This window comes from Podarcis bocagei, assembly GCF_964188305.1.
Source record: "Podarcis bocagei genome assembly, chromosome: Z".
NCBI lineage: Eukaryota > Metazoa > Chordata > Lepidosauria > Squamata > Lacertidae > Podarcis > Podarcis bocagei.
Window position 1 is genome coordinate 19,814,786 of NC_138140.1, and position 283,281 is coordinate 20,098,066.

Here is a 283,281-nt window from a genome sequence, read left to right on the forward strand (position 1 = left end):
GATTGCAGCTGGAGGTCTCTACACATGTCAGATTGTTACTGGCACTCTTTGATTTATTTTGACAAAGCTAGCCAGTAATTCGGTGAACCTGGAAAAGGGATGGAATGATTCCACTAAAAAAAATGGTTGCCCAGAGAGTGGAAGGCAAGAATTGGAGCTGTAACTACGGACTCATTCCAAGGAACAGGAAGGAAGGGCAGTCCCCCCAGAGCATCTATAGGTGCCAGAGTGCAGACGGTGCAATTGGTTTGATTTGCAGAATAAGCCATCATTTCTGACATTTGCAAAAATACCATCATGGGTACCCACAGCCTTACCCATGCCATTTGTGCACAGGGATCCAGTTATCTATTACCAAGTCAGTGCTGTGGGCCAAGGGGGGCTTCAGTTAAGTTTTGGAGGCTCTAGGTGGAGCTCTGCCAGGTGGCAAGATAATAAAAGGGGCTGGGGCATAATTTCCCTGATTGAACATCCCACAAAAACATCCTCCTCTGCAGGGGTGGTGTAAGGCTACCCAGGGGCCCAGCAGCCTTCTATAAAAACTGTATATGCAAAGGGAAAAAAAAGAAAATGAGAAAATGTCCTCTTTCAATCCATGCTGGATTCTTGAGCCGTGCAAAACGTCAGCGTCCAGGAGTGACGTCAGCAGGGCAGTAGTTTCGCAGGCGTCGGGTCATCTGGTGGGCGTCGGGCATCTTGGGTCCCTTCCAACAAGGCTGGAGCGGCGTCTGGGTCCAATCACCTCTTCACCCGGTTGATAGGGCGTTCTGGCAAAAGTCCACCTGTTCAGAGAAGAGAAGACAAAGACGGCAGCAACTGCACAGAACATATCATTTTCACATAAGGTATAGGTCTAGGGAATGTGGCAGGAAGACTTCGCACGTGGAACTGGTCAAGAAGTTAACATGGCAACCCAATTTGACAGTCCTTTTTCTTGGGTTAAGTTTTGCCAGCTGAGATTTTTAAAAGTATTTTTTCTGCGTTCTGCTTTTTCAGAGCTTTTGCGTGTAATTTTCAGCTCATCTGCCAAGTGATTGCTAGTTCTAAGCAGGAGGGACATGGTGTTCCCGTGCACTGGCAAAGTTTCAAAGTTTCAAATTCCTATGCTGCACATCTTCAATAGCACCTAAAAAGAAAAACTTTTGACAAAGTTCACAGAAAGCATTCACTTGTCTTTTTAAGAAAGTCACTTTCCAGGTTAGTACTTGGGGCAGGGGGGTGGGTAACCCTTGGCCTTCTGGGTTTATGTCGCTTGACTGTAAATCCTAATTGGCTCCAGGCAGTAGCAGGTCAGAGTAGCTGGCTGGCGAGAATGCAGCAGTGTCCTTCTGAGATAGCAGCCAAGAGATAAGCGCTCTGAAGCTACTTTGAGCGGCTGGCACAAGTAAAGGGGGGGGGAAGCTGATGTCCTGTTACTTGCATGATTTTTTAAAAACAGTCTGTTCACTTGCTTTTTGCTGCAACAGTCTTTGAGTAAGAACAGAGATGAAAAGAAATCATTTTTTATAATTCTTATTCTGCGAGCTGTTGGATCATTGCCCCAGGCTGGTGAGGTGGGGTCCAGGCCATGGGGTAATACCCCAGGACCTTCAAGAGAGGTAGAGCTGGGTATCATCTGCATACTGATGAACACCCAGCCCAAACCGCCTGATGATCTCTCCCAGCGGCTTCATGTACATGTTAAAAAGCATGGGGGAGAGAACAGAACCCTGAGGCACCCCACAAGTGAGAGCCCAGGGGTCTGCACACTCATCCCCCAACATCAATTTCTGAACATGGCCCAGGAGAAAGGAGTGGAACCACTGTATAACAGTGCCCCCAGCTCCCAGCCCCTCTACAGTCCAGCAGGATGTGGTGGTAAATGGTATTAAAGGCTACTGAGAGATCCAGCAGAACTAGGAAACAGCTTTCACCTTTGTCTCTAGCCCATTGGAGATCATCAACCAGCATGACCAAGGAAGTTTCAGTCCCATGATGAGACCTGAATCCCGACTGGAAGGGATACAAATGGTCCGAATCCGCCAGGCATGCCTGGACTTGTTCAGCAACCACCCACTCAATCACCTAGCTCAAGAATGGAATATTTGAGACTGGGCAATAGTTGGCCATATTGGCCGGGTCTAAAGTTTATTTAAAGCAGAACAAAAAGCCAAACTAATTATAAACTGGGTGATAACGGATGATTGTAAGATCCCAAAAGGAACAAGACAAGAATGCCCATTATCACCATTATTGTTTATTCTGGTCTTGGAAGTACTTGCCAAAAACATAAGAGCAAATAAAGAGATTACAGATGTAAAAACTGGGAAAAGTGAATTCAAGTTAAAAGCAAATGACCTAGTGATAACAGTGGAAGAACCTAAAACTTCACCCCCTAAAGTAATAGAAAAAATTTTTGGGGAAGTGGCAGGATTTAAGCTAAATAGGAATAAAACTAAATTATTAGTTAAAAACATGAAGGAAGAAGAAAGAACTGAATTAGAACAAAACTTTGAGATTGAAGTCCATAAAAAGGTTAAATATTTAGGGATTTGGTTAACATCAAGAAATATAAACCTATTTAAAAATAACTATGAAAAAATTTGGCTTGAGGTAAAAAGAAATTTAGAAATATGGAGCAGAATGAATCTCTCAATGTTAGGAAAATATTGGTGATTAAAATGAATGTGTTGCCAAAAATGATATTTCTTTTTCAATCGATACCAGTCATCCTGAAAGATGAATGCTTTTAAAAATGGCAGAAAGAGATTTCAAGATTTATAAAAACATAAAACATAAAATACTTACAGATGTAAAAGATAGAGGTGGGTTTGCCCTCCCAGACCTTAAATTGTATTATGAATCTGCTTGTTTGGTATGGATCAGGACTGGATGAGATTGGGTTGGAGCTAAACAATATAAACTTAAGGCTTTTGCAGATGACCTGGTTTTGACATTACAGGAGCCGGAATCTAGTACAAAAAGAGTTTTAGAACTGATTCAAGAATTTGGTCAGGTGGCAGGATTTAAATTAAACAAGCAGAAAAGTAGGGTTTTGGAGAAAAATTTGACAACAATGGAAAAAGAAAGGTTTCAGAAGGAGACAGATTTAAATGTGGTAAAGAAAGTGAAATACCTAGGGATAAATATGACGGCCAAAAAATTGAATCTATTTAAAGATAACTATGAGAAATGTTGGTCAGGGGTTAAAAAAGATTTAGAAATTTGGTCAAAATTGAAGCTTTCCTTGTTGGGTCGAATTGTTGCTATAAAGATGAATGTGTTGCCAAAAATGTTGTTTTTGTTTCAAACTTTGCAGATTGTTGACAGGATGGACTGTTTCAGGGGGTGGCAGAGAGACATTTCTAAATTTGTCTTGCAGGGCAAAAAGCCCAGAATAAAATTTAAAATATTGACTGATGCTAAAGAAAGAGGGGGGTTTGCCCTGCCAGACATGAAGTTGTACTATGAATCAGCAGCATTCTGCTGGTTGAAAGACTAGCTACTTCTTGAGAACACTGACATTTTGGATTTGGAAGGGTTTAATAATGCATTTGGGTGGCATGCATATCTGTGGTACGACAAGGTTAAAGCTCATAAAACATTCAAGAACCATATTGTCAGGAAAGCAGTGTTTAATGTCTGGACAAAATATAAAGATCTATTAGAAAACAAGACCCCAAGGTGGTTGTCACCTATGGAAGCTAAGGCTCTGAAAAAACTCAATATGGAGGCCAAGTGGCCGAAATATTGGGAGATAGTAGAACAAGATGGAGACACATTGAGATTGCAGAGTTTTGAGAAATTAAAAGATAAAGTGCGAGACTGGTTACATTACTATCAAATTATAGAAGTTTTTAATATGGACAAGAAACTAGGCTTCCAGGTGGAAAAATCGAAATTAGAAACAGAACTGTTAGAACCTAAAACTAAGGTACTTTCGAGAATGTATAACTTGCTGTTAAAATGGAACACTCAGGATGAAATGGTCAAATCAGCTATGATTAAGTGGGCGCAAGACATTGGTCATAATATTATGTTTGCTGACTGGGAACGGTTATGGACCACCGGTGTGAAGTTTACGGCATGTAATGCCTTAAAAGAAAATATTATGAAAATGATATATAGGTGGTACATGACCCCAGTCAAGCTTGCAAAAGTATATCATTTGCCTGATAATAAATGTTGGAAATGTAAGGAATCTGAGGGAACATTCTTTCACCTTTGGTGGACGTGCCCAAAGGTTAAGGCTTTCTGGGAAATGATCTATAATGAGCTAAAAAAGGTATTTAAATATACCTTTCTTAAGAAACCAGAGGCCTTTCTTCTGGGCATTGTCGGCCAAATGGTGCCAAAGAAGGACAGAACTTTCTTTATGTATGCGACAACAGCAGCAAGAATACTCATTGCAAAGTACTGGAAGACACAAGATTTGCCCACTCTGGAAGAATGGCAGATGCAAGTGATAGACTACATGGAATTGGCAGAAATGACTGGCAGAATCCGAGACCTAGGAGAAGAGTTAGTGGAAGAGGACTGGAAGAAGTTTAAAGACTACTTGCAAAAACATTGTAAAATGTTGGAATGTTAAAATGATGCAAGATAATAAAGACAATGTGGCATCAGTGACATAGGTAAAAGGAGTATGTAACAAATGTTTCAAAAGACAAGAGAGAAAACGTTAGACTTCACTGTGTCAAATTTAAACAAAAGGATATAAAGGGAAAAAATTGGAGACACAATGGGTTGAAATGTATAATATAGACCAAGATTTGAAAGAGGGTAAGATATTGCTGAATATGATTGTGTAAAAAGGAACACAGAAAAGGGAGATGTGAGGAAGTCAGGAAGAAGGGTTATGAAAATAATAAGTAAAAAAATGGATTTCTATGTCTTTTTTATGCTTTTTCCCTTTCTTTTTTTATTTCCTACCTTTTTATGTCTTTTATTGTATTTCTCTGTTTTGTTTTGACTGTGATAATGTTGTTTCTTCTTTGGTTTGATTGGAAGGTTTGTTTTATTGTTTAAAATTTCAATAAATATCTTTTTTTTTTTAAAAAGGACTGGATGAGATTGGATAAGCAAGAGGCATTAGAACTAGAAGGACATGACAACAGATTTGGCTGGCACACATACTTATGGTACGGGAAAGGGAAGGTTCATAGAAGTTTTTACAACCATATTCGCCAAAGAATTGATGCTTTTGAATTATGGTGCTGGAGGAGACTCTTGAGAGTCCCATGGACTGCAAGAAGATCAAACATGTCCATTCTTAAGGAAATCAGCCCTGAGTGCTCACTGGAAGGACAGATCCTGAAGATGACTCCAATACTTTGGCCACCTCATGAGAAGAGAAGACTCCCCGGGAAAAACCCTGATGTTGGGAAAGATGGAGGGCACAAGGAGAAGGGGATGACAGAGGATGAGATGGTTTGACAGTGTTCTCGAAGCTACCAGCATGAGTTTGACTAAACTGCAAGAGGCAGTGGAAGACGGAAGTGCCTGGTGTGCTCTGGTCCATGGGGTCACGAAGAGTCGGACACGACTAAATGACTAAACAACAACAATCAAGAAATCACTAATGAGAGTATGGGAGAGATACAAAGACTTATTGGAACAAAAGACCCCATGGTAGCTTTCACCACATGAAGCATTACTGCTCAAACCACTTGGAAAGAAAGGAAAATGGCTCACATATGTTGATTTATTAAAGGAACACGATGGAAAATGGAAATTAAGAGATTATGATGAGATCAAAGACCACTTTCAGAGTTAGTTGCATTATCGACAACTATATGAAACACATAAAGAAGACAGCAAGAAAGGATTTAGTTATACTAGATCTAGGTTTCAAACGGAAGTGATTGAAGGGAAAGTGAAACTACTGAAGGCCGCATACAGCATACTATTAGAATGGACGACAAAAGATGAAGAGGTAAAATCAGTTATGATTAAATGGGCACAAGATGTAAGTCACAACATTATGATGGAAGATTGGGAAAAATTATGGAAAACTGACTTAAAATTTACAGATTGTTCCCTATTGAAGGAGAATTATATGAAGATGATGTACAGATGGTACACAACACCAGTGCAGTTAGGGAAAATATACAAAACTAGTTCAAATATATGTTGGAAGTGTAAGGAAAAGGAGGGGACATTTTATCATATGTGGTGGGATTGTAAGGTAATTTTAAAAAATTGGGAAATGATATACAACGAAGTGAAGAAAATGTTCCATTTAACATTTGTTTAAAAACCTGAAGCATTTGTATTAGGGATTGTAGGGAAAGATATGCCAAAAAAGCTGAAAAACATCTTCATGTATGAGACAACGGCCGCGAGAGTTCTGGTAGCAGAAGAATGGAAGACTGAAGAAACCCCAACTAAAGAATCATGGCAAGAAAAACTGATGGACTATGCAGAACTGGCAAAACTAAAATACAAGCTACGGGACAAGGATAACTGTGACTTTAAAGATGAATGGGAACCCTTTACAAAGTATTTGAAGACACAACAAAGCGAACTGGACTCCTTGGCTGGTTTTGAATAAATAGTCACAAACTTTTTATTGATAATAATCAGTTAAATAGTTTGAGGATTTATGCAGCTGTGTAACATGCAGAAAACTGCATTTTTAGAGAAATCAAAGACTGGAACTGAGGGAAGTCGGGTGTGTGTGTGTGTGTGGATTCTGGGAGGGGGAGGAAAAATGGGGGGAAATAAGGATGATATGTTTCTGGATAATATGTTTTGTTTTAATTTTGAATAAAAGTTATTTTTTTAAAAAAAGTTTATTCGAAGAAGCAGTTTAATAACTGCCTATTTCAGTAGGTCTGGGAAGGCTCCCTCACAGAGAAAAGCATTCACCACCCTGCGGAGCCCACCGTCCAGCCCTTCCCAGCTCGCTTTTATGAGCCAGGATGAGCAAGGATCAAGGAGACAGGTGGTCGGTTTCACTCGTCCAAGCACATCCTCAGAGGTAACAGAGCGAATTGATCCCACACAACTTGACTAGACAGGACTCCAGCACTATTCCGCCCAAGCCCTGCTCCCACGGTGGTGTCTACCTCCTTCCGAATCTGGGCAATTTTACCTGTAAAAAACTTAGCAAAATCATTGCAGGAGATATTGGGGCCCTTTTAGTGAAGGTGGTTCTGTTAAATTGCGAACCACCTGAAAGAGTCTTCTGCTACTTTTTTCTGCAGATGCAATAGAGCCAGTGAAGAAGGTCCTCTTCGCCATTGCTATCACCACTTGGTAGGCTTGATGTTGAGCTCTAAGCCATGTTCAGTCAGATTCAGAATGAGTTTTCCGCCACCGGCACTCTAACCATCTCAAAGATTGTTTCATTGCTCTCAGCTCTGGGAAAACCATGGGGCTGTCTGGGCTCCATGCAATTGGAGAGGGCGCTTCAGAGCCAGACAGTCAATAGCCCTGGTTAACTCCACATTCCAGTGGGCCACCAGGGAATCAGCTGAAAGGCCATCAACATGGGATAAAACATCCCCTACCGCTCTCTGGAAACCATTTGGATCCATTAAGAGGAGGGGGCGGACCATCCAAATCAGTCCCACCTCCCTGCAGATGGGAAGAGTCATGGAGAAGTCCAGTTGCACCAGGAAGTGATCCGACCATGACATTTCTTTTGTTCTGCTTTTACTTAGTGTCAGATCACCCACATCCATAGAGGTGAACACCAGGTCTAAGGCATGTCCACGACTATGAGTTGGGCCAAACTTGTTCACGGACAGCCACATGGAGACTATGCTTTCCACGAAGTCCTGAGTAGCCCCTTGTAAGGTCGTGTTGGCGTGGATATCAAAATCCCCTAGGACAACCAAACTAGGTGTCTCCAGGAGAACATCTGCCACAACCCGAAGCAGCTTGGGCAGGGAATCCTTTGTGCAGTGGGGAGGTCGGTGCACCAAAAGGAATCCTGTACTGCCCCTATTGCCCAACTTCCAGAACATGCACTCAGAGAACTGGGTCTTCCCAATAGGACGCCTGGTGCAGACTAATGACTTCCTAAAAATCACTGCAATTCCCCCTCCCTGCCCACATGACCTGGGTTGCTGTGCGTAAGAGAAACCTGGTGGACAAGCAGGGGCAAGAACAGGCCCATCTGCTTCATCCAACCAAGTCTCTGTCACACATGCCAGGTCAAGTCCTCCATCCATGATCAAGTCATGGATGGCAGTGGTCTTAGGAATCATTGATCTGGCATTGCACAGCAGCACCTACAGGTCATGTGGGTCTCACTTGTTGATTCCAGTATCCATCCAGTCAAGACCAGACCCGGAGGCAGGGATAGTTCTCAAACAGTGACCAAATCTGCTTCCTTGGTAATGACATGGTCTGGTCTTAGCATAACTCCTCCTCCTACCTGTGATCACTGAGATCGGTTGTCCCATACATTGTAATATATTGCCTGTAGGACCTGCTTTTCTTGTAGGGTATATTCCTTCTGAGGTATTTAAGGTTGTTTCCAATCCATTACTCCTGTTCTTATTTTTACATAATGCTATGTTATTTCAGTCCTAAAGAAAAAATCCTCAATGCACCTCTAGTGGTGTAACCCCCGAATTGCACAAAGACTTCCTTTTATGAAAAGGTACTGCTGTATTGAGCTTCTGTGCTCAATAGTGGTTCTTCTAATGCTGGTTCTGAGAAGTGGTTGCTGTCTCTTAAGGGCTTATGATTTGTTTCCTCAGGAACAAACCCTACACAAGTCCACTGGCTGGTGCATTGTACACCTCCTTGGGCAATTTCTGTTTCCAAATTGGTGCCAAAGGTGTATCACTGCTTTGCTTAGGAGCACAGCTGAGAGGGGAGTCTTGCTGTCGGGGCAATCCAGGACCTCCATATACATTGCCCAGGCTTGTTCCCTGAAGGGGTGTTATTTCAGTTTATTATGATGTTTAGCTGGTGATATATCCATTCTTAAGGAAATCAGCCCTGAGTGCTCACTGGAGTCGGACACGACTAAACAACAACATACCACAATATGGAAAACTAGACATTGCATAGCCCTAGTGAAGTTTGGTCCCGCCCCCACTAGCAGCTTTACAATTTTAAGATACTAAGGAGAAAGAAATTATATAAAGTTGGCCCTGGATTATATATTGGTTCCCTTCCCCCACCCTGTCCAAAAAGTATATTAATTCATTTTTTAGATTTGGATCAAATTCTTCATCACCTGTCCTAGGACCTTTTGCTTCTGAATTACCGGTAATTAAGGCAGCCAAGATAGCTTTGAGATTGTTCTGTGTAATTAAATAAAGTGTGTATTTTTTAACAGAATATTTCCTAATTTTGAAGGGTGAAGGGTTGGTTTTCTGTTGAGTGTGGCCTGCTATGTATATGCACTTTAAAATTATTTAAAAAGGGTGACTGGCTAAGAGATCAAAATAATATTTTTTTTTAATATAATATTTTTTATTGCATTTTTTCCAGATAGAATTACACAGTCAGATATACATAGAAACAAGAACAACAAGAAAAGAAAAGAAGAAAAGATAAATTATTTCAAAGCTTTTTTCAATCTTCTATCGGACTTCCCCACATCTCCCTCACCGTGCATTCTTAACAATAAAAATATCAGCAAATTATAACCTTGTTTCATGCGTTTCTTTTGTACTTTCAGATAATTGCATTTTAAGTTTAAATTACTTAATTAATTTGCTCTAGAAACAAATATAATGTTATTTTAAACATTTAAACATTAGTCCTTTCATTAATATTACTTAGTTTCATATATCATCCACTCTCATTGCTGGGGCTAACCTTTCCAAATCATGCGGATTCTTATGATTCGTATAACTTATAAAATTTTAGCAAATAGTCTTTAAATTTTATCCAGTCCTCCTCCATTGCTTCTTCTCCCAAATCTCGGATCCTGGCAGTCATCTCGGCCAATTCCATATAGTCCATCAATTGCGTTTGCCACTCTTCCAGTGTGGGTAAATCTTGAATCTTCCAATATTTTGCAATAAGGATTCTTGCTGCTGTAGTTGCATACATAAAAAACGTTCTGTCCTTCTTTGACACCCTTTGGCCGACAATGCCCAAGAGAAAGGCCTCTGGTTTCTTAGGAAAGGTGTACTTAAACACCTTTTTTAACTCATTGTAAATCATTTCCCAGAAGGCCTTCACTTTTGGACAAGTCCACCATAGGTGAAAGAATGTTCCTTCAGCCTCCTTACATTTCCAACATTTATTATCAGACAAATGATATATCCTAGCAAGCTTGACTGGGGTCATGTACCACCTGTATATCATTTTCATAATGTTTTCTTTCAAGGCATTGCATGCCGTAAATTTCATACCGGTGGTCCATAACTTTTCCCAGTCTTCAAACATAATGTTGTACCCAATGTCTTGAGCCCATTTTATCATGGCTGATTTAACTGTCTCGTCCTGGGTATTCCATTTAAGCAGCAAGTTATACATTCTTGATAATAACTTAGTCTTAGGTTCTAACAGTTCTGTCTCTAGTTTCGATTTTTCCACCTGGAATCCTATTTTTTTATCCACTTAAACACCTCTTGAATTTGAGCATAATGAAACCAATCTTGCACCTTATTCTTTAGTTTTTCATAGCTCTGTAACCTCCAATTATCTCCAATTTTTTCTACTATTTCCCCATATTTCAGCCAACCGGCCTCCATATTGGGTTTTTTTTGAGCCTTAGCCTCCACTGGTGATAGCCACCTCTGGGTCTTACTTTCTAGTAAGTCTTTATATTTGGTCCAGACCATAAATATTGCTTTTCTGACAATATGGTTTTTAAACATTTTGTGAGTCTTTACCTTGTCGTACCACAAATATGCATGCCATCCTAACGAATTGTTAAACCCTTCCAGATCTAGGACATCCGTGTTCTCTAAAAGCAACCAGTCTTTCATCCAGCAGAAGGCTGCAGCTTCATAATATAACCTTAAGTCTGGCAGGGCAAACCCCCCTCTTTCTTTTGCATCAGTTAATATTTTAAACTTTATTCGGGGCTTTTTGCCCTGCCAAACAAACTTTGAAATATCCTTCTGCCACTTTCCAAAACATTCCACTTTGTCCACGATCTGTAGGGTTTGAAACAAAAACAACATCTTTGGCAAAACATTCATTTTTATAGCTGCTATTCGACCCAACAAGGAAAGTTTCAGTCTTGACCAAGTTTCTAGGTCCTTTTTAACTTCTGACCAACATTTTTCGTAGTTATCTTTAAATAAGTTCAAATTTTTGGAAGACAAATTGACCCCCAGGTATTTCACTTTTTTAACCACGTTTAACTCTGTTTCCTTCTGAAACCCATCTGTTTCTAAAGGTGTCAAGTTTTTCCCCAAAACTTTAGTTTTTTGTTTATTCAACTTAAAACCCGCCACCTGGCCAAAGTCATGAATCAGTTCTAAAACTCTTTTTGTACTAGATTCTGGCTCCTGTAATGTTAAAACCAAGTCATCTGCAAAAGCTTTCAGTTTATATTGTTTCACTCCGACCCGTACTCCCTGGACCAGCCGGTCCTCCCTAATCATATTCAAAAGCACCTCCAGGACTGAGATAAATAATAAAGGGGAGAGAGGGCACCCCTGTCGTGTTCCTTTTTCAATTTTAAACTCTTCTGTCACCACATTGTTCACTATCAACTTAGCTTTTTGTTCTGAATAAATTGCTTCTAAGCCATTTTCAAACCCCCGTCCCACTCCCATCCCTTCCAAGTTTTTCTTCATGAACTTCCAGGAGATATTGTCGAAGGCCTTCTCCGCATCAATAAAAATTAACACTGCTTTAGTGTTAATATTAGTTTGCAACAGTTCCAGAATATCAATAATGTTCCTGGTATTGTCAAACAAATGTCTACCTGGGAGAAAGCCTGCCTGGTCCTTGTGAATCACTTCATTTAATACCTTTTTAAATCTATTTGCCAAAATGTCCGCAAAATTTTTATAATCCACATTTAGGAGTGAGATGGGACGGTAGTTCTTAAGCTGGGTCTTTTCAGTTTCCGATTTAGGTATCAATGTGATGAAAGCTTCTTTCCACGTTTCCGGTGCCCTCCCTCCCTCCATAATCTGATTGCAAACCTCCATTAGCGGTTGTATCAAGTAGTCTTTCAATATCTTATAATACTTGGAGGTAAGTCCGTCTGGGCCTGGAGATTTGCCTAGTTGCATATTCTGAATGGCACCCTCGATTTCCTGTTGTGTTATTCTGTAGTTCAAGATTGATCTCTTCTCCTGAGGTAATTTTGGTAAGCCATTAACTTTCAAAAATTGATCTATCTCTGATACTTCCTCGGGCCCTTGCGTATACAGTTTTTTGAAATATTTCTGGAAACACTTTCTAATTTCATCTGGTTTCTGAATATTTCTCCCTTCAACCTCCAAGTTAGTAACAAAGTTCAATCTTTGTCTCTTTTTCAACTGCCATGCTAGCAGTTTTCCACATTTGTTTGCCGATTCAAATGATCTTTGTTTCATTTGTTTAATTTTCCATTCCACTTCTTGGTTTATCAATTTCGTATATTGTGTTTGGTGAAATTTGATTTCTCTTAAAATCTCTTTTGATTTTGGTTTTAGTCTCAATTTTTTCTCTCCATCTCTTATCTTCTCTAATATCTTGTCCTTTTTTCCATTCCAGAGTTTTTTCTTGATCGTATTCTGTTGTATCAGAAACCCTCTCATTACAGCTTTACTTGCGTCCCAGATTGTTCTCTTTTCCACCGAGGTGTTCAAATTAATTTCAAAGTAGTCCTTTAAGGTTTTTTGGGCCTTCTTTACAATCTCTTGATCTCTTAGTAGGGTGTCATTCATTTTCCATCTAAAGGAGCCGGCCGGAGTAAGTCTCAATTCCATTTTCAACGCGTTATGGTCGGAGCAAGTCTTTGGGCAGATTTCCACTCTTCTAGTCTTAGGTGCCAGCCCTCTAGTTGTCCATATTTGGTCGATTCTTGTCCATGACAGGTGGGCCTCAGAAAAGAATGTTCCTTCTTTACCTAAGGGGTTTCTTGTCCTCCAGATATCAATCAAGTCCATATTGTCGGTTAGTTCAAAGAAAGTTTTTGGTAGTCTGCCGTCTTTGGTTAAATTTTGATTTTGTGACTTATCCATATAAGTAGAGACCACCCCATTCATGTCGCCCATCATAATGATGTTGGAATACTCCAGATAATCCAGCAATGTCTCATGCAGCTTCTTATAAAATTCCGATTTCCCCTCATTTGGTGCATAAATTCCTAATATCAAAAATTTTTCTCCTTGGGTTTGTATTTCGATTGCCAAAATTCTCCCTTGCTCATCTTTAAACAAAAATTTCGGTGACAAGTTCTCCTTTGCATAGATCACCACGCCTCTCTTTTTAACTCTGTCTGATGAGATAAATTCTTGGCCTAGTCTTTTATTGATTAACACTTTCCTGTGGAGTCTAGTCACATGCGTTTCCTGCAAGCAGATAATGTCCAATTGTTCTTTTTTCAAAATATGAAAAATCCTTCTTCTTTTTTCCGGGGAATTTGCTCCATGAATGTTCCAACTATACAGCTGCAGAGACATCCTGAATCAATCTGTCGTTCCTCTTTATGGGGTGTCCTTCTTTTCGTCCGGGCCTGAGGGGGAAGGTGTTGGTTCTATTCCAGACTGTGGCTGTGGTTGTGGCTGTGGCTGTGGCCAAGGAACTGCAATTCCCTTCTGCAGGTCCTCACTGTGGTCGTGCAGGAACTTCTGGTAGTCCTCTGTTGTTTTGATTTTAACTTTCTTTCCTTTATAGTTGAAAGATAAACCTTGGGGGAACTCCCACCTATAGGGGATCCCGTTGCCTCTCAGTAGTCTTGCTAAGTCAGTGTATACGGTTCTAAGGTCCAAAAGTTGTTTTGGGATATCTTTGTAGATTTCCGCCCTTTTATCCTGAATGTCAAGTGATTTCTTGAAATGGAGGTCTAATATTTTGTCTCTCTCCTGTTTAGATCTCAGAATGATCAAACAGTCTCTGGGCCTGTCCCTCCTTGCCACTCTTCCCAATCTGAACACAGTTATTATTTTAAAATCTTTGTCTGCTTCTATACCCCAGAACTTAGAGAATTCTACTGTCAGATAGCCAATCAAATCTTCTTTCTCAAGCTCTGGGATAGATCTTAGTCTCAAATTATTTTCCCGATTTCTCAATTCCACCATAGACAGTAGGCCTGCTGGTCACTGATGTGCTTGTGGAGTGGCCTTACCTCCCCTTTTATGGCCTCAACTTTCTGATTTGCTTGGTCTGCCTTTAAATTGGCTGCCTCAGCCAATTTCCGATTCTCAGCAGTTGCTTCTTTAAGATTCCCAATTGCTTGTGTATGTTGTGCGACTTGTTCAGACAGTTTTGTAATAGAGGATGTGGCTAGGTCAATTTTTGCCGTTTGGTCATCCACCTTCTTGTTTAAAATTGCAAATTGTTCTAACATTTCTTTTAAGAAGATATCAGATCCTCCTGCAGCCATATCCTCTGTTGTTGGCTGTTCAGCTTCCTTTCCTTGTACTCCCAGTACTGTTGGGACAGATGATCTGAGTAGTCAAAGTTGTTTGCACAAATTGAGCTTGCCTTGCTTTCGTTTTTGCAGATCTTGTTTTCGGTGGGCCACTCATTCCACACCTGTCTATGAGTCAAGGTCAAATTGTATATTGTCCCATGGGAAAGACAGTTCCCAAATGTAAACAATAGAACAGCAGAGAGTCAAAATAAAGTTTGTTCCCAGGCACTTATAAATCCAAAGTTCCACTAGGGGGAGTATTGTTACAGTTCAAGAAGGAAAGAAAGAAAGGAGTTTGTCCACCATTAAAGCCCCTGCAGTCCCAAACAGTTTAACAATAGTCCTTCAAACTTTTTTAGTTTACAGAGCACTTCCCAAATTGCCACAAAGTCTCATATAAAAGGTGCAAGTTACAGTTCTTTTAATTGTATCTTCCAGTAACACTCAACTGTAGCAATTTCTACTTTAGATACAGTTTCCGCAATGACAGTTCTCTTTTCTCCTGTCAGTCCGATATTTGGAGTCTTTAATTTTTATAATCCATAAAGGGGAGGAGAGTCCCAATTAAAATCCAATACAATAGGAAAAAAAGAAACTTGCCTTTCCTCTTTTGTATGCCAGTTCCAGCGCACGATAGTTCCAAATTTAAAATCCTTTTAAATTGCTTCCCGCTTGTCAGTTTCTTTGCCTTTGATCTTTAAGCACTGCCGGGAGACGGACTTCCTGTTTTTCGTCCCCCGCTTTCAGCCAAATTTAAAATTTGTAATCCCAAAAAGAATAATCCTTACTCACGAGTAAGTAATTTGGAGTCTGATGTTTCAAGAAGAAAGGTCAGCGCTCATCAGCAGCAGCCGCGCGGCTTCACTCCCGCAGAAAGAGCGATGAACTCACAGCACCGCTTCCCCTCCACGCTTCCGGAGCCCCTTACGGGGTCCCTTCTTCGTTTTGGGGGTCGCTCCAGGTGCCCGCCGAATCCCACGGCCACGGGCTCACTCTGCCCGTGATTTTTCTTGATGGGTCGTCGCTGTGCCGCAGCAGACGACCCTTTTCTGCGGAGCCCCTCTTCAGAGACCGAAGAGGACCGCCATTGCTGTTTCGCGCCGCCTCCGGAAGTCCTCAAGAGATCAAAATAATAAAATAAGCAGAGATCTTGACCACTCTGTGGCATATTGTTGACACCAACCGTCGCAGAAGCCTTCTCTATTAGCCTGAGGATTCCAGGAGTCAGATTATTCTTCCCACCGCCCCTTGCCAAAAAAGAAAGTGTGCCAAGGAAGCTTCCTTGGAGCCCTGGACCATCTGAATCTGACCTACCTCACAAGGCTGTGGGGACACCACTTCAGCATCACTTGAGCTCCTTGGAGGGCAATAGTAATAATAGTATAATACTAATAGTATTTATATGCCACTCATTTAACTGGTTTGCCCCAGCAACTCTGGGCAGCTTCCAACAGAATATTAAAACACAAAAAACCCCAAACATTAAAAACCTCGTACAGGGCTGCTTTCAGATGTCTTCTAAAAGTCAGGTAGTTGTTTATTTCCTTGACCTCTGATGGGAGGACATTCCATAGGGTGGGCGCCAGCACCAACAAGGCCCTCTGCCTGGTTCCTGTAACCTCACTTCTTGAAATGAGCAGTGATATTTTAAATAATGAAATAATAAAAATCATTGTTAAAAGAAAAGCAGTGGGGTGAGGTACTGCCTAATTATATGTTAATAAATTAGTTGGTTAATGATTAAGGAATAATTAAAATAGCATAATTAACAATTAAAAAGCAATTGAAACAATTAAAAAGCAAGGGACTCAACCTCTTAATACATTTTGAAGAGTCACAAATTATATGTGCATTATGTACTGAACCTCATTTGTTGTAATGTTTTATTTTGAAATCTTTATGATAATATTTTAGTTTCCTGTTAATTATGATGCTTTGGATGTATACGTTATATTTGACTTTCTTAGGTAATGTTTTATTCTGAGTTGTTTTAGTTGATATTTTAATGTAGATTGTAAACCTTCTTAAAAATATAAAGCTGTATAGAAATGAAATGATGATGATAATAATAATTGTGGGGAGAAGGCGGTCTGCGCAGTCGCTTCCTTCCCACCTGGAGTCCCTCCCCCCCTGCTTCTTCCTGCCACTGCGCATGCGGGAGAAAATGGGGCGGGATCTGCTGCTGCTGCGCCTTAGACACTCCTTTTACTGAAGGAGGGGAGGGGTCAGAGCGACCTGCTCTCCTAATTGGAGCGGGCATCTATTGGTTTGCCGACAGAGCGGAAGTGGCGGGTCACGGCTGTTGTGACGTTGAAGGTGTTCTGTTTTGCTTCCGGTTCAGGCAGGTCCTTGGTGCAAGCACGCCGGTCGGCTGAAACGGCTGTCTTTTGTGGCTCTTCTACGACCAGTCCTACTAGCCAGCCTGTGGCTAGTCAGAGCTCCTCTTAGGCGATCAGGACGAACAACTTTGGTTGCGAGAGGGAACAAATACCTCCCTGTGGACTAGTGCCTTGTCTGGCTTCATTGGCAGAGATGGTTACAGAGTGTCTCGGCTTGGGTTTAGCGTCCTTCCCCTCTTCAGCATAAGGGGCCCCCAGACGCCCCCGCTGCCCTGCTAGCCCAGTCTTTCGCTACTCCCTCCGGGCAGATGCTGCTTGTGAGAATGCGGTGAGTAGAGGGCTTGCCTCTTGGTGCAAGCTGCCTGTGGGCAGAGGCTCCCCTTCCTAGCTGGTGCAGCTAAGACCTCCTCTGATCATCCAGGTTTTCTTGCCCTTGGGTGGTGTATTGGGTGCTGGGTATGCATCTAGTAGGGGACACATCATGCTCCTTCTGGGGTGGTTTGCCCACCTTTGGTCCCCACCCTGCACCCACACCTCTCCTGTGGCTCTTAGAAGCTGGCAGCATACAACAGTAGCTACCCACCATAAATGGCTTTGACTGGTGTGCTAAACCAGGTTAGGGTAGCCGATGGCACTTAAATCCTCTGCATGGGCTACCATGGGTTGAGCAGAAGAGACCAATATCGGGCCAAATGGACAAGAAGGCAATTTCCTGCACATGCTGTAGAGGGGAGTGAGTGGCAGACAATGCTCATCTGCCCCTGGGAAGGTAGCCCCTCTAGGAGAAGGAAAACTGAACCTAAACCTCTGCTGTCTTGTGGGATATTTTTGGGATAATAAAAGGCTAAGGAGTAAACTCTACACAAGTTTGGAGTGGAGTCCCTAAGGCGGTTGTATTGCACCTTGTACTCCTCCTTTGGGCAACTCTTGCAGCCAAGTTGGTGCCAACTGTATTGCTCTGCTTTCTTTTGAACTACAGCAGTGAGACTGAGAGTGGGGTCATGTCATGTGGGCAGCCCAGGGCTTCCATACACACTGCCCAAGCTTTTGCCCCAGGAGATCACTTTCTAATTAAGCAGTTTGACTTCATCCCTTGAGGCACTATCTATTTTCTCTTGAGACAGACTGCTGCCAGTGTCTTGCCATTGCAAAGGGGCAAAGCATGAAGGTTTTCGTGGGGCTTGCACTGCAGCTTGACATAGAGATGCTGCCAGTCAGTGCAGGCAGCACTCAGCTAGAGGAACCAAGGATCTGATTTAGGAAAAAGCAACTTCTTAGGCTGGTGTTTAAATTCAAACCATAACAACTGAAATCTGAAAGTGGAAATTTAAAAATTTACAACACATACTAGCAAAAGACTTCAGTTTCTGTCATCTCTGTGTAGGGCTGCAAAAAAACTGTTTGAAAACCTAGAGAGCTGCTGTCAGTCAGTGTAGTCAGTACTAGGATAGATGAGCCAGTGGTCTGACTTCATTTCTTTTCACTTTTAATTTGTATACCACGTTTCTGTATTGCTATACACAAGGCAGTTTTCAAGTTGGAAGAACAAAAAAATACAACAAAATTACACACAACATTACACAATGCAAGTAAGTCATAATAAAAATGTGATTTTAAAATAAACAACATATAAAATTAATATTCAGTAACCCAGTAGAATATAGTAGTACATAATAACAATAACTGAAATTATCACCAAATAATAATTAATTGGCAGCTTCTGACAATCCTGTGTTAAGTGAAAGTTATGTTATATTGACACCTGATTCTTAACAATCACGCATTCCTGTAGCATTTGTTCTGATTTACAGCATTTCTCTGTGCTCTTTTCTCAGCTGTGCTACTGGAGAGCCTTCCATACCTGGGATTGAACCTGTGTGCTCTACCACTGTGCTATGGGTACTGCCCACAATGATAGCCAAGTCCTTCAGGAACCTGAATCCCACACACACACACCCAACACACGCATTAAGCAGCTTCTCATGTTCCTATTGCAGATCAGTGCTTCTGGTACTGCTTAATGTGTAGGAGGGCCTAAGTGTGCACAGATTCATAGAACCAAAGAATTGCAGAGTTAGGAGAGAACCCCATGGGCCATCTAGTCCAGCCCCCTGCAAGACAGGAATCACTGCTAATGCATGTTACTTTTGAATCTGATCTTTTATTTATAGTTCTTTTTTTGTCTTTATCTCTTCTTGGTAGCAGATATAAGTGATGGATATAGAAGCAGAAAGAGAGAAAATCCGTTGGGAGATTGAAGAGCTGGAAAGGAGCCTGGGCCCCAATGTCGCAAGCGTCGAGTCCCAAGTCTCAAGCTCTAGTCCTGAGTTGGTCTCTGACATTGAAGGTGCAATGCTTGTTGAGTGTTTCTTATGTCTTCTACAATCCACATTTATTTATAAAAATATTTCTATGACCACAGTGTAATATATTAAATATATTAAGGTGGTTTATAACCAAAAAAACCATATATTAAACCCAAAAAAGTTTAATGATAGACATCAGATAATCATTGTAGAAGGATGTTGTCTTAATTGCCTGTGTAGTAGGCCTGGTGGAATAGAAAAGTTTTCAGCAGCTGCTACATCTCTAATGGCAGAGAGTTTCATAGGACTGGATTGATGACGCTCAAAACTCCTTGTTGTCAAATGAGCCTCACCAATTCAGGGAACAACTAACAATGCTGTTGTGGGTGATCTCTGTGATTCAGCTGGGATATTATAAAGGTTTGGGTGATCCCTGAGGTACCTTGGACCTAAGTGACTCAGGGCTTTGTAAATTAATACAAGGACCTTGAGGCTACCTTGGTAGTAGGTGGGATTGTTACTTGATTAGATTTTGTGGGATTTTAGTTCTAATACATCCAGAATACCACCACAGTTGTTCATCATCATGTCATTCATCATCATGCCATTTATCTGTCTGCATGCAGAACGCCTCAGGTTCAATCCCCACATTAGCTCGGGAAAGTCCACTGCCTGCAATCATAAATGTTTATCTGATAGTAACCCTCAGAGTGCTTCTCACATGCATCTTAAGTTTGCACTCACCTTTGTTTTTAAACATGGGACTTACCGGCAAATATGATCTGATTGATCCTTACAGCAAGCCTGTAGGATATGCTGTTGTTATTCTTCCTGTGTAGCACATTATGGCTTTTCAACGCTATCCAGCAATTTGTGATGTGAACCTACTTAGTACATTATCTTAACCACAACACACCAAGAGTGTCACAGTTAGGCTGCCTTCCTGCCATGACCATGACTGTTTGAAATTTTTGCTTTCTTTGCCTGTATTCTGTCTAATATTTCTTTTCCTTTCCTGTCAGATGACCTTGATGATGATGATGATTCCGATACTCATGACAACATGGCAAGTACCTGGTTCAAATAATATCTTCCTGTTTTGGAGGTTTATATGTTACATACACAATCACATCCTTTTTTTATTGTTGTTAAAAAGTTAGTCTCCATGTGGATAAAGGACTTTGCCCTTCTTTGTGGAAGTTCCATCCAGGCCCCTCTAAGCTGTTTTTAAGACCCCTCTAAGCTGTTATTGGAACGCGGGTGGCGCTGTGGGTAAATCCTCAGTGCCTAGGGCTTGCCGATCGCATGGTCGGCGGTTCGAATCCCCGCGGTGGGGTGAGCTCCCGTCCTTCTGTCCCAGCTCCTGCCCACCTAGCAGTTTAAAAGCACCCCTAAGTGCAAGTAGATAAATAGGTACCGCTTTATAGCGGGAAGGTAAACGGCGTTTCCGTGTGCTGTGCTGGTGCCGGCTCGCCAGAGCAGCTTCGTCACGCTGGCCACGTGACCCGGAAGTGTCTCCGGACAGCGCTGGCCCCCGGCCTCTTAAGTGAGATGGGCGCACAACCCTAGAGTCGGACACGACTGGCCCGTACGGGCAGGGGTACCTTTACCTTTTACTAAGCTGTTATTAAATTCCAGTTCACTTTTCTGCTCATGAGATCACTTGTGAGAAGAAACATGAAATGTGTCTCAAGCTCTGGGCTTTTTGGGAGGAAACGGTGGGGTAGAAATTTAATTGGATATAATAAATACATAAGCAGGGCACCGGGACTTTCAGTGAAAAAGGCTCCCAAAGTGGCTTGCGTATAATTTATTTACAGGTAACTTGCATCTTATGTTACATTCTTGGTCTTCATGCTTATAAGCAAACTTACGTAAACCCAGAACTTCCCCTAGAAAACCATTTAAAAACTATTTAAAAACTCACTGCAATTACCATTGAGGGGTGAATGCAGTTCTTAGTCTTCCTCTTAGTCTTCCTCCTCTCCCTCACGGGATGCTACTGCAGATGTTACAAGGACTGGGGGGGGGGGGTGAATGATAGCTAGAAGAAATGCTGGGCTGTGGTTCAGATCCAGAGGTGGGTTGTGTTGATACATCTGTTGCTGTTGCTGCTGGTTTATTTGTGAGGAACAGTCAAACATTCAGAGTGTCTGTAATCTAGTCCAGCCCTGTGCAATGCAGAAACGACAGCATATATCCCTCTATGTGTGTGTGTATGTGTAGTCATTTTGGCAGAAGCTTCACAGGAACAACAACAAAAAAAAAAGATGAATGAGTTGCATTGCAGGGGGTTAGACTAGATGACCCTCAGGGTCCCTTTCAACACTTTAATTCAATGATTCTATGCTGAACAAAAATAGTATTTTTATTTGGTACAATTATTAAGGTGTATATAAAGAGAGAGAACAATTATAACAACAGGTGACAATTAAAGCAAAATTATAAAACTGGCATGTAGACCAAGTCTAGTTGCATGTGGGATAAAATAACAATATCCAAGAAAGGGCTATCAGTGTTATCAAATTATCAGATCTAGTTCCAGATTTGCCAGGCTTTCAGTGAAGGTTGTCTTGCAAGTGTAGATGTCATAAAAGAATGCCAGATCATATAAAATGTGTCTGGCAGTTAGTTCTGTATCTCAGATTAGGTGTAATTTTGTTCATTCTAGCTATCTTCCAGAGTCAGGGGTATTGAGCTCCCAGTGTAAGATTTGGGGCTGTTTTCCATTGAGTTGCCATGATAGTTTGAGCTGCCAAGGTCATATATAAGACCTTTTGCCAATATATCTACATTGGCATCATCAGAAGAATTCACAAAATTTAATTTTGCACAACAAGCCATAGTGTCTTTGGTATATTTATTTCCATGAAAATCAAATTCCCTAAATATTGCACCAACTTACATTCCCACTATATGTGATAACATGTAGCAAGTTTATTTCAGCCCCTCTGGTAACTAAGCAATACACTAGCACCCCGGCGTACATTACCCTCGGGTAACGTAAGCTTTGGGTTGTGAAAGCGGCAAACCCAGAAGTGTTTTGCTGCACGCATATGGTTGTGGAAACCTTGGGAGAAAACATGTTTGACGTTTGCAAAGGAAGGTGATATTGTCTGTAGGAATTTCAAGGGCCATGCCCTTGATGCATCCAACTAAATCAGTTGCCTGCCTCTCTACCTTCTGTAAAGTCTGTTTTTTCCAGCCATCTGATCAACTCTTCTTTTTTTCCTTCTGGATCAGGAGGTAGACCTAGATGGGGAGAAAGGTGCTGGAGTGGGGAGTGAAGTGGACATCCATCTCCCTCAGTCCCTGGAGACCTGCCTGCACATGAACATGGTTTACCAGGAGGTGATTCAGGAGAAGATTGAGGAGATCACCCTCTGGCTGGCCCAGAACAGAGAGCAGCAGGTCAGTGTTGTGGTGGGGCTGCCTTAAGAATACTCTGGAATGTTTCAGCTCTCTCTGGGGGTTTGTGGAGTTGTGTTGTAGCCTGAACAAAGCTGATTGAAAATAAAATTGCCAATATAGTAATACAAATCTGTGGTGCAGCCAGATTTGGAAGGCTGGTCACCTCACCTCAAAAAGAACATTGCAGAGTTGGAAAAGCTTCAGAAAATTGTGACCCAAATCATCAAGGGGGAATGGAGCGACAACCTTATGAGCAAAGGTTGGGACCTTTTAGTTTAGAAAAAAGGTGAGGAAGAGGTGACATGATAGAAGTTTATAAAATTTGCAGGGCATGGAGCAAGTGGATGAGAAGAGTTTTACTCCTCTCTCATAACACTGGAATTTGTTGACATCCAAGGAAGTTGAATGCTGGAAAGTTCAGGAAATATAACAGAAGTGACTTCTTCACTACATCACAGAGTTAAATTTTCTCCAGCAGGAGACAGTGATGGCTTCAAAACAGGTCTGGACAAATTAATGGAGGAGCAGAACGCTCTCAATGGCTACTAGCCATGGTGGCTGTGCTCTGCCATCACAGCTGTGCCTCTGAATTTAAGTTTTATTTATTTATTTATTTTTTATTTATTAAATTTATATACACACTTCACCAAAATATCTCAGGGCAGCTCACACAATTAAAAAACCCCTAGATAAAAGCACTAATAAATAGTTAAAACAGAAAAACAAAACAATAAGTGCCTATGAGCTTGCTGGATCAGGCCAATGGCCCAACTCTGCAAGCACCCTCATCTCACTGTGGCCAACTAGATGCCTGCAGGAAACCCAGGGAGCACATTGTGTTCAATGAACGAGCCCTGTGTGTAGCTATAAATAATTATTTTATGCTATCAATTCCCTTATATTTTCACTAGTAGGAATGCATACAAATATTTTAATGGAATATCTAATATGACTGAATCACATTAATCTTTTGGGTTAATTAATGAAACTCAATAGTTTGGTTGGATTTTGAATGACTGTGCAATTGTTACTGTTTTGAATCTTACTGTGCTATCTTCCTTAGCGGGTCATGCAAGCTGCTCTTCCGAATAATGCTTTTTATAGGGTAGGAGGCAGTGGGGTTGAGTTTATGGAACCAAGGGGGTAGTGGCTCCAAAAAGTTTCAGAACCGCTTCCCTAAATTTCTTGCATTGCAGGGGGTTGGACTCGATGACCCTTGGTGCACTTTCAACCCTACAATTCTATTCTTCTTCTTCTCTGTCTCTCTTTTCAATGCCTTGCAGGAAAAGCTGACATGGGAGCTGGCTGGGACGAGAGGCACTAAGTCAAGTGACAGCAAAACCTTGCCAGCAAATTTGTTTCTGGGCCATTTCATGAAGCCGTACTTCAAGGACATGACGTCAGGGTTCGTAAGTATCCATTGCTGACCTCTCTTCCTCCTGGGGATAGAGGTGGACAACCCTGTCTCCTTCCCTAGTTTCCAGCCCCCTTGTCTTACGGCAAGATTGATTGATTGATTACATTCATATCCCACCATTTCTCCAAAGAGCTCAAGGTGGCATATGCATTTCTCACCCCTCTCCATTTTATCCTCACAACAACTCTGTGAGGTATGTGAGGCCAAGGCAGTCCTTGTCCCTAGGCCACACCCAGTGTGCTTCAAGGATGAGTGAGGATTTGGACCCTGCACTCTACCAGGTCCTAGTCCTCATGTAATTCCCACAACAACCCTGTGAGGTAGGTTAGTCTGAGAGACAGTGACTAGTCCAAGGTCACATCCAGTGAACTTCATGACAGATTGGGCATTTGAACCCTGCTCTGTCCCAGTTCATAGCCTTCATTTAATCCCCACAACAGCCCTGCAAACTAGGCTAGGCTGAGTGAGGGAGTGGACAAACATCACCTATTGTCTCATGACTGAGTGGGGGACTTCAACCCTGGTCTTCCAGGTCCTAGCCCAATGCTCTAACCACCATGCATCTTGGAAGATGAAGAGGCCAAATTCTGGTTGATGCTTGATACTGCTCTTTGTTTGCAATCTGGACTTGTTTTTAACCAGGTACCAATGAGATCATTTATACCAAGGGGACTGTATTGAGACCTTCCACTTGTTGCTGGACTTCCCCTCATTGCCCCTGATCTCTGGCCATGCTAGCTGCAGGGGCTGATGGGAGTTGTAGTGCAGAAACACATAGAATAGGATAGGCTCCCCCCATATACACCCACTTGACTGCTTTGATCAGGAGAGCTGGCCCTGTTACAGTAACTCTGTAATCCCTGTTCCATATCTGCAATACATCCATCCTTTACTGTGATGGTGCCTACACTTGGAAACTCCCTGTCCATTGACATCAGACAGGTACAGTCATGCCTCGTGTTGAAGTAGCTTTGGGATGAATTTTTTCGGGTTGCGCTCTGCGGTGACCCGGAAGTAAAGGAGAGCGTTACTTCTGGGTTTTGCCACTCGCACATGCGCAGACGCTAAAAATGAGGTCATGCGTGGAAGCGGCGAAACGTGGCACACGCAGACGCACAGTCGCATCTTATGTTTACTTCAGGATGCGAACGGGGCTCTGGAATGGATCCCGTTCGTATCCAGAGCAACCCATGACCCATGCACACACTTTTGACACTATGCACACTTTTGAAAACCACCAGTGGGGCTTGTCTGACAACAGAGATTGAGGACCAAAGTGGGATTATTTTGTGACATCTGTAGTGCCCTTTCTCTCTCCCCCTCCCCCTCTTTAGGGCCCTCCTGCCAACAGTGACGCCAGGGAAAAAGCAAAACAAGGCATCAAGTCTTTTGCGGAGCTGCTCACTATCAAATGTAAGAGGGATTTGGGGGGCTACAATAACATACTTATCTTAGGTTTGAATTGATTGAAACCTTCAGCATGAGCTGACTTGGTTTCTGGAACCATGGAATTGTAGAGTTAAAAGAGGGCCACCCCACCCCCACCCCAAGAGTCATCTATCCCAATTCCCTGCAATGCCGGAATCGCAGCTCAAGAATCCCTGACAGGTGACCAACCAGCTTTTCAAAACTCCAGCAAAGGAGAGAGCCCACCACCTTCCTTCTCTGTTTCCAACAAATAGAAGTCAAGGGAGAAAATGACGATGGTTGGAGTTTTCCTATCAGCAGCAGGGAGTCTAGTCCACTGGGGAAATGGGGCAAATGACCCACCAGCCTCAGTCTGCCCTTGGTCAGCCCCCACCTGCTTGCCTTATAACAGCAGTCTGGGGTGGGGTGCTGTTGTTGGATAAATTTATAAAGGGTGTGCCCCAGCTGGGGTTCCCAAAGTAACACCAAATAGACACAGACTTTAAATGTGAAAAAAATAAATATTAGGCCTTTATTGATCCAAACGTATGTAGGAGTCAGTCTCCTGAAAAAACCAGGAGCAAGCTGCGATTTCCATGCTCTTAAATCTAGTCTATAGTACACTGCTAAGCTACACATGTAATAACAAAAGAACCAAATGATTACAACAATTTTTTTCATCAAACATACTGTCGTCATTCTTAAACCACTCAAGAGATCCATTGGCTCTTTTCACCTGCCCACCCCAACCTTCTCATCTATGACTTACACCAGAATGTTGGAAGAATTTATATACAGTTCCCCAAAGGAATGCCAGTAGACACAGGCTTTAAGTGAGAAATTAGGCCTTATTAATACAAATATACATAGGGTTAGCCTTCTGAAAAAACAGAAAGAGGCTGCCCTTGGATGCTGTCAGACACCATCTTCTATACGTGTCCAGCTACACAGCTGATGACTACTTAATCAATCAGACAATTTCAGCAATTCTTCCCTTCAGAGTTAAACAGTTACAACATGTTGGCATCATTATTAAACCTCTCAGAGATTGTTTGGCTGTTCTGAGCAGTGCAACCCAACCTTCCCATTCTATTGCTAACACCAGAATGTTGGAGGAATTTGTAAAGGGTGCTCCCTAACCCACGTTCCCCAAAGAAACGCCGGTAGATACATGTTTTAAATGAAAAACTGCTTTCAGTTATCTATGTTGATATCTTTGTTCTCTTCTTGACCCAGGACTTCGTGTAACTACTATGATTGGCTGATCTGCTAGTATTTTGTTCTCCTATTGTTGTATCTTATCTGTTTACCTTCCATTCTTTTCAGTTGTGCTATGAGCAGTAACAGTACACAGTCGTGTGCACATTTCTACTTAAAAAGAGTCTGTCTGTTCTATTAGGAAAGGTTTAGTAAAGCTCACACACATATTTCAGGCTGTCAAGCTCTAGCTACACAAAATGAATTCAGGGATGGAATAAGAATGGGGAGATACTCCTACAATCATGGACTCGCCCGCCAGCTTCCCCTTCTCAGCCCCAGTGTTGCCCCCTCAGCTGGGAGGAGGAGGATGGGGGCAAAGCTAGATTGAGTTGGTTCCACCTCTCATTGGCTTGGGCTCCCTGTCTTCCACCCCACTAATCCTAAAGAGGAACGCAGCCACTACTGAGAGAGAGATGGGGACAGACTAGAGAGAGTAGGCTCTGCCTTTTGTTGGCTTTGGCTTCACCTCCCTTTGGGCTCCTGGCCTTCCTTCCCGCTACTTGGTGACCTTCTGTAATACCTCCCCCCCACCTTGGTCTTCCATAGGGAAAAGCCAAGAGAAGCTGCTGCTCCGTCAGTCTGTCATGAGTGACCAATTGCAGCACCTGCTTCAGCCCAAGCTCTTGAAGTAAGTACAGAAGGGGGCTCCTGCAAAACGCTCCCCTTTCCCAAAGAAGTGGGGCTGGGAGAGCAAAGTATTTTGTGCTGAATCAGGGCCTTTGCTCCATCTAGCCCAGAAGTATCTTGATTTTCCAATTCTTGTTACCTCTTAGTTGTCTTTATTTGTTCAAAAACGTTTGGACAGTTGACTTGTGGCTTATGGAGAGGTTACGTTCTGGGGATATCACATGAAGGTGGAATCCCAAAACAACCCTTTGAAAACAACCCTTTGAAGCACAAAACAACCCTTTGAAAACCGGGAAATGGCCATTTAAAAACATAGGACAGCGCTTAACTGCTTTTAAGCTCTCCACCTTGCTTCCTGGGCTCTGGCTGTCGTGAGTTCCTGTGAGATCCCTCAACAGTCTCCCAGAGCCTGGCAAGCAAATCTGAGAGCTTAAGAGTTCTTTCCGCACCTGGAAAACTGACATGGAAAGAGCTTTTCAGTTCTCTGCCTTCTGTGTATTTAATTTGTGCAATTTTAGATTTGTAAAGTTGATATCACACAGGTTAAATGTGGCTAATTTGTGAGTCATCTATACCTTGCCGTTCCTCATAGTTCAGACACAGTGGGGCTGTGCTTTCGTCTTTGACAAAAATAGCATTTGCCTCGTGAATATTCACAGCACTTTGAGGCTGATGCTCATTTCTTTGTAGCAACACAAAACCCCAAGGTTTCTAGGTTAAAAATGAATTTTCCTTATCCGAGACACTCCTTAGCTTTGACCTGTGTGCAAAGGAACTGAAATTGAACTTGACATGAGTTTTAGGGCGTGGTTGAGAGATAAAAAGTTTGGTGTCCAGATTTTCTAGTATTGTTCCCGGTGCATTCGTTGCATGCTTCTTTTTACACATATGTGAATGTCTCTTAAATGTTTTGGAAATGTTTCTGACCAGGCTCGACTATCTCAATGAGAAGCGGGATAAATTGGAGGATGAGATGGGGAGGCAGATTTTGTGGAAGCAGATCCAGGAAACAACACAGGAAATAGAAGATATCAAGTAAGAAGCCCGCTAATTATTATTTTCATAATTATTTATATCCTGTCTTTTCCCCAGACGGCTTACATAAATTAAAATGACACAGGCAAAATACTAAAAACGAAAAACGTATGAAATATATTTGTCAAGACATAATTGAATTGTGATAGAAATAAAACAATACAAAAAACAAATTTCTTAAAACACAAACAGTAAAAATAGCACAGCACTATTTAAAAGCCCTTCCATTTTTAAAAAAACAAAAAACCAACAGTCAGTTAGCAAAGGCTTGTCGGAATATCTTCACCTGCTAGCAGGAAAACAAGAAGGAGGGATGATGTCTATTTTCTCTAGGAAAATTATTAAATTTATCAAGGGACATTATTAAATTTGTTTATGTTACCTGCCTTCCATTTTATGAGGCCTGCTGAAATTCTCTAGATGGCACTGACCCTAAATGACTCCCTGTGCCTAAGCATGCTGTTTGTTGAAGCAGAAAAACTGGCAAAATATACAAGGGTTAAGTATTATTCTTTTAATGAGTCAACACCTTTAGTAGCACCATCACCTGTGCCCCAGACTTATGCCATGAGTGATTGGTTGTGACTGTAGCACACTGTGATCATCCCTAAACCTAACTAGATATCATTATTATTATGTAAGAATTCTGCCTCTGTATTTAGCTAGGTTGCAGATCTTGTCTAGTTTCTCTAGGAAGGGAGTTCCAAAGCCTGGGAACAGCTGCCATAAACACGGCCCTCTTCTGTGGCTCCACCAAGTGGGAAGTTGGGCCTGTGAAGGTGCCAGAACTGAGAGTTAAGGTCCCATCTTGCAGCGCTTAGTGAGAGAGCAAGAGGGCAGTAGCACAGCTCACCCTGCTCCCTTGGGTGCTGGTTTCTCCCCTAAATGTCACTTCTGTCTCTTGCGGAGTCTAGCCAATTGCCGGAGGGATCTTTGTTGGGGAACAGGTTGGATGAGCATGACTGGGAGAAGATCGCCAACATAAATGTGAGTCGTGGGCAGGGGTGAGGTGGGCTCCCCTTCATTGCTTAAAAATTGTTTGTGATGGTGCAGCTATGGAAGGAGGGTGGCCCCTTGCGCTTCATGTGGCCTGTGGCCTTTTTATTCGTGGTGCAGGCTGTGCGGTCCCTTTTACTCTCCCGCATCTCCCTAGTTTGAAGGAACCCGCAATGCGAAGGAGTTGAGGAAGTACTGGCAGAACTTCGAGCACCCCAGTATCAGCAAGAGGGAGTGGAATGAGGAGGAGGTCGAAAAGATGAAGGAAATTGCCACCAGGCACAACTGCCAGGACTGGGAAGCCATCGCCCTGGAGTTGGGGGTGAGGCCCATGGATCGGGCTCTTGACTAGGGGTGGGAAGGGAGTCTGGGAAAGGCACTGATGCTGCTGTGTGAATATTAGTCATTGTTATTTATTTAGAGCAGTGGTTCCCAAACATTTTAGGGCCCCATCCCCTTGGTTCCACAAACACATCCCCAGTGCGCCTCACCCTACGCTTGTAAAAAGCATTACAGTGGTACCTCGGGTTAAGAACTTAATTCATTCTGGAGGTCCGTTCTTAACCTGAAACTGTTCTTAACCTGAGGTACCACTTTAGCTAATGGGGCCTCCGGCTGCCGCCGCGCTGCCACTGGAGCACAATTTCTGTTCTCATCCTGAAGCAAAGTTCTTAACCCAAGGTACTATTTCTGTGTCTGTAACCTGAAGTGCCTGTAACCTGAGGTACCACTGTATTCAGAATAGTGTTGTGCTATGCCTACTCAGGAATAATACACAATAAAACTCAAAACAGACCTAGTTAAATGCACATTCATTTAAAATCCAGTTAAAGATATTCAGTTTAATTAATTCAAGAAAACTGATGCAGTTGATCCAGTGATACTAGTCTGATTGTTATTTACACACCCTGCTGTCCCCTTGCCTATTAGTGCCCTCCTGTGGAATCCTATTCCCCCCCCACCCCCAAGGCATTAAGGCAATTCATCCAGATAGGGAGTAGATCAGTGATCAAAGAACTAATCTTAGAACATAAACAATGGTCTTTAGAAATTAAGTGGGGAGGTTAGCAGTTGCTAAAAGTTTGGGTTAAGTAACCTTTTTAAGGTTGGTGCCTGGCAGTTTTGTGAGGGGAAGGCATTCCACAAGTGGAAGAGCACCCCTAGTACTATGTTGATGCTTGGCCTATTTTCTTGCAATGCCCTCTTAATGTGCTTTTTGCACCTGACTCTTTCTCCCTGAGAAGGCCAACTTAGGGAACTCTTAACGTGGATAGCTGCTCCACCTGTGCCTCCTCTTTCCCCTCACACAGCCTCTTCCTCTTCTCACCCCTCCTCTTTGCTTTCCTGTACTCTCCAGACACAGCGCACAGCTTTCCAATGCCTGCAGAAGTTCCAGGCCTCCAACAAGGAATTCAAGAAGAGTGAGTGGAGCCCAGAAGAGGACCAGATACTCCTGCAGCTGGTCCAAGAAATGAGGGTTGGGAAGCACATTCCATACCGGAAAAGTGAGTAGTGTCCCTGGGGGAAAGACCCTCTTCCTCGCAATGCCAGTACCTCCCCTTCTTTCATAGCTTTCCATGTCAAGACTGTGGCCTAGCTGTTCCTGGATGAGGATAGCCTGACTGCTGTAGTCCATTCGTTTGTAACCTTGAAGAAGGACTACTTCAGTGTATTCTGTGTGGGGCTGCCCTTGGTTCTGGTTTGGAAGTTCCAGCTGGGGCATAATGCTGTGACTAGACTGAAGACAGGAGCTTCTGGCTGAGAACATGGAACACCCTTGTTAAAACAGCTGCATTGGCTGCCCATCTCCTAGCAAGCCAAGTTCAATGACCTTGTATTACTTTGCAAAACCCTGAACAGCTTGATGACAATGAGAAACCAATGAGACACCCTCTTCTATGCATCTACAGTTGCCTATTATATGGAGGGCAGGGACTCCGCCCAGCTGATCTATAGGTGGACCAAGAGAGTGGACCCCAACTTGAAGCGAGGAGCCTGGACTCCAGAGGAAGATGCTGTAAGGCCCTTTCCTGTTGCCTTTGGGGGGTGGGGATTAGTGTAAACCTAATAAGCTGATATTTGGTCCATATAGCTCAGTATTGCCCACATTGACTGGCAGCAGCAACGACTCTCCTAATAGTTCAGTCAGGGGGTTGCTTCCCAGCCCTACTTGGAGATTGAACCTGGGACCTTCTGCATGCCAGTCAGGTGCTCTGTCACTGAACTATAGCCGTTTCCCTTTAACATAAAGTTAGATACTAGTCCTCAAGGTTCTGAACAAAGGACTGAATTAAATAGGAATATATGGGAAAGTGCTTTATACTGAGATGGATGAGAGCAAATACTATATATCCTTCAAATTTATTGGAGAAATGTTAAATTAAATATCCTCTCCACAAGCATTCCTGTATGGAAGGTGGAGCAAAAGCATTTTCTGTCTCATTCAGAAAGGGAGCCTAGTCTCACCGAGATTGGGTGGGTAAGGCTTTCTGATCGAGCAACGATCATCTAGCATCACTACGGGATTTCCATTGTTTCCATTGTTGTTTCCATTGCTGAGCTACTACTAATCGATAATAAAAAGTGTACAAGGTCTTTGTATTTTAGACTATTGTGTGGGCTCAAGTGCAGTGATAACAGAGCAGGTGATACTGGAAACAATATGGGAAACACTTTCCTTAAAAAGGTAGACTGACTTAGAGCCCTGCCAGGCATGGAAAGAGCAGCTTTCCTCTCCACAGATAGGCATTGACACTTCCAGCACTGTTGTCTGCCTCCTTGCCCTAGGTCATCCCACCACTCACATTAGGAACTGTGGCTCTAACCACTACACCACCACTACCTCTCTCCAGCATAGAAGAGAGACATTAGTGCTTATTTAGACTGCACGTCTAATGCATTTCTGTGTTTTTCAATGCAAGTGACCACTAAGCTTAAATAATAATAAATGTCAAGTGAAGAATCGGCTTTTGTGTGTCCCCTCCCACAGGTGTTGCTGAAGGCTGTTGCTAAATACGGAGCACAGGACTGGTACAAGATTCGGATGGAGGTGCCCGGCAGGAATGATATCCAGTGCCGAGACAGGTCAGTGTCCCCTTCCCTCACATGGAAGAAGGAACAAGCTTGTTTCTGCTGCTCCAGAGGGTAGGGTTCAGACTGACAGATTGATTGACTGAGTTGAGGTGCAGTGGCCTGAGGACAGAAGGAGTGTAACACTCTGCAACATCTTTTTTTTCTTGCCCCCCCCCCAATTGCTGCAGGTATTTGCATGCCCTGCACTGTGACATCAAGAAGGGCAAATGGAGTGAGGAGGAGGAAATGAAGCTCATCGAGCTGACTGAGAAATATGGCGTGGGTAAGGCGGCTCTTCCTTGCAGGGAGTTGGACTAGATGACCCTTAGGTGTACCTTCCAGCTCCACAATTCTATGATTCTATTACCTTGGAAAGTGACAAACTCTTTTTTCCTTGGATAATTTTAAAACTTGGGGCACAGAAATTGTAGTGCCTGGGATTTCATGGCTAGTGTGCAATCTGAATAATAGTCAAGTCAAGTAAACTTTATTGGCATCACATAGGAACATTCAGAATACATTCAGAATAAATAGGCCAGTGCGATCTCATCGCCATTTCAACAGTACAGTCATTTACCAAAGGGAAGAAGAGATGAGCAATCTCTTTCATCTCTGTGGGTCTCCAGCCAGTGCAGGATCCTGTAGCGTACTTCGGCGACAAAAAATCAATAGAGGAACTTAGCTACTGTCTTGGTGAGCTCCTGGTCTCTCCCCTGTAATAAGAAGTGTATAACCTCTGTCTCTGTAAATTCTCCTAACCTCTACTTTAAGGCCTTTGATTTTGTTATCAGTCCACTCGCCGAACCCCGATTTCTTAGATGGCCTGTGCAAGTGAGAATGGGGCAGTTCGGTTATTAGGATGCCCATAAGCTCCTCAAACCAAGCGACTCTAGCTACAGGAGAATGTTCACCACTCCCTACCGAGATCAAGTGAATACACCAAGATTTGGAAAGATGATAGAGTATGCTCGTTAACTCGAATCCTTATGTACTGAGGACATGGTACCTGGAGGAGTGGATTGATTAAATTTTATGGCACTCTCGATGGAAGGACAAATTTACATTGAAGGGAGAGATGGTCACTAAGCATAGGATCGCCTATGTGGAACCCAATCACATGGGGCAGCAATTTAGTGGGGACCAGAATATAGTCTACCACACTATTTCCTTGTGGGGAAAGGAAGGTAAAGTTCCCATAGCCTTCTCAATCTGGCAGCCCACTGAGCCACACCAAGGCTCTGGTGGTAGACAGCTTGGTGAGCCGTAGGCCCGCCAGGTTGATTTCTAAGTCCCGTGATTCCCGTTCCCACAAGCAGAAGCCAGGAAAAGCCATAGAGTCCAAGATCTCCCAGGCTTTTGTATATACTTCCCTCCCTTGGCCTAGGTGGGCATTAAAATCCCCTGTCAGGACAATAGGTAGATCGGGGCAAATGGTGCCCAAATTCTTGAGCACGTGTGCAAGAAGATCCCATTGATGGTTCTTGGCTATGACAGTAGAGGTGGGAGGAATATACACATTGACCAGTAACATGACCTGGCTCTCCAGCTCTATCTTTGTTGCTAACAGTTTGCAATTTGCATAGCCAAGAGAATGTGTTCACATTTTATATGGGGGGCAACCAGGGTTAGCAAGCCACCCGAGGGCCTGCCTTTCTTGTGGAGTTTGACTGTCGGAACTGCAAAGGCGTTATAGCCGGCAAAGTCAATGTGCCGTGTTGACCAAGTTTCTTGTAGACAAACTATATCCTGCTCTCTTATTAACTTAACAAAGTCAGGATAGCATAACTTTGAGGACCATTCTGCCACGTTCCACGATAGCAACTTCAGGGAAGAATGTTGCACTGGGTTCCCCGCCTTGGCACAAGTGGGTGTCATTAGATTGGCTATCACTAGGGGCCTGGGGCGGAACCTGTAGCAATTCCTCTAGTGCCTCAGGGGCGCCAGTTGTTAGACCATGGTCCCTAGTGTTGGCGCATCTTGAACTGTCTGCTGTCAATTCCTTGTTCGAAGTCAAGTAGCCAATTTTGGGGGCGAGATCGCTAGGACAGAGCATCGATGGGAATGTGCATCCCAGAAATCGTTCCCGGGAGTTCTTCTTCTGTTGAGGTGTCGTCTAGTGCCAGCATAGCCAAGTCAGCATTTGCGGGGCAAGATGAAGGTTGAGGAACTTAAATATTAACTTCTTGCAGATGGGCTTTGAGGCAGTCCTGGAACACAGGTGGGAGAAAAGGTTGCTTAACAGTTTGTGATACATCCGGCAGGTTTGGCACTATGTTATCTAATGGGAAGGTTTCTGGTTGGTCCTCGGCTGGGGGCAATCGTAGCTCAGCACTCGGGGTGACCGGCTTCCCAGTGTGCGTCTCCTGATTGAGTTCAGACAATCCCCCAGACATCTGTGTAGTTTCTGATCTTGCTTGCTCCTCCTCCATAACTGTGGGCAAAGTCTGTTCTACGGACAGAAGTGAAGATGAAATATCTATAGTGTCATACATGTTGATTTGGTGTATAGTTGGATCCAGTCCCTTGGTCTGCAAACGCCTTTCTTGGTTGGGTGAGTCTCTTACTGGGGATTCCTCCTGTAGAAAGACCAGTATTTCCTCTTTCCCAGACCTATCATTATTTGTATTCCTGCTGCCCACATTAGCAGGTTCATGGGGGTTTGTCCTAGGCTTGTTGAGGTCACGCATCTGAATAATAGTAACAATAGTTGTGCTGCACTATTGTCATGCTACATGTCCCCTCAGCCTGCTTCATTGGTGGTTTTTAAGCATCGGTTGGATGGCCATCTGTCAGGGATGCTTTAGTTGTGATTCCTGCATTGCAGGGGGTTGGACTAGAGGACCCTTGGGAACCATTCCAACTCTACACTTCTAAGATATACCAGGTGCTAGGATCCTTTAGCCCTCTGGATGTTGCTTGGCCACAACTCTCATCAGTCCTAGCAAGCATGGCCTATGATCAGGGAGGAGGAGAGGAGATGTAGTTCAGCAGCACCAACAACTCCCCAGTGCATGTGTTTTATGGTGGGTGAAATAGCTGACCTGCTTCTTCTTCCTAAAGGTCACTGGGCAAAGATAGCATCAGAGTTGCCCCATCGCTCAGGGACTCAGTGCCTCAGCAAGTGGAAAGTTTTGCTGGGCTATCGGGTAAGTTCAACTTCTAGGGTCCTTTTGGGATTTAGAAGTGCTCCCATAAATATAAAAACATATAAGGAGAGCCACCTGCATAAGGTCAATGGCAGTCATCCAGCCCAGCATCCAGTCCTCACAGGGGCCAGCCAGATGCCCCAATGGAAAACCCCCAAGCAGAACCTGAGTGAAATAGCAACTCTCTGACTGTTGTTCCCCATTGTCCAGTATTCAGAGGTACAGTGGTACCTTGGATTAAGTACTTAATTCGTTCCGGAGGTCCGTTCTTAACCTGAAACTGTTCTTAACCTGAAGCACCACTTTAGCTAATGGGTGCCGCCACGCCGCCAGAGCACGATTTCTGTTCTCAACCTGAAGCAAAGTTCTTAACCCAAGGTAATATTTCTGGGTTAGCAGAGTCTGTAACCTGAAGTTTATGTAGCCTGAAGTGTATGTAACCCGAGGTATCACTGTACAGTGTCCCTGAGCATGAAGGTTCTGCTGTCATGACAGGTCACCTTAAGAAAAGCTTGGCTGCTGGATAAGGCCAAAGAAGGCCCATCATAGCCCATCATCCTGTCTTGAAGGTGGCCACCCAAATATCCCAATGGAAGCCCACAAGCAGGACCTGAGCACAGCAGCACTGCTCTCCCCACATGGGATTACCAGGAACTGTTATTTAGAGGCATTTACTCTTCCAACAAGGGAGGTAGAACTTTCTCTGCAGTTTTCAAGGGTAGCCCCACATAGAGCTCATTTCAGCAGTTTGTTCACCCACATCCCTAGGTTACCAAGGCAGGGTCAGGAAAGGGTGCAGTCAGCTTGGAGGAAACTTCCGTATTCTGATGATGTCCTTGGACCATCTAGCTCAGTATTGTTGACGCTGACTGGCAGCAGGGGCTCCCCAGGGTTCCAGCCAGGGAGATCCTTCCTGGGACCTTTTGCATGCAAAGCAGATAAAAAAATTATATTTTTTAAAAAAAATATTTATTCCCCACCCATATGGCTGGGTTTCCCTAGTCACTCTGGACGGCTTACCGCACATAAAATGCTCTACCACTGAGCTTTAGCCCTTCCCTGAAATAATAAAATATGGTATTCAGAAGCAATACTCCCTCTGACCATAGAGGCAGAGCATAGCCAAAGTGGCTAGTGGCACTGATAGCTTTTTCTTCCATGAATTTCTCCAATCCTCCTTTGAAGCTGTCTATGTTGGGGGGCCATCACTGTCTCCTGTTGGAGTTTAGTTAACTGTGCTCTGTATGAAGGACTCTACTCCATGAATTTATCTAAAGCTATGTGTGCCATGTGTGCTGCACAGCCAATTAAGAAAGATAACCGCCCAATAAGATCATAACTCTCACAGTTGATTGCATGTTTATTCAAAATCAGATTGAACCCATCTTGTTTAATTATTCCTGCAAAATTGATGAATTTGATTCAGGGGCACCAGCTTTTAAAGTCTGATACCTATTATTTCCACCTCCAGCGCCCCCCTGCACCTCCTTGCCTCTTAGCTCCCCCCTATGGTATCTCACTGCCCTCTGTGGAAATCGTCACTCTAACCATTATGCCACCAACACCTCTTGAAATGTGAACTGGCCATTGCAGCTGTTCTTGCGATTAATCTGAGGTTGCTCTTTTTTCTGTCTCTTGTTTCCAGAAGAAGAGGCGGAAGCCGAAGCAGGAGGGCTGCACCCACCGAAAGCCCCGGCAGCCCCACCTCTGCTTGTCCAGCAGCGAAGATTCTGACCTAGAGCTGTCCCTGGAGGAGGAAGAGGAGGAGAGTGTGGAGGAGGAGGCAGCCAGGACCCACAAGGCCATGGCTGGTGGGCACTGGGAGGTGCCCAGCATTGACCTCTGGGTACCTACCAGGAAGGGCATATCATCAGAGAACCTGGCCTCTGTCACGCTGCTGTCCAAGGGCTTCAACGTAGACCAGAAGCATGGGATGTTCCCCAGGGTCCTGAAGGCAGGGGAGGAGGAAGAGCAGCCCCAGAAGGCAGAGGCTTCTCCCCCTGCCACTGCTCCTCTCAGTGATTTGCCCCCTGCCCTGATTGGAGCAAAGGAGAGCTTGGTGGCGGAAGGCAGCAAGGTACGTGGGGAAGGGGCCCTGGCTCAGAGGCAGAGCATCTGGCCCAGGTTTCTGTTTCTTCAGAACCAGGATCTTACTTTAGTTTTAGGGGAAAGGCTGTATCTGGTAAGTGTCTGCTTTGCGTGTAGGTTCAGTACCCAATGGTAGGTCTGGGGGAAACCCCTGCCTGAAGCCCTGGAGAGCAATTGCTGCTGGTCAGTGTTGAAATAACTGATCTCAGTGGACATATTCCGTCTGACTCAGTCCAAGGCAGACTCCTATATTTCTGTTCAATTCAGCCCATCCTTCAGAACCTTGAGGATTGTTATAGTCTTTATGCTGAGAGGAAGGGCTGCACTTCAGTGCTTAGAGAATGCTCCCTGCCTGTAACCCTGGAGAGCCGCTGCTAGTCAGTGTAGAGACAGTGCTGAGCCAGAGAGACTCAAGGGTTTGACTCCGTAGAAAGCAGCTTCCTTTGTTCCTCAGAGCCACGAGGATTAGAAACTTACTTCATATTAAAGGGAAACGACCAGCTTTGTATATATATGAAGCAAAGTTCCTTCTGCATCTGTTCATTGCTCAAGAAAAGGCAGAGGGAGAAACTTCTTTCCAGTACCTCATCCTGTATGAAATCAAAACCAGACCTGTAAATGAGCTGGCTTCCCCTCCTGTGGCAAATCCCAATGACCTTTCTGCTATCAGGCAGGGAAAAGCTTTCTGCAGCTGGTCCATTTCTCCATTTCTTCCAGGCCCACAAGATCAGTTTTTGTGCTCATGTTATTATTTTCCTACAGAGAGGAGGGGATCTTGTCCCTCCCACTCACTCCACTAGGTAGGAATATGCAGATTCTGAGCTGCACTTACCCTGTAGTGGGAAGGTGGCCCCTCCAGTTCCCATATTGCCTTGCTCCCAATGCAGGTCAGGTGACAGGCCTCTGCTGTCACTCAGATTTTCCTGAGGAGATTTTTCTTCATGGAGAGTCACTCTTTATCAATACTAGGAAATCAGTGAAGTGACTTGTTACAGATAGGTAGTCGTGTTGGTCTGCCATAGTCAAAATAAAAAAATTCCTTCCAGTAGCACCTTAAAGACCAACTAAATTAGTTCTTGGTATGAGCTTTCGTGTGCATGCACACTTCTTCAGATACACAGAGGTGCTACTGGAAGGAATTTTTTTACAGTGAAGTGACTTGTAAGAGAAAAGAGGCACACAATTCTGCCTTTACCAAGAGTTCTGCTATTGGATTTGGCAGATTGCAGTGGCTTAGAGGGTGCATTGCTAAGTGTTATGAGGGTCATAAAGGAATTCCATATCTATAAAAGGTGCCTGGAGGTTCTAGTCCTCATTAAAATATCCAATTATGTAGTTGGCCCCTTATCTCTCTCGCCCTCACCTAGCCACTGTGATCCATGCGACGGTCACCTCCAGACTGGATTATTGTAACTCGCTCTACGTGGGGCTGCCCTTGAGACTGACCCAGAAACTCCAGCGGGTGCAGAATGCCGCGGCGAGACTCCTTATGGGGTCTTCGCTGCGAGATCACATTCATCCGGTACTATACCAGCTGCACTGGCTCCCGGTGGAGTACAGGATCAGGTTTAAGGTGCTGGTTTTAACCTTTAAAGCCCTATACGGCCTAGGACCCTCGTACCTACGGGACCGCCTCTCCTGGTATGCCCCACAGAGAAACCTACGGTCTGCAAATAATAACACCCTCAAGGTCCCAGGCCTCAGAGAGGTTAGGCTGGCCTCAACTAGAGCCAGGGCCTTCTCGGCTGCGGCTCCAACCTGGTGGAACGCTCTGTCACAAGAGACCAGGGCCCTGCGGGACCTGACATCTTTCCGCAGGGCCTGCAAGACAGAGTTGTTCCGCCAGGCCTTTGGTCAGGGCGCAGCCTGACTCCCTCCTCTGGCAACCTGCACAGAATTTTGTTTAATCGGTTGCCATCAATTTGATTTTAACTAATTTTTATAATGAAAATTTTTAGAATGTGTTATTATTTGATTGTTTATTTGATTGTTGTTAGCCGCCCTGAGCCCGGCTTGGCTGGGGAGGGCGGGATATAAATAAAATTTATTATTATTATTTATTATTATTATTTTCTCTGTTATAACTGTATTCCAGAGTGATGGTACCAAGTATCCCGTGTAAGATTTTGGGCTATTTTCTGCTGAGTTGTAATGACAATTTGAGCTACCAACATCATATATAAGACCAATTCTTTTGAAAATATAAAGATTTTCTGTCTAGGACTTTCTTTCCCTTAAAAGAAAATAGATTGGGATCTGTGTTTGGCTGATGGGTATTGATGGGTGTTTCTCCTTCCTGTTTTGTTTGCAGAATCCCAGGAGGATGAAGGACTCCTGGAGGGTGTCTTTGGCTTATGTGAAATGTGTGTTGAGGAGAAACAGCTATGAGTTGCAGCGGAGAAATGTAAGTCTCCCTCCCATGGTTCAGAAGCTCCTCCTGACTCTTTTAGGTTTAGGATAAGGAACTTCCCTTGAGAGACAGTGTAGTGAAGTGGTTAGAGTGTCAGACTAGGGACAAGGGTTCAAATCCCCCCATTCAGCCATGAAGCTCACAAGGTGACCTTGGGTCACAGTCATTGCCTCTCAACCTACCTCTCAGGGTTGTTGTGAGGATTAAAAGAGAACTAGGACCTGGGAGAGACCAGGTTCAAATTCCACTCTGCTGTGACACTGGACTGGGTCACAGTCACTACCTTTCAGCCTAACCTATCTCACAGAGTTGTTGTGGAGGAGGGGGACAGAACCATGTATGCCACCTTGAGCTCCTTGGGGGCAAAGTTGGGATATAAATGCAGTAGATTAGATAGATAGATCCCCATACTTTTCTTGCCAACATGTCTGATGATATTTAGAGGCATTCAGTTCAGATTGGCTGTTGGGCTTCAGAGTTAAGCTGGCATGATGGGGCAGTGGGCTTCATACTTTCCCCCATGTGAGCATGTTGTTGTTGTTTTTAAAAATACGTTCAAATGTCTTTTAGCGAGGCCTGCTTAGTTGGATGAGTTTGTTTCATTTCCATTTCCACCAAGATACCCTTTTGCTTTCAAGGCAGGTTTCAACAGTTTTAAACATACTGTATTCCAGAGTTTGTTTATTTAATTTATAACCTACTGTTTCTCCCTAAGGAGCTCAAGATGGCATACATGGTTCTGCCTCCCTCTTTTCTTTTCTTTTTAATATTTACAATTAAAGCAGCTTAAAGAAAACACCTCATTGGGCAAGCAACAGCAAGAGGAACACACATCAGGCTGGTACAATAAAATTAGAAGACTGAACATACTTTTGCCATGTTTTTCTTTATTGGCATATGTAATCATACCAGACCTCTCTCTGCAAATTTATCCTTTTTACTTGGTGACCTGGAAGTGCGTAGTTTGTTGATCAGCTTTTATAGTAAAGCCACTTCCCAAACTTTTGAATGCTGAAAAGTGTTGACTCCTTTCAGGTCTCTCTAGAAATGAGCTGTTGTGGCCCTAGTGGACCTGAGTATCCTTCGGGCAGAGGATAGGATTTACTCCTCTCTATCTCTCTCTTTCCACAGCAAGAAATCAACAGGAAGAAGCGTTTTGCCTTCACATCCCAAACATGTATTGCAAAATCCTTGGCACCAGCCAGCAGAGAAGGAGGCCAGCCCCAGAAGGGACAGAAGGATGGGATGTTGAAGACCACCCTTTTCCGACGGCTGATGGTGGCCGTGATTCCCTGGGCTGGGAGCCTGGTCCAGGACTGGGCCCAGCGCCTCAAGACAGAAGCTGCTCATAGGTCTAAAGGTCTGACCACCGGCAACTTCTGATAAGATTCTTCTTCTTCTGTATTTGACTGAAGAGTGTGTGTGTGTGTGTGTGCACAAGTGAATGATGGATACATGATGGTTAAGCCCTTTCTTTGGAAAGCTTAACTTCACGCACATAGCAAAACATTTCAGATCAAGGGGACAGAGTGACTCCCCTATAATTTGTATGAGTTCTTTTTAGAGAAAAGGTATATACAAGGCAACATGATAGAAGTTTATAAAGTGATGCATGGCATGGAGAAAGTGGAGAGAGAAAAGTTATTCACCCTCTCACAGTGCTAGCACTCAGACATCCAGAGAAGCTGAATGTTTGAAGATTGAGGACAGATAAAGTCCTTCTTCATGCAGCGCACAGTTAAATTCTGGAGTTTACTCCCAGATGAGGCAACCTGGATGGCTTTAAAGGAGGATTGGCAGATTCATGGAGGAGAGGGCTTTCGATGGCTACTAGCCAGGGTGGCTGTTCTTTGCCTCCACTGACAGAGCAGTGGGCCTTTGAATATCAGTTGCTTGAAGCCACAGGAGGGGGGAGGGCTCCTGTGCTCAACTCCTGCTTGTGGGCTTCCCATAGGGGTGTGTGGGTGGCCATTGTGAGAACAACAGGCTGGAGTAGATGGGCCACTGGCCAGGTGCAGCAAGCTCTTATGTTCTTAATATTTTTTTTTATCCCTACAGACATAATATTTCAGTTTGAGCAATGAGAAGCATGGCACGAAGAGAGGAGGAGAATATACAAAGTGTTTTTTTCTTTTTGGCTCAAGGTTCTGGTCCTGTTGATGGACTCTCACTTTTTTCTTTCTTTCCAGTGGAATTAATCTCCAAGCAGCTGCAGGCTGCCTGCCTCACAAGCACACCCCTCTTCACCCTCTTCATCCAGGTGTGTCTGTGTGGCGGAGTTCTGTGGGAATGATGTGTGTGTCACCAGAATTAGTTTAGTGGAGAGTCTGGTAATCAGCTAAGGCTCCTTGACGTGTTTTCTAGACATCTTCAGAGGAAAGACCCACCATGGAATGACAGGGCACAGTTAGAATCATAGAATTGTAGAGTTGGCCTGAGGGTCATCTAGTGCCATGCTACTGCATTGCAGTAATCCTGCCCAGAGCAACCCTGGGTGGGCTTGAACTTACCAGCCTTCTGGTTTAACAGGCAGGTGCACTAACCCATTGCACCACAAGATGTAGTCATTTCTACCAACTTGGATGGTGCTCAACCTTAGTCTATTTGCCTCTCAGTGGCTACTAGCCATAATGACAATGAATTACCTCCACTGTTGGAGGCAGTAAATGCTTCTGAATTCCACTTTCTGGGAATTGCAGGTGGGGAGCATTGCTGTTGTCCTTGGGTCCTGCTTGGGGGCTTCCTTTTGAGGTGTCTGGGTGGCCCCTGATTCAGGTAGGTAGGTGTGTTGGTCTGACACAATCGAAATATATTAAAAAAATAAATAAATTGTCCAGTAGCACCCTAGAGACCAACTAAGTTTGTTCTGGGTATAAGTGTTCATGTGCATGCACACTTCTTCAGATACAGTGAAACAGAAGTCACCAAACATATATAGTGGGAGGGCAGGGTAGGGTTTTTCTCAGAATGGTAGTAGGAGGTGCACTGACTCAATGGGTATTGGATTCCTGTCTCATTACATATGCTAATCATCTGCATACTATCCCTTGCTTTTTTTTGTAGGATTCACTGCAATCGTTAACAGTCACAGGTTTACCATACCCATTGAGTCAATCACCCATATCCTACTTCCCTTCTGAGAAAACCCCCACCCCACCCTCCCACTATATATAAGGGTCTGGTGACTTCTGTTTCAGTGTATCTGAAGAAGTGTGCATGCACACGAAAGCTTATACCCAGAACAAACTTAGTTGGTCTCTAAGGTGCTACTGGAGATTTTTTTTTATTTTTAAATATATTTTGGGTGGCCCCTGTGAGGATAGAATGCTGGACTAAATGGTGCTGATCCAGCAGCCATGTGCTGACTGTCCAGAGGCAGTCTATTTGGATTCCTAAGTTTTTAGAAGGTTCTGGACCAGATAGCTCACTCTTGGCCTAATCTCACAGCCAGACTCTTCTTAGGTTTTATATATACTGACTCCAGTGTGCAAGGCAGGTCATGTCTCTGAATGCCAGCTGCTGGGAATGACGAGTGGGAATTGCTGCTGTTCTGCTCAGTTCCTGCTTGTGGGCTTCTTCCCATTGAGGAATCTGGTTCGCCACTGTGAGAACAGGTTGCTGGACTAGATGGGTCCCCTTGGCTGCAGGGCTTTTATATTCTTGCCATCACCAAGCGTGAGCTACATTGAATTATTTGCTTTCTTTTGAGCCTGCCTTTTCTCTGCTTAGTCTAACTCTGCCTGTGGGACTCTTGCAGCTGCTCCAGATTGACATCCATGGCTGCATGAAAGTCATCCACAGGAGGAAGACGCAGCAGAGGGAGCTGCTGAAGTCTGCCATTGGGGAGGCAGAGAAGACAGAGCAGGTATGATTTCTATTTAATCATAAAAATATTTGTGCCATTTAAAAAAAGCTATCAAAGTGGTTTACAGCAAACAAACAGACATTAAACCACACAAGAAAAAAACGCTTTGAAAAGTTAAAAACAGACCTCACCTAACCAGTGTGGAAGAATGTCTTCCTAATTGCCTGCATAAGCCTGGAGGAATAGTGAAGTTTTCAGCAGGCATTTAAAAGCTGGCACAGAAGGTGCCTTCTGAATCTCTAGTTGCAGAGAGTTGCACAGGACTGGGCCAATGGCACTCAAGTTTCACTTAGTTGTTGCTGCTGTCAAGTAAGCCTCAGCAACTCAGGGAATGACTGACGATGCTCCTGTAGATGATCTCAGAGATCAAACTGTGATAAGGGTTAAGGCAATCCGTGAGGTATAAAGGACCTAAACTGATCAGAGCTTTATAAATTAATACAAGGACCTGGTTCAATAGGAAATGGGCAGCTGGTGCAGCCGTTTTAACAAGGGGGTCCCCTGTTCTCGACCAGAACTTCTCACCAACCATCTGGCCACAGCATTCTTTTATCAACTGGAGCTTCCAAACCAAACCCAAGGGCAGCTTTATGTGATCTCTGCCACATCTCCTTTTCCAAGCTCTGCTGTGTCTGTATGCTTCACTGGAGGTTTTAAAGCAGAGGTTGGGTGACCATCGGTCAGGGCTTATTGAGCTGTGATTCTTGCATTGCAGGGAGTTGTGCTGGATGAATCTTTGTGGTCCCAACTCTACAGTTTTATGATTTGTAGGACGTTTGAACAACACTGATTGCTGGAATCAGCTTGGGGGTTGTTGAGCAGGGACTGCCGCACTCTTCATGGCGGCTAATATCATGAGTTTTCCAGATCAACTAGACTTTGGGTTGATTGCTTGAAGTTCTGTCATGGCTTAGATACATAGACCTGTGGGTGGTTCACCTGCTTCACATGCAGAAGCTCCCCAATGGCAGTTCCAGGTAGGGCTGGGAGAGACCCTGGCCTGAAACCCTAGAGAGTCTTGCCTGCCAGTCAGTGTAGACAATACTGAACTGGATGGAGCAATGGATCTGACTTGGTATAAGACAGCTGCCTCCTTCCTATTTAAATCAGTACCACTACAGCTCCCATCATCCCTGACCACTGGTCATTCTGTTTGCTGAGGATGATGGACACCCAACTTCCATCCTCAGTGGCCAGCATCTGGAATGCCCCTAGACCCATTTCACTGGTAACTGGGCAGGAGAAATTCTTGGAAAGGAGGTAGACATGGGCCAAAGCCGCCTGCCACCCAAAGCAACTAATTGTTCCCTTCTTTTGCAGGCCCCCTCTGTGCAAGATCCAAAAGGTATTTGTCCTTTTTTGTTGTTCCAAACTAGTCTCAACTGTCCAGCCAGTCTACACAATGGTGTTTCGGGTTAGGAAGAGCTGCCCATCTCCTCTTTTGAAAACCCCTTGGCCTGGAGTGGTCCATTAACCTGTTTCCTGATCAGGGGAGAAGAAAGTGGCTGCCATTTTTTCCACATGGAAAACACGGCCGTCGGAAGCATCCTTGCTGCTCTTTTGTGAATTTCATTTATATTCCACCTTTCCTCCAAAAAGCTCAAGGTGGTGTGTGCAGAGTTTTCATCCCATTTAACCCCCCTCACAATAACCCTGTGAGTTAGGCTAGGCTGAGAGGCAGTGACTGTGACCCAAGGTCACACCCAGTGAACTTCATGCCCATGTGGGAGATTTTAACTTGGGCCTCCCAGGTCCTAGACTGGCAAACAAAAGCTGTTGCGCTCTGGTCCTGCTTGTGGACTTTCTGTTGAGGCACCTGGTTGCTGCCATAGTCCCGTGTGGCCCAGCCATGGCAGAGCTTAGTAGCGGAAGAGGCCAACCAACCAGCCAAGTCTCAGGGGGATATTTGCCTAGAGGCAGAGTCTGTATGCAAGGTTCAGTCTAGTCCTAAGGTCAGGAGTATCTCAGTTCACATAGTCCAGGGGTCAAGAAAGCCGAGAGTCCAAGGTCACGAAAAGCAAGAAGCAGCAAGGTCTGTCCGGGAACAACAAATGTTGTTTCCAGTAACTGACTGAGGCTGGAAATCCTGCTTAAGAAAGCTGGAGCCTGCTGGTTCACATCAGGAACAAGAAGGCTGATCAGCAGCAGGTGAAGTCACTTTGCCTCCTGCCTCTTCAGGCTGCTGCTCAGTGGGTGAAGCCAATTTCTGGTCCATGACACTTGCCCCTGTGAGGAGAGGATGCTGGACTATATGTGCCCCCTTTGGACTAATCCAGCAGCCAGGCTCTCCATAGCTTCTTATGGAGCCTCCAGGCCCAGAGGCAGGCTACCTTGATCCCAAGGTTTTTAGGGCATTTGGCCACTGCGAGAACAGGATGCTGGATTTACATTCTTCTGTCTTTGCCCAGCCCAGCCCAGGAATGTCCAGGTGGCCGTCCAAAACCCAAGCAAGAAGCTCATCCCCCTGAAGGCCAAAGAGGGGCTGGTTCCTGCTTCCTCGAAGAGGGCCCTTTCCCCGCGTTGCCCAATGTCCAAGCCCAAGACCGTCTCTGAACTGCTGCGGGAGAAGAGGCAGCGGAAGGTCCCGCAGCTTCTCCTGCACCCCTCGGTAATCATTCAGCAGCCAGTGGTTCCAGCTGGTGCCCAGGTGGCAAGCCAGCTGCCATACACCAGGGGGTCACCATTGCCAGCACTCCCTCCAGTGCACTCAGTCCCATCGCTGGGAAGTCAAGTGAAACCTCCGGAAACAGGGAGGGGAGAGGATCCCCCTGGGAATGGCAATCAAGACAGCAGGGAGGCTGCAACAGGCACAAGCACTGCCCCGCCTTTGGCGCACCCAGCACCGGCAGGGCAAGCTACCCATTTGCCCACCTCTCTGAATCCTGCTGGTATCCAGGGGGCTTTGTGCCTGCCTCATGTTGTTTCGCAGCAGAGCCCAGCCAACACAGTGCCCATAGCACTGGCATCACCAGGAGTGGTCTCCCAGCCTGGGGCCAGTGCAGTCCCCGGGCAGCAGGTCCTTCCCATCACCTGGGTCTTGACCACGCAGGGCCTTGTCCCCATGACCATTGTCAGCATTCCCAACCAGGGAAACCAACCGCCACCCACAAAAGAACCACCCAAAAACCTGGGCCAAGTGGCCAAGGCATCTTCTGCTCTCATGGGACCAAATGCTGCAGGCATGGCTCCAGTGGCCTTTGTGCCACAGAAGCCACACCCGGTGGCCACTTGTGACAGCCCACAGAACTACAGGGGCTTTCAGCAGAGTGGCCTGTCGCCTCCTCTCCTGCCTGCCACCTCGTGCTCCACGGCACCCCCTTTGCCTGACATTTCATTGGGGAATGCCCAGCCCTGTCCTGTTCACATGAAGCCGGCACCCCTCCAGAACCAGGTCTCCGGAGACAGCTCCCACCCTGCCACTCTGGGAATTGTCCAGGACCCAGTAGTTCAACCCCACCCTGCTCCGCTGCAACAGGACAAGATCACCCCTGACTACAGCTTCATCTCTCTCAAAGAAGCGGCGGTGACGAAGGAGTGGGCCAAAGGAGGGTCAGCAATGCTGCAGCCTAGCCTGCCTTACATGCCTGCTTTCCTGTGTAGCTTGAAAGCCCTCTCCCTGCTGCTGCTGAACAAAGGGGCCCTGGAGCACAGCGTGGTTTCTCTTGTGGCCTCCGGAGAGGAGGTGGAGGGGCCTGGCCAGCCAGATCGCAACACCCAGCTTCGGGCAATGGTGCAGCAGAGCCTCCAGGACAACCCTGCCTACCAGCTCCTGAGAAGCCGCTTCCTGGCCGCCTTCACCTTCCCAGCTGCCCTTGCAGCATTGGCTCCGTCCAGGGTGACGACAACCCTATCAGGCAGCGAGTGGGGCAAAAGCAGCCAGGAGGAAGACTCGTGTGCGTCACTGTCACTGTCACTGTCCGAGGAAGAGGAAGAAGAAGGTGGTGAGACTGGGGCAGGATCCTGTGGAGCAGCAGCGGGTGAGCCTTGGGAGGCAGCGGAGGAGCAGGAGGTAAGCCTATTTATTTTAAACAATTTATCCTTGAGGCGGGGGGTTGGACTAGATGACCCATGGGGTCCCTTTCAACCATACAGTTTTAGGATTCTAGGCTTTATATCAGTGGTTTCCAAAGTGAGTAGCACTATCTCCTGGGAGTTAATGAGATTACTTTGCGGTGGGAGATGCTAAAAGGAAAGAAGGTGGTGGTGGGGTGCTGGAGGTGGTGATTTAAGACTCCTGCTAAGTGATTTTAAATCAGGAATTTGGAAATTAGTGTCACTTCATCAAGCCCATCCACCACATTAAGAATTTTAATAGAATTATATTATTATCTCATGCACCTCTCTCTCTTTCTCTCTTGCAGGAGGCAGGCATGGGCAGTGCAGAGTTGGACCAGCTCAGTTCCTATGGGATTCGGAGAAGCTCCCGGCTAGAGAAAAAGCAAAGGCAGCGGTGCGAGGAATCAGCTCAGTAGCTCCTTGGATCAAGGTACCTTCTCTTTTTGGCTGAGTTTTTTCACTTCCACCCAGAAAGCATGTACTTACAAAAGAGTGAAGCTAGCACACTGGAACATATTTGGCGTTTATCTAGCTCAGTGTGGTCTGTACTGACAGGCAGCTCTGTCAGTTCAGGGTTTCATGCCTAGGGGTCCCCCCCCATTTCCTGTCTGGAAACACTACTGGTGGGGTTTAGCCAGGGACCTTCTGCATGCAAAGCAGGTGCTCTAACCCAGTGGTTCCTGCCTTCTGCTTTCCATCAACTCATCTCCAGAGCCCCTACCTTGTAAAAAGCATTATTTGGAATAATGGTTTGCACAACCCACTAAGGAAGATAAGGTTGGGATTGCCATTTGTCAGGGGTGTTTAGCTGCAATTCCTGCATTGCAGGGGTTGGACTAATGACCTTGGTCCCTTCTGATTCTACAATTACATGATTCAAAACAGTCACAATTAATTGTACATTTATTCAGAATCAAATCAGACCTTCAGCAAAACTGATGAACTTGATCCAGTGATACCAGCTTTTCAAGTCTGAGAGTCACTAAGGAGTCTTAGATACCACATTTAGGAACAAATTCGCTGTTCAGTAAATTCTTAAAGCTGGATGAAGTTTCCCATTGCCTGATTTAAAGTCACTTAGCAGGAGGCTTAAATCATCAGCTCTGGTGCCCTCTACCTTCCCCTTGCCTCTTAGCAGCTCCCTGCTCTCCAGGGGGTGTTACTGCCCACTTTGGGTACCACTGCTCTGGCCACTGAGCTACGTCCCTTCCCAGTGTTTCTCCATCAGTAACAAGTGCTTTGACCCTTCCCATCACCCTTTCTTCTAGCGTAATTCCAAGTGTGAATCTTTGTCTCTGCTTTTTGTTTAGGCATCTGCAACACCTCAGAGACAGAGAGGGTGGTCTACCTCAGCCCTGCCACTAGCAATACTTCAGCATGCCACTTTGGAACTCTCTTGGTTTACACAGTGACTTATACTTATTTGTAATAATTTTGTGTCTGTGGTCCTCTGTGTGTGAGAGAATGAACTATCCTGTATATTTCTCTTTTCCAACTGATGAATGGAGTTTTCATTCACTGTGGGAGAGAAGCCCCCTTTGTTTTGGGTAGCCACAGATGTATTAGCCATAAAGCCCAACGTCATAAGATTTCTTGATGGCTGTGGTGGGGGTTTGAATAGTTCTCTATTGTTATGCCCTTTAAAAACACCAGACCAGAGGATCTTGCATTGCAGTTAATTGGTTTTGTATATTTGTACTGTTGTACGTGTTTAATTCATTTTGTTGTTTTCCTGTAAACTGCTTTGAGGTTTTTTTGTGTTTTTGTTTTTGTTTACAATCAAGCAATAAATTCTATGAACTAAAAATAAATAAAAAATAAATCTTCCAGTGATTATTTAGCTGTGGTCTATGCATTGAAGGGGGTTGGACTAGATGACCCTTGGGGACCTTTACAACTCTACAAATCTATGATTCTGTGATATTTGGACCGCAGAAGGGGGGAGCGAGGAAGGTTTGTACGCTTTGTGCAAAAAGTTCTTACTCTTTTTTTCTAAAGAAAAAACCTCTACCAGGATTCTCAGTGGCTGTCTAGGGTTGGGGCTTTTGGGGTGTGTGTGTGTGATTCTCTACCTACCAGAACTGGAGCTGCCCCTGGGGGTTGAACCTGGGGCCTTCTGCATGCAAAGGAGCTGCTCTCCCCACAGAGCTTTCCTGTGAGTTAAGGGGCAATCCCTTAGTTAAGATGCTAATCCTCGTGGTTCTGAATAAAGAGCTGTTTGAAGTGATTACGTAGGAAACTGCCTTGCAGAGTCCATTTAGCATAAGGTTGGGGTTTTTTTGCAATGACTGTCAGTTTCAGAGAAGTAGTCTTCACTAATCCTACCTAGATCCCGTTGGTGGTGGAGCCTGGGACCTTAGGCATGCAAAGCAGCTGCTCTGCCCACTAGTTGTTTCTGAAACCTACCGCAAGCTCATCTTGTTGGCCAGGCCCCAAATCTGAAAATGATTTATGATCCAAATTCCACTGGCTAGCAAGAAGCCAGTGAGGCTGAACTGAGAACATGTGCAGAGGGAAGTAGAGGAGGAAGCCCAGTCAAGAGCTCTACTCCTGGGCCTGAACATCATATAATACATACTTTAATAATGTAAAAGTTTACATATTATAATACAGTGGTACCTCAGGTTAAGTACTTAATTCGTTCTGGAGGTCCGTACTTAACCTGAAACTTCTTAACCTGAAGCACCACTTTAGCTAATGGGGCCTCCTGCTGCTGCCGTGCCGCCAGAGCCCGATTTCTGTTCACATCCTGAAGCAAAGTTCTTAACCTGAAGCACTATTTCTGGGTTAGCGGAGTCTGTAACCTGAAGCGTATGTAACCTGAAGCGTATGTAACCTGAGGTACCACTGTATATGGTATTTATCTAGTTCTGGGCACCCCATTTTAAGAGGGTTATTGCAAGCTGAAACGTGCAGAGCAGGGTGACCAAGATGATAAAGGATCTGGAAACAAAGCCTTATGAAGAATGGTTGAGGGAGTTTGGTATGTTTAGTCTGGATAGGAGAGACTGAGAGGAGATACGATAACCATTTTCAAATATCTCAAGGGCTGTCCCATGGAAGATGGAGCACGCTTGTTTTCTCTTGCTCTGGAGGATAGGACCTGAACCAAGGGCTTCAAGTAGCAAAAAGAGATTCTGACTATCAGGAAAAACATTTTGTCAGAGCTATTTGACAGTGGAATTGACTCCCTCGGAAGGTGGTGGACTCTCCTTCCTAAGAGGTTTTTAAACTGAGTTTGGATGGCCACCTGTCAGGGATTCCTGCATTGCAGGAATTTGGTCTAGATAAGCCTTCCAACCCTACAATTTCATGATATTACCGTATATACTATTATAATTATATATTAAAATATATAATATTAATGTATAATACAACACAAGAAATTAATATATAGATATGTTATAATTACCTCTGCCCTGAAAAAATGGTGTGCATATTTAAAGCAACCATAAGATAACATAGATCCTATCCACAACATATTACTATTAGTGTGTGCGCGCGGGGGAGGGCTGTTCCTGACTTCTGTAGGAACCCTGGGAAAGCTCCTGGAACTCCTGAAATCTCACACCACTTAAAGATTGGGGTGGCATGTAGCACTATATTGAAATCTTGCAGCTTCATCCAAGAATCTTGGGAACTATACTTTACCCCCTGCCCCAGAGCTACAGTTCCCAGCATCCTTAAACTATTCATCCCGGGGATCCTTGAGGGGGGGTGGGGTTAGCCATGTGTGTTAAATGTATGATGTGTGTGCTGAGATGGTTTGCACTCAAATCTGGACACTTTGAATTGTACAGAGGGACATCTAGTCCAACCCGTGCATTGCAACAGCTTTTGACAGACATGCAAGACAAACACTGGAAACTCACCAGGCCACGGCTTTGTCTCCAGATAGCACGGAAATGCAATTCTGATTCCCACACTGTCCTGGCCTGCAACTTCCTCTTCTCCAGGGGGTGGGTGTTCTGTTTCTCGCTGCCTTGGCCAGTTCCCCTTTTGTGCCCTGCCTTGCTTGCCAGCTGGCCTTCCTTCCTTTACCCAAGACAGAGACTCAGCGTGGCAGAGGGGCTGCTGGGCCACTCCCAGGGGGGGTCTTTGGGGAGCCTCAGTTCAGGAGGTGAGTGGAAGTCCATTGCTTTGAGCATGGGAAATGGGAAAAGGGAAGAGGGGAACCACAACCTCTCTCACACATCTTTTTGGAGTGGAGGTGGCTTGGGGAAAGGAGAGGACATGGCTAGTAGCCAAAGGCTTCCTGAGATTTCTTTTAGGACAGGTGTGTGGGAATATAGGAACATAGGAAGCTGCCTTGTTCTGAGTCAGACCTTTGTTGTCTACACTGATTGGCAGTGGCTTTCCAGGGTTTCAGGAAGGACACATTCCCAGCCCTACTTGGAGATGCTGTTGGGGATTGAACTTGGAGCCTTCTGCATCTGAAGGCAACCCTGTATTGGGAAGTTTTTAAATGTTTAATGTTTCATTATGTTTTTATATATGTTGGAAGCCACCCAGAGTGGCTGGGGCAATCCAGTCAGATGGGTGGGGTATGAATAATAATAATAATAATACGTGCCTATTTTCACCAGAAAAATGTTGGAGGGTATGCATTGTGTTGTTTTTTTAGTAGTATTTTGAATTTGGCTTCGGGTTGCTGGCAGGGCTTGTTTATTACATTTGAAAGTGAGGGAGGCTGTAGCTCGGTGGTGAAGCACTGGCTTTGCATGCAGAAAGTTCCAATGGGATCTTAATGTAGCGCTGGGAAACACTCCTTAATTGAAACCATGGAGAGCTGCTGCCAGCCAGTGTCGAAAGCACAGAGCTGGCTGAGCCTAATTCTGAATGTGGTAGCTTCCTATATTCCTGTTTTATTCAAAACTGAGGACTAGAATCTTAAGTTGGTTTTAGGGGAAAGACTGCAGCTCAGGTGAGAAAGCACCTGCTTTGCATGTAGAACAAGAGACTCATGCCAATCCGTGCAGATGGACTAAAATATATGAACCAATTCAGTCTGTGTAAGGCAGCTTCCTATGTTCCTATTTAATTTAGCCTTTTGTTCAGAACCATGAGGACTAATACTTTACTGTGTGTTAAAAGAAGCAGCCACAGCTCACTGGCAGAACACCTGCTTTGCATGCAGAAAGTCCTAGGCTCAATCCAGGTCAGGCTGAGAAAGACTCCTCTGCCTGAAAAACCCAGAGAGTATGATTCAGTATAAGACAGCTTCTTATGTTGCATCAATAGGCATTAAATATGACAATTAAAAATAGAAGAATCCTCCTCTACATTCATCACCATAGCAGGGATACCAAACTCTAAAAGTGATCTCTGTTTGCTTTTCCCCTTATGCTTTTCCCCTAGAAATGCTCAGTTAATAATGGGAACGGGTGGGTAGTGGGGAATTCTGAGTAGCGGTTTGAGGATGGGGGATTTGATTCTGAAACAATACTAAAAAAAAGCACTTCTCTGAAGTGTGAAATGCAGTTCACCAGACAAGTAATAGATACAAAAAGGTAGAGCTCAAGATAAAGTGTGCATAAAAATGCATATAAGCGTGCATGAAAACGGAATGATACACAGAAATGTGTCATATTTGGGGAAATTGCTTTGCAAATATGTTTGTGTGGTAGGCCAAATTGCCTGCAAAGCATGTGCATATTAAGAGAAAGTTGAACTAAGAACATAGGAGGAGCCTGCTGGATCAGGCCAATGGCCTATGTAGCCTAACATCCTGCCTTTACAGTGGCCAACCAGATGCTCCAAAATGAAACCAGCAAGCAGGACCTGGGCACAAGAGCAACTCTCCCCTCCTGTAGCTTCCAGCAACTGGTATTCAGAGGCATTACTGCCTCTGACAGTGGAGGCAGAGCTTAGTCATTTTGGCTAGTAGCCATCAGCAAGGGTTTGGATGACCCTCAGGTCCTTCCAACTCTACAATTTTGTAGTTCTTTGATAGCCTTCTCATCCTCCATGAATTTGTTCAATTCTATTATAAAGCCCTTCAAGTGAGTTCCAGAGTTTATGCTCTGGGTGAAGAAGTCCTTCCTTTCTTCTCCCCTGAATCTTCCAGCAGTAAAACGCTGGTGAATTCTCACAGAAACTTAAAATATAACAAACTGGAAATGTGAAGAATGGAAGTCAGGAAAACACCTGAAAGTGGAAAAAGCTAAAATTGCCAGATTTAGAAATACTGAGTCAGGGGAGGGAGAAGAATGTCATTTGTGTCATAAGGCCACCTTTGAGGTCAGAAGCAATTTGGGGAAGTTTCCTGCTTGCTTTTTCTCTGTCTGCTGTTTTCTCCAAACACGCAAATCTAAACCAGGGTGTGGGTGACGCATCTTGTGGTTGTTCCTGATCTGTAGGTAAGGAAGCCGAAGCAGAAAGGGGCCAGGCTGAGGGTGTCCCACTCTGCAGAAGGAAGCCCTCTCTCTCTTTTAGGACTGGTGTGTGTGTTTTGCTTTTTTAAAATAATAATAATAATTTTGATTAAAGATTTTCATGGTTCACAAAAAATGTGCATTGTCTTTTTTCAAGTCGCATAGTCCTTTTTTATATTTGATGTGAGACATTATACATATAAAATAAATGAATAGAGAACCTACTCAAGTGACACTGGCATAAAACCCACAAACATACTAAATATTACTATAGCTGCTAGGCAGGAGAACAAGAGCCAGAGAGGTGTGTATGAACTAAGCTGGAAGCAGATTGGAAGCTAGAGACACTGCTTGCTCCGTGCTTGATCCAAAACTGTGACTAGCGGACCCCTAAATGGAACTTGGCATCTCTGGTCTCTGCTGACCTTCATTCCAACGAAACTGAACCCTAGGTGAGTGCCTGGAACCCTTGGAGTCTCAACACTGCTCAGAAATTGGGGTGGCGTATAACAATATGTTAGTTTTGGCCATAATAGATAGTGAAAAACTACATGTAGCTTTAGCAGAAGCTGAATTGCAGCAGAACAGAAATGGCACCGTTTGTGACAAGTACAGGATGGAAACCTTATTTCGCTGACCTTCCAGAGCACATCTCCAGCACTTTTTGAAGAGCGGAAGGCACTCCTTATTTTACCCTCTGCCATGTCTGAGCCGGATGATGACAATGAAAGCTGCTGGAATAACCTGGAGAACTACCGTGTAAAGCTGATTTCAGTGGTTGACCCGTCCAGGATAACCCCTTACCTCCGCCAGTGCAAAGTCATCAACCACGATGATGAGGAACAGATCCTTAACGACCCCAGCCTTGTGATCAGGAAAAGGAAAGCAGGTAATTTTTCAATAGCTCACTCACCACTAGCCTTGCACATAGCTTCCCACAAAAAAGTCACAGTAGTTTCCCCCTTAAACAGAGCTACTATCTTCAGTACCATTTAACTAATGTTTCCTGGATTCTTTGGGGAAAGCCATGTGCTTTAATGGTATGGTGCAGATCTGCCCCTCATCCCATGATCTGACCAGGCTTATTCCACTTGGGACTAGTTTACCTTCAATATCACCGTACCCCACACGTGCCCACTTGATCACTCAGATCGGCAGAATTGGCATTGCCACAGGCACCACAAAATACCTGTTCCACATTTGTAAGAACTCAGTCATTTACTGTGGCAGCATCTGCACTTTGGAACTCCCTGCTTATTGATACCAGGCAGGCACCTTTTTTTGTATGCATTTCAGTTTTTGCTAAAAACATTTTTTAGACATATTGTTCTAGATGTTTAGATAGTGGGTGTAATTTTTAATCCATTTTAGTATATTTTTGTGTGTTTTACATTTTCATTGATTTTCTTGTTTTCTCTTTTTGAAAACTGTTTTGAGGTCTGATTTTTTTTTACAATCAAGTGCTGTATAAATTTTATGAATTAAATAAATGAGTAAACCAGGCCAGTGTCAGGGGGAAAAAAAGGGTTCTGATATATAGCAATCCTGATTTATTTTATTAGGTAGGTGAGGGAATATACTTAACTATATTCTATCCCCTGCATGATTGGATTAACAGACAAAGGGATTAGTTTATCGCTTACGTTTAAAAGTGCAGGGCAGAGCTGAATTTAAATCTCATTTTAGGCAGTTTAATTGAAAGCATAGGAATTAGTCATTAGGCTGATCTCCCCCTTTGTTACCTCGTTTATCAAAGAAACAGGTTACAGACTGAAAAGTAAGCTTACTCGCAGTTAAGTTTACTCGCAGTTAAGCATTTGCTGTTAGTAGCAACAGCATTAAAAGTACATGCAGGTAAAATACTTGTGTTTACAGCAGAAACAGCATCAGGCATATGCCAGATGCTGGAGCAAGCGCATGTATATTCCCCTTTATGGCTGGTTGAAGGGGCGGGGGGAGAAGGAGCAGCAAATACTTTTTGCTTCTTCTCTCCCAGGAGAGGAGGGAAAATGTACCGATTACATTTCTATGGTCTGAGTCTGCCTATCACCAATATAGCCCCATGGTCTTAACTCATTCACATGTGAACTAGCTAGAATAGGCATTGTTAGATTTGACTGTGTATCTCCCACACATCCTCCAACCTAGTTTCTGATACCTTAGGCTAAATACCCTTTTCTTCCGTGTTTTTTTCAGGGGTACTCCTTGACATTCTTCAGCGGACAGGTCAGAAGGGCTTTGTGGCCTTTCTTGAAAGCCTGGAGCTCTACTATCCTCAGCTCTACAAGAAAATCACAGGCAACGAGCCCACCCGGGTTTTCTCAATGATTATAGGTGAGTATAGTAAATTTTGCTGGTGGGTTTAAACACCCTTCCCTCGCCTCTCTATGACCCCTAATAGGTGAGAGATGCTGATCCTGGCAACCCCAAAATGACATGCTGAGAGTATGGGGTTGATTGAATGCTATTCATGATTTGCAGAGGGTTGGGCTAGATGACCCTTGACTGCCTTTTCCAACTCTACAACTCTATCTCCTCCCCACAGACACGGCTGGGGAGTCCAGCCTGACAGAGCTGCTGATGAATGAGATCTCCAAGCTCCAGAACGTTGTGCGCGAGGAGCGGCGGAAGCTCCAGGAGACGGGTGTCCTGCTCCGGGCCAAGGAGGATGTCATCAGGGAGATGAGGGTGCGGGACAGCGTCCTGCGCAAGCACCAGGAGCGGGCCCACAAGATGAAGGAGGAACGTGACAGCCTGAGCCGGGAGCTCAAGGGCTGCAAGGATGAGAACTACGAGCTGGCCATGCGCTATGCTCGGCAGAGTGAGGAGAAGAATGTGGCACTCATGAAGAACCGGGACCTGCAACTGGAGGTTGGTAACCATCTTACAATCTGTGGCAGCTGAGGAGTGGGAGTAGGGTGGAGTAGTTAAAGCAGAGCAGGGAGAAAAGGATTGGTTCTTGAAACGTGGCTCGGGGGGATAGAGAAGAAATGCATCAATGGGCATCTGCAGGGATTCTTCCAGGCTACGTGACCCTTAGGAGTCCCTCCTAATTCGACAGTTCTATGATTCTGTGACCTCAAAAGGTGGCCGACTCTACTTTGATGGGAAGTTTTAAAACAGAGATCGGAGGGCCATCTGTTCAGGATTCATGCTTTTTCCAAAGTAAGATTTTATTAAAGATTTTTCATAATAAAAAAGATAAAATAAATGAAATAAAAACAGAAAAGGAGAAAGAGAAAATGAAGCACAGGGTCCTCTTTCAAAAGTAGTTCTTAACCCTTGCCTCACACAGAAAGTGGCTAAACCTCCCAGCACTCACCTGGGAGCTTTCCTCTCTGCTCCCAGTCTCTTATTCTGGGAGGTCTTCCCTTCCCTACCTCTCACCATCCATTACCTACATGTGTGTGCACTCTTTGGACCCCCAAAATGGCTCAAAGCAGAGGATACCAAAGGAAAACAAAAAAATAGAAACAAGAAAGAAAGAAAGAAAGAAAGAAAGAAAGAAAGAAAGAAAGAAAGAAAAGAAAAGAAAAGAAGAAGAAAACTAAAAAGGACTTCCAATTTTCTGTCAGTTATATAAAAGAATTTATTCAAAAATTCACTCTAGAATGACATCCAACTGATCTACTTTCTGTTGGGCAATATTTTCCCAATCTTCTGACTGAAATGTCTCAAATTAATTCATTTTCCTTTTTACACAAAAAGTCCAAAAGATGCTCTCAAATTTTTGTTGTTAATATGTGTCAATGGTTTTTCTCTACTCAAACATATCAATTTTGTCTCCAATAACCTCAATAACAATTCCTCCATATTAAGCAATAAGTCTTTCCATCTTTGTTCACACAAGAGTCTCTCTGCTGTGTTCATATATTAAAATAGCATTTTGTAGTTCTTCCCTTGCTATGTATTCATTAATTCGTACCCAGTACCGTACCTTCCGTTCTCATTTCCTGTTATATTTGCTGGGGTTTTCCATAATGATTTTAAAACGACCCTTCCATTCTTTTCCCAATAAAAAAACCAGAGGTTTGATAGCTTTTCCCTCAGAATTTACTTCAAGTTGTACACAAGTGTCCTTTCTCTCTCAGCACTATCACTGCCAGCTAAGGATGTCTTTACATCTCTGTATCCAAGGTTTCATTCCACTCCCAAAACATCTCAATTCCACCATCTGTCTGAGATTCTTTAGCCAGGATTTCTGTATGGCAGGAGGCTGGACTAGATGACTCTTGGTGGTCCATTCCAGCCCCACAATTCTATTATTCCTTTTCGTCTTTGCTTCCATGGGCTTTGCTTCCCTCTGCTAAGATTGACTGTCTGAGGCACAGCCTGATGAAGGCAGAGGATGACTGCCGCCTGGAGAGGAAGCACACCCTCAAGCTCAAGCACGCCATTGAACAGCGTCCCAGCCACGAGGTGGTGTGGGAGATACAGCGGGAGAAGGAACTGCTCCTGGCTAAGAACAAGGAGCTGGAGAGCACCCTGCAGGTAGGCACAGTGCCAGGTAGGTAGGTAAATGAATGAATGAATGAATGAATGAATGAAAATGACATTTGAAAAGGGAGGGAGAGCCCAGCGGCAGCTAGATCAGACCAAAGAGGGCTCATCATAGCCCATCGTCTTGCTCTCACAGTGGCCAAATGTCCCTGAGAACCTGGCAATCTGGAGGTTCTATAATAACATAAGCAGAGCCTTGCCAGATCAGGCCAATGACGCCCATCCAGTCCAACATCCAGTCCTCACAGGGGCCATCCAGATGCCCCAATAGGAAGCCCCTAAGAAGGACCTGAGTGAAAAGACAACTTTCTGGTTGTTGTTCCCCATCATCCAGTATTCAGAGGTAAAGTGTCCCTGAGCATGAAGGGTCAGCTATCAAAACGGGCCACCTTAAGAAGAACCTAGCAGCTGGACCAGGCCATCATAGCCCAGCATCCTGTCTTGAAGGTGGCCACCAAAATACCTCAATGGAAGCCTACAAGCAGGACCTGAGCACAGCAGCACTGCTCTCCCCACATGGGATCCCCAGGAACTGTTATTCAGAGGCATTTACTCCTCTAACAAGGGAGGTAAAACTTTCTCTAGTCTTCAAGGGCAGCCCCACCCAGAACTAGTTGCAGCAGTCAGTTTTCCCACACCCCTAGGTTACCAAGACAGGGTCAGGAAAGGGTGCAGTCAACTTGGAGGAAACTGCCTTATTCTGATGGTGCCTTTGGACCATCTAGCTCAGTATTGTTGACACTGACTGGCAGCAGGGGTTCCCCAGGGTTCCAGCCAGGGAGATACGATTCCAGTCCTCATGGTTCATCATAAAGGGGTGACTAGAACAGGAATATGGGGTGCTGCCTTACATTACATCAGAACATTTGTGGAAATTGACTGGCAGCAGTTTTTCAGGGTTTCAGGTAAGGAATATTCCAAGCTCTGCTTAGGGATGTCACTTAGGGATGAGCCTGCGACATTCGGCATGCAAGGCAGATGCTCTTCCACTGAGCTACAGTCCCTTCCCTTAAAAAAATAAGATTCTAGTCCTCACAAATCAGAATAAAGGGCTGAATTAGAACTATAGAAAGCTGCCACACACATCTTCTACATCTTCTACATGCCAGGCAAATACTCTGTTATTGAGAAAGATGGGCCTCACACGTATTTTTCTCTTTCTGCTCCAAGGTCACCAAGACAGGTGGTTCTGAGGAGGAGGACATCTCCATTCAGGCCCTGCAGGCAGAGAGGACACAGATGCTGGTGGAGCACCAGAAGCTGGTCAACACCATCTATGACCTGCGCCAGATGCTGCGGCGGACAGAGGACAAGTGGGATAAAGTAGGTGGCTGGCTGGGGGCCCCTTTCTGGGGGTGTGGGGTATGTGTGTGGGGAAAGGAATGAGGAAGCACATGATTTGATACTACAGGTGCCACATAATACCTGTTCCACATTTGCATGAACTCCATCTTTATTTTTTTAAAAAAATATTTTTTATCCATTTTCCAAACAATTTTATAGAGTCAACAAATATTTTCACACTCATTCTTCAATTTTTGACTTCTCTCAGTTTCTCTGTCAATCTTTCGTAAAATTTCTATTTTGTTAACGCATTTCAAAACATAATATTGCCTTTTAGAACTCCTTTTCCTCTTACTCCCTTTTTTGCACTATTTCTTGCTATCTCACAGAGTCTCTTCAAAACCAACAAGCGTTGTCTGTACATCACCTATGTTTTTCAGATATTCTGTAAATCTCCCCCAGTCTTCGATAAACTTTTGGTCTTTCTGATATCGAATCTTCCCAGTCAATTTATCCAATTCTGCATATTCAGTCAATTTCCTTCTCCATTCTTCCACTGTTGGAATTTCTTCCTGCTTCCATCTTTGGGCCAGAAGTATCCTTGCGGCAGTCACTGCATATTGAAACAGTTTACAGTCTCTCTTATTAATTTCATTTCCTACCATTCCTAATAGGAAGGCCTCTGGTTTTTTAACAAACGTATATTTCAACATCTTTTTCAATTCATTGTATATCATTTCCTAGAAGCCTTTCACCCTTTTACACACCCACCACATATGATAGAAAGTACCTTCTTTTTCTTTACATTTCCAACACTTGTTGCATGTTTTGTACATTTTAGCCAGTTTAACTGGCGTTATATACCATCTGTAAACCATTTTCATTACATTTTCTTTCAACGCAGTACATGCCGTAAATTTTAACCTTTCATTCCATAATTTCATCCAGTCATCATACTGTATATTATAACCAAAATCTCTTGCCCAATGTATCATTACTGCTTTTACCTCTTCATCTTTTGTATGCCACTCCAGCAACATTTTATACATTTTAGACAGATTTTTATACTCATTATTCAATACCTCCACTTGAAATTTTGATTCTTTTCCTTCATAGCCACATATTTTGCAATCTTTTTTAAACATTTCGTTGATCTGATAGTAATGTAACCAATCATAAACAGATTCTTTCACTTCTTCATAAGTTTTCATTTTCCATTCCCCCCCTCTCTTATTACCAATTCTCCATATGTTGTCCACCTCCCCCTCATATTGATTTTTTTTCACACTCATCACTTCTAATGATGAAATCCAATGGGGGAGTCTAGGTTCCAACAAATTTGTATATCTCTCCCACACCTCTATCAGTGATCTTCGAAAGATGTGGTTTTCGAAACCTTTGTGAATTTTTTTCTTCTCATACCATAGATAAGCATGCCAACCAAATCTGTTATCAGCATGAACTCCATCTTTAATGTAGCATCTTCAGACATGTGTCAGAAGCTATCTTGCTGCATTTCTACCCAAAAATATTTTTACATGCATTTCTTATTGTTGTTGCAAAGGATAATGCATGGCTGTGTCCTCAGATAAGTAAGTAAAGCATTTATTTCATTGTAGGAGGGATAAAAGGGGGTCAGCTGCTTCATGCAGCTGAACTGTATAAATGAGGTTTAATAGCCCATTCCTATGCTTCACTAATCTGCCTGAGAATTAAATTCTGCTAGGGGGCTTTCTCCTGTCAGAAAGTCTATGCTTGCCCCATGCTTTGGAATATGGGCTTGCATCCATTTTCCTTTGATGTTAACCCACACATGTGGGGTGAAAGAGGATTAAATATAATTAATATATTTTCTTACCAATTTCCATCATATAAATAACAGCATTTAAATACATATATGGACAGATTTTATCCTGAAACATGCATTTCAAAACACATTCTGGTACATTCCCCCCCCCCAATAATGCTCCAGAATATGGGGAAGTGCAAATGGCAAATGATATTTAATGCCGCAATCCACATATTATTCTGGTGTGTGCAAATTCATAAAGTTGTAGAGTTGAGAGGGACTTCAAAGGGTCATCTAGTCCTACCCTTTGCAATGCAGGGATTCCAACAGAAGACTCCAAGACAGGTTGCCATCCAACCTCTGTGGCACAGGAGAAATCTCTATTGCTGGCCTTCCAATGCCTTCTGTGCTTGTGTTGGCAGCTTGTGGGAGAGAAGGAGATGCTGGAGCTGAAATGTGCATCCCTGCAAAACGATGCCCAGATATACCAGGACCGCATTGAGGTCATCCTGAAGCAGATGGAGGAGGTGGCTTCTGAAAGAGATCAGGTAGGGGCTGCCAGGGCAATGTCCCCTTGCATCTCCCCACTCAAAAAATGGCCAAATACCCGTAAGGAGCTAGGAATCAATATACACTGCCTCTGGGTCTGGAGGTTCCATAAGAACGTAAGCTGAGCCTGCTAGATCAGGCCAAAGGGGCCCACCTATCTCACCCTCCTGTCCTCACAGTGCCAGCCAGATGCCCCAAAGGGAACCGTAGAAGTAGGACCTGAGCACGAAGCCTTCTCCCCTCCTGTGGCTTCTAGCAACTGGTATTCTGCCCCCAAATGAACAATAGTAAATGAACAATAGTAATTGTAAGTCTTTTAACATTGTTTTTGATGTATTTTGGATTGTTGTAACCCACCTTGGGACCTTAGGCATAAGGACAGGTAATCAATTAAAATAATGTTAATAAAAATTAATGAAAGAATATTTTACTGTGTTTTTCACTCAACTGGTCTCCTTTTTGAGGAAGGGCGTAATAATAATGTTTCATGCCACCCCAATTTCTGAGTGGTATGAGATTCCAGGGGTTCCAGGTGCATTTACCAGGGTCTGTTTTTCCTTTTGGCCAGTGAGGCACAGTGGAGACTGTGGTGTTTTTATGATATATTGTTTTTATATATATATATATATATATACAACCTGGGTTTAGGTGGAGAGAGTTCAGAGCAGTCACATTCCTAACTCATAACAATAATAAAAAAATTATAATCATAATCTTCTCCCCACCCACCCACACCTTGCTAGGCCCTCCTGAACCAAGAGGGATTCCACAAGCAGTTCTCCAAGAGCCTGATGGACAAGGATCTCTACCGGAAGCAGATTCGGGAGCTGGGCGAGAGATGCGATGAGCTGCAGCTGCAGCTCTTCCAGAAAGAGGGGCAGCTGCTCAGCACTGAAGCCAAGTTGAAGAGGTTGCACCTCGACCCTTCGGCACTGGTAGGCTAACTCTTCCAGGTGTTGCCTCTGGTTGGCCTGTTCCCTTCCACCATGTTAAGAGGAGGCAGAAATGCTTCTGAATATACCAGTTGCTAGAAACCGCAGGTGGAGGAGAAAGTGTTCTTGTGCTCAAATCCTGCTTGAAGTTTTCCCATAACGGGCATCTGGTTGGCTACTGTGAAGACAGGATGCTGGAATAGGTACTCCCACTGGCCTGATCCAACAGGCTTTTCTTAAGGAGGTACTGTATCTCGAGAGAGCAGAACTTCCTTGCCCATGGGCAGTCTGCCTCCGAGTACCAGTTGCTGGGAATTGCAGGCAAGAAGAGTTACTGTAACACTTGGGTCCTTCTTGCGGCTTTGCCACAATAGGTACCTGGTTGGCCGCTGTTTGAACAATATGCTGGACTCTGATTCAGCACCCAGGCGTTTATTATGTTCTTCCTCCAACTGTTGGGTGTCTCAAGTGGGTAGAGTGTTGTTGTTGTGCTCAGGTCCTAGAATCATGGAATTGTAGAATTGGAAGGGACCCCAAGGGTTATCTAGTTCAACCCCACTTGTGGGCTTCACATAATAGGCATCTGGCTGGCTACTGTGAGAACAAGATGCTGGACCACATGAGCCTTTGGTCTGATCCAGCAGGCTGTTCATGTGGATGTCATTAAAAGGGATCTACACAAATTAATGGAGAACAATGGTTGCTGGCCATGATAGCTGTGCTCTTTTTCCACTGTCAGAGGCAGAATGCCTCTAGGTGCCAGTTGCTTGGAAGTGCCAGTGGATGTGCTGCTCTTGCACCCATGTCTTTCTGCTTCCAGCCTGACACGTGAACCACTACTCCAAACCCTAAGAATGCTTGAAAATGTACCATACTTCAGAGTAACTATTCATTGAATTAGGCCCTGGAGTGCAATTTATCACATTCCTCTGATGCGCTGGCTGCATCCTCTCCTGATCTTCATGTCTCAGTAACCTGGATTGTTGGGGAATTGACTGCTGCAATCTTCTTCTTTCTTCCTTGGCGATCACTCATAGCCAAGTAAGATTGTCTTCCATGAACATGGTCTTAGCAGTGAGTCTGTAAGTGACTGTGGAGGCCAGTGTGCCCTATGTGGCCCTTGAGGACTGCACAGAGAGTTCCAATGGCACAGCCTGCAACCATTGAGAGACATACAGGGGTACTCAGATTCTGCCTCGGTGCCCCTTTCTTCCTTCCCTGTTTACTAACCCCTCACCAAGGCTGCAACCTCATGCTTAGGTCTGGCCCACGCATGAAGCAGGGTGAAACAGGTGCCTCAGGCAGCAAGGTGGTGTTCCATAGATACCCCACCTGCTCAACTGCCTCCTCTGCCTTCATCGCTGGAAGAGAAGCAGTGCTAGCATTGGCATTGGCAATTTCCAGTGAGATCTCATGGAGTGCGAGCATTGTCATGAGAATTTGACAGAAATCAGTGTCTATGCCACTAGACAGTGCAGTGGGTAGTGCAGTGGCAGTGCTGGCAGAAGTGAGTGGCGTGGCAGTGGTGCTGGTGGTATGGCAGCCAAATGGGACGCGTCACACTTGTTCATGCTGTACTTTCTCTGGAAATGTGCACACATGTGTGTAATTTAATTCTTCCCACTTCCTAACCTTTTACAATGATCTTGCAATTCCAGACTTCAGATTTCGAAGAATCCTCCAGGAGCTCCCAAGAAGTGAGTTGTGATCAACGTTCTTGGCTCAGTGCCTCTGCTGTTCTGATGTCATTTGTCTGCTTCATTTGGGGCTGAGGGTCAGGGTCAGGGGTCCGGTTAGCACATAACCTTTAACTGACTTAGGTGGAAAACCTCCAGCCCACCAAGCCTAAATATTTGGCCAACAAAATGGTTTGGGCAGATGCCTTCTGTTTCAACGCCTTTCCAACGCTTGCTGAAAACTTTTGCATTCCATCAGGCTTATGAAGGGAATGAAGAATACATCTTTTTTCTGATTTTAACCTATTTTAACAAAAAAAAATGTTGTCCTGAGCTGCAATGGGATTATTAGTAGAGAGGACTTCTTCAAGGGATTTTTTTTGTATGTATGTCACTGATTAGCTGGGGGTCCTTGTGCTGAAGTTCTGTGAAAATGTGCCTGATTCTGATTGCTTTTGTTTTCTGTTTTCCTTCATGGGTAAAGAATAAATCAGTGTTGATCATTTGCAAACAGAGGCTCTTATTTCCCATTCTTGAAAAGGATTTTGTAGAATTGGAAAATTCTACAATTCACGGAATGACAACCAAAATAATCAAGGGATGGAATGACTTGCCTATCAAGAAAGGTTGAAGCATTCGGGACTTTTTAGTTTAGAGAACACAGGGACATCCAAAGAAGCTGAATATTGGAAGATTCAGGACAGATAAAATAAAGTCCTTCTTAGTTAAACTGTGTAACTCGCTCCCCCAGGAGGCAGGGATGGTCACCAATTTGGACGGCTTTAAAAGAGGATTGCGCAAATTCATGGAGGAGAGGGCTATTGATGGCTACTAGCCATGATGGCTATGCTTTGCCATTCATGGTTGGAGGCAGTAATACTTCTGAATAGCAATGGCTGAAAACCACAGGAGGAGAGAGCTCTTCTACTCAAATCCTAGTTGCTGGTTTCTTTTTGGCATCTCATTGGCCACTGTGACAACAGGATGCTGGGCTAGATGGGCCAATGACCTGATCCAGCAGGCTCTTATGTTAACTCTCTTTCTCTTTCCTTGCATGAAGCTTCCTCCCCATGGAAACCCAGATGAAGACATGAAAGGTGCAAACAAAGGCAAGTTATTCCAGGGGCTGCTTGTCTTGCTCTCTACTGCTTAGGTTGCTTCTGGTATCTCACTTCAGAAATGCTTCTCTCAGCCAGGGCTTGCAAAACTAATTTGGGCCTACAGTGCCAGCAGCCTGCATTTGCAACTCAACAGACAGTTTTAACCAAGGATACCTCTTTCTGTAGCCATCTCTGCCACAGTTGGAGACAGATAGCAATGCTTTTAAATACAGTGGTGCCCCGCAAGACGAATGCCTTGCAAGACGAAAAACTCGCTAGACAAAAGGGTTTTGCGGTTTTTGAGCTGCTTCGCAAGACGAATTTCCCTATGGGCTTGCTTCGCAAGACGAAAACGTCTTGCGTTTTTTGCAAGTTTGTTCCCTTTTTCTTAACACCGTTAATACAATTGCGACTTTACTTCAAGGAGCAACTCATAGAACGCGGTGTGGTAGCCTTTTTTGAGGTTTTTGGTGATTTTTGAAGCTTTTCCAAAAATTTTCCGACACCGTGCTTCGCAAGACGAAAAATTCGCTAGACGAAAAAACTCGCGGAACGAATTAATTTCGTCTTGTGAGGCACCACTGTACCAGGTGCTGGAAACCACAAGAGGGGAGAATTGCTTTTGCACCAGGGTCCTGCTTGCAGGTTCCCACAATAGGCATCTGCTTGGCCACTGTGAGAACAGGAAGCTGGACTAGAAGAATCCCCTTTGGTCTGATTCAGCAAGGCTTTTCTTCTGTTCTTATGACTGCATTGTTCCTACACTCCTGTCTTGCTTGAGGTGGGCATCTGGTTGTTTACTGGGCAAAAGAGGCTGGGCTGGATGAGTCTCTGGTCTGTTTAGCAGCCAGGATCTTAATATTCACAAGTAGGCAATGCAATGGCTTTACATATGTCTATCTTGCACCAGAAATCCCTAGATGCACGTTGGTACACTAGGCCTTAAATTCTCAACAGCAAGTAATAGTTGGTCAATAAAATTAACCTGTTTCCTTTTCTCTCTCCTTCTCTATCTCTCTGCAGAATCCTCCCAGCAGCAATTCAGCAAAATCCAGCTTCTTCCATCCCCAGGGGTATTTTATATCTTTATTTATATAATATATTTATATACCACATAAGGCTGTTTACAGAATTACACATACAATATATACTGTGTGAGTTTTAATCTGTTTTAAGACTATTGCTGTTTGAGCTTTTCAAAAGTCTTAAATTATTGCTGTTAATTTTCCTTAGTGACACTATTACACACCAGTCCAGTCTCCACAGCAATATAAAATTCCAGGGGTCCAGGCATTTACCATCTGCACACCCATCAGGGATTCCAAGATGCTTGCCAGATGACAAATTCTGGGCATGGATCAAACACAGATCACCTTTCCTGATGCTCCTCACTGTAGCCTACCTTGAGTTCAGCTCTAGCAGTGGAGGAGCCTTCCATGCAAATTAGCAGAGTAGCATGACTGAAATTAATCAGGCCCCAATTCTGCTTTGCGTTTCCAGGAAAGCAGTCCACTCGATGGGGATGTGGCAGAGAAGGGGCGCCGGCGAATGAAGGACAGTTTTGAGCATTACCGGAGGTAAAGCACACATGCCTCATATGCTTGCCTAATGCAGACCCATCCCCATGTTGCTGCTACAAAGTGCAGAAAGGTGAAGAGCCTGACTGCTGAATCAGGCTACTTAATCCAGTATCCTGTCCTCACAATGGCTGACCAGATGCCCCAACAGGAAACATGCAAGCAGGATTTGATGGTGATGATGATGATGTTGATGATAATTTTATTTGTATGCTACCCATCTGAGTGGGTTGCCCCAGGCACTCTGTGTGGCTCCCAACAGAATATTAAAAACACGATAAAACATCAAACATTAAAAACTTCCCTAAACAGGGTGACCTTCAGATGTCTTCACAAGAGCATTCTCTCCCCCTGCCCTGTGTTTTCCAGCAACTGGGATTCAGATGCATTGCTGCCTCCAGCTGTGGAGGCAAAGCATAGTAATTGTGGCTCCTAGCCATGGATAGCCTTATTCTTTGGTCTTCCTCAATCTATTTGGCAGAGGAAGACATGTGAGAAATGAGATGAGGTGACCATCAACCTCTGGGAATGGTTAGTAATAATCAGGCTGTTGTGATTAATTATGGACTTCTATTTATAATTGCAGGGGCTTAGGCTAGATGATCCTTGGGGTCCCTTCCAACTCTATGCTTCTATGAATTCATGGAGAATAAGGCTAACAACGGTTACTGACCTCAACTGTTGGAGACAGTAATGTTTCTAAATACCCCCAAATTCATGAGAATCCCAGAAGTTGCTGCACTTAGATCCTATTTTCAGGCTTCTCATTGAAGCACCAGTTGGCCACTGTGAGGAAAGGATGCTGGACTAGCTGGGCAAGTGACAGTGACCTGATCCAGCCTCAGCCCAACTCCCCTGGTGTTCTGGAATAATAGAACTGTAGAGCTGGAAGGGACCCCAGGACCATTTAATCTAACCCCCTGCAATGCAAGAATTGCAACTAAAGCATCCCTGGCAGATGGCTATCCAACCTCTGCTTTAAAACCTCCAACCAAGGAAACTTCAGCACCTTCCGTAGACTGAAGGACTGTGGGCACTCCTGCCTCCAAAGTTGGGTTAGGACACCAGACCCCCTTCAGGGTTTGTTGGGTTCCAACTCCCATCAGCCATCACAGGGATGATGGGAACTGTAGTTCAGCAACATCTGATGTGCAACAAGTCCCCATCCTCCACACTTTAAACAAGTTTTGACCTTAACTTTGCAGAAAGAGGGCCTTGAGGAGAGCCCAGAAGGGCAAGTACTACACCGTGGACTGGGAGAACACGTCAGGCAGTGACAACACAGACACTGAAGGCTCCTGAGGGTGTGTGCTCCGCAGAAAAAGAAATTGTGGATCCTGGAGGGCCTGTCTTGGACACAACCCAATCAACAACAAGGTTTCTAGTTCCCAAGGGACACAGGGCATTTATAGGTGACTTTTTATGAGCTGTTAACCTGATTCACTTGTAGGAAGATTAGACACTGGCTCTTTAGTGAGCTTTCATTTTGATTTGTTTGTGGGGAGGTTAGATGTTGTGTGAAAGCCAAGAATGATCATCTCACACTTTCCACACACTACATTTTGCTTGTAGCAAAAAGTCCAGCCTTTTGGGGGAAGTGGGTGTGATCTGCAAGAGCTCCAAATCAGCTTTCATTTGCACCATCTGAATTTGCTGGTACATAACTGAAACCCCACCACAGAAAGTTGGACCCAAGATGTGTGGAATGTAGCACTTATGGAATACTTAACTCACCATCAGAGGGTGATAAGAGGAATTAAAGAGGAAGATGGGTTTGTATGGTCTCGATTTAAATCTTTTATTAACAACAGTACAGCGATTTCCCTTCTACTTCAGTCACAGCAGCCAGTATGGAAAAATTATCTAAATGTTCTAGATGAGAACTTAACCTGTAATGTAAGAGATTTTACAAGTCTGCATGAATGCCATGTGAATTACTGCATTCAAGACAACATCTGTACATGCTTTAAAATTTAATAAAGATTAATTTTAGAAATGATTGTTTTAAAAAACAAACATCTGGACATGCATTTGTCCTGGAAGACTTGGTAATTGCTTTAACATTTTTCAATACAGTTTGTAAAAAAACCAAAAAACCCTGAAACTCACCTGAAAATGGTGATGGCCTGACAGCATTGTTGGGCCTACACTTGGTGACAGCACCACCACAAAAGGGACTGTGTACCAGAAGGCTCACACAGGCATCACAACCTTCAGGAGAGATAGTCCAAGGCAGGAGCAATCATAGTAAAATATGGTTAAATCTGATCCCTACCTAAGCTTGCCACATTCTTCTGCTTTAGTCCTGCTGTTCTGTTGGTTCATGGCTGCCATTCAATTGGGCTGAGTTCACTGTTTTGGATAATTGACACTCTTTGAAAGTCACCCTGGGAAGGACAATGCAGAAGGATTACATTGGAAAAGGTTCAGATTAATAACATCAGTATAGTACGTGGCGCTTGCCTATAGGCAACCCATTCAGAAGAATTTGTTTTTTAAATTTATATACAGATCAGTCTTGTCAAATAAGTACAATAAAATGAACTTAACATTTTCTTTCTGTTTGACTTTGGAAACTGTCAGTTAAACTCTAATTTTCTGTATAAATATGGATTGTGGCTTTGAGTATGATACTGTGGGTTTGAGGGGGCAGTCTAGATGAAGCCCTGAGGCCCCTTCCAATTCTTTGGGTTCTGTGCATGGTGAGAGTTGGAATTTAATACAGGAGACTGCTGAACTGTCAGATAAATTTCTTTGTAACATAATGACCTTAGCTGGCCACTTCAGTGTCCTCATTAGCATCCCAAATGAATAAGCTCCATTTCCAGAGCTACAACCAAGTGATAGGGCTCTCTAGTGACCTTGCTAAGCCTGGCAGGACAGCTTATTCTATGGCATTACCGTATTTTTCGTCCCATAGGATGCTCCGTCCCATAGGACGCACCTAGTTTTTTTGGGGGGAAATAAAGGAAAAAAAATTCCCCTTTATTTCCCCCCCCCAAAACCAGGTCGGGGAACAGCGGTATGGCGGCGCTGCGCCTCCCTGCTGTCCCCCAAGCTTGTGGGGCTGGCCGATGTCTGCCCGGCGCGCGGGGCGCTCTGCTTCAGGGTGCTCCGCGCGCTGGGTGGCAGGCTGCTAACCGCAGCGTGGGGAGCCCTGCGGGAACTCCCGCAGGGCTCCCGATGCTGCGGGTGTCTGCCCGGCGCGAGGGGCGCTCTGCTTAAGGGCGCCCCGTGCGGCAGGCTGCTATCCGCAGCATGGGGAGCCCTGCTGGGAACTCCTGGAGGGCTCCCGACGCTGCGGATGTCTGCCCGGCGCGAGGGGCGGTCGGCTTCAGGGCGCCCCACACGCTAGGTGACAGGCTGCTATCCGCACCGACCCGTCTCGCTCTCCAAGCTTCAGCGAAAGCCTGTATTTGCCCCATAGGATGCACACAGATTTCCCCTTCATTTTTGGAGGGGAAAAAGTGCGTCCTATAGGGCGAAAAATACGATTCCTTCATGCACAAAGTAGACCTAAGCATTTGGTTATATGAGGCTGGTTATCCCACATTTTAAAAATCTGCTCTCAATCTTCCAAGGTTCAGCTTCATAGGATGAAAGGTCAAGGGTTTGTTTGTGCCCACAGATATCCTATATTCTGAGCATGACCACACCCATTGATGGGGCAACTCTGCCAAAACCAAGAAAGGTAGAAATCCCTGTGCTCAAAGGAGAAAGCACATTTCAAAATCAGACAGCATGGTGAGCAACTTGAATAATTTTTTTTGGGGGGGGGCCACACATGACGTGCTGCATGGACACCATTTGAATGGCAATGCCCATCAACTTGGGGGGTAGCCCCTTCAAAAAAAAATTGGGCAGGCCACAGTCCCCTTAGCCCCTAGGAGTTAGCTTCTATGGTGAGCAACTTGCTTCTTTGGCCACGAAGAAGTATAGGATTTGGTGTTACTCTGCACACCAGCACCCATATATATGAGCCCCAGATTTACAAGAGACCCCAATTCAGAGGAGGGAGAGAGCTCTTGTTGCGGGAACCATGGAGAAAAGCAGCTTTGCACACAAAGGAGTCTGAAGTGGAGTGTTGCATGGGGTTGGACTCTAGATGAACCTCTGGGGTACCTTCCAACTCTGCAATTCTTTATTTTCTGCTTTGTTAGCAAGGCAGGGGACGGTACCCTGCCACACACTGATCAAATGCACCATTTTTTTAAAATGGAAGAGAGGTTGTAGCTCAGTGGGAGAGCACCTGCTTTGCACATAGAAGGCCCTCAGGTTCAATCCCCAGCAGCATCACCAGGTGGAGCTGGGAATAAATCCTCTGCCTGAAACCCTGGACAGCTCCTGCCTATACCTGCAGGTATAGGGCAGTACAGTGGTGCCTCGCAAGACGAAAAGAATCCGTTCTGTGATTCTCTTCGTCTAGTGGTTTTTTCGTCTTGCGAAGCAAGCCCATTGACGGATTAGAGGATTAGAGCTATTAGCGGCTTATCTGCTGATTGGATCAGCTGATAAGCGGCTTAGCGGCTTAGAAAAAGGGGGGGAGGGGGAAAAACCAGCAGGAACTCGCAAGACATTGTCGTCTTGCGAAGCAAGCTCATAGGAAATTCGTTTTGCGAAGCACCTCCAAAACGGAAAACTCTTTCGTCTAGCGAGTTTTCCGTCTTGCAAGGCATTCATCTTGCGGGGCACCACTGTATATACATTTAATGCTCACTGGAAGGACAGATTGTGAAGCTGAGGCTCCAATACTTTGGCCACCTCATGAGAAGAGAAGACTCCCTGGAAAAGACCCTGATGTTGGGAAAGATGGAGGGCACAAGGAGAAGGGGACGACAGAGGACGAGATGGTTGGATAGTGTTCTCGAAGCTACCAGCATGAGTTTGACCCAACTGCGGGAGGCAGTGGAAGACAGGAGTGCCTGGCGTGCTCTAGTCCATGGGGTCATGAAGAGTCGGTCACGACTAAACAACAACAACAACAATACATTTAATAAATCATCATCACCAGTGTGGGTAATATTAAGCTAGAGGGGCCAGGATTCTGACCAGGTAGAAGGCATTTTCTTATGTTGATGTTTAATTCAGCCCTTCATTCACTATGAGGACGAGAACCTTGGTTTCTTCTTTCATGAAGTGCCACAGCTTAGCAGTAGTGAAGGTCCCAGGTTCAGCCCCTGCCAGTCAGTACAGGCAATGCTGAGCCAAGGGAATGACTCACTCTAAGGCCATCCCTATGTACCTACTTTTTTGCAGGCTCTTGCTATATTTTGGGTGGAAGTGTATGGCAGCATCTCCAAGTAAAACTGGGAAATACCCTTATCTTAAACCCTGAAGAGATGCTGCCAGTCAGAGTAGACAATACTGAGCTAGGTAGATCAACGGTCTGACTGAGGCAAAAAGGCCGGAAACTCCCTCCCGCCTTTTCCTGCCCGGAGTTTAAATGGCGATCGCGACTGCCTGATCTTTTTTTTTTCCTGCCCGGGGCTTAGATGGCGATCACGGCGGCTTGTTCAGGGCTTTTGCGGCGCCTTGGCGCTCTCACGGGGCGCCTCAGGCCCGGAACAACGCGGGAGCTCGGTCGGGGTCTTTGGCGAACGGCCCCTTTCCCTCCACCGCCGCCCTCTTTTTTCGCCACGGCTCTCCAGCAGCGCAGCCTGAGCGGTGGAGCGCGCCAGGAAGAGGAGGCGACTCAGGCCTTGAAGGCCGCGTCGGGGTACAGGCTCGTGTACACGTGTAAGGTCCGTGAGTTTCTGTGCTTATATGTTTGAAATGATTGGTGAGGCAAGAGAAAAGGCCGGATTGGGACCTGCTGCGAAGGATGGAAACGCAGTGTGGGAAGCGACGGCGTGGCGGCCATCTTTGCTCCTGGAAAATTGCCCGGCCCTTTCTTTACCGCGCTTCATAGTGATGGGAATCTAAATTAAAACCCGATTAAGAGGGCTGAGGGGCGCAGGGGCTCTTGGAGCAGCGAGCGAAAGAGAAGCCCCTTCCCCAAAACGAAGGAAGCAGCCTAGATTCGCTTTGGACTACAACGTCCATCAGTCCCAGCAAGCAAGTCCTGTGTGATGAGGCTGATGGGAGTAGTAGTCCAAGTCGCACTTAGGAGGGCGTCCTCTGGTGGAGAAAGAGTAGAAAGGAAAGCAGGGAAAGATTTCTCTGCCCAGAGGGTCATATAGTTAAGAGAGAGAGCCTGGGGTAACAAGGCAGGAATGCTAATTTTATTTATTTGATAAAATGTACACACTGCTTGATTGTAAAAATAAAAGTGATTTACGAAAAAGATAAAACAATAAAATAAAAAATTAAATTACCATACTTTAAAACATTGAGAAAGTTAAAATAACAGTAAGCTACAGGTTAAAACTCATGACAATAGGAGCAGTGTGCTGCTTCCATAGGGAATATTGGGGTTCATCTAGCTCAGTGTTGTCTACAGACTGGCAGCTGTAGTTTCAGACTTTCAGCATGAGTTTGTGAGTTTGACAGGGCAGTAATTCAGAGGGGAGAGGGGGATGCTTTCTGCCCACAATGGTCAAGTTGTTTTTGGGGTTCCCTTACAGGTGTGTGGGACACGGTCAGCCAAAACCATTTCCAAGGCAGCATATCACCACGGTGTGGTGATTGTGAAATGTCCTGGCTGCCAAAACCATCACATCATTGCAGATAACCTGGGCTGGTTCTCGGACCTGGCTGGGAAAAGGTGAGTGAGCACTACGGCAGGGGTTTGGACTAGATGACCCTTGGGGTCCCTTCCCACACTACCATTCTATGACTTTTCAGTGGATCTCTTTCTTCCTGGGTGAGGGTCTGTATATTGGTGGTGGGTGGGACTAAATCCCATAGTAGGCAGGTATGCCAAAGTGTGCATATTGATTTTATTTATTTGGAGCATTTGCACCCCACGTTTCCGCCAAAAAGGGCTTACAATCAACCCACATAGCCTTACAATCTAAAAGAACATGGCACAGAAAAGGAGATGGGCGGGAAGAGGGTTGCATATCAGGGGGCTAGACTAGGTGACACTTTGGGTACCTTCTAACTGCATAATTCTATTATCTATATATCAGTGGCGTAGCGTGGGGGGTGCAAGGGGGGCCGGCTGCACCGGGCGCAACATCTGGGGGGGCGCACTCGCTGCCTCCGGAGTCGCCGAAGAGCCTCGGGCGCAGACTGTAGCAGAGCCCCATGTCTCGCGGAACCGACGAGCTGTGCGCGCGCCCGGGCTGAAGGCGTCCGGCAGGCAGCGACTCTCAGCGCTCGCCGCGGTCCCCACGCGTCAGGGCCGCGGAGGACGCGCCAGGCAGCCTCTCCTCACAGCCCCGCCGCCACTGCAGCTGCTGGGCCATGTTGCATTTTCCTCGCCTCTCTGCCCCCCCTCCTCCTCCGGGCAAGCGGCGTCGTTTGGGCGGCAGCGCCAGCGGCAACTCGCCTCAGATCGGCAGGTTAGGGGTTAGGGGGGGCGCAAATTACTTGCCTTGCCCCGGGTGCTGACAACTCACGCTACGCCGCTGCTATATATGGCTATGTTTTACCAGAGGTGGTGTGCTTCTGCATGCCAGTTCCTAAGAATGACAAGTGGGGAACCTTTTTGAGGGGTTTTCCATTAGGACTTCTGGCTGGCCACTGTGAGGACAACTGCAGGCTTTTCCCTACGTTCTTGTAGATATAGCTTCTTTGGCCTTCATGGAATATGTTGAGAAAAGAGTTCTCATCCTCAGTGTGCAAGATGGAAATGATTTAAAAGTTGAGGGTTGTGTATTTAACATCAGTCGTGCTCAGGATAAGCCCACTGAAATTAATGAACCTAAGCTAGGGATCTACTCTCTAAGTTTTAGAATCATTCATGGTTGTATCCAACAACCCACCAAGCATTATTGAATACATATGGATGGGTTGTTGTTTCACACTGCCCTCCCCCCAAGAGCATAAGAAGAACCTTTGGATCAGGTCAAAGGGGACCCATATAGTTCTGCCTCCTGTCTTCACAATGGCCAACCAGATGTCCATAATGGGAAATTTGTACACAGAATTTGAGCTCAATAACTCACCCCGCTCCTGTGGCTTCCAGCATCTGGTATCCAAGAAGCATTGCTGCCTCCATCATGCAGAGCCATCATGACTATTAGCCATTGATAGCTCTCTCCTCCTATGAATTTGGCTCATCCTCTTTTAAAGCCACCCAAGTTGCTGACTATCACTTGCCTCCTGTGGGAGTGAGCTCCACAACTGTGGATGTGATGCCCGAAGAAGAACTTTGTTTTATCTCAGAGTGGCTGGGGAAACCCAGCCAGATGGGCGGGGTATAAATAAATAAATAAATAAATAAATAAATAAATAAATAAATAAATAATAATAATAATAATCTGCCCTAGTCTTATTTTTCTGTGCTTCTATGACTGTATAAACACAGATTCTCCCTCACGCACACATGTAATGCAAGTGGGCTGGGCTCAAAATTGGCAACCATTATGCTAAAAAGGCATATTTTGCCGTGATAAATGTTAGTCTGTTACAGGTAACGCGGGTGGCACTGTGGGTTAAACCACAGAGCCTAGGACTTGCCGATCAGAAGGTCGGTGGTTCAAATCCCTGTGACGGGGTGAGCTCCCGTTGCTCGGTCCCTGCTTCTGCCAACCTAGCAGTTCGAAAGCACATCAAAGTGCAAGTAGATAAATAGGTACCACTCCGGCGGGAAGGTAAACGGCGTTTCCGGGTGCTACTCTGGTTCGCCAGAAGCGGCTTAGTCATGCTGGCCACATGACCTGGAAGCTGTACGCCGGCTCCCTCGGCCAATAAAGCGAGATGAGCGCCGCAACCCCAGAGTCGGTCACGACTGGACCTAATGGCCAGGGGTCCCTTTACCTTTACTTTATGACTGTATAAACACAGATTCTCCCTCACGCACACATGTAATGCAAGTGGGCTGGGCTCAAAATTGGCAACCATTTTGCTAAAAAGGCATATTTTGCCGTGATAAATGTTAGTCTGTTACAGGTAACATTTTCAGTTGCCGCTGCCCCATTTTACATATAGAGAATGGAGGCATGAGAGGGTGATACCCCCAGTTCAGCAGACTTTTGCCCCACTTCAAACTCAGACTGCCAGTTTCTGCCGTGGGTGGGGCTGCTGCCTCTTTAATAAAACCTTTGTTTGTTTTGCAATGCAGGAACGTGGAGGAAATCCTCGCAGCTAGGGGGGAGAAAGTTAGGCGTGTGGTTGGTGAAGATGCCTGGGAAATCCTGTTGGAGGACCCTCAGCAGACAGGAACCTCAGACCAGCCTCCTGATGGAGATGCAGGAGGACGTTGATGTCACTGGATTGCTCCACTCTCCTTCGAGTGGGAGAAAAATACAAAAAGACTTTGTTGCAGTTGTTTCAGATACTTTAATTCATCTCTTCCAACTTCCTGGCCCCTCACTTCTTCTTGATTGTAAATAACCCTGAAAGTTTACAAAAAGTTAAAAAAATGAAATCAAGGAAAGTTTACAATAAAACTTTTAAACATACACCAACTTTCTTTTCTTTTTATAACCATTTATTAAATTTTCGCTGGAAGCGATTGGGGGATCCAAGCAATGCATTGGTCAATGGAACTGCTGGGCTAAGCTGGCTCAGAGAGGCTGCTGTTGATGGCCTTCATCTCCTTGAGATGGTCACTATCCGTGGCCGCTTCTTAAGAGCAAAGAGAAGCAGAGAGACCAGATGCCTCTGCCACCCTCACTTCTGATTGGATGCCGTGCCAATGACGCAACCCCAGAGTCGTCCGTGACTGGACCTAATGGTCAGGGGTCCCTTTACCTTTATCTTTTTAATGCGTATATTGCTTTTCATTCGGGTATTTTTGTCTCCATGCATCTTTTAGGTTTAGGTTCTCTACCATTTGAAAAAAGGTTTGTGGTAATCTCCCTTCGTTTGATTTCCCCCCTCTTTCTGTTATATCTAATTCCAGTGAGGTGACACCATTGAAATCACTCCTTAAAATAATCTCTTCATGGATATGTTCCAACAGTTTTTCCTCAACTGCTTTAAAATATTGTGTCTTATTTCCATTTGGTGCGTAAATTCCTACCACTTCTTTTTTCTTTCCCTCTTGTTAATTGCACTCCCAATATTCTGCCTTTGGGATCCAAGCAATGTGTTGATCGATGGAAGCTAAGCTGGCTTGGAGAGGCTGCTGTAGGTGGCCTTGAGCTTGGGCCCTCTGGAGCACCTTCAGCACCTCTTGCTCCGAAGCAACGGGACATAGCAGAGGTTGGGGGCGTGCTGTTCCTCAGTGCACTGGCTTTCCGGATCTTCAGCTGATAGCCCCTCTTAGGGCACAATACCAGCAGGTCCCGCAGAGACTCATTATAGTTCTCCACGAAGTTGGCAGTAAACTGGTACTTCCAGGCTTTGGCCTCCATCTCCTGGGCTTCCTTGAAGATCTGCTGCACTGAATGTATCAAATAAATGTTGTAGACGTGGAGAAGCAGTGGGATCTATGCTGCATATGTGGTGGACATGCAAAAAAAATCAAGGAATTCTGGGATGAAATATATATGGAACTTTAAAAAACGCTTAAGGTTATGTTTATAAAAAAAAACCCAGAGGCTTTCCTTCTCGGAATATTAGGTCCTGATATACAAAAAAATGTAAGGGAACTATTTTTATATGTGACAGTGGCCGCAATAACTCTAATAGCCTCAAACCTGAAAGGAGGAAAAATACCTTCAAAGTCTAATTCTAATAGCCTCAAACTGGAAAGGAGGAAAAATACCTTCAAAGTCGGAGTGACAACAAAAATTAATGGAATACACAGAGCTGGCTAAGCTATCAGGAGAAAAAAGAGACCATGCAGACCAAGTATTTTTTAATAAACAGGATTTATTTTAAAATTACATTAAGGATTGTAATAGCATGAAGTCTTTGGCAGCCTTTGAATAGCTTCTGTAATCCACTGAACAATTTTAAGAAAGTACAATATCTTTGACAAGTAATTATTAAAAACAGATGTGTAGTGTGTTCGATAAATACATATTTAAAGCCATATGGAAATTGTGGGAAGTCACTGGAACCAAAAGAAGACTGTGATAAAGTGTAACAGATATTGATATTTTTTCTGTTTATTTATTTTTTGTTAGGGATAACTTTGATTTTGTGTTATGTTTCTTTAAGTTCAAAAGTTCAAAAGCAAAAGCATTTTAAAACACACACACAAAATCTGCACTGCGCCGGCTGTGGCAGGGTCCTGAAGATTCACACCAACTTTCTAAGCATCTGGACAGATTTGTCTAAACAAGAATGTTTTTGGCACACAACAAAGAGAATACAGTGAAGGTGCTTGCTTGATTTCAAAGGAGACGGAGTTCTGAAGTGTAGGTGAAGTGTCTTACAAATGCAGAAACTGAATTGTGTGGCACCTGTAGTAGTGCCAGTTCTGCCGATTGAAGCAGTTGAGTAGCCACAACTGCTCCTGACTCACACATATGTGTGTCAAAGCCACCAAGTAGGACTGATGCTGCACAATGTGTTTTGGGGAATATTCTAGTTCTCATGGTTCTGAACAAAAGGGAACCCGGGGCCTTCTGCATGCAAGGTGAATGCTATGCCATTGAGCTACAGTACCTTGCCTAAAAATAAAGTAAGATTCTAGTCCTTATAGATCTGTGCTTCTCTGATTGAAATCTGCAGGGTGTTGGTGTGCTGAGCCAATACAGCCATTACTCTCAACCTTGTAGATGGAAGGTGCGAGGGGCAACCTTTCCCAAACTGAGAGGACTCAATGAGAAGGAGGGGTGAGGGTGGCTTGGCCTGCCTCTGTTCCAGGAGAAGCACTGTAAATCCTCAAGCACATTGATGCTTTTTGAAATGGCTTGATGGTGAACATTTTCCCTTAAGTGCCCTCAAGCCATTTTGGACCACATCTCCCATCAGCTCCTAATACAGCCATCTGCTTTATGGAAGGGACCATGGTCCAAAGTCCCTGGAGGGTAGCAGGTTAGCAAAAGGTTGCTCCAGGTGAGGCCTGGCAGCCTTAAGAAAAGATGCTCAGGTATTTTGTGTGGGATGTGAGATTTTCCACCAGATGGCAGCAGAACATCAGAAAAGATTTTTAAAACGGAGCTGGCGAAAGGATGGAGGAAGAATCTGATTGTGTTCGATTTATGACCCCTTCGTACTTTGACTCTTGCAGTGTTGAGTGCAATGTCAATACACTAAAAATTGGGAAAAGTTTAAAAAAGTGCAACCCAAATGATTAAGGGAGGTGGTAGAGTGACTGCCCCTATGAAAAATGGTTGCAGTGTGTGGGGCTTTTTAGCTTGGACAAAAGGTGAGGAAAAGGTGACATGAGATAAGTTTATAAAATTATGCACTGCCTGGACAAAGTGGAGAGAGAAACGTTTTTCTTCCTCTTTCACAGCACTAGAACTCGTGGACATCCAATGAAATTGTACGTTGGGAGATTCAGGTCAGAAAGTCCTTCTTAGACTATGGTACTCACACAGAAGGCAGCTGTTGGCACCAACATGGATGGCTTTGAAGGATAAGGGAAATTAATGCAGTAGGAGAGAGATGTTGATGGCATCTAGCCATGATGGCCAAGCTCTGACCCCCACAGTTGCAGGCAGCAATGTTTCTGAATATAAGTTTCTGGAACCCACAAGAGGGCAGAGAGCTCTTGTGTTTGGATTGCTTGCTGATTTCTGGAAGGCAAGTGTTGCTGGACTAGGTGGGTCATTGACTTGATCCAGCAGACACTTCTGATGTTCTGAACGTCAGGGTGTGTTTTTTTAAACCCTAATTATATGCAAAGCTGTGCACCAGGTGTGCTTGGCATGGTGGGCCTGTTCTTTTATCTCCCCCATGCAGATAGCTGGGCAGGGCCGCCCATATGCTGGTCATTCGATGTCATGATTGGTTGGATGGCCACCTGTCAGGCATGCTTTAGTTGTGATTCCTGCCTTGCAGGGGGCTCAGCTGGATGACCACTGGGGGTCCCTCCGCACCCTACAATTTATGCTTCCAAATCCATAGAAGAGGGCCAGGCCCCAAGTTGCACCCTGTACAGTGGTGAGGTGTGATTTTGTAAGGAGAAGCAGCTATTTTAAAAATGGCAAAACAGTATTTCAAGTGGGGGCTGGTGGCCAAATCCCAAGAGAAGATTCTGGTTTCAGGATCCATCAGAAGGGACGCCTTGAGCCACCTGGGATGTGGTTTGGCCCTTTGCCAAATAATGGCAGGGAAGCTGGGAGTGACCCCACCCCAAAATGCCATGTGGGGCGAATTAGACTCTTCTCCCCACCCCCTCCCAGCTTTGTCTTGGTTTCAGAATCGGAAGCTGAAATAAAACACCAAAAAACCTTGTGTTCCAAAAATGTTTAATAAGCACCCTCTTCCCCCACAGAATTCATTTGGCAGCTCTTTGATTTTTATGGGGATGGGGAAAGTACCATGCAGATAAAGGACCCCTCCCCTCAATAAAATTATATTGTCTAACACACATGGAAGAATATAGAATAAATTAGCGAATATATTGAATCTTGGCAGAGATATTCCTGCAGGTGGCTTGATTTCCAGTTTCGACTGGGCTTGGAGATGTGGGAAGGAGTGAAAAGCAACCCCCTCCCCCACTGTCCTCTTCCCTGAAACCAATGGAAGGCCATCTGTCAGGGACGCTTTAGCTGTGACTCCTGCATTGGAGGGGGCTGGGCTAGTTGAACCATAGGGGCGCTCTTCCAACTGTACATTTTTATGAATGTCTCTAGGTAGACTGCCCCTGGTGCTAGAGGCACACTCAACTTTCCACCCCCAGCATCTCTAGGAGAACAGCCCCCTTCCAAGAAATGGGCCTTGCTCAGAGCCACTTCCTTGAGGCGGGACTGCTACAGTTGAGATTGCCCCAATGTCTCGCCCCCCCAGCGCCTGCGTCCTCACAGCACTAGGGCTCAGTCCAGACCCTGCACGGGGGACCGGTCTTAGCTAGGACTGGGCTGTGCTTCATCTTCTGCAGCTTCCTCTTCACCCAAGGCCAGGTCCACCCTCTGCTCGTCGATGCGCTTGGCCTGGGCCCTCTGAATGAGGCTGAAGAAATCTTCATCTGGCACAGTGGGACCGCGTGGGGTGGCATCGGGGGCTGCACAGCGCTGGTCATCGATGCGAGAGGACTAGGGATGGGGAGGAGGAACGAGAAGAAGAAGTGAAGGAGGGAGCCATCACAGAGAGGAGAAGAGAGTCAGGCAGTTTAGGACTGGGTTGGACTAGATGATCCTTGCGGTGGGGGGGGGGGTCCCTTCAGACCGCCTCAACCAGAGGCTGGCCTCAACCAGAGCCAGGGCTTTTTCGGCCGTGGCCCCGATCTGGTGGAATGCTCTGTCACAAAAGACTAGGCGCTGCGGGACGACATTTTTTCGCAGGGCTTGCAAGACAGAGCTGTTCCACCACGCCTTTGGCACAGCCTGACTCCCTCCTTTGGCAATCCTCACAGAACTCTAGCTCAATGGTTGCCATTAATTTGATTTGAACTGATTTTATAACGAAATGATTTTAGAATGTTGTATTATTTTACTGTTGTTAGTCGCTCTGAGCCTGGCTTCGGCTGGGGAGGGAGGGATATAAATAAGTTGTTGTTGTTGTTGTTGTTGTTGTTATTATGACCTCCAAAGGTGGTGGACTCTCTTTCCTTGCAGGTTTTAAATCAAAGGTTGGGGGTTCTTTAGTTGTGGTTCCTGCATTGCAGGAGGCTGGGCTAAATGATCCTTGGGATTATTATTTATTTATTGCATTTTCTTTCCTCCAATGATCTAAAGGGGACGTACGTGGTTCTCCCCCCACCCCACAAAAACCCTGCGAGGTAGGTTGAGTAAGAGTGAGTGACTGCTCCAAAGTGGACTTCATGGCTAACAGCAGATTTGAACCCTGACCTCCCAGACTCTAACCACCACGTCACACTGGCGTAGTTAATTTGGGACCAATCCTCACTGACAGTCCTTCAGGTCACTTGCTCCCAAGTCATGTAGAACCTTATCAGCAAGGACCAGTAGCTGGTGGAATACTGCCCAGAAATTGCATTGCAGCAGGTTGAGCTAGATGACCAATGGAGGTCTTTTCCAATGCTATGATTCTATGCTATAATCTTCTCTGGCTGCCTAGTCCAGCATCCTGTTCTCACAGTGGCCGCCCAAATGCCTAAATGTGAAACCAGTAAGCAGGATTCCAGTGCAACACCAATTCTCCCTTCCTGTGGTTTCCGGCAGCATTGCTGCCTGTGGCCGTGGAGCCAGAGCAGAGTCATTGTGGTGAACAGTCCACAGCAGCTCTCTTTTAAAGCCATCCAAGTTGGTGGCCATCTCCTGACCTGGGGTCAAGCCCTGGACATCTTAGGTCTGAGGGACTGCCTGAAACTCTAACATCCTAGCTCCATCACTGAGATCACCTGCAAGAGTGTTGTTGATCGGCTCTTTTTATAACAACAAGAAACTGAGCATTTAGTGTCACAGAGGAGAGGGCTATTGATGGCTACCAGTCATGATGGCTATGCTCTGCCCACCACAGTTGGAGGCAGTAATGCTTTCGAATCCCAGTTGTTGAGACTCATAGGAAGGTAAAGCGCTTTTGTGCTTTGATCCTCCTTGCCCATTTCGAAACAGAGGCATCTGTTAGCCACTGTGAGAACAGGATGCTGGCCTAGGTGGGCCACTGGCCTGACCTAGAAATGCTTTTGTGACATTCTTAGAAGCTTCCAGGTCCAGAGGCAGTCTATTGGGACTCCTAGATCCTAAGCAGCATTTGGTGACAGTGAGAACAGGATGCTGGCCTAGATGGCCCATTGGCCTGATCCAGTAGGCTCTTCTTATGTTCCTATGTCATCTGCCCTGCTCTCTGGAATACTGTCCCCTTTTGTTTGGCCTATGCAAGCAATTGAGAATACATCTTTCCCCCATAATGGTCAGATTCTTTCTGATTTTAAAAAGTTTCACATGAGTTTGCGTTTATGCACTGAGACATTTAAAAATGTATAGTGGTATAGATATTTTTAAATCATTGGATGCTTTAGCTACGATTCCTGCATTGCAGGGGGTTGGACTAGATGACTCTTGGGGTACCTTCCAACTCTGCAATTCAGTGGTTCCATGGACCAGTGCTCTGAACAGGACCCCTTCAGAGTTGGATGAGTACCCTTCCACAACTTCAAACACCCCCCCCAAAAAAAAGAACAGAGCAAAAAAATAAACCCCAAGATTTTCAAAAGCCGGGAACTGACAGTTTCTGAAGTGGGTTTAATGATGTCAAGTGATTAGCCATGCTCAAAACATACCTGGCACTTCATGAGCATGTTGAAGAACTCGTCGCCTGGCTCCTGCTGTGTACCGCCTTCCCTGCGGAGGTGGCTGAGGTTGTTGGGGGTAATGCGCAGGCCTGGCAGGCTGCCCACGCTGGCCCGCTGGTCGTCCAGCCGCCGGCTCTGGGAGCTGGCGATGAGGTCGAAGAGCTCCTCAGTCTGTGGGGAGGCCATTGAGGACTGGGCTGCCAGCGCACAGGAAGAAAGAAATGTTATTGCAGAAACAGAATAGATGACCCCCAGGGTCCCCACCTAGTCCAACCGCTTGCAAATCAGGAAACTCAGCTAAAGTGTCCCTGGCAGGTAGCCACCCAGCCTCTGCTTTAAGATCTCTAGTGAAGGAGATAATAATCACAACCATAATACTTTAGTTGTGAAGCTCAGTTCCTATTCCTTCCTTCTGCAGATGCAGCCTAGAACTGCATTAGCTTTTTTTTGCTGCTGCATCACACTGTTGACTCATGTCAAGCTTGTGGTCTACTAAGATCCCTGGATCCCTTTTCACATCCACTGCTGTCAAGCCAGGTGTCCCCCAACCTATACCTGTGCATCTGGTTATTCCTGCCTAAGTGCAGAATCTGACATTTGTTCTCACTGAAGTTCATTCTACCTTCTGCGGTACAGTGGAACCTCAGGTTATGTACTGTCCTCCTTAATGAATGCTTCGGGTAATGAGCTCCGCTAACCTGGAAGTAGATGCCCCTAGCTGTGAACTTTGCCCCGGGATGCGAGTGGAGGTCATGTGCCAGCGGTGGAAGTAGTGGGAGGCCCCATTAGTGAAAGCGCGCCTCATGTTAAGAACGGTTTCGGCTTAAGAATGGACTTCTGGAACGAATTAAGTTCGTAACCGGAGGTACCACTGTATTAGCTGCCCCTCCCAGTTTAGCATCATCTGCAAATACTTCCCTCTCAAACATCTAAGTTTATTAAGATTTTTTTTTTAATTGCTTACAGTATAACTGAGTACATTAAAAAGCAGAACCCTGGGGAGACCCTGGGTTGGACTAGATGACCCTTAGATCCCTCCCAACCCTATGAATTCAGGATTCATTGGAGGTTTTTAAGCAAAGGTTGGAAGGGCACCTATCAGGGATTCTTTAGTTGTGATTCTTGCATTGCAGGGGGCTGGGCTGGATGACTGTTGGTAGTCTCTTCCCACTCTATAATTCTGTGATGATGATGACAATGATAATAGTAATAATATGAATAATAATAGCAAAGTGTAGTGCAGTGATTAGAAATTATTCCAGGTTGCTTGCTCTGAAGTAATTGAGGATTTTATCAGCAAATACCAGCATCTTGTGGAACACACTGCTCAGAATTAGTCCCAGGAACAAGCCTTGCTCAGCAGCTTGCAATACACATAGTTACTCTGCAGAACTCCTGGCATAAGATGTGCCCGCTAGCTTAGATAGATGTGTGAACAGAGTCGGTTGGGGAGTGGGGTGGATGGTGGTCACTGGATTGAGTATCTTTTTCTGGGGGACAGGAGGCGGGCAGGTGGGAGGATTCCTTACTTCTGAATGGGGTAACTGTGCCCCTGAAGGACCAGGTGTGATGCCTGGAGGCCATTTTGGTCTCAAAGCTGTCCATAGAAGCACTGGTTAATTCTGTGCCCGGGGCGGCTGTTTATCAGCTCCATCTGGTACGCAGGCTCAGACCCTACTTGCCTGTGTACTGTCTTCCAGAGTGATAAATGCCCTGGTTATCTCTCCCCCCCCCCATACTTTGGACTACTGCAATGCCCTCTATGTGGGGCTACCTTTGAAGGTGACTTGGAAAGTACAACTAAACCAAAATGCGGCTGCCAGACTGGTGACTGGGAGCAGCTGCTGGGACCATTTAACAATGGTTATAAAAGATCTACATTGGCTCCCAGTACATTTCTGAGCACCATTAGCAGTGTTGGCCATTGACCTAAAATGGCCTCAGCCCTGTATACCTGAAGGAGCATCTCGTCCACTGAGATCCTCCTCTGAGGACCTTCTGGCCGTTCCCTTATTGTGACAGGTGAAGTTACAGGGAACCAATCAAAGGGCCTTCTCAATTGTCGCGCTCCCCCTGTGGAATGCCCCCACTTCAGATGTCAAGGTTGGCTACTGTGAAAAGAGGATGCTGGACTAGATGGGTCCCTCAGTGCTTTTGTATGTGTCCAAATACTTTGAAGCAAGCAGGAGGAGGTGTGGGCCCTGTGGAGGAAAGCAAGAGCCCCCAGGGGCGCTCCCGCATCAGCAGGGACGACAAGAAGCTCTCCTTCTATTTTTAGGAGCGAGAGAGCCTCGCTCAACCCCGCTCCTTGTCATAACACAGCCTGACCTTTTCAACACTGCCTCCTGCCTGCCTCGCAGCTTTGGCGCTCTGCCTGCATCTCCTGTGCCTGGTTTTTTCCGGAGCTTCCTCTCTTGATCCATGCACACAAACCCCTGCTTAATATTTTGATGCAAGGAAGTGTCGACTTTGAACTCGCAGGCATCCAACGAAGGTGAATGTTGAGAGGATTCATTTTGCAGCACAGAATTAATCTGTGGAACTGCCTCCTACAGGAGGCAGTGATGGCCACCTACTTGGACAGCTTTAAAAGAGGATTAGACAAATTCATGGAGGAGGAGAAGGCTATTGATGGCTACTAGCCAAGATGGCTATGCTCTGCCTCCACAGTTGGGGGCAGTAAACGCTTCTTGATTATACTAGTTGCTAGAAACCCCAGAAGGGGAGAGTGCTCTTGCATGTGGGTTTCCCTTTGGGGCATCTGGCTGGCCAGTGTGAGAACAGGATATTTGGCCTGATCCAGCTGCAGGGCTTATCTTATGGGCAGATAAAAGGATAGATGTATTAATGAAGCACAGAGTTCAGAATGTGTTCATCCAATTTGATGGTCATCATGGCCTCTTGTGGGAGGGAGTTCCACAAACTAACACTGTGCTGCATGAATTTCTTTTCTCTGCCATGAACCCTCCAACACTGATAGCCTCATTGATAGCCCTCTCCTCCATGAATTTGTCTAATACTTTTTTAAAGCCCTTCAAGTTGGTGACCCTCAATGGTACCCGCAGGAAGAATATCCACAGATTAACAGTGCTGCATGAAGATATCCTTCCTTTTATCTGCCCTTATTTAAGACAGAAGGGGACACATAGCTATTCCAGCACAGCAAGGGCCCTGGGAGCAGCTCAACAAAAGCTTACAGGTCCTCTCCTCCAGGGCAGGCACCAGGGTGGCCACTGTAGCTTCTTCGGCCTCCTTCTGGCCTTCCTCCAAGGGACAGCGTTGGTCATCCATCCGGTTGCTCTGGAATTTGCTCAGCAGCTCAAAGAAGCACTCCTCGTCTGAAGGCGCCCGCTTGATTTTCTGCAAAGAAGAAATAATAATAGTTTTTTCCAGTCTCAATTTCCTACCATATTTAAAGTGGATCATCAAAACCAGAACTCAGCTGTCTAAATGCATCCCAGTTCCTACATGCTCTTCAAAATCAGATGGCAAGATTGCATATATATATATATATATATATATATATATATATATATATATATATATATATTCAAAAATAGTATTAATATCATTAAAACACTGGATTATTATAATGCACTCTATGTGGAGCTTCCCTTGTCACTTGGAACCTGGCATGGTGGGACAACAGGAAATGAGACAAAGATTTGACAATGCTCCTGCAAAAATCTGATATTATCTGCTTACAAGAAACTTGGCTATAGCATATCAGCCCCTTGCATTTACAAGGATGCTCCCAGGAAAGTCTTCCATCAGTTAAGAAGCAATTAAAGGGATGAGGAAGTGAGGGTTGGACCACTCCCCCCCCCCACTGAATTAAGCTGGGGAAATCAGCGCTGTGGAGTCCGGTCTCTCGGATTTTCTGTATGTTAATACAGTCATCAGATGCTATCTGATAAATCCCAGTGCTACAAGTGGTATATAGGAATACCAAAGAAGGTGAGTTGATGGGCAATGCAAAGAGACAAAACAAGATCTTTTACGAGCTATCATGTTGTTGTTGCTTTTTGGGGGGAGAATATTCTGAAATTAATAAGGGAAATATGAGTTAGATAAGAGTGGCATATAAGAAAATCCTAAAGAATAAAAAAGTGAATTTTGTGACATGACAGTGGCAAGAATTAGGGCTGGCAGTGTCTGAGCAAAGGGAGGATAAATTCTGGGACCTGGTGGCTCAGTGTATGAACCAGACAAGATCAACCTTAGATGCCACTATATCAGCATGGCACTGATGGTTTTGAGTACAGTGGTACCTCAGGTTACATACGCTTCAGGTTACAGACACTTCAGCTTACAGACTCCGCTAACCTAGAAATAGTGCTTCAGGTTACGAACTTTGCTTCAGGATGAGAACAGAAATTGTGCTCTGGCAGCGTGGCGGCAGCAGGAGGCCCCACTAGCTAAAGTGGTGCTTCAGGTTAAGAACAGTTTCAGGTTTAGTATGGACCTCCGGAACGAATTAATTACTTAACCCAAGGTACCACTGTATGTATTATAAGTGGGGAGACACTTACAGGTAATTTGCAAGATGTTGAGGTGAGAAGCAGGCAGGAAAATTTGGGATAAATTCAAAAGCACAATAAAACTAGCTGCTCATCTCAATGTACCCCTCCCCTCCCCATTGGCATACACTGACCAAGAAAGTGATGGTGTCATGCACCCACACCATGGGGCATTCTCACGCCATGTGCGCACACTGGAGGGTGTGCTGACATGTTGTGTGCATGCCATGCAGCTTGTGTGAGTGACATCAGCACACCCTGCAGTGTGTGTGAGTGAGGTGAGCATGTCGTGCAGAGTTGTGCAATTTTGAGGGGGCCCTTTCCTCAAAAATTTGAGGTAGCCCTCAGCCCCCCCCCAGATGGTGTTCCTGCTCTGTGCATTTGAGTCATTCCCTCTAGCTGCTTCCTTCTTGTAGTTCCCTGCCCTTTAGCAGGTTTCTGGAGGACCACCTCAGTTTCCTGTGCATCAATGAAACTATTATTCCCAGTACCAGGTATTCCCCTGTGGTTTGTAATATTGTTTCCCCCACCCCACCCTCAGGATTTGGTTTAAAGCAATCCTGAACAGGTTTTCAAGAGGATTAGCAAACGCATTCTTGCCAACCAATGTCAGGTGCGATCCATCTCTGGCAAGAAGTTCTTCCTCAAGGAAGCAGAGACCATGGACCAGGAAGCCAAACCTTCCCTGGCGACAGCACCTGCACAGCCGGTGGTTTACTTCCAGTATTTTCCTCTTTCTTCCTGGGCCATGACCTGCAACAGGAAGGAGTGATGGAAAAGCCACCTGTGCTCAAAAGTCCTTCAGCTTCCTGCCCAGACTCTCATAGTCCCTTTGCTGTATGTTGAAGTCTGTGTCTGGCAGTGTCATTTGTACCCCCTATGAATCAAAAGGAAGGTGAGTTGTGGTCAGCTTGGCAACTTCTCTGCCCTGTTGTTAACCTTTGTACCTGGAAGACAACACAACTCCCAGGACATCCTGTTGCTTCTGTACACTGCTGTCCTCCTCATTAGGGAGTCACCTACCACTACCCTAAATCTGCCTCTGCTATCACCCTCTTCCCACTGGCTGTGCAATAGCAGACCCCCCCCCCCTTGGGTGGCAAGGATGAGAATTTATTTATTTTCTCTCTTAATTCCTGATCAGCCTTCAGGCAGCTCAAAAGGCCAGATTCCTCCACTGGGTGGCTAATTTCGATGCTGCCCTAAATAGAAGCCAAGTGAGTGTGTGTGTTTTATTTTCGCCCTTCAGCATTGCTAGAAAATGAATTATTTCCCTGTGTTTAGCAAGCTGTGCTGTTAACCCAGTCACTGCTGGTTTGGGGAATCTCTGGCTTCTGGGGTAGAGTAAGGTTACCAGACGTCCCCGTTTCCTGGGGACAGTCCCCGGATTTACAAATCAATCCCCTGACAAAATCCATTGAAGTTGAAAAGTGTCCCCGGATTCATTGGAAAAAATCTGGTAACCTTAGGGTAGTGTCTATGATCCCAGTTAAGAACTACGGAATTCCCACAGGAGGCAGTGATGGCCATCGACTTGGATGGCTTTAAAACAACATTAGACAAATCCATGGAGAAGAGAGCTATTGAGTTGTTAAAAACCATGGGTGTGTGTGTGAGGGCTATTGTGTTTGGGTCCTGCTTGAGGGATTTCTACAGGCATCAGGTTGGCTGCTGTGAGAAGAGGATGCTAAGCTGGATGCAGTAAGCTTTTCTTACGTTTTTTATGCAATAACTCCCCCCCCTCTTTTTTTGTTTTGTTCTGATGGTTCCCAGAGAGGGAACCAGGTTTAAAGACCACTTGTGGATATCTCGAGCAACCCCCACCCCAAAAAGACCCTCTGCAGAAGGATATTGACAAGCTAGAAAGGTGTGCAGAGGAGGGTGACAGAGATGATGGAGGGTCTTGGAAACCAAGCCTGATGAGGGATGGTTGAGGGAGGTGGGGATGTTTAGCCTGGATATGAGGACACTGAGAGGAGACATGAGAGCCACCTTCAAATATCTGAAGGGTTGCCACCTGGAACATGGAGGCAGCTTGTTCACGACCTGAACCCGCAGCTTCAAATGACAAGAAAGGAACATTAGGAAGAAGTTCCTGAGGGCAGGAGCTGTTCCAACAGTGGTACAGAGGGAGTCCCTCGGGACAGACTGCCTCAGAAGGTGGTGGACTTTCCTTCCTTGGAAGCTTTTAAGCAGAGGTTGGGTGGCTGTCTGCCAGGGATGCTTTAGCTGTGATTTCTGCACTGCAGGGAGTTGGACTAGATGACCCTTGGGAGTCCTTTCCAACTCTACGATTCTATTGTTCCTGTGGGGCAGAGTCTGTATGCATACAATAACGGATCCATGCAGCTGCTTGCATTTTTGGCCATTTCTTTGGGTGTTAAGCTGTCAGGAAAAGCTCTGGGGCTTCCCTGCATACAGGGAGGCTGGGATAAAAATAACCCGGCTGTCTGGCAAAAGGTGCTCATTTGGGTCAACCACCGATCGCTTTGCTCTGAAGAGCTGTAATTTGGGGGCATTTGCACAGCTGTGTTGGTGTTTGCTGTTGTCCCCATTGTCACAGAGTCTTAGAACTGTAGAGTTGGGAAGGACCCCAAGGGTCATCCAGCCCAAGCTCCTGCAATGCAGGAATTGCAGAAGGTCTGTGCCCATGGTGGGTTGGGGGTAGAAGGATGAGAAATGAAAAGCCCCAAACGCCCAGAAGAGAATCTGTGCTCCTCTTTTCTCTCTGTGGCAAAGTCTGGGAGAGCAGGAATGGGGCGGAATTTATGAAGCATGGCAGGGGGAGGATGAGAAATGGAAATTGTGAGCTTCACAACTGAAGTATTATTGCATTATTGTTATTTATCATATCCTTCCCTGGATGTTTTGAAATGGAGGGCAGGTGGCCCTTTGTCAGGGATTCTTCAGCTGGGATTCCTACACTGCATGGGTGTAGAGTAGATATTTGTCCAGGACAAGCCCAAAGAAGCCTCCTGTGTGACCTGGGGACTGACTATCATGGTTGGCCTGGGCAGGTGACTGGCCACCCACTGCACTGGGGCAACAACCCCTGCTGCCACCACCTGCTGAGCAGGAACACCCAACTTCTTTCTCTTTCCTTCTCTTTTTGCTTTTTCTTGAGCCTGGGGGAAAACTATGTGCAGGTCAAAAAGAATCCCAAAGTCTGAGAGTATGCCTGGGTCTAAAGCAGCTTCTGCCAGGCTGGTTCTCTGTAAACAACACTTTCCCCTACAAATTGCACCAGCCCCAGGGTCATCTGATAGCTGTGCTGCCTGGCAGCTGGTGGGCATTGTAGTCCAACGCATCTGGACAGCAGCAGGAGGTCTTGCAAGTTTGCAAAACTTCCTTCCTCTGAGCCCAGTTAAGCCTCATGCCCCACTAGGAGTTAAGTTGTTGTGCTGCCTATTCCAAGTCCATCCTCCTCCAATGGCATCACCTGCTGATTATAAATACCCTTCCTAGGAGTGAGTTTTCCCCACACTTCGCCTCCTGCAGCCCCCACAAGTATTTAAAGTTAGCTGCCGGCCTTATGGCACTTAAAACAGAAAGCCGACTCAAGAAAAGAGTGAGAATGAGATTAAATTGCCTTGGTTCTTTGAGGAAGGGAAGGAATCCAGAAGGAAAGGAAGGCCAGCTCTCCCTCTTTGGTGGTTTTTAAGCAGAGGATGGACCGACCGCTGTCAGGAATGGTTTAGTTGAGATTCCTGCATTACAGTGGGTAAGCCTACGTGACCCTTGGGGTCCTTTCTAATTCTGTGATTCTGGTGAATCAACCCTTCTTTCCCATGTTAAAATCTGAAAGTCTAGAATTATTCAGTTCTGAATAGCAGAACTGTAACAATCTGCCGGAACCCCAGAAGAGCCCCTGATGGATCAGGGCAAAGTGGGCCCATCTAGTTGAGCAACCTGTCCTCACAGTGGCCAACCAGATGCCCCAATGGGAGACCCATAGATAGGACCAGAGCACAACAGCCCTCTCACTTCCTAAGCTCACAGGGTCATCTTGACTAGTAGCCATCTCCTCCCTGAATTAGCCCAGTCTTTTTTTATATATATAAAAAAACAGTGTTCTTGTGGAACACTGTTGCAGAGAAACTGGGTCACAGAGGTTCCAGTGTTCAATATAGCATCTTCTGACATAAGAGCATAAGAAGATCCTGCTGGATCAAGCCCAGTGCCCCACATACTCCAACGTCTGGTCCTCACAGTGGCCAACCAGGTCAAAGGACCTGAGCACTCTCCTCTCCCTTTCAGCAACTGGTATTTATAAAAGCATTACTGCCTCTGACCATGGAGGGAGAAAGAATTTAGCCATCTTGGCTAGTAGCCATTAAGCCAGTGTGGTGTAGTGGTTAAGAGCGGTAGTCTCGTAATCTGGGGAACCGGGTTTGCGTCTCCGCTCCTCCACATGCAGCTGCTGGGTGACCTTGGGCCAGTCACACTTCTTTGAAGTCTCTCAGCCCCACTCACCTCACAGAGTGTTTGTTGTGGGGAGGAAGGGAAAGGAGAATGTTAGCCGCTTTGAGACTCCTGAAGGGGAGTGATAAAGCGGGATATCAAATCCAAACTCTTCTTCTTCTTCTTCCCCTCCATGAATTTGTCCAATCCTTTTTTTAAAAAGCCATCAACGTTAGTGGCCACCTCTGCCTCCTGCTGGAAGGAGTTCCGCATTTTAATCATGTGCTGAGTGAAGAAACATTTCCTTTTATCCTGTATCTTCCCATGTTTAGCTTTATGCCATCCTGACTCAACAGGGCTCTGAGGAGAAAGGATCCTGCCCACCCAAACTTAAGTGAAACCAGATTCAGAATTCAACTACTTTGTCCACAAACTCACCATTGGTTCCCCCAAATCCGTGACTAGCTTGACGGTTAACCTCACCTTTGCAATTCAAGGCCCTTTGAGGGGTTGAGGTGGTTACAGCCACTAACAACCTTGTCTTAAACAGAAAGGCCACTGATTCCTGCATTGCAAAGGGTTGGACTAGATGACTCTCGAGGTCACTTCCAAATACAATTTAGGATTCTATGTTTGGTCCAATGGCTGTTGCTACCTCCAAGTCCAGCCCTGGCTACTTGAGTGCTGTTTATAACCTAACTATCTGGTTATTCATGCCTAGATGTAGAACCTTACATTTGTCCCTATTGAACAAACCAAATGGATTTCAATGGGGACAAATGTCATGTTCCACACTTAGGCAGGAATAAGCAAATGCACCAATAAAACATGAGGGACACCTGGCTTGACAGCAGTGGATTGAAAAGGATACAGGGGTTTTAATATGAGCCACAAGCTAATACTAAGCCAGCAGTGTGATGTAGTGGCAAAAGAGGCTAATGTTACTCTAGGTTGCATCAGCAGACGTTGAGTGCCCAGATCAAGGGAAGTCATAGTAAGACTATATTCTGCCTGTGTCCAGTTCTGGGCACCACCATTTAAGGGGGATAAGGACAAGCTAGAAGGTGGGCAGAGGAAGGTGAGCAATGTGATCAAGGGTCTGGAAACTATGCCTTAGGAGGAACGGCTGAAAGAGCTGGGCATGTTTAGCCTGGAGAAGAGAAGATGGAGAGGAGATGTGATAGCCATTTTCAAGGGCTGTCACGTGGAAGCTTGTTTTCTCCTGTTCCTCAGGGTAGGACCCGAACCAATGGCTTCCAGTTACAAGAAAGGAGATTCTGATGAAACATCAGGAAGAACTTTCTGATGGTAAGAGCTGTTTGACAGTGGAATGGACTCCCTCAGAAGGTGGTGGACTCTCCTTTCTTGGAGGTTTTTAAGCTGAGTTTGGATGGCCACCTGCAATGGATGATTTAGTTGAGATTCCTGCATTGCAGGGAGTTGGATTAAATGACCCTTGGGTTCCCTTTTATGATTCTATGATTTCCCAGCAAACCTGGATGGGTTTGTTGGAAGACATGTGAGCTGGAGAGTCAAGCTCAGGTGACTACCCTCACCTTCACTCCATGGGCCAAATTAGGTGTGTGTGTGTGTGTGTCTCTAGAGAGAGATTTCAAGGGGCTGTAGCTCAGGGGTAGAGAATCTGCTTTGCATGCAGAAGGCCCCAGGTTCAATCTCAGCATCTCCAGGTAGAGGTAGGAGAAAGTCCCCTGACTGGAACCCTGGACAGCCACTGCTGGCAGTCAGTGTTTATAGTACCGGTAAAGGGTAAAAAGGTAGGACCCCTGGACGGTTAAGTCCAGTCAAAGGCGACTATGGGGTTGTGGCACTCATCTTGCTTTCAGGCCAAGGGAGCCAGCGTTTGTCCTCAGACAGCTTTCTGGCTCATGCGGCCAGCATGACCAAACCGCTTCTTGCACAACGGAGCACCGTGACTGAAGCCAGAGCGCACAAAAACATAATTTACAGTAGAAACCAATGTGAAACAATGGTCTAGTGAAGTGGTATAAGGCAGCTTCCTATAGTTCTGTTTAATCCAGCTCTTTATTCAGACCCATAAGGACTAGAATCTTGGTTTATTTTTAGCTGCAGCAGAGGGACAAAGCACCTGCCTTGCATGCAGAAGGTTGCAGGTTCAATCCACAATGGTGTCTCCAGGTAGGCCTGGCAAAGCCCCCTACCTGAAGCCCCAAAGAGCTGCTGCCAGACAGTGTAGAAAGTAGTGGTCGAGATGGAACAATTGCCTGACCAGTTGCTCTGAGGCAGCTTCCTACTTCCTATTTAATTCAGAACCATAAACTTTTTTTAGAGGAAGGATTGTAGCTGAACGGGGACAGCACCTGCTCTGCATACAGGTTCAGTCCCCAGCAGCAACTCCAGGTAGGCCTGGGAATGTTTCCTGCCCAAAATCCTGAACAGCCACAGCTGCCAGCCAGTGTAGATAACATGATCTAGATGCACTAATTGGCCTGACTCTGTGTGGACTGAGGCTGTGGCACGGGCATTAAAAACACACACCCCAGTGTCATTAACCTTAGTGGGAGGATGTACAGTCCGCAAAGCTGCCTGGTGTGGCTCTGGGTCAGTTGCCGCTCCTCTGCCTGACTTTCTTTGCGGGGTTGTTGAAAAACAGGGTGGATGGCAAACGGAGCCTGATGTCCTGCTTTGAGTGTTTTCCAGTAGAGGCTGGCTGTGTGATGCAAAGAACGAACAAAACTCTCCCTCCGCTTGCCCACCCACTCTCAGGAGCACCCCATGGATCATTGCCACCCACAAGACTCCAGAGAATGAGGGCTCCAGTCTTTACCCACTTGGCTGGCTCTCAGCTGACCAAACTCACTTCCAAACAGCTGTGCTGGCAGGAGCAAATGGATGTCACAGTCCAAAACTTATAGAGGGCACCAGGATGGTGAAGTGCTGCTCTAGACTCTGGATCATAACATCCTACAATTGTAGAGTTGGAAGGGACCCCATGGGCCATCTAGTCCAACGAGAATCTTGGTCACACTTGTGGGTGAGAGAACTTCTGAGAACTTGCTTCTGGCGAAAACGAAGAGGCAGCTACATTTTGCAGAGTTGTGTGTGACAGGGTTGGACCAAAGCAAGCCCAACTCTGCCCATCCTTCATCCATTGCTCTAAATGACTGTCATCAGTGGGGGCAGGGTGGGGGCAAAGGAAGAATCCTCAGATGGAGACCAACAGCAATGCTTAAAAACATACCCCAAAGAACCTAAGAATTGAGATAGACCAGCTCCGGAGCTGGAGGTTCCATGATAACATCAGAAGAGCCCTGCTAGGTCAGGCCAGTGGCCCATCTAGCCCAGCATCCTGTTTTCACAGTGGCCAATCAGATGCCTGCATGGGAAGCGAGACCACTCTCCCCTCCTGAGGTAGCCAGGTATTCAGAAACATTGCTGCCTCCGACCATGGAGGCGAAACATAGCGACTGTGGCTACTAGTAATCACTAATGTTCTCTTCCCTGAATTTGTCCATCTCTCTTTTAAAGCCATCTAAATAGGTGGCCATACCTGCCTCCCACAGGAGGGAGTGTTGCAGTTTAAATGCATTACTTTATCCACTCTGAGTCCAACTTTCAGCTTCATTGGTTGCCCACGACTTCGACTGTGTTAAGAGAGTGTGGGATCGCCTGGGGAAGCCCCCTCCCCATCTTTGGGGCACCCAACCAACTTGCTATGGGGGGGGGAAAGCAGTCGTCCGGAGAAGGGGGCTACCAGCCTAGGAACGCGCTGCAGCAAGGTGCCGTTGGGGAGACAACATCTTTCCTTCCTGGGGATCCGACTGAGCACACCTGCCCGGACTGTTGCTAGCATCTTCTTCCCGGGGCGGGCACTGATGCTCCTCTTCTCCTGGCCCCTTTGGAGAAAGGGGAAGATCCAGGAGGGGGGGGAGGAGTCTTACAAACTTCATACGGGAGGGAAGCCCCCCTCCCCTCCAAGCGCCCCCTCCCCTCCAAGCGCCCCCTCCCCCCAGCCCGGGACGCACTTGCCTTCTCCTCAGCAAAGGGCTCCGGGCATCCCGGCTCCGAAGTGCCGCCGCCGCTGCAGCGAGCTAGAAGCTCCGCTCTCCTCTCCCAGCTGAGGCGCGTGAGTGGTGCGCCTGGGCGGGGGCAGAGGCAAAACCTCGCCAGGCGGCCAGTCGCCTGCCAGGCCCAGCGCAGTCGGGGAGGAGCCCAGACACCGCCCCCAGTAGCCTCAGAGTAGGGATGGGAGCAAGAATTGCACTGGGGGAAAGGTGATATTTTGATTTACTTTCCTCGCTCTTTTCTACCCCCAATCTTTCTCCCCCCCCCCTCACACACAGCCTGATCATAACTCCAGAACTCGTGGGGATTCAGTGAAGCTGAATTTTGGGAGGTAATTATTTATTCCATTTCTATCCCATCTGCCTCTCCAAGGCACTCAAAGTGACAGGCTCGGTGGTTCTCCTCGTCTTAGTTGACTGGCCACAACAGCAACTCTGGGAGGCAGCGACTGTTTCCCAGGGAGCTTCAAGACAGGTAAAAGAAAGTCCTTCTTTGGGTAGTGCCTAGTTAAACTGCGGAACTCCCTCCTGCAGGAGTCAGGGACCCACCGGTTGAGAGTGGCTTTAAAAGAGGATTTGATGGATTCATGGAGGAGGAGAGGGCTGTCAATGGCTATGCTCTGCCTTAACAGGGGCAGCAATGCTTCTGAATACCAGTTGCTGGAAACCACAAGAGGGGCTAACAACCATCAATAGCCCTCCATGAATTTGTCTAATCTTTTCTTGCAGCCATCCAGGTTGGCCATCCCTGCTTCCTGGGGACTGAGTTCCATTGTTTAACTATGCACTGTGTACCATAGAGTAGTCGAGTTGGAAGGGACCCCAAGGTTCATCCAGTCCAGTCCCCTGCAATGCTAAATCTGTGGGCTTTTAACAAAGTATACAGGCTTTTTACAATGGGCTGAGTCAGGCAGCCGGAGCAGCAAAGAGAGAAGAAGAATAGAGCAACAAGAACAAAAAACTCTCAAACCAGAAACAAACTCCAAAATCTGCACATTCTTCGCATTTTGCACCAGCCCCACGCAAAACACCCCCAGGCTATGCTCTCTTTATAGACAAGGGAGCCTTCCAGAGAGCTGGCTGACTACCATTCTCCAGCTATGGGGAGAGGTGGACTCCAGCCCCAAATCTTCCTCTTTTTCCTTCTGGTTTTGATGGAGCAGATCAAGACCTTTGCCTCCTGGGAATATATGGCTCGCAGCTGAATAGCCACAAAAGGTAATGTTGGCCAGAGCACCTTTGGACCCCTATGGGATCAGGGATGGGGGGGAAGGAATCTCTCTTCCAAGTACCAAAGATCCCACAAGCCCCACACTCCATTGTTACTCAGAGCAGCACCTTCCTATGGCTGCCCCTGTTCTCAGGAATGGTGCCTTTCTCAAGATGCGGCAGGCATCCCCAAGCTGCACCCCCAAGCAATGTTCTGGAAACACTGGGAGACATTTGTGTTCTAAAAGGCGTTCCCAGCTGGGTGGGCAGCTCTCTGCCGCGAATGTCCACTTTGCATTCATGGAATCACACTGTAGTTTTGGAAGTGACCCATCCAATCCCCTGCAATTCAAGAATTGCAGCTAATCAGCCCCCCGCCACAAGGGTGCTTTTTGCTCCTTACTGACATCCCAGGTCAGTGGCAGTTTCTCTATATGAATTCATTACGAATCTGCCTTAGTTCAGTTTAACCAACAGGTGCAAAACCAGGCATCCTTGCAGGGCTGCAGCATGATGTCTGCCAGCAGTAAGGCCTTGCCGGCATTTAACACCTGTGCTCAAAGATATGCACTTGTTGCCAATATACTACTGGGTCAAGTTCATGGGGTTACTGTCAGGATATAAAGTCCTTCACAACTTGGGACCAGTTTGCCTGCAAAGGCATATATATGCCTATATATAGGTCCACTGATGTGGGTGGCGCTGTGGGTTAAACCACAGAGCCAATCAGAAGGTCGGCGGTTTTAATCCCCGCAACGGGGTAAGCTCCCATTGCTCGGTCCCTGCCCCTGCCAACCTAGCAGTTCGAAAACATGTCAAAAGTGCAAGTAGATAAATAGGCACTGCTCCGGCGGGAAGGTGAACGGTGTTTCCGTGCGCTGCTCTGGTTTGCCAGAAGCGGCTTAGTCATGCTGGCCACGTGACCCGGAAGCTGTACCCTGGCTCCCTCGGCCAATAAAGCGAGATGAGCGCTGCAACCCCAGAGTTGGCCACGACTGGACCTAATGGTCAGGGGTCCCTTTGCTTTTACTTTAACTCCATTTATTTGTCCACTTCAGTCCATGGAACTGGCTTCAGGTAATCCCTGATCCTCATTTGTAAGAACTTGATTATTTACTGTGGCAGCACTTCACTTTGGAACTCCCCCCTATTGATATCAAGCAGGTGCCTTCACTGTATTCTTCTCAATCCAAAAGACTCTTTGTGTGTTACTATGGAACCCACCAGTCCAGAGGCTGTCCATCTAGATACCTAGCTTCGTAGGAGCATTTGGCCACTATGAGAACAGGATGCTGGACAAGATGGGCCACTGGCCTGATCCGGCAGGCTCTTGTTTTGTTCTTAGGACTGTCCAAAAGCACCTTTAAGAAATCATTAGCAAGCCTCATTCTGGGATCAGGGATGAGGCTTCATCTCTGCAAGGAGAGGCAGCAAACAGCGAACATTTGCAACCAGGCAGCCATCAATGACAAGGGTGCCCTTTGCCATCCACATGGAAAAAGCCAGCCTGCCACTCGGTGTGTGCATCAGCCACCAGCCACCCTCAATCCAGATGTCAAAGTGAGCCCACAACTCTCGTGTCAACCCCCCCCCCAATTGCTGGAGATAGGCCAGTAAGGAGCCAGTGACTGCAGGGACTGGGAGGCATCTCACATCCTCTCCACATGGATCCATCAATGGAAAGGGCAGCCTTGCAAACTGAGCAAGGAAGTTGGTAGAGAAAAGTTCCTCTCCCTCTCTCTTAACACTAGACAACCAACAAAACTGAATATTGAGAGATTCATGATGGATAAAAGGAAATCCTCTTCTCAGAGTTAAACTCTGGAACTCACTTCCACAGGAGGTCACCTAGCCCAGCTCACTGCAAAGAAGTTTAAAAACACTTTCCTTAAAAACAGGGAACTTTAGATGGGATTCCTGCATTGCAGGGGGTTGGACGAGATGACTTTGGGCTCCCTTCCAACTCTACAATTGATTCAATGAAAGGCCTGCCAGGATGAAACAGTTGCCTGCTGGTGGAATGTCAGTTAAGGGGGAGTTAGTCTAGCTTCTCTAGGCAGGTAGTTCCAAAGTTGTCTGGAAGCAGTCAGCACTGAGAAGGCCCTGTCCCATGCCCCCCCATAGGCCCAGGAGTGAGTCAGGATGGAGGGAAGGGCCTCCCCCATAGATCTCAGAGCCTAGGCAGGTTCATACATCAGAATACAACCCTTCAGGTAGCCTGTGACTGAGCCTAATACAGTATAATTTATTGGGTGATATTTTATTCTTTTCGGAAAGCGTTTTATTGAATTTTATCCAGCTAACTCAAACAGCAAAACAGAACTTAATGGGACAAACACATAAAAGCTAAACCAAGGTTTGCATGGGATGTTAAATTCACAAGTAGAAACGATAAAGCTGGTTCTCTGGGTATTTGTGATAACATGTAGAGTGGAAAGTGATTAATTGCAATTCCTGCCTTGTAGGGGGTTGGCTATATGACCCCTGGGATCCCTTCCAACACTACAATTCTATGATTCTAGGATTTCATAAAAGTACCATCATAAGAAATGAGAGGTGGAAGAACGCACGTTAACATATATTTGTAAATTCTGCCATCCTACTGATAAAGATTGCACTTTCTATTCTCATGTTTATAATTTATATTTCTGTATATACTAAGCAAAGATGAATGAAACTCGAATCCACCCAATCACCCCCCAGTTTCAATAAATAAATAATTTGCAGAAGCTTGATCTGATAAACAATGGCGGTTAGACAACTTCATTTTGCAAAATTAGAGATAAGATAGCACAACATCTTGAATTATTATTATTTTAGTCAGAATATTATGCCAGAGGAAACCTGACTGGTAGTCTGGGATGCAGCGAAAGCCCATATTCATGAATTGTTGATTAAATCCCCCCCCCCATATGAATGGAAACAGTTTACCCAAAAGGAAAGAGATTTAATTCAAAACAATCATAGAAAAAGAAACAGTCCCCACTCAGCCATGAAACTCACTGGGTCACCTTGGGCCAGTCCCTGTCTCTTAGCTAAGCTACCTCTCAGGGTTGTGAGGATGAAACGGGGAAGAGGAGAATCAGGTACACCACTTAAACTCACTAGAAGAAAGAGGTGGTATATAAATGTAATAAATAAATCACAAACGAAGACATGATCTGGAGGCAGTGGAACTATTAAATTCCATAATAATGATGTATCAATAACTTCAAACTGAAAAATTTAAAAAACACATTTGATCAAACAATTGTTTGAACGTAGTAACACAGACCATCTAAATTGCATTCATTATCAACTAAAAGATAGACAAACAAAAACCTTAATTCCATCTACAGAACATAAAAATAAAAGGGCAACTCTCCAGCAGAAATAGCAAATTCTTTTCAACAATTCTATCAATATTTAGATACACCAGAAAACCCAACCAAGTCAAGAACAGATTGATAAAGCCTTTCTAAACATTCTGATGCCTAAAGTTTCAGCTTAAGTTCTCACGAGTCTTAGAATCAAAAGTCACTGAGGAAGAGGTATATAACATAATTTTTTCACTTCATATGGGCCAGATGGCTTGACCAGCAAATTTGATAAACCTTTCCCAAATAAAGTAACATCTTACTATACAACAATGCATCTCTCTTATTAAAAAAACTCCAGGATTCATGATCAGAAATTATAATTCATTTTATTCCTAAACAAGATAAGGATCCTAAACTACCCCAAACATATTGACCAATTTCTTTACTAAACCTCGATGCCAAAATGGTCCTCCATAATTGCTAAGTGTACATAAATATGTAAATCCAGATCAAACTACTTTTATAATAAATAGGAAATTACAATATAACAAAACAGAAGTATTGGTTGAATTAAGAAAGAAATGAAAGCAAAAATCACTTTTTTTGTTTTGGTTGTAAAAAAGGCTTTGATACGGTTGCATGGCCTATTCTAGCAAGAACAATAAGAACCCTTCAATAAATGATTTAGTGGCAGATTCAAATAATGGATTGGCATCTTATATAAGGACCCATGAGTGAAGGTTTTCATTACTAATTGTTACTTGTTAAAGCCATTAAAATTACCAGTGTGGTGCATGTCAAGGGTGCTCATTACCTTTGTTATTGTTTGCAAAAGGTTTCTAGAACCATTAGCAAGTTTGATAAGAACCAACCAAAGACTTCATGGAATTAACTTTGGCTTGCAAGAATTCAAAATCTCACTGTATGCCAATGATATAGCATTATCATTTCCCAAACTAGAAACATCAATACGAAATACATGGACTTTCCAAACACCTTTGGAGAAGCATCCAGTTACATGATCAATACTATTAAACCAGTTGGCTTCTGAATAAACTTGACAATTCAAGTGATAAATACCTTCTGCAAAGCCTTCAGATTTCAATTAAAAAGTCCAATAAACTACTAAGGGGTTTGGTTGCACCCAGATTCACAAATAACCCATTGATCACAACTACAATAATAAAAGCATGCAAACAGATGAAAATTGAAAAGGTGGCAGACACTACAACTCTCTTCGAGGGGCAAAATATCAACTCTATCTATGAATATTCTACCCAGGCTATTCCTATTATCTGCTCTACCATCGGAAACAGATATTTTCCAAGCATAAAGTCTTTCTCTCTTGCTATGCTTAACTCTTTTCTCCTTCATATCATTTCCTTTTCTTTTTTTTCTTCCCCTCACTACTTTTATCGACAACAAACTTGTTTGATGTATGACGATCTCGGCTACAAAGTGCAATAATTTTTTATGAATATTTAAAAAGAAGAAATGTGAGAGCAAGTGGTGTGCGGCACGCATGGCTTGCAAGATATACAGAAAGGTAAGCCCATAATTGAAACCATCAGAGGCACAAGGAGTATCAAGAGCAAAAATCTCTATATTACATCAAGAAAAATTCTCAGCCAGATACCTGTTGCTTACCCCAGATTTCTTGAAAGGCTTGCGGAAGAGACAAATGTCTTTTTTTTTAAAAAAAATGTAGTCAATAAAATCCCACCAAACAGAGACAAAAAGAGGTCACTGTTATTTTCCCTTCTAAATAATGGGTAAATTTCCCATGTAATGGGTTAGTTTTCAATGTAGTGCAGTTCAGTATTGGGGGCTTTAGCTGCTGTTCTGCACTCTTTGGACATCAGGGTCCCTGCACTGCAGGGGGTTGAACTAGCTGACTATTGAGGTTTCTTCCAACACTACAGCTTTATGATTCTATAAAGAGGCGTTAATTTCAGACAATGGCCATATTAGAAGCAGCTAACAACAGTCTGAAACGACAAGTGAAGCGTTCCAGACACCCCGAGAAATTAAATATTTGCAGTTTCAGAGGCCTTGGATTGATTCTCCCTCATTCCTATTTATCTCCTTAGAAGTGACGGTTCCTGAGAAATGGCTCAGCCAATGTCATTTTCACTGCCTTGCAGCGAAACCGCCCCCTCTGTTAGCCACGTTATCGCAGAGGGTGGTGCAAAGTTCCCTCTTTGCGGGGGTCCAAGGAAGGCTCACCCGCGCTGCCGATATAGAAAGAGATAGGCAGGTTTTGCACAGCGGGTGCCACAAGATGGCTGCTTCATTGCACGCGCCCCCTATTATTTCTCACAAGGGGCATCTCAGTCCCGGCAAGAGCATAATGCTAACAGCATGCTCCAAAAATGGCTTCGTATCTAAACAATCTTGAGGAACACACATCTGCAAGCTGTCAGTGTGACTTCTCTGTGCTTTCCGTTGACTATACATGGCCTTGCCAGGGAGGCGGGTGGCCTAGGAATCGCAGCAAAGGAATCCCTGACAGACAGACATCCAACCTTTGCTTAACCCCCCACCCCCCCAGTGAATGAGAGTTCACTACTTTCCAAGGCATAGAACCATAGAATTGTAGAGTTGGAAGGGACCTCAAGGGCCATCTAGCCGAATCCCTTGCAATACAGGAATTCCAGCTAATGGATGGAAAGCCAGTTGGAATTCCTCACAAGATCAATGGCTGGATATAGTTGGAAGCCCCTGCCCAGGTGGTAGATTCCTGCACCTTTCCTGCACATCTGGGGAAATCTAGCATGCAGTGAGCGCCAGGCACAAGACAGGCGCTTGAATTTCACCTAGCATGGAGCAGGAGGTTAAATAAATACTGTATTTTTTGCTCTATAAGACTCACTTTTTCCCTCCTAAAAAGTAAGGGAAAATGTGTGTGCGTCTTATGGAGCGAATGCAGGCTGCACAGCTATCACAGGAGCCAGAACAGCAAGAGGGATTGCTGCTTTCACTGTGCAACGATCCCTCTTGCTGTTCTGGCTTCTGAGATTCAGAATATTTTTTTTCTTGTTTTCCTCCTCCAAAAACTAGGTACGTCTTGTGGTCTGGTGCGTCTCATAGAGCGAAAAATACGGCAATTTTTTTAAAATTTATACCCCACCCTTCCCAGTTTCAAAACAGGCTCAGGGCGGCTAATAGCAAATATAAAACATTGATTAAAATGCGACTTAAAAACAGCACAAATCAATATAAATAAAATTCAAAAAATACAGGGTTCCTCAACAGAACGCACTTCCGTCATATTTATTTGGGGCTGTTGAATTGTTGCGAAGGCAGAGGCAGGTCCCCCCCCCCCCCGTGGTCTGTGGTGTGTTTATTTATAAACCTGTTTAATTTCCTTCCTTTTCTTTCCAAGAATGCTCAAGGTGACCTTTGAGATAATAAGACCAAATTCAGGCAGGAGAATGAGAGGCGAATGCCAAATGTCAAAACCACAGCAGCAGAGAACTAGGAGGACGCCACATGCCTCCCCAAACCAGAACATTAGGAGAGCCTGCAGGATCGGCTCATCTAAGCCAGCACTTTGTTCTCACAGTGGCCAACCAGATGCCTGTGGGAAACCAGCAAGCAGGACCTGAGCATAACAGCACTCTCCCCCTCCTGTGCTTTTCAGCAACAGGTATTCAGAAGCATTGCTGCTGCCAGCTGTGGAGGCAGAGCAGAGCCATCATCACCAGTAGCCACAGGTAGCCTCCTCCTCCATGAATTTGCCCAAGTCAGTGACCCATCACTGCCTCCTGCAGGTGGTCGTTCTGTTGTTCAGTTATGCGAGGCATAAAGAACTTTCCTAAATATAACCTGACAACACCTCTGGGCTAGATTTCTGCTATGCGCTCTATGTGGGGCTTCCCTTGCACTTGGACCACGAGCTGCTGCCAATGCAGAATGCTGCAGCACGATTGCTGATGGGAGCGAGGCCTTGTCAGAATTATGATGCCTTTGCTGCTCGGAGATGTGCACTGTTTGCCAAGGTGTTACTATTAGTATATAAAGCCCTTAACAACTTGGGACCATTTTACCTGCAAGGTCACCTTGCCCCACAGGTGGCCACTCAACCACTCCAAATAGCCGAATTGGCATGACTACATGTGCCACATGACACCCGCTCACATTGGCAAGGAATCTATATTTTAGTGTGGTAGTGTCTACACTTTGGAACTCCCTGCCTCTTGGTATCAATCAGGCACCTCCACTGTACTCTTCTCAGTGCCTGCTAAAAACATTATTGTTCAGACAAGCCTGTTCAGATGCTTAGAAAGTGTGTTTTAAAACTTGTTCAGCATTTTAACTTTCTGTATATTTTGAAGTATTGTTGCAATTTTTTCTTGATTTTAAAAAATCTCTTTTGTAGACCGCTTTGAGGTTTTTCCTACAATCAAACAGTGTATAAATTTTATGAAATAAGCAAGAATGAAACGAAAGGCATGTGCACAATGGGGTCCTTCACAGCAGATGCCAAGGAACCTAGGAAGAAGAGCAATTTGTGAATTTTTAGGTGAGGGGTACTGTTCATGCCCGCCGTATCTCCTTACCAGTTGGGACAGTTGAACCCGTACGTCACTGGTTTCCAACGGGGATTCGCTGGGTGGTGGAATCTTCCTGTCTGGGATGGACTGGCTTCCCCTATGTTTCTTGGATCTGACTGGCAGCGACATGAATTCTTTCCCAGGGATCTCCACGTCTCCGTTCTGGTCCTGAGGAGAAGTGACAAAGAGGTCATTGCTGTGGATGGAGACACCTTAAGGCAAGGCAGGGGGCATTTCCCTCTTGTTGGAGGCCACACTCCCTCAGGGGTGATCTTCTGGGAGCCAAATGACAGAGGCGACAGGGGCTGCCCCTTCACCCTCACCCCCCATGCCCCACCACTCTAGAGATGAATGCCATTCCAAAAAGGAAGGAGATGCATGCTGAATGTGGCCTGTCATTACTGGTTTATAATGGCTTCTCTGCTGTTTACAGGTATAAAATCCGTCCGTAAGTAAAACATGTGGTAAAAGAATACCATCAAAGCACTGAAAACATTCAGAATTAAAATGTAGAATAAAACAGGCCACTTAAAAAGCATAAAAATTAAAACTTTGTTTTTTGTTTTTTTAAAAAAAGATTAAAACCCAACAATCAGGAAGTTCAAGTATAGGGGGATGCTAGCCTAAACAGGCATGTCTTCAAGATCCCTCTTCCTCCTCTCCTCCATCACCAACTGATGCCTCCCTTTACCTTTTCCGATGGGAATCTCAGGAGCTCAAGGCTGCTCATGCGGTTCCTCTGGATCCTCTTGGGCCTTGCCCCTGAAAAAGCAACAGGAGATGGGTGGGTGAGCTGGCCAACCATCATCTAGATTCGACCTTCATGGCCAAAAACAAAAAACCACCCAGTAAAAAAATTAACATGAGACGTCATTAATTGAGTTGCAGCAATATAAGGTCACCTGGGCAGGTATCGTGGATGATGCAGTTATCCAAATGTATAGAATCACAGAATTGAATAATAGAATTGTAGAGCTGGAAGTGACACCAAAGGTCATCTATTCCAACCCCCTGCAATTCAGGAATACATTTATTTATTTATTTATGTCATAATTTTTTGTTTGTTGTGATTTTTGTTTGTTTAATTACAAACTCTATTAAAAAATTCAAAATAATTCCCAGGCGGGAAGTGCTGTCTTCCAGGACAAATGCATGTCCAGATGTTGAGTTTCCTGTATCGATTCCTGCATTGCAGGGGGCTGGACTAGATGACCCTTGGGATCCTTTCCAACTCTGCAGTTCTATGATTCTATGAATCTGAATCTTGAATGCAGTCGTCCACATGGCATCAGAGCAGACTTGGGAAATATTTTACATGGCAGGATTTGCTTCAGTACAGAGCAGTGGTTCTCAAAGGGTGTGACTCGCCACACTGGTGTGGCAGGAGAGGATGGCAAGTGTGGAGGGGAAAATTCAAGGGCAATCAAAGAAACATTTAAACAGTATAGTATAATATCAAAATACATTTTTTTAATTTGCAGAATATGGATAGATGTCTTTTCAAAATGAGAGCAAGAGTATCAAGAGATACCAAGGACAAATCCTAGTTGTGATCCAGAATCACCTCTCTTCTACTGTTCTCCACAATATATTGTTGTGAACAGGGATTTTCAACTCTGACAAATATGAAAGATCAGAACAGAGAAAGGCTTATTTGTGCTGATGAGGCGATGAGAGCCTGTCTGTCTCAAATCAGACCTAATATAAATGAGATTACCTGGCAATAGCAAGCTCACACCTCTCATGCAGTTTGTAAGTATACTTAAGGTACATATGGAAGAGGCTCACTTATAATTGCATTTTGGGAATGAGTTATATTCTTATGTAGCCACATCGTTTTATACTTTCTGCATGTCCCATGATCATATTATAAAGTAATATATGTTATAAATGTTCTATGTTATAAATCAAGCACTGCTAGGAGTTGTTCGTTTTTTTTTTGTTTTCCAACATGTTTCTGTTTGTTTTCCAATGTATTAATTATCAATAAAAAAATCAGTGTGAGCAAATTTTTATTCTGAAAGAGTGGCACAAGAAAAAATTTGAGAACTACTGATCTAGAGTATCATAAATTTTTATATATCACTTGATTGTAAAAAAAACCACACACCCTCAAAGCAATTTACAAACAGAATCAAACAATGCATTAAAAAAACACCAATCAGTTAAAAACTACCATTAAAAAAAGCCTTCGTGGGGCACTTTTTGCACTATGACTCCCATAATCCCTGGCGATTGACTGTGGTGGGAGTTGCAGTCCTTTCATTTGACGTTTTTAAGCAGAGGTTGGCTGACTACCTGTTAGGGATTATTGAGCCTCGCAGAGACCAGATCCCTCACGCCTTTTCCCGAATACTTTGAGAGCATCTTGCATCAGTGACAAAGACACTTCTCAAAATAAGCGGGAGTTATAGCACCCCAGCCGCCCCAGAAATCCCAGCCGCCTCTGAGCTAAGCTGTAATTAAGTCCGACGGCATCTTGAATCAGCCAAAGAACTGTAATTAAAGCAACAAAACCGAGTCCTTCATGGAGAAAAACAAGTGGGCCTGTCAAAGGAAGCCCACAGCTTACATCTTTCGCTGACAAAAGAGCTGAGAGGATAAGGCCAGCCCTTGCATCTCCCTGCTTCTGTTGGAGGCCAGAGCCCTGGCAAGGTCACAGCCAAAGAGCCAAGTTTGGAGTTTGTACTGAAAAGCGAATCTCCCAAATTTGCACTCTTCAGTGCAAGAGGTGAATGGAAACACAGCCCTCCTTCCAAATCTCCACTTGCCCCAAAATTTATTAATTTCTAATTATTGCATTTATATCCCACCTTTCCCCCTCTAATGAGCTCAAAGGGGTTCCTCCCTCCTCATTCAATCCCCACAACAACCCTGTGAGGTAGGGTAGGCTGAGAGAGGTAGTGACTGGCCTCTCAAGGTCACACGTAGGGAGCTTCATGACTGAGCAGGGAGTTGAACCCTGGACACTCCCGGGTCCTAGTCTGATACTCTAACCACCACACGACACTGCCTCATAACCCACCACAACCCCTATTAGTCACAACTGGCTGTGCACTGAGATGGCTGCCTGGGTATAGGTTTTCCTTCTCCTAGTTGGACTACCTTCCCAGGTTGAAGAGCCCCAACCGCCTCTCACTGAGGTGTAGGCAACCTTTTCCCTCCCAACTGGGCAACTCCCTACAGACACTGTACAAAATTGGCAGTGAATGAGGCAAGGTCCAATATTTGGCAATGCCACCCCACTTACTCTCTTCCCCTTGACCAATAACACAGCTGAAGAAGGGATATAATGCTCGAGAACTGATCATTCACAAGGAGCTTTGGGACTTAATCTTAGGGCTGCATGAAATTAGACAGAGGGCTGCAGGGTCCCTGCCCTGAATTGCAGGGGTTGGGCTAGATGACCCCCAGGGTACCCTCCAATTCTACAATTCTATAACCAGGAGTGCAAGCATATGCAGCATATTTGTACTCTGCCTTTTTCCTTGATAGGGACTGAAGCAGCTTATAGATAAAAACAAGAACAGCTAAAAACATAGGTGGAAAGCAACCGGTAATAAACAATTAAACACTGATTGAATTAAAAGCACACACACACACACACACACACACACAGAGAGAGAGAGAGAGAGAGAGAGAGAGAGAGAGAGAGAGAGGGAGGGAGAACTCCTATTAAAACCACACAAATAGTTACAATAAAAACAGCATGATATCAGCCCTTTCATTAAAAGCAGTCAGTTCCCCAAAGTCTGTTGGAAAAAGAAAGTTTTCACTTGCCAGTGGAAGGATAAGGACAACAGTGCAGGAATCATAACTAAAGCTGGGATAATTCAGAGAGCCTGGCTGTCAGGGGACAAACAGGGACTTGTTTAGCTCTAGCATGTTCTCAGAGCAGCCCCAAGTAGAACAGAGTTCCCTGCTTGAAGGTGCAAAAAGTGGCATTTGCTGACCTGCGTCTCCTTGGAGGTGTGCAAACAAGGTGGAGAAAGGCACCACTTTAGTGCTGTGGTTGGGGCGTGTCTGTTGACTTTGAATGCATCAGAATACCAGCCAGCTCCCATGGCCATGCCAAGCATATGGAGACAGCCCTTTGATGTGTCACGCTGGGGATGGCAGCCCGGCGTTCAGAGAATGCTTGCAGTAAACGGGATACAGAATGGAATCCCCCGTGGTTTTGTCTGGTCCAGAGTGGCAAGTGCAAAACAGCAGAAGCAGATCCATGTTCACAGCAGGTGGAGGATGCCATGGAGAGGAGGAGGCTGACTAGAAGGTGCTTTGTGCCCAAGAAGGACATAAGAACGTAAGAAGAGCCCTGCAACAGCAGCTAGATCATGGGAAAGGGGGCCCATCTAGTCCATCATCTTGTTCTCACAGTGGCAAATCAGATGCCCAACTGGGAAGCCAGAATGCAGGATCTGAGCACAAGAGCACTCCCCGCCCCCTGCCCCTGTGTGGTTTCCAGCAACTGGTGTTCAGAAACATCACTGCGCACAGCTGTGGAGGCAGAGCATAGATATTGTAGCTACTGTTGTTGTTTAGTCGTTTAGTCGTGTCTGACTCTTCGTGACCCCATGGACCAGAGCACGCCAGGCACTCCTGTCTTCCACTGCCTCCCGTAGTTTGGTCAAACTCATGCTGGTAGCTTTGAGAACACTATCCAACCATCTCGTCCTCTGTCATCCCCTTCTCCTTGTGCCCTCCATCTTTCCCAACATCAGGGTCTTTTCCAGGGAGTCTTCTCTTCTCATGAAGTGGCCAAAGTATTGGAGCCTCAGCTTCAGGATCTGTCCTTCCAGTGAGCACTCAGGGCTGATTTCCTTAAGAATGGATAGGTTTGATCTTCTTGCAGCCCATGGGACTCTCAAGAGTCTCCTCCAGCACCATAATTCAAAAGCATCAATTCTCCGGTGATCAGCCTTCTTTATGGTCCAGCTTTCACTTCCATACATCACTACTGGGAAAACCATAGCTTTTACTATACGGACCTTTGTTGGTAAGGTGATGTCTCTGCTTTTTAAGATGCTGTCTAGGTTTGTCATTGCTTTCGCCCAAGAAGCAGGCGTCTTTTAATTTCGTGGCTGCTGTCACCATCTGCGGTGATCATGGAGCCTAAGAAAGAAAAATCTCTCACTGCCTCCCTTTCTTCCCCTTCTCTTTGCCAGGAGGTGATGGGACCTAGTCCTCCATAACTCCTCCATGAAAGCCCTCTCCTCTCGTCTTTTAAAGCCATCCAAGTTGGACATCATCCTCTCTTGCGGGAACAAGTTCCATAGTTTAACTCTGTATTGTGTGAAGGAATTTCTTTTGTTTGACCTGAATCTTCCAACATTCAGCTTTGCTGGATACCTGTGAGTTCTGGTTTTATCATGGAATTGTAGAGTTGGAAGGGTCCTTGAGCATCATCTACTCCAACGCTCTGCAATATTCACTTAAATCATTTATGACAGATGGCCATCCAACCTCTGCTTAAAAACCTCCAAGGAAGAGGAGTTCACAACCTCCTGCAGGAGCCTGTTCTACTGTATAATAATAATGCTTATTAAATCATATCTGCCATCCTGTATTAAAAGCTCAAATTTGTCTTGCTTGTTTCTCGTATTCTGAGCAATAGCATAGAAACAACTGAAACCATGAGTCATTCCCTCCAGCTGCTTTCTTCTTGTCGTTTCCTGCCCGTTAGCAGGTTTCTGGAGCACCACCTCAGTTTCTTGTGCATAGATGAAGCTACTATCCCCGGTACCAGGTGTTCCCCAGTGGCTTTGTAATATTGTCTCCCACTCCCTCAAGATTTAGTTTAAAGCTCTCCTGATCAGGTTGACAAGACTCTTAGCAAACACTTTCTTGCTAACCCATCTCTTGTCAGAAGGCCTTCCTCAAGGAAGCAGAGACCATGGTCCAAGAAGCCAAACCCTTCCTGATGACACCACCTGTACAGACAGTAGTTTACTTCCAGTATTTTCCTCTTTTCCTGGGCCACAATCTTCAACAGGAAAAAGTGATGAAAAGGCCACCTGTACCCCAAGGCTCTTCAGCTTCCTGCCCAGTGTCTCATAGTCCCTTGTTACATGGCTGTGTCTGCCAGCATTGTTTGGATCCACATGAAACAGAAGGAAGGGGCTATGATCTGTGGTCTTTAGAGAGCCAGTGTGGTGTAGTGGTCAAGAGCGATAGACTCGTAATCTGGGGAACTGGGTTCGCGTCTCTGCTCCTCCACATGCAGCTGCTGGGTGACCTTGGGCCAGTCACACTTCTTTGAAGTCTCTCAGCCCTACTCACCTCACAGAGTGTTTGTTGTGGGGGAGGAAGGGAAAGGAGAATGTTAGCCGCTTTGAGACTCCTTCGGGTAGTGATAAAGCGGGATATCAAATCCAAACTCCTCCTCCTACTCCTCCTCTTCTTCTTCTTCTTCTTCTTCTTCTTCTTCTTCTTCTTCTTCATGAGAGAGTGAGGAAAACGTCTCTTATCCAAGATTAGGGATTTACCCCAGTTCTTGGGAGAATGACACCAGCAGCAACTGGCCACACATTTCCAAAGATAACTTTTCACCAAAGCCATGAAGGTCATAAATCAAAACAAGGGAGGCTTCAATTTTGAAGCCCTCGCACCCTGCAATCCCAAGCAAGATTTCACAGTATCAGAGCATGAAAGACAATAAAATTCCTAGCAGGGACATCTTCACATGGCATTCTTCAAGGTGGTACCTCCCCTCCAGATGTTGCCGACTCTAACTCCCACCATCATTGCTAACCATTGGCCATGCTGGCTGCTAGGAGCTAGAACCCAACATCGTTTAGAAGCCTGCCTCCATTCCTCTCCTTTCTGTTTCAACGATGTGGCCAAAAAGCCACCAGCTAATTTCACCTATGCACAATGCCCCTTAAGTTTCTCCTCTCTGGGCCACCAAAATGCATTTGTAAGCCTCTTGTTATATAGTGCAGTAGCACCTGCACTTTGGAAGTCTCTGCCTATGGATATCAAGCAGGTGCCTTTGCTGAACTCCTTCTGCCAAAAACATTCCTGTTTAGAATGTGAATTTTAGCCTGTTTTAATATCTTAACTTTTTGTCTGTTTTAAAGTATTGTTGTAAACCTTTATTTTCTCTTTTTTTTGTAAACCACTTTGAAAAAAATAAACAAAATCAATAACTTTGCATTTTCTTTTCTGTTTTCCTTTTCAGGAACATTTTGTCCTCCTGATGAGGTCTGAACATGGGAGCCCATTCAAGGGCCTGATGAATGAGGTCACTGCTGCCACTGAGAGCTCCAGATCAAGAGCTCTGCTGGATTGATGCAGTTCCAAATCCACTTCCCACGCCAGAAATCATGCACTCAAGTTCACCCAAGCTCAGTCCTTAGCGCTGCTCCTATCAAAAGGAGAGGGAGGCCAAATTGGACTCTGCGGTGTTGGGAAGTGCTGTCAGCGGTTGTCATTTGGGATGAAAAAGAAACTAAAAAGCTCTAAAGGGCAGAGCTTGAATGACCTTATAAATACATGGCATGATTTTATTTCATAAACAAATATTGAGGCACCTTAAATCTTCTAAAATTCCCTCAAAGATGGTCTTGTCCTCCTTTGCAAATGTCAAGTATGTTTTCTCTAATACTGCTTAATTGTCTGAGGGGTCGCAATGATCTTGGTACATATTATCATTTGTGGTGGGAATGTCAGTTGGTGAAAGATGTTTGGAATTTAATTTTGACAGAAATGATAAACATTACTAAAGAAACTGCCCAAAATTAATGTGACTAAATATTTTTGATGACACCAATGTAGACATATATTGTCAAAAGAATTTGTCTTGATGCATGATCTTGACAGCTTGAATAGTAATGGCAACTAGTGGAAAACAGCCCAAAATCTTACAGTGAGCACTCAATACCCCTCACTCTGGAATACAGCTATAATGGAGAAAATTATGCATATTCCTGTATCAATGAGGACTAGAGCCTGCAGAAACTTTTAATATGATTTGGCATTCCTTTATTCTATACATTTTCAAGTCAACCCTCATCGCAAGCCTGGCAAATGTGGAATTAGAATGATAATCAGATAATGGTCTTTACTTGCACTTCGTTATTTTCACCCATGTGCAACTGGTCTGTAGCGTTGGAAGAGATTCCAGGGGTCATCTAGCTGAACCCCCACAATGCAAATGTCTGGTTTCTTTCAGACCATATAGAACCCTTGTTCTCACAATGATGGAACTCACAGGTGGAGAATATAGTGGTACCTCGGGTTAAGTACTTAATTTGTTCCGGAGGTCTGTTCTTAACCTGAAACTGTTCTTAACCTGAAGCACCACTTTAGCTAATGGGGCCTCCTGCTGCTGCTGCACCACCACCGGAGCATGATTTCTGTTCTCATCCTGAAGCAAAGTTCTTAACCCAAGGTACTATTTTTGGGTTAGCGGAGTCTGTAACCTGAAGCGTATGTAACCCGAGGTACCACTACACACGCACACACACACACACACAATATTTGTACGGGACATATTTGTATGAGTTAAAACTTTGTTTTCCCTCAGGAGAAGTTCTCCACATGAGTAATTCAACATGCACAAGGAGGTCCCTGAACTAGGGAGCTTTTCCATGCAAAGCCAGTACTGTGCCTCGAGCTACAGCCCTTCTCCTTAAAAATAAAGTTTATAATCCTTATAGTTTGGAGGAAAACAGGGAGCTGCCTTCTACCATGCGGGCATGGTGTAGTGGTTACGTGGCTACACTAGGACCTGGGAGAGATCAGGATTCGAATTCCTCCTCTTGGCTAGGAAACTCGCCTTTAAGGCAAGTCACTGCCTCTCAGCCTCACCAACCTTGCAGAATCGTTGTGGGGCTTTAATGAGGAGTAGAACCTGGGAGATCAGGGTTCAAAGCCCTACTCAACCATGAAGCTCACTGGGTGTGACCTTGGAGGCCAGTCACTGCCTCTCAGCCTAACCTGCCTCCAGTGGCGTAGCGTGGGTTGTCAGCACCCGGGGCAAGGCAAGTAATTTGCGCCCCCTAACCCGTGGATTTGCGCCCCCTAACCCGTGGATTTGCCCTAACCCCAGATGTTGCGCCCGGTGCGGCCGGCCCCCCCTGCAACCCCCACGCTACGCCACTGCCTGCCTCACAAGGTTGTTGTGGGGATTGGATCAGGAGGGGGAGAACCACAAATGCTACCTTGAGCATCTTGGAGGAAAATAGGAGGGATATAAATGGAATAGATAAATAAATAAATAAATAAATAAATAAATAAATAAATAAATAATACTGAATCAGGCCATTGGTCCCTCCAGCTCAGTACACTGACCAGCAGGGTTTCAGGCTCAGCAGACAATTCCGACCCCTTTACCTGAAGATGCCAGGAATTGCACCAGGGACCCTCTGCAGTCAAAAGCTCTGCCCCTTCCCTTATACAGTGGTGCCTCGCAAGACGAAATTAATTCGTTCCGCAAGTCTCTTCGTCTTGCGGTTTTTTCGTCTTGCGATGCACGGTTTCCCATAGGAATGCATTGAAAATCAATTAATGCGTTCCTAGGGAAACCGCCTTCAGACCAGGTCCGGGGACAGTCTGTCCCCGGACCTCTTCTGAAGGCTGGGGGGGGGGGACAAGGGCTTTTCTTCCCACCCCCAGCATTTTAAAAAACCCTGGGACAGCGGAGGACTTCTCCGCTGTCCGGGGCGATCTTAAAATGCTGGCGGGCGGCATTTTAAAATTGCCCCGGACAGCGGAGGACTTCTCCGCTGTCCGGGGCGATTTAAAAGCCCCTGGGAAGGCAGGCAGGGGGGACAAAGACTTTCGCCCCCTGCCCGCCTTCAGAAGGTGTTCCCGCCCCCCGCCCCACTTCGGAACAGCTTTCCGAAGTGGGGCGGCTGGGCCAGGTGTCCCCGCCCCCCCTCCCCCCTTCGGAACACCGTTCCGAAGTGGGGCGGATGGGGCAGCTGTTCCCGCCCCCCCTCCCCCCTTCGGAACACCGTTCCGAAGTGGGGCGGATGGGGCAGCTGTTCCCGCCCCCCTCCCCCCTTCGGAACACCGTTCCGAAGTGGGGCGGATGGGGCAGCTGTTCCCGCCCCCCCTCCCCCCTTCGGAACAGCTTTCCGAAGTGGGGCGGATGGGGCAGCTGTTCCCGCCCCCCCTCCCCCCTTCGGAACAGCGTTTTAAAATGCTGGGGGTCGGCAGCGAACGCTCCCGACCCCCAGCATTTTAAAATCTCCCCGGGACACGGGGAACGCTCCCGACCCCCAGCATTTTAAAATCTCCCCGCTCCCGACCCCCAGCATTTTAAGATCTCCCCGGGACACGGGGAGATTTTAAAATGCTGGGGGTCGGCAGCGAACGCTTCGCTCCCGCCCGCCAGCATTTTAAGATCGCCGGGGCAGGCGGGGGGAAGGCAGGGGGGGGAGCAAAGACTTTTGCCCCCCGCCGGCCTTCAGAAGAGGTCCTCTTCTGAAGGCCGGCTGTGGGCGAAAGTCTTTGCTCCCGACCGCCAGCATTTCCCTATGGGCTTTCGTCTTGCGATGCAAGCCCATAGGGAAATTCGTCTTGCGAAGCGCCTCCAAAACAGAAAACCCTTTCGTCTTGCGGGTTTTCCGTCTTGCGAGGCATTCGTCTTGCGGGGTACCACTGTAAATAAAGTGTGTTTCTTGTCTTCATGATTCTGAATCAGGCAGGGAGATAGGAAGCTGCCTTTTGAAGAGACTCACCCTGCTCTTCGTAACCGGTTCCTGCCACGGAGGTCTCCAGATCCTCTCCGTTCTGCTTCAAGCCCAGGACTGCCCTCAGCTTTGCCACGTTCAAGCATGCCGTGGCCTCCCCACCCTGATCTCCGACCTGCAAAATATTATTAGCCTTCATTAATTCATGGAACAAGCACACATCTTTGGAACTTCTGCCTCGTGATTTCAAGCGGGCATGTTTGCTGTGTTCTTTTCGGAAACTGCTGTAACATTCTTGTTTCAACAAGACTGCCCAGACGCGACTTTTAATTTGCTACTGTCTGGTTGTTGTTGTTTTTTGGTATTTATGTATGTGTGTGTGTATCTGTATATATGTTACATACTGTAATGATATCTAGACACAGAATGATGAAAATGTCTTCAGCAGTCCAGATACTGGTCATTTCTGAGCCAGTAACAGTCAAGCGAATGCAATACAGCAAAGGTGGATGAATACAATACATAAGTTAAGATAGAATCATAGACTTGTAGATGTGGCAGTGACCCCAAGAGTCATCTAGTCCACACCCCTACAATGCAGGAATCACAACAGAACAAATAACCAGTCTACTGTTATTTTAACTTTTTGCATGCTGCAAATTATTGCTGTACATTTTTCTTAGTGTTAATTTTCTTGCTCTATCTTTTCTGGAAACCAGAGGGTGGTGTTCCGTCCCCTCTTTTTCTTGCAATCAAGTGGTGTATAAATTTTAGGAAATAAATAATTAATAAATTAAGTGGCAGAAATGCCATTTGCTGAGAATTGCAAGTAGGGAGAATTCTGTTGAGCTCAAGTCCTCCCACTGAGGCACTGGCTTGGCTGTGAAAAGAGGAAGCTGGACTCCCCCTTTGCCTAATCCAGCTCCAGGGCTCTTCTTATGCCCTTATGGAACTTCCAGGTCCAGAGGCAGTCTATCTAAAGCTCTAAAGTCTATCTACAAGACTCTGGATTGTCTTCCCCAATGTGGCAGCCAAACCTATTTGGTCTTCTTTTGAAACAGAGCCAGGAAGCAAATGTGTTAGCATACCCGACCTCAAGCCAGTTCTGCCATTATATGATCTAGGGAACTCTCCTCTTCCTCCTCCTCCTCCTCACATCCAAGCCCTTACCCAGCTACCCACCTCTGTGACACCTCCCATTGTTCTCTCCCCATCTGTTGCTGGGTAATCTGTGCTACTCAGAGGACAGCAAAGTGTATTTATCTGGAACAGCTGAAGGGTTAATAATAGGGGATGTAACACTGATGAGAAGGGCTTCGCTCTGCCCTGTCTTCCGTTCCCATTTCATAGAATTGTAGAGCTGACAGGGACACCCACGTGTCATCTAGCCCAACCCTCTGCAGAGCAGGAACCATGTAAAATCAGGACACTCTTGAGGATGCCCTCAACTGTCATGATAAGATCCTGAATCCAGCCATTGGTCTATCTAGCACAGTGACTAGCTCCTCCCTGACTAGCAGCTGTGGCTCCTTAAGAGCTCCAGGCAGATTTATCACCATTCCTAAAACTAAGGAATATTCTAGTCCTAATAGTTCTGAATAAAGGGCTGAATTGTAATGGTACAGAGCAAGATACCAGGTCAGGACATTGGTCCACTGAGTTCAGTATTGTCCACATTGACTGGCAGCTGTGGCTCCTTGAAGCTTCAGGCAGGAGACATTTCCCAGTCCAGCCTGGAAAAGCCAGAAGGGATTGGATCCAGGACCTTCTGCATGCAAAGCAGGTGCTCTGCTACTGAGCTAGGGCCCTTCCCCTAAAAATAAAGGAAAGTCCTAGTCCTCATGGTTCTGAATAAATAGGAACCTGGGGCTTTCTGCATGCAAAGCAAGCGCTCTATACCACTGAGCTACAATGCCACCCTCTTTGGTTTCAAAATGGAGTTTGAATTGAGTTTTTTCCTATACCAATAGTTTAAGAGCTTTTACTGTTTTGTAACTAAGCAACTGGGGACGTAACATTTTAAACGTTACACAGCTTATGTTTCCACACTTTTCTTTGCTGCTGGCTCTGTGATTTTAAATCTCTGCTTGGGTTCTCAAACCAAAGAGTACTTGCCCCAAACTTGGGTCTTGGCATCCCAGATTTCCAACATTATATGTCCACAGGGCCTCATCCTGAAAGGCCAGTTTCTAGCCACACCTGTTCCTTGGAGCTGTTTTTCTTTACTCTCTTGCACTCCAAAAAACCCCCACATTTGTTTCCAACGCAGACCCCAAATCTCTGCCTGAACCCCTCTGAGCTGTAGCAGTCAATCCTGTGGTCAAATAATCATAGAATTGTAGAGTTGGGAGGGAACCCCACCAGATGCCCAGCTGGAAAGCCCACATGCAGGATCTGAGCACAAGAGCGCTCCCTGCCCCCTGCCCCTGTGTGGTTTCCAGCAATGTTCCAGAAACATTGCTGTGCATAGCTGGGGAGGCAGAGCATAGACACTGTAGCTACTAGCCCTCCATAACTCTCTGCTCCATGAATTTGTCCAATCCTCTTTCAAAGCCACCCAAGTTGGCTATCATCCCCTCTTGCGGGAGTGAGTGCCATAGATTAATTCTGCACTGGGGCACCCCACCTGTGTTGCTGTTCCAGGACAGTCCACTCTGCTCTATTCCTCATCTTGTCCAGTAGCTCCAAGTGCTGTTTGGGGGGGCCTCTGTTTGCTTTACCTTCCCTTCCAGCAAGGCAACCAGCTTGCACTTGCTGCAGGTGTAGTTTTGAACATTCTTAGGCAGGGAGACAAACATGGCAAAGGCGTTGCAAGTCACTACAGCAGCTCCCTTGCCACCCATATCCCTTGGCCCTATGTCGCCCATGAGACAGCATTCCTAGCCTCCCCCATTAAATGCCGCTGCAGACACCCCTGTTTACAAGTCCTGGTCACAAGCTCCCAGAGGCTGCAATTAGCAGTCACTCAATCAGCAGCAATCTAGCCCAACCCCCTGCAGAGTGGGAATCCTAATGTCCAAGGAGCACTGAACAGCTGCTAAAGGTCTATGGACACCCCCAACATTATAAAATAATTAAATGTGACGGACCACCAACAAATTAAAAAAAAAAAATGCTTTTACTTCTTGGGAGATTTCAAGGTGTTTCTCTGCAAAGTATAAGGCTTGTTCACGGTTTCCAAGAGAGATGTAGGCATTTTCCAGGCTCCAGCAAGCTCTTCCTTCTCCCACTCTGAAAAGGAAAGGTATATTTATTCACTTATGTTCCTATCATGCCCCTCCCTGCATCATGACAACTCAAGGCATGTAGAGATTGCCAGGCACCACCCAGTCAGGTAGAATGACATATAAACATAGAATTGTAGAAGTGGAACGGATCCTGAGGATCAGCTAGTCCAACCCGTGAAAATGTAGGAAATTCCACATCCCTGACACATGGCTATCCAACCTCTGCTTAAAAACCTCCAAGGGAGGAGAGCCCCCTACTTCCCAGGGGAGTCCGTTCCACTGTCATACAGCTCTTACAGTCAGAAAGTTCTTCCTGATGTACAGTATGTCAACTTTCTTGCATTCATTGTGAGTGCTATACTTGACCTTTGCAATGTCTTCTTTTGTAATCTTGAAGACAATATTTTAGTCTCCCGTTAATTGCGTTGCTTGGAATGTCTGTACTATGTTTGATTTTCTTTGGGAATGCTTTATTTTGGGATTCTTTGATTTGATGTTTTAATGTAGGCTGCGAACCACTCTGAGACTTCCCCTCTTGCTCCCAAAACTGGGTTGCATGTGTGAAGAGAACCCCTGAAACAGCCTTTGGGGTGATGGGAAGTGGGATTTTCCCATCTGCACAAGTTTAGTATTATGATGCTGAATTCCACAAGTGATTTCTTGCTTCAATAAGACATAGAGTTTGGCAAGTTCAACTCCATACAAAATCTCTGTCTCCCCCTTGTGGCCTCAGCTGGCTAACGACATGAGTGTAGATATATCCCAAATCAACCCTTATTTGCCCACCTGCTAATAATAATAATAGTAATCATCATCATCATCATCATCATCATCATCATCTTATTAGATTTATAGACCACCCTTCTCAGGGCAGTTCACAAAATAAGAAACAGGATAAAAACAAGTAATTAAGTAAAACAAAACCGCCAAACAATAATACGCCCCCCCCCGTCCCAGTTCCACAGACACATTTAAAAGGCTGTGCAATATTAATCAGCGTAAGGCCTAGTTGAAGCGGAACATTTTCACTTGGCATCTAAAGATATATGATGAAGGCACCAGGCAAACCTCCCTGGGGAGAGCTTTCCACCAACAGGGAGCCACTGCAGAGAAGGCCTGTTCTCATGTTGCCACCCACTGGATCTCTCAAGGAGGAGGCACACAAAGAAGGGCCTCAGATGATGAACACAGGGCCTGAGACGGTTTATATGGGGAGAGGTGGTCATTGAGGTATTGCAGTCCTGAGCTAGGCCTAGATTCAATATATTTAACTATGAAACAAATGTAATACACAGACAGATGTATGAAGCATGGCACAAAACATATATTCATAATTCATGTTTCATGTCCCCCCTACCCTTAAAAATTGCCAAAGGGCTGTCAAAATGGCATTGTGGGCCACTTGTGGTTCATGGGCCATGGGAAGAACTGCCTTGATCTCTCCCTACAATGCCAGAGGAATAACAGAGGCATTAAAACCAGGTCTGAAAACAGAGATCAGCAGAAATGGAAATACTCATTTGAAAGCATAGTTAAATGAACAAATCCTGCCCACCCTGCCATGCACATGGCTGTTCAAAGGGGGCTCCTTGTAAGAAGTTCCATCAAGTCCCATTGCAGGGAGTTGGATTAGATGACCCTGGAATACAGCTCTAGGATTCTATGATATGATTTTAAGCCCGGCTGCACCACTTCCACCTCACCTGTCTCCCAGTTCCTGGGCGATAGCCAGGTGTTTCAGGTGATAATCAATGGCCTTCTCGTAGTCCTGAAGGAGGGTGTAGGTGTTCCCCAGGCTGTAGCAGGATTGAGCCTCCACTGCTTGGTCCTTCAGCTGCCTGGAGAGCTGCAGGGTCTTCCTGCGTTAAAAGCAGATTCTTTTAAAAAATATATTTTATTAAACAAAATGCTGTAAACCGAAAATAGAGACCATAAAGAAAAAGTTTAAAATGGCATAAGGTTGGACATGATCCTTGAAGGTGTTGTTCTGAAATATTACCCAATAAGACCTGTTCTTCCATAAACCTGCTGGGCTGATTTCACAGCATCCTAGGATTGCGGAGCTGGTGGGGACCCTGAGGGTCATCTAGCCCAACCTGTGATTCACTGCAGGAATCACAGCTAAAGCACCCTGATGGCTGGGCTGGACTGAAATGATGCTGGACCAGATGCATCCGGGGTCTGATCTAGAAGGCTCTTCTTCTGTTCAGTGGCAGGGTAGCCCATGTGGGGCTCTCCAGGATGTACACAAAGTATGGGAGACCTCAAGCATTTTAAAGCCCTGTTTAACAACTCTGTGGCTCAAACTACATTTTTAAAAACAGGATAGTAAAGTGGTGGTGGGTTCCTTTTGGAAGGGAGTAGAGATAGTTTTCCCCTTCTAAACTGTAAACGCGGGACGCGGGTGGCGCTGTGGGTAAAACCTCAGCACCTAGGACTTGCTGATTGCATGGTCTGCGGTTCGAATCCCCGTGGCAGGGTGAGCTCCCGTCGTTTGGTCCCAGCTCTTGCCCACCTAGCAGTTCGAAAGCACCGTTAAAGTGCAAGTAGATAAATAGGTACCGCTTTATAGCGGGAAGGTAAACGGCGTTTCCATGTGCTGTGCTGGTGCTGGCTCGCCAGAGCAGCTTCATCACGCTGGCCACGTGACCCGGAAGTGTCTTCGGATGGCGCCGGCTCCCGGCCTCTAGAGTGAGATGAGCGCGCAACCCTAGAGTCTGTTAAGACTGGCCCGTACGGGCAGGGGTACCTTTACCTTTAGAGATAGTTTTCCCCTTCTAAACTGTAAAAAAAGGTAAGCCTGCAGGAAACTGAATAGAATAGCCATGGCAGACTCCTGCAGCAAAGCACAGAGTCTTGCAGCACCTCAATCTATTAATCATTTTACTAATTATTATCTTTCATTTTAATAAATTCAATTTATTGCAGCTTAAGCTTCCGTGGACTTGATGGTGAAGTGGACTGTGGCCCCCAAAAGCTTATGCAGTAATAAACTGGTGAAACTTTAGGCTGCCACAAGACTCTTCCTTGTTAAACATATTGCGTTATTATCTTTATTCAGACCAAGGAAATGTTACCAAAGCGTGAAAGCCTTTCAAATTCTCAAAAGCCTCCACACTTATCTTGGTTGGCTGAATTAATATATCACTGTAAATATAGGTTTGAAATAGATATCCAGGCCAATGTTACAATATTTAATTTTTATTATTATCATAGCTCTTGTGCCTGCTGAGGATTTGTTTGTCTGAGCTTATCTAAAGTTCATGGACAGGGAACCAGAGGAGATTCTTGGATACCAGAAGGTGGCAGCAGGATGCTCTGAATGGAAGCGAATAAAATATTTCCTGCATTTTAGGTTTTTTTTACAGGATGGCACGGCAGACAGGAAATGATCACGGTTGTGGCTAGCCAGCCAAGCAGTAATGTAAAGTGCTTCCTGGGATTGCATAGTATCACAGAATTCTTAATAGGGTCACCCAGTCCAACACTCTGTGATGCAGGAATTTGCTCTCCCAATGCATATATAATGTCTCTAGGGGTGTTCAACCTCTCTGCAGAAGTAGCTGAGCTGTACCACAACAGGTGTATGCCATTTCTCACTTGTACACATGCAGAGAGGGAGAGACAGTGCAGTGGTTAGAGAGTTGGACTAGGACCTGGGAGATGAGAGTTCCGATTTCCCCCTTGGCTATGAAGCTCACTGGGTGTGAGGACCTTGATGGCCAGTCACTGCCTCTCAGCCTAATGTATCTTGCAGGGCTTTTGTGGGGAATTCAATGAGGAATGAACACAAGCATGTACACCCACTTGAGATATATGGGGGGGGGGAGTGAGCTATAAGTAAATAAGAATAAAATCACATGGCAGGTTGAGACATCTTCTTACTTGTAGTACTCTGCAGCGATGTCGAACCTCCCCAAGAAGATGTGGGCATTCCCCAGATTGCTGTGGGCTCTCCTTTCTGCCGCTTTGTCGCCAAACTCCTTGGCAATGGCCAGGCGCTGGAAAGGAGGCAGGTAGAGAGAGAGAGAGAGGTGGTTAATGGCTGCAGCAAAAACACTGGGCAGTGGGGTGTACTGGTCTTGGACTAGGACCTGGGAGACCAGGGTTCAAATCACCTCTCAGCCATGAAGCTCGTTGGGTGACCTTTAGGCAGACACCGCCTATCAGCCTAACCTAACTCACAGGGTTGCTGCAAGGATGAAACAGGGAGGAGGAGAACCAGAGATACTACTCTGAACTCCTTGAAAGGAAAGGTGGGGTATAAATGCAATAAACAAATAATAATAAGACCACACATGAGTCAGTTGCATTTGTTGATTTTATCTCCACTTTCAATTGCCATCTCAAGCGAATTTGCTTTTCATTTGTTTGGGTGTGTTTAGTCGCATTTTGTATACAGAATTGTGTGGGGGTTTTTTTAATTGAAATTTTGGTGCCACAAAGGCAACTTAAAATGCAAGAAGCATAGCTAGAAACAATTTCAAAATCAACTAGATACAGGGTAATGAGACATCATAAAGGAATTTCTGTATATACAGGAAACCCACTTCAGATTTGAATCAGGTGAATTATAATACACTGGTTTCCTATTACTGCAGCTATTCCATTATTAATCGTTTCCCTACTTTCTTCATTACGGGAATCAGATGTTGATGGGTCAAAAAAATTAAGATGAATTTGTACAAGTCAGAATATTTGAACAATCTGGAATAGCATAAAAATTGTCATGTTTCTTTTGTCCCCTTGTTACTGCTCTTGAGATAACTCTTCTACTAACACACTGTATCATACCATTGGTTTAGGGATTTCCAGCTTCTGGTGGTGAAATGTTTTGTATTTAATCAGACATGTTTGCTGTTTGGAGATTTCATTTTACTTTTTTGAACAAGCAGTTTATAAATTTTATACATATTGTCACTTTTTGCTTTTAAAAGTTTTTTCACTTATAAGCTGCTTCGGTATGAAAGGGAGTAAAGGCAATGAATAGATAAAAGTTTCTCTCATAACGCTGCAGCTCATGGGCCTCCAGCGAAGCTGAATGTGGGAATCATAGAAGTGGAGAAGAGAGAAAAGGAAGGACTTCTTCAGGCAGCGCAGAGTTAAACTACAGAAGTCCCATATGAGGCTGTGATGACCACACACTTGAATGGCTTTAAAAGAGGACTGGACAAATTCATGAAGAAAGGGCTGGACGTAACTGAGATGTGGGTGTGTTGCCCAGCTCCCCTCCAAGACACCCTACAAAGGGAATGGTGAAGAGCCTCTGGGCTCTTCAGTTTGGGAGTTTTCAGCCAGTCCAGGCCAAGTTACTCTCTGCATGGATGAGGATTAGAAACATGCTTTAGAGAGAAAGAAAAACATTTTGGCTTTATTTTATGTTTGTAGTTTGACACTGAGATTCCCTGTCATCCGATCCCAGCATAGGGGCTGGAGGCAGATCAAGGGACCCACAGAATGAAAGGCTACCCCCCCCCAAAGCCCAACTGAATCTCACCTGTTTGTGGAAGATGATGGCTTTGCTGAAGTTGCCCAGCAAGTAGTGGCTGTTGCCTAGGTTGCCATATGCCCGGCCTTGGGCAGCTCTGTCCCCCAGCTCCTTCACAAGAGAGAGGTTCTTCCTGGAATCCCCCCCAAAAGGAAAATGTGTTGTTGTTGTTGTTGTTGTTGTTGTTTTGTAATCAATAAATTGGGGGGGGGGACGACGACAATGTGGAACTGGCAAAACTAACAGCAAAAATAGGAAATCAACATGACGGCCTATTCATGGGAGAATGGAAACCCTTGTTGCAATATCTAGAAAAAAATATCATAATCAGATGAAATCGCAAGCAGGATTTGAAATATGAGCAAGGGGAATGATAATATATAAAACAGAGTAATATGTTCTAGGTGAAGTGATTATTATAATAATGTACATAAATGGGATGGGATTAAGAGCAGCATGGAAGAAACGGCAGTTTAAAAGGGGAATGTATAAGAAATGTGAAATTTACAATTAAGGATTTTAAAGCTTAATAAAAATGTGACCCACACACAAAATCAATTGGGGACAAAACAGCAGAGTCATGAAAACAAAGGGATAGCAAGGAGCTCCAGAATGGGCGGCAAAATGGCACGTGCAATTCAATGTAAACAAGTGTAAAGTGATGTATGTTGGGGCAAAAAATCTCAGTTTCATGTACTTGCTCCAGGGGTCCAAACTGGAGGTAAAGGTAAAGTTAAAGGTAAAGGTAAAGGGACCCCTGACCATTAGGTCCAGTCGTGACTGACTCTGGGGTTGCGCGCTCATCTCGCTTTATTGGCCGAGGGAGCCGGCGTTTGTCCACAGACAGCTTCCAGGTCATGTGGCCAGCATGACTAAGCTGCTTCTGGCGAACCAGAGCAGCGCACGGAAACACCGTTTACCTTCCCGCTGGAGTGGTACGTATTTATCTACTTGCACTTTGACGTGCTTTCAAACTGCTAGGTTGGCAGGAGCAAGGACCGAGCAACAGGAGCTCACCCCATCACGGGGATTCGAACCGCCGACCTTCTGATCGGCAAGTCCTAGGCTCTGTGGTTTAACCCACAGCGCCACCCGCGTCCCTCCGAACTGGCGCTGCCAGACCAGAAACAAGAGCTTGGGGTCATAGCAGAGAGCTTGATGAAGATGACACACTGAGTGGTAAATTCCATGCTAGGGATCATTAGAAAAGGAACTGAAACTAAGCAGCCCGGATAATAATTCCATTAAACAAATTTATGAGGCGACCACATTTGGAATATACTACGCTATGTACAGTTCTAGTAGCCCCTTGTGAAAAAGATATTGCAGAATTGGAAAAGGTCCAGAAAAGAGCAATCAAAATGGTCCAGGGGATGGAATGATGACCCCCCTACGAGGAAAGGTCGCAGCATTTGGGCAGAAAGTTTATAAAATGATGTATAGCATAGGGAAAGCAGATATAGAAAAGTTTTCCTCTCTCTCTCCTAAGACTACAACTGGTGGACATCCAATGAAGCTGAATGGTGGAAGATTCAGGACAGATAAAAGTAAATACTTCTTAGTTAAACTATGGAACTCCCTCCCACAGGAGGCAGTGAAGGCCACTAACTTAGATGGCCTTAAAAAAAGAGTAGACAAATTCATGGAGGAGGAGAGGGCTGTCAATGGCAACCAGCCCCAATGGCAATGCTTTGCTTCCATGGTCGGAAGCACTGATGCTTCTGAACAGCAGTTTCTGGAAACCACAGGAAGGAGAGAGCTCTTGTGAGCAAATGGTGCTTGCTAGTTTCCCACAGGCAACAGTTCAGCCACTGCAAGTACAGTCTGGTGGACCAGATGGGTCATGGGCCTGATGCAGCAGGCTCTTCTGGTGAGGGGGCCATCCTCAAAGACTGAAGATCTCGCACTAAAGGGGGCATTGAGGCACAGCAGGGGAGCAACAAGGGGAGCATCTTTGAATGAAGTGAGGCTGAAAGAGAATGGGGCATTTTCACAAAGACTCTGCTGGACATCAGGTGCACTGGAGCTGCATTGGAGGGAGTTGGACTAGATGACAATTCTATAATTCTAGGCTCACTGCCTCAATAAGGGGTTGTCACTCACTCGTAAAATTCGGACGCCTTCTCCAAACTCTCCCGGACTTCCTCGGGCAAGTGGTTAGGCTCCTGGGGCAAGCTCCAAGACAGCTGCTTCCCTTTAGCGTGATAGACGTTCCCAATGTTGTACAACGCCCTCGCCTCTCCAACCTAGAAGAGGTGGGGGAGAAAAGGTATTCATGCTGCCTTGTGTTTCTCTCTTACACTGGTTGTGTAGACCAGGGTCCTCATCCCTGTTGATTTCAGCATGGATGCATAAGAAAAGCCCTGCTGGACCAGGTCAGTGGCCCATCCAGCCCAGCATCCTGTCCCCACAGTGGCCATCCAGATGCCCCAAAGAGAAGCCCCCAAGCAGGACCCGAGTGCAAAAGCAACTCTCCCACAGTTGTTCCCCATCTTCCGTATACATAGTCTGCTATCAAAAGAGAGAACCTTAAGGAGAGCCTGGCTGCTGGATCAGGCCACAGATGGGCCTAGTTAGCACAGCACCCTCCTCTCACAGTGACCAAATGCCCCGAAGAACCTGGAAATTGAGACAGACTGCCTCTGGAACTGGAGGTGAGCCTGGCTACTGCCAGATCAGGCTAATGGCCCATCTAGTCCAGCCTCCTGTCCTTACTGGCTAACCAGATGCTAACCAGATGCCCATTATGGAAAACTCACCATCAGAAACTGAGCTCAACAGCAGCACCCACCCCGACTTGTCATTCACAGGTAGACTGCCCCTGGGCATGGAAGCTCTGCTATCACTGTTGACATCGGTATAAGGAGCCATGATGGATCAGGCCAATGGAGGCCTTCACGGTGGCCACCCAGAAACCCCATAGGGAGCCCTGTGCAAGGAGGGCCCGAGGGCAAGAGCATTTCTCCCCTCTTGCGCCTGCCATTTCGTGGTGCTATTTTTTAGTGTGCGGGTACCTTGTCTCCCAGCTCCTGGGAGATGTCCAGGTGCCTCTGGCAACAGACCAGGGCCTCATCAAACTGGCCGAGGATCTTCAGCGTATTTCCCAGGTTGCCACTGGCTTTGGCTTCTCCGATGCGGTCCCCAGTGGTCCTGCGGAGAGAAAGCAGAAGGCGGTTCCGGGTGGCTCCACTCCAGCAAAGCCACAAAGAAGACCCAGGCTGGGAAGGGAAGGAATAAAGCACCCCAATGGGGCCCTGCCCTTCCCTTCCCTTCCCTTCCCTTCCCTTCCCTTCCCTTCCCTTCCTTCTGTCTCCTCCTGTCCTTTCTTCCCTTCCCTCTGACTATGTAACTGGTTTATAGCAACTCTCTCCCCCCCTGCAAATTGTAGAATAAAAAGTTAAAAACAGACATCGATTAACTATTGTGGAATATATATTTCACAAAATGTATACACAACGCTTGATTGTAAGGAAAACCCCCAAACCTGTTTACAAAAAGGTAAAACAATAAAAGTTGACACTACTAGACTTCAAAACATACAAAAAGATAAAATACTAAAACAGATTAAAATTTACACCCACTTTCCAAGCACCTGAATGTTTTCAGCAGGTGCCGAACGGAATACATTGAAGGTGCCTGCTGCTGATTTCGTAGGCAAATTACATGATCTTTGTATATTATATATATTTATTGTTGCTCTCACCACCACCACAAATGTCTATCCATTATTTCAAGGAAACTGAGCATAACAGCCAGTCCTAACTCTATAGGCAATATATACAGCCCAGAAGGGTAATCTAGTTCAACCCCCTGCAATGCAGGAAAGTTATAAAAATTATGCATGGTATGGAGAAATTGGACAGATAGAAGTTTCTCTGCCTCTTTCATAACACCACAACTCATGGTCATCCGATGAAGCTGACCATTGCCAGACAGATACTACAGAACTCCTTCCTGCAGGAGACAGTGATGGCCACCAACTTGGATGGCTTTAAAAAAGGGACTGGACAGATTAAAGGATGAAGAAGGCTATTGATGGATATTAGCCACAATGAAGGCAGCAATGTTCCTGAATACCAGTTGCTGGAGACCGCGGGAGGGGAGAGGTCTCGTGCTTGGATCCTGCTTGCTGATTTCTCCTAGAGGTAATTGTTCAGCCGTCATGGGAAAAGGATGCTGGCCTAGACGAGCCACTGGCCTGATCCAGCAGCCAGGTTCTTCTGACACTCTTATGGGGCCTCAAGAGCTCCAGAGACAGACTATCTAGATTCCTAGGTTGTTTGGGGTATTTGGCCACTGTGAGAACAGGATGCTGGACAAGATGGGCCATTGGATTGATCTAGTAGATCTTCTGATGTTCATAATGAGAGAATAAACACATCCTTCTGGCAGCAGGACACTTACCTAGCTAGGGTGAGATCATGTTTGTGGTATTCCAGAGCCTTGGAATACTCCTTCAGGTAGAAGTAGGCGTTGCCCAGCTGGCTATAGATGGCACTCAGTGTCTTCAGGTCCTCTGTTCCCACCTGAACAGCCGCTTCAAAGAAGGCCACCCCAGCTCTGAAATCCCCGGCTTTGCACAAACGCTCTCCTTCCAGAGCCACCTCCAAGCAAGAGGCTTCCATCCTATGGGGGCAAACATGTACAGCAAAGATATTATTATTATAATTCTTTATTACTAGAATTGTTTGGGTTTTTATCTTGTTTAAGTTTTTTTGTGCACTGACATTCAGATATTTCTGGAATATATATATATATATATATATATATATATATATATATATATATATATATATGCAGGTTTTGGTGTCTTCGGGTGTCTTCCCGTGTAAGAGTTGGGGTGTCTAGGCGACGTTTCGACGAGGTCTCACTCGTCATCTTCAGGCTGGTGCTTTCGGCTTCTTGTTACTAGAACAGAGCAGGATCTCAGTGTTTGAGTTCCTATAAATACTGTTGAGGGGGTGTGGTGTATAGCCTCCAACGTTCTGGGCAGAGAGGGAGTTCCCAGGTTAGTGTGCCTTTTCTTCTTTTGTTCCTTAATTACTTGAGGGATATCTTGAGTGATTTCTTGAGTGATATTCTGAGTACCACTTAGGAGGGTCATTAGGTGTGGATTAGTTGCTAAAGCTTTCGTGTCTTGACCTCTTGAGCTTGTGAAGAGTTTTTCTGAGAAGATGGCTGTACTGCACTTAGTTGTGCTCTGGCTTGGCTTCGTGTATAGGGGCGAGCTGTGGTTTTGTGCCCTGTGCCAGCCAGATCTGTGTGGAACATGGAACATCACCACAAGAGAATAATCATGGAAGCCATCGAGATAGAGAAACACCCTCACAACATGAACAAGCGTGACGACACGTCCCGCCTGCCAGACATCTGGAAATTAGCCCTCCCCACAAAAACCGACACCAGAACCAGAGACACACAGAACGCCATCTCCAATCAACCACACCAGACCCAAACCCAGACCCTCTCCACAGATAAAGTACAGACACCATCCAGTAGCCAAACCATAGTGGCACCTCCGGATGCTGCACCCCCCTGCAATCCCTACACAGATCTGGCTGGCACAGGGCACAAAACCACAGCTCGCCCCTATACACGAAGCCAAGCCAGAGCACAACTAAGTGCAGTACAGCCATCTTCTCAGAAAAACTCTTCACAAGCTCAAGAGGTCAAGACACGAAAGCTTTAGCAACTAATCCACACCTAATGACCCTCCTAAGTGGTACTCAGAATATCACTCAAGAAATCACTCAAGATATCCCTCAAGTAATTAAGGAACAAAAGAAGAAAAGGCACACTAACCTGGGAACTCCCTCTCTGCCCAGAACGTTGGAGGCTATACACCACACCCCCTCAACAGTATTTATAGGAACTCAAACACTGAGATCCTGCTCTGTTCTAGTAACAAGAAGCCGAAAGCACCAGCCTGAAGATGACGAGTGAGACCTCGTCGAAACGTCGCCTAGACACCCCAACTCTTACACGGGAAGATACCCGAAAACACCAAAACCTGCATATATATATATATATATATATATATATATATATATATATATATATATATGCTTTCGTAGATTTTCACGGGTACAGGAATGCAGGTTTTGGTGTCTTCGGGTGTCTTCCCGTGTAAGAGTTGGGGTGTCTAGGCGACGTTTCGACGAGGTCTCACTCGTCATCTTCAGGCTGGTGCTTTCGGCTTCTTGTTACTGAGATCCTGCTCTGTTCCAGTAACAAGAAGCCGAAAGCACCAGCCTGAAGATGACGAGTGAGACCTCGTCGAAACGTCGCCTAGACACCCCAACTCTTACACGGGAAGACACCCGAAGACACCAAAACCTGCATATATATATATATATACACACACACAAACCACTGCATATAAATGTATGAGAACAGCAGGTGAAAATTAAAGGATGATGAAAAAGCAAAACCATAAAACTGGAATGTAGAACAAGTCCAGTAGCACAGGAGTTAAAATAACCAAGTCTCAGGAAAGAATCACAGAATCTGGAAGTATCCCAAAGGTCATCTTGTCTAACCCTTGAAAATGCAGGAATATCAGCATATTTGATGACTGAGTCTTGTTCCAGATATACCAGGATTATGAAAAGGGTTGTTTTTAAAAATGATGGCATCACTGCATTATTTCATAAAATAATGCCAAATCATTTAAAAAGTGCCTGGAGGTTCTAGTCCTTATCAAAATCACAGTTAAGTGCAATTTTCTCTATTATCGCTTTAGTCCATTGTGAGTAGTCCCAAATGCCCAATGTCAGACTTTGGGCTTTTTTTTATTGAGTTCCCCTGACAATGTGCACTGCCAAGATCACATTATCAACATGTATAGATATTGACATTTGTGCCTTTTGATTAAAGGTGGTATATAAATTGAAGAAATGAAATGGTATGTTTTTACTGCTAACTCATTGCTGTCTTTTCCTTTTCACCTGCCGTTGTCTAAAACGCCTTTTGATTATCCGTCAGTGTGCATCGCTCTGAAAGCTCGTCCTTCAAGCAGAAAGGCAGGGTGTTAATTTTAAAAATAAAATAAATGGCAAATAAGGACTTCTAAGCACAGCAAAGAAAACACTGTTTATTGGGTGTCACATTAGCCAAAATCGATTAACCTCAACAAGCTGTGTTGATCAAACGCAGAGTTCACTGTTGAGTAACAGAGGTTGGCGCGAGATGGGGAATTGATTGATTGCAACCCCCATGGGGAAGGGAAATGGAGGAGGGTGCCTCAAGGTCACGGGAAAGGGGACTTACTTGCAAGCCATGTGTGGCCCAGAAGAGAAACTGCAGAAGGTCATCATTCAGATTCCAAACTGGATGGCTTTAAAAAAGGATTGGACAAATTCATGGAGAAGGGCATCAATGGTTACCAGCCCCAGTGTCTATCCTCCAGGCCCAGAGGCAGTCTATCTGGACTCCTAGGCTCTTAGGGGCATTTGGAAACTCTGAGAAGTGGATACTGGACTGGACGGCATTTTCTTAAGGATGCTGAAAATTGGTCCTCCAGCTTTCTGGTTACTCCCGAAAGCAGCCTCTGCAACACCAAGCAACCTCTGGGCCGCTCCTCCAAGTGTGAGGAATCAGAAGCTGTATTAGCTAACCACGGCAACCCAGAGAGTGGTGCCTGGGCTGGCTTCTGGCTGGGCTCAATCCATCCATGATGACAGCCCTCGCCAAGTCCGGCCGGCTGCCAGGGAGCTGCTCTTTTCATCTCGCCGGGAACACAGCGTCCAGGCCCTGTACATCCGTTTGCAGATCACATGGTCAGGATTTGCTCCAGATAATTACAGGGGGAGCTTCTCCTGTTCCTCTCTCTGAGGCACTCAGCTCCCACTTGGGTCTTTAATGGCAACCAGATGCTCAACAGACTTCGCTGTGCAAGCCTTCCTCCCTCCCTAGAGTTAGCACAGCCCTGCAAAAGGGGACAAAAGTCCTGGCTGCCTCACCTCAAACATGATAGGGTAGATCAATGGAAAACAGCCCAAAATCTTACACAGGGCCCTTGGAACCACTCACTATGGAATATAGCTATAATAGAGAAAATTACACCTAATTTGATATCAATGAGGACTAGAACCACCAGGCACTTTATACAGAGTTTGGCATTCTTTTAGGACATATACAGCTGACATTTCATTTTCAAGGCAACCTTCATCCCAAGCCTGGCAAATCTGGAACTAGACTTGGTAATCTCATAATGCTGATATTCCTGCATTACAGGGGGTTGGACTAGATGACCCTTGGGATCCTTTCCAATTCTATTATTCTTTACTGGAACTTTGCTACCTGTGCAACTTGACTCATTCTGCGTGCCTTATCGTTTTGTTTTTCCATCTTTTAATTTTCATCTGTTGTTATAATGGTTCTCTGTTTTACATACATTATGAAATGAAATAAGAGGATGGTGACAACAACAACAACAACAACAACAACAACAACAACAACAAGTGTTGCCAAAAGGCTTGGAGGGTCCTGGAAAATTATGTGCTCTTTTGGCAGGATTTTGTCTTATACAGTGGTACCTCGGGTTAAGTACTTAATTCGTTCCGGAGGTCCGTTCTTAACCTGAAACTGTTCTTAACCTGAGGTACCACTTTAGCTAATGGGGCCTGCTGCTGCCGCCGCGCCGCCAGAGCACGATTTCTGTTCTCATCCTGAAGCAAAGTTCTTAACCTGAGGTACTATTTCTGGGTTAGTGGAGTCTGTAACCTGAAGCGTATGTAACCTGAAGCGTATGTAACCTGAGGTACCACTGTATGTCACAAGTAGCTGTGATTTAGCTGTGATTCCTGCATTGCAGAGTGCTGGACTGTTCTGGGGTTCCCTCAACTCTGCAAGTGGATGACTCTATGACCTCAGAAGGTGGCGAACTCTCCTTCATTGGAGATCTCTAAAAAGAGGTTGGACGCTTTGGTCGTGATTCCCTGCATTGTGGGGCATTGAACTAGATGAGCTTTGACGGGGGGGGGGGGGTGTTCCTTCCAACTCTACACTCTGTGGTTCTAAATACAGACACAGAGGACACCCTCTCCACAGTACAACATTAAATTTAGTTCAGCCAATGGCCTTGAGTCCTCTCTCACCCTAATAGGAAGTCTCTCCCAGATATCACACACTGCTTTTTTTGCACTTCTTTTTCCTCCCCATTGCATTTGTTGGATTTACGTCAACAGATTCATGGGACTGTAGAACTGGAGGGTCATCTAGCCCCACCCCCTGCAACGCAGGGGTAAACTCATAAAGATAAGAGAAGGGAAATACGAAACTCCAGACAAACTGAAGTTGACAGAGTCACCCTGTTGACCCTTTCCCAGCCGGCCAAATTCTGACAAGAGCCTGTCTTCTGTCCACATTTCTTAAAGACACTATTGTTTCTCTGATGCTGCCACCATGCTTCTGGGAATGCTCCTCTGCCCACCCTGTGCATCTGTCCCCCGGAATCCCATAATGCCATCTCTGTTCCCAGCTCGGATGAGTGGCCTGCATGTGTTTGCTTCACTCTTCTTTGTTTAAATCGTGCGAAGATTTGCATCCGGCTTCGTGCAAGCTCCTTCAGAAGCTGTTCAATACGAAAGAGATGTGGAAGGATCTGGAAAGGGCTTGGGGGTGGGAACAGCACCAATGCAAACAAGAGGAACTTAAGGCCTGCTGGATCAGGCCAATGGCATCCTTTCTTCACAGTGGCCAAATACACCATAGAACCTAGGAATTCAGTTAAGCTGCCTCTGGACCTGGAGGTTCCAAAAGAGCAGAACCCTACTGGATCAGGCCAGTGGCCCATCTACCCTCACATCCTCTCCGCATAAGTGGAGGACCAGATGGCCATTATGGGCAGCAGGATTCAAGCACAAGAGCAACTCTCCCCTCCTGCAGTTTCCAACATCTGGGATCCTGGCAAGCACTCACAGATAGCTTTCTCCTCTGTGAATCTGCCTAATCCTCTTTTAATGCCACCCAAGTTGGTGCCCATCACTTCCTCCTGCAGGAGACAGTTCCGTAATTTAACTATGTGCTGCGTGAAGAAGCCCTTTCTTTTATCTGTCCTGAAAGCCATTAAAAAACCCATCTATATTTTTTAAAAACACACACACATACAGACACACAATCAGATAAGTAACTCACATCCCATGATGGAACACCGTTGGCCCAAAACTATGGAACTTCCTCCTGCAGGAGGCAGTATGGCCTCCATCCTGGATGGTTTTAAAACAGGATTAGGTAATTTCTTGGAAGAGGCGAAGGCTGTCAAGGCTACTAGCCGCAATGGCTATTGTCTGCCTCCAGAGTTAGAAGCAGTGATGCTTCTCAGCAGTTGCTGGGAAACGCAGGAGAGGAGTGTTGCTCTTGTGCTCGGGTCCTGATTGCAGGTTTCCCCAGGCAACTGTTCAGCCACCGTGAGGACAGGATGCTGGACTGATCCAGCAGACTCTTCTTTAAAAAACTCCCCTCGCCCCCCCCCCCCCGTAATTATTTTTCTGTTTAAAGGGGAGCCAGGAATTATAACAGGAGAGAGAAATATGCTCCAGTACCAGGCAAGCATTGCATGGGGCCTTGGGGATCATGGACTCTCCTCTCCTAGCAAATCTTGTAAATCCAGAAGCTGCCTCACTGCAGGTCCCTGGAATGAACCCTGTAATTTTATTTTTGCTAAGTAGAGGATTGCAAAGGAAAAGGAAACACTGGCCCCTTCCAAAAGTGGTTGCTCGCCTCCGTTCCCGCCTGACATTCTTCTCCCCCCCCCCCCGAGGAGCCCACGTTCTAGGGACCAGGTTCCAAATCCAACATGGTTGTGGTTTCTGGGCTTTGGGGTGGGGCAGCAAAGCAGCTTGTGGCCCAGAGAAACAGCTGCCTGATACAGCAGCGAGGTAGTAGCCCTGGTCTAGGCTTCTCTGGCCATGGCAAATGGCTTCCAAATGGCACAGGAACGCAGGCCGTTGACTCATTCTGACCTAGAAGGGCTGTAGCTCAGTGGCAGAGTATCTGTGCTGCATACAGAACACCCCAGGTTCTGATTTCTTCAGAACTATGAGGACTAGGACTTCACCCAGAGAGCTGCTGATGGTCAAAGTAAGTAATGCTGGGCTTCCTATGCAAATGAGCATTTCCTGCTCTGGCCGGCAGCATCAACAGCTCTCCGGGGTTCCAGGCAGAGAAAAAGAGAGGGAAGAGGTGACATGGCAGAGGGCAAGCAAGGCTATCAATGGATACTAGCCACAATGGCTATGCTCTCTCTACCAACCCCCCTTGCAGGGTGGTCTTACCTTGGACCCAGACCCAGCACCCAAGGCCTTTTTAGAAATCCTGGAGTTCCACTGCAATACACAATTAAAGCACACCCCAGCATTTCTGACTCTGCAAAATCAGGCCCTTAATCATCATGGAATCATGGAGCTGAAAGGGACACCCAAGGGTCATCTAGTTCAACCCCCTGGAATGCAAGAATCACAGATATACACCTGCAGTTTTTCTGAGGCCTTGCCAGCACTAGACATTTAAAGCAGGGTTATATACCATTTTAAACAGCTCCTCCCCCCAAAAAAAGAATCATGAGAACCGTTGTTTGTTCAGGGGTTTTGAGTTCCCAGTGTGGTTTAATTCTTCCCCAGGGAACTCTAGGTTCTGCAGCTCTGGGACGGGTATGGGGGAATCTCCTAAGAACTCTCAGCACCCTTAAACTACAATTCCCGGGAGTTTTTAGGGGAAGCTGTCTTAAAGTGGTATTGCAGCACTTTAAATGCAGGTGCAGCCTATGACTCCAGGATCTCATTAGGACATCCTAAGAAAAAGTCAAGCACCTCTGGATCCCCACTGCTGTCCAGCCCTGCTTCACCCAATTTATTTTGGGGGTCACCGTGGGCTGCAAAGCATCCCCAGTGGTGCACCCATAAGCTAGGGTGTCAAAGGCCCCTATGTTTCCTGTTTAATTCAGTCCTTTATTTGGAACCATGAGGACTAGAACTTCACTGTACTTTTCAGAGGAAGGGCTGAGCACGCCCCACTGCCTGAAACTCTTGAGAGCCACTGCCAATCTGTGTAGTAGACTACACTGAGCTAAATGGGACGGCAGTCTGGCTCGGTAGAAGGTGCAATCCTTCGTTCCTGTTTAATTCATCCCAGGAGAAGCAGAACCTTACTTTATATTTTTGGGAGGGGGGAAGAGTTTCCTCTGCCCGAAACTCCGGATAGCTGCTGCCAGTGAGTGCTGGAACCTGCAGCGGTCCGACTCGGCAGACCCTCGGCTACCTATTGCAGCCAGCAGCAGAGTTCCTAGGGAAACTAGATGACACTTCCCTCCACACACCCCAAAAGGAAATAGACCAATTTCCTAATAATGGCTGAGAACCACGCAGAGAGCACGCGAGATGCAGACGGTCCTGGGGTTAGGGAGACCCAGCAGAGGGGAAACGGGGAGGGGGCTGCCTCCAGCCCGGAGGGCGAGGGAGGCAACCTTCTTTCCTGGAAAACCTCCCAAGGCCCGAGCGGGGAGGAGCCCCATGCCTCCTGGAACCCGGCAAGCTTTCGCCCCTGAACGCAAAGCGCTGAGGGGGGCAGCGAAAAGGAGGAAGAGGAGCCCCTCGCCTCGCCTCGCCTGTCAGTCCAGCCCCCACTCTGCCCTACCTGGAATGCAACCTCTTGTCGGGGGGCTCCGGCAGGGCGTTCTCGGGGGCCAGCAGGGACATTGCTGCGGGAGGGCAGGCAGGCGGGCAGGGGCGGGCAGCGCCTCCTCCGCCTCCAGCCGGCCGGCAACGGCGGCTCACCCGGACCCCCGACTCCGTGGAGGCAGGGCGACCCGCCCCCGGCTCTGACGTCAACGCCCACCTCTCCGCCCGCCCGCCCGCCCGCCTGCGCGCTTTCGCGGGAGGGCGGGTGCTTATGTCTCCCTGCCTCAAATACAGAAAGTAAGCTTAAGTGTAACGTTGAAGTTGGGGGCGCTGATTGACGCAGGGCTATATTCCCCACCACCACCCCGAGCGCCAAAAAAAAAAAAAAAAAAAAAAAAAAAAAATCCTCTTGGGTCATGAGGACTGGAAACTTGTCTTGAATTTAAAGGACTTGATTCCTTTGCAACGTCTTTCCCATTCTACCCCATCTCCGGGTTTGGATTTAAAATATAAATATTATGAAGGTCCCACTGACGCCACGGGGCGCCCTCCTTCGGGGGGTCGCCTAGAGCACCCTCATTTCCGGTATCTTGGTCGCTGTTGGAACGAAACGGTCTCGATCCACGGGAAGGGGATTGTTGTCCAGCCTCCTCCCACCTTTCTGTGCTGGGAGCATCTACGCGAGAGAAGTGACTCCGCTTGGAGCAACGGCCATAGCCTGCTGTACTGCTGATCGCACAGGGACCTCGCCGCAGGTAGCCGCCGTTTCCCCAGCCTGGGCCAGCTAGGATTCCTGCCTTGGCGGGTCCCTGCCCACCCTACAGTTCTGTGATTTTGTGGTCTCCGAAAGTGGTGGACTCTCCCTCACTGTAGGTTTCTAAGCAGAGGTTGGATGGCCACCTGTCAGGGATGCTTTAGTTGTGGCTCCTGCGTTGCAGGGCTAGATGCCCCTTAGGGGGGGAAACCCACAAGCAGTATTTGAGCAGGAGAGCCCTCTCACCTCCTGCGATTCCTAGCAGCTGGTATCCAGAAGCATTGCTGCCTCCAACCTTGGAGGCAGAGCATAGACAAAGTGGGCCGTCAATAGGTAAAGGTAAAGGGACCCCTGACTATCAGGTCCAGTCGTGACCGACTCTGGGGTTGCGGTGCTCATCTCGCTTTATTGGCCGAGGGAGCCGGCTGTGGCCAGCATGACTAAGCTGCTTCTGGCGAACCAGAGCAGCGCACGGAAACGCCGTTTACCTTCCTGCCGGAGCGGTACCTATTTATCTACTTGCACTTTGATGTGCTTTCGAACTGCTAGGTGGGCAGGAGCAGGGACCGAGCAACGGGAACTCACCCTGTCGCGGGGATTCGAACTGCCGACCTTCTGATCAGCAAGCCCTAGGCTCTGTGGTTTAACCCATTAAAGCCATCTAGGTTGGTAGCTCTCACTGCCTCCTGCTGGAGGAAGTTCCACAGTTTAACATTAAGCTTTGTGGAATGTCTATTCCCGGAGCAATAAACTGAGACAAGAGAGCAGCAGAGAAGGAGATGTGCAGGCTTGACTCTGCATGCTGCCAAGGTCCTCCTCCTCCTCTCTCCTTCCAACAGAAGGAAGTGCCAGGGACTGGCAAGCCCAGGCAGGCAAGTGTTGATACACACAGCTGCTGTCAGGGAAAACATAAACCGGAGGCGTGTGTTGCCTGTTGCCAGCAGAGAAAAAGCAATGAAATGCCCCACATATGCTCTCCACATATGCAGAGGAAGGGATCCCAAGACACATTCATTGATTCAGGACATTCGATGCTAGCCGAATCCTGCAGCAGGAAGTCACAGCGAGAGACAGGTAACCTGCAAGTAAATCTTTATTTTATCAGTTTTTTAAAGGGTGACCCTTGGAGCCCTTACAGTTCTATGAATCTATTATCTGTTTTAACTGTTAAGAGCATAAGGCGAGCCTGCTGGATCTAGGCAGGGGCTCATCCAGCCGAGCAACCTGTTCTCACAGTGGCCAACCAGATTCCCATTGTGGGAAACCAGCAAGCAGGGCCAGAACACAAGAGCCCTCTGCCCTCCTGCAGACTATGGAGGCAGAGGATAGCTATCATGCCTAGTTTGTAGCCATCAATAGTCCGCTCCTCCATTAATTTTAAAAAGCCATCTAAATAGGCAAGCCACCCCTGCCTCTTGCAGGAGTCCATAGCATTAAAGAGAGACAGATCCTGAAATGCATTTGCTGACCCAGGCATGAAATGTTAGCCAAATCCTGCAGCAGGAAGTCCTGGTGAGAGGCAGGTAAAAGGTAAAGGGACCCCTGACCATTAGGTCCAGTCGTGACCCACTCTGGGGTTGCGGCGCTCATCTCGCTTTATTGGCCGAGGGAGCCGGCGTACAGCTTCCGGGTCATGTGGCCAGCATGACTAAGCCGCTTCTGGCAAACCAGAGCAGTGCACGGAAACGCTGTTGACCTTCCCGCCAGAGCGGTACCTATTTATCTACTTGCACTTTGATGTGCTTCCGAACTGCTAGGTTGGCAGGAGCAGGGATCGAGCAACGGGAGCTCACCCCGTCACGGGGATTCGAACCGCCAACCTTCTCATCGGCAAGTCCTAGGCTCTGTGGTTTAACCCATAGTGCCACCCGCGTCCCGAGAGGCAGGTAACTCACAAGGAAATCCCATTTATTTATGAGTCTCTGCCTGTCTGTTGTTTCAAAATATTGTTATTTATTTGGGGAGGGTATTAGACTGTAAGCCTGACCCATAGGAGCCAATTCCTGGGGACCAAGGTCCCTTCTGCTCCCCCCCAATAAAAATTTGAGGGGGCCGACCTCCCCCAAGTTGATGGGTATTGCTGTGGCATGTGATCAATTATGTGGGACGGGGTTTACCTGCACCCCATGTTTTATTCAGATTGGCATCCCTGGCCTGAGCCCCCTTCTAATTCCTGGATCCAGTACTGATGTAATTCCTGGAATAGCCAGGCTAGCTTCCTGGCAAGGTAATGGACTAAATATTGGTAGTTAAAGTAACCAAGGAAGTGGCTCTGTGCCAGATGATTAATGGGTGGGTCCCTCCTCCCTCAACTGCCTGGTAGTTAGAAGGACAAAAGCCACAGTTGGGAGTTGAGTTGTGTGAGATTGCAGGCTGGGCAGCTGGGAGACAGAGCCATGCCCGATTTCTGCTTGAATCCAAGCCTGCTACCTTCAGGGGTGCTAATGCTGTGAACCCTTCCATCGTAAGCTCAGACCTGGGAGAGCACAGGGTTCAAATCCCCCCGCTTGGCCATGAAGCTCCCTTGGCCTTTGGAGGATAAAATGGGGAGTGGGGAGGTTAGGCTGAGAGTGAGTTACGGGCCCAAGATATCACCCAGTGTGTTTCATGGATGAATGGGGATTTGAACCCTGGTCTTTTCCAGGTCCTACCCCGACACTCTAACCACTACACTACACAGGGTCTTATTATGTATACTTAGTATATATACAATATACTATATATATATATGGCGGGTGTTCCATTGTCTCCCAAGATAGGCAGATGCCAGCATATATATGGTAAAAAATATACTCTTCTACTTATACAATATTGTAGTGGTTCTAGGGGTTGCTCGTGCGTAAGCCGGTGCCAACACCTGGCTGGGTTGCCTGAGTGAACCTTTTCTGTCCGGACAGCCACTCACCCGTGCCTGTCTCAATCGCTGGCAGAATCCGTCAGTGGGCATTTCTTAAACTTCTTCCAGCAAAGAAGCTCTTTGACGCCTAGTCTCCTCCTACTCTCTCTGCGCGAAAGCCTTCTGCGCAAGGAGGGCGTAGGCAGCGGAGGACCTCTACTCTCCCCGCTGGTCCCTGGCAAGGAGTCATGGGACTGCCTTGCCGCTTCCCCCATCTGCCCCCCTTCTCCACTGGTGCTACACTGATTCTCTTCCCCAGAAGATGGGCTGCCTCTCCTAATCCCGGGACGCTCTCTGGAATCCCTCTGGATTTTGCTCTCTCCCTCCAGCACTGATGGCAGTTCGCTGACAAATATTATATATAATATATAGAGCTCTGCCTTCTCGAACACCTGGTTTTTGACATTCTTTTTAAAGGAAAAAACCTAGTCTTATATACAGAAAAATACGGTATATGACCAATTATTTTGACAATATATCTAAATTGGTATCATCAAAAATATTCAGTCACGCTGATTTTGGACAACAAACAATAGTGTCTTTGGTAATAGTTATAATTTCTGTCAAAATTAAATTCCAAAAATTTTACACAAATTGACATTCCCACACAATAAATGAAAACCTACATTGCAGGGGGTTGGACTGGATGACCCTTGGGTTCACTTCTAATTCTATGATTCTATGGCTCTATGTACCAAGTTTATTGCAATCCCTCCAACAATAAGGTAATACAGAAGAAAACATTTATTTTTTTTACATTTGCAAAGGAATGCAGTACCATCTGTGTAGTGATTTCAAGGAGTTTTCCCTAAGAAAACTGGAAACAGACCTTAATGGCTGCAGTTCTGAAATTTTATTGCAATCCTCAGGAACAATTTGTGTGCCAATATCCAACTCCCGTATCTTTTAAGTGGTTCCATAGATCCATAATTTACATTAAGCAATATATATACAATTCAGAAACTAATCCTTTCCCCTTCTACCCATTGTGTTTAATGAAGTTTTGAATGGTGCTAAGGGTCTCAGAGCTTCTGCTTCCCACCACCAGTCTGGGCAGAGAGCAACCTTGACCTCCCCTTCAGCAGTCAAACACCAGGGCCAGCTCTGAATTCCTCAGCTCCTTTCCTTGCTCCTACCTGCCTGGGAAGCTACACCTGTTGCATTCCTCTTTCCTGCAAATGGGTGGGTGGGACTCGGCAATGACCCTCCTGACTTTTCCCTTAGGCTGAAGGAGGATTCCTTTGGGATGGACAAGACACCCCTTCACCCAGGATTGGGACCTTGGATCCTGTGACTCTGGGGTAGAGGCTGGCCTCTCGACGAGACTCCCATCCTGCCAAGATCCATCCATCGGAAGGGGGTCCATGGAGCTCCATCCATCTTCCTTGGTCCCCCCAGCTGAAGGCTGGGGGGTGGAGGGTGGGAGCCACCTGGCCAAATCTAAAGCCAGCATCCCAGGACATTGCCATATTGCTCAGAAGTTGTTGGAGGCTCTCAAAAGCAAGTCCCCTCCAGACAAGAAGCTGCAGGAGTTGCAGCAGCGGATACTGGAGCAGCAACGGCGGTGTCTTGTCCGTGCCCTGGGAGGGGGGAGTGCCCCCACTCTGGGCACAAGGACTCTCAAGAGGAAGGTTGGCAAGCCGGCTGCCCACATCGTTGACACTCTAGATCCAGCTTCTGAAGGTGAGTTAACACAGCTAGTTGCTTTGGAATCACAGAATTGTAGCATTGGAAGGGACCACCAGGATCATATAGTCCAACCTCCTGCAGTGCAGAAATTCCTGCAAAGGATTATTATTAAGAGAATAGGAAGAGCCTGTTGGATCAGGTCCATGGCCCCTCTAGTCCAGCATCCTGTTCTCACAGTGGTCGAATGCCTCTAACAACCTAGGAATCCAGATAGGTTCATAGCTGTCAACTTACAGATTTGAAAATAAGGGACCAGCAGCCAAAATAAGGGATTTTAGTCAACCAGCTCCCCAGCCAAAGGCAGAAAGCCCAGCTAGCCCAGCAGCCAAACGAAGCCTCAAGTGGTGGTTCCCACAGTGCAGCAACCCGCAAAGGGGGTGCAGCAAGGAAAACCACCGCCACTTCTTCGCTGGGAAGCGCTGAGCAAAGGCGAGTCCCCAGGCAATGCGGCCGATTTGATCGGCACAAGGCATACAAGCTCCACCCCCCCAGTCGTTCTTAGACTCCTTATTGGGTGAGCAACGCAGCCAAGCAATACAGCTGGAGCCTCCCTCCTCCCTGGCCATCAGGGAGGGAGGGAGAGGAGCTGCTTCCTTTGAAACCCGGGAAATTTAAGGGACATCATCAATAAGGGACAGCAGCGGGACACGGCGCTGGGATAAGGGAATTTCCCGCCAAATAAGGGACAGTTGACAGCTATGGATAGGTTGCCTCTTGGCCTGGAGGTTTCACAAGAGCACCCGAAGAGCCCTGGTTGATCAGGCCAAGGGGCCCCATCTAGTCCAGGCTCCAGATGCCCATTATGGGAAGCCCACAAGCAGGATGCAAGCTCATGATCAGCCTCCCTTCTTGTGGCTTCAAGTAACTGGTATTCAAAGGACCACTGCTTCTGATAAAGCTCTGCCACCATGGCTAATAGCTGTCTTGCGCAGGAATTTGCCCAGTTTGTCAAAATTATTGTTAATGTTACACCAGTTCACTTATAAAGGCTGTGTGCACATTCAAAGCACATTTCCCCATGCAAAGAATTCTGGGCACTGTAATCTGCTGATGGTTGCTCGGAATTGAAATTGAAATTGAAATTGAAATACTTTATTATCACTTTTACAACTTGTATACAGTGAGATTACATGAGCACCCCCCACTGAGCTCTCTTAGTCTTATTTCCCCTCGTTTACTGACACACACACACCAAACCTGAAAGTCAGTTGCCCTGTTGTTATATTTTCATTCAGCAGCCTAACAGCCCAGGGATAGAAGCTGTTCTTCACCCTGTTGGTACAACTAATCATACTTCCATATCTTCTGCCTAAGGGCAGGAGATCAAGAAAGTGCCAGCCAGGGTGTGAATCATCCCTGAGAATTTAACTCGCTCTCCTGAGGCAATGTTCTTCCATCTCATCCAGCAGATTCACGGGACAGCCCATAATATCTTGTGCTGTATTCACCACCCTCTGTAGGCACTTCCTACAAGTTAATGTCAAACCAGCGTACCACACCGTGATGCAGTATGAAAGGACACTTTCTATTGTGGACCTGTAGAAGGAGATCATGAAATTTTGATTGACATTGTTCTTTCACAATGCTCTGAGGAGATGGGGTCTCTGTTGGGCTTTCTTAACCACCTGGGTTGTATTGATTTTCCAAGTAAGGTCTTCACTGAGATAAACTCCTAAGAATTTAAAGGAAGAGACTCTCCCCACACAGCCCTCTCTGATGTACAGCGGGGCTAGTTCTCCTCTCTTCCTCCAAAAGTCCAACACCATCTCCTTTGTCTTGCCGATATTAAGGTGCAAGTTGTTCCCTAGGCACCATGTAGATATTTTTTGGACCTCCCCTCTATACGCTGATTCGTCTCCACCTGTTATTAAACCCATTATGATGGTGTCACCTGCAAACTTAATAATTGCAGTAGACAGGTCAGATGATACACAATTGTATGTATACAATTGCAGGACAACATGAGGTAAATTACAGTTCCCAGAACTCTTTGATGGAAAGAAGGTGCTGGAATGTCCAAGTGATAGCAGGATTTGGCTGCTGGAGAATCCGCCCCCAATATATATTTATTTGTGGTTTTGTGGTGCATTGTCAAAATCTGAGTTTAATGTATCATGTGACTTTTCTCACTGGTGAAGGCCGCAGAGGAACGTCAGGAAAGGAGAAGAGGCGCAAATCGCACATGATTCCTCCCCCTGAGATGTCTCAGAAAGAGAGAGGTAAAGTTATGGTGGACTGTGTGAGTGCTGCTTGGACCAATTCTTCATTCATTCATTCATTCCTGCATTTCATGCTTTTTGAATCCATGCAGCCAGCCAGCCATTTTTTTTTCTTTTGCAGGACTTAACTGGTATTCCCCAGTTATTTCCCAACACAAGCATGTCCCCCCTCATTTAATCCCCACAACAACAACAACCCTGCAAGGTGACTAGGCTGAGAGGCAAAGTGACTGTCCCAAGGCCACACAGTGAGCTTCATGTGCAAGTGGAAGGATTTGAACCCTGCTCTCCTAGTTTCCCAACCAACACTCTAACCACTCCATCCTCCACATGGGCTCTCTCATGAGGGTTAGCTATTGATTAACCTTTCCTGCTCCGTGAATTTTTTCTGTCCTATTTTAAAGCCATTGAAGTTGGTGGCCCATCAGTTTAACTAAGAACGACTTTCGTTTATCCATCCTGGACTTTCCAACTTTCTGCTTCATTGGATGCTTACAAGTTCTGGTGTTATGAGACAGGAAAGAAAACTTTTCTCTATCTATTTTTTTTTCTGTGCCAGGCATAACTTTGTAAACTTATCCCCTGTTCCTGCTCCATCAGCGGAGGGGGCTTTTTGCTTGCTGAACCCTATTTAAAATGTATTGTCTAATTTCCTCCTCCCTCCTGCTTTGTTTTAACGAGTGGCCTGAAAAATGACTAGTGTGCCTCCCTTGCAGGGAGGGCTGCCGCCACCCACATTCATCAAGGGAACTGTCAGCATCAGTCCTCAGGAAGGTCCCTTTCATCGTTTGTCAGTGGTGAGATGGATGGGAGGTCAGAGGTCAGAGACAAAGCGCTTAGCGCCATGATGAATTAGTGATTTGACGTAGTTAATGAAAAATTAAGCCACACTGGCTGTAAAATATTCATCTATTCATGGGAAGGAGGAACGGGAAAGGAGGCTCAGGTAGGTGGGCAAAGAATCCTAGAATTGTAGAGTTGGAAGGGACACCCAAGGGTCATCTAATTCAGCCCTCTGCAATGCAGGAATCACAGCTGAAGAATCCCTGACAGATGGCCATCCATCATCCACTTAAAACCTCCAGTGAAGGAGAGCTTTAAACAAGGAATAGAATTCAGGATGGCTACTAGCCAGGAGGCTCTACTCTGCCTCTATGGTCAATGCTTCTGAATACCAGTTGCTTCTGGGAACCACAGGAGGGGAGAGGGCTGCTCTTGTGCTTGAATCCTCCTTGCAGGTTTCCCAAGATGCATTTGGTTGGCCACTGTGAGGACAGGAGGCCGGACTAGATAGGCTACTGGCCTGATCCAGCAGGCTCTTCTTACGTTGTTCACAACCCTGCTTGATCCTAGAAGAAACCCTCCAAATGATTTACAAAAAAGGATAAAAAATAAAACTATCTGTAGCAACGATAATTTAGTACATCTGAAGAGTTAATAATAGTGTGAAAATAGATTCTAACTCACACCAGCTTTCTAAACACCTGGTCAGGCTTGTCTAAAGAAAACTGTTCTTAGCTGGTGCTGAAAAGATTACAGTGAAGCTGCTTGCCTGATGTCAATAAGGGAGTTCCAGAGTTTTTGCAGGTACAAATGCAGCTGTCTGGAGAGTGTCTCACTCCTCAAAGACCCTTTTCCTGCTGTGTTTAATCTAGGAGCCCATTTATTTGGTCCTTCTGCCTGGAGGGAAGGCCAGAAGCTGGCCAGGAGGATCCTGGGCCAACCCCAGAAATACCCAAGGCCGGGGAACAGCAGCTCTCTATGGATGGCAGCAAAGGGCACCCCAGGTATGTCCTCTTTTGACATTTCCTCCCCACTCCCACTTCTTGAGAGCAAAGCTTTAAAAATAATTGTGAAAATAGATCTCCACTGAAAGCATGGTTTGTTGCATTGCTGCCTCGTTGTTAACTGGTGGTTTAACAAAATAAGCCCAGTTCCTGGAAACCAGAGAAAGGGAAAGTGGGTCCTGTTTGTTGGCCATGGTGAGGGCAGGATGCTGAACTGGATGGGTCCCCTTTGGACTGATGATTCTTATGGAACTGACAGCTCCAGAGGCAGTCTGTCTTGATTCCCAGGTTCTTAAGGGTATTTGGCCACTGTGAGGATAGGATGCTGGACTACCTGGACCATTGGCCTGAACCAACAGGCTCTTCTGATGTTCTTATGCTTTCCACAGAACCGGAAAAAGGTTTGTTGACCATGTCCCAGGTAGAACAAAGCTCTTTAGGAAGAAGAGGTGGCACGCACCGCAAAGATCATGCCATGGAGAGAGGAACAGCACAAGCTGGAGAAGCAGATGGTGCTGCAGGATTGAAGAAAATCTGCCAAGGCTGCAGGAACCAGGAATATCCAGATCTAGAAAGGGAGGCAGGAAATCTGCAAAGGCAAACTGGAAGCAAGGGTAAAGCAGGTTGCTTCGATGGGATGGAAACCAAGGATTCCCCCAAGGTCCACAGTGCATCTGCAGACACTGGGTGGATGTGCCCCAGAATACTCTCAGCCATCCGCAAGGGGAGGGTGAAGGAGACCTCCCGAATGGAGAACCAGCCCAGGCTGGATGGACAGAGGAAGAGGATCCCCTACAATATTGATGAGGTACGGGAATTTATGGTGCAGAAGATGGCAGAAAGGAGAAAGATGGCCCAGGAAGAAAAGCGAGCTTTAAGGGAGGCGCAGGAGGCAAGGAAGAGGAGGCTAAAAGAGGTGGAGAGGAAGCAGAAAGAAGCTTTCAGCAGAAGCAGGAGGAGAAAGGCTTACGCAGAGGAGGAAGTGGGCAGGAAGTTCAACCGGGGAAGCGCGTCCACGAAGTACGCCAAGAGTCACTGGAGCCCGGTAAGGATATAAGATGTGTGTTTGATTGGTGGAAAGAATGGTTGGTGAGCTGTAATTCAAAAGTCCAAGAGAGAGCAGCAAAAAAGGGTAATGCAGCAGGGTTCTGTCCTGGTCCCAGTGTTCCTCAATATCTTTATAAATGACTTCGATGAAGGAATTGAGGGGATGCTCATCAAATTTGCAGATGACAGCAAACTGGGAGGGGTAGCTAATGCCAGAGAAGACAGAATTGGGATTCAAGATGACCTTAACAGATTGGATAACTGGGCCCAAACTAACAAAATGAATTTCAATAGGGACAAATGTAGGCAGGAATAGCTAGCTGCTCAAATATAAGATGGGGGAACACCTGGTTTGCCAGTAGGACTTATGAAAAGGATCTACGGATCTTAGTAGACCACAAGCTTAACTTGTGTCTACAGAGTGATGCAGCAGCAGCAAAAAAAACACCCCTCTATACTACTTTTGGCTGCAGCAACAGAAGTATGGTGTTCAGATCAAAGGAAGTCATAGTACTGCTTTATTCTGCTTTGGTCAGACCACACTTGGGGTACTCAGTCCAGTTCTGGGTGCTGCAATTTAAGAAGAATATTAACAAATGGGAATGTGGACAGAGGAGGGTGATCAAGCTGATAAAGGAAACCAAGCCTTAAGAGGAATGGCTGAGGGAGTTGGGTAGGCTGAAGAAAGGGAGACTGAGAGGAGATATGATAGCCATCTTCAAATATCTAAAGGGCTGCCCCATGGAAAATGGAGCAAGCTTGTTTTCTGCTGCTCTGGAAGGGAGGACCTGAACCAATGACAGGAAATGAGATTCTAACTGGAGGGCACCAGGTTGGGGAAAGCCCTCCCTATAAAATAATTCCAGCATTTTTGCAAAGTGGATGCTCTTTTCCATTTCAGGAACCGGAAGTCTCACATTGGGTCCGCCAAACATCACGTGCTCTTCTGAGGGGTGAGGTGGGGTTTCCCAGGTAAGATGGTTGCCATTGCTCCCAGGTGCTGAGGAGTGGGATAGGATTGAAGCAACTAGTGCTATTTTGGGGTTTTTTAATAATGTTTTCCTTCCTTTCTGGTTCTTTTGTCTTGTCAGTGAGGAGTGCCCAGAGGCGTCCAAGACAGCAGAAGTGACCGAAAGCTCAGATTTGTTTCGCACTAGTGTTAGTCACAGCCCTCTAAGGCTGAGGGACCTGGACGTTGCCCCATCGGAACTGTCCAGACTTTCTCCCCACAGAAGCAAACAAGAGAAAGTCAGAGCCATTGGCCTTCTTGCCAGGAGCCTCAGTGAACGGCTGGAAAATGAGACAAAAAGGCTGAGGGCCAGAAACAGGCCACTTGAATCTTCAGGGGACCAAGGGTGGCCAACGGGACCCCCATCGCTGTCAGAGGGACCTTCTGCCACCTCAAAGCCTGAGGCTCCACCTGCAGCATGTGAAAATGCCTTTTGGGAGCCCAACTATTTCCGTAGTCCATCACTGCATGCTCAGGAGAACTCTCTCCTTCCAGAAGGAGCAGCAGCAGTAGCAACCCAGGCTGCCATGGAGAGGATCTGGGCCTTCTTGTCCATTGCCAGAGTTCATGGTGAGGGACCGCAGAGGGATCTTTCCTCTGAGGTGGAAGAGCAACATGCAGCCAGTGCAAAAAACATCAAGGGAAGGTGGAAAGGTGAGCTGAGGCGTTTCCTGGGTTGCTGGTCCCTGCTCTACCAACTGAGCTATCCCAGCACTCAATATGTAACTCCCTGTTTCTTCCCTTTACTCTCTCCTCAACCAGACATGCTCTATGCTTGCTCCATTCCCAAGCAAAAGCCTGAAACTGTTTTGACTGTAAATATAAGTATTTTACCTGCATTGTTTGTATTGCTGCTGTAGCTGAAGACCAGTGCAAGACTCTTGAGTTAGTAATCATAGTCTGTTGTCTGATTTCTTTGCTTAGAGGGGTAAGAAAGGTGGAAGCCAGCTTACTTTGTTGCTGGACTTGCTCAAGAAGAGGTTTTGTAGCCTAATTCCTATACTTCTAATTTTGCTGCCAAGGATGGGATTTAAAAACTCTCTTTAACCCACACACATGGGTTCCTGGAGGGATAAATTGCAACTAATATATCCTCTCTGAAGGTGGCCCAGTTGGTTAGAGTGTGGGTCTGATAATGCCTAGGTTGTGAGTTTGATCCCCGCATGGGACAGCTGCACATTCCTGCATTGCAGGAGGTTAGACTGGGTGATCCTCTGGATCCCGTCCAACTCTACGATTCTTACCTGTTAAAACCCATTTGACACCTAGACGTCATCCTCATTCTGAAAAAACTGAGCTTGGGTCTCAGGCCTTAAAGCCGTCCATACATATTCCTTCCTTTTCTTCTAAAGGTTTTCTTGCAAGTAGGGAACCTCAAAGAGGACCCTCCCCCAAGATGCCAGGTGCCTCAGCTGCCACACCACATCTGCAGTTCCTCACCCGAAGGTAAGTACCTCCTGACCCTCATGGACCTTCACTGCTGCTGTGGTGCCCCATCAGAATGCAAGAAAAGCCTGCATGACCAAGCCAAGCCAGTCCAGCATTCTGTCCCCACAGTGGCCAGCCAGGTGCCTGCAGGAAACCTGCAAGCAGAACCCAATCACAAGAGCCCTCTCCTTTCCTGTGACTTCCAGCAACTGTGGAAGCAGAGCAGAGCCATTGTGGCTTGTAGCCATCCAGAGCCCTCTCCTCCTCCATAATTGGTCTAATCTGCATGCAGCACAGAGTTAAACTATGGAAGTTACTGCTGCAGGAGGCAGTTATGGCCACCAACATGAATGGATTTAAAATGATTAGACAAATCCACGGAGGGGAGGGCTATCAATGGCTACTAGTCATGATGGCTGTGCTCTGACACTACAGATGGAGGCAGCAATGTTTCTCAAAGCCAGTTGCTGGAAACCACAGGAGGGATGAGTTCTTGCGCTCAGATCTTGCTTTTGGGTTTCCCATTGGGGGCATGTGGTTGGGGGCCACGGTGAGGACAGGATGCTGGGCTAGATGGCCTGATCCAGCAGGGCTCTCTTTATGCTGTTATGTTCTAAACTCTCCTTGCCAAATGCAAAATGCAAATATCTTAAAAAAGGATTTTGGGTGCTCCAGTTTACCGGAGAGCCCCTTTCCATCTTTCAGCTTCTGCAAATGGTAGTCCAAGGATTTTGGGAAGCACAGTGACTTTCTGTTCATGAACAGTTCCTTTATGGCAGAGCTTTCCAAACTTCTCACACTTTTAACACATGCATCATTTCACGATACAGTAATTCATCTTTACCAGCATGCAGGAAGTTAAACTAACCTCTTTCCGGCCCTGAGAGCAGCTTGGGGAGCGTTCACACAACACAACTACACAGTGCAGCTGACACATGTGTCGTAACACACAATTTGGAAAGCTTGGCTTTGTGTGGTGCCTGCTTGTGTTTTAATATGAACCCAGAGAAGAGGAGCAGTGTTGTGTAGTGGTTAGAGTGTCAGAGTCGGATCTGGGAGAGCAGGGTTCAATTCCCCACTCAGCCATGAAGCTCACTGTGTATCCTTGGGGGCAGTCACTGCCTCTCAGCCTAACCCACCCTGGGGATTAAATGAGGACTAGGACCCTGGGAGAGAGCAGGGTTCAAATCCCCACATAGCCATGAAGCTCACTTGGACAAGTCACTCATTCTCAGCCTAACCTACCTCACAGGGTTGTTGTGGGGGCTCCCTGAAGAGAAGGGGACTAATCACCACCACTCTTGAACTCACTGGAGAAAAAGGGTGGCTATAAATGCAATAAAGAAAGAAGAGCAGTTCTACAGTTGACCACAGGGTGGCACTGCCAGCCCATGCAAAAGCCATGCCAGTTGGGTGCGCCAAAGGATCCCCATAGCTGCTCAGGGTCTTGCCTTTGGGGCAGCTGCATGAGAAGAAGAGGTTGGGATAGATCCTGTGGTCAATCCGTATGGTTTCCATTTCTTTCAGTTGAGCTCTGTTGGCACAACTGTGAATTTCCTGGTCTCTCTGCTGTGATTCCTGCATTGCAGGGGGGGGGGGTTATTATTCCTTCTCTCCCACAAAAAGGGGAGACAGCAACAGCTGGGGGTCTTCAGTCCCAGGAAACTCCTTTCTGTCCAGATGCAGGAAGAGATCCTCTGCTGTGGCTGACCTGGCTTGGGAGACAACATACAGAAACCAGACAGAAAAGGCTGAGCTGGGTTTTATTTTCCCCGATCAATGTGATTACCTTGTCTCTTCTGAACTCCTCATCCTTTGTGGTATGAGAGATTAGAGGTATTAAGGTGCTCTCTTTGGGAGCAGGGGGGTGAGAGCGGGAGGCCATGGCACCCTGCTCCTTTACCATCAACAAAGGGGGGGGGGTTTGCAGTGGCAGAGCATCCCAGGTGCAGGAGGTCCCAGATTCAGTCCCCAAATGCATCCCTAGGTAGGGCTGGTGCCTTCCTGTGTTCCCTGTTTGATTCAGCAAAAATGAGAAATAGAGTCTTACTTTATTTTAGGGAGTCATAGCTCAGTGGGAGAGCTCCTTCTTATTCTCCTTTTAAGTTCTCTTACTAGTTAATTGTGGATGATATAAAAACATTTCCCTTCTATCTGCTGCTGTTCTGTCCCTTTTCTTGGAGCTCCATAAAATGTCTATTATTATTATTATTATTATTATTATTATTATTATTATTATTAGCTTTTTCACACATTTCCCTCTAATCCTTTTAGCTCAGCTTGGCAGTCAAGTCTTTGAAGAGGTTCCCTGGGGCTTCCAAGACTTGGCCTTGGTATCTCTGCCAGGAATGTCAGATGCTCTTCTGTCTTCTGTACAGGGATGGCCAGGGGGGGACTTTATTCAACTTGAGGACCACATTGTCTTTTCAGAAGCCTTCTGGGGCCACCTGCCAGTGGTGGACAGGGCCAGAGAAGGCAGAACAACAAATGAAAAATTTATTATTCTTATTATTTTCATCATATTAAAACCTCAGAATGCAGTGGGCCATCCTTCGCTGGAGGTTTTTAAGCAGAGGACCTGTCTGATATGCTTTAGTTGAGATTCCTGCATTGCAGGGGGGGTTGGACTAGATGACCCTTGGGAGTCTCTTCCAACTCTGCAATTCTATGTTTCTATGCTGAGTGTGTGTGGCATGCTAAAGTCAGAAAGTAATCACTTTCCCTTGCTTTCTGGAGGAGTAGCTGTCTTGTTCTCTCTCATACTAGAAACAAATCCTCTGTTTAGTTATTGGTGAGGAACCTGATTGATATATTGATTTCATATTAATTAAGAAAATGTATGCACTACTTGATTGATTGCTTACATCCCCTAGTTTCCAAATAATTTTTATTATTGCGATTTTTCATAGACATATTTCATTTTACGTTGACTGCCAAAGGGTCATGGTTTTTAATCAGTAAGGTAAAGGTAAAGGTACCCCTGCCCGTACGGGCCAGTCGTGTCCGACTCTAGGGTTGTGCACCCATCTCACTTAAGAGGCCGTGGGCCAGCGCTGTGCGAAGACACTTCCGGGTCACGTGGCCAGCGTGACGAAGCTGCTCTGGCGATCCGGCACCAGCACAGCACACGGAAACGCCGTTTACCTTCCCACTAGAAAGCGGTACCTATTTATCTACTTGCACTTAGGGGTGCTTTCGAAGTGCTAGGTGGGCAGGAGCTGGGACCGAAAGATGGGAGCTCACCCCGCCACGGGGATTCAAACCGCCGACCATGCGATTGGCAAGCCCTAGGCGCTGAGGTTTTACCCACAGCGCCACCCGCGTCCCTCTTTTAATCAGTATGGCCAGCAAATAAATAAATGCAGCTTATGTTTCTCCCTTTCTGTTTATATCAGGCCACAAACCAGCCCTTTGATGGAAACCTACATAGCCCCCCACCAGAATTTCAGGATGGAAGACCCCAGGGAGAAGCCCTATCATGGGAAGATTCAGGGTGAGGAGATGCTCTTCCCAAACCTTTTCTTCTCTCCCTCCCTTCTTCGGTGACATGGAGTGCCTTCCACCGACTTTGTCGGGTGTCCAAGCTACACCTAAGCTAGTCACAACTAATTTCTGGTGTCTATTCTCTGGTGACTTCTAGGCTAGACTGCTGCGTAGAAGTGGGGTGGGGCTGCCCTTGAAGACAGTTCAGAAACTGTGCTGGCTACCAATTAGATTCCAGGCCCAATTCAAAGTGATGCTCTTGACCTACATATGACCCCAATCCCTTCAGGACCCTCTGTTTCCATATGAACTGACTTGGACCCTGCAATCATCATCTGAGACATTTTTTTGTGTGCCGGGCCTTAGAATGAAAAAAGACATATTATTATTATTGCCCCTAGACAATTTGTAAAGGCACGTAGATCATAGAATTGTAGAGTTGGAAGGGATCCCAATGGTCATCTAGTCCAACCCCCTGCAATGCATGTGAATTATCAAACTCATACAGCAAAGAGGAGAAATAAAATATTAATTAATTAAGACAGCATATATTTTCTATTTTTATATTTACTTCATAAAATGTATATACTGCCTGATTGTAAAACAAATCAAAAGCTCAAAGAGGTATACAAAGAGATAAAACAAATTATCAATAATTTTTTTTGCAACCATAATTTAAACCTTCTAAGCATCCGGACAGGCTTGTCTAAACAGGAATGTTATTAGTAGCCACCAAAATGAGTGCAATGTAGGCACCTGTTTGATATCAAGAGGCAGGGAGTTCCAAAGTTCCAATATCTGAACTCATTAGGTGCCTCTTAAACTACTGTTCTCCCCTAACGCAAGCTATACAGTAATATATGCCCCCCTGGAGGGGCTCCACTGTCTTTTTTATGCCACAAGAGAGCGCTGTTCTCTTACTAGTTAAGCACAAGGTGATATAAAATACTGTAGTGCCTTTGGCAAGGTTCTAAAGCAGGGGTCAGCAACCTTTTTTAGCCATGGGCCAGTCTACCGTCCCTCAGACCACGTGAGGGGCTGGACTACCGTATTTTTCGCTCTATAAGACGCACCAGACCACAAGACGCACCTAGTTTTTGGAGGAGGAAAACAAGAAAAAAAATATTCTGAATCTCAGAAGCCAGAACAGCAAGAAGGATCGCTGCTCAGTGAAAGCAGCAGTCCCTCTTGCTGTTCTGGCTTCTGGGATAGCTGCGCAGCCTGCATTCACTCCATAAGATGCACACACATTTCCCCTTACTTTTTAGGAGGGAAAAAGTGAGTCTTATAGAGCAAAAAATACGGTATTTTTTTTGGGGGGGGGGGAATGAACGAATTCCTATGCCCCACAAATAACCTAGAAATGCATTTTTAATAAAAGCACACATTCTACTCATGTAAAAATACCAGGCAGGCCCCACAAATAACCCAGAGATGCATTTTAAAGAACAGGACACATTCTACTCATGTAGAAACACGCTGATTCCCGGACCGTGTGCGGGCCGGATTGAGAAGGTGATTGGGCCGCATCCGACCCCCCGGCCTTAGGTTGCCTACCCCTGGTTTAAACCACCCACTTATCCCAAACAGAGAGCAATAGCCTCCCATCCCTGGAGCAGAGTCCTGCTGCAGCTGCAACACCATGACAAGACACCTGATTTGCAGGTTCAGTTCCAGCATCTTCAGCCCTTTCCCCAGAACCATGAGGACTATAATCTTTATTTGTAGGGTATGGGGCGTTGCTCTGCTCCAGAAGGCCAATGCGTGCAGAAAGTCTCAGATTCAATCCCCTATGGTTGCTTCAGGTAGGGCTGGGAATACCCACAGAGCTATTGCTGCCAGTCAGTGCAGGTAATGCTGAGCTAGATGGGCCAGTGGTGATAGATAGAAGGCAGTTTGTTTTGCGATGTTTTTAAAAGTGCAGCCTCATGAATTTGGATTAAGTGATTGTTGCTGACACTGTTTTTAAAACAGGGCAGAGAATTTGCCATTGATGGAACAGACTGCTGTCCGGCCTAAAATAGGGGGGGGGGAACACTAATCTTCTCTTCCTCCATTGCTTATCTTAATTAGGAATTTTGTTGGATTTTGCTAAAACTCTGCAAGGGTGTCAGCGAGAAGCAATGTAGCAGACTGGGGCTGGAGAGTGGTTTTTGAATACAGTGGTGCCCCACAAGACGAATGCCTCGCAAGACAAAAAACTCGCTAGACGAAAGGGTTTTTCGGTTTTGCGTTGCTTCGCTAGACGAATTTCCCTATGGGCTTGCTTCGCAAGACGAAAACGTCTTGCCCTTTTTTTTAAAAGCCGCTTGAAGAGGCGCAGTTGCGACGGACCATGCTTCGCAAGACGAAAAACATCGCAAGACGAAAAGACTCGCGAGACGAATTATTTTTGTCTTGCGAGGCACCACTGTAATACCTTGAGATGCAAACTGCTCCTCCTGAGAGTTAAATAGGGCGTGTGACACTTCAGACAGTTAATGCGAGACTCTCTGTGCTCTAAATTAGATAAGATTAGATTAGATTAGATAAATTTATTGTCATTGTCCGTATATACACAGTATACACAACAACGAAAATCAAACACCCACCCAAAGACCGGGTTCACATATACATTTGCACGTATCTCCGACACTCTCATCCTATTAAGACATAATCTATAAAACATAACATAATCCAGAATATAACATGACCTTTTAAGGTATAACATAACCTAAAACCTAAAACATAACCTAAAACCTATCTCATTCCTTCCTACTCTCTGCTTGCTAAACCTTGCAACTGGCCCTGAGATCATTATTTAGTGCAATCAGAGCTCTTGGATAGAAACTATTCAGAAGGCGTGTGGTTCGTGTTTTCATTGTCCTATATCTTCTGCCCGAAGGCAATAGTTCAAAGAAGTTGTGAGCAGGATGGGTGGGATCTCTCAGGATATTATGTGACTTCTTCAAAATGCGAGACGTGAAGATCTCATCGAGGGTTGGTAGTCGGAGCCCAATAACATTCTGGGCAATTTTAATTGTTCTCTGTAAAGCTTTTTTATCCGTTTCAGAGCTGCTCCCATACCACGATAATATACTATAGGTTAAGACACTCTCAATGGTACTATGATAATAGGACAGAAGTAGGTGCTGGGATAGATTCAGTCCCCTGAGCATTTTCAGGAAATACAACCTCCCCTGCACCTTCCTCACAACCATATTAATATTTACAGTCCATGAGAGGTCCTCCGAGATATAAATGCCCAGGTATTTAAAACTACCAACCCTCTCCACTTCCTCGCCATTTATGTGCAATGGTAAAAATACACTTTTCTTTCTCCTAAAGTCAATTATGAGTTCTTTGGTTTTTTTGGTGTTAAGCAGAAGATTATTTTCTTTACACCATTGAATTAACCCCTGTACTTCTTTCCTATAAGCAGTCTCATCGTTCTCACTGATGAGCCCCACCACTGTTGTATCATCCGCAAATTTGATGATTGTGTTGGACTTATACAGTGGGGTGCAATCAAATGTGTACAGGGAATAGAGAAAGGGACTTAGCACACATCCCTGAGGGACTCCTGTGCTTAATACTAGAGTAGAAGAATAGTAAGGTCCCATTCTCACTGTCTGCGGCCTATCAGTCAGGAAATTCCTTACCCACAGACAGATCTTCTGATGTATACCCAAATTGGTCATTTTAAGAAATAACCTGTCTGGCAGAATTGTATTGAAGGCAGAACTGTAGTCCACAAACAACAGCCTTGCGTAGGTTCCCTGTCGTTCTAGATGACTCAATACAGTATGGACAGCGATGGAAATAGCATCATCAGTAGATCTGTTTCTTCTGTATGCAAACTGGAACGGGTCTAAAGTGGATGGAAGACCAGCCTTAATATGATCTAGCACCAGTCTCTCAAAACATTTCATAACGACAGATGTTAGGGCTATTGGTCTATAATCATTGAGAGATACCACCACTGACTGCTTGGGGACTGGCACTATAATCGATGTCTTCAGGCAGGTAGGGACAAAACCCTGCACCAGGGATAGGTTAAAAATGTCCGTAAATACGCCAGCTAATTCTGCAGCGCAGTCCCTAATAACCCGTCCCATGATTCCATCTGGTCCAGCTGCCTTCCTAATGTTAATGCTCCGAAAGGCACGTTGTACGTCACAGGTCTGTAATAAAAATGGTTGTCTATCAGTAGTAGTTTCTGATGATGTGCTGGTGGCCAATGCTGTAGTGATGGCAGTTCCAGTTCCCTCCTCAAAGCGGCTAAAAAATTGATTCAGTTGATCAGCCAGGTGCGCACTGCTGCTAGCCAATTCGTTTTTAATATTTTGCCCTGTAATTTGTCGCAAGCCTTGCCATACTCGACGAGGGTCGGAGCTCTCAAAATGTTTTTCGATCCTCTGGCAGTACATACTAATGCCCTTTTTCAATTTGGCTCTGGCTTCTCTATACTGTTGCGCATCACCAGAGTGAAAAGCAGCATTCCTTGCCTTTAACAGAAGATACACATCCCTGTTTAGCCAGGGCTTGTTGTTAGGGAACACCCGTATTTGTTTGGTGGTAGTGACAACATCAATGCAGCTTTTAACGTAGAACAGTACTGTTGAAGCATATGTGTCCACATTATTCTCCACAAAAAGCGACCACTCGGTGCTCTGAAAGCAATCTTGGAGTTGCTCAGATGCACCTACTGGCCACACTCGTATCTCTCTAGTTGATGGTCTGATTCTGCGTACGAGAGGTCTATATGATGGTATCATAAGTAAAGATATGTGGTCTGACTGCCCCAAATTGGGCAGGGGCTTGGTCTTGTATCCATGCATGATGTTACTATATACTCGGTCCAAGGTATTTCCCCCCCTAGTGGGACAATCAACATACTGGTGGAACTTAGGGAGCACAGTCCTTAAATCGGCTCGGTTGAAATCACCAGCAACCACAAGTGCTCCATCCGGGTGGGCCCGCTGCTTCAGACAGTTAATGCGAGACTCTCTGTGCTCTAAAACACTCATGATCACATGCGTAAGGGAGAGGAGGGCATTACGTAGGCAAATGTCAGAACAGGACGAGAAAAGCCACCACCTGATGACTGCCAAACACAAATATTATTGGGTAGATTCTAAAGAAAGCCCTTCTTCCCACAGCACATAGTTAAACTGTGGAAGTCCCTGCCACAGGAGGCAGTGACGGGTGGTTTTGAAAGGGAATATTGAGGGCTACTAGCCACCGTGACTATTCTCTGTTTCCATGACTGGAAGCAGCAATGCTTCAGAATGCCAGTTACTGGACGCCACAGGAAGGGAGGGTGCTCTTGCACTTGGGTCCTGCTTGAGAACAGGGGGCTGGACTAGATGGGCCACCTTCGGCCTGATCCAGAAGACTCTTCTGATGCTCGTATGTTCTTTCTTTAGGGCTCCAGCCTAAGGCATCTGCTGGCAGCCTTCCCCCCCAGGGGCACCAGGTCTCTGGCCTAAGGTCCCCTCCCACCAACCAGCTCCTTGGTGGAACCATCCCTGCAAAAGAATCTGGCGAAATGAGTGAGACAACGGATCCCACCAGCCAGGTATGGGGCTTGTACTTCCCACTCATTTCTAAGCCATATATGATTTGGGGGTTATGAAAGGGGCCCCCCTTCAGGGCGGCTGATATTCTACATTACCTCTCCTGGTATGTCCCACAGAGGACCTTATGGTCTTCAAACGAAAACATCTTGGAGGTCCTGGGCCACAGAGAGGTTAGGCTGGCCTCAACCAGAGCCAGGGCTTTTTCTGCTGTGGCCCTGGTCTGGTGGAACGCTCTGTCACAAGAGACTAGGGCCCTGCGGGACTTGACATCTTTCCACAGGGCCTGCAAAACAGAGCTGTTCCACCAGGCCTTTGGCACAGCCTGACCCCCTCCTTTGGTAATCCTCATAGAACTCTGTGAGGATTTTCCAGTAGTGATGTATGGAAGTGAGAGCTGGACCATAAAGAAAGCTGATCGCCGAAGAATTGATGCTTTTGAATTATGGTGCTGGAGGAGACTCTTGAGAGTCCCATGGACTGCAAGAAGATCAAACCTCTCCATTCTGGAGGAAATCAGCCCTGAGTGCTCACTGGAAGGACAGATCCTGAAGCTGAGGCTCCAATACTTTGGCCACCTCTTGAGAAGAGAAGACTCCCTGGAAAAGACCCTGATGTTGGGAAAGATGGAGGGCACAAGGAGAAGGGGACGGCAGAGGACGAGATGGTTGGACAGTATTCTCGAAGCTACAAACATGAGTCTGGTCTTCCACTGCCTCCTGCAGTTTGGTCAAACTCATGCTGGTAGCTTCGAGAACACTATCCAGCCATCTTGTCCTCTGTCGTCCCCTTCTCCTTGTGCCCTCCATCTTTCCCAATATCAGGGTCTTTTCCAGGGAGTCTTCTCTTCTCATGAGGTGGCCAAAGTACTGGAGCCTCAGCTTCAGGATCTATCCTTCCAGTGAGCACTCATTATTAACCACTCTCAATTCCACCCTGATAATTGCCACCTGCCTGGATTTTAACTTGTCTGGATTAATTTTAAGATGTATTTTAATTAATTGATGTCTGTTTTTATGCTTATTGTGTTGTTTTCATGATGTTAGCTGCTCTGAGCCCGGCCTCAGCCAGGGCGGGCGGGATTAAAATAAAATAAAATAAAATAAAATAAAATAAAATAAAATAAAATAAAATAAAATAAAATAAAATAAAATAAAATAAAATAAAATAAAATAAAATAAAATAAAATAAAATAAAATAAAATAAAAATAATATAGCTGAGTGGGAATTCGAACCCTAGTCTCTCAGGTCATAACCCAACACTCTAAACCATCACACCACACTGTTATTTGATTTGGAAAAATAAAAATGAAATGAAAAAACCAGTATCAAAAATTAAAAACAGGCAGCAAAGATTAAAATGATTAAAGAGTTCCCAGAAAATAAAAAATAAAAAGATATTCACCTGATGCTAAAAAGATACTTACCTTATGCAGGTTGATTTGTTTTAACCAGGGAAACACCAGCTGTGGAGTGGAGACCACTTTATGACTAGCACCCACAATATTACCAACATTATTCCACTCCAGTCCCTGGAAAAATTGTGCACCTTTTTTTCAAATGGTCATGAATACAGTGAAAATTGAGCATAAATATACTGCTTTAAAGACAGAACCTCTGTACCTAACTAATGTTAGGGACCCATCGGGGATTCTCCCTTCCTGCTCTTTGCAGGATGCTAATTTCACGTTTGTTTGTTTGTTTGTTTCATACATCACCTAATCGTAAAACAAAACAAAAATATCAGCCCGTTTACAAAAAATGAATGACAATAATTTGAGACTTTCAAAAAGTTAAAATAGTAATAAATGGATTGAAACTCACATCAGTTTTCTAAACACAGGCTTGCCTAAACAAAATGTTTTTAGCAGGTGCTGAAAAGAATGCAGGGAAAACACCTGCCTGATATGAGCAGGCAAGGAGTTCCAAAGATCGCCACACTAAAAGACTGAATTCTTGCAAATGCAGGACGAGGATTATATGGCCATCCAACTTCTGTTTAAAAGCCTCCAACGAAGGAGAAGCCACCATCTTCCAAGCTCATAGAATTAGAGAAGTTGAAGGGACCCCCAAGGAAGGGTAGTCTCAGCACAACCCCTTGCAATGCAGGAACCTCAGCCTTATTCCCCTCAAAATAAATTCTCTCCCTTCCCATTTCAGGATGCTGGAGAACCAGCCTGTTTTGAAAGAGCTCTTGTGCTGGGGAAGGAGGAGGAGGAGGAGGAGGAGGAAGGGGGCAAGAAGGAGACCTCCGGTCCAGGATCCTTCAGTGTAGCATCTTCAGGGAGTGCAGGAGGCAGAAGCAGCCAAGGACGACTCCAGGATGAGGCTTACAACACGTAAGGAATGAAAAGACAAACCCTCCTTTCCCCCCCTTTTTGCTTAAAAGTGGCCACTGGTCTGAGCTGTCAAGTGGACAAGGACTAAGGTTAAAAACTCCCCATTGTTATGCGCTACTTATTTACTTATTTTTATTTATTTGTTTTAGTTCTAGCCCAGGGGTCAGCAAACTTTTTCAGCAGGGGGCCAGTCCACTGTCCCTCAGACATTGTGGGGGGGGGGCCGGACTATATTTTTTGGGGGGGCGGGGGCGGGGAGAGAACGAATTCCTATGCTCCACAAATAACCCAGAGATGCATTTTAAATAAAAGGACACATTCTGCTCATGTAAAAACATGCTGATTCCCGGACCGTCCGTGGGCCAGATTGAGACGGCGATTGGGCCGCATCCGGCTCCTGGGCCTTAGGTTGCCTACCCATGTATATCTAGCACCGGGAACTCAGGATGTTGTGCATGGTTTTCCCCTTCTGGATGAGCCACTGGCCTGATCCAGCAGACTCTTCTTACGTTCTTATGCCAGGAGAGATGGACCGTTGGTCTGATCCCATGCAAGGGCTGTCCATTTCTCCATTTTCTGGCTCTGCCTCTCACTGGCTCCCCAGAACAGGTCAAGTCAGGAGGGCCTGCCTGTGTGACACTGAGCAAGTGCTAAGGGCGCTTTACGATGTTCCAGTGGGGAGGCTGCAGGCGTTGCCCACCCTCTCTGCTCCACAAGCCCACCACAAATCCTACCCCCGCAAACCCTTCATGTACTGTCAGTTCCCATAAACCAAGCACTGGGAGCCAGCGGAAGGCTGCATGTTTTGTTAATGGAAAGGCTCTCCAATAAATCTTTGCATGGAGCTGATCTATAAGTCACGTCACTATTGATTATAGGTCAGCCGGGCCTGTCGAAAGTATGGCTGCCTTCACTTTTGCTTCTTGTTGATGGGGCGAGGAATGGGGAAAGATGGCTAACCCAGCTCCACCGCAAACACACTGTCCTTGGAAGTGTTTGGACGCCTTATTCCGTTTCCGTAACTCATTTATTTCATGACTCATTTATTTCATGAGATTTATATACCACTTGATTATGTGTGGGAGGGGAACCCTCAAAGCAGCTGACAAAGATGAAACGAGAAAACCAATGAAAAAAATTAAATACTTTAAAAATACAAGTAGTTAAAATATTAAAACAAGTGAAAATTCACACCCACTTTCTAAGCATCCGGGTAGGCTTGTTGTGCTGGTCCCGGGGGGGAAAAGGTACTAATACCGTAGCCGAGGTTCAGTCCAGAGTCACTAGCAGGGTAGACGATCACTAGATGAGACGCGAGGTCCGAAACAGGGAGCCGGGCGGGGGAACAGGAACGCTGGTAGGGCAGCAGCAGGAAGCCAGGCGGGGAACAGGAACACTGGTAGGGCAGAAGCGGGCAGCCGAGCGAGGAACAGGAACACCGGAGAGTCAGAAGCAGGAAGCCGGGCGAGGAACAGGCACACCGGGAGTGCAGGTCTAGGTCCGGGTAAAAGCAGGTACTCCACAATGACGTTGCTCCCGCAACCTGGGACCGGGCTGCCTGACCTTTATCTTCTTCTAAGGCCGGGGGCGGTCCCGGCCCCCAGGAGCCCCGCCTCTCCTGGCCTTAAGGCGAGCACTCCTCCTGGGAGAGACCAGTTCCCTTCGCCTCTCTGCCCTAAGCCTCTGCAGTTCAGGAGAGGCCGAAGGGTTACTGGGCCCCGGGGGAGGCTCACCTGTAGCCACTGAGTCCTCCAGCACCTCTGGGGCCAGAATGGTCTCACCTGGTGCCTGCCCCTGAGGATCTGGCACAGGTGCAGGCTCCTCAGCATCTAGGCCTTGCCCCAGTTCAGCCGGCCCTGGAGGCGGGGACTCCTGTGCCGGCTGGGATTCCTCCGGTTCACTCTCAGACTCGGAATCCCAGGCCATCACACTTGTCTAAACAAGAATGTTTTGAGCAGGCATTGAAAGGAATACAGGAAAGGTGCCCGCCTGATATCAATAGGCAGGGAGTTCCAAAGTGTAGGTGCTGCTGCACTAAAAGATTCATGTTATTGCAAACGCAGAACGGGGATTATGGGGCACCTGTGGAAGTGCCAATTCCACCGATCAAAGCAGTTGAGTGCGCACATGTGGGGTAAGGGGATTTTGTTGGTAAACTGGTCCCTAATTCTTAAGGGCTTTGTATACTAATGGGAACGCCTTGAACTTGGCCCGGTAGCAGATCAATAACTAGTCCAGTTCTCTGAGCACAGGTGCTGACAAATCTTCATTCCTTCATAAGGCCAGAATTCTGCACTGACTGCAGCCTCTGGATCGAGGGAAACCCCACATGGAACAAATTACAGTAACCAAATACTGGCATATAGAGGCCTCTCAATGGTTGTTAGCTATGATAAATGGGCACAGGACTAGTAGTAGCTAGGATTCCCACATTGCATGGGTTTGGACTAGATGATCTAGTCTACAGTTCTATGATTCCATAACCCCACAATTGATTTGTCGCCCTCTCTCTGTATGCAGCCTTGGCACTAAGTGTGGGAAAGTGTTATCACACAGGGATCAAGTGATGGCAACAGCATCCCCTGGCTGGAAGCCACAGCTGGGGTGTCAAGAGGCTGAGCATCTGAATTCTTCCAGGGAAGGATCTGTAGGTCTCATCCTAGAGCCTGGTGGCTTGGAGATCACAGGTAAGGATAGAAAAGGTGCTTCTTGGGCACATTGCAGGATGTGTTTGTGATGGGGAAAGTTTACACCATTTGGGACTTTTTACTTTGGAGAAAAGATGATCAAGAGGTGACGCGATAGAAGTTTATAAAACGATGCACAGCATGGAGAAAGTGGATGGAGGAAACTTTTTCTCGCTTTCTCATAATATGAGAACTCCAATGGAGAGTGTTGGAAGATTCAGGATGGATAAAAGAAAGTCCTTCATAGTTAAACTATTGAATTTGCTTCCACAAGAGGTAGTGATGGCTACCAATGTGGATAGCTTAAAGAGGATTGGACAAATTCATGGAGGAGAAGAGTATTGATGGTTACTTGCCATAATGGCTATGCTCTACCTCCACCTTTGGAGGCATCAATGCTTTTGGATACCTATTGCTTGAAGCCACAGTAGAGGCAGAGGGTTCTTGTGCTTAGATCCTGCCTGCAGTTGTCCCACTGGGACATCCGGTTGGCCATAACTTTTCCTATTTTATCTGGATTTGGTTGTGTTCCAGGTGTATTATTGACCACTTGGTTGTGCTTCCGCAAAACCATGACCTTATATTTGCAGTATCGTTTCTCTCTCTCTGCAATAACCATTTCTCCACTCTGCATCCTTAAGTTGTGGACCAGGTAATGTCAAACAGGCATGCTGATTTTTCTTCTGCACCTCTCAAACATTTGCATTGTTACTTGTGACAAAATAATTTTCAAAAAAATAAAATAAAATCAGCTAGCAAGAAAGAACTGCCTGTCTTCTGTTTCCTTCCAGATCACGTGGAAAATGAGGAAGAGCATTGCAGGGAGAACGTTTGCCTGACAGAGAATCCCAAAGAAGATAACAATCCTTGTAGTTCCACCTCCGACAGGAGTCCAGGGAGTTTGTCTTCTGCAACATCCTCTGCCAAATCATTTGGCTTTTCTCAAATGCTGGAGAGTCCCAGGTCTGGTTCTGAATTTCTAAAGGCCCGTGCAGTTCTTGTCAATATCTCCAGAAGCTCCCTTTCTGCCTCTGATTTCGAAGAGGAAGATTCCTCTCAAGACACGGATGTGAGCCTGCCAGAGGAATTTGCCTTCCAGGAACAGCCCCCTGACAGTTGTAGTGGCAACAGGATTCCTACAATCGCTGCTGTGTCACAGGCAGAAACTGGTGTGGATGGAGAGTTGCTGTCATCTGGCAGCAGACACCACTTCCGAGCTGCTTCTTGGAGTGCCCATTCAAATCAAGATGGCATGCCACCTATGCGCAGCCAGGAAAAGGCCCCAGAAGGCAGGCCAGAGAGTGAATCTGATTCTGTGGTATTATCAAACAGTGGAGGGCTAAGACCCCTTCTCTTTCAAGCCCAGACACCAGAGACCAGAGAAGACACAAACTCTTCCAGAGTTTCAGACCGGTGGCCTCATGCAAACAGCAAGGGCAAGATGTTGTTTCATATATGGGCTGGGGCAGAGAAGAGCACTTCCTCACCTAGCTCGGCCTTTCAGCATCCTGAGGGTCAGGACCCTTTATCAACCCTCAGCAAAGCCGAAGGGGATGGTGAAGATCGAAACACATCCAAATTTAAAAGCCAACACGAGCCTGTAATAGAAGCACCTAAAGTGTCTTTGAAAAGTGTGAATCCTATCACTGACCAGCTCCAGGATTCACTTGGTTCCTCCAAATCCCAGTCCATTTTGGAGAGTGCCACAAGTTATACAGAAAATTCAGGTGATGAAAGTTGCTCCAGCAACAGCATGCTGTGTGAAGGTGCTACTGAACAGATCACTGGAGCATCACTGGGCGATGAAGAGGATAGCACCTGTTTGCATTCCCCTGAAACCACAGATATGGCAGCAGAAGGAAATCAAAATGCAACACATAGTCAAAGCAAAAAGGAATCTGGGGTGGCAGTGCCTGGTTCTAGTTCCCCCAAACCTGTGGAGGAGCCCCAAGTTGAGAGCTGCCTTTTGCAAAGCGACGAAGGGACTTTCAGCGATGAGCTTCTGTCTCAAATGAAGGAAGATCTGTTATCACCTGTTGACGATTTTCTGACATATGGAAGCAATGATATGCCATCTCTGACCGAACAAGATGTCTCCTTTTCCTCCCAAGGCGAGGATCTTCCCACACCCCCCTAAGTCTCCACCAGAGCAACTTCTGTTCCCTACATGAAATACCTCCATGGAAACAAATGACCTGTCCTCATCTGAAGTGTGTAGGCCAGAGGAGGTTCATAGAATCATAGAACTGTAGAGTTGGAAGGGATCCCAAAGGGCCACCTGATCTGATTCCTGAAATACAGGAATCACAGCTAAAGAATCGTACAGCATCTACAGTTGCGAAGGCGGGCAGGGGGAGAATATCATTAAGTGGTCCATCAAGACCCTTAGCAATTTTCAAGTGCTTTGTTGGTGTGGGGAAAAGTTTGACCCATGTGTTTTTCTTTCTTTTTTTAAGGAATGGCATAATCAAAAGCCAGGGTGGCATTTTAGGGGGGCGATTTATAGTTTAAAAAAATTAACGAAGAGGATATAAAGGACCCATCTCAAGCAAGTGGTGCAATTGGAGAGCGGCCCTTTAGAACAGATTAATCAGGAAGCTGAGCCAGGGAAGGAGTTAGCTATAAAATAACGGATTGGAGAGTCAAAATGGGGCTTGCGGAACACGGGAGACATATTAAACTCCCTTTACCATTATGTGCCCAGCACTCTCCAGGCTGACAGCCAGATATATCGTTACCAGCGAGGCCTCCGTCTCGTGATTCTCCTTCTTTCAAGGTCTAATATTTTCTTTGCCGTGCCTTTGATCAATATTAACCTCTTGGGTCAATAAATCTTAGTAGCGGCCTCCAGAGGAGTCATTAGCTTTCATAGGAAATGATTATTTCTCCGTTAAACTCTGCATTTCATTTGCCCACCATCCATCTTTTTCAGACACTGACGCACGCAGCAATCCTTCCTGAAAACAAGGGCCTCTATGAGGTATAAACGGCATCCTGTTCTCCATCCCTTGAAATGCTTTGGGTTCATTTAAATTCTGTTCAGGGACCACAAAGTGGTTTCCTGCACTGAGAACAGTTTTAAATAGAAGCAGTGGCTCACATGGAAGCAGAGAAGTCTCTTGGTTAAAACGTGAAATGAAAAAGGGTTCCACACCAGCCATTTGAGTCAGGATTCCCTCAAGGAATCCTGGGAACTGTAGTTTAAGGGTGCTGAGAATTGTTGGGAGGCCCCTATTTCCTTCACAGAGCTACAGTATTTCCAGAGTGGCTTAATAATTATAGAATTGTAGGGTTGGAAGAGAGCCCAATGGTCACCTAGTCCAACTCCCTGCAATATTGCAATCCCAGCTAAAGAATCTCTGACAAGTGCCCATCCAACCTCTGCTTAAAAAGCTTCAACAAAGAAAAGTCCATCACCTTCTGAGGGAGTCCATTCCACTGTCAATCAATCCCTCTTCCTGGGGACGTGTGAAATTGTAGCTCTGTGAGGGAGGAAACTACAGTTCCCATGATTCTTTGGAGGAAGTCATGCATTTTGAATGTGTTTAAATGTATGGTGTGGTGCTTCACATCATAACAGAAAGTTGGAAGAGCCCTGAGGGCCATCTAGATCAACCCCCTGCAATGCAGAACTCTCAACTAAAGCATCCCTGGCAGATGGCCACCCAACCTCTGCTTAAAAACCTCCAACAAGTGGGAGTCCTATCCACCTTCTGAGGGAGTTCATGCCATTGTCAGATTTTCTCTCTCTTTAAAATGGTTATTAATTTTAAAATATTTTATCATATAGTTTTTAACTTTTTTAGGTTTTAAACTTCTTTGATATGTTTAGTAATTTAGCAGTATAGAAAGAAATAAAGTGTTGGATTAAAAAAAACAGCTAAAAGGGACAGAGAATTATTTGCAAAAACCTAAGATTGCTCTTTTTATACCATGTGCTTGTATGTCCTGTTTTATTCTATACTGCACACACACACACGGCCATTCTAGATTTTTGTATGTGCTGCTACAGCCTTTTTCAATCTGGTGCCCTCCAGATGTTTCATTTTTATTATTGTGTTTTTAACATATTAATCACATCAAACTTGTTAACATTTTAAGCATTGTAGAGCAATGTTCCTAGACATTACTAATCTGAAACAGTAACACATAAAAAGGGGGGAAATGAAAATTGCAGAACTTAAATAGCAACGTAGATTGTGTCTCTGTGTGTATTTTGTTACACACCACCCAAGTTTCTGAGTGGCGTCAGATTCCAGGGGTTTCTGGTATACTTACCCAAGGTCTGTGTTTCCTTTTGGAAAAACAAGGCACAGTGGATACAGTGGTGTCTTTATGACATATGGTTTATTTACCTATATATACAACCTGAGCCTACGATGGAGAGGTTTCCAGCACCACACTCCAAGAGAGTCTGGCTTCTTCCATAGCTGCAGTCCTCAAAAACAGCCCTCAGCCATTTATCTGCCTCTTTCTTTCTGCTTGTCACATAACTCCTGCTCTTTAAGCTTTTTGGCTCACATTACTTCATTCCTCTTTTGTAAGCTATTGTCTTTAGAGTGAAAGCAGCCCCAACTTGGATCCTAATACCTGTCCATCAGGTGATTATCTCAACACAGGAGGCAATTAGCCCTTAACACATGCTAATTCTTGAGGATTAAGAAGTGTCTAATACACAGGCTGAAATACCCATGGGTCTTGCAGAGTTTAAAACATTCTAAGCCTTAATTAAATTCGAACGCCTACTGAACACAGTAACTTAGGGTGCCTAGCACCCACAAATTTATAACAATGCATGTGTGCTTGTGTATGTATATGTATATGTATATGAGTATGCATTGTTTGTATTTGGGTATCAGCTGGTGGGGTACTTCCGATTCACCAGAAATAATGAACCTATTTCTGTTGAGGATGGAGATACTTATTTTTGATCATTAAAAAAACAAAAACAGACAAGGCTTTTGCGGATCATGAGGTCCCTGCGGAACCGACAGACGCCTCGACGTGCCAGTTCGCGGCAGCGGCGAAGGGGGGCGGCCCACACCACTCCGCACCACGCCCCCCTCGTCCGCTGATTGGGCAACTGGACCGCGGACACGTGGCCACGCCCCCTTGGTCCTGACCGGCGAGGATGGCCAGTTGCTAAGGGAGGCCTAGCAGCCGGGCTCCCTCCTCTGTCTCTCTCTCACATCCAAACAGAGAAGGCCATTGAGATAAGGGGCGGAGATGCCACGCCCCCTCTCCAATCCTCGCCTTCTGAGTGGATAAAGGTGACCCGGGCGGGTAGCCGCGCCCCTTCGGTCCTCACCAGACCTGTTTCCAAGGCAGGCTGTCCGTTGCTAAGGGCGGCCTAGCAGCCAGGCTCACCCGGTCATGGAGGCTGGTGGCGGCGGCGGCTACGGGCGCCGGCGATGGGGGTGGTGGCAAGAGGTATTGCCGCTATGGCGTGTGCTCTTGGCGGCGTCGATGATGATTGCTGTGGTTCCCGTAAGGGCGCGGCTGTACCAGGCGGGCACGGACCCGGTGTGGGTGCTAGAGGCCGCGACAGTGCGGAAGGTTCTGCGGGGCTCGCCCTCGGCCTGGCTCGTGCAGTTCTACTCCTCGGCCTGCGGGCACTGCGTCGCGTTCGCGCCCACTTGGAAGGCGCTGGCTGGGGACGTCCGCGGTGAGCGAGCTAAGAGGACGGGGGCCCCTAATAGATTGGGGCGCGCCCCTCCCCTTCCCCATTACTCTCTCTGCCTTATTTATTATGCATTTATCTTCTCCCCATTAGCTTCATGGCTGAGTAGGGGGAGGGGTGTGCATTTGAACCCTGGTGTAGCACAGATCCTATTTTGGCACTCTTAACCAGAACGCGACCATTGGCTCCCACTGGACCCTTAGAGAAGCAGGTTATGCTGTGAGGTGGTGGTGGAGGAGAGTGGCTGGTGCAGGAGCCACTCTAGTGAGCATCATTGTTGGTGGTGGAGGAGAGGATGTTTGGGAGGGAAGTGTTTGAGCCTTTTTATCTTCACAGCAGCCCTATGAGGTAGGCCAAAGTGAGAAGAGTGCATAGGGGTGGGATTCAAACCTGGCGCTTCCTCCCCCAGTCCTTCCCCAAGTTGGTGCTTGGTAGAGTCCAGAACATCTTGGAGGGGCCCGCAGGTTGTGGAAGGCTGGTAGGACGGCTACAGCTGACAACAAACCGGTCTTTTATTTTGCTTATTGCTACTTACCAAATGTATGTATGTATAGATATACAGATCTAGATATATCTAGATATCTAGATAACAGTGTGCAGCTGTTTATAGTCTGAAGGGTTTCAAGGCAGCTTTCTTTGCAGAGTTCTTGTTTCTCCAGGGCTACAACTGAATGCATTTGGCATATTAATTGGAGGATGTAACAGATCAGGGTTTATTGCTGCAGGTTCTAAGTGACTGACAGAGAGGCCACCATAGTTGACTTGTTTGCGAATCTTAGATCCATTTCTAGGACTGAGATGATGCCAGTGATGATGGCCTCTGTCCAAATTGAGAAGACATTGCCAGCGAACTGGAGGAGGACAGTGTATAGCTTCAACAATTGTAGTCTTCTCTTGTCCCATATGAGACCTGGTGAGGAGCCATTCTTTACCCCCCCAGCCCTTCTCATTTCTCAGCTTCCTGATGGCTCTACCATGAGAAATTCTCCTCCAGCTCCTGGTTGAGGGTGTGAGAAAGAAAGCAGTGAGGTTATCCACCTTCCCCTGGGGCTTCCCAGCTGAGGATGTTGTGATTACCACTTTTAAAAGCTTAACTGAGTACATACCCTGCCCAAACCAGCTCAGCAGACTTCTGTCATAAGAAAAGCATGCTGTCTTCACAGTGGCCAACAAGATGCTCCAGTGGGAAACTCACAAGCAGGAATTGAGCACAAGAACACACTCTGCTCCTGCAGTTCCCAACAACTGGTATTCAGAAGCCTTGCTGACGGTGGAGGTAGAGCATAGCCATCATGGCTAGTAACCACAGAGGTTGCAGCTCTCTAAATTCTGCATAGGATGTCATTATGCAGAAGGCAAAACTGTCTGCTGAGAGAGCTGTCTGGACCAAGAAACATCAGACATTTAAAGCATATGGCCAAAGAATTCTGAGAATTGTAGTTTATTAAAAGCACTGGGGATTGTAGCTCTGGGAGGGATAAACTGTGGTTCCCAGAATCCTTTGGGGGTTTACATGTGGTTTAATGTACGGTGTGTATACAGCCCAAATCTAGTTTAAAACATGAGAACACAAGAAGAGCCCATGACTTTCTGCATGCCAGGTAGGCAATAAGGGTGTAAAACTGAAGGCCATTCCAAAGTGATTTTGTGTTTCTTCCCAGTTTAAATGTTCTCCAGGGTTGCTGTGTGCAGATGCTGGAAAAATAATAATAAATTCTTTACTGGGTTGACCAAAATAGCTTCTCCAGTAAACAATAGGGGTTCCAGATAGTTAAATCTTGAAGTTGTTGGTATTTGTCTGTCTTGTGAGACAATGGAAGAGTGAGGTCAAGCTGTTGGAAAGTTGCAGTGCCTGCTGTGGCTATAGAGATCATTGTTTTTGTTCTTTCAAGTTTTTGTTGTTGGTAACCTCAAGAGTTCAGAACTTGGTCTTTGCAGCATGAAAGTATATCATATTCTCTGTGTGCACATCATGGTGACAGAACCGACATATCTCCAAGGGTAGTTGTCAAGGAATTTAAAATTTTCCTCAAAATATAGTTTGGTGGCTATCACTGTCCTTGGATTGAGAGAGCCTTGCCAGGTATGCTGCTAGCTTTGAGATCGGATTACTATTATGTACTTTACCTGGAGCTGTCCTTTTATGTAGTTTACCTGAAGCTGACTCAGAAGCTGTGGCTTGCTGTCAAGGTGACCTGCCATGAACACACGGTGCCAATCCTGAAAGGGTGACGCAGGCTGTCAATGTGTCACTGAGCACACTTCAGGTTACTTGTATTGGTTTACAAAGCTATATATGCAAATTGAGGCCTGGATACCTGCGAGACCTATTCCCATATACACCTTTTGTTTTGGCTATTCCAACTCAGGATTGTGGTATGCTCATATGTGGGAGGTCCTTCTTGGTGATGGGGCCCCTGCTTTGACACTCCCCTCCGAGACACTACTGGCTGAGAGGCAATTGAGGTTTCGGGGTGAATTGAATTTCAGATTCACATTGTTAAAGCTTGTTTGTAGTTCACCTGCCTCATTTTTGCATATATGGTCTCTAAACTCTGTGCAGCTTGCTTCTGAGTAGGTGTCCTAGGATTGTGCCATAAGCAAACAATTGATTGGATATGTGACATAGCATTGTTTTTGCTCTCTGACAAATAAATCATGTTAAGCCATTTTAGGTTTGCTTGATTTTTATTAGAACATAAGAGTATAGGAAGAGCCTGCTGGATTACACCAGTCCAGAATCACAGTGGCCAAGCAATTAATTTCCTGTGGGAAGGCAGCAAACAAGATTTGCGCACAAAAGCACACTCTCTTCTTGTGACTTCCAGCAACTGATATTCAGAAGCATTACTGCTGCCGACTGTGGAGGCATAGCCATCATGGCTAGTAGCCATTGCTGTCCCTCTGCTCCATGAATTTTCCCAGTCCTCTTTTAAAGCCATTCAAGTTGGTGGTCAGTGCCTCCTTTGGGAGCAAGTTTTATAGATAGCTATGTGCCAGTTAGGGTTAGTTTATATGGATTTTCAACTCTGTGGAGCTTACTTCAGAGTACACGTGCCTGGGATTCTGCCGTAAGCAAACAGCTGGCTGTCTACATTGCTCCATGACAAATGAATCACATTAATCCATCTCCCAACTTTAGCATTTAGGTGTGCTTGATTTTTGTTGATATGTTTGCTGTTGTAACATAGCTTGTGCTGACTAACAGAAGTTAGATGCCAGAAGTTAGATGTTATCGTTGTGATTCCTGCATTGTAGGAGGTGGGCTGGATGATCCTTGGGGTTCTGTCCAACTCTTCTGTGATCTAACTCTCTAGCCTGCAACATAACTATGAGCCTGTGAAAAGGCTGGGAGGGTGAACTGAAGCATGGCTGCCTTCTTCCACCCCCTCCCTTTGTTGAAGGCTGAGCAACCCATCTCCCAGCTGCTGCACTTAACCAAGTATTTGTTTGGAGATGGGCTGGCATTGTTGGGAGGCGAGCCATTTGCATTGGTTTTGTGATGCCCCTGGCTCATTTTCTGCTTGAGGCCTGAGGAGACAGGTGGGGAAGGGGAGTGCAGTGCTGAATCATGAATGAGGCAGATCACCCCAAGCCAAACTTTCTGTGCTTGTGTTTCCTGGGACAAATGTGGCTTGGTGGCTATTGTGTGGCTGCCTGAACGCTCCCCCATCTGCTCTGGGGTGTTGGTAGCTAGCCTGGTGTCTGCTCAGCTGTCAGTGTGGCAGCTTTTCCAAAGGAAAATAAAAGTCAAGGGAAGGAGGCATTTCTTCAGCAAGTTTCATAGACTCATAGAATTTTAGAGTTGGAAGAGACCCCAAAGGATAATCTAGCCCAACCCCGTGCAATGCAGAAATCACAAGCATCTCTGACAGATGACCATCCAGCTTCTGCTTAAAAACCTATAACGAAGGAGAGTCCTTCCCCTGGGCTGATGAAGCTTCCATATTTTCACTTGTCCCTTTTCTGAAACATAACATAAGAAGAGTCTGCTGGATCATGCCAATGGCCCATCTAGTCCAGCATCCTCTTCTCCTAGTGGCTGAACTGTTGCCTGTGGGAAACCAGCAAGCAGGATTTGAACACACAAGTCCTCATCCCTCCTGTGGATTCTAGCATCTGCTATTCAGAAGCCTACATAGGGGCAGTGTAGCCATAGCATAGCCACACATCAGAAATCCTCTCTTCTCAAGCCATCTAGGTTGGTTTCCATCACTGCCACCTGCACTGCCTCCCTGCACAATTTAACTAAGAAGAACTTTCTTTTTTCTGTTCTCTTCCAATATTCAGCTTCACTGGATGCCAACACATTTCTAGTGGTATGAGAGAGGGAGAAAAACTTTTCTCAACCCACTTTCTCCAGGCCATGTATAATTTTATAAATGGGTGTTTTCCTTTTCCTTTTTTAAAAAATCTTGTTTTCTCTAAGAAAAACTTCTATAAACCCCAAGCATCCAAAGACTTGCAGTTTGTGTGTGTGTGTGTGTTTTGTGTTTGTCTTTGTCAAAGTGACTTTGTGGGTGGCAGCTCCCTCTCTTTGGTTTATGGGTGACCCCTGAAGTGGCTGCAGTGAGGAGATGCAGTCCTCAGGCTCAAAAAGGTCTTATTGTGTCTGGTTGGGAGGATTAGGCCCATCCCAACACTGTGGTGCCTCGCAAGACGAAATTAATTCGTTCCGCAAGTCTCTTCGTCTTGCGAGTTTTTCGTCTTGCGATGCACGGTTTCCCATAGGAATGCATTGAAAATCAATTAATGCGTTCCTAGGGAAACCGCCTTCAGACCAGGTCCGGGGACAGTCTGTCCCCGGACCTCTTCTGAAGGCTGGGGGGGGGCAAGGGCTTTTCTTTCCACCCCCAGCATTTTAAAAAACCCCGGGACAGCGGAGGACTTCTCCGCTGTCCGGGCGATCTTAAAATGCTGGCGGGCGGCATTTTAAAATCGCCCCGGGACAGCGGAGGACTTCTCCGCTGTCCGGGGCGATTTAAAAGCCCCTGGGAAGGCAGGCAGGGGGGACAAAGACTTTCGCCCCCCGCCCGCCTTCAGAAGAGGTCCAGGACCTCTTCTGAAGGCGGGCGGGGGGCGAAAGTCTTTGCTCCCCCCCGCCTGCCTTCAAAAGCCCTCCGGGACAGCGGAGAAACGCGCTGTGTTTCTCCGCTCTCCCGGGAAGACAGGCAGGGGGGAACAAAGACTTTCGCCCTCCGCCCGCCTTCAGAAGGTGTTCCCTCCCCGCCGCCCGGCTTCGGAACGATGCTCCGAAGCCGGGCGGCGGGGGCAGGTGTTCCCGCCCCGCCGCCCAGCTTCGGAGCATCGTTCCGAAGCCCGGCGGCGGTGGGAGGAGGCGTTCCTGCCCCACCGCCCGGCTTCGGAGGAGGTCCGAGGACAGTGGGGAAGACGCGCTGCGCTTCCCCGCTGTCCCGGATATTTCCCTATGGGCTGTCGTCTTGCGAAGCAAGCCCATAGGGAAATTCGTCTTGCGAAGCGCCTCCAAAACGGAAAACCCTTTCGTCTAGCGGGTTTTCCGTCTTGCGAGGCGTTCGTCTTGCGAGGTACCACTGTATATGGAAAAAAGTTTTACAGTTTACCTTTTTCCCACTCTGTGAAAACCTACCCATCTCATTATGTAGCAAGAACAGAATGCTTGGCTCATAATGTTAGGAACACACATTTTCACCAAACTCGAAAGGGCAAGTTCCCTAGAAGATCCTTGGATTTTTATGGTGTTTAAGCTAACAAAGAAAAATTCAGGTTCTTTTTTAGTGTAAAGTTCTTTAAAATTTCAGTTTATAATGTCTATAAAACAGACAGAACAATTATAACAGGGGGAAATTAAAGGATGAAAAACAAACAACTAGAAAATAGGAATTTAAAATAAGTACAGTTGCATATGGGTTAAAGTAATAAAGTCCCAATAAAGAATAATAGAATTGGAAGGGATCCCATTGGTCATCTAATCAAATCCCCTGAACTGCAGGAATATCAACATGATCTAATTCTAGATTTGCCAAGCTTGGGACAAGGGTTGCCTTGAAAATTATGCTTCCACTATAATATGTCATAAAACAAGGCCAAATCATGAAAAGTATCTGGAGGTTCTAATCCTTATTGATATAAAATTATGCATCATTTTCTCCATTATACCTCTATTCCAGGGTGAGTTGTATCAACTGTCCAGTGTAAGATTTGGAGCTGTTTTCCATTGAGTTGCAATTACTGTTCGAGCTACTATTGGCCACATTGTATCCTCAAAAACGAGAAGTTCGGGTTCTTGTTTGGGTGGGCTCAAATGCATGCATACAACCAGAGGCCCTTGGACCTCAAAGTGAAATCTGTAATTGGCTACAATGCTTTGTCATTTTTCATTGATTCGCACACCTCTGATATTTGGCCAGATTTCACCCCTCACCAGGTGGTGATACAGTGGTTGGGGTTTTCACAAGTTAGACCTGGGTTCAGTTCTCTGCTCAAGCCATGAAGCTTTGCTAGGTGATTTCTGGTCAGGAACTCTCAGCTTGACCTACCTTGCAGGATCATTGTTGATGGCAAAGGGATAATAAAACCAGACCAATTAGGTTCTCATTGCCAGATTTTACACCAGTTAGAGAAATCTGGATTTTATGACTGCTGGAATTGGCAGAGTTTAGAGTGGTGGACACCTCTGCCTATTCTTCCCGAGACCATCTAATTCCTCCTGTGCAGATTATCATGTCACAACTTGTCTGCTGGGACAATATTAAGTCTGTTGAGCTTTGCTTCTGGTTCACCTAGAAACCCAGGAGCACCTCCAGCAGCTTTTTTTCTTCACCCCACCATTTGTGACTTGCCATTTGCTGCACTGACAGAGGAGGGTATTAACTGTGCCATGTCTGATGTATGCAACTTGAGAATTTGAGGGGATTTTGACTCAATGAGTCTTGTAGCCTTTGCCTTCTCCAGTGGGAGAGATTAAGCCGATTGCCTGGAGCGCCATAAAATGTTACTGTCACATTGGCTCATTTTAGAATTGTAAAGTTGGAAGAGAACCCTAGGATCATATATTCCAACCCATAGGTAAACTGGTCCCAAGTGGTTATGCGTTTCATTCAAGGGTCTTTAGGGGAAATGGAGTGTGGTTGCTTCCTGGAAATGCAGGAATAAATCTTTGCCTGTTTCCTTTCAGAGTGGGAACCTGCCATCAGAATTGGGGTGCTGGACTGCGGGGATGAGGTGAACTACGAGACCTGCAAAGACTATGGGGTTCAGTACTATCCCACTTTTAGGGTAAGTGACTCCAGGAACACACATGCCTAGAAACATTTCTGCTTATTCCACTCAGTTAAACAGACTGGGATGTTTGTGAGTTCTCACCCCCACCTTTTGAATCTACAAGCTGTGGTAACAGTTTGATCCTTAAGCCAGTCATTAGGGCTCCCCAGGTGAACATAAGGAGAGCCTTGCTGGATCAAGGCCATTAACCCATCTAGTCCTCCATCCTGTTCTCAGAAGTTGCCCAACTGGGCAAGCCATGAGGGAGGGGGAGATTTGCAAGAGGATATTTTTCAAGGGAAGTTGGGGGGGGGCAAATGAGTGTGCAAAGACTCATCCTCTCATTTGCCAGGCTTACCCAACCAGCTTCAACATGCAAAAATTCACAAGGCGGTTCATTTGCATTTGGATGTCTTGAGGAATGATGATCGGGAGTGATTCTCCTGCAAGTTACAATTTTAAAAGGCTTCAAGGTTGCTTTTTTTTTAAAAAAAAAAAGACTTGGTGTCTAATGAGCTGAGCTGCTCTAGAGGTGCTTGACATGATTGCAATCAAATTATCCAGGGGATGGAGTGATTCTCCTATGATGAAAGTTTGCAGCGTTTGGGTTTTGCCTCTGAAATTAGGGTTACCAGACGTCCCTGGTTCCCAGGGACAGTCCCCGGATTCACCAATCTGTCCCAGGACAAAATCTGTCCCCGGAATGTCTCCGTATTTATGCCTGGGGACTTCTGGCGAGGCAACATGGCGGGTGCCATGGCAGCGAGCAGCACCGGAGGTCCCAGCCACGTGAATGTTCCAGCCAACCTCCCTCCCTCCCTCCTTCACTCTGCGCCTCCTCCAGCACCAGCAGCCTCTCTTTTGTGAGGAGGGCTGTGTGTGAGTCCGCTGTTTGTCCACCTCTGGTAACGAGACACTACCACGCCAGTTAAATCTCCATAGAGACTGCACTCGCCCTCCAGCGGTCTCCCGGTTATGGGAAGCCGGTGCCTTGTGTGTGTGTTTTAATGTGTGTTTTCCCAAGACCAGTGAGCGCCTTTACTCAATCTCTCTCTCCCCCCCTCTTTTTTTGGAGTTTGTGTGTTGTAGATGGGCTTCTCTGCCTGCCTTGTGTCGAGGTGTGCGATCGACAACTTTGGGGTTCCCCCCCACTAAAAAAATGTCAAGAACTCTGGGCATCCTTTTCCTAAAATAAAGCATGAAAAAAGAGTGTCCCCAGATTCCTTGAAAAAAATCTGGTAACCATACTCTGAATACCAATTGCTGGAAAACATAGGAGTGGGGAGAGTGCTCTTGTGCAGGCTTCTCACAAGAACTGTTCAGCCACAGGATGGTGGACTAAATGGGCCATTGGCCTGATCCAGCAGGATCTTCTTATGTTCTTCTGTTTATTATGAGCAGTGATGGTGGCTATTCTAATAAAACCCTCCTCTCTTTTCTCTTCCAGTATTTCAGGGCTTTTGCCAAAGACTTCACAACAGGAGAAAACCACCATGGTAAGACCAATTCCCTATAAAATAATAATAATAATAATAATAATAATAATAATAATTATTATTATTATTATTATTATTATTATTATTTATTATTATTTATACCCCGCCCATCTGGCTGGGTTTCCCCAGCCACTCTGGGTGGCTTCCAAAAGAATATTAAAATACTATGATACATCAAACATTAAAAGCTTCCCTAAACAGGGCTACCTTCAGATGTCTTCTAAAAGTCTGGTAGTTGTTGTTCTCTTTGACATCTGGTGGGAGGGCGTTCCACAGGGAGGGCACCACTACCGAGAAGGCCCTCTGCCTGCTACTGCTCAAAGCAGTAGCACTGCGGACTCCTGTATCAAAAGACTAAAGAATACTCAAGTTGGCTTAAGAGAAAACTTAGTTTAAGCCCATAACATTTAAAACACATGCTCAAGCAGTAATCATCAAAGCCTGATAAGTAAAAGATGGTTATTATGATTTCATTAAATTTATTTACCACTTGATTGAAACCCCCCCCCTCAGATTGGTTTATAAAAAGATAAAACAAGAAAATCAATAAAAATGTACAATACTTTAAAACATACAGAAGTTAGAATACCGAAACAGATTAAAATCCACATCAACTTTTTGAACATCTGGACAGCTTTGTCTAAATGAGAATGTTTTGAGCAGGTGTTGAAAACTGTACAGTAAAGGCACCTTCTTGATATCAATAGGCAGGAAGTTCCAAAGTGCAGGTGCTGCCACACTATATGATCAAGACCTTACAAATGCAGAATGGTTATTATGTGGCACCTATAGTAGTAGCACCAGTTCCACTGATCAAAATGGTCGAGTGGGCACATGTGGAGTAAGGTGATCTCATAGGTTGATGTGATCTCAAAGGTCAGAGGTTTTCAACCTTTTTGAGTCCTTGTCTCCCTTGACCAGCTACATTCTTTCTGTGGCAACCCTGTGGGGCTCAGGAGCCGAGTTATGTCACCCGTTGCCTGCAGAGCTGGCAGCCTCTTACCCTTTCTTGAACACCCTTCCTTGTGGAGTGTTCCCTCAGCCTCTCCCCTCTCCTTGGGAGTCCTGCTGGTGGACTGACTGGGCTCCCTTGCCCACTTGCTTGCTCACTCCGAGGCTGCCTTAGCTCCTGGCAACCATCACCTCCTGACCAGCCCCAAAGGCACCATTTGGCAGCTGAGGTTGTAGCCAGGGCTGCTGCAATAAACAGCCGTGCAAGCCTTTGGGAGGCAGAGACACGAGAGGGCATTAGAGGAGGGAGGGAAGGAAAGAGGAACAGAGGCCACCGGTTGAAAACCACTGTCATAGGTTAATGTTGAAATAGGGTTTCTTGTGTTGGACTCTTGACAGGGTCTTCTTGGGCAGATGTAGCCACCTCCAGATCTTCTGCTCAGAGACACCAGGTGGCATTGAGTGATTAAGGCACCTAAGTGCCTTAATTCTGTGTGCCTCCTGTACCAGATCAGAGGAAAGTTGTAAATGGATCCATTCTGCTTGTCATCAGGGGGAGGAACAAAGTATGTTAGGAATCTGCATGGAGGTGTCTTGTTGTTGCATTGCAGGGGGTTGGACTAGATGACCCTTGGGAACATTTCCAGCTCTAGAAATCTATGATTCATTGTTGTTCTCTCTCCTTAGCAGGCTCTGATCGGGAAGTTCAGACAGTTCGTCAGACCATGATCGACTTCCTGCAGAATCACTCCCGGGAAACAAAACCTCCTGCTTGTCCCCCTTTGGAGCCAATCATGTGAGTATTTTGCATTCAGTATAATAAGTTGTATTGACAGGGACAGCCTACACTCTGGTAACCTTGAGATTAGACTATTGCAATGTGTAGTAGGTGGGGCTGTCTCTGAATATAGTTTTAAAACTTCAGCTGAGACAGAATTTAACAGCAAGGTTGCTCACTGGGGCAAGATGGACTGAGCATATAACACCAATTCTGGCTTGACTACACTGGCTGCCAATTAGTTTCTGGGCCTGATTCAAAGTGCTGGTTTTCACCTACAAACATAAGAAGAGCCTGCTGGATCAGGCCAGTGGCCCATCTGGTTCAGCATCCTGTTATCACAGTGGCTAAGCAGCTGCTTGTAGGAAGCCAGTAAGCAGGATTTGAGCATAAGAGCCGTCTCCCCTCCTATGGTTGCCAGCAACTAGTATTCAGAAGCATTGCTGCCTCAAACTGCAGAGGCAGAGCATTGACCTTGTGGCTAGTAGCCATCAGTAGCTGCCTCCTCCATAAAGTCTTATGTGACTCAGGATCCCAGGACCTCAAGGACAGCCTCTCTGAACGAACTGACCCAGACCCTGCAATCATCACCTGAGGCCCATTTTTGTGTCCCCCCTCCGTGGGGGGGGGGGGCAGGAGGAGAACAGGGCCTTTTCAGTGGAGTCTTCCATTTTGTGGAATGCTCTCGCCTGGCACAATCATCACATACCTTTAGGTGCCAGGCAAAAACAGGAGACTTTCTTTTACTCCTGGGAAGCAAACAAATTTGCCAAACCGTTTGCTAACTGTTGATATCAAAGCTCCCAGAATCCTTTCTACTGTTGATTAATAACACTGCTACATGCAGTACACGGTTGTATCACTCCACAATTGATTTGGACTCCAGTGGACTTGGCAGTGGGGCAGAGTGAAGGAGAAATTATTGTTACTTATTATTAACTTAATTTATTCCTGCATTGTAGAGGGTTGGACTAAATGACCTTTGGGTCCCTATCAACTCTGCAATTCTAGGATTCTGTTTAATCTCACCTCTTTCCCTGACTGACTGAAGGAGGCCTCCAGGCAAAATGGAAAACATAGAAAAGAAATAAACCTGTGTGTATGTGTGTGTGTCAAGAGAGAGAGAATGAGAGAGAATGATCTGTTAAAGCATACTGGTAATTACAAGAAAGATGATCCTGCATTTGTGAAACAGTTAAATTCCCTGTCAAATGACTGTTGTCTCTTTTTTTAAGGCCAGAAGAAATGCTTTCTCTCTTCAATAAAGGCTTTCAGCATTACACTGCTGTCATCTTTGAAAGCGCAGACTCATATGTTGGACGAGAGGTAATGTAATCTTTACCTAATTGGGCCAGTGGTTGATCTAGGCCAGCATCCTGTCCTCACAATGACCAACAAGCTGCCTGTGGGAAACCAGTGTGTGGAACACAAGCACAAGAGCACGTTCCCTGTGGTTTCCAGCAACTGGTATTCAGAAGCATTACTGCCTCCAACTGTGGAGGTAAAGCACAGCCATTGTGGCTGGTAGCCATTAATAGCCCTCTCCTCCGTGAATTTGTCTAATCCTCTTTTAAAGCTATCCAAGTTGGTGGCCATTACTGCCTCAACTCCTGTGGGAGGGAGTTCCATGGTTTGAGTATGCATTACTTAATTCATTAAGGGGTGCAGCAGGCAGGCATGCTGTCGTGTGTGCCCAATGTTGGAAAAAGCTTTTGTAGTGTTTGAAATGCCTCAGTGAGTTAAGGAAAGCTTATTGACTGCAAGGAAGGTCACTGGCTATGAGTGTTTGTGTGTCTTTGGACTGGAGCCCTTTCTGCAAGCTGGGTGTTTATGACATTATATCTGGCCTTATTACTGGGACCTGAGACTTAACCTTCCATTTCTGGTCCTCATTAATGCAGAATCGCATTAGAAAACGTGACGATAAAAGGTTTTGAGGCAGTAGGAAGTGGAAAGAAGCTGGGATTTGTGTTTGGGTTTATGTCCCTATATTAAGACATTTTGTTCCAAGAACTGGCCAAGGAATTGAGGTCACCCTTTGCCTATGGGGGGTTAGGTTAGCCGCTCAAGGCTATAATCCTGTGCATCATTGCAGATAAATCCTGTTGAGCAGAGTGGGATATACTTGAGAGTAAACATAGAATCCTAGAATTGTAGAGTTGGAAGGGAACCCAGGGTCATCTAGTCCAACCCCCTGTAATGCAGGAATCCCAGCTAATGGTTTTGCATAAAACCATAGTATTGTAGAGTTGGAAGAGACCCCAGGGTCATGTAGTCCAAACCCACTGTGTGGGTTCTTCGTCCTGGTCTCTCTCTGGTGAGTGAACTATAGCATGTCTACATCTTTTGGGTAAGCTTTGGCTTTCTTTGCAGTGAGAAAGGTCAACTTGCAGCAGCATGCATATAACCTGTGTGTGTTTCTACCCACACCCAGGTGATATTGGACATGAGTCAGTATGAAAACATTGTGGTAAAACGAGTGCTGGATTCCAACACGGCTTTTCTCAAGAAGCTCAGCATTACCTCTGTCCCTTCATCTTACCTGATCTATCCCAATGGATCCCATGGATTAATCAACATGTAAGTGTGAGTGGGGGTGAGTTGTGATGTGGTGAATTTCAAAAGGGACAAATGTGAGGTTCTGCACTTGGGCAGGAATAACCTGATGCACTAATATAAGATGGGTTGCCAGCAGTCCATGTGAAAAGGATCTAGGGGTCTTAGTAGACCGCAAAGTTCACACTACACGAGTCAACAGTGTGATTCAGCAGCAAAAAAAGCTAATGCTATTCTAGTATTGGCAGAAGTATTGTGTCCAGATCAAGCAAAGTGATAGTACTGCTCTCCTCTGCCTAGGTCAGACCACACCTGGAGTACCATGTCCAGTTGATGAACAAGGGCCTGGAAACCAAGCCTAATGAGGAACAGTTGAGGGAGCTGGGTATATTTAGCTTGGAGAAGAGGAGAAAGGATAGCCATCTTCAAATATTTAAAGAGCTGTTACATGTAAGACAAAGCAAGCTTGTTTTCTGCTACTTCAGAGGGGAAAACCCAAACCAATGGATTCAAATGACAAGAAAGGAGATTAAAACTAAGCGTTAGAAAGAACTTTAGGAGGGTAAGAGCTGTTTGACTGTGGAACGGATTCCCTCGGAAGCTAGTGGACTCTCCTTCCTTTTAAGCAGAGGCCGGGTGGCCATCTGTCAGTGGTGCTTTAGCTGTGCTTCCTGCATTGCAGGGGGTTGGGCTTGATGACCCTTGGGGTCACTTTCAACTCTACAGTTTTCTGAACGTAAGAAGAGTGTGGAGATTAGTAAACATTTCCTGTTGCAAATGTGCAAATTCTTGAAAACAACCCCCTGCCTTGTGAACAGCTAATAAACCTTTTGCCAGTGATTATTGTGGAGAGGGGAAGTGGGATCTAGAAACAGCTACCTTAATAAAATGGCACAGAAACTGCTTTGGTCACCCTATATGATGATCTCTGTCAGGAGAGAGACAGGGGAAATGTTTCCCTGTTAATTTTCCTTGACCTCTTTGATACCATTGATTATGGGATCCTTCTGGAGTGACTGTCTGAGTTAGGGATGGGTGGCTTCTCTTTGCAGTGGTTCTGGTCCTACTTTGATGGTCGTTTCTACAAGGTGATGCATGGGGAGTTCTCTTTGGACGTGCAGCCTTCAATTCAAGGTTCCTCAGGGTTTGATCTTTTCCCTCATGCTGTTTAATATCTACCCGAAACAGCTGAGTGAGGTTATCTGGAGTTTTGGAGTATGTTGTCTGCAATATGCTGATGACACACAGCTCTACTCTCCATTACATCTGCAGGGGTGGCAGTGGAAGTGCTGGTCTGTTATCTTGCTTCGGTAATATGCTGTAGGAGAGCTAACAAACTGAAGCTCAATCCCAATAAGACTGAGGCACTGTTAGTGGATAGCTTACTAGAGTGGATGGATGGGGATGTCCTGCTCTTGATGGAGTTCTACTCCCTCTGAAGGAATGGGTAAACACCTTGTGGGTGCTTCTGGATCCATTGTTGTTGCTTGAAGTTCAGGCAACGTTGGTGGTGCAGAGTGACTTTTATCAGCTTTGGCTGGTAGCCCAACTGCACCCCCATCTGCACAGGAATAGCCTAAGTTCTGTTGTCTATGCTCTGGAAGCCTCTAGGTTAGATTACTGCAACATGTTTTATGTGGGGCTGCTTCTGAAGATGGTTTGAAACTTCAGCTAGTGCAGAATTTGCTAGCCTGGTTGCTCACTAAGACAAGGCAGTTTGAGCATATAACACCAATCTTGACCTGACTGCACTGGCTGCTAATTGGTTTCCAGGCCCAATTGAAAGTGCTGGTTTTGACCTATAAAGACTTAAATGACTCAGGACCACAATACCTCAAGTGCCGCCTCTCCTCATATGAACCAACCAAGACCCTGCAATCACCATCTGAAGCCCTTCTTCACTTCACAAGAGTTCCTGAGGTTGGCAACATGATAATGGGCCTTTCCTGTGGTGGCTCCCTGTTTGTGGGATGCTGTTCCCAGGGAGGCTCACCTGGCGCCTTCATTACATATCTTTAGCTGCCAGGCAAAAGCATTTTTACTCTCCCTGGCCTTTTAAACTGTGTGTGGGGTTGGTGGACAATAGTTTGTTTGTAACTATGTTATGTACTTTTGTGTTTTTGTACTGTAAACTGCCCTGTGATCTTCAGGTTGAGAGTGGTATAGAAATTTTAAAAAATTATAATGATAGTAATAAAATATGCATCATGCCTTAATTTGTGTAGTGATATATTTTCTCAGAGGCAATATTTTCCCCTGTAACCTTCAGAGGAGAATTTCTGTTGAGCCCAATGAAGCTTCTGTCTTCTGTCGATACACTGTTGTTCCTCTCTGCCTGTTGAGCTTCAGCTGTTCTTAACTTTTGCACTGTCCTTCCATACACAGTTTGAAGCCGCTTCGGTCTTTCTTTTCTTCCTATTTAAAGTCACTCCCTGGCGTCGGAAGAAAACCTCCACCAACACCCATCAGGCAAAACCAAGAAGAAAACCAGGACATCAAAGAATGGAAAGACTTTGACAAGTAAGTGGTGCTGCCGGGCTCCCCCTTTCATGGCAAACAGCTAAGGGCTGAGTACAGATCACCTCTGCTCAGAGTAGACCCCCTGAAATGAAAAGGCCTGAGATATGGACATCTGTCAAATATTCTTTAGTTGGATGTCCATGAGTTCTGTTGTTATGAGAGAGGGTGTAAAACCTTTCTCTATCCACCATGTCAGGCATAATTTTTAAAACTATCATGTCACCTTTTACTTGCCTTTTCTCTAAACTAAAAAGTCCCAAACACTGCAACTTTTCCTCATAGGAGAGTCAATCCATCCCCTTGATAATTTTGGTTGCCCTTTTCTGAAACTTTTCCAGTTTTACAATAACCTTTTTGAGGCCATCAGAACTATCTACAGTGTTGCAAATGTGGTCACACCAAAGTTTTGTATAATCCAACTTTTTTTGGGGGGGAGGAAGACTTGCTGCTTACATGCTTTGTTTATTGCAAGGGAGGAGGTAGTGTCAGTATTTGCCCTGACATGCAGCATACAAAAGGGCCTGGGGTGTGCAGATCTCCCCAGGCATGTATGTGTGAGAGAGAGGGAGAGTGATTCTGCATGCCTGATACTGAAATGAAGTGGAAAGGTCTTGCAGGTGGTAGCCCCCTTGCTCATGCACCTGCAGCAGATGAGGGCACATCACCATTTCAGAACTCTGCCTAAGAGCCAGGTTATTGTGAAAGCATTTCCATGATACTTGCTTATGCTTGGATGACCTCCAGCAAAAGTTTTGAAACTCTGACATTTCAAAAGCCACTAAAAAAACCCTAATAGCTGTCTGGACCGTGTCCAGCCTTGAGGAATGTGGACGTCTCCGAGCAGCTGAGTAACCCAACAGGAGGCTTGTGGTGAAAGAAGCAGTTTATGCCCTGGCAAATCTTCTGTCCATTGAGATCAGCCCTCTGAAGCAAGCAGGTATACACAAACCATCCAAGAATGCTGTAGACCACAAGTTTAACATGGGCCAACAGTGTGATGCAGCAGCAAAAAAAGCTAATACAATTCTAGGCTGCATCAACTGTAGAATAGCATTCAGAGCAAGGGAAGTAATAGCACCTCTGTATTGTGCCTTGGTCATACCACACCTGGAGTACTGTGTCCTGTTCTGGGTGCCACAATTTAAAAAGGATATTGACAAGCTGGACTGCATGCAGAGGAGGGTGACCAAGATGATCAAGGGTCTGGAAACCAAGCCTTATGTGCAATTGTTTAGGGAGCTGGGTATGTTTACCATATAGGAGAGGTGACTGAGAAGAGATTTGAATTGTCCTCTTCAAATACCTAATGTGCTGTCACATGGAAGACAGTTTCTGCTGCTCCAGAGGGGAAGACCCCCACTTCTAAGGCAAGGAATGAATCTTAGCACATATTGGTTACTTGTGGGAAAATACAGTAACCTCAGAGCACAGACTGCTAAGGATAAACCCTCTTTTTGACATGTTGGTAATGTCAGTTCTCCAGTGCTTTTGCTTTCTTCCTGGCAAACCAACTCATCTTCCCCTTTTAAAATTCCCATTCACCATGTGTGTTGCCTGTTTTCCAGATCCAAGTTGTACATGGCTGACCTTGAGTCCGGATTGCATTACTTGCTCAGGATCGAGCTCGCCACTCATAAGACTCTGGAAGGAGCCAAGCTGAAGACCTTCAAGGATGTTGTTATACTGTTTGCCAAGGTAAACGTTTCTGATTTTTTTATTGCATTTGGTAAGAGCACCATAAATCTGGCCCCATGGAGGACTCTGCATCAGCCGAAGTAAACATCCAATAAAGTAAACTTTGATGTGTTTATGTGGAGGGGAAGAATTAATAGCCACCAACCCTGCAGCCCATCGCAAAGGTCAAATTAAAACCAAGGCTGCTTGTTGCTGCCTTGCAAAAGCAGCAAATCAAAAAAGTTGTGGAAAATGGCTTCTTTATAAAGCAGATTACAGGATATGATATGAGAGCCATCTTCAAATATCTATAGGGCTGTCACGTGGAAGATGGAGCAACTGGCAGGAGCGAGCCAGCAGTAAATCACACTGTGCATGTTGTAGTTAACTCTTTATTAGCAAGAAGAGGATCTGCACAGACTTGGCAAAATGTCAGGCCTAATGAGCACATGAATTAGTTGCCCCATAAATTAGTTGCTGAGACTTAAGGCCCCTGCCTCCCCACAGCCACCTATGTCTCCTCTCCGTAATTTTTTCAAAGCAATAGATGACTGTGCCTGCATGCCTGTCTTTGCTACTCCTGGTTCTTGCCTCTTCTGGTTCCGGGAGACTGGCGGGTAGGGAGTTTGTCACTGCAGGAGGGGGAGACACCCATGACTCTTCAGCAGCCTGACTCCTCTCTGCCTCTTAGCCTCTCTCCTACCACCCTCCTGTTCCAGCTTCTGCCTCTGTCTCTGGACTCTCTGCCACAGACTCTCCCTGCTCACTAAGCCTGTCACCTCTTCAGCTTCTGACACCTTCTCTTCTTAGTCTCCCTCTGACCACTCATGGTTTTCCAACCATCACCCCCCCCCAGGCTCCAGTGGTTCTTCCTACCATTCTTCTGTGTCCAACCAGTCCATGACATCAAGCTTTATTTCTCCTGCTCTGGAGGTTAGGACTTGAACCAACAGATTCAAATTGCAAGAAAGGAGATTTCAATCAATATTAGGAAGAACTTTCTGATAGTGAGAGCTGTTTGACAATGGTTTGAACTCCCTCAGGAGGTGGTGGTCTCTCCTTCCTTGGAGGTTTTTAAGCAGAGGTTGAATGGCCATTTGTTAGGGATGCTTTAGTTGTGATTCCTGCATTGCAGGGGGGTTGGACTACATGATCCTTGGGGTCCCTTCCAACTCTACAGTTCTGTGATTCTATGAAAAATCCAGACATTCATTTTCTGAAATCAAGACTACATGTCTTTCTCTCCCAATAGAGCAGTGGGAATTGCAGCCTGCATTCTGTTGATGTGACCTGGGCTTTATCCTCCCCTATCCCTAAGATTTTAACTCCATTTTGTTGAGCCTAAATATCTCAGTGTGAAAACAGCTGGGCTGATGCCAGATTACTGGGTGTCTTATACTGTACTTGCTTTTTCTAAAGAATAGCACTCAGAGCATCGCTAAGTCGCTGGGATCTTTGCTCAGTGTTCAGGCTTCGGATTTTGATTATTGCAGGATTAGCTCCTTGGCTGCTAATGCTGCTTGCAGCAACTCTGCTTCCTAAGACCTGAGCTCCTTTCTGCTCCCTCTGAGAAGCCTTCTGAGTGCTCTTTGAGATTTGTGTGGGGAATCTGGTGTGAATTTTGCTGCCTGAAAGCTGTCTCTCCTTATTTCACATACAGGGAGGAGGATCAAACTGATTCTTTGCCTTCTCTCTTTCTCTTTGTTGTTGCTGTAAAGTTTCATTTTATAATGTATATAAAACAGAGAACAATTATAGCAACAGATGAAAATGAGAAGATGGAAAGCAAAGCCATAAAACAGGCTCATTGAATGAGTTCAGTTGCACAGGGGTTAAAGTAGCAAAGTTCCAGTAAAGAATAATATAATTGGAAAGGATCCCAGGGTTCATCTAGTCTAACAACCTGCAGTGCTGGAAGATCATTATCTAATAATCAAGTCCAATTCCAGATTTGCCAGGCTTATGGCAAGAGTTGTCTTGAACACACACACACACACACACACACACACACACACACACACACACACACACTTGATTTCAGTGAGAAGTAGAACCTCCAGACACTTTAAAAATGATTTGGCCTTCCTTTATGACATATATGTCATAAAGGAAAGCCAAGTCATTTTTAAAGTGTCTGGAGGTTCTACTTCTTATTGAAATCTCCAGTTATGCGTTATTTTCTCTATTATTGCTCTGTTCTATAGCAAGTGGTACCAAGTGTCCAATGTAAGATTCAGGGCTGTTTCCCATTGAGTAGCAGTGACTATTCAAGCTGCCAAGATAAATTCTTCTGACAATATATGCACATTAGTATCCTCAAAAAGATTCAGTCTCATTAATTTTGGATCAAGCTGATCTAGAAACCCCTGAGTGGTAAAAAGTGGGTTGCTCCACTTTTCCTTGACCCACCAGGAACCCCTGCTGCATCCATGATTGTGCACCAGGTTTTGCGGAAATCCTGAGGTCAGGCAGCACCTCCTCCTCCTGTTGAACTTTTGGCACTTAGTGGACTTATTTATTCTAGCAGACTTTTTAGCTGTATTCTGATTTTATAGTTTTAACCTATTTTTAGCCTTACTGTATTGGGTTTCTTAGATTGATTGCTGCAATGTGGGGCTTCCCTTGTGCTGCAGTCCCAGAGGCTGCAGTCAGTGCAGAACGCTGCAGCATGATGCTAACAGGAGTGAGGACTTGTCAGCATATAATACCCCTGCTCAGAGATCTGCACTGGCTGTCCATTTGCTACCGGGTCAAGGGGTTTCCATTAGTATACAAAGCCCTTAACCTCTTGGGACCAGTTTACCTTTGAGATCATCTTGCCCCACATGGGGCTGCTTGACTGCTTCAGTTGGCAGAACTGGCATTGTTACATAATACCTGTTCTGCTTTTGTCAGAACTCAATCATTTAGTGTGGCAGCAGCTATGCTTTGTCACTCACTCCCTGTCTATTGATATCAAGCAGGCGTCTTCACTGTATTTTTTTCAGCACCTGCTAAAAATATTCTTGTTTAGACAAGCCTACCAAGATGCTTAGAATGTGTGGATTTTAATCTGTTTTATTATTTTAACTTTTTGTAGGTTTTAAACTATTGATTTTCTTGGTTTATCTTTATCTGCTTTAGGATGGGATGATTTTTTGCACTCAAGTGGTGTATAAATTTTAGGAAATAAATAAGATAAATATTTTTCTTAGAAATAAAGACACTGGTCATCACTGCACCTTGAGGCACCAAGTTCCATAAATTATTATTCATTACTTGAAGGAACAGCTTCTTGTTTTGCCTCTCCTGCATCTGCCTTCTAGTGTAGAAAGTAAGCAGGACTGCTTTTTTGCCACTTTTTCAATGCATGGATCATGCGTGCACTGCCTTCCATCACCACTTTTTCCAATTCTGTTTAATCTTCATAGAAGGAGCAAAGATGGCGGACAGTGTCCGTCTGTGAGAATAAGCTCTAAGATGTGGTTAACTTTCTCATCTTTCATGCAGCTGTTTCCTGGACAGCAGCCTGTGATGAAGTTGCTGGAGACCTTGCAAGTGTGGCTACTCAGCCTCCCACTGGACAAAATCCCGTATGATGCCATCCTTGATCTACTCAACAACAAGATGCGGGTAAGCCCCAACTAGCTCTTGGCATAAATGGCTGCTATAGCAAATGTGGGATGGAGTTGTGTGATCCAATGCACTGCTGCCTGACAACTTTGCTTCACAAAGAGCATTTTCAACAGTCCTTGTTAGCTGTGTGTCCCATAATGCCTGGCAGTTGGATCATAGAATTGTAGAGTTGGAAGAGTCATGTAGGGTCATGTAGTCATCCCCTCTGAAGCAGCAGAAAACAAGCTTGCTCCATTTTCCACGTGACAGCCTGTCAAACATTTGAAGCTGACTGTGATCTCAACTCTCTGTCCCCTCTAGGTTAAACATAGCCACCTCCCACAACTGTTCCTTTTTAAGGCTTGGTTTCCACTAGCTCCTGATCCTCCTCCTTGCCCTCCTCTGCACACCCTCTAACTTGTTAATTGCATTCAATCAGACCAAAGGCCCCTCTAGGCCAGCATCCTGTGCTCAGAGTGGTCATCCAGGTACCACTTTGAAAGCCCTCAAGCTGGACCATGAACACAGTTGCCCCACTTCCGATTCCAGCAATCTGGTATAGAGAGGTGTAACCACCTCCCAATGCCTGATATTTTTATTTATTTTGGTTAGAAAATTTGTAGTTCACTGTTTGTGGAAAGAAAACCTCAAAGCAATTTGCCCTGGTGATTGTACATGTCCATCATGGTCTCCTGGCAGAATTATCTACAGGTCTTGTCACTATTGCTGATATCGGTGGTGGTGTTTTGAGCCTTTCAAAGAGATGCTGAAATTACAGTCAGTTACAATAATCCCAGCTTGTCCAGGTATTTATGAACATAATAAGAGCCTGCTGGATCAGGCCAGTGGCCGATCTAGCTCTGCTTCCTGTTCTCATAGTGGCCCAACAGTTTCCTGTGGGATACCAGGAATTGAGCACAAGAGCAGTCTCCCCTCTTGCGGTTTCCAGAAACTGGGATTCTGAAATTGCTGCCTCTGACTGTGGATAACCATCCTGGCTAGTAGCCGTTGATAACTCTCCCCTCCATGAATTTGCTGAATCCTCTTTTAAAAACATCCAAGTTGGTGGTCCTCAGTGCCTCATGTGGGAAGGAATTCCACAGTCAAATAGGACTTTGTTTTATCTGTTCTGAATCTTCCAGCATTCAGCTTCATTGGATGTCTTTGAGTTCTAGTGTTGTGAGAGGTAAAAAAACTTTCATGTTGCCTCTTAACAAACCTTTTCTCTAGATTAAGAAGTCCCAAACAGTGCAACCTTTCCTCCTTGGGAACATGTACCATCCCCTTTATCATTTTGGTTGGCCTTTTCCAAACTTTTTCCAAATCTGTAATCCCATTTTTGAGTTGAGGTGATCAGAACTGCATACTGTCTTCCAAAGATTTGTATAATGGCGTGATGATACTGGTAGTTTTGTTTAACACATGCTGGCTTTTTCTAGATCTCTGGGCTGTTCCTGCCCAGCCGCATCCAGTGGGTCGGGTGCCAGGGCAGCCGGGCAGAGCTGCGGGGATACCCTTGCTCCTTCTGGAAGCTCTTTCATATGCTGACTGTCCAGGCGGCTGTCCGGCCACAGGTCCTGCTCAACACAGGTAGGAGATGGCTGGTCCCTCTGAGAGTCTAAGGCAGCTCTCCAGGGATGCTTTGCACTACCACTCTCATCAGCCTCAGCATCATTGCTGGCTGGGGCTGATGGGAGCTGTAGTCCAAAGCCTCTCTGGAAGGCACCAGTTAGAGGAAGACTGATTTTAGGAGTGGGGGAGCGGGTCTGGCATCCTTTGGGCATTCACTGCAGTTAGAAGCAGTCAGCTCAAGTGCAACAGAAAGTGTTGGGGTTCTGGGGAAAGCACTGGCTTCCCTGCTTCTTGCAACCATGCACTGAAAGCTGGATCACTTGTTTGCACAGGAGCAAAGTAAGGGAGCTGCCTAAGTGCTGTCTTTGTGTGATGAGCATGTTTGCAAAAACATTTGGCTCAGTCGCAGAAAAGGCTGCGTCATAAAAAGATGAGGAGTGTATGACAGGCTAGAGCTGCAATTCAGCATCATAGAACTGTAGAATTGTAGAGATGGAAGGGACCTCAAGGGCCATCTAGTTCAACAGGAATCTTAATGAAAGCATCCATGGCAAATGGCCATCCAACGTCTGTTTAAACACTCGCAATGAAGAAGAGTCCTCCATCTTCCAAGGGAGACCATTCCACTGTCAAATAGCTTTTACTGTCAGAAAGGTCCTCTAGTCAGAATCTCCTTTCTTGCCATTTGAATGTGCTGGTTTGGGTCCTCCCCTGCAGAGCAGCAGAAAAGAAGCTTGCTCCATATTTGTGTGACATCCTTTAGATATTTGAAGATGGCTATCATATATTCTTTAAGTCTCCTGTCCTCCAAGCTAAGCATCCACAGCTCCCTTCACTGTTCCTCATAAGTCCATGTTTCCGCACATTCCAGCTTCACCACATCTTAAATTGTGGTGCCCTTAAGTGGACACAAGACTCCAGGTGGGGTCTGACCAAGGCAGAATAGTACTATTACTTTCATTGATTGAGACTCTACTATTGATGCAGTGTAGAATAGCATTAGTTTTTTTGCTGCTGCATCACACTTTTGGCTCATAACAGGACTGCTGAATTTTTCTCACATGTACTGCTGTCAAACCAGATGTTCCCCATGCTTTATTTGTGCATCTGGTTATTCTTGCCTAAGTGCAGAACCTGACATTTGTCCCTATTGAATTTCCTTTGCCAACTCTTCCGTTCCAGAGGAAGGTTGAAAGTTGAAGGTCTGCATGTCTCTGTGTGTCTTCCACATACTTTGCCATCCGTTGAAACCAGGCCACATTTTTTTATCGCTTCTTACGACAAAAGAATTGGGTCAGGCGGCCGGATTAGGTCTTGGGAGGTGTTCCCCCCCCTTATTGCTTGCTTTTAAATCCCATCTACTAAAAAGCCGGATTCTCCCCCTAATCCTGCCAGCCGCAGGTGGGCTTTGATGGGACTTGCCCACTTTAAAGATTAGGGTTACCCTGAATCGCAGCAGTTCGGGGGTGGGTGACGGCAGCTGTTTACACAAGATGCATCCCTTGCCTGGTCAAAGGAAGGAGCCTTTTTCGTGGAGTCTTTCCGTCTGCCTTAAACCCCTCAAGAGTGGTGCAGAGAAATGGTGATCCAAGCAATCCCCTCTGAATAATTCACCCATATTTATCCAGATGAGCCAGCCCTGTGCTTTGCTGCCCAAGATCTTTCTGCAAATCTTACTGCAAAACAGCTCTGTGGAGAGATTTTGAACTCCCTCAGAAGGCAGTGGACTCTCCTTCATTGGCAGTTTCGAAGCAGAATTTGGCCACCTGTCGGGGATGTGTTAGTTGTGATTCCCACTTTGCAGGGTGTTAGACCGGGGACTGGATGACAGTTGGGAGTCCCTTTCGATTATACAATTCTTTGCTGCTATGATTCTGTATTCCTCCTTGTTCTATGATTCTAAGCTCCACAGGGTAGGACCCAATCAAATGGATTTAAATGAATCACAGAATCATAGTATCGTAGAGTTGGAAAGGATGCTGAGGGTCATCTAGTCCAACCCCCTGCAATGCAGGAACCTCCACCAAAGCATCACAGACAGGTCCTCTGACAGATGGCCATCCAACCTCTGCTTAAAAACATACAAAGGAGAGTTTATCATTTCTCAAAGGAGTCCGTTCCAGTGTCAAACAGCTCTTACTATTGGAAAGTTCTTCCTTGTTTTGTCAAGTTCTTGTAACTTGAATCCATTGGTTCGAGTCCTGCCCTTCAGAGCAGGAGAAATCAAGCTTGCTCCATTGTCCATATGACAGCCTTTTAGATATTTGAAGATGGTTATCATATCTCCTCTCAGTCTCCTCTTTTCCAGGCTAAACATACCCACCTCCTTCAACTGTTCCTCTTAAGGCTTGGTTTCCAGACCCTTGATCATCTTGGTCACCCTCCATTGCAAATATTCGAGATTTCCAATATCCTTCTTAAATTGTGGCACTCAGACCTGGACACAGGACTCCAGGTGGGGTCTGACCCAAGGCACAATAGAGTGGTACTATGATTTCCCTTGATCTGGATGCTATATTTCTGTTGATTCAGCCTAGAATTCAGCTTTGTTTTTTGTTATTTTTGCTGCTGCTGCATCACACTGTTGACTCATACTAGGACCCCTAGATCTTTTTCACATGTTCTACTAGCAAGCTGGGTGTCCCCCATCTGATATTTGTGCTGCTGGTTCTTCCCACCTAAGTGCAGAACCTGACATTTGTCCCTATTAAAATTTATTCTGTTACTTTGGACCCAGTTCTTCAAACAGCTATGGTCATCTTGAATCCTGATTCTGTCTTCTATGGCATAAGCTAATGAGGAGAAATTAAAAGAAAGGAGATTCCAAGTCAACATTAGGAGTAACTTTCTTATGGTAGGAGCCACTTGACAGTGGAAGAGACTCCTGCAGAAGGTGGAGGTCCTGGAGAAGCAGAGCAAGGCTAAGAAAAATAATTTAAAAATGAAAAAAATATTTTTGTGTGTGTATGTGTGTGACACCCACCCACCCACCCACCCAAAACTCTTCCCTTAATTGTCTAGCTTAAGGCATCTCTCAAATTTCACAACCAATTATTTAAAAATATTTGAAAATGTTAATGTAATGTAATGTAATGTATATCTTGTGTTCCTTTTCGAATCTGTGGACTTTGATTATTGCCAACACATTCCACACATTTCCAAGTCCTCCTTCATGATGGATGACAAATCACCCTGTAGTCCCATCTCTATTGAGCTGCAGGTGAATCAGCCCAAATGCAATGGGGGATGTTGATGGGCACCGCTTGTTTTAGAGTTTGGTTTTGATTCAGCCTTGCTGGCCTTCCACCTCTCATTGCAGGTTTTGAAGGCAACCCCCAGGTGGTGCTGCAGGTCCTGAGGAAGTACATTCGGGATTTCTTTGGGTGTCGAGCCTGCTCTCAGCACTTTGAAGAGATGGCTGAGGAGTCACTGAAGGATGTGAATACCCTGGATGAGGCCGTGCTGTGGCTCTGGGAGAAACACAACGTTGTGAACGCCCGTCTGGCAGGTGTGAAAGCAGAACTGGGCCAAGATGACCAGTCTCTCCTTGGGCTTTCAGAAAAGGGGAACCCAAATGATCAAGGAAATGGAGTGACTCCCCCATGAGGAAATGTTGCAGTGCTTGGGTCTTTTAGTTTAGAGAAAAGACAAGTAAGAAGCAGCATGATAAGAGTTTGTAATATTTCTCCCTCTCTCCTGATGCTAGAACTCATGGGCATCTGGTGTCGGAAGGCTTAGTAGAGAGAAAAGAAAGTACTTCTACAGAACTTGCTCCCGAAGTAGGCAATGACAGCCATCAACTTGGATAGCTTTAAGAGAGGATTAGACAAATTCACCAGTCACAGTGACTATACTCTGTCCACAGTAAGAGGCAACAATGCCTCTGAAATCCCAGTTGTTGAAAACTGTGGGAGGGGAGAGGGTTTTAGCACTTGGTTCCTGATAGCTGACTTCCCACAGGCAACTGTTCAGCTCCTGTAAGAACAGGATGCTGTCCCAGATGGGCCATTGGCCTGATCCAGCAGGCTCTTATGTTCTATGCTCTTATATTAACATATTTATTCATCCAGTAATTCTAACTGACCCACAAAAGTAACTATGCCTGGTCCGTATACCATGCTTAAACCAGAATTTCCCAGTTCAAGCTGTCACAGGAAGCTGTGGTCTAACAAACCATGGCAATCTGTTCCTCCAAACTGAGAATGGAAGGAAGTGTCATGGGAAACAGAATGGCAGACTGGAACCTTGAACAAGAGGCACTCCAAGCAGCACTATTGGACTGCAGGGCCCACTTGCGTGGACACCAAGTATTAAAGAGTGAAAGCCATAGCTCCAAAAGTGGAACTTTGATTAAAAACAACAACATAAAGACATAAGAAGAGCCTGCTGGATCAGCCCAGTGGCCCATCTAGTCCAGCATCTTGTCCTCACAGTGGCCAACCTGTTGGCCCAATGGGAAACCTGCAAGCAGGATCCAAGCACAAGAGCCCTCCCCATTTCTCCACTTGCTTCATAAGGGAGTCACTCCATCCCCTTAATTTCCATCTCCCTTTTAAAGTGAGCCCACCAGAACTGTCTGCAGCCTTCCAAACGTCATTGCACCAAAAATTTGTATCAACAGTATTATTATATTGGCAGTTTGACAAATGATTCGTAAAGCAAATTCACTTTTTTTATTCTTTGGTTTGTAATCTGTCCATCTGGCATGAATACTTTAGTTGCAATTCCTTCATTGCAGGGGGTTGGGATAGATGGCCTTTCGGATCCCTTCCAACTCTACAATTATATGATTCTGTGATTCATGCAGGGCTCCTGAACTAATTCTCTGCCCCTTCTTGACAGGTGGCTTGAACGAAGACCCAAAATTCCCTAAACTCCAGTGGCCGACACCAGACATTTGCCCTCTTTGCCACGAAAAAAGAAATGGCCTGCATGCCTGGAATGAAGCCCAAGTCCTTCAGTTTTTGAAGCGCCACTACAGCAGCGACAACATTCTCTACACCTACACTGAGGAGGGATCCAAAGAAGAGGGAGACGAAAACTCCCATAAGAAAAACGTCAGAAATAATGAAGAATGGATCCCTAATCTGGAACGACAGCTGGATCCTGAGTCTCACGTATTGGACATATTACTAGCCAAAGACCAAAACAAGCCTTTGGCCAAGGAGGAAATGAAGCCAGCTGTCTCCTTCCTGGGGATAGGGTTCTCCAATGTCGACATGAGCCTCTGCATTGTCCTTTACATTGCATCCTCTTTCTTCCTGATGATCATGTACTTTTTTTTTCGGATGAGGTCCAAGCGCCGGAAATTGTGGCATCCCCGTCCATACGTTTAGGCCAGAAGGAAGCCCCGGTTTCTCTCTTGGCCTGCAGCTTTAAGGTTTTTGATCAGGGATTTTTTCTTCTTCTCAAAAAGCAGTATTTCTTGTTCTGGGAAAGGGCTTTCCCTTCTTCCAAGTGTTCATCTACTGCTCTTCCTGGAGCTCCCTGTTGTGGAATGGACTGGATTTGAAACATGTGCCTGTAACTGCCAAACACACACATCACACACAGACATTAAAGTGTTTCAGACATTAAAGTGTTTCTGCTGGTCTTGCACACCTTGGTTTCTTGAAGAAGTGTAGGGAGTTTGTTTTTGAAACAAGTTTCTGAAGGAAACATAGATACTCCTCTTCTATAGCAAATATTTCCTGAATACTCTGCTGTGGGGAGGCTTGCTAATCCATCTTGCCCCAGGTGGGATGCTCAGCCTGTTGGAAACATGGATCACTCTGGAATGATGGGGCAGCCAGGGGGCAGCAGCGTGAGAAAGTACTATAAATAATAATAGTATTATGTTATTATTATTATTATTATTATAATTATTATTATATTTATATCCCAAGTTTTCCCCAGACTGGGATTCTAGGCGACACCCACAAATTAAAACAACACGGATGAAATGTGAAAAGCCAAAAACATCTAAACTATATTATTTAAAAGATAATTCTCTTTTGCTGATTACAGCCTCTGGGAGTTCGTGACCAAGTCTTGTAAATAGGGACGTATGGCGGGGGATTGGAGGAGACTGAAGAGTGTGAGCTTGTTTCTTTTGGATTAAGGCTGGTTGCTTGTCTGAGCTGTATGGAAGCTTGATTGTGTATTTGTGGGTGTGGCTGTGTGCTCTCCTAGAGCACATGGTCTGAGGGGCTGTGGCCACTGCTGAGAAGAAGACAGGCTGAAGGAGGCAGTAAGTTGGAAGAGGAGTTAGCAGCCAGCAGCAGTTCTGCTTAACTGATTGCAGCTTCTGGGAGCTCATGGACAGGGTGTTTGTGAGGGTGTTTAGTGGGAGAGTTTAAGGGGGAAGCCCAGAGTGTTGTCTCATGGTTAGTGTAGAACCAAGAGACATGGAGAGTGAGGGAGCTGCTGCAGTGACCTGCAACACCTGTGCCATGTTTGCCTTCCTGCTGGAGAACGTACAAAAGCACACTAGTAGCAAGTGCAAGCTGGTTGCCTTGTTGGAAGAGAAGGTCCAGCAACTTGAGGCTGACCTATCCATTCTTGGAGCTACTGGGCAAGATGAGGAATTTCTCAGTTGAGCAGAGTAGACTGTCCTGGAACAGTGAAATGGAGGGGGTGCCCATAGGGAGGAGTGGTGTTATTTCGAGTAGGTTGTCAGCAATATGCTGATGACACACAGCTCTACTCTCCATTACATCTGCAGGTGTGGCAGTGGATGTGCTGGTCTGTTACTTTGCTTCAGTAATATGCTGTAGGAGAGCCAACAAACTGAAGCTCAATCCCAGTAAGACTGAGGCACTGTTATGGGGTGGTTCCCTAAATAGTATGGGTGGGAGGTTGCCTGCTGTTGATGGGATTACATTCCTTCTGAAGGAGCATATACATATCTTTGGGGTACTTCTGGATCCTTTGTGGTTCCTTGAGACTCGGGTGGCCTCAGTGGCTTGGAGTGCCTTCCATCAGCTTCTGCTGTTGGCCCATCTGCACCCCTATCTGGACAGGGATAGCCTTACTAGTTTGTCTATGCTTTGGTAATCTTTAGGTTAGATTACTGCAACCTGTTATGTGTAGGGCTGCTTCTGAAGATGGTTTGGAAACCTAGCTGGTGCAGAATTCAGCGGCCAGGTTGCTCACTGGGACAACCTGTGAGCAACCTGTTGGGAATATATTTCACTGCCCCTGGCCTGACTACACTGGCTGCCAATTAGTTTCTGGGCCAAATTTAAAGTGCTGTCTTTGACTTGTAAACCTTAATTGGCTCAGGACCAGAATACAAGGACTAGCTCTTCCCCTATGAACCAGCTAGGACCCTGCAATCATCATCTGAGGCCCTTTGTGTGCTTTCACAAGAGGTCCAGATGCTGGAAACAGGAGAACAGGTCTTTTCCACAGTGGCTTCCTGCTTGTGGGATGCTGTTCCCAAGGAGGCTCACTTGGCACCTTGATTACATATCTTTAGGCATCAAACAAAAACATTTTTCAGTAACCAGACCTTTGGCTGATTAACATTATATGGTCTTTTAAATGTGTTTGTGGGAGGAGGGTTATTGTTTTTGTTTTATTGTGTATTTTGTGTTCTCATTTTGCATTTGTGAACTGTCCTATGATCTTCAGATCAAGGCTGTTATACAAATTTATTAAATAATAAAAAAGAAAGAAGATTGCCTATTCCAGGAGATGAATCCCTGGAGGAATGTGGCACATGGAAGCAGAATTGTCGGCAGCCATGCTGTGTCACTGGAACTGCAAAATCCATGCCGTGCCCTCACCTTGGACAGTGATTCTGCACCAAGGGAGTAAGGATAGCAGTTGCAGACCTCAGAACGCACTGAGGAGGCTGTGGGAGATACTATGTACAAAACAAACCTGTCACTTCGCAGAGGAGGAAGAGAAGTGTGGGGGTTATAGGAGACTCACTGCTGAGGGGGACAGAGGCAGAATGTGTGGAAGCAACAGTATATCCCGGAGGGGGGCAGACAAGCTGCTTTCCAGGTGCAAAGAATGTGACAGAGAAGTTGCTAAGTCTGGTAAAGCCCACTGACCACAACCCCTTCCTTTAGATTCATGTACAGTGGTACCTCGGGTTACATACGCTTCAGGTTACATACATTCAGGTTACAGACTTGGCTAACCCAGAAATAGTGCTTCAGGTTAAGAACTTTGCTTCAGGATGAGAACAGAAATTGTGCTCCTGTGGCACGGCGGCAGCAGGAGGCCCATTAGCTAATGTGGTACCTCAGGTTAAGAACAGTTTCAGGTTAAGAACGGACCTCTAGAACGAATTAAGTTCTTAACCCGAGGTACCACTGTATTACAGACCGCAGGAGAACACCTGGTTCTGGGGATAATAGCTTCATCAATGCACAAGAAACTGAGTTGGTGCTCCAGAAACCTACTAAAGGGATTGAAGTTGGCCTTAACAGCTCTGGAGTGTTAGGACTCCAACGGTTTCCAGTTACAAGAAAGGAAATTCCAAATAAACACCAGGGAGAACTTTCTGGCAGTAAGAGCTGTTCTATAACGGCTTGGAACTCCTTGGAAGGTTGTAGACTCTCCTTTGAAGGTTTTTCAGCAGAGGTTGGGATGGCCATCTGTCATGGATGCTTTAGTTGATTTTCCTGCATTGCAGGAGATTAGACTAGATGACCCCCAGCATCCCTTCGTATAATTATACGTATAATTATAATTATACGATTCTATGAATAGGTAAAAAGTAATTAAACCATAAAAGATTAAAACAAATTAAAGCAAAGGCACATACAGCAGTATGAGAAGCCGTTGTTGTTATTTTCAGTTCCCAAAGGCCTGTTGGTATAATACTGTGTTTACCTGCCAGGGGAAGGACAGCAAGGAAGAACCCAGTCTTAATTTCACTAGGATGGGAGTGCCAAAGTTGTCTGGGAGCAGTAACCAAGAATACAATCTTTCAGACTCAGTGGACATTTAAACCCTAAGCCTTCCCCCAAAGGATCCTGGGCACTATAGTTTGTTGAGGAGTGCTGGAAACTAGATTTGTGATAGGTAAACAACAGATCCCAAGATTTATTAGGAGAAGTCACGCGCTTTAAATACATGGGGAAGGCTGCTGTGGACTAGGCCCTTCCAACATGGACAATGTTTTAGAAAAAGGAAATGGGTGTGCAGTGAGTTTCCCTGTGGTCAGTGGACCTTAATAATAATAATAATAATAATAATAATAATAATAATAATAATAATAATAATTTATTTGTACCCCGCCCATCTGGCTGGGTTTCCCCAGCCACTCTGGGCGGCTTCCATAGAAACCAAAAAACACTAAAATATCATACATTAAAAACTTCCCTGAACAGGGCTGCCTTAAGATGTCTTCCGAATGTCAGGTAGTTGTTTATCGTTTTGACATCTGATGGGATCTCAAGAGGTTTGTGGTTCTGATTTTGTTTTGAGATTTTGCAGGCAGTTTTGCAAATCCGCATGGTGTTTGGCTACCAAGTTTGCAAGGAACAACTTTCCTTGGAGGTTTTTAAGCAGCGGCTGGATGGCCATCTGTCAGGGATGCTTTAGTTGTGATTCCTGCACTGAAGGGGGTTGGGCTAGATGACCCTTGGGGGTTCCTCCCAACCCTGCAATTCTGTTATTCTAACCTGCCATCTGCATGTTTCTCCTTTCTGAGTTACGAGCCACATTCACTTCCCTCTCTATGTGCTACTTTCGCAGCCTGCATTTAAATCACAGAACCGTAGAGTTGGAAGGGACAGCAAGGGCTATCTAATCCAACCCCCTGAATGTAGTTTGCATGTTTGATTCCACCCCTCTTTCTTACCTGTAAGGTACTTGGTTCTTTGCTCTCTGGCACCACCTACTGCCCAAAGCAGGTGGTGGTTTTTGTCCTCTCTTAACGGCCTCTCTTTTGCCCCTCTTTCACTTGACCCCAGCAAAAGAGTGTTCTTATACTGAGATCCTGCTCAGGGGCTTCCCTCTGGAGCATCTGCTTGGCCACTGTGAGTATATTATGTGCACCACCTTGAGCTCCTTGGAAGAAAAGTGGGATAGAATAGCAATCAATCAACCCCCTTTGGTGAACCTTTACACTCTGGAAGGCAGCAGAAACTGAATCTGCTTCAGGATTGATTAGTTGGTGAAGAGAAGGGTTGAAGAAGGGAGGTTCTCCCATGCCTTCCTAGAATTTAAGTACCAGTTATCCTGCTCTTATTAGTATGCAAGCTTTCTTCACATAGGATCAGAATTGTATAGCTGGAAGGCACTCCAAGGGCCATCTAGCCCAACCCCCACCATGCAGGAATCCCAACTAGCATCCTTGACATCTGGCTATCCAAGCTCTGCTTAAAAACCTCCAATAAAAATGAGGGAGTAGCTGGACTCTGATTGGAAGCAGCAGAGGCTACCCAACTGACTTAGGGACTACACTCTGGATTTGTGTAGGGTTTGCTCCTTAACCATTTCTTCTCCCCAAGATATCCTGCAAGACAGTGGAGGTTTGATGAGCCCCATCTGCCCCTCACTTCCCTCTACAGCACATGCAGAAACTGCCTTCTTCACCGTTGGACCCACTATTGGTCTCATCTGCTGGAGCCCGTCTTTGCATGCAGGGGAAGTCCCTAACTCAGAGCTTTCCAAACTTTTCATGCTGGTGACACTTTTTAGACGTGCATCATTTTGTGACACCGTAATTAAATTTTACTAGCAAAGCAGGGGTTAGACTAGTCAATTTCCAGCCCTGGAAGGAGTGTGGGGAGTGTTCACACGACACACCTACACACATGAAACCTCTACCCTAATTCATCAAGGGTTTGAGATACATCAGCTATTCTCACCTGGTTTAGCCGGCCAGTCAAAGTAATTTAATGGGGTGTGGCTGCTAATACAAGATGACAGCATCTAGGAGCCGCAGGTAAGAGTTGAGGACAGGGTGGGGACCAAAGGTGGGCAAACTATCCCAGAAGGAGTAGGACATGTCCTCCACCAGAGGTATTACTCCTCCTCTAACACCTCATATACCCTGGATTATTGTTATTTATGGTCACAATCAATGATCTTGGCAATATCACACAGTTTACCATAGAAGCCCTGCCCTGCCCCAGGTAATGAAACCGAGCTCCTCCACCAGGAAGACGTGGGAGTCTCATCTGGGTGCCCTTCAATTCAAGGATGGTCATAGAATCATGGAATTGTAGAGGTGGAAGGGTCCCCTAAGTGTCATCTAGCTCAATCCCCTGCTATGAAGGAATCATAGCTAAAGAATCACTGACATTGCCATTCAAATTCTGCTTTAAAAACTTCCAAAGAAGGAAGTCTCCTATCTTCAAGGTTGTGCCAATTGACTCTTACCTTCAGAAAGTTCTTCCTGATATTTAGTAGGAATCTCCTTTCTTCTTACTTGAAGCTTTAGGTTCAGGTTCTATCCCCAAGAGCAGGAGGAAACAAGCTTGTTTCATCTTCCGTGTGACAGCCCTTTAGATATTTGAAGATGGCTGTCATATCCTCTCTCCTCTTCTCCAGTCTAAACATCTCTAACTTCCTGAGCTGTTCCTCATAAGGTTTCAAGACCTTTGAGAATCTTGGTCTGCTCTGTATGGGATGGGTTTTAATGGGTAGAAGAGTATATATTAATTGCAATTTATCATTCCAGGCACCCATATGTGTGGGCTGGAGAGTTTCAAAATACTTGGGGCAAAACTAAAAGCATGGCAACTGGGTTGCAAAAGCTTGTTTTCAGCAGATTCAGCAATGAAGTAAGCTGGCTCCCCCTTTCTTACCCCACTTAACAAAAATATCAGGCAACAATTGTAAAGTAAGTTTAAAAATAAGATTCATTTTATAATCATGCATTGGTTCAGAGCAACAGTAGCAGTAAGAGCTATAACCAGCTTCAGGCGTGTGCCTAAAGCTGGAACAAGAAGAGGCATGTCTACATCTAACACTGGTCAAAGGAAGAGAGAGGGAGGTGGGACAATATGCTACTTTCTCTTCTGGAGAAAGAAGGGAAATGATGGTATTTCTATGGTCTGAGTTTCTGTACATCAGCAGTACAGCTCTATGTCCTTAGCCATTTCTCATGCTTACTAGTGAGAATATGCATTTGTTAGGTTTGGCTGCTAATCTGCCACCTTAGAATAGCATTCACTTTTATTTTTGCCGCTGTATTACAGGTTGAGTCATGTGAAGCTTGTGGTCTGCTAAGACCCCTAGATCCTACTGGCAAGCCAAGTGTTCCCCATCTTTTTTTGAGCAGCTGGTTCTTCCTGCCTTAGTTTGGGCCCAATTCTCCAATCTGTTAATGCCATCTTGAATTCCAATTCTGTCATCTGCAGTATTAGCTATCCCTCCCAGTTTGGTGCCATCTGCAAATTGGATGAGCATCCCCTCAAAACCTTCATTGTAGTCATTTATAAAGATGTTTTACAACAACGGGCCCAGAACAGAACCCTGTGGCTCCCCACTTGTCCCTTTTCCCCAGGATGATGAGCAACCATTGGTGAACATTTTTTTTTTCCATTCAGTCAGTCAACCAGTTACAAATCCACCTAACAGTTACCTCGTTCAGATCACATTTTATCAGCTGCCCCACAATAATATAATGTGGGACTTTGTCAAAAGCCTTGCTGAAATCAAAACTTAAGTCCACAGAATTCCCTGACCCACCAACCTTGTAACTCTGTCAAAAAGAAAGAAAGAAATGAGATTTATCTGGCCTGACTTGTTTGTTATTTGAGAAAGCCGTGCTGGGTCTTAGGTATCAATAGCATCTTTTTCTAAGTGCTCACAGACCAACTTTAGATAAGTTTTTTAGGAAGGTGCTGCTGGTCAAATGGTGAGTCTTCTGGAAGAGGACAAAAAGTTGGCACTCAGAAGCCAAAAATGGGGGGTGGGGTGGGATGCAAATTCCTCAGAGCTGCACCCCAGGAACAAATATTTATTCAGTTTCAATTTCCATTCCACCCTTCCTTTGAAGGAGCCAATATGCACTCTGAGCTCCTTTGGAGGAAGGGCAGAATATAAAATGAATTTATAAATACGCACCGTGACCCTAGTCCTCATTGAGGTGCCTGGATCCGTCGCCTCCAGGCAGAGTCCTAGATAGGGGAAACCTAAATGATGATGATGGTGATGAAGAAGAAGAAGAAGAAGAAGAAGAAGAAGAAGAAGAAGAAGAAGAAGAAGAAGAAGAAGAAGAAGAAGAAGAAGTGACATTCTCCACAAAGCAAAGGAGACGCGTTAGGGTTCTTTACCACAGTTTTTTTGTGGTTGCCTGGAGGCGTTTTCACTCAGGTGGAGGCTGAAGCGTTAAAAGGCGGGCTCGGGGGGTCTTGTCTCAGTGAGGACTAGCCGCATGTGTGGACGGACAGGGGAGGCCAGCCCGCCTGGCGGATAAAAGCCCGCCAAGCGTCCCTTCAGTACCGCGGACAACTCCGGCGCCTCGCCTGGCTTGCCAACGGCTCTGGGGGGCTTTGTTATGTTAAGGAAGCTTCTTGGTATGGGAAGTGAACCCGGGAAGGGGGAGGGGAGGTGGGGAGAAGAGGAGGAGGAGCGCCCCCTGGGGAGGGGAGGGGGCTCCGCTCAAGTGACGCCCACAAGCTTTGCCAGGGGATATCCCTCGCTGCTGCTAGTCCTGTCGCCCCCTCCCTCTCCCCCACCCAAAACCCTTCCCAGCATCGCAGGGAACAGCCAGAGGTCGACCTGACGCAGCCCGGGCTCCGCGGAGGGAATGTAAAAAGGACTCGCAGCAGCAGCGCACGGAGTTCCAGGTTGGCCGTCAGAGCTCCCTCTGAGGTTGGGTGTCTTTGCGTGCCTTTCCCCTTCCCCGAACCCCCAACAGGGACCTTGACTCACTTTCTGCCTCAGCACGATGCTCTTGGAGCGAGCCCGGGCCGAGAAAGCGGCCCCCGCCGAGGCCTGCGCCTTCGGCCGGAATGCAGGTAAGGGGGACCCGACGGGGCGGCTGCGGCGCGCGGAGGAGGAGGCTTGGCCGTTGGGGCGGCCATCTGGCCTGGGGGTCCGAGGGGGGAAAGAGAGACGGGGAAAGATAAATTAAGGACGGAAAGGTTGAGAAGCACTTTGAAGGAAACGGAGGCAGAATGGAAGAAAGGAGTGGTTTTAAAGAAAGAGAAGGAAAGAAGAAACCCGCAGAGCGCGCAGCGTCCAGCAGGTCAGCGGGGATGTCCTCCCTGCGGGGAGATCTAAGGACGATAAGGCAACCGGTGTTAGCCGGGATGGGAAGTTGGAGCTCCAGGAAGGCGCTGCTACAACTTGGGGGCTCCGGTGAGGGCAGGTGGGCTGCAGGTGCCTCAAGTCGCTCTTTGGAGACGGGCAGAGCAGCGCAGGAGGCGCCGGGGGTCCAGTCAGGATGTTGCTACTCTTTGGTGCTATTATTATACTCAGAGCTGTTAGCACTATTGGTACTGGTTCTATTACAACTGTTACTGTTACTATTACTACCATCTTTATTGCACTACTACAAATTATTACAACTATTATGACTATCACTTCTATCATCGTTACTATTGTAACAACTATTATTAATTTCTCCTAATTATGCTTGATTTCCTGTAAGGAAATTTTCGAGGTTTCGCCACTTCTTCGGCCTTTTTCTGCAGCGACCTTATTTACTGGATATCATTGTATTCATTCATTTTGTTTTGTTTTGTTTTTAAATATTCTTTTGGTGCTGGAGGGGGCGGGTTGTCCTGAGAAACGACGGAGGGAATCCTTTTTCAAAGTTCATCCTCCCCGGCGGGGGATCGAGCTGTGTCTCTTGGAAATCCATTGGGGAGACTCCTGCTCCAATCCGCTTGGCGCATCGCTTTTTCTATTCGGATGGTACAAAAGCAATCGAAATTCCTTTTTAGAAGTAAAAAAAAGGAAAGCAAGAAAGAAGAAACATAGGCGGAGGGGGGCGGAGTATGTAGGTTAGGAGTCTTTCAAATATTTTTTGCCAATCATAAATATTTTTATAAATAAAGAAGTAAATAAATAAATGGAGGACCTGATTTTGGGCGAAGGGTGTAATTATTTTGTGTATGGACAGAAGACCAAATTTGGGGGGGTGGAGAAAGAAGAAGGAAAAAAATTTTCGTTCCTTCGGGGGCTTTTCTCTCCTCCATAAAGGCCCTCCCTGCCTGTTCCTTAGGGAGTGCTTTTTGGGGTGTGGGGGCAGAAAGAAGAAATAATAATAATGATAATGTTTCCTGCTTGGCAGGGGGTTGGACTCGATGGCCCTTGTGGTCTATTCCAACTCTATGATTCTATAATAACAACAATAATAATAATAATAATTAATAACAGGCGACCCTTTTATCCCTTGAAATACATACACACGTTACCCCTATTGAGTGCCAAGTTAAACTTTTGGGGCGCCAAGTTAACCCCCCCCAAATAATAAAATAAAATAATAAAATAAAATAAAATAGGACAAAGGAAATGAATGGGTACAATTCCCAGAGGTGGTGGGTCTGGCAGCCTCGCAACCCTGCACTCGCTTTCCGCTTAACTCTGTGAGACTTACTTTAGAGTAGAGTTGGTCAGGCTTGCACTACAAGGAATTTGATGTTTTTAAAAAAGCATTCTTTTTTATTCATTTGTTATTTGCTTTTCAAATTAAGTGTATTTTTTTTAAAAAATATATTTTTGTCACTGTTGTTATTATTACTACTATTTGGATGTCTGCAATTCCTGCATTACAGGAGGTTGGCTTAGATGTCCCGAGTCCGAGAAACGGGTGAGTTGCCTCTCCTATGTGGGTTTGCACTCCCCATGAAGGAGCAAGGTTGCACTTTGGGGGTGCTTCTGAATCCAGCTCTGTCATTACTGGAAGCTCAGGAAGCCTTAGTTGCCAGAAGTGCTTTTTACCAACTGCAGCTGGTTGCACGGCTATGCTTGGACCGGGAAAGGCTGGCCGCAGTAGTTCATGCATTGGTTACTTCACTACTGATTTCTGCAACGCGCTCAAGGTGTTACTGTTAGTATATAAAGCCCTTAACAACTCTGGACCAGTTTACTTACAAGGGCAACTTACCCAGCACATGCCTACTCAACCACTTTGAGCAGTGGAATCACTACTACTACAACTACTACTACTACTACTACTAATTGTATACTGCCCTTCAAGATCACAGGGTTGTTCACAACATAAAAATACTAAATGAGAACACAAAATACATAATAAAAGCAAAAACAAACCAACACCCACACCCACACCCCACCCACAAACACATTTGAAAGATCATAGAATGTTTGAGTCACATGATACCCATTCCAAATTTGTAAGAACTTGATCATTTAGTGTGGCAGCACCTGTACTTTGGAACTCCCAGCCTATTGATATGAAGCATGCGCCTTTGCTGAACTCTTTTTGGTGACTGCTAAAATCATTCTTTGTTTGTAGATGCTTAGAGAGTGGAGGTAATTTAAATTGGTTTTAGTATTTTATGTTTTTGTATGTTTTAAAGTATGGTTGTGAATTGTTCTTGATTCTTTTGTTTTATCCTTTTGTAAACCTTTTTGAGTTTGTTTGTTTTTTACAATCAAGCGATGTATAAATTTTAGGAAATAAAATAAAATAAATAAATAGATGATCCCTGAGGTCCCTTCCAACTCTACCATTCTAGGATTCTTTGTATGTTCTGCACTACAGTATTAATACTATGCTGGTAGGTTGCTAAATCACAATGAAATTTTCAATACCTTTGCCTAATGCAATAAACTTGTTGAATTGAAATTATTATTATTTATTACTTGCCCTTCTCCCAAAGGGCCCAGGGCAGATTTCAGCATTAAAGTACAATTTTAAAATGACTTAAAAGTATTGCCCCCTTTTGCACTATTCATTTATTTATTGCCTTCTATTCCCCCCCTTTTTTCTGTCTCCAATGATCTCAATTCAGCATAAATGGTTCTCTCCCTTTCTTCATTTAATCCAGGGATAGACAAACTCGGCCCTCCAGATATTTTGAGACTACAATTCCCATCATCCCTGATCACTGGTCCTGTTAGCTAGGGATGATGGGAGTTGTAGTCCCAAAACATCTGGCGGGCCAAGTTTGCCTATGCCTGGTTTAATCCCTACAACAACACTGCAAGGGAGCTTAGGCTGAGAGGAGGCAGTGACAGACCACCAAGTTCATACCCATTGAGCTTCATGGACCATTGAGCTTCATTTGAATCCTGGCCCCTCCCAGGTTTTAGTCCTCACTGAATACCCAAAACAGTAGAATCATAGAAATGTAGAGCTGGAAGGGATCCTGAGGGTCATCTAGACCAACCCCCTGCAATGCAGGAATCTCAACCTTTCATTAAAAACCTCCAAGGAAGGCAAGTCCACCAACTCTTGGGGGAGTCTGTTCCATTGCTTAATGGCTCTTACACTCAGAAATTTCTTCCTCTTTTCTTGTAACTTGATGCCATTGGTTCAGGTCCTACCCTTTGGAGCAGGAAGAAACAAGCTTGCTCCATCTTCCGTGTGAGAGCCCTATCCTCATAAGGCTTGGTTTCCAGACCCTTGGTCTCCTTGGTCACCTTATGAGAAAGGTAGGTTGGGCTGAGAGAAGACAGTAACCAGCCCAATGTCCCACAGTGAGTTTCATGCCCAAGTGTGGATCTGAACCCTGGTTATCTCCCAGGTCCTAATCCTCATTGAATTTCCACAGCAACCCTGCAAGGTAGCTTAGGTTAAGCACAATTATCTTTGTGTACGTTTAGGCATGAGAATTCTGCACCAAATAGGATGGATGGATGGACAACCAGAATCATAGTGCACATTTCCTGGCCTTCTCCTTCCTGGAGAGTAAATCCTTTTGGCAATCTCTATGGGATTCAAGGTTCCAGCAGATGTTGTTTTTGGGCTGCTGAGTGTGGCCTTCACAAATTAAAATTAAATGGCCTTCACAAATTAAAATGTATTTTTTCGATGCTGAGGGAAGAAAACAGGAGTGTCTGCCAGATCTATGGCCTTGATGCCATCCCATGCAAGGCAGACCTCTACCTCCAGGGGCATCTTGAGACTCCCCCCCCATCCAATTGATTTTTGTTCACTCTATTTCTCCATGTTTAATTTTCTGGGATTTGGGATGTTTGGCCTTTTCTGATAACTTAGACTCTCAGCTACTCACCTTCCATTTTTTCTTCTTGTTTAAATACACTCTACTCTAAGGAACTGGAAATGGGGCAGTGAATTTCCTGTCCTGAGAATGATTCCCCCCCCCCAAAGTCTGGCTGAATCTAAGTCAAAAAGACACATTTGAAATTCAGGGGCGAGCCATCCATAACCCCCTTTTGGGCTTTCAAAAAATATTAATTTTATTAATAAACAAAATAAACCAAAGATAAAGGGAAATAAATCTTGTTACAGCAGGTTGAAAATAGTCTTAGGTAGGACATAATGCAGTGATTTCATTGGACTTATTACCCATCCTTCACCAACAGCTTCCAGGGTGGAGTACAAGTTAATTCTGCCCCCCCCCCCAGTTAAACCAGATTGCAATCAGAGGAATGACGATGCAAACATCCTGGGGGTAAAAGGTAAAGCAGAATGGTGGATTTCTGGTGGCCCACAATAGCACTGGAAAACTTTTGGACTGCACAGAATTTCTCAGCACCCAGCCTGGTGATTCCAATAAACATGGGATGGGGGGGGGGGCAGAATCTGACTGCATACGCCATCCAAATCCCTTGGAATGTGATGGATCCCCCCTTCACTGGAGACTTTTAAGCAGACGTTTGATGGTCATCTGTCAAGGATGTTTTAGCTGGAATTCCTGCATTGTGGGGCAACGGGGTGGAGATGACCTTTAGGTCCCTACCAGCCTTACGATTCTGTGATTCTAGTGTTCTCCCGCTTTCCCTGTTCCTCCCCACTTTGCCACCTTTCCCCATATCATCCAAAAGAGGGCCAGGGGTGTCTCCCAGTCGTGAATTCTTGGGGTGGCGGTGGGGTCAGCTTGCCCTTCCTGGGTGAGAGTCGTGGTGCTTTTCTCCCCCACGCGTCGTGGGATGCTGCCTTCGAGGAAAAGGACCCCCAAAAGGAAAGGCTGGAGAATAACGGGCAGTAACTCATCCAGCTGGGGAACCTTTTAGCTGATTAAATTGCCTTCCTCCGACCCATTAGCAAATTAAATTTAAATAACTTTGCATATTGCCAACACACAGTATGAAGGGCCTGAGATTAGCTCATGAGGCAACCTAGAGAAAGAGAGAGAAAGAGAGAGGGATGCCGCTTTTTAGACGCTGAGATCGGCCTGGCAGTGAGGCGAACATATTATATAATAATAATAATAATAATAATAATAATAATAATAATAATAATAATAATAATAATAATAATAATAATTTTATTATTATTATTATTATTATTATTATTATTATTATTATTATTATACTTATATACCTTTTGATAGCCTTTCCCTCGAGAGGAACTTGAGGCAGGTTACAGTTAAAATAGAAACAAACAAAATGCAGCGTAAACAGAGAGTGAGAGGGAAAGCAATAATCTAAAACAATTAAATACACACACACACACATCACAGCAGCAGCGCTTTCCTTAAAAATAGTTGCTTCCCAAAATCAATATTATAAAAATTATTATTTATTAAGTATTCAATTTATATCCTTCAGGGGAAGGGTGGGATATAAACTGAATAACTAATTATGTAATTTTATCACTTATTTATTTCATAATCTTTATTTCCCACTTGATGGTTTAAAAGCCTCAAAGTGGTTTATGAGAAGAATAAAACCATGAAGTTACTGGTAGGAAAAATTAATACTTTCAAAAGTAAAACAGCAACATTCTTTTTAAAGTAACTGAAATTGGTCTTAAAATGTATTATTTGTTTTATGCTATAAGCCGCCATGAGGTCTCTTGATGAAAGGCGGTAAATAAAGTTCATAAATAATTAATAGCAGTAGTCCTTGCATGCTGTCATCCACATGGCGTCAAAGCAGACTTGCAGAATGTTTATGTTACATAAATTATATTTTGCATTGCACACATAATGTGTATTTAGTTTCCAAAAAAGAAGAAGGTTACACAAGATTCTGCAAAATGCAGCGTTATCAGATAGGATCTGACGGCAATCTACATAGTCCAAGTAAAATTACAGATCGCTGGTTTGATTCATGGGGTGCTTTAGTTGCGATTCTTGCGCTGCACGGAGTCAGGCCAGGTGGCCCTTGGGGGTTCCTTATGACTCTACAATTCTATGATTCTGTGTACGGGAAAAGCGTCCCAGCCAGGCTTGGACTTTCGGGACCTCTTAGGGGAAAACCGGGACCTTCGAAGATCAGGTCCCTTCGGAGTCCGGCCTCCCTGGCCCCTCCCAGAGGAACACCCCTATCCATCTTCTCCTGCCTGTTTTCCTCACTCTCCTTCTGGGGAACTCCTCGACCCCACCAGCCTGCTGTGCACCATCGATCTTGGGCTCTCGCCTTGATTTCCCCAGGCACCCCCCACCCATTGATCCATGGGCAGTGGAAGACGCCTCTAGCCAGAGCAAAGGGCCGTCCTTTTTTGTGGGGGGGGGGGCACATGTTCCTTGCGCTCCTTTTTCTTCCTGCGTTTCCTTTGGAAGGAGAATCCACCACCTTTGGAGGTACTGTAATAGGAGTTGGATGGGATCCCCAATGGTAATCTAGCCTAACCCCCTGCAATGCAGGAATTAGTGCCTTTGAGGACCAGCCAGGGTGCAGAAAGTCGCCTTTTGGGGTCTGCCAGTGGGGGCGAGGCATTTATAACGCTGGTAAAACTGGCCCTTGCCACTAGAAAACCAGCAGCTCAGAGAGTAATAGAGCCTAAAGGGCAGGATTTCTAGCTGCAGAAAGTTGGGCGGGGGCAGGGGCTTTTGTCAAAGTGCCTTTTATCTGTCAACGAGTCTCACGTCCAAGGGAGCAAAGTCCGAGCAAAGGCTTAATAAGGACATGCAGAAGAGTTCAGTTCCCTTTTCAACGATTACTTTTTGCATGTTTTTATTATCATTCTCTTTTATTATTAAACATAATAAACCAAAGAGAAAGTGCATAAAGAAATCGTGTCACAGCTGGTTAAAAGTAGCATAAAGTTTGAAATTGTTGTTCCAAAACATCACAAAAAGTCCATTTCCCTATGAAAAAGTCAGGCTGGTTTATATGTATTTTTTTGCATGCTTTTAACTTTTTGTATTTTCTCTGCCTTTTAATTTGTGGCCACCTGGAGTCTAGGGAAAAGTCAGGATATACATATAATAAATAATATATGCTTAATTAATAATTAATAATAGAAATAATGTTAACCTGTTATAGCGTTTTAATTCTCTGCAAGTTTCAAACTCTCGCTGCTAAATTTTTCTCAGTCATCTTTTGTGGATACTGTTTTTAAGGTTTTCCCCCTCAAAGCAGTGTGTAAATTGTATGACATAAATATGAAATTAATTGATAAATAATAGAAAGAAAACGAAGAGGTAGATGGATTCTTTCAGCAGCAACAAAAAAGGATTGATTGATTGAGTGACTGAGTGATTTCTAAACCCTTTATTGTTATGTATTTTTTTAAAAAGGTAAGGTTTATGTATATTTTAATCCGTCTGACCACCTGCGTCTCAAGGCGGCTCACAAGAAATACACGAATGAAAATCAAGGCAATTTGAAGACAGGGATCCTCGATACGCCCAAAGCTCAGCTTCTCCACGGCATAGCAGGTTGACCCCCCGCTTTTTAAAAAAGCATAAACTTCCTTCGTTGGAGGTTTTAAAACAGAGGTTGGGTGGCCACCTGTCAGGAATACTTAGGCCCCCATTCGTCTTCTGCGCCAAAGGGGCTCCTTCACGGTGTACCGTGAAGCAAATAAACCAACTCAGGGACTCACTCAGGGAGGCAACGCTTTGGCTGGAACTCCCAGTAGCCAAGCTACTACATTCAGGGGATGTTTTGAGTTCTTATTGTGAAATATTGATGATAATATTTCAGTCTCCTCTTATTAGTTCTTTCGAAACCTTTAAGACAACATTTTAGTTCTCTGCTAATTGTATGTTCCTTATGTTTCCGCCGGGCCTTTATTTATTTAGTAAAATTTAGTAAAACGTATGTACACGTTGATTGTAAAGCAAAACTCAGAACGGCTTTCCTGCTTCAGAATACCCGGCTGCACTGTCGCTGTCCGTGGTGCTGAAGCGGCGGGCGGGGACGTGAGCAGGCAGGCTGGGCTTCCCCCGACCGCGCACCTTAAAGGGGCGGTTCTCGCAGTTCTCCTCTCCGCCCCGCCCCCCAGTCTCCTACGTCCGCCTTGCCCAGTTTGGAGGTGCGGCAGGATGGAGCCCCCCGTCGGCACCCAGACGCTCCTCGCCCTCCTGGCCCGCAGAGGTAAGATGGGGGGGGGCGCTCATCTGAAGGGAGACAAATTCCCCACCCAAATAAAATATTGCGAAGGAGGGAAAAGGGAGCGCCCCCCCAATTCTGTCTTCGGATTTGCTCCCCCTCCTCCAGATTCGGGGTGCGGGGGAGAGACGTCCGAAAAAGAGTTGTCCGTCCATATCGGAAAGGGGCTGGGGTTGGGGGTGTTGGCTGAGCGGGAGAGAGAAAAGAATGATCGGTGGATCGGGGCCGCCAAGAAACTTCTTGCGAGGGAGGAAGATTTGGAGAGCCCCTCCGCCGAATTGGACCTTTCCCACCATATATATATATTTGCACAAGCGCATTTGGGTGGACGGTTAATATAAATCATATAAACGACTACCTTATACTTTGCAGAAGGAACACAAACGTAGGGAACAGGCTGAAAAGGGAAACACGGGTGCCTAAAAAATATCAACATAAGCTCTAGAACTGAACCACTTTAACAGGGGAAATCTATTTCAGATTTTTATCTTACACAATGGATGCTGGTTTATATCATAGATGTATGCTCTGTATTATTTTATGAATATATTGCTACGGACTTCTCATGGCCTTTGGCTGGAACAATAAACTTATTGATTGATTATATGTTTGAGTATAATGCATATTATATTAATTATATTATATTATGTTATTAGAAAAAATATCTTAAAAGCTAAAGGCAAAAAGGGGACAATTCCCCCCCCTAATTTCCATGCTGTTGGGCATGATTTTATTGCTTCATCATATAGTATGGTCTGGTTCTATCAATCCGTATTATTATTATTATTATTATTATTATTATTATTATTATTATTATTATTACTACTACTACTATTATTCCCATGGCCAGCTGATTCCTATAATAAAGAAAGAGAAACAATGAATATCAATAATCGGAAATCAGCATATTAGAATGTAACCTTCTTCGAAACTGAGTGGATTTCAGGTATAGGCAGAAATGTCTCCCTAGATGTTCTTGATTTTCGATTTTGAGTTTTAAGTTGTGTTTGCATTTACAATGGCATCAAAAATTCAATAATAATAATAATAATAATAATAATAATAATAATAATAATAATAATAATAAAGTAAAATGGGGAATGAATGCCAACCAGCTAGGCGTACATACAGGATTGTTTTAGTCGCAGCGGAGAAAATATTGGACCGGAGTGTTTTCTGCCTTCTTAAAGAAAAAATCCCAATAATAGCTAAAATGGGGTGGTGGTGGTAACTATTTAATTATGGTTTATTTTGTATATTAATAACATATTTTTAAAGAAAGGATGGAAGGGTTCCTGAGAGTCTTACTGCTCCATGCAACTGAGTTATCCCCGTCCTGGTAAATGCATCGGCTTGTGATTGGGGGCGGGGGCGTTTTCGCCCCTGAATCTTTCTCCAGCTGCTCTCCGGCGAAAAGGGAACTAAAAACCGTTAAAAAAAAATCAAGCCCCCCGCTCCCTGCCCCCGTGAGGAGACTTGAGCCTAGTTAGGGTCAAGCTGGAGAATTGTTATTATTTTAAACCTGGGGAATTTTAAAATTTCGTTTGGGGAAGGTTATTTTGTTTTGGAAAGTATTTTTTATTTATTTCGTTTGCGAAGACTAATAGAATCATAGCAGAGTTGGAAGGGGCCCAAAGAATCATGTATAGTACAGCCCTCAGCAGTACAGGAGTCAATCACAGAGTCTTTGTGGTCGCTTTTCGTGAGAAAAGATTAAGAAATGCCCCGTCCTGGCTGTTGGTTGCTCTTCTCACAAAACGTGTCTGGAACCCAGAAAAAGGAAATCATGTGTAGAAACGGACACTCAAATAAGTCATTCCGGCTTTTTTGGTGGAGGGTGGAGTCAAGTTCTGGCCCAGGAGGGGGAAGACTTGATTGGTTTCAAGCTTGGATCCTCTTCCCAACAACAGCAGCAGCAGCAGCAGCAGCAACAGCAGCAGCAGCAGCAGCAGCAGCAACAACAACAACAGCAACAACAACAACACTTCATATGTTTAGCTGAGTGTCTCCCTGAACTAAGAAAGACAAAAACTTTCTCTTTTTCGCCCTCCTCCAATTATGCACTATGTTTTGTTCAATTTTCTAAATAAAGTGCTATCAGGATTTATTTTCAATTTTATAGATATAGATATAGGTAAATGCGAATTAACAACAACAGTTTTCATTCATTTTCATATTATTTTGCTATAAATTAATGTAAAGGCATATTTCGGTTGAAGCTGTTCCTCAATTTTTTAGTATGTGTGTGTGTGTGTATTCCTGTGGTTGATGCGACTGTGATAGTTAAAACAACAATAAACGTCAAATAGATTAATCATCATCATGAATTTATTCATTGCCCGCCCTTCACCCTAAGGTCCCAGGGCGGGTTGCAGCACTAAAACCCAGTATTTAAAAAAACATTTAAAACAACACACGACCCTAAATTTAAGACGAGTCCTAAAATCCCGAACCCCTGTGTCAAAAGCAATGCATCTGAACCGCTGACGTCTTTCGCCAGAAAAAGTTCAAGGAAAGGAAGGCTCTAAAATAAATCAGGAGCGCGCACAAAAATACTCTCGGGGATATGACGAGTGCCGCGACTGAAAACGAAAACCAGCCTTGTGTTAAAAAAGGGGGGGCGGGGGAGGCACTTGAAACTCGTCATAACCCAAATTTCCAGAAAGGAAAACAAACAAATAACAGAATAATAATAATAAAAACAGAATAAAATAAAAAAGAAACAAAGCGCGATGGAAAAGCAAGGAAAGTTCCAGGCAAAAACGAGGCAGGGCTGGATGTTTTAAAACCACATTTTGAGCCTTGATTTGTTTCTGCGCCCTGCCCGCGACTGGGCGCGCGGCGCGGTGGGGGAGGGAATCCTTATCGTATATTTATTTCGTAAAATTTATACACCGCTGTATTAATTAAAAACTCACCCACCAACAGCCACATCCTCAAAGCAGTTTACACAAACTATAAAATTACCAGTGAGGAAAAATCAACACCAATAATTTAGCTTTCCTATTTTTGGCGGTGATTTTGATGGGACTTGATTCAGGTTTTTTTTATGGGACTTGATGGCGGTGGTGGAGGAGGAAGGCGACGTGTGTGAGTTCAGACCAATGGGAGGGCGGAGGAGGACCCCCCCCTAGGAAAATCGACAAATACTTTTAAAAAGGGGGGGTAAATGGGGGCGGCGGAGGAAGCCACAGCAAAAGTGAGCAATGCAACAGGTTCCCCGTCTGCCAAGGCCATGATCCTGCTACCTTGCTTCTGAACCAACGTGCCTTAGGATCGGGTTGCGCCGTAAGCAATCCATTTCTCTCTGTCTCCCCACCTCCCAGTTCCTGAGGATGCCAGTGGGCGGCTCGCTTCCCAGTGGAAGTGAAAGGGGAGGGCAGGAGAGACATTGCGCTCCCCCACCCCGGAAAAGGCTCACCGGCATCCATACGCAAGGCGCTGTGCGACCGCTCAAGAACTGGGCGCGCAAGAGGCAGAAGTGAGGGGAGAGCGAGATGCCTAGATTAATCACTCAATTACTGAATTGAGCGAACTAATCTGCATGTCTCTAAAATCTCCAGGTTGTTTTCTTTTTAACACCTGTAAGGGATATATTCTATTATGTTTTCAATTTTTATTTATGTATTTATCACTGTATTTTCCGGCCATAAGGCCTTTGGGGGATCAGAGAATCGTTGAGTTTGAAGGGAAAGTCTTTGTTTCTGGCAACATTTGAAATCAGTGGCTGGGAGAACATTTTAAACTTCTTTTAGCATGCTTTAAAAATGGTTTGGGGTTTTTTTTATAAATAAAATCATTGATGTATTAGAATCAGCATTGCAGAATTGGAAGGGACCATGAGGGCCATCTAGTCCAGCCCCCTGCACTGCAGGAATCACAGCTAAAGGATCATAGCATTCTAGAAGGGGGCCAGTGGCAGACTTTGGGCTCTCAAATTTCAGCAGCACCCTGTGCAAGGCAGAAAAAAACTCAGCGCCCCCACCTCTCACGCTCCGTTCTTCACCAAGGGGATCCGAAAAGCCATCTAGTTAAGCCCACTGCAATGTGGTGCCAAAAACTGGACTCCAGGTGAGGTCTGAACAGGGCAGAATGGAGCATTACTATTCCTTCCCTTGCTCTGGCCTAAAATCTCATTAGCCCTTTTTGCTGCTGCATCAAACCCGTTGCAAGGTTGCAAACACCTGGCTTGACAGGTGTCTCTGTGTCTTTCTCCCCGACAGAGGTCCCGCTATGCGCAGGGTGCAACCAGCACATTGTGGACCGCTTCATCCTGAAGGTGCTGGACCGGCACTGGCACAGCAAGTGCCTGAAGTGCAGTGATTGTCAAGTCCAGCTAGCGGAGAAGTGCTTCAGTCGTGGGGAGAGCGTCTACTGCAAGGAGGACTTCTTTAAGTGAGTCCTGGGGGTGGAGGAGGAGGGGGATCAAATGGGCCACAAGGGAGTGCGTTTCCTAAGGGGAGATCCCTGTTGGGATCCACCCCCTGTGCAACAAAATAAGGTCACAGAATCAAAGAATCACAGAAGGGGAAGGAATCCTCCTAAGGACCATCTGGTTCAAGTCCCTACAGTGCAGGAATCACAACTAAAGAATTGCAAGCCTTGCCTGGAGGTAGGACTCAGGCCAATTCATATCCTGCAAAAGCCAAAGAAAGAGTTGTCCATTGGAGGCATAAGAACACCAGCAGAGCCATGCAGGATCAGGCCAGTGGCCTGTCTAGTCCAGCCACCAGTCCTCACTGTGGCCAGGTTTATGATGACAGTGGTACCTCCATGCCCAGGGGCAGTCTACTCCTGAACACCAGGTGGTGGGGAACTGGAGAGTTGCTGTTGCGCTTGGATCCTGCTTGTGGGCTTGTTGGTCACTGTGAGGACAGGATGCTGTATGACATAGACTCCCTTTAGCCCTATCCAGCAGCCAGGCTCTTGTTATGTTCCAATGGAACCTCCAGGTCCAGAGGCAGTCTATCTCAGTTCCTAGGTTCTGGGGGCATTTGGCCGCTGTGAGAACAGGATGCTGGACTAGATGGGCCCCCTTTGGCCTGATCCACCTGCAACAACCAGGTTTTGCTTGGGCATGGACAGAATTCCCCTCCCATCATGAATAAAGACAGCCAGCTCCCTGTACCACTTGCACTTGCATTATGGACTTTCAGGGGGATGAGTGTGCATGACTCCAGATTTCACTCTGTGTCCATTCTTTGGGAAGGTGTCCCAGCATGCTCTTGGGCCCCTTCAACAGCAGAATTGTACAATAAATTCCCCATTTGTAAGTTCTCAAATCTTTCACTGTGGTAGCACCTACACTTTGGAACTCTCTGTCTATTGATATCAGGCAGGCACCTTCTTCAGAGTACTCTTTTTGGCACCAGCTAAAAACATTTTTTTGTTTAGACAAACCTCTCCAGACATTGAGAAAGTTGGTGTGAGTTTTAATTTAGTCTATTATTATTTTAACTTTTCAAAAGTCTTAAATTGTTTTTAATTCTTCTTATTGGTAACTTTATTGTTTCATCTTTTTGGAAACAGCTGTGAGGGTTTTTTTTAGTATCAAGCAATGTATAAATTTTATGAGATAAAATTTGTCCCTGCTGATTTATTTCAAGAGACTTTGCTGCAGTTGTTTAATTAAAGATGAGTTTTAATTTGTCTTTAGTCTATTGGTTATTTTAACTTTTTGAATTTCTTACATTATTGTCAATTTTTCTTAGTGGCCATTTTAATGCTTTATCTTTTTTGTAAAATGACTTTGAGATTTTATTATTTTTTATTTTTACAATTGAGCAGCATACAATATCTTATGGAATAAGTAAATAATAAATAAGTACATCCAGGAGCTGTCAATTGACTATGGGATCATCTTCTTTGCATCATAGAACCATAGAACTGGAAGGGATCCCAAGGATTACCTAATTCAGTGCTCCCCAAATTTGGGCCTCCTGCTGCTTTTGAACTACAATTCCCATCGTCCCTGAACACTGGTCCTGCTAGCTAGGGATGATGGGAGTTGTAGTCCAAAAACAGCTGGAGACCCAAGTTTGGGAAACCCTGATCTAGTCCAACCCCCTGCAAGGCAAATTATCCTGGACCACAACAGGAATGTAGTTTCTTCAGCAATGATAGGAAAATTTCAAGGAAGGAATCAGGACATATTAATTTACAGAATCATAGGATTGTAGAGTTGGAAGGGATACCAAGAGTCATCTAGTCCAACCCTCTGCCATGCAAGAATCATAACTAAAGCTCTGTTCCTTTCAATGACCAAACAGGAGGTTTGGGACCAAATGTGCGGCCTGTCAACAAGGGATTCCTCCAACACAGGTTGTGCGGAGAGCCCAAGACTTTGTCTACCACCTCCACTGCTTCTCCTGTGTTGTCTGCAAGCGGCAGCTGGCCACAGGGGACGAATTCTACCTCATGGAGGACAGTCGCCTGGTTTGCAAAGCTGACTACGAGACAGCCAAGCAGAGAGGTGGGTCGCACCCAGAAGGCTCCCTGTTATTTCATCTCCAATATTTATGGAGCATTTTCACCATAGATGGTCACAAAGTGGTGCTCACTTTGAGGGGGTTGCCTCCCCTAGTACAGAGTGTCTTGGCACACTCATTGTCACATGGATTTTTTATCTGCTTTGAAAGTTCTCCAACCTCTCTTTACACCTGGGGTGGGTGAGGTATTTTCTGTTGAGGACCACATTCTATCAGGGGGAATCTGTCAGGGGGTATATGATGGAAATGGGCAGAGCCAGAGTCACTTGGTCAGTTTCCCTAAGAAAATTGGAAACAGATTTTGGAGGTGTTGATTCCTAAATTTTATTCCAATCCATTAGAAGAATTTGTGTGCTGATATCTGATTCCCATATCGTTTGAAGGGGTTCCATAGATCCGTAAGTTACATTAAGCAATAAAGAGTACCATTTAACTCTTCCCCCCGCCTCTATCCATTGTGTTTAATAAATTTTCAGTTTTTGTCAAGGCCTTCTGAGCTTGTATTTTTACATACGCTTTTATAATAAAACTATCTATTTGATTAAACTAAATCCAGCTTGTGTAAAAATTTGACAAAGTTTATTTTATTGGGTTAATGGAGGCTGATTATTGGTATAAAAATCTCACTATGTGTGTAAATATTCGGATTCCCAAATTATTTCTCCCTTGCTGGAAAAAAATCCAGGTGATGTGATATTGGGATTAATGAAGAAATAACAGATGCAAGTTTAGGTTGCCAGGTTTTCCAATAGTACAATATGAACAGTACAATTAGTAAATTGATTCCATAGAATTGAATCGTAGAATTGTAGATTTGGAAGGGATGCCAAAGGTCACCTTGTCCAGTCTCCTACTATGCAGGATTTGTTATAGAGTTCAGTCCCATTTATGTTGAATTGTTTATACCATTAGTTCAAAAGAGACCAGAGAAATGAAGCACTGGCTAACTCTTTCCAGAGCTATGCGGATTGAATGGACAGCTCAGATTTGGAAAAAAACAGACGTGTGAAATTAGAACAAGAAGGAAAAACAACATAACAAAGGACTTAAAAAAAGTTTGGGCAGGCTTTATTTCATTTTTAATATCTAAGGAATATGGCTTTCAACCGCCTATTGGAAATTTATGGAAAAGCATGCATGTACACACACATGCGCATAAAAGTTACTAGACACTTTTTGTTCTGAGGAGGGTAGGGAGACAAGGTTAGGGGTGGAAAAAAATGTTTGCTTGTATTATTTTGGATATATGAAAAAAACAACAATAAATAATTCTTTAAAAAACAAAAAAACAAAAACAAAAACAAAACCCACAATCCATAGAATTGGATGGGCTGGGGGTTGATTTAGGGTCATAGGTTTGTGGCTCCTGGAGCTTTGGGATCTTTGATGCCTTGTCTATTGGGGACATTTGCAGAAGCAGAGTCCACAGCGAAGAGACCCCGCACGACAATCACAGCCAAGCAACTGGAGACCTTGAAAAATGCATACAACAATTCCCCAAAGCCGGCCCGGCATGTGAGGGAACAGCTTTCCTCCGAGACCGGCCTGGATATGAGGGTGGTCCAGGTGAGTGACCCTAACTGAGGGCGGGTGGGACAAGGGAGGGAGCAGGCATTTTCCAGCAAGCATTTTAACTAATGCTTGATTATATATATATATATTTACTGATTCTGAATTGCATCTTTGCAAACTGCTTAGAGACCATTATAGTTAAGAGTATATAAACTGTTTAAATAAAGAGAAAGAGAGAGAAGAGTGTGTGCTGGGTTGGCAAAATAGTTGCTGGTATGTTACTAATATCGACTGTTACCCAACTGCAACAGCTGCAGGCATTCCTGAACTGGGAAAGCATTGCCATAGTAGTTCATGCACTGGTTACTTCAAGGTTGGATTACTGCACTGAGCCCTCTGTGGGGCTTCCCTCATGCTTGATCCATAGGCTGCAGCCACTGCAGAATGTTGAAGCACAATTGCTGGCTGTACTGGTGCCTTGTCAGCATATAACACCTGTGCTCAGAGATCTGCTATGATTGCTGATTTGCTGCTGAACCAAGTTCAAGTTGTTAGTGTTAGTATATATAAAACCTTAACAACTTGCGACAAGTTTACCTATGAGATTGCCTTACCCATCATGCGCCCTCTTGACTGCTTCAATCAGCAGAATTGGCACTAATATAGGTGCCACATAATAATTATACCTTTGTAAGAATTTGGTCTTTTGGTGTGGTAGCTTTGGAACTCCCTGCCTCTGGATATCAAGCAAGCAGGCGCCTTCACAGTACTCTTTTTGGCAGCTGCTAAAAACATTCTCATTTAGACAAAGCGGTCCAGTTGCTTAGAAAGTTGTTGTAGATTTTAATCTACTTTTCTATGTTTTAGATTTTTCTTGATTTTATTGTTTTATCTTCTTGTAAACTGCTTTGGGTGCTGTTTTTTTATACTTTTGAGTAGTGTATAAATTTTATGAAACAAACAAACAATTATTAATATAAATATTTGCTTTGCTTTGATATTTTTTTGTTCTGCTTTTTCAACAATGGATGTTGAGCTCAAAGCACAATAATCACAATGGCATTAAGAACAACAAAAGATTTCAATCCTTATAACATGCAAATAAAGCAAACACAGCAATAAATTCATCAAAGCAATTTGGCATTTAAATGTGCTGTTAAATATTGTCTATTTGTCCTATTACATGCATGTTTTGAATTGTTGTACTGTAATGCAAAAGCGATAAATAAAATTAGTTATCTGCTTGGATAATTAACCGTTAATAAAAAATTAACTGCTTGGACACCTTCAGGTAACGAATGGCTAACTGGAGGTAGGAATACCAATAAATATTTATTTATTCAATGTCTTCCCTGCCCTTCACCACAAGGTTACAGCAATTTAAAAACACAGGGCTTTTTTCAACTAAGTTTTTCTCAGAGTAGACCTACTGGAATGAATGACCATGTCTAAGGTAGTTTCATTAATTCCAACATATCTACTCTGAATAAAACTTAGTTGAATACCCCCCAAAAAAGTTTAAAACAAATTACGGCCACAAGGCCAGGGTAAAGAGGTGCATCTTCAATATATTATATTATTTGCTTATGCTATAAAATTTATACACCACCTGGTTGTTAAAAAAGACCCTTAAAAGGCAGTTTACAAAAAGATAAAACAATAAAATCAAGTGACAATACTTGAAAATGTACAAAACTTTCTAAGCGTCTGTGTAAGCTTGTCGAAACATGAATGTTTGAGCAGGTACCAAAATATCCAGAGGCAGGAAGTTCCAAAGTGTAGTTGTTGCTACACTAAAGAATCAGGTTTATATGCTGGGATTATTATTATTATTATTATTATTATTATTATTATTATTATTGACATTTATATACCGCCCTATACTCACAGATATACCTATACCTGATGGAAACTATATATAATAGAATTTCTGTGGTGACAGAATCCCACAACTTCAGAGGTCAATATAAATTTGTATATTATAAATGTGAGCTTGAACTTGTAGCAAGTGTCCAACCCTCAGAAAAATAAAAGTACGTGAGAGATGGACATCTCTGGGGAAATGTCCATGTTGCAGTGAGAGCTGAATTGCAACTCCCAGGATGGCAGTGGCTTTCTCAGGAGCACTTAAATGTTGCAGATTTAAGAGCTTCTCCTGGCTGCCTCCTCAGGTTTGGTTCCAGAATCGGAGAGCGAAAGAGAAGCGGCTCAAGAAAGACGCTGGGAGGCAGAGGTGGGGGCAATACTTCCGGAACATGAAGCGGTCAAGAGGGAACTCTAAATCCGACAAGGAGAGCATCCAGGAAGAGGGCCCGGACAGCGACGCTGAGGTCTCCTTCACAGGTACATAGAATTGTAGAACTGCATGGCCTCCAATATTTCTCCAATGAAAATAGGGACGCTCTATTTCATATTAATAACAATGTTATTATTTATACTCCACTCATCTGACTGGGTTGCCCCAGCCGCTCTGGGTGGCTTCCAACATATATAAAAACATAATAAAACAATAAGCATTTTTTAAAAAACGACTTCCTACACAGGGCTGACTTCAGATGTCTTCTAGAGGTTGTATCTCCTTGGTTCAAGAGTTGCATAACTCCGTACCCTCCAACATTTCTCCAAAGAAAATAGGACTCAAAACTGAATCTGGGATGGCTTCTGTAAATCTGGGACTGGCCCTGGAAAATAGGGACACTTGGAGGGTAAGGAATTGGAAGGGATCCCAAGGGCCATTTAGCTCAACACACTGCAATGTGCAACATCTGGACATGCATTTGGAAGACAATTTGTTATGCTTGGTGATTGTTGTTGTTGTTTTAATTCAACAAAGTTTGTAAAAATAAATTAAAATAAAATAAAGCTGCTGTCTCTTTCCCCCCTCTTCCAGATGAACCATCTATTTCTGAGATCAGCCACACCAATGGAGTCTATGGCAGCCTTGGGGAAAACTCTCCTGCTCTGGGGCGGCCGGCTGGGGGCAATGGAGGCTTCTCCCTGGAACACAGCGGACTCCCGGTTCCAGACCAGTATCATGACCTCCGCCCTACCAGCCCTTTGCAGGCCCTGCCTGGCCACCAGCCCTTGATGTCCAGCCTGGTTTATCCTGATGGTGGCCTCAGCCTGGTGGGGCAGAGCGGACAGGGAGTGCCCCAGCCCATGAGGGTGCTGGCAGGGAATGGACCCAGCTCGGACCTCTCCACGGGGAGCAGCGGGGGCTACCCAGACTTCCCTGCGAGTCCTGCCTCATGGCTGGACGAAGTGGATCATGCCCAGTTTTGATGGAGCCCATCACATCTGGCAAGGGTGTGCGCGCTCCCTTGAGACTTTTAAAAATTGGAATGACAATGTTATCTCAACTCGCGTTGGGATCGGCCAGCAAAGATGATGGAGGAAATCCTCCTACAACATCCACTGCCCCAACCGCAGGACTAGCCCCATATTAGGGGCATGTGTGGAAAAATATATATATGGACCAAGATGCCTTTTGGGCCTGACTGACAGTCTGGAAGTGATTCCTGGGCTGGGCCACTTGCCATTGAACCACAGGGCCAGGCAACCCTACTGATGGCACCAAATGGTTAGGGGAAATGCCAGGAAGTTTCTGTATTTCCCCCAAGGATGGTTGCAGCTTCTGCACAGGGTGCTGTGCTGCTGAGCGCCTAACAGGCCTTGTGCTTTCCATAAGATATATGTGTGTCTGGGGAGGGATGTTAATTTTGTTTTTGTTTTTGTTTCTATTTTTTAAAATAACACTGTTCTCCATACATCTCTCAGTGGAAGGACTGGCCTTTCTGCCATCCCAGGCCTATCAGAAGCTCTTGAAAAAATTACATAGCTTCAAAATTGCTTTCCACAGTGAAAAGAAAGGTGTGTGTATGTGTGTGTGTGTGTGTGTGAATACTTCCAAGAGGTGAGATATTCTGAGGAAATACCCTTCTAAGAAGACTCTTAAAAGAATATGAGAGAGAGAGAGAGAGAGAAAGAGAGAGAGGGAGGGAGGGAGGGAGAATGGTTTTTTTCCTTTTTTTAAAAAAATGCATGCACCCAAGACATAGGTTTTCAAATGCCAATGATGCAATGTTCTTTCTTTCTTTTTTCTTTTATGGCCAAGGTGGCCCTAATTTGTAGGCTACTAGCTGTATTATTTCCATCATGCTGTGAATAAGGCGTATTAATTACAGAACCGGTTCTCATTTTATCATAGGCTCATAGAGATCAGTGGTCTGTATGTGTCATTCATCTCCTGGAGTGGGAAATGGAGTTTGTGTGCTTTTTCAAGTTACTCCTTTTAAAAGTGGTTCTTCTGTGGAATGTCAGGGAGCCTGGCACAGTTGCCAGGAATGGCGGTGACACAAAGGGATCCCAAGGGTCATCTAGTCCAACCCCCTGCAATAACTGTGAGCCCTGGCCTTCTCTGCTCCACTCCCCCTCCATGTTTCCTAATTGGAGAGGAGGTGAAAGAAAACACCCCACCCCACGCATCTCCCCACACTTCTTTACTTTCTCTCCAAGCAGTGTAGGCAACTGGGTGGGAAGGTGGGTGCTGGAGGCCAATGGGGTGAGACCTCCATTGTCACAGGGTTCCTATTTCCCTGCAATTTTGGGACATGGGTGGCACTGTGGTCTAAGCCACTGAGCCTCTTGGGCTTGCCGATCAGAAGGTCGGCGGTTCGAATCCCCACGACGGGGTGAGCTCCTGTTGCTCTGCCCCACCTCCTGCCAACCTAGCAGTTCGAAAGCACGCCAGTGCAAGTAGATAAATAGGTACTGCTACAGCGGGAAGGTAAATGGCATTTCTGTTTGCTCTGGTTTCTGTCCTGTTGCGCCAGAAGTGGTTTAGTCCTGCTGGCCACATGACCCGGAAAGCTGTCTATGGACAAACGCCGGCTCCCTCAGCCTGAGGCTTCCTATTTCCCTGCAATCCCACATAATGGGGGGATGCTGCTTCCCTGATCAAAGGAATTCCTATCAATTGGTTGTTAGGGTTTTATTCCCTTCAGCAACAAAGAGCCTTGTTGCACCTCAAAGGCTTATAAATGTATTTAAAAGCATTTATAATACCCTTGAATGTTAAAAAAAAGGTGACGCTGCGAACTATCTAAAAATGAACAATATTTCATTAAAACACACAGCCCCAAACCAGTAAATCAGCAATATGAAAACATGCAAAAGCATGGCAGGGTGAATAAAACAGAAATTTGGATGATCCAAAGATGTAGAACAGAAGTCAATCTTACTGGTCAGAGAAAGGCAGGGCAAATGGATTGTGGCATTATCTTTGATGGATTGTGATCCATTTCAGCAGATAAAACTGTGGGCTTTATCTGTACAAGTTTATAGCATAATCAAGTTGCTAGTCCCTTAAGAAGCCACCCGGCCCTTTGTTGGTTTTGCTGCAAGAGCCAGCTCCTTCATTAACTTGCTAAAGCTGCATTAATTTGTGTGTAAGATTTGAAACATAGTTCTAAAGGGGGAAGAGAAGCATATGTCCTATTTACTGGAGAGCAAAAGGTTTTTAACTGGGCAATCAAACAAATGAGTCAATTAAGGTTCTATGCATGTCTGCTCAGAAGTAAGTCTGAGCTCAATGGGGTATGTACATCAGAGTATGTCCAGGATGGCAGCTTAAACATTTACTGCAAATCAAGGTCCATATTTCATTAGTTTGCTAGGGATAAAGTCCCCTCTGTGAGGCTGTCATTGCAAAGGAATTCGTTTCTTTGCTGCCTGATTGCCAAAAGCTTCCCTAACACAGTCTCTGGTGAAGACTTTCTGTACGTTGGAGACAGACCCTTTCCAAGCACCCGTCTTAAAGCCCTCAAGGGACATTTTCTAAGCATCCCCCCTCCTCCTTCTTCCAGGAACCCCTGTGTTTTTCAAAGCAGACTCCTGTATATCATAACCTGTAATGCTGAATATTACCTGTTGGTTATGTGTTCTGTCTGTTGTCTCTTTCTCTCTGACCAAATACCGTGAAGACTTTCAATAAATTTGTCAGCAAAAGATTGATGGGGCCTCATGCTCAATGTGCTCAAATATTCTCCTGGTTGTAACTCCATAAAGCTCCCACACTTACCGGAGGGAAGTGTGGGGGGAGTGCTGGGGGGCACTCCAATGACCCCTTCTGTCTTCTGTGTCTGTTCTTTCATCCCAGGCTGTGGACTGAAGGGGTCTGAAGTCAAGGCAGCCCAGGCCTGGTCAGTAGTAGTGGCTACTTGCCACAATGGCTATGTTTTCCCTCCCCTGTTGGAGGCAGTAAACATATCTGAGTAACACCAGTTGCTGGGAATTACAGAAAGGCAAAGTGCCTTTGTGCTCATGTCTGCTTGTGGGGCTTCCATGGGTTTGTGGGTGACCAGTGTGTCTGTATGAAACCTCCAGGTCGTCTATCTAGATTCCTAGATTGGCCACTATGATGATAGGATGCTGGACTAATGGCCTTTGGCCTCAGCCACAAGGCTCTTTTGATGTCCTTCTGGGGTGTCCTTGGAAGCCAGGACCCATTCCTCTGATGGTCTCAAAGACCATTCCTGTGGGATCCCTTTCCATGGAGGAATCCCTCAATAAAGCCGCTTTCAGTGCCACTAGCCACACTTGGGTTCCAGCAGGATGGAAAATGAACCTTCTCTAAACCTCCTCATGACCCTGTGGATAAATACAATTAATTCCTCATTTGTCTCCTAAGTCTCATAAGCTCTCTATTTCAGCAGAGAGAAAGATGGTGGGGCAGCCTGACCTTGAATCGTTCTCATTGCCAAGATGGTGGGTAACCTGATCCTTGTGAACATAAGGAAACAGAAGGGGGGAAACAGGTGAGGATGTGTCACATGAAGAACTGCTAATCCAACCCAATCCTCTCATCAAAACAGTTTCCAGGCAGGTGCGGCAGGTTTCCAGGCAGGTTGCGTCTACCTGGCAACCAGATGAATCACAAATAACATGGGATCAGGGTGTGAATTAGCGATCAACCTTTGTCACAAAGCTTGTGTGTAACTCACAGGATGACTTTTATGTGATCTCTGTGCTTCTGCAGCACTATGCCAAGCAGATCTAACGACAAGGGAAGGGCCACAGCTCAGCTGCAGAGCACCTGCCCTGCAAGCAGAAGATCCCAGTTTCAATCCACACTGGCATCTCCAGGTGGGGCTCAGAGAGACCCCTGCCTGAACCCCAGGAGAGCTTCTGCTACTGTCAGTCATTGCAGACAATGTGCTAGATGGACACTATGTGACCCAATGTGGGATGCAAAATGAAACTGATGCTCAGTCTGTCAAATGCCTTAGAAACAGAGGAAGGCCTTATAGTCTTGCAAGCACAAGATGGGCCTCTGTGGGGAGATGTCCTGGTGTTTGGGGGCCCAGATTAAGGGAGAAGGAATAGAAGTTGGTGGGGGCTTTGTGAGGGGACCGAAGGAGAGCTGTCCTGCCCCTCTGCCCACCCTTCATAGCCATCTAGCTTTCTGTCCCAGCCTTATCTTGGAACACAGAACAGGGGTGTTTGAATTAGACTTACAGAATTGGTACTCAACTGTTTTCATAACAGATGTCCCTGGATCTCTGGGCTTCTGTGACATCACACCAACTCAGTTAGTGCCTCTAAGGATGATTTCTCAATGGGCAGACAGACAGCATGAAGGTTGGGACAGAACCCCTGCTAGGGAGTTCCTGTGATAATGAACATATACATACTCAAAATCTATTTTTCATCATATCTGTTCTTCTGTGCTTACATCTGACACGTCATCCATATATCTGGGGCAATGTCAAATATGACAGAATCCTGAGCCTGACACCACAATACAGGCAAGATTTGATAGCAAACTGTGTAGGTTGTTTCATCTGCTTTCCTTGGCCTTGGAACATCAGAAAGAGCCTTCTGGATCAGGCCATATAGTCCAGCATCCTGTTCTCACAGTGGGCAGCCAGATGCTTGTGGAAACTTGCAAGTGGAACCTGATCAGAAGAGTATCTCTCCCCAACTGTGGTTTCTGGCAACTGGTACATTCAGAAGCATTGCTGTGGAGGCAGAACATAGCCATTGTGGCTAGTAGCCTTCAATAGTCTTCTCAATGAATTTACCCAGTCCTTTTTAAAAGCTACCCAACTTGGTGGCCCTCACTACCTCCTGTGGCAGTGAGTTCCACAGTTTAACTCTGCACTCTGTGAAGAAGGCTTTCTTTTTATTCGTCCCGAATCTTACAACGTTCAGTTTCATTAGATGTCTTCAAGCTCTAGTGTTAGCAAACTACGTGTTTGATTGTTTTTTTTGCTTTCCTTGGTTTATAATTTCCTTGTATTTATGGAAAATGTTCTTGGTCATCTTTTGGGCACCGCTGAATCTTTTCTTGTTACTGGAATGTAGAATTAAGCAGAGGCAGTAATAAAGGACATTTGAAAAGACCTCTCTCTAGCCCGCAAAAAAACACTTTGCTGCATTTAAAAGCAAACACAGAGATTTATGTGGGCTATTTTGATGGGGAACCCTGTATACCAACTCTCCCCCTCTGCATCCAGTTATCATTCAAGGGCATTCAAGCCCACTCATTTTGGTGGGGGGCGGGGGCCACAAGGATTAAACCCTCCACCTACTTGCTACTGCCACCACCAAGCTTGGGATGAATGAATACAACCCGAAGCCACCTGGCCCGCCTCACAAGGAGGCTTGTAAATGTCCCCCTGTCAGCTGGAGGGGAGTAAATCACCCCTGACAGCTACATCTCCACAGAGCCGTTAGAATTAATGTCACAATTTGGTGCCTAATGGAGCGAAGAGATTTGCCGAGCTGTGGCCAACACCTCCTGGGACGCCGGCCTCTCCTGGGACCTTGACTAGCACAGATGCCATCAGGGGTTGGCTTGTTCTGGTGCCGAGGCCAGAGCCATGTGGTGGGGCAGAGAGTGTGGGGAGGGCGGCAGGAAAGATGCAAGGACAGGCAGGCAGGCAACTGAACTGTCAAGCAAAAAAGGCCCTTTGTTTTGCAAAACCTTTGGCTGTGTATACACCACACCATTTGGGGGTTTGTGTGGCATATTTTTATTTATTTTCAAGAAGAAAAACTAGGTCCAGAATAATAAAAAAGTGTATTCAGCGGTACAGGCGTTTGTCATTTTGGAGTTAGTAATGGTTATGGCAAAGGTTGATGAATGCACATCATCACCTCCAGTACTGCGTTTGTAAGAACGGGGTTGCTTAGTGTGGCAACACCTACACTTTGGAACTCCCGGCCTCTTGATATCAGGCCGGTGCCTTAGCTGTACTTTTTGCAGCATATGTCAAAAGCATTCTTGTTTAAACCAGCCTGTGTAGATGTTTAGAAAGTTGAGGTGAATTTTAACCTGTTTTTATATTTTAACTTTTTGCATGTTTTAAAGTACCTTTGTCATTTTTTTCTGGATTTTCTGGCTTTATCATTTTGTAAACTGCTTTCAAGTATTTTTAAACAATCAAGCAATGTATCAATATTATGAAATAAAAATAAAAAAGTAATAAATGCATCAAGTAACCACAGTACAAATAACTACCCTGAAAAGGTTCAGAAAAGGGCAACCAAGATTATCAAAGGAGTGGAGACGACTCCTCTCAGAGGAAAGATTGTAGTGTTTGCAACTTCTTTCTTAGAAGAAAGAGGTTGTGGGGGGAAGTAGACATATAGATCACCCAAGTGGGGTAATTTGTAAAATAATTGGCTGGATCCCTAAATCCAAAGCATAGGGCTAAACACACACCTCAGCAAGAGAGAGCTCCCAGCAGCATTTAAAACCTTAGAATTATGCAACACGGTGAAGCTTGAGGAATATAGACGTAGACCTTTTAAACATCCCATTTAGTCCACTTAAAGTGCTTCTCTGGTTTCCACCCCCCTCACAATAAACAGACCATTAGTGAATTTAAAAGCTTTACTTACAAACTCCAAAGGTCAAATACATGTGTTCATGTGTTTTTCCATGCAGCATCAAAAATAGCACAGGTAGAAAATTTTGGGATACAAAATACAGTATAGTGAAATAGCCCTAAGCACACTGTAGTGAGCAAGCTCAGGCACATCCAATCTAATGTTCCCTCACTGGGGAAAAATAAGTACATTTTAATCTTCCTAGATGTATTTCCTCAAGGAGGAAAGTGAAACAGTGGATATGTCCAGAAACTATTTTCCCACGGTGAACAATAACTTTCAGAGGAAACCTACAACTCTCGTAACAACTGTGGTGAGTTTGTTTCATACCATATGAAAACCCTCCTGTAAGAGGAAAGGATTACATATAATCATAGATTTGTAGAGTTGGAAAGGACATTGGTCATCTAGTCCAACTCCCTGCAATGCAGGAATCCTGCCCATAGCTGTCCCTGGGTGGACTCAAAGCACCAACCTTCTGGTTAACAGCCAGACACACTGACCCATTATGGCACTGGGGCTCATCCCAAATAATTATTTACTCTGCTATCCCCAACCTGTCTTATTTTAACCATCCTGTTTCTCCCTACAGTGTCCATGAAACTCTTGGCTGTGCCCTTCCATCATCCTAACACACCAGACCCTACAAAAGCCACCCACCTCTGCATCCTAGTTCTCAAAGTGTCCAGTCAGATGCCTCTAGAAAGCCATTAAAAGAAGGCACAAAGGCAACAAGCCTAAGAACATAATAAGAGCCTTGCTGGATCAGGCCAGTAGCCTATCTGGTCCAGCATCCTGTTCTCACAGTGGCCAACCAGATGTCCATTACAGGAAACCCACAAGCAGGATTCGAGCACAAGAGCAGCATTCTCCCCTCCTGTGGTTTCCAGCAACTGGGATTCAGAATTGCTGCCTTTAACTGTCGAAGAAAAGCATAGTCATCCTGGCTGGTAGCCATTGATAGCCCTCTCCTCTGTGAATTTGTCTAATCTTCTTTTAACGCCGTCCAGGTTGGTAGCCATCACTGCATCCCAAGGGAGTGAGTTCCACATTTTAACACTGCAGTGCGTGAAGAATGACTTTTAAAAAATCTGTCCTGAATCTTCCGACCTGCAGCTTCGAGTTCCAGTGTTAAGAGAGAGGGAGGAAAAAACATTTCTCTATCCACTTTATAAACTTCTGTCCTGCCACCTCTCACTTTTTCAGAGTATCAGAGGTAGATTCCTTGTTCCCTCTGTATTTCCAAAGCAAATCTGATAACAAAGATTTACTGCTTGGCTATCATTAATCACCACATAATTATCTCTGTCAACAAACTTTCAACAGGAGATGTCTAGTTTGCCATCTTCCCCCCTTGAAGCTGCTGCTAAGGACAAATGCTTGACTGTGAGTAAAATATATGCTTTAAACTTACTTTTCAGTCTCTTGCCTGTTTCTTCTTCTTTTTTTACCCAAATAATTTTATTGGTTTTCATGTAAATACAAGAACAACATATAAATACAGCAACTTGTCCAGTGGTACATTCTTATTAAGTTTCATATGCAGTACACAGTACACAAGCAATATGTTTATTTATGTATTGTCAATTGAATAAAGGGGAGATCAGGCCAATGGCTAAATCCTGTGCTTTCAATTAAAGTACTTAAGATGGGATTTAAACACTGCTCAGGCCCACACTTTCAAATGCAATCAGTAATCTTTTTGACTGTTAACCCACACTCGTGGGTCTGTAGAGGGGTAATATTTAGTTAATTATATCCCCTCACCTACTTAATAAAACCCATCATAGGGACCTCACCTGTTCTCCAAGAATTCTCAAAGATTATAGACAGAGGCACAAGCTCCTTTAGTATCCTTGGGTGCTGCTCATCAGGCCCTGGAGAGTTGTATTCATTTGGCAAATTCATGGAGGATAGGGCTAGTGATGGCTACTAGTCATGATGGCCATCCTGTTTCCATAGTTGGAGGTATTAGTGCTTCTGAATACCAGTTGCTGAAAGCCACAAGAGATGAGTGGGCTCTTGCACTCAGGTCATCCTTGTTGGCTGCCCATGAGCTACTGTTGAGCCATTGTAAGAAGACAATTCTGGACTAGATGGGCCAATGGCTGATGCAGCCGATTCTTCTGGTGTTCTTATGTTTGAAGGCTGGGAGGATGGGGGCCAGGAAACACCCCTTTGGAGGATCATGCCCACAGCTCAACTCTTCAATTCCTCACAATCTAGGTGAGACAGGTGTTTCAGCTCATGACATCTAATGGCATTTAACATGCATCTCCATGAAGATGCATGTACGTCATCTGGGGCCAGAGTGTTGCTTCTTTGCAAAATAATATAACTTCAGCCATCACTGATCACTTCTTAGTTCTTAAACAGCCTCGAAGGTTTGCTAAAGAGAGGCAAATAGTTTTTTTAAATGACAATAATAATTGCAAACCAGAGTGGCCTGCCTAAGGGAGGGATCTGTCTACACCATGTAAATATATCTTTGGAACTCCCAAGTGATGGGGATTAAATGTCGCTCTGGGGTAGGTATGTTTGCACCTTGGTTCAGAAGGAGGATAAGGCAGGGGAATCGACCACAAACACTAATTATCTGCAAGACAAATTCATCGTGTGCTGTTATTGTGAACTGCAGTTCGTATCCTGGAGGTTGTGGGTGGTGCAACCCCCTTAAAAACCTTTTGTGGTGAAAGCTAGTCATCAGCATTAAGGCCCGGACAGATTTATAAACTGCTAAGTGTCCCCCTGGGACAGACCGAACTGCTCACGGATAAGATCTAGCCTGCTGCATCCAGCTGGCGTAGCAAGAATGCACGAAATCTAAATTAATTTGGGAATCGCTTCTGCTGCTCCTGATGGCAAGTTGTTGCTTTAAGCCTCTGTAAGGCATTGAAACAGGAGAATTGCACTGGGGAGAAGAGAAAGGTGTGTGTGTGTGTGTGTGTAAGATTATATAAGAAGCAATCCTTTTAAACCCAAGAGCAGATCCATTAATGACAGTGTGATAGTCACACTTTAGATAGACACTCTTCCAATATTTTTAAAGAGAGGTGTGATCTCCTCTGATACACAAATACGGGGAAATAAGGGAGGGGGCCGTGGCTCTGTGGCAGTGCAGGTTCAAAGCCCAGTGTCTCCAGACAGGGCTGGAGGAAGATGCCACCTTGAAACCCTTGACTTCAGAGGGGAAAAATATAGCTTAGTTGGAGATCATCTGTTTTGCATGCAGAAGACTCCAGATTCATTTCCCAATGGCACAGCTAAGTAGGGCTGGGGAAAGACCCCATCTTGAAACCATGGAGAGTCACTGCCTGATGATGCAGACAACACAGAGCTAGGTGGACCTGGGGCCTGATCCAGCTTACTCCACTAACCCCACAGGGCCACATTCACTGGAATTTGCAGGCATTCAATAAAACCGAATGTTGGAAGATTCAGTACAGATGAAAGAAAGGCCTTCTTCATATAGCAAAGAGTTAGGCTGTGGAACTCACTCCCACAGGAGGAAGGAATGGCCACCTACCTGCAAGCAACTTATCCAAGGAAGGACTTTCTGATGGCAAGAGACATTTGACCGTGGAACAGTCTCCCTTGGAAAGTGGTGGACTCTCTTTTCTTGCAGGTTGGATGGCCATCTGTCAGGGATGCTTTAGTTGATATTCCTGCATTGAAGGGGGTGGACTAGATGACCCTTAGATTCCCTATCAACTCTACAATTCTATGGTTCTATGATTCCATGCTGGATGAGATGGATGAGGTGGTTTGTGTCGGCAGTAAAAAATTGCCCACCTTCCCTCTTCTGGGGAAATATGTTGGGGAAGCAGCAATCATGGTGTTGCACTAATGAAAGTTCTCATTTATGAAGGCCATTAATTAAAAGCCTCCTGTAAAAGGAGGGTTGGCTAGCTGGCTGGCTGGCTCTCTAGCTGCATTTTCCTGGGGACATGAGACATTAGGCCCCTGCCTGAAAGCCTTGTCAACATTTTTTCAAGGAACGATGAAAATGTAAACGGCACTAAAATGATTCCATGGCGTTGCGGTTTGGGGAAAGGTCACCTCGCTGGATCTCATTTATCTCCTTGCCAATTTAAAGAGCTTCTTCTCTATTAGTGGTTTTTTTGAAATTAATGTTACCAAAGTAATGTGAACAATTATGGGCTGCAAAGGATTGATAGTTTACATGGAATAGAGACTGAGATCCTCAGAATGGGGGGGGGGCATATATAATTTTTTCCTCTTGCGTCTCTGTTGCCTTTTGATGGATGGGGGATCAAAAATGCTTACGTGGTTTAATTTGGAAGAGGACAAAAGGGCTGGGTGAAAAATGCAGTGAAAAGTTTGCAAAGAGGAAGGTTACGTCTGGGAAGAAGGAAAGAGGAAGCTGTTGGTGGATTCTCTTTGGCTGGAGGTTTTTAAGCAGAGTTTGGTTGGCCACCTGTCACAGATGTTTTAGCTGGGATTCCTGCATTGCAGAAGGTTGGGCTAGATGACCCTAGGGATCCTTTCCAAACCTACAGTTCTATGATTCTGCTCCTTCCTGGCCTGACTTGACTGGGAAGCTAGAAGGTGCAGCCACAGATGTTGCTTTGCATGCCATAAATTTCCACCCTCCTGGTAATGACCTTGCTCCAGCTTGCTCCATATGCCTGTGGATTGAGACTCATGGCAGCTGGCAGGACCCAAAGCAAATGGGGCCATTTTCATTAGGAGCACTTGACACCAGCCTGCCCTGGATGTCGTCAATCCTAAACTGCCAGCCCTTTGAATATATTTTTAAAAGGTGCAGTGAGATGGGATGATTAAGCAGGGCCTGCTGGGTTGTGAACAGGGCATCTCTCTAAGTCACGACAAAGCCTACCTGCCCTGGCAAGAGGATGCTAATCCCTTGGGACTAAAAAGGGATGTGAGTTGGTATTACAGTCATCTGGTGTTTTGTTTTGACAGTGCTGCTTTCCTGGGATAAGGATCAGGTTTTAACGGTGAGAGGGCTGGGAGGCCTCCAAGTCATACAGAACTGTCTTTAATTTAAAACCATGATGACTAGAATCTTGCTTTGTCTTAGAGGAAGGGCCATAACTGCTTTGCATGCAAATGGTCCCAGCTCCAAGTTGCATATCCAAGCAGGGCTTGGAGGATCCTCTGCCTGACACCCGGGAGAGCCACTGCCAGTCATTGCAGATTATCCTGAGCTAGATGGACTCATGGCATGGTATTAGGCTGCTTCCTATGTTCCTATTTAATTCAGCCCTCGAGGACCAGAATCTTATTTTATATTTTCAGGGAAGAGCTGTAGCTTAGTAGCAAAGCACCAGAGTTTCCCCCACCACTTGTATTGCATTCTGATCTAGATGGACAGATGGCCTAACTCTGGATAGGCTGCTTCCTATATTCCTGGGAGCATAGAAGAGCTTTGAGGGTGGTCAAGGCTGGTGCCCGTTTCAAGTTAGGCAATATTGAGCTGGAAGAATCCTAAATGACTCAACAGACAGGCCAGGATGAAAGGAACTTGCTCCCCAGCCACAATGCAAATGGCAGCAGCAACAGAGTCACAAGGTTGCATTTCCTCCAATTGGGCCCCTCCAGGTGCCTTGTACTACCTTACACCAGCCCCAGTCAAGTACAGCTAGGCTCCCATCAGTCCCAACCAGGACAGCCATATGATGTGGGGGCTGATGGGAATTGTAGTCCAAAACATCTTCAGGGCTCCAGGCTTGCGAAGGCTGGACCAGATACATATATTAGTTAGAAGGGGATGTTGAGTTTGCTTCTCTGAGTTCTGCCTCTAGTGAGTCCTGCTCACCACACAAACTTTGAAACTTATGGCCTATTGATATGAAGCAGACACCTTCACTGTCCTCGTTTTTGCTACCTGCAAAAATCTATTTTGTGTAGGTAAACCTATTCAGACACATGTAGAATGCTGACATGTGTTTCACAGATTATCCACACTTCTTCTTGTCCTACTACTTTCCCCCTGGCAAAGCTGCTCTTTAGAGCTCAATTGGAGAAAAAAGGCAAATTGGGTTCCCCCTGGATTGCCATTTGTTCCAACCTATTGCTAAAAACCACTCAGGCCTGTACTTTCTAGGCATGGGACCAGCAGAAGTGTGGCTGAGCCCTTAATCTGGTTGATCATTTACTTTTAATTATTTTTTGAAGGTTTTCAATTATGGCAATTATGGCTGCCCCCCCCCCCCGTAATTCAATTGTTTTATTATTTTTGTAAAGTGCTTTGAGGTTTTCTTTTTCTTTTAATAATCAAGCAGTATATAAACTTTATGGAATGAATAAATAAATACCCAGTACAGTAGACCAATTGAAATTGATGGGCATGACTCAATTAAGTTCATAAATTTCATTGAATTTACTCTGAGCAGAATTTAGTTGGATGCAATGCTCTGGCTTTGTGTGTGTTCCCAAAGATGATGATGAAGAAGAATTGTCATAAATGGGTTATTCAGCTACCTAAACCTTGATCTGCTTTTTTAAAAACTTTATTTATATATTCCATTTATATTCCACCCTTTTCTGCCTTGAGACTTGTCAGGGGAAAAAGTGGGGTATAAATAAATATAACAACAACAATGACCCTCCCCTCTTCACTGAATCTCCACAATGATACCGGGAGGGAGGGATTTGAACACTGTTCTCTCCTGGATCCTAGTCTGGTGCTCTAACCACTACATCATACTGGATCCTCCAGTGTTTGGGAAAGGGGGAAAGGCCCCATAACCCTGCCTGCCAAGATTACTTATGAGTAAGCCCCTGATTCCGGTGAGTCTTCCTCACTGCGTTAATCCATCTGCCTGCATTAAAAGACCCAGTTTCCTTTTGTCGTTCTGAACACGGACTAATATGTAAAGGATCTAGGTGGACAAGACTTTAGGATCTAATTAGAGAGTTCCTCTTATGCAAATTCCTTTTTCATTAAACTAAGTGTCTTATTAAAATATGGGAGATATTTGAATATATTGCTATGAGGAAATTAGTAACACTGACAGGGGAAGTTTTATGGCTTCCCCTTTTCCCTGCTTCCCCTGCACAGCCTCCCATTCAAAATACTTTATTCCAAAGTTTAATTATTTTGACGACCAGTTTTAAACATTGCTGGGGAATATTTGCACCAGGCGCCCAAATGGCGAAGAAAAGGGATTCGGAGACAGCATATTGGTTGTCAGAACCCATGAAATATTGGGTGAAATTCTTGACATATGTAGGATTGGAAGACAAACACCTAATGCAATATGATGTCACTAGAGAGAGAGAGATTCATGTCTCAGGAAAACAGAATCAGCGACCCATCCCGATCTGCATAGGGCCCATTGCAGTCCATCATTATCCCAGTTGCAAACCAAGAGCCACAATATTGTTACCATGTTAATTTTAATCTGTTTTTGTATTTAAACTTGTGTATCTTTCAAAGTACTGCTGCTTTTTCTTCTTCCTGATTTTCTTTTTCTATCATTTTGTAACCAGCTTTGAGGGTTTCTCCCCTCCCCCTTTTACAATCATGCAGTGTATTTTTTTTTTTAATGAAATAAAGAATTAAAATAAAGCAGCATAGAAGGGATCAGAAGATATAAACTAGGTCAGATTGAAAAGCCTGGTGCAGAAATGGCACCCGTGGGTGCCTCATCCCCACTGCACTTAAGCTGAAGCAAGAGGACCTCAGTTGAAGAGCTCAGCAGGCAGGCAGGTGGAAGCAAATAGGAAACTGAAGAGTTGGAAATGGTACAGAAAAGGACAATCCAAATGATCGAGGGGACAGAGTGACTTCCCTATGAAGAAAGGTTGCAGCTTTTGGGACTTCTTAATTTACAGAAAAGGCAAGTAAGAGGTGACATGATGGAAGTTTGTACAGTTATGCATGTCATGGAGAAAGTGGTCAGGGAAAAGCTTTCATCCCTCGTTCCTAACACTAGAACTGGTGGACATCCCATGAATGTTGGAAGATTCAGGGCAGATAGCTAATAATAATAATAATAATAATAATAATAATAATAATAATAATAATTTATTATTTATACCCCACATTTCTGGCTGGGCCTCCCCAGCCACTCTGGGCGGCTTCCAAAATAATATTAAAATACTATAATATATCAAACATTAAAAGCTTCCCGAAACAGGGCTGCCTTCAGATGTCTTCTAAAAGCCTGGTAGTTGTTGCTCTCTTTGACATCTGGTGGGAGGGTGCTCCACAGGGAAGGCGCCACTACCGAGAAGGCCCTCTGCCTGGTTCCCTGTAACTTGGCTTCTCGCAGTGAGGGAACCACCAGAAGGCCCTCGGTGCTGGACCTCAGTGTCTGGGTAGAACGATGGGGGTGGAGACGCTCCTTCAGATATAGTGGACCAAGGCCGTTTAGGGCTTTAAAGGTCAGCACCAACACTTTGAATTGTGCTCGGAAACGTACTGGGAGCCAATGTAGGTCTTTCAAGACCAGTGTTATGTGGTCTCTGCGGCCGCTCCCAGTCACCAGTCTAGCTGCCGCGTTCTGGATTAGTTGTAGTTTCCGGGTCACCTTCAAAGGTAGCCCCCACGTAGAGCGCATTGCAGTAATCCAAGCGGGAGATAACCAGAGCATGCACCACTCTGGCGAGGCAGTCTGCAGGCAGATAGGGTCTCAGCCTACGTACCAAATGGAGCTGGTAAACAGCTGCCCTGGACACAGATTTGACCTGTGCCTCCATGGACAGCTGAGAGTCCAAAATGACTCCCAGGCTGTGCACCTGGTCCTTCAGGGGCACAGTTACCCCATTCAGGACCAGGGAATCATCCACACCTGCCCGCCTCCTGTCCTGGAGAAGCTAAAAATCCTTCTCCATGCTGTACAGAGTTAAACTATGGATCTCACTCCTGCAGGAGGCAGGGAGGGCCACCAACTTGGATGGCTTTCAAAGAGGATTATACAATTCATGTAGGAGAGGACTATCAATGGCTACTAGCCACAATGGCTATACTCTGCCTCACAGTGTGAGGCAGTCATTGCTGGGACCCTTAGGAGGGGAGAGGGCTCTTGTGCTCAGGTCCTGCTTGTGGGTTTCTGATTGAGGTGTCTGCTTGGCCACTGTGAGAACAGGATGAGGGAGTGGATGGGCTGCCGGTGTGATCTTCTTATGTTCTTATGGAACCTCCAAGTCCAAAGTCTGTCAAGATTCCTAGGTTCTTTGGGGTATTTGGCCATTGTGTGAAGAGGATGCTGGACTTGGATGGGTTGTTGGCTTGATCCAGCAGGGTTTTTCTTATGTGCCAAAGGCAAACCTTGAAGGACATGAGATGCTGGCTGTTGGGCAGCCAGTCTGCCCTCAACCCACCCCCAGGCACCTGCCTTTTGACTTACAACCAGTCCAGTCACAGAGTTGCCCCTTGAAGACCTCCTCAGCAGCGAGGAGGAGGGGAAGGAGACACAGCTAGGTCTGGCTCGTCCTACAGGTGGCCCCTTGCCTTTTGCCCTACTAGACCCAACTGATGTCAGATACACCTGTGCTCTTCCTCAACCAAACCTAAAACTTTCTCTCTCTCCTCCTGTTGCTGCTTGCAATGGGTCCCTTCTTTTTGCATCTTATTATGCAAAAGAGCGTCTTAATAAAGGTTAATCATGGATTATCACAGAAATGCATGGGGGGGGGCAATCACATCAATCAATGTCGAATGATTGTGTTGGTGTGTAGCCTAGAAATCTAAATCAAGGCTGGCAAAAAGGGTCTAGATTTTCTGCTCCAACATCAAGCAGAAAACTTGTTTCTAGGCAACCCTCAAATCCAATTTCATTAAATCCAGAAATGCATTTGATTTATCTATATCTATATCTATATGTATGGATTGTTTATGGAATCTCCCTTTTCCTAATTCTTTTATCCTGTACTATTGTAAAGGATTTGTGTCCACAATAAATAATGCTGGTTAAATTACATCCTCCTTTGGCTTAAAATTTAATATTCCTATCTCCATAAAGAAATTGTATTGGAAGGCATTGCATATATGTACAGCTGCACTCATAACCCTAATGGAATTACTACCCCAGAGCAGGCGAGATTGGAAGGAAAAGGTAAAGGTTCACAGTTCAGATGGCCCCCGAATTATTTATCTCCCTAATAACTTAACCGATTGAATATATTACTTGTCAGTGACCTCAGTGTGTAACAATAAAGACCTGCAGTTATGTCAGAAAATATATGAGACTGTAATACATTGGACTTGCATAGCAAGCTGGAATGCTTTCTTTATGCTAATGAAGTCCTTTGCAGAAGGACATCCGAAGGACAGGGAGAATCATAGAATCATAAAATTGCAGAGTTGGAGGGGACCCCAAGGGTCATCTAGCTGAACCCCCTGCAGTGCAGGAATCACAGCTAAAGCATCCCTTGACCCTCCAACCTCTGCTTAAACCCCCCCAAGGAAGGAGAGTCCACCACCTTCCAAAGCTGTCCTTTCCACTGTCCAACAGATTTTGCTGTTGGCAAATTCTCCCTAAGGTTTACTTGGAATCTCCTGTCTTGTCATTTGAATCTGTCAATTTGGGTCCTTCCCTCAGAGTAGCAGAAAATAAGTTTGCTCAATCTTTCACTGACAGCCCTTCAGATATTTGAAGATGGCTCTCATAGTCCTCTTTTCTAGGCTAAACATATCCAAAGTGGGGGAAGGATCATATTGATGCTTCTGATCCATGAAACCATAATTATGGCATATCAGGAGTTGAATGCTGTTTTGGCCCTAGGGAATAGAATATCTTTCAAGCCTTATGAGCAATGGTTGATGGAGCTGGGTCTGTTTAGCCTGGAGAGCAGAAGACTGAGAGGTGAGATTATAGCCATCTTCAAATATCTGGAGGGCTGTCACGTGGAAGAAGAAGGAAGCTTGTCTTCTGCTGCTCCAGTGGAAGCTTGTCTTCTCTTGCTTCATACCTAGACTTACAGACGCTTCAGGTTGCGCGTTTTCAGGATATGGACCCACCAAAAGCTGAAAGTACCGGAACGGGTTACTTCCGTGTTCCAGCACTCGTGCATGCACAGAAGCACTAAATCGTGCTTTGCGCATGCGTAGAAGCACCGAATTGCAACTTGTGTGTGCGCAGACGCGGTGCTGCGGGTTGCGAACATGCCTCCCACACGGATCACGTTTGCAACCCGAGCATCCACTGTACCCCTAAACATTTTTAAAAGAAAAAAAGCCCTGGCATTAACCCCTTAATTAGTCTTAAGCATGTTGGCTATATGAAACTGGTTAGCCCACAAACTGCTTCTCAGTAATGCAACTTACACACTTGGTTGTGTCAGATGCACTTTGGTTTACCTTCATCCCTGTTGCAAGTTCCTTGTGTTGCTGTTTCATGATTGCTCTGATGGCTCTGTGACAAAACCTTCTGTGCCAGAGTTCTGGGTCTGCTTCATTTTTCTGGAAAGTCTGTGTCACATTTACAATGTCTGCTAAAAGACTAGTCTTGTAGACATCATAAATCAAACATGCTTCAACATACAACTTCCCTTCTTTGGTTATCTTGCACTTGCCATTTCCATATTGTATGAAGAAGCCTTTTCTGTCCCAAGTGGACATACTGATCATGTTGCAATTTAACTGTGGGACATATAGGAGCTGATCCACATGATTTGCCTTCCATTTATTGCTTAGTTTGCAGTTTAAGGTTCCAAAACCTGTACCACAAATCTTTATGTTATCACCATTTGCAATTTGAATGCTTCCACCCACTGATGGGTTAATATCCTCAATCCCTCCAAAGAATCTTTATCATAACTCATATGCTGCATACATTCATAATCTATTAACCAATTGTTTGATATTATATCAGAGCTGTTCACATCAATACTCTTCTCTTGCAAAATAAAATTGCTTTCTTTGTCCTTTCTTTCCCTTATTTGGATTCCCTTGTCTCCTGGGATGTAGTGGCTTAGATGAAGAGGGTTTTTTTTGCTGGTTTAGGGGCTTCACAAAATTTGGATATATGTATTTCTTTGTTATATCTGAAACAAGTAACTCTTTTGGATGGAGCCTTGACTCTCCTCTGAAGAGTGGGGCATATAGTTTGAGTCATTGGGTTCATCAGTCCTGGTCTCCTTTCAGCACATTCCTCTCTCAAATGACCAATGACATCAAATAGAGTTGACTTTAGACTGTCACCCATGAAAGTGGCAAATGTTTCAAACTTTGGTCCAAATGACCTCCTAAAGTTGCATACTTATCCATTTTAAAATCTGCTAGTTCCAGCTTCTTAGTAATAGCTAGGAACTGTGTCACATGGCTGTTAGAGTCTCTCTTGGACTCAAGCTTTAATTTGAATACAGTAGTTCCTTCATCCAAGCTCAGTAAGAATGTTTGCTTGTCAATCCAAAGGCTTTCTGTAAACTGTCAATCATCTGAGTGGTTGTGTCACAGTTGTTTGTGAAAACTAGCTGGGAGTCTGAAAGACTATCCATGATAACAGACACTACTACATGATCCTACTGTTCCTATCTGATTATTAATGCTGCATCATCTATAGGCTTTTCCTGTTGGATGCAAGGAATAACCCTTATCATTCTCAGAGTGACTTTGTATCTTATCTTTCATTGGGCAAAGTTACCCTCTGTAAATCTACGCAGTTTAGGGCTGTGAGTAGCATAGGGATTTTGGATATGCATTGTAAAAAAGAAAGAAAAAAGCCAGAAAGAATAAAAATGATGGCAGGATAAATGCAAAAAAATGAGAGATTGTTCTCAAAAATCTCCCTCAGGAAAAAAATGAATGGCTACTTGGGAAGGGGTGGAAAAAGGAGAAGGGGGGGGGGTCTGTCTCCTTGGAACACAGAATAAGAAAAGAACAATAGAACAAAAATGCTTTGCCTGGAACATCATGGCTTGGGAGCGATCAGGGAAAAAATATTTCACTGCCTTAAAAAGCAGGCTTTAAAAACTCATTTAAAAAGCTGAAATGTCCACATAAATATTCATCACCGGAATCTCAATGAAAATATTCTTTCCTAGGCTCATAACCCATGCAAAGAAAAGGTATATAAGGGAAGAATTCCTCAGTGCCAATACCCAAGTTTGAGGCAAGTACTACTTGGTGAGAGAACCCCAACAGAGATTTAAAATCACAAAATATCCAGCAAAGTAAAGCGTGGAAATATAGGCTTTCAAATATGCCCTTATGACTTCTAGTACTTCCCTCTTCCCTTAGCATAGAAAAAGACTACAAGTTTGGTAAGTTAAAACTTGTTTACTTACAAACACTCTGAAGATCAGGTTTATGTGCTTTTCCATACAGCATTCTGAAAGCATTGCACAGGCAGTAAAACGTGTCTTTTAAAAATGTTTTTGGTTTTTAAACAAATACAAATACAATAACCATTAAACACATATCCAGCAGTACATCTAATTGTGTTCGTTCTAGCCATTGACTTTTGACATAAACTTATGCATTCAGTGTTCAAACATATTACTTAACCTCTCCACTTAGAATATTGAGTGGCTGGTATAACAAGGTCTTGATTTGGGTCATTAACATAGTTAAAGAAAGGGGTCCACCTTTCTTTGATTTGGAGTATAGTTGCTTAATGAGGTGCAAGAACTTAGATCCAAATTTCAATTTGGTTACCAGGTGTGTCAAATAAATCAATGAATCAATTCTATCAAAAGTCTTATAGGCATCAAGAGAGATTAATGCACCATCTATTTTCTTTCTATTGAACCCATGTATAATGTTTAGTGCCCTTCTGTTAGAACTTGTGATGTTTCTGGCTAGCACGAACCCTGTTTGAACTGGAGATATGTATTGAGTTATAAAAGTGTTTAGACGCTTGACCATTATTGCTGTGAACAACTTTGCATCTACATTAACGAGAGCTATTGGCATATGACTTTGCTCTCATAGGTTCTTTCCCTGGTTTAAATATTATCACATTTGAAGAATGCCACATTTGTGATGCTTCCCTCCATCTAGGATTGAATCGTAGAATTTAGTCAGCCATGGGGCAAGCTCATTGCAAAAGGCTTTATAAAATTCTCCCGCAAAGCCACCCAGTACTGGTGACTTTCCATATTTTAAATTCTCAATTAACTCTAGAACCTCTTCCTGAGAGATGGATTGGTTTAGGTACTGTTTGTGCTCATCTGACACTGGCTGAAAATCTACTTCTATTGAGGCGGGTTGTCAGATGAGTACAGAGAAGCATAATATCCTCTGAATTTGTTGCTGATCTCTACTTTGTCATTACATACTGTCCTTTCAAGGTTGCAAACCCCAGTAATTAGATTTGTATTTCTACATTATTATTTTTTTTACCACGTTTGCTAATAGTTGAGAAGCTTTGTTGCTAAATTCTGTGGCTAATGCCTTATGTATCTGTTCAGTTTCTAAGAGCTGCAGTTCTGCACGTGCAGTTTTTAAAGCTCTAAGAGATGTGGCCATTTATGACTTGCGGTATATCACCTCAAGGGACGCAGGTGGCGCTGTGGGTTAAACCACAGAGCCTAGGACTTGCCGATCAGAAGGTTGGCAGTTCGAATCCCCGCTCCCATTGCTCGATCCCTGCTCCTGCCAACCTAGCAGTTCAAAAGCACGTCAAAGTGCAAGTAGATAAATAGGTACCTCTCTGGCGGGAAGGTAAACGCCATTTCCGTGCGCTGCTCTGGTTCGACAGAAGCGGCTTAGTCATGCTGGCCACATGACCCGGAAGCTGTACGCCGGCTCCCTTGGCCAATAAAGCGAGATGAGCGCCGCAACCCCAGAGTCGGCCACGACTGGACCTAATGGTCAGGGGTCCCTTTACCTTTATATCACCTCAAGCTTTTTAATTTCTGCCATGAGAGTTTTCTCTTCCTCCTTATCGTGTCACCATTTTTTGGTTGTCCAGCCTAAAAGGGTGTTCCTACATGTTTGAGCTGGGGAGGGGCACTGGGGGTTATCATCTGCTGCTTGGAGCTGGAGCCTGGCATGACAGCTTACTCTATGGCACGGCCGTTCAATTTTTTATACCAAGTGGGCCACAAGTGTACTTCAACATGGATCCCACGGCGATGGGGACAGGGAATGGGAATGGGCCCCAAATCTGACACACACAGCTGTTGTGCAGCCTTCCCAAAGCTGGCTGAGTGAGGTGTCGGGCTTTGGGAAGGAGGCTTTAGGTTCCGCCAGGGTTCTAGAGCCCTCCCTCTTTCCTAAAGCTGGGAAAGTATTAACCAGACTCTGAGAAAGAGGAAGGAGGATTCTAGAACCCTGTCAAAGCTCAGCTTTGGGAAGGCAGTGTGAGAGCTGGTCTGTGTGTCAAAAGGCACACCAAAAAAGGCACTGAGATCCACATGCAGTCCTCAAGCTGCACATTGGACCACCCTCCATCTATGGTATTAATCCATTCGTTCAGTAATTAGACTTAAGCTGTTGGTTATATGAGGCTGGTTATCCCACAGACTGCTTGCATCTGCAAAAGGTTTGGGGTGGACACAGACTGCTTTGTTTCCAATTGGTGCACATCCTGCAACCTCCTGCAGAAATCCTGTAACATTTTATACCATAAATTGTTTTGGTTTATTGTTTGTTCCACCTTTGCTGCACCATAATGCAAGAGATGCCCTCCACCGCTCCAGAATGAAAAAGCAATGAGAATGGGGAAGCATTTTGAATCTACCTTATAGGGTTGTTGTGGAGATTAAATGCGGAGTTGGGAGAACCATATACACCACCTTGGAGGAAAAGGTGTTCTATTAATTTAATCAAGCAAACACTCATAAATTAATTAATTGTTCCTTTGTGATCCCCTGGGACTTGCTTTCTGCTTACCAGTCTAGAGGTGCAAAGCCCAGTGGAAATTCAAGGAGTCATTGTCTTCATCATCACCAACCGTTAATATTAGATTTATTTATTTCCTAATATTTACTCCCCAAGGTGCAGTGTTGCTGAGATTTGGCTCCAGACCATCCAAATCCCATCCATTCCCTTCAGAACATTTCCCACTAGTTGCAATATTGCAAAGGGAAGGAAAAAAATTGTAAATAAATGGGCAAGCAATTTCCCTGAGTGCCAAAGCTCACTACCTTTCAGTATTTTAATGCTTCTTACTTTCCAGGTCTTTGCATTATTATCTGGATCAAAGACACACGCAACCGGTTATTGTTCTGCTACGAGTTTCAGGAGATTCTCTTCTCATCCCCCCCCCCAGTATCCCATGTGCATCACCATTAATAAAAGATTTAAATGGGATGACCATTGTCTGCGTGGTAGCAAGGGGACTGCTAGCTCCAAGGATTTGCGCAAAGCTGGAAAGACCCAGACAAAACAAAGGAAGGAAGAGGTCTGGACCATTGTTTGTGGAAGGTGATAAGGGGAGTTTTATGTCTTTATTTCTCTCTCTTCATTTTAGGTGTGTGTATACTACCTTTTAGGCCAAATGCACAAACTGGTTGATGGAAATAATCAAAAAAATAAGCATCAATATACAATTGTGGTGGTGGACTCCCCTTCACTGGAGGTTTTTAATCAGATGTTGGATGGCCACCTGTCATGGATGCTTTAGCCGTGGTTCCTGCATTTCAGGGGGTTGGGCCAGATGCACCCCCAGCGTCCCTACAATTCTGTGATTCTGTTAAAAATTCCCCAAGATCTGGAACCCCATTCATTCATGATTCCAGATCCCAGTAAGCCTTCTTAAACATGAAGTCACCTTTGATAGATTTCTCTCCATTTATAGTTGTGTCATTAAGATAGGGGCACTTTGACTGTAACCAGCAGAGAACCCCTTTGAGTACAGGAGGGTTGGAGAGTCAAGGTGCTTCAGTGATCAAATGTGCCAGACCTGTGATGCTTCTGAATACCAGTTGCTGTGGACCAGTTGCTACTCGTGCTCAGGTTCTGCTTGTGGGTTTCCCTTGAGGGCATCTGGTTAGCTACCATGCGGAAAAGATGCTGGACTGGGTGGGCTCCCTTTGGCCTGATCCAGCAGACAGGCTCTTGTTTTGTCCTTATGAAAACTCCCAGTCCAGAAGCAGTCTAAATCCCTATGTTCTTAGGTCTATTTGGCCACTATGAGAACAGGATGCTGGATTAGATGAGCCCCTTTTGGCCTGATCCAGCAGTCTATTTCGACCTTCTTATCTTCTTATGTCAGGTGCTTTGTGGCTGGTCCACCAGGACCTCGACAGGATCTCCACTGCCTGCCTCTCACATTCCTCATCCAAGTGGTCCTGCATCCCTAATTGTTTTGATGGTGACTTACTCCACCTTAGCAGGATATATCAAATATATATCTGAACATTGATCAGCTTTGGGCTGATAGAAGCCTGAGCACACGAGGTCTTGGTCTTTGACCCACAAATAGCTTATGAATCTCAATCCAATAGACTGATCTTCACACACAGAGGCTGTCTGAGGAAATGTGGGGGAGAGGAGGAGGGAGAAATCGATGGAGCACCTTAATGATTCACAATTTATAGAGCGGCTGCCATTTTAATATTAGAATAAATGTTATATGGCAAAGGAATGGGAACAGAGGTGGTGGCAGAGAAAATATTTCTTTAGAGGCTCCTTTTCTGCTGGGAAATTATGTGCAGGGGATTTTATTATCCATAATTTATTGGACTCATTTAGACGTATAATTTAAAATGCTGTATGGGAAATATATGAACTGTTCAGGAGAGAAACTCCGCAGTGGATGGATGAGGTTTGGGGTCTGAAATGGCTGCCAGGTTTGGGGTCAGGAAAATTTTGATGTGGGCTTGGAGTGTGTGTGATGGGTTGGAGGGGGGGCTGCCTGCCTGCCTCCCTGCCTCCCTTCTGCCAATGTTTCTCCTCTGGGAGGCATCAGGATTGTGGTGGTGGCCACTGAGCAAGATGGGTCCCCTTTTGGCTGATTCAGCAGCCAGGCTCTTCTGGTATTGTAACCTCCATTCAGAGACAGGATGAGGTTTCAGGCAGAATGAGACCTGCACATTGCATGTGTCTTGGATGATCTCAGAAGCAAAGCTTGCATTTCTCTCCCCACACATGCGATGTGCACTGGGGTAAAATACCCCCCCCCCCAATTTCACACATCTGCTCATAGGGCCTGAACGGGTGGTGACTAACAGGAAATGGACTTTGGCATCCCCAAGGGTCATCTAGTCCAACCCCCTGCAATGCAGGAATCTCCACTAAAGCATCCATGACAGATGGTCATCCAACCTCTGCTTAAAAACTTCCACTAATTTCTGAGGGAGTCTGTTCTACTGTTGAACAGTTCTTGCCATCATAAATTTCAATCTGATGTTTAGTCAGAATCTCCTAGTAAATTGATGACATTGGTCTTTTTGCTACTGCATCACACTTAATCCTGACTAAACCTTGTGGCCTACGAAGACCCCTAGATTCTTCTCACATGTACTAGTGGCAAGCCAGGTGTCTCTCATCTTATCTTTGTGCAGCTGGTTCTTCCTGCCTAAGTGTAGAACCAGACATTTGCCCCTACTGAAATTCATTGTGGTAATTTTTGGCCCAGTTCTCCAATCTGCTAAGGTTATCTTGAATTCTAATTCTATCTTCTTGGCATTAGCTACCCATCTCAGTTTGGTGCCATCTGCAAATTGGATGAGCATCCCCCTCAATTCCTTCATTCAGGTCATTTATAAAGATGCTGAACAACACCAGGCCCAGGGCAGAACCATGTGGCACCCCACTTGTGAAACTCCAGAGGACACAATCACTTACTCTCAAGGTTCCCGTACTTTCACTTTGTCAGTTAGTTTCTCTATGTTGGTGACAACCAGATTCAAGAGAGATAACCCCTTGTTGTTTCTTCCACCTTCTGGGAAATGAAATTGTCAGTGAGGCAGTGGAGGAATTTGTCGGACTTACATTCTTATCAGAGTTTAAGTTCCAACAGATATCGGGGTAGCTGAAGTCTCCTATGACTACCATATCTCTCCTTTTTGAATGTTTGGTAATCTGCTCCAGGAAGGCATCATCCAAATGTTTAGTCTATCTTCAAGGTCTATAGCAGACACCTGTCACTGTTGTTTCCCTCCCCTACAGTTTTTACGCAATACTCTCAAACTGCCTTCTATGCTCCAAGTCATGGATCACTTCACATGTACGCATGGCTGAGAATCCATGTCCACAGTGCGGACATGGAATCAATTCTATAGCTCCAGAGACACAGGATTCTGTCAGTCCTGTGTGCCACATTCCTCCAGGAGTTTGTCTCCTGCACTGGGCGATATTCCTCCACCCTAAGGGCACCCCACCTGCATCTCTGTAGATCTGTGGTTCTCAACCCCAGATGTTGTTGGACTACAACTCCCATCATCTCTAGCTAGCAAGGCCAGAGCTCAGGGATGATGGGAGTTGTACTCCAGCAACATCTGGGGACCCACAGGTTGAGAACCGCTGCTGTAGATAGTAGATATCTTGATGAAGACATTGACCTAGTGTGTGGTAATCATGAAACAGGCAAATTCCATTGAAAAAAACACTGTCAACATGTTTTAAGCAGGTGCTGGAAAGAGTCCAGCAAAGGCTCCTGCTAGTTCCAAAGTGTAGGTGCTGCCACTCTAAAAGTTATAGGATATTAAGCTTACAAATGAACCCTAATGTTCTTGTGGGAGTGTGTGGTCTTCCTTAAGCCACTCAACTCTCTGGCTTGTTCCTACAACATTACCTGCCTTCCTCCAAGATGCTCAGGGCTCTTTACAACCACCCTGTAAGGTAGGTTAGACTTGGCAATACTGCTAGCCCCAAATCACGCAGCAAGAGATTCAGCTGAGCAGAGATTTGAACCTGTAGCTTTCTGATCCTAGGCAAACACACTAACCACCACACTGCTCCACATTTGCAGCTGGGGTAAATAACTTTGAGGGTTTGTAAAACAATGCAGCAGTGTAAAAAAATTATGAAATAAATAAACAGCGCAATGCGGTGTAATGCAAATGCTGCAAGAACAAATGTGATCTGCTCACTTTCCTGTTTGGGCCAACCTGATTTTATTTATTTATTATAAAGTCTTCAGATAGCTGCTTGTTTTATTTACACAAGCCCATCGTTCCTGAGCTCAGTTAGCAAAACGTTCATCTCCCTTATAAGCTCAGGGTTTTCTATTGACAAAATTGTATGAAAAATGTCCATTCGACTTGCCAAAGCAAAGACCAGCTGATGGATGACTCTGGTCTAAAATGATTGCTCTGCTGGTTCACAGAGAGGCTGTCGCCAAACTGTGTTTGGGTGTATTTTAAGCCCACACCCCACTGCAAGTCCATGAAACAAAAACACACCTTCTGTGTTCCCTTAACTGCTTCACGAGTCAAACAGGCAGACACACCAGCAATAGACACTTGTTACTTACTGGAATTAAACCCGGATTTATGAGGAATAGATTCATAGAATCATAGAATTCTCTAGTTGAAAGTGACCCCGAGGATCATCCAGTTGAACCCCCTCCAGTGCAGGAATCACAACTAAAGTTTCCCTTTCTAGCATGACCCTCCAGTTATTTTGAACTACAACTCCCATCAGCTAACATGCTGCTGAGTGTGTTGGAAGTTTGGGTGCAACATACGTTGCTGAAGAGGGGTTGCATGGGGTTGAGAATGACAGAACAAGAGACCTCCTGATTTCCAGGCTGTCCTTGTACTTTTGATCTCTTTGCTGACCTCCCTATCTCTCTGATGTTTTGACTAATCCATCTTAGGTTGCATCCTACTTATAATTTCATTCTCCCTCTTCTCTCAGACCTCAAAATCTTGGATCTGTCCTCCGGGAGACAAAAGGAGCAAGGGTGTCTGCCTTTGCCTTATTTAGATTAGCCAATGTGGTATAGTGGTTAGAGCATTGGAGTAGAACCTGGGAGACCAGGATTCAAATCCCCACTCAGCCATGACATTAACTGGGTGACTTTGGGCCAGTTGCTGCCTCTAAGCCTAGCCTACCTCAAAGAGTTGTTGTGAGGATAAAATGGGAAGATAGAGAACCAGGTACACCATATTGAGCTCCCTTGGGGGAAAACGGTGGGCAGTAAATGCAATAAAAACTAAAAGTTAGGTTAGAACCCAAATCCTTCTCCATCAAAGTTATGTATCATAGAATTGTAGAGTTGGAAGGGACCCGAAACACCAGCTAGTCAAATTTCCTGCAATGCAGGAATGTAGTCCCTATAACAATAGAATTTCGTTATTTTCTTGCTCTAGTCTACAAGCATCTCTCTCTCTCTCTCTCTCTCTCTCTCTCTCTCTCTCTCTCTCTCTCTCTTTTCCTGCTTGGCAGGGGGTTGGACTCGATGGCCCTTGTGGTCTCTTCCAACTCTATGATTCTATGATTCTCTCTCTCTCTGTGTGTGTGTGTGTGGTTGCAATAGGTAAAAATCTGCTCTCTTGCCAAATCCATGATCCACAACAAAAGACTCCCAACAGGGTGGCTACAGTTCAAAATGACTAAAGGATGCAGCCAGGAGGAGGTTAGGAAGCAGCATAGTCATAGTTCATTACAGCTTTGTGGTTCTTCAGTGTTGGGGAAAATCCTTTTCTCTTGAAAAGATGATGCTCATTTGGAAAAAGGGCAATCCCTCCACTCGACTAAAACCTCCCATCTCCTTAATTTGAAGTTTTCAAGCAGAGGTCAGATGGCCATCTATCAGGGGTTCTTTAGCTGTGAATCCTGCATCGCAGGGGGTTGGACTAGAAGACCCTTGGGGATCCCTTCCAACTCTACAATTCTATGATTCTATGATCTTCCCAGACCACGACTGACCAAGCTGGCTAGAGATGATAGGAGCTGTGGTCCAGCAGCAACTGAGGACTCCACATTGGCTACCCTCGATTGACAGTGACTTGGCTGCCTGTGGAAGGGGGGGGGGGAATGACAAATGGAAAATATGGGGGGGGGGTCTCCATTTGCAGGGTCTCATTGGTTGCTGCCAGCTTCCAGCAACCCATTTTGTCAAGCCTGGTGGTGGCTACCGTCAGCCTTTTCATCAAGAACGGCTTAATTTATAGCAAGCAAAGACTAACAAATCAAATGCCTTTTGGATTTATGTCCCCTGGGATCTGATTGACCAAGCAACCTTTCCAGCACTTTAATAAAGTTTAAAAATATAAAATATGTATGCATGCATGCAAGGACCTCCTTCCCTGATCCAGAATTTATGCAAAGTGTTTGGTGCCCTTCTGGATGGATGGATGGATGGCAGGCAGGCAGAGAGCAACTCCTTCATCTTTTAATTATGTAAAAAGACACAGTTGGGACCTTTCAGGCTGCGGCATTTATGATTGCAATGATGAAAAGCACGAAAGAGGCACTTCAGAAAGGGAAGCATCAAGAAGGCCTGTGCTTTTATGAGTGGGAGGGAGATCTGGTTTAGCCAGATTCAAGAGGGGAGCAGCTGAACACAGAGAGAAGCCATGGAGGGTTAAGAACCCCAAGATTTCTGCAAATGTCAAAAATGTTTTCTCCTACATTGCTTAATTGCTGGTGGGGTTGTGATAAACTTGGTACATATTATTATTTATGGTGGGATTGCCAGTTGGTGCAAGATTTTTTGGGACTTGATTTTGACAGAAATGGTGAACATTGGTAAAGAAACTAATATTTCCGATGATAACAACATAGATATTCTGTCAACTTAAGTTGCCAATCCTTTTTAGTTGGGACCTCGCTCACTTTCCATTTTGGGGCTAACAAAACACAGGCCGCAGTTGTTGCATACATAAACAACCTTTTCTGACACCTAGGAATTTCTGTCTGGGTTATTCCCATCAAAAAGGACTCTGGTTTTTAGGGGGGAAATACTTATTATCAATTTACTTTAAAAACAAATATAATATTATTTTAAACATTAGTCCTTTCATTAATATAACTTAAATTCCCATAACATCGTATCTTATTGCTGAAGCTGGATTTTCCAAATCGTGCAAATTCTTAACATTCATATAACTTGTAAAATTTTTGTAGATAGTCCTTAAATTTTTTCCAATCCTCCTCCATTGTTTCTTCTCCCAGATCTCGGATTCTGCCAGTCATTTCAGCCAGTTCCATATAGTCCATCAATTGCGTCTGCCATTCTTCCAGTGTGGGTAGATCTTGTGTCTTCCAATATTTTGCGATGAGAATCCTTGCTGCTGTAGTTGCATACATAAAAAAAGTTCTGTCCTTCTTTAACACCTTCTGGCCGACAATGCCCAGGAGAAAGGCCTCTGGTTTCTTAGGAAAGGTGTACTTAAACACCTTTTTTAGCTCATTGTAAATCATTTCCCAGAAGGCCTTCACTTTTGGACAGGTCCACCAGAGGTGAAAGAATGTCCCTTCAGCCTCCTTACATTTCCAACATTTATTATCAGACAAATGATATATCTTAGCAAGCTTGACTGGGGTCATGTACCACCTATATATCATTTTCATAATATTCTCTTTCAAGGCGTTACATGCCGTGAATTTCATACCGGTGGTCCATAACCTTTCCCAGTCTTCAAACATAATGTTGTACCCAATGTCCTGAGCCCATTTAATCATAGCTGATTTGACTGTCTCATCCTGAGTGTTCCATTTAAGCAGCAAGTTATACATTCTCGAAAGTACCTTAGTCTTTGGTTCTAACAGTTCTGTCTCTAATTTCGATTTTTCCACCTGGAAGCCTGTTTTCTTGTCCAGCTTAAAAACCTCTTGGATTTGAGCATAATGAAACCAATCCTGCACCTTATTCTTTAATTTTTCGTAGCTCTGCAGCCTCCAATTGTCTCCAATTTTTTCTAATATTTCCCCATATTTCGGCCAGCCGGCCTCCATATTGGGGTTTTTTCGAGCCTTGGCCTCCGCTGGTGATAACCACCTCGGGGTCTTTCCTTCTAATAAGTGTTTGTATTTTGTCCAGACCATAAATATTGCTTTTCTGACAATATGGTTTTTGAACATTTTATGAGTTTTCACCTTGTCGTACCACAAATATGCATGCCATCCTAGAGAATTATTAAACCCTTCCAGATCTAGGACATCAGTGTTCTCTAAAAGTAACTAATCCTTCATCCAGCAGAAGGCTGCAGCTTCGTAATATAACCTTAAGTCTGGCAGGGCAAAACCCCCTCTTTCCTTAGCATCAGTTAATATTTTAAATTTTATTCGGGGCTTTTTGCCCTGCCAAACAAACTTAGAAATATCCTTCTGCCATTTACCAAAACATTCCACTCTGTCCACAATCTGTAGGGTTTGAAACAAAAACAACATCTTTGGCAATACATTCATCTTTATAGCTGCAATTCGGCCCAACAAGGAAAGTTTTAGTCTTGACCAAGTTTCTAAATCCTTTTTAACTTCTGACCAACATTTTTCATAGTTGTCTTTAAATAAGTTCAAGTTTTTGGAAGACAAATTAATCCCCAGGTATTTCACTTTTTTAGCCACGCTTAATTCTGTTTCCTTCTGAAACCCATCTGTTTCTAAAGCCACCCGACCAAAGTCATGAATCAGTTCTAAAACTCTTTTTGTACTAGGTTCTGGCTCCTGTAATGTTAAAACCAAGTCATCTGCAAAAGCTTTCAGTTTATATTGTTTCACTCCGACCTGTATTCCTTGCACCAACCGGTCCTCCCTCAAGCCCCAATAATTTCTACATCTGGAAACTACACTGGAGATGTACTTCTTCCCCCTTGCTTTAGATACCCTTGATTATTAGGGTCCACCCTGTTCCTTTTATCGCACCAACATTAAAAATAGTTTGAACCAAATTGCAATCATTAGAATAAGAGGAGCCCCAAATATGCATGTCTCAGGTGTCCACAAAGTGTGTCTTGAGCATTTGCTGGAAGCTGTATCATGAAGGTGCCCAGCACACATCTGCAGGGAGTTCCACAGCTTAGGGGCTGCCACCGAGAAGGCCCTCTCCCCCTGAGCAGCCACCCTACACGGCTCTGAGAATAAAGGAACTACGAAGAGGGACCTCTCTACTGATATTTTCATGGAGAAGACAGCTGTCAGTGGCTATGAGCCACAATGGCTCTGTTCTACCACCACAGTTAAGAGGCTGCAATACTTCTAAATACCAGTTGCTTGAAGCCACAGGAAGGGGTAGGAGCTCTTGTGCACAAATCCTGCTTTCTGGCTTCCCACAGGCATCTGGTTAGCCACTATAAAACAGGATGCTGGACTAGAAGGGCCTAGATCTGTCAGGAATCACAAACCCTCCAAGTGCCCCTATTATTCAGGGACAGACCTGGATTTACAGAAGCAGTCCCAGTTTCTGATCTGATCCCAGAATGTCCTGCTTTTCCATAAAAGTAAAGGTAAAGGGACCCCTGGCCGTTAGGTCCAGTCGTGGCCGACTCTGGGGTTGTGGCGCTCATCTAGCTTTATGGCCGAGGGAGCCGGCGTACAGCTTCCAGGTCATGTGGCCAGCATGACTAAGCCGCTTCTGGCGAAGCAGAGCAGCGCACAGAAATGTCGTTTACCTTCCCGCCAGAGCGGTACCTATTTATCTACTCGCACTTTGATTTGCTTTTGAACTGCTAGGTTGGCAGGAGCAGGGACCGAGCAATGGGAGCTCACCCTGTTGCGGGGATTCAAACCGCCGACCTTCTGATCGGCAAGTACTAGGCTCTGTTGTTTAACCCGCGTCCCAACCTTTTCCATAGGACGTCCCTATTTTCATCAGATAAATGCTGAAGGGTGTGGAATAGGGCATCCCCAACACTATTTTTCACCTGGGACTCACTGAAACTCAGTTCCAGCACCTCTCAGGCAGGCACCATTGCCATTCTAAGAGGTGTTCATGGTGAGTTCTAGCACCTTTTCCCCCTAGAAAAATAGCATTGGATATCCCTATTTTCACCAGAGAAATGTTGGAGGATATAGAACAGGCTTCCTCAAACTTGGCCCTCCAGATGTTTTTGGCCTACAACTCCCATGATCCCTAGCTAGCAGGACCATTGGTCAGGGGTGATGGGAATTGTAGTCTCAAAAACATCTGGAGGGCCGAGTTTGAGGAAGCCTGGTATAGAATCATAGAACAATAGAAAGGTAGTGTTGCAAGGAGGCTGTTTCTCAGATAATCGGGACATGTGTCATTTAGGGCTTTAAATGACCTCAAATTATGCCTGGAAACAAACTGGCAAGCAATGCAGCTGTTTTAAAAGCTATAATCTGACCGCTGCATTTTGGCCCAATTGCCATTTGCAAATTGTCTGGCCTAACTTTGAATCAACTTTCCCATAGACTGAAAGCATGACAGAAGTTTACAAAATGATGAATGCCATGGAGAAAGTGGATTGAGAAAAGCTCCCCACCCCCCTTTCTCCCTCTCTCATAGCACTAGATCTGTGGAAATCCAAAGGAAGCAGAATGCTGAGATATTCAGGACAGATAAAAGAAAGTCCTTCTTTGTTAAACTATGAAATTCCTTTCCACAGGAGTCAGTGATGGGCACCAACCTAGACAGCTTTGAATGAGGATAAGATAAATTCATGGAGTAGAGGGCTATCGATGGCTACTAGCCAGGATGGCTATGTTCTGCCTCCATGGTTCCAGCTAGTCATGCTTCTGAAATTGCAGGAGGGGAGAAGGCTTCTCTGCTTGCGGTTCCCCATTAATGCATCTGTGGCCACTAGACAGGTCACTGACCTGATTCAGCAGGATCTTATGTTCTTATGGACCCTCCCAGTCCAGAGGCAGTCTATCTAGAGTCTTAGGTTCTTAGGGGCATTTGGCCACTGTGAGAACAGGACGCTGGAATGTACGCCATGATCCCCTTTGGCCTGATCCAGCAGTCTCTTCAAACTTTCTCATGTTTTTATGTTTGGGTCATCGGCATATCAATAGCAAGGCAGCCCAACTCTTGCTGGCCTGCTGCACCCTCCAGATTTAGGGTGACTGCATTAGGGTGCTGCTGACACCTTATAGGGCCAAATCCTGCCACCTCCTCAGATACCTTGAGGGAATGCTGTCCTCATCCCTTCCCTCAACCTCGCAAGCGCCGGCTGAGCGTCCCAGGGAATAAAAGCATCAAATGGACCCTACGAAGCATTGTGGGGACCCACAAAGACAGGAGGCAGCCTCCTCCTGACCTGCAAAGAGGTATTAAGGCTAACCTCGAAATCCGCCCCCAAACGCAGCCCAGAACTCCCACCAAATTGCTTTTTGCTCTGATGCAATATGATAATTCCTCTGGCAGATTCTGATTTCGACAAGCAAATCTTGTAGTTCAAACATGGGATTAACACAGAGTATATATATATATATATATATATATATATATATATATATATATATATATATATATAATATTAAATATTATTATTACTTACAGTTAGGATTATGGAGTAAAGCCTTGAAAGTAGCCCTGGGCAAGCTGGCGCTCTCCAGATGTTGAGGACTACAACTCCCATTGGTCTCAGCCAGGCCAACACATCTGGGCAGACCACCAGGTTGGGGAAAACAGAACTTGGGCAGGGCAAGGAATGCAAGAGATGCAGGATGGAAAGGACTTGCTCAGAGCAAACTGGCACTGCCGGCTTTCATTGCATCACACACACAGAGAGAGATTATTGCAGGGGGTTAGATTAGATGATCCTTAGGATCCCTTCCAACTCTATATTTCTATGAGACTATGATGGGCAGGGTGGGGGACCTTGTGGATAGTGCCACCACCAGGGGGCCCTGCTTGGTTGATGCTGTTCCCAGACAGGGGCTTCTTGGTGGTAGCTCTCTGTCTTTGTGGAAATCCCTCCCTTGCAAGACGGGCTTGTCTCCATCCTTACTAACTTTCAGAAGAAATTTGAAAACAGTCATAGAACCATAGAACTGTAGAGCTGGAAGGAAGGTGGGGTCGCTTCCAGTGGGGGGCTCCTTTGCTAAGTCTCTGCTGCCCCCTGTTGCCCAGAGGGAAGACCACCTGCCCTCCCTCAACCCGCTAATTTATGGCAATTGAAAGCTGACAGCTTTCCCGGCTTCCTCACTAAGACTATGGGATGTTAGGCCAAGACTTATCGATCAGGCAATATATCACCCCAGAGTGCTCCCTCCCAAGCTGACCCGGGGGCCTCTTAAAACAGGGTTCACCAAATTGTCAATTAAGTGCAAATCAATCCTTGGCTATTTATCAATGTGTTATTCTGTCTGCGCCATCCCAGGGTGGAGAAATCGATTTGCTTCCTGTCACTGGGGACCTATTGAGGGGAGCTGGAAGACTGACATATGCAGGGTCTGGGAAACGACTCAGACTGAGGATAATTGCTGCAGTGGGGAAGCAGCTTGGCCAGAGGACAGTTTGAGGTGGATGAGGCCTTGGGAAAGTTGGAAAACATTCAGAAAAGGGAAACAAAAATGATCCAGTTAAGCTGGATGTTGGAAGATTCAGGGCAGATAAAAGAAAATCCTTTGTGCAGTGCAGAGTTAAACTATAGAACTCACTCCTGCAGGGGGCAGGGGTGGCCACTAACAGGTGGCTTCAAAGAGGATTCTACCAATTCATGGCAGAGGAGTATCAATGGCAAGCAGCCACGATGGCTATTCTCTGCCTCTGAATACCAGTTGCTGGAAACTACAGAAGGGGAGAGGACCTTTGTGCTCAAACCCTGCTTGTGGTTTTCCCACTGGAGCATCTGGTTGGTCACTGTGAGAAGAGGATGCTGAACTAGATAGACCATTGGCCTGGTCCAGCAGGCTCTTATTGTGTTCTCATGTAGATCAGCTTGTGTGAAGTCGATCCTCTTCCAGCAAGGAAGAGGATCATGCCAAGCATCACTAATCCCATAGAACTGAATGGAAGCCACCTAAGGGCACAGTGCCCTGGGGTCTTGGCCTGGAAAGGTATCATCTTGGCCCATGAACAGGACAAGGAAGGTGGTGGATACCCCTTCACTGGAGGTTTTAAAGCAGTCATTGGCTGGTCATCTGCAAGGGATTTTTGTGTTGTGATTCTTGCACTGCAGGGGTTGGGATAGATGACCATTTGGGGTCCCTTCCAACTTTACAATTCTGTGATTCTATGAAAGTGCATCTCTAGCCATCAGCCTTAATTGCAAGAGCTGTACTCATCTTCCTGTTTTGCCTTGGAAATCAGGTTAAGTGTAATCTGTCCTAGATTCTCCCGCAGATGGTTCGTTTCTTAAATACTTGAGGAGAGTTAAGTTGATCCTTAATTCCTTAATCTGGGAAGCAAGACAAACAGATTTGGAGGGGGGGAGGCTTTTCCTTGTTGCAAATCTGGCAGGAATCACCCAAGGCTTCTTTGCTTTTAATTCCTAAGGAGTTAATTGGAAGCAAGTAACAGGATGGGGGAGGAGGCCATGATTTTCCTTCCACGTTGGGGATGGTGGTTCTGTCTGTTATAGTGGGTAACTTGATTTGTATTTTGTATTTGAAATTGTTTGTTATTATGTTTTGGCATGGCCTTTGGCTAGCACAATAAACTTACTGATGATGAAACCTTGGGCATGGGGAAACCTCAATATTCCCTAGCCATTGCCTCATCAGTTCCCCAAGAGCTTCCATCCATCTCCACTGGGCTCCTGGGGAGCTGTGCAATATGGATGTTCTCCTTGGTTGCTCTCCATGGTAGCCATGAGATTCAGGACAGATCGTTCCTGCAATCAATTGGGGTTTAGGCCCAGTTTTGGCACAGAAACTGCTTTGATCACCCTGTATAATGACCTCTATCAGGAGAGATAGGGAAAATGTGTCCCTGTTAATTCACCTTGACCTCTCAGCAGCTTTTGATACCATCACCCATGGGATCCTTCTGGAGCAGGTGTTAAGGGTGGATGGCACCGCTTTACGGTGGTTCCAGTCCTACTTGGATGGTTGTTTCCAGTGGGTGATCCTTGGGGAGTGTTCTTCAGCCCAGTGTAGCCTTCAGTGTGGGATTCCTCAGAGTTAAATTTTATTTCCTATGTTGTTTAACATCTACATGAAAACTCTCAGTAGAATCACCTGGAGATTTGGAGTATGTTGTCAGCAATACACACACCTCCTTTATCTGATGACACACAACTCTACTTCTCTTTTGAGAATTGTAGCAGTGGATTTGCTGGACCATTGTCTTGCCTTGGTAATGGACTGGATGAGAGCCAACAAACTGAAGCTCAATCCAGATAAGGCTGAGGCACTGTTTGTGGGTAGTTCACTAAAACGGATGGATGGGAGGTTGCCTGCTCTTGATGGGGTTATACTGCCTCTGAAGGAGTTCCATAGCTTATGAGTACTTCTTGATCCATTGCTATCACTTGAGGCTTAAGTGGCCTCATTAGCATGGAGTGCCTTCTGTCAACTTCAGCTGGTTGCCCAGCTATGCCCCTATCTGGACAGGGATAGCCCAAAGAGCCTTAAACAGCTCAGGGCCACAATATCTCAAGGACCACCTCTCTCCACCCAGACATTGAGATCATCCTCTGAGGCCCTTCTTTGTGTGCCTCCTCCACAAGAAGTCTGGAGGGTGGCAACAAGAGAAAGGGCCTTTTCTGCAGTGGCTCCCTTTTTGTGACATGTTCTCCAGGGGAAGTTTGCCTGGCACCTTCATTATACACCCTTAGGCACCAGGCAAAAACATTCCTCTTTAACCAGGCCTTTGGCTGATTGACATCCAATGCCCATTTAAATGTGTTGTGGGGGATATTTGTTCTTTTTAAAAATTGTTTTTATTTATTTTTTATTATATTGTATTGTGTTGTGAACCAAATGAAGGGCAGTACACAATTAAAACAAATAAATAAATACAGGAATCACAGCTACCTTTCTCCGCTTAGAGAGGAGGAAAGGGACCTCAAAAGACTGGGAAGTGGCATTTTGCTATTTTTAAGCAATGCAGGAATCTTTCACCCAACATATAGCTTGAACCCATGACCTTAAGATTAAGAGTCTCATGCTCTACTGACTGAGCTATTGAGGATGACAGATCTGCTGGAAGAAGAAGAAGGCTCTGGAAAATAAATATGGATTCACCAAATCTGGAGCATATTTCAAGCGAACATTTCCATACATGGGCTGCTTCTTGTTTGCTCATACTGGAAAGTGATCCATAACTTACTTTCCATCAGGCAGCCTCCCTGGCCCATCACAGAGCTTCTCCGTGGGGGTGGGACCCTTTCGTGGGATGAATCATTCCCACCATGAATTACAGCAGCAGCAGCAGCAGAAGATTGTGGAAGGGTCTGTATGATGATCACCTCACTGCTACTCCCAGCCCTGGCTTGGCCTTTTTAATATCGCAGAGAGGAAAAGTATACCTCGCCTCAAAAAGGAGGCTGGAAAAGGAAAGGGGATGGAGTGACTCTCCTCAGAAGAAAGGTTGCAGCATTTGAGTCTTCTTTAGTTTAAAGAAAGATAAGAAACGGTGTGATGGAAATTCATAAAATGATGCACGGCATGGAGAAATTGGATGGAGGAAACACTCTTGTAACACTAGCACTAAAAGAGGATTCTGCCAATTCATGGAGGAGAGGACTATTAATGCCTACTAGCCACAATGGCTATGCTCAGCCTCCATAGTTGGAGGCAGCAATGCTTCTGATCACCAAGTACTAGAAAGCACAGGAGGGGAGAGTGTTGCTCTTGTGCTCAAATCCTGCCTGCTGGATCAGGCCAGTGCCTTAGCTGCCCAGCATCTTGTTCTCACACTGGTTGAACAGTTGCCCATGGGAAATAAGGAAGCAGGATTTGAGCATAAGTGCACAGTTTCCAGCAAGTGCTATTCAGAAGCACTGAATGGCTAGTAGCCATTCATAGCCCTATATGAATGTGCCTAATCCTCTCTTAAAGCCTCTCAAGTTGGTAGCAATCACTGCCTCCTGTTGCAGTGAGTTCCGCAGGTTAACTACACACTGTGTGAAGAAGTACTTTCCTTAATCTTCCAACTTTCAATTTCATTGGATGCCCAAGAGTTCTAATGTTATGAGAGAGGGAGAAAAACTTTTCTCTGTCCACTTTCTCCAAGCCATGCATAATTTTGCAAGCTTCTTTTACCCAACAGCAGGGTTTTTTTGAACCTTTCTGTGGATGTCCCCCCCCCCGCTGCCACCCCCTCCTGAAATGGCCTGGAGACTTGCAATCCCTTCCTCTGAATCAGTCAAGAACTCCTTGACTGAAACTTCACTCCAAACATGCAAGCAAGAGACTGGAGCTCTCCTTAGCAAGGGCTTGATAGTGTTAGACAGATAATTATTGATCTGGCCAGAGTTTATCCCGGCTGCCTAATTTCAATAAATGGTTGTGCTGGGGAATTAGCAAGGGATCTTGGTTGCCCTATTTCTTGGGGATCTGTCACAAACGTGATTTATACATGCTACAAAAAATTCATACTTACTGGTTGGCTGGGCAACTTTAGTTGGCAGAAGGTGCTTAGAAATGTTTTAACATGTAAATATTTCCTCCTGGCTCTTAACATGCTGAGCAATGCCTTGAATAATGCCAGAGGCTTCTCTGCAAAACACGATCACTGAATTTCAATGTTGTCCCAGCTTTGTTTACACACACACACACACACACGCTAAAGGAAGAGAAATTGCCAGGAAAGAAAATGAAGCATTTCCAGGTTCTCTTCCAGATGGGAAGTCTTCTACTGTGGTGACCAATGCCCCACTGAGAGAGGCCCAGAGGAAGCCACACCATGGCTTTTGGCTATTTGAGTTGGTCTCTTCCTTCCAGCAGTCTGACTTGCCAGTAGTTATCAAAGAAACAGAACAATAGAGTTGGAAGGGACTCCAAGGGTCATCTAATTTGACCTCCTGCATTGCAGGAATCACAACTAAACCATCCCTGACAGGTGGTCATCCAACCTCTGCTTAAAAACCTCCAAGGAAGGAGAGTCCAGCTCCTCCCATTGTCAAACAATAGCTTCTATTCTAAAGGCTACACATGCCCAACTCCCTCAACAGTTCCTCACAAGGCTTGGTTGCCAGACCCTCCATCTTCTTGGTAACCCTCCTCTGCACACCTTCCAACCTGTCAATAGCCTTTTTAAAGTGTGGTGACCAAAAATGGGCACAAAACAGGACATAGGTTAGGAAGTCATAATAGGTGCCAATGTGTACTTTCCCTTCCCAGAGTGACGCTGGGCATCTCTCCAGAACATGGCTAGCACCCATCTTGGGACTTAATAATTCAGTATCACACAAGAGCGTTCATGGGAGAAAGAAATGCTCCATCAGTTCACAATAACAATGCAATAAGCATCAGGACACCCTTCTTGGTTAACACCTACAGGTGGATCTAGGCCATCCAAATGCCTGAAGAAGTCTCCAAGGAAGGTGGCCTGTATACAAAGCATGTCCAAATGTAGTAAAGGGCTTTGGACCTTACATGATAGATCCAAGCTCAAAGGGTCAACCTTCCATCGTCTTTAGTTGCCCAAAAGCACTCAGTACCTTTCTGCAGATTTGTGTCTCTGCCTGGAGCAAGTCTGTTAAGTAGCCCCTGACAGCCCAAGACTCACCCTTGAGGGCAACCAAACCCGCAGGTGAAACAGGATTCTGGGCTGGAGTGAAGACAAATGCACTTGGGCTCACGCCTCTAGCACACTCCTTGTTGCATCCTGTGAATAAGTGGTGGTAGTGAGGCTAATGTTTGCAGGATCCTTCCTTAGAAAAGAGGTCAGCCTTTATTAGCATGATTCACTTGGGGCTATAAGAAACCTTTGCAGAGTCAGGACCACTCAGAGTGAACATTTTGAAGCTGCTCTTGGTTAACAAGACTCTCCTCTGTGATTTAATGGAAGGAGGGCAGCCCTCTTATTACCATGCCCTATTTAAAGCTGTTAGCAATGTTTCTTTCCTTTTAATTCTTCTAAAACAGAAAAACACACAAAACCTGTAAAAGGAGCTAAAACCTGAAGAAAATCAGGGGGAGATGCAGGAACCCCATTGCTGGAAATCACGAGCAAATTATTTCCCAGATGAGAGGCCTTTTTGGCGCGGCGGAGATATTGCCCATTTTTCACAGCAGACAAAAACATTTTCCAGCAGATCAATTTAACGTCGCCAAGTCGGCTCTTTTCAACCCACAATCCATCATATTTCCCCTTCTGCAATCTGCCAGTGTCCAAGTGTTTTAAGTTTCAAATGAATTATTTGATCACGCACAAGCAAGGGGTGCCTTTCCCCCCCACCGAAATTAGGACATTGCTGGCCTGCCCCATTCGGGTCACAGGCCATTGGGGGGCTGCGTGGAAGAGCCCCCCACCCACCTAGGGCTTCTGTATTGGCAGCCCCGTTAGCCGGCTCATCTGTCAAAGAGATCCGGCCATCAATCACGGGGCCGCCTGATCAATATGCAGCTTATGCATTCATCGCTCCTTCTGGGAGACTATTAGGATGAAGTTGTCAGTGGAGCAGGAGCAAAGGGGGGGGGGGAGGGGAATGTGTGTCTGTGTGTCTGTGTCCACATGTATGTGTGTGAGAGAGTGGTCAGCAGCAGGAAGCATAACCCCAGCGGGAAGCCCAAAGTGAGCTGCTTTTTGAGCAAAAGATTTTTTTTGACAGATTTATTCGGAGGCTCCAGAATGCACTGCTGGAGGTGAATCATCCTTCAACAAGGCAGAACTGGGGTTTTGGGGGAGGGAAAAGGGGGGAGACCCCTCCCTTGATTGGCCTGTCAAGGTGATTTGTGAGCTGCACCAGCTCAGGTAATGGGTGAATCCTAGAATAATATAGTTGGAAGGGATCCCAAGGGTCATCTATTCCAACCTGCTGCAGTGCAAAAATCCAAACCCACCAGTGCAAGGGCACCAGGAGGTGGGTGGGGTGGTATCCAAGGCAGATCAGAGCAAGGGGGCTTGCAAATGAAGGACTCCACCAGTGGAAGGGCAGGGGGCTAGGCTCAGATTCTTACTAGCATCTGACTCCTTTTTAAACACCTTTTACGCTTTTATTTACCAGTGTTAATGAGGAATGGAGCAGGTGCATCCATCAGGATCAGGAGTAGCAGAGGCTGGCAGCTGCAAGACCTGTGGCTACATCTCTAGGGGAGCTCAGAGCCTGGTGGGCTTGCTTCTGTCTGCCTCTTTTCAGTTCTGGAGGGCTGTCCTGACCACCAGACCAGGAGACACTCACAGTACCTTTCAGCTCACCTCACCTTTATGTCTAAAAGAGATGCAACACTTGGTATGTTTGTATTGTTTGTTTTTATATCTAACCTTTTCTCCAGGGAGCTCAAGGTGGCGTATATGCCTCTCTTACTCTCTGTTTTCTCTTCACAACTGCCCTGTGAGGTAGGCTAGGTTGAGAGACTGTGACTAGACCAAGGTTACAGCCAGTGAGCTTCATGGCTGAGTGGGGACTCGAACCCTGGTGTCCCCAATTATTGGGACAGCATACTATGATGGTGATGGTGATAGTGATGATTGGGGCAGCTAGGAGAATACAATACAGATGTGGCCCCAGGACATCTAAACACAAAGCAGGTGTATTTGTTTTCTTTATCATATGCAAATGTATACAGATACAGTCAATTAATTGACTTAAGCTTAATTAATTGAGGCAGTGATGCCACCAACTTGGATGGTATTAAAAAGGGAATTCACAGAGAGGCTATGCTCTGCCTCCCCAGCTGGAGGCAGCAATGCTTCTGAATCCGTTGCTGGAAACCACATGAGAGGAGAGGGCTCTTTTGCTCAGGTCCTGCTTGTGGGTTTCCCTTTAGGGCATCTGGTTGGCTACTGAGAGGTCAAGACAATGGACTAGATGGGCTACTGGCCTGATCCAGCAGGCTCTGCTTACATTCTTATGTATGTATGTGTGTGTGCTGGTGGGGGTGTTGTTGAGCCTTGATTCCTGACACTAATCACTTTGACCTCCATGGCTGGCCGCTTAATCCAAGGCTGCTGACCCTGTGACCCCAGGGGCCTTCGATAATGATGCAATAAAAGGTATTGGGTGGGGAATGAGCTTTGCCTTTGCACAGGGAGCCCTGGCATACAATGCGCCCTTAACTAATTTGGGAGAAACCTGGGAACACATAGACTTATTGCATTAACTTTAATCTCCTCTGTTTACAAGACATGAGTTCCTTCAGAGACCTCATAAAAACATCCCTTCACCTCTGACCTCGCAGGGAAGCCACCGTCCACATGCAGGCAGAGAACAAAAAACACCTGCACACCCCTCACTGTTCATGAGGTGGACACCATTTTGTCCTTTTCCTCAGGCAGGCAGCAAAATGTAATGGGCCAGACCTCAACATGGGCTGCCATTTTGAGCATGCTGGCAAACTTCTCCATCCACCTGGGATTCTGGGGTTTTTCCTTTTTAAAAATGAACTGTGGTACCCACCAGACTTTGAGGGAGGGAGAGGTCCCCCCCCGTCCCTCTCTTTTCTCCTGCCCTCCTCTTCTGGGCACTCCAGCTCATGTTACCTCCTCCACCAGGCCATCTGCTCCGCAGGGCCAGGACTTGTGCATAATTCACTAGTGTTGAGCAGTGAAGTCCTCGTGAGCCATTGTAAGCCAGCTATTCATGAGGAAGTTGCCTCCGAGGCCCAGATCTGGTGACGGGAAACCAGACACCCTCCATGGCTGACTCCTGATCTCTTGTCCTTTTGCCCTCCTGCGCACATTATGCAAGGGAGAGGCTGAAAGGGAAGGAGGTCGATTGGGCACTGGAGAGGGGGAGGGAGAGGTGGGGTGTCTTCTCCATGCAGGAATCAAACACCTGTGCTAAAATCCAGACACGGAGAAGTACTGGTTTTCGTGACAACTGAGTTAGTGTCGCTGCAACTGTGTGGTCGTGATGGGTGCAGTTCAGCCTTAGGACAAACTGTGTCATCTCTTTCCAAAACTTTTTGATAGGAATACCCTTCTGAGGGGCCGGCCCTAATGTTAGATGGGGTGAGGAAGCAGCCTCAGGCAGCAGAGGCTGGGGTGCAGGGAGGGTGTTGAAGTGTCAGAGGCTGAAGGTGGCATTCCAGCATTGTGGAGGATGCAGGCCCCTTGCCAGCATGGAAGGAAGACACTGAACCCAACCCAGCCATACTCTGTGGGTTAAGTCCAGCATTGCCCTAAGGAACATGCCTGGTTAGTGCAAGCATACATTGGTGGGTCCTGGGATCATCAGAAGACACCCACACCCACACTTTGTCTTGCAGGCATTTGTCTCTTTATGCCACTAAAATGCACTCTTGGGTAGCTGTTGGGTGTGTGTTTGTCTGATGCTTCCCGGAGGCTGACACAGCCATGTGGCCCCAGGTAACTTGAGGATCTGCCTCCTTTCTCAGTTTCCGCCAGCATTCATTTTTAAAAGATATCCCAGCATGAATATTTAACAGGCAGTATTAACAAAAGATCTGTAGCTAACATTTGGCAGGCATCATTTTGGACACAATGGGCAGGGGCAAAAGCTGGGCTACTGGGGGCGGGAAACAAGGCTGAAATGGAAAAGTCACTACTATAAGGCTGCCAGCCCATTAAATAATATTAGCTAATTAATCTCTGAATGGAATAAAACCAACTTATTACCAAAACCTTGGCAAGGGTGTGTCTTTGTGGTATAGGTACCTTATAATTCAATAAAACAGAACGTTTTCACATCCTTTTTTTCATCCCAGGTAAAAGCAACACTCAAGAGTCCAAATAAGCAGTCAATGATCAATTATCAAAAACTTTATTGTTGCCTTTTTTATGGGGAGGCTTGTGGTGTATGTAAATGTGTGTGTGTGTGCAGGTGGTGCTTGGAAGCTGGTCCCCAGCTCTGCATCCTCTCCAAAGACACTAAATAAGTAAGATGGGGGAGGCCTTGGAATCTGTACCTTCTTCTTGGTTGAGGGACCAGGTTCCTATGTTCTCACTCCATTGTCAGAGGTAGTGATGCTTCTGAATGCCAGTTGCTGGGAACTGCAGGAGAGGAGGGTGCTCTTGTGCTCAGGTCCTGCTTGGGGGCTTCCAGTAATTGGCATCTGGTTGGCCATTGCGAGAACAGACTGCTGCACTTGGTGGGCCATTGACCTGATCCAGTAGGTGGTTCTTATGTTCTTATGGAACCTCCATGTCCAGAGGCAGTCTATACTAATTCCTAGGTTTATAGGGGCATTTGGCCATGATAAGAAGAGGATGCCAGGCAGGGTGGGCCCTTTTTGGCCTGATCCTGCAGGTTCTTCTCATGCTCTCGTGTTTCAGCACTTAAAATGTCCCAGCAAAAACATTAGAGCTGACCGAACTCAACCCACCCCTGTCCTTTTGCCCCTGTAGTATAAATGAAAGGACTGAGTGTGAACAGTTCAGATGTTGGCACATTTCCAAGACTGATGCAGTCTAGAAGCAGGTGATCACTTTGCATATTTTCTATCATGACCTTTAAAATAATTAACTTGCAATCATTACAGCGGAAAAAGGGTAAAAAAAACAAAGCAAAGCAGCATTTCCAGCTTTGTCCAACCTTGACCCCAGGAACTCGTTACCAAAACAGTGGCTGGCAGGATTACCCAGTGGAATCGGATTCCCTGACTGAATTGAAACCAGTAGCTCCTTTCCTGCCAAAACTATGTGTGCTAACAAACCCTTAATTGCTCTGCAATCCTACATACAATAGATAGGATTTGGAGGATGGGAAAGTTGAAAATTGGAAGGGGGTTAATTTTCAGAACACCTGCAGGACAAGAAGGCAAATTTCCTGTTGCTGAAATCTGCTCAAGCTCTCAAATCCAACATCTGCATATTCCATGTTGATTGTGCAGCCATATCCCATCTGTGCAATTAGGACAGGCAGCCATGACATGGTCAGAAGGCAGGATCAGTCACATCAAAGATCCACTTCTCTGCGGTTTCCACCACCCACCCCTGTTCCAGCTAATATCACCTTGCATAGCCCAGGTTCATAAAGAGGCCACTGCTGGATGAAGCCAAAGGGAGCCCACCATGCCCAGCAGTGCCCAACCAGGTGCCCACAAAGGGAAACTCATGAGCAAGCAGAACATGAGTGGAGCAGCTTTATTTCTCATTTATGATCCACAGCAACTGATATTCAGAGGTAGACTGCTTCTGATCCATCAGGCAGTACATAGCCATCGTGGCTAGTTGCCACAGATAACCTTCTCTCCACGAATTTGTCCAGTCCTCTTTTAAAGCTGTCTAGGTTGGTGACCAGCATTGCCTTTTGTGGGAGGGAGTTCTACAGTTTAACAATGAATTGGGTGAAGAAGTCCTTCATTATTATTATTATTATTATTTTCTGTCCATCATTTCTGTCTGACATTCAGCTTCATTGGACAACCCAGTTGAGTATTGGTGTTATGAAAGGGGGGGATTACCTCTCCCCACACCACACGCTATCTTCTTCCCTTCCATCATGATTTTGTCCCTTCCCAGACTACCAGGGAAGAGCAGCCCAATTCCTTGTGGAGCAAAAGGCCTTATAGTGGAGCCTCCCAATTGGCTATAATTGCGTAGCCTGAATTTGCTGGATGTGACTGACTCTCCCCAGCAATAGTAAGAGTCTGGAAGCCCACCCCACCCACTCCCTCACCCCCGTGGATGGTGCCCAGCCTTTGGAGACCTTTTGCAAGGAAGGGGTCTTGGGGAAGGCTGTTCTGAGGAGCATCCCATCATCATCACCACCACCACCACCTGTGCCCATTAATCCGTGATAGCTAGCCAGATTAATGCACACAGTAGTTACAAAATCTCATTCCACTGCCTCTTCTGGGTGAGAAGGATTAATGGCAGGGCTGTCATATCTACATATTTACATAATTACAAAGAGGTGGAGAGAGAGGAGCAGCTCCCAAGGGCTCATTCACAGGCCCTTCTTCTGACCCTGTGACATGGGGAAAGTGTCAAATCACTTTTGTTGGCGCGGGGGGGGGGCGGCAATTTGCCTTCAATGATTCTCTATCTGGTTTGCTGTAGGAAGATTCCCTCAAATACCTCCTTTTACTATTGGAAGATCTGTGGGCTGACATCAGGTAGCCACGGGCAGGGGTAGGTGAGACACCCAGAGCTTAGCCTGAGACAGATTTCATGGACACAACAATAGAGAGCACTCTGGTTGACAGTAAGAGCTGTTCAGTGGTGGAACAGACTCCCTTGGGAGGTTGCAGATGCTCCTTCAGTGTAGGTTTTTTAACAGAGGTTATTAATGCTTTAGTTGAGATTCTTGCATTGCAGGGGGTTGAACTAGATGTCACTTGGGTTCGCTGCCAACTCTACAATTCTATGATTCTATGACTCATTTCTACCCTTTCATAGTTTGTTTAACAAATCTGAAGCTAACCACAAGAAAACCATGACTATGTTCCTTAAAATGCGGAATTACTATCAGTAGCTGTGCTTTTTAGATTTATGTCCAGTCAAAACAATTGTCAGCTGAAGGTCCCTTTGTTGCTGCAACACACATGAGCTAACTTTGCCACAGTGTGAATTCAGGCAGAGATTTACAAGGAGGCTTTTAACAGATGATCTGTGTTGTGCAAGGTGGATCGATTATTGGCAGCTTTCACTCATTTGGGTGTCATAATCTAGATTTACCTTTGTTTGGTCACTGGGGTTGTGTGCTGTTTGTTGCATGTGTGAGAGGGCCTCTGCGTAAATATGGTGGCGTGATCTGAATCTGAGCCTCTCCAAAAGTAGTGCTAAGACCAAGCCTCAAATGTTTCCCTCTTCAGGTGCCTGTACATTCATTTGGCCTTACTTTTTGGGGAGCCCAGATTGTGAGCCAAGGTTATTCATCTCCCTCCCTCTCCACCTTTATTTGGCTGGTAAGGCTGACACCCCCCTCCTTTGACATAACCACAACCACAACCGCTTTCCATTCCTAGGCACGGCCATAAGGCCCCACAAGCTGGCACCATGATGACCCCTGATGGCACCTTTGAAAACTCTCAGCAAAGATTCCCCCCAAACTCCATAATGCATAGAAAACTGTTTGCTCTTCCTGCTCAGTCGCACTTCACATTGGCTTGCCCATTTAATGGTCCTTAATATAGATGAGGTTTCCTTAGTTCCTGACCCCCACCCCAATCTTAGCGGTAAAGCAGGTTGTGGTTTCTCCTCCTACTTGCCCATGAAGCACACGGCCCAGTGTGTCATCCACTCCCCTGTCCTTTACAGGGCTGTGGCAAATTCAGTGCTTCCCTCCACCCCACATAAAGCCCACATTCTCCCCATGCCCTGGTGACCCTTCTCCTGCTTTCTGCTCCAGAGCCAAAGGATTTCACTGGGCTTTGTGTGGTGCCTCCTCTTGCTCCCATATAATTCCCTTGAAGAATCTGTGGTGTTCTTAGTAGATTCCATAATCACAAAAGGTAATTAAAACTGCCAGAGTCTAATTAAACCACTTAATTAAATACCCCTTTGGCAGCAGCTTGTGACTGCAGAGCCAAATAATCACAACTGCTTGGGTCTCTCCTGCAGAGCCTCCTCCCTCAATTCTTGGGGCAGGAATAGGCCGTAAATCAGAATAAAAGGAATCAATACTCACTCTTTGGGAAAAGATAATCAAGGCCAAGCGATCTGATCACTAAGCATTGCAAGGACCAGCCTTAAACCAGAGTTGGGCAGTCTGCAGCGGGGCTCCATTCCTACCCATACCAGGCCTAGGGGAAGCTGGCATGACTGTGGGATCATGGCTATGGATCATGTGCAGAGTACCTACCTCTGGTGCCGAGGCAGATGCAGGCATGCAGGATGGCTGACAAACATCATTCTGGTGTGAGATGAATGAGGGTGTGGGGCTTGTCAATAAACTCATAAAGACCCACAGCCCCATAATGGCCGTTCAGAAGGGAAAGGCCATCTAGGAAGCAAACAATTGTGACCCTTATTGATAATTGCATTGGCTCCCAAAGCTATTGGCACCTCAAATCAGCTGGGCAATGCAGGGCCCACTGGGAGCAATGACTGAAGGAGCCAGCAGGATCCTTCCAGAGGGGAGGATGGAAGCTTGCTTGCTCCTCACACAGGGCCATTTTGCCAAATGAAAATTGACATTTTGGACTGAACTTTGTGACCTCCCATCATTACGCTAATGGCCTCCTCTGAAGCAGAATCTCTGAGGTTGGGCTTAGGAGTCTATATGGATTCCTTGGGTGGGGAAACAGGCAGCAGCGGGCAACAGAGGCTGTCTACACACACAGCTTAATCCAGGCAGAAGGAGGTTGGAGAGAGAAAGGTGCTTCCTCTCATTCTGGCCATTGCTGAAAAATAAAGGGCAGAGATCTGCATAAAATTTGTACGGATACAAAACACCACCACCACTACTGACCTGTGTTTTGGGGCGGATGAATGAGGGGACTCAAACATCCTCTTGTTTTTTTAAAAAATCACCTTGTACAAATATCACTACACACACACATATATATTGAGATGCATATAGCTAAATGCACCCTTGCATATACATCACACACAAAACCTATCACCACCTTGCATTGCAACCACACTGTTACACATTGTGACACAGTGTTTCAGCTGCAATGTGTAGGTGTGTTGTGCGAACACACCCCACGTTCCTCCCAGGGCTGGAAAGAGGCTAGTTTAACTTCCAGTTTGCTAGTAAAACTGAATTACTGTGTTGCAAAATGTCTAAAAAGTGTGTCACCAACATGGAAAGTTTGGAAAGCTCTAGTCTATACTATAAGACCAGTGATTCCCAATAAGGGGCCCAGGGACCCCTGGGGGTCCACGGAACACACCCAGGGGGTCCATGACCCCTTTCATTGCATCCCCCCAACTAATTTTTTGTCATTTTTGCATGGTAATATCACAAATTTTATTGTCTGATTTAGTGCTTGCTGTGTGATTTTTCAATATATTTTGCCAAAATCCATTTTGAAATCACACTGAGCTGATGATTTTGACCTGGCAATATGCAGCAATACATGGCTCCTGACGCAAAGGATAGCAGGGCAGCCAATTTCTAGGCACCATATCTCACGATGATCTCAGCCGATAACACTGATCTACCTTCCCCTCATGCTGAGGGGAAACAGGGCAGCTGATTGCCCTCACTGCAAGGCACCATGGCACTACGTTCCCCTGGCACTGAGGCGGAGCATCTTTTTCTCAGTCAGCAGGAAAGCAACAGCAGTCACAGTGGACGTGCATCTTTGCTGGCTGCCACCACTGATAGCAGGTTGATGCACCCAACCCCCGCTTCCATTATATTTGCCTGATGTTCTGTGATGATTTGGGTGGTAACTCTGCCAGGAGGCCCTCCCAAAAGCAAAAGTATAAAATGTCAAACACGCTTTTGTTTAGCTTTCTTTGCTGATTATTCTGTAAGGACCAAGTTACAAATGTAATAAACGGATCAAAGTCTACTGGCTGCTATTGCTTTGGTATTCTTGGTTGTATTGCCTCTGTCTTTTCTCTGACCATCTAGCAATCTCTTTAACAGGCTCCTGCGTCTTCTGTGGTGTGTGGGGATCCCTCAACGCTCCCTGCCTCATATATATTTTTTCAAAAACCTGGCAATCATGAAGGGGCGACAGCTTCCCCATTTAACCGGCACCAGGCCAATTTGCCGAATCGGGTTCAGACCCAAAGGGAAGTTCTGGGCTCTATCTCTGTCCTGTGTCTGCCCAGTCACACCACTACTGACTGGGGCTACTCAGATTGGGCATCCAAAGCAAGGGGGCAGGCTCTGTTTCCATCCTCTTCACTATCTCCTGTATAGCCACACCTGTTGCCTGCAATCGATTGTTATGAAGTGACAGGGATGCTTCAGGAAGCAAGGGGACCATTCTTTTCCCTGCACTATCATCGGATTGGCCGCACTGACATTGCTAAGGGAGGAAGCATTCATAGAAGGTGGCCCTTGTTTCCTTAGCTTGTAAGAGGCAGGAGGATTGCCAGGGAAACACTCTCCAGTGAGGACAGTGGGAAGAAAGGGACCGGGACACAAACCACCCCAGAAGGCTATAGGTGCAAATAGGAGGGATGGAATCCAGATGGTATCCGGTGGGAGAGCTGTCATGACAAAGGCCATGGTCCCAAAATGTGCCCACATTCTACCACAACTCACTGGGGAGAGATGAAACTTGCTGAAAGTATAAAGAGCTTCTAAGAATGGTGCAACCTGTCTGGGATTTGACATTTCCCAAGGAAGTTCCCGGCTCCATGCCAGCAGGTCAGGAACATGATGGAGGGTTAAAGATGGGTCAAACACCATTGCCTGAGCCATCACAGTTCACCCTGTGTACAATATTGTGACTTTTGGTTGTTGAGTTCCATTCATAAATACACTATTTCATCCATAATTTTGACATTTACATTCATAAAACACAGAGCAAGGTCTGTATATTAATTATTTCTGGAAGGCATGCACTTTTAATTATCAACAGATATGATCAGTTTAGGGCAATGGTTTCCAACCTTTTTGAGTCCACAGCTCCCTTGACCAACCACATCCTTTCTGCGGTTCCTTTGTGGAAGCCGCTTACACTGGGGTTCTGTTACAGGATGAGCTAAGTGAAGATTTCCCCATTCTGCCTTGCCCCTTTTCAGCACGATTTTTGGTGCTTGTGTAAGTGGGAGTGCATGTGTTGATGGGAACCCAAGCAACGCCATGGCTCTGCAGGGCTGAGCTGACTCACTCCACATGGCAGCCCCAGCCTACCTTCCCCAAAATTAATGTACACATGGTGGGGCAGGGATGGAGAGAGCAAAACAAGATGAAGAACAGAAGCAGAAATATTTTGTTACTGTGGTGAAGGAAAGCAAGAAACACACAGCACTGGACACATAGGCAGACATGGCACTTTCCTGCATCATTCTCCTTGTCCCCATAAAGCTGGGTGACTGTTAAGAAGGAGTTGGGTTGCCTGTGGGAAGAGGAAGAGAAGAAGAGGGGTGTGTGTGGAGTGTTGAGGGTAGAAGGAGAGAGAAACACACAAGACACTCCTCACTTTCAGGGTTATTTATAAATCCCTCCTTATAGAGCACACACACATCAAGGCACACATCATCAAGCTACTTTGCTATTTTCTTGCATTTCTCAAGCCCTCTGTGTAACAATAAGGAACTGTTAGTTACTGGAGCTGGGGAGGATTTTTGTTTGGGGCGGGGGAGAGATTTTAAGAAAATAAACAGTCATGGAAAAAGTGTTTCCCCACTTTTTGCCGCTGTTTTATTTTGGGAAGATATTGGCTGCAAGTTAAGGAAAGGACAGTGCCTGCCCCCTCCCCCCACTCCCCTGAATGCCCCTCAAGTCATCCCAGCGTGCCATGGCCTACTGGCTGAAAACCAATGGTTAGGGCACTTGCCATAGCGCCTCTAGTGGCTGGCCCATTTGACAGCTAGCACACTGACTTAAAGGCCACTTTTTTGTTTGTGAACTCACATTTGGGTTATGTTTCTGTGCTTGTGGGTGGGTATTAATGCACTTATGTACATGCACTTATTTCATGTATATATTTCTTATATCACTCTGATGGAGGCAATGCGTTTTGAGCATTTCTGCAGGATATTAATAAGCAAACCTTTAAACATCATGCCATCTTATTCCAACCCTACAGTTCTATGACCCTATGACTCTGTTACTTTATGATCTCACCTTTTTCTCTGAGAAGCAAACGGTGGCATACATGGTTCTATCTCTCTCCTCATTTAATTCTTATGACAACCCTGTGAAGTTGGTTAGGCTGCGAGGCAGTGAGCTTCGTGGCTGAGTGTGTATGTGGGGATTTGAACCTTGGTTTCTTCCAGGTCTTAGTCCAATGCTCTAACCATTACTAGCTACATCCCAAAAATACATTTCAATCTTCTAGGTTGGATGTTGTTGTTGTTGTTGTTGTTGTTTTTAAATGTCTCACTTAGAAGGTTAATATTTGCCATTCTTTCCTGCCACTTTCTGGACATATATGTGGTCCCCAAGCCCACACAGATGTTTCTGAAGCCTGTAATCCTGACAAAGGACTTAACTTAGTGTTAAGGAAAAATGGGTTACATAAAGACGCCTGATCTTCTTAAGAAAGCGAGGGTGGCCCCCCCACTCTGCCCTGCGGGCATATTGTATGCCAAACAAGACTAAAAGAGGGGCACGGAGGCACCAAGGCCACTTGACAGATGTCTCTCCTTGGAAATCCAGTTTTATTTGTTCTGATTTCTTAATGTCTGGTGGAGAAACACCTGCAATATGGACAGGGACTGATTCTCAGAATCATAGCCTTCCTTTTATTTGGAGAGGCCCTTTCCCTTTAAAATTTGGGCCCACATCAGGACTGAGCTCAGATATGTGCCTCTGTCTGTAAAGCCTGAAAAACACACTTCTTGGAGGTTTCCTGTACTAGTGCATCATTTAGTGTAGCTGCACATACACTTTGGAACCCCATGCCAAAGCAGGTGCCTTTGCTGTACTCTTTTTGTCATCTGCTAAAAACATTCCTGTTTAGATAAGCTTGTCCAGATACTTGGAAAGCTGGTGCGAGTTTTAACCTGTTTTCTAGTATTATAACTCCTTTAACTGAGCTGGCCTGTATAAATTACCCCAAAGAGTCCCACAGTCCCCTGGGGAAGGTGAGGGGTTTGGTTGCTGAAGCAGTCACTCTTGTAGTTTTAATGAAAAGCTTTGATTTAAAACATTGGGAGCATTTTTATAGCTGGTAATTGGTCTTACTTTCTGAAGAAATTCTATTAAAAGAGAATTATTATTTCTCATTTTGAGCTGGGCAACTGCTGGGGTAAGGGTGTGTGTGTGTTATGGCACTGGTGCCTCCCTTGCCTCATCGTGCCATCTTCACAGTCCTTAGTGCTCTCAGCAGCAAAGCAGAAAGCACAAGAATAGTTGTGCAAAGACTACAAAAGTGTCTCACAAATCCATCACCGTGTCTGAAGCTTTTGTGGACTCCATCTCATCAGGCAAATGTGGAAAGAGAGGGGAATAAACAATAGCAATTTCCTCAGGATCCCTGCCCACACCAGTGCCACCTAACAGAGAGGAAGGACACGGTGTACCAACAAGGCCACACAGGGAAGGCTCCAATCGCCCCATGGCACAATCACCAGGAAGAAGTCTTCCGCCAACCAAGTCACACATAAGAACATAATAAGAGCCCTGCAGGATCAAGCAAATAGCTCATTTAGCCGAATATCCACTTCTCACAGTGGCTACTCATATGCCCTCAGCTAGAAACCCACCAGCAGGACCTGAGCACAAGTGCACCCCTCAATGGCTTCCAGCAACTGATATTCAGAAACAATACAGAATCCAACTACGGAGGCAGATCATAACCATGATCATTAGTAGCCATTGCCAGCTCTTTTTCCTCCGTGAATTTGTCTAATCCTCTTTTAAAGCCATCCAGGTTCATGGTCATTACTGCCTCCGGTGGGAGTGAGTTCCACAGTTTAACTATGTGCTGCGTGAATGACTTCGCCCCCTCTGTCCTAAATTTTCCAACATTAAGCTTCATTGGATGCCCACAGATTTTCAGTGTTATGAGAGGAGAAAAACTTCTCTGTACTTATCATTCATACACTTCTATCTTGTCCCCACTTAAGCATATTTTTTCCTAAATTAAAAAGACCCATTAGGGTATTGCTCCCTAGCTTCTTGATCATTTTTGTTTCCTCTTTCTCTGCACTTTGAGGTGTTCATCGCTTGAGTAATTACAAGCTGGTAAGAATGACCTCACACTATTTAAAAACAATGTGAGGGTAGATCCCCACCTTTTAAGGAGCAAATTTAATTCTTTTGCTTTTAGCAACCCTATTGGAAGGAGCTATCTTCTTGCTAAGGGCTCCTCCTAATGGCCAAACATCAGAAGCACGCCCAACAAAGAATTCCTCCGAAAGAGCTCCAGGGAAGGTTTTATGGGGTTGGCACAATGAATGGACCTTACTGTAAACAGGGGAAGATATACTACGAAGCTAATGAAGCTCAAGCTTCTGCGCCCCTAATCCCGGAAGGGCCCCAGAAGTGACCTTAGTCCACATTGCTTTAAAAAACTGAGTCTAGTAGACCCAATTTGAGTCACATGCCTAAAAAACAGTAAGACATAAGAATTTTTTATTTACATCGGTGACTTTGACATGTGACATAATCCAGTAAATTACAGCAAATTTTTTTAATGGACATATCGTACTTTTTTTTTTTTTAAAAGTGATCTGTTGTGGAACAACCCCACTGAAGAAGATAACAGTGGTTGCCCAGATCTTGTTACTGGTTGCAAAGGGCCCCTCTCATAACAGTTCAAGCTTCAAGATCCCAAAAATGTAGGTCTGCCACTGACTTTAAAAGCTGTTTTGAAAATAGTTCTGCTTTGTCCCATAAGGGATCATAGGCAACTAAAACCCAAGAATAAAGGGCTCCTCAACAGTAAGGGCTCTTAGAATACCAGCAGCTGTGAGCAGGTGTGGGTGTGGAAGGTTATTAGTCCTTATTATGAGCAGGTGTGGGTGTGGAAGGTTATATTAGTCCTTATTTTCAGCACCCCAGTTGCTAGAACACCATTAGTTTCTAGCTCCCTGTAGGTGGAAGAGGGCCTTTTGTTAGACCTTGCTCAGAATAGATCCTCTCTGTGTCTGGACTGCTGTCTTCTGCTGCTGCTCCAGGATCATATTTCGGACTGAGATTGCTTGTGCCTGATTCTGTTTTGCCTCTGACTTTACAGGTTAGACAGTTGTTTTGTAATTTGGCTTGATACCTCCCCACACATTGTACCAACTGGAGTAGGACTGACCGGGGAGTGGGAAACCACATAAACATCATTGAGACTGATGGTTGTCCCTGGGGATTCTTCCTCTCTAACCTCCCCCTCCCCACACATCCAAGCGGCAAATAAGTGTGCATGAGATGTTTGCCTTTTCCTAAGGCCCATGGCAGTGAGGGAAGGGTTAAATGCTCCCTTCTCAAGTACTACTCTCCCAATTAAATTTAGAGCTCCTGTTTTGAAGATGTAGAGTTGGCATAACTGGTGACAAAATCCTGAGTTATCAGAGGTTCACTCTCTCCTCTCCCACCTCACCCTAGCTTGGGCTCAGGTGTCCAGAAGCCCCTTTCCTGCTATTCTGTGGTTGCTTTGCTAAGCAATGCTGCTCTTATGAATATTCCAGCTGGGTGGATTTTGTTGCTGCTAAGCTGCCACCTTTTGGAAAGGTTTGCACATTATGCTGTCCAGCATTTCTCACTGCAGGTTGTTCCCACCTGCTCTTTCCCTTCTGCCTCTTAGTGTTGAACCCTCTTGTAATTCATCACTCCTGGTGATCCAGTTTATTCTTACTGTTGATTAAATTAGTAAATGCAATCACAATCTGAAGTGATTTAATTGAGAGGATTTATTTGAACATGACAGTTTAATGCATGTTTGATAAACTATTATAAGGTTTAATTTTGATTTTGCATAATTTAACTTTTAAATCTGCACAGGAGGGTCCCCCATCAACTATTAATGACCATAATAAACTCTTTTAAGATGCATATATTTATAATTTATTTTGAAGACCAGGTTTTTGCCTCCTCAGTGTTGTTCTAGTGACAAAGTGACAAATATATTGAAAATAATATTTGGAGCTCTTCAGCGGTGCTATAAATCTTTAGGAAAGCATACAATTTATTAAAAGTTTGGAAAAGTACAAGTTAGCATTTATATGGCAACAAGTGACAAACAAATGTGTGTGTTTGTCTTCCCAGGTGACCATCAAACACCCTGTCCCTTGCCAGCGACCCCTGGGGGCACGGCAGCTCCCTTGTCACAGGTAGCAAAAAGCACAGCACTTCTGCTTATATAAATTCAGCATTAACTTCAGTAAAGGTAATTCCATATATAATCCACAATTATTATTTTTTGCAGTGTGGTGGATACTGCTTGAAGAGGTTCCTTGAACATACGAAAGCAATTTCAGGTAACTATTTGGGCTAATTACAGCCTTCATTTCATTTTTTACACACATGAATGCAGGCCAAAACCTCCCTGGTGATGACTTCATGCCATGAGAATGCAGCAGTTGGTGTGTGTGTGTTATCCATTCATGGCAGGGAAAGAAAATTTCATTGATACAGATGATTGGCTCCAGAAGTGGGTGTTTGCCCACCATGACAATTTATTACTAGATGGCCATGGGCCAGCCCTGGTCTCAATTATTTCATTATGTACATATGTACGGCAACATATTAATACATATGTATTAACTAACTTCTCTAGCAGGGGTGGGGAATATCAGGCCTGGGGCCAAACAATCTAACCCTTGGCACACTTGCCAGGACACACATGCCTATGCCAGAGCACCCCCTATCTCCTGAG

The 283,281-nt window shown here is 45.4% G+C and overlaps 7 protein-coding genes across 16 annotated transcripts; 6 read left to right on the forward strand and 1 right to left on the reverse strand.

Annotated features, from left to right (window-relative positions):
• The first annotated feature begins 16,793 nt into the window (after positions 1 to 16,793).
• On the forward strand, positions 16,794 to 49,411 carry SNAPC4 (small nuclear RNA activating complex polypeptide 4). Of its 4 annotated transcripts, none has more exons than XM_081178675.1 (24): positions 16,794 to 17,146; positions 19,021 to 19,165; positions 20,147 to 20,190; positions 22,368 to 22,535; positions 23,819 to 23,944; positions 25,287 to 25,365; positions 27,166 to 27,247; positions 28,177 to 28,281; positions 29,196 to 29,268; positions 29,435 to 29,599; positions 30,635 to 30,782; positions 31,188 to 31,294; positions 32,267 to 32,361; positions 32,538 to 32,632; positions 35,410 to 35,495; positions 37,141 to 37,572; positions 39,895 to 39,987; positions 41,125 to 41,353; positions 42,183 to 42,253; positions 43,751 to 43,858; positions 45,179 to 45,203; positions 46,267 to 47,867; positions 48,220 to 48,344; positions 49,225 to 49,411. In XM_081178675.1, exons 2-23 carry the CDS (start codon positions 19,033 to 19,035, stop codon positions 48,328 to 48,330), a joined length of 4,176 nt encoding a protein of 1,391 aa, XP_081034801.1. In that variant the 5' UTR covers positions 16,794 to 17,146; positions 19,021 to 19,032; the 3' UTR covers positions 48,331 to 48,344; positions 49,225 to 49,411. The 4 variants fall into 4 exon arrangements, with proteins under 4 accessions (XP_081034801.1, XP_081034802.1, XP_081034800.1 ...); XM_081178676.1 differs by having other exon boundaries at positions 19,024 to 19,165; positions 20,147 to 20,194; positions 22,375 to 22,535; XM_081178674.1 differs by having other exon boundaries at positions 19,024 to 19,165.
• A 2,474-nt stretch (positions 49,412 to 51,885) lies between these two features.
• On the forward strand, positions 51,886 to 66,288 carry CARD9 (caspase recruitment domain family member 9). 3 transcript variants are annotated; one of them, XM_081178803.1, is made up of 10 exons: positions 51,886 to 52,034; positions 54,934 to 55,177; positions 56,485 to 56,622; positions 56,834 to 57,159; positions 58,600 to 58,779; positions 59,959 to 60,111; positions 62,284 to 62,409; positions 63,154 to 63,345; positions 65,001 to 65,039; positions 66,079 to 66,286. In XM_081178803.1, the coding sequence occupies exons 2-10, from the start codon at positions 54,991 to 54,993 to the stop codon at positions 66,169 to 66,171; spliced, it is 1,434 nt and encodes a 477-aa protein (XP_081034929.1). In that variant the 5' UTR covers positions 51,886 to 52,034; positions 54,934 to 54,990; the 3' UTR covers positions 66,172 to 66,286. The 3 variants fall into 3 exon arrangements, with proteins under 3 accessions (XP_081034929.1, XP_081034928.1, XP_081034927.1); XM_081178802.1 differs by lacking the exon at positions 62,284 to 62,409 and having other exon boundaries at positions 51,922 to 52,034; positions 66,079 to 66,288; XM_081178801.1 differs by lacking the exon at positions 51,886 to 52,034 and having other exon boundaries at positions 54,459 to 55,177; positions 66,079 to 66,287.
• Positions 66,289 to 73,048: 6,760 nt separating this feature from the next.
• DNLZ (DNL-type zinc finger) lies at positions 73,049 to 77,204 on the forward strand. Its single transcript, XM_081178920.1, has 3 exons — positions 73,049 to 73,436; positions 74,259 to 74,398; positions 76,865 to 77,204. Exons 1-3 carry the CDS (start codon positions 73,188 to 73,190, stop codon positions 77,004 to 77,006), a joined length of 531 nt encoding a protein of 176 aa, XP_081035046.1. The 5' UTR covers positions 73,049 to 73,187; the 3' UTR covers positions 77,007 to 77,204.
• A 3,835-nt stretch (positions 77,205 to 81,039) lies between these two features.
• On the reverse strand, positions 81,040 to 138,177 carry GPSM1 (G protein signaling modulator 1). Of its 2 annotated transcripts, XM_081178747.1 has the most exons (14): positions 138,021 to 138,177; positions 129,792 to 130,013; positions 128,402 to 128,537; positions 127,491 to 127,633; positions 125,397 to 125,520; positions 123,785 to 123,900; positions 121,603 to 121,758; positions 119,795 to 119,903; positions 116,721 to 116,847; positions 106,724 to 106,794; positions 106,039 to 106,200; positions 87,202 to 87,364; positions 83,993 to 84,201; positions 81,040 to 81,842 (listed from the first exon to the last, which is right to left on the reverse strand). In XM_081178747.1, the coding sequence occupies exons 1-14, from the start codon at positions 138,080 to 138,082 to the stop codon at positions 81,654 to 81,656; spliced, it is 1,989 nt and encodes a 662-aa protein (XP_081034873.1). In that variant the 5' UTR covers positions 138,083 to 138,177; the 3' UTR covers positions 81,040 to 81,653. The 2 variants fall into 2 exon arrangements, with proteins under 2 accessions (XP_081034873.1, XP_081034874.1); XM_081178748.1 differs by lacking the exons at positions 116,721 to 116,847; positions 119,795 to 119,903; positions 121,603 to 121,758; ... (4 more) ...; positions 129,792 to 130,013; positions 138,021 to 138,177 and adding an exon at positions 109,813 to 109,908.
• A 1,394-nt stretch (positions 138,178 to 139,571) lies between these two features.
• CCDC187 (coiled-coil domain containing 187) lies at positions 139,572 to 168,771 on the forward strand. 3 transcript variants are annotated; one of them, XM_081179885.1, is made up of 14 exons: positions 139,572 to 139,832; positions 142,656 to 143,337; positions 145,482 to 145,562; positions 145,684 to 145,767; positions 147,218 to 147,349; positions 147,739 to 148,394; positions 149,298 to 149,368; positions 149,488 to 150,059; positions 150,758 to 150,851; positions 154,229 to 154,326; positions 159,725 to 159,876; positions 162,035 to 162,213; positions 164,734 to 164,900; positions 165,692 to 168,771. In XM_081179885.1, the coding sequence occupies exons 2-14, from the start codon at positions 143,019 to 143,021 to the stop codon at positions 167,035 to 167,037; spliced, it is 3,951 nt and encodes a 1,316-aa protein (XP_081036011.1). In that variant the 5' UTR covers positions 139,572 to 139,832; positions 142,656 to 143,018; the 3' UTR covers positions 167,038 to 168,771. The 3 variants fall into 3 exon arrangements, with proteins under 3 accessions (XP_081036011.1, XP_081036010.1, XP_081036012.1); XM_081179884.1 differs by having other exon boundaries at positions 142,879 to 143,337; XM_081179886.1 differs by lacking the exon at positions 145,684 to 145,767 and having other exon boundaries at positions 139,574 to 139,832; positions 142,879 to 143,337.
• Positions 168,772 to 170,195: 1,424 nt separating this feature from the next.
• On the forward strand, positions 170,196 to 198,541 carry QSOX2 (quiescin sulfhydryl oxidase 2). 2 transcript variants are annotated; one of them, XM_081180242.1, is made up of 12 exons: positions 170,196 to 170,565; positions 177,737 to 177,837; positions 179,270 to 179,318; positions 180,960 to 181,065; positions 182,283 to 182,373; positions 183,482 to 183,627; positions 185,989 to 186,123; positions 187,689 to 187,818; positions 191,287 to 191,409; positions 192,831 to 192,981; positions 196,283 to 196,471; positions 197,806 to 198,541. In XM_081180242.1, exons 1-12 carry the CDS (start codon positions 170,274 to 170,276, stop codon positions 198,297 to 198,299), a joined length of 2,007 nt encoding a protein of 668 aa, XP_081036368.1. In that variant the 5' UTR covers positions 170,196 to 170,273; the 3' UTR covers positions 198,300 to 198,541. The 2 variants fall into 2 exon arrangements, with proteins under 2 accessions (XP_081036368.1, XP_081036367.1); XM_081180241.1 differs by having other exon boundaries at positions 170,197 to 170,565; positions 180,957 to 181,065.
• An 8,268-nt stretch (positions 198,542 to 206,809) lies between these two features.
• On the forward strand, positions 206,810 to 226,998 carry LHX3 (LIM homeobox 3; the record flags this gene model as incomplete). Its single annotated transcript, XM_081178841.1, has 6 exons — positions 206,810 to 206,879; positions 219,525 to 219,696; positions 221,571 to 221,773; positions 223,204 to 223,355; positions 225,473 to 225,644; positions 226,192 to 226,998. 6 exons carry the CDS (start codon positions 206,810 to 206,812, stop codon positions 226,581 to 226,583), a joined length of 1,161 nt encoding a protein of 386 aa, XP_081034967.1. The 3' UTR covers positions 226,584 to 226,998.
• Positions 226,999 to 283,281: the final 56,283 nt, after the last annotated feature.

Bases quoted from the DNA above. Each gene is read 5' to 3' on its own strand.
- SNAPC4 (XM_081178675.1), top strand. From the start codon at position 19,033: ATGGATATAGAAGCAGAAAGAGAGAAAATCCGTTGGGAGATTGAAGAG. The intron at 29,269-29,434 runs GTGAGTCGTGGG...GCATCTCCCTAG, and splicing joins AGAAGATCGCCAACATAAAT to TTTGAAGGAACCCGCAATGC. The intron at 45,204-46,266 runs GTATTTGTCCTT...GTCTTTGCCCAG, and splicing joins CTCTGTGCAAGATCCAAAAG to CCCAGCCCAGGAATGTCCAG.
- CARD9 (XM_081178803.1), top strand. From the start codon at position 54,991: ATGTCTGAGCCGGATGATGACAATGAAAGCTGCTGGAATAACCTGGAG. The intron at 58,780-59,958 runs GTAGGCACAGTG...TTCTGCTCCAAG, and splicing joins AGCTGGAGAGCACCCTGCAG to GTCACCAAGACAGGTGGTTC. The intron at 60,112-62,283 runs GTAGGTGGCTGG...TTGTGTTGGCAG, and splicing joins CAGAGGACAAGTGGGATAAA to CTTGTGGGAGAGAAGGAGAT.
- DNLZ (XM_081178920.1), top strand. From the start codon at position 73,188: ATGGCGATCACGGCGGCTTGTTCAGGGCTTTTGCGGCGCCTTGGCGCT. The intron at 73,437-74,258 runs GTCCGTGAGTTT...GTTCCCTTACAG, and splicing joins GGCTCGTGTACACGTGTAAG to GTGTGTGGGACACGGTCAGC. The intron at 74,399-76,864 runs GTGAGTGAGCAC...TTTGCAATGCAG, and splicing joins TCGGACCTGGCTGGGAAAAG to GAACGTGGAGGAAATCCTCG.
- GPSM1 (XM_081178747.1), bottom strand. From the start codon at position 138,082: ATGTCCCTGCTGGCCCCCGAGAACGCCCTGCCGGAGCCCCCCGACAAG. The intron at 106,795-116,720 runs GTGAGTCTCTTC...TTGCTTTTTCAG, and splicing joins AACCGGTTACGAAGAGCAGG to GGGCAAGGCCCAAGAGGATC. The intron at 87,365-106,038 runs GTAAGGAGATAC...TCTTCTTTGCAG, and splicing joins GGGTTCAACTGTCCCAACTG to AAAATCAAGCGGGCGCCTTC.
- CCDC187 (XM_081179885.1), top strand. From the start codon at position 143,019: ATGGAGCTCCATCCATCTTCCTTGGTCCCCCCAGCTGAAGGCTGGGGG. The intron at 150,060-150,757 runs GTGAGCTGAGGC...TTTCTTCTAAAG, and splicing joins CATCAAGGGAAGGTGGAAAG to GTTTTCTTGCAAGTAGGGAA. The intron at 150,852-154,228 runs GTAAGTACCTCC...TGTTTATATCAG, and splicing joins CTGCAGTTCCTCACCCGAAG to GCCACAAACCAGCCCTTTGA.
- QSOX2 (XM_081180241.1), top strand. From the start codon at position 170,274: ATGGAGGCTGGTGGCGGCGGCGGCTACGGGCGCCGGCGATGGGGGTGG. The intron at 177,838-179,269 runs GTAAGTGACTCC...TTTCTCTTCCAG, and splicing joins AGTACTATCCCACTTTTAGG to TATTTCAGGGCTTTTGCCAA. The intron at 179,319-180,956 runs GTAAGACCAATT...CTCTCTCCTTAG, and splicing joins AACAGGAGAAAACCACCATG to CAGGCTCTGATCGGGAAGTT.